We start from the raw sequence: 288,358 nt of genomic DNA on the forward strand, positions 1-288,358 counted from the left end.
CTTTTTTTGCTAATTTTCTAGATCAAATACGATTTCAACATAGCTGGGTAATTATACATTTTGGGAGGGTAAATCATACAGATTTTTTTTTTATTTAATTTTTTTTAAAAGTAATAATGCTAAAAGTTTACTGTGACAGGTAGGTTTAGGTATAGGGTTAGTGTAGGGCGATAGAAAATACAGTTTGTACAGTATAAAAAAACATTACACCTAAGGAGAGACCCTACAAGGACAGCTGACCAGACTGTGTGTGTGTGTGTTTGTGTCTGTGTGTCAGTGTGTGTGTGTGTGTGTGTGTGTGTACTGTATGTGGATTATTTTCTGAGGTTGATTGTTTGGTGTGGGCTTTGCAAGAGGATAGAGATATAATCCCATAACTCCCTGCCTCAGTGAGAAAATTGAAGCAACACAGTGACAGACTGGACACCAGTTATTATTCAACTTCACACATGAACTATGCAAATTAGACCCATCCACATAATCTCATTATATATGGATGGGTTACAATACATTTCAGATAAATACTTAATCCACTTTGAATTTAAACTATATATTTGACCAGTTACATGATCTTGTTGAGCTACAGGAATTATTTATTGTTATAGAAAACATCTTAAGTATTATATTACATTCCAACCATCAAATGCAATTAACTATTTTATTAATCAGCGTTTTAAATTTGCTTTTAAATAACTACACTACATTTATGTATTTGGCAGATGTTTATATCCCAAACATGTTACACTGCATTCATGGTATATGTTTTTGAGGTCAGCATTCCCTGTGAACCAAATCATTGACACTGATGTTTTCAATGCCATCCACTACTGTTTGAGCTACAAAAAATGAAATACATTTAAAATACATTCAATTATATATATATATATATATATATATATATATATATATATATATATATATATACACACTTTTTTTTAATCTAAATTGTACATTAAATAAACTTTTAAATACATTTTACTTAAACCAAAATGAATTATGTTACATTTTCCAATGGGATAATAATAATAATACATTTAATAAAAAGATACATTCTGTAAAACAAGTCATAATATAAGTTAACAATTTCTATCCTCAATTACAAAACTTTATTTTAAGGAAGTTTAGGTATTTTACCTGGACAAAGAGATAATAAAAAAATATTAAGAACTATTTTATTGCAGTCTAGAAAATAGAAACGAATGTATCTCAAGTTTGCACACATGAAAAAAAAAAAAAAACTATTGCATATTATTTCAAAGCCATGCATCTTAATCTTTTACCAGAATGCTATCATAATATGTCACTAAACAATTAACACTATTTTAGATTGATGTAAAGCAATAAAATGTATGCATACAGTAAAGAGATAATGTTTTTAATTATTTTGCCTGTGTTTAACGTTAAAAGGGTGATCATGCACATCTGCAGGTAAGTCCATCTGGGGGCTTATTCCTTTGCATGTGCAGACGTGTATGGGTCATCTTGCTTAACCACACACATCCGTGCACACACCCTCCCCCTTACCCCTCTATCTCTGACTATAATCTGAGTGTATTAATCTGTTGTTTGAACTCCTTAAGCACAGACTGTCTATCACATCTGCTCGCCTCACCCTGCTAAAGCTTTACAATTTATAAATCCCCAATTCCCTCTTCTCTGTTTCTCTACTGCAAGTTTTTCCCTAACTAAGCCCCGAGGAACCCCCATTTTACCTTCCTAAATCCATGTCAATCTGTCCTTAAGCTCCATGTCTGCACAATCAACTCTTTCATTACTTCATTTCTGAAGCCGCCCTGGTCTCCACTCATTGTGACAGCGATATATGTCTCAATCCAACGATCAATCTGCGACTGGCTGACTCCTCTTTCTCTAGTGGCTCTAATGAAGCATGCCTCATTCATAATCTGCACTCTTAAAACCATCCATCATCTCTCTGCAACTTCACACTACCACTACACTCAAAAACTGCCCAACCAGGGCTATTTGTTAACCGATATGTGCTGCAATGACATGTGCAACGACAACACTGAGAGGAATTTAAAGGCAAAAAGGAAATGCTGTGCACGCTTCAACAATCATGGACAACCGGTGATAATTATGAGCAAGAAATCAAGTAAAGTACTTTATGTCCAATATACGGTGTTTTAGCATGTCATAATATAACAAGCCCAATTAAATGAAGCATGAACAAAAATATAGATACAATTATATGGCATACGGAGAAGGTAAGGGACACGTTTAAATGGAAACAAAAACAGCATCATGCATGAGTTCATTGCCTTACCTGTGCTGTTGTGCCTTCTCCCATCCAAAAAGATTTAGGCATTAGGTAAGAGACATGTGAAAAGAATAGACAGAGGGTGATAAAGAGAGAGAGATGGAGTGAGAGAGAGAGCAAGAAAGAGATGAGGCAAAGTCACAGTCTTTGCGTCATCTGAGAAAATTCTCAGATTAATAAAAGCGGTTTGATTCCCTGAGCCGGGCTTGCTCGCTCAGCTTCTCTCTCTTTTGCTCTCTCTCCCTCTTTTTCTCATTTTCACACTGACACTATCCCAATCAAATCTATTTTATTAATCCTCCAATATCCTGCTATTCTGTCAGCTGTGTCTGCTTCCACCAACTAATACATAATCAGACTAATTCACTGAATTATGGCCAGACAAACGGATGGACAGACGGACAGATAGATAGATAGAGAGAGAGAGAGAGAGAGAGATAGTAATACATGAATGACATCAGAATTTGGAGGCTATGTTAAACTAAGAGGAAGATGGAGAAATAACATTAAGATGTAGGACATGTTCTTAATCTCAATGTGTCCCACTTCTACCCACTGGATGGCGATGTGGCTCTGTTTCCTCATATATATATGAAGCTGAGGGGCGGGGCTTAGGACAGGTATTTGCATATATTGTATCACATCAAATACCTAACAACTTAGTCATAGGAAAGAGGAAGATTGAGTAATCGTCATCCCCTGTCACCTGAAATCGTTACTTTTATAGCTGTGTTTGGCTGCTGTGAACCTCATAAAAATTTTTTAGTGATTTATGCATCTCTCAGATTCACAACAATGGTATGATAAAACCACACACAGGCTTATTAGATCTCCTGGATGTAATGGTTTAAACACGTCCAGATGCACTGCTGAGAACTCAAAGTGCTCTACTAAATCATTACTCAGCCCTGAAGGCTTTAATCAGTAGCAAACCAACTCTTTTAGGCTCCAACCACTCACCTGGATTTATTTGTTGTGGAAAGAAAAGAACACATAGGGACTCACTGTGCCAAACTGCATCAAAACAAACACTGCCACAGGTAAATTAAAGTTTTCCCCCATAAAACATCTGTATGGAATCCGGTAACATATTGAGTAAAAGACATAAATTACTTAATATGATTCCAATTTTTCTGCAGTTAATGTCTAAATGAACAAAAATCCTAGTGACTTTTTTTCTACTTTTCATGGCACATATTATTAGATCTGTCCTGTCACAGTTGAATGCAGAGGAAAACGAATACTGAACATGTTAAATGACCCATTACAGTGTCAGTTGGTTTTGTGTGTCTAGAGAAAGATAATGTAATAATACTAATGTGACAGTGTTTCTCAGCTTCAGTACACTTCTTTTAAACACCTGGCTCTTACAGGGATAGTTCACCCAAAATGAAAAAAAACTCTCATCATTTATTCACCATCCCACCTAATAGGGAACATTGCCAAAACTTTTGCTAACATTCTGGCAAGGTTCTCAAAGTTCTTCTATTAACATTAATAGAATTTTCGTTCAAAGTTATCTTGTCTTTAAAAACATTTTCAAAAGCTTGTAGCACAAAATATTATTTAGAAATTGTTAGTGGAACATTTATTTGTAAGTTTTATAAAACGTTTTAGTTGGATGTTCATCTAGAAAAATGTAAATGTTACTACTTGTTTTAGAATATTCAGCTGTTCAAAAAAAAAAAAACATTCAGATGTTTGCAAAATGATAAAAATGGAATGTTCCCTGCAAAGAAATGTGAATACAAACATAAAAAAAAAAAAACAAGGAACATGCAGAACATTACATAATGGGATTAGTAAAACGTTTATTTGATTTTTTCTTTTTCTTTTTTTTTGTAATGTTCCAAACCTGTATGACTTTCTTAATAATAGTAATATAGAACTGTTTTTGTACATGAATGTTAATGAGGTGCGAAACATCACTGGACCTTCACTTTAAAAACATTTACGGGAAAACTATGTTAAGACAAATGTACTGTACAACATCACATTGCCCCCCCCCCCAACACAAAGTTATGCAATGACCCCAAAAAAAGAAAGGAAAAAAAAAGAAATGACAGGAAAATCTCTTTCCACACATACACAAATATACAACAAACACATACATATATGCATTCCAGTCACTATCACACACCCTGTCCCACAGGACTGACAGATGGAGGGGCAGAGGAGAGCTACAGAAGTGGGGCGGCCTCTCTGTCTATTCCCCTCTCTCTCCTGCTGTCTATTGTGCAGCGGATGGGCTGTAAGTCTATCTCCTGCTAATTGCCACAGTGGTTCAAACACAAAGTCTGCCGCTGAAACCGTACCCAACAGGGTGTTGTATAGTGAGTCAAATTTACAATGTGTTACATTTCTCCTTCAGCATACATCAGGGACGAGGGAAGTCTACCACATCAGTCAGAATTGCACAGCAAGGGCACTGATTTATAAACAGTCTCTAATTTGACATCTAGGCAGCAAAACAGTTATTTTTTTGAGCGCACTAGTGATTTTGGTGACTATTTGTGACCATTTAGACAGAAATTCCTGTCTTGACGATTGGAGACAACATTTATCACAATGGAAACCGCAACAACTGTGTTCCCCCAGTAAAATACGGTTCATGCTACCTCCGCTGAGAAAAAGGAGTCACGTAACTTAAAAAGTTGCAGTATATGATACAACTTCTAAAGGAGTCCCAGGAGCTGTTATGAATGGTTTGTATTGCACTGGAGAAAGACAATGGTGTGAATGCTATTAAGACTCTTTAGGTACAATGAGATAAAACATGTCTTATACTTCCTTTGCAACCTGAGCCAATTGTTGTCCATCAAAGAAACTTTAGAGAAACAGACTATCACCATTCAAATTAAATTAAAGTGTTCCTATAGCTCAATTGGTAGAGCATTGGGTGTTCAATTCCCCGGGAACACACGATAGGTTAAAACTGATAGCCTGAATGCACTGTAAGTCGCTTTGGATAAAAGCGTCTGCTAAATGCATAAATTTAATTTAAATTCTAAACCAACCAACAACTTTTGCAAATGGAATGCTTTGCAACCATTACAGCTTTTTGTTCCATTTTTCCACAATAATTAGACTGACACACAATAATATGGAACAGATTCAGACCACAAGAAGTGCATCTAAAATGGGGCTTAATAAAAACATTGCCACACAACTGTTCTTATTCCATGATGTTTGACATTCAAAATCACTTTCTTCTCCCCATCTCCAGATGCAGTTTAATTATGCGAACTTCAAAAGCCTGTTCCTCTTCATTCCCTTTCGACAAACTGTCATACATTTCTTTAATGCTTTTATTAGGAAAACATGCTGTGGCTGATTACTTGGTGGCATAAGCCGATTTAATTTAAGGAACAGACAAAGCATAATTAGTTTGGTCTTGTAAAACATGTCAATGCTACTCTGCCTAAATAACTATCATCTGTGTAATTATCAAATAGCAAACATGTCATTTATGCAAACCTCAAGAAACAGTCCACTCATGGTATATAAACGAATGGAAGAGATAATGTGCTCAATATGACTACAGTCAAACCTTCAGACAATGATCTCACAAACAACAGCATGTAACACCACCAAAATCTTCATTGTTTTAATTCCCAGGGAATGCATGGAATGAGAAATTAAATGCAATGTAAGTTGAAATGCCAAGTTCTCTCATTAAATGCTAGATGGCGCAGGCTGAAGGGTAATTAACGCAAATTGATGATATTCACAGCGTTGACTTGGCACAAGCTGATTGGTTCAAGTTGCATATGCAGCCAATGAGGTTACTGTTTTACATTTAAATGGCTGGTTAGCATTCACTTGAGCTGTTTGCAGCATCTTCTGAAACCCTCCACCTCCCCAGCTCCACCTGTATTGAACTGCTTATATATGTTATTTGTGCAGCAAAAGAATGTCTCACAGTACTGTATTCACAGCTCCATATCAGCATTATGTAATAGCTAGCAATAAATTGTATGGGTGAAAATTATAGATTTATTTTATGACAAAAACATTAAGATATTAAGTAAAGATTATATTCCATGAAGATATTTTGTACAATTCCTAACACAAATATGTCAAAACTTAATTTTTGATTAGTAATATGGATTGTTAAGGATGTCATTTGGACAACTTTAAAGTGGATTTTCTCAGTATATATATATATATATATATATATATATATATATATATATATATATATATATATATATATATATATATATATATATATATATATATATATATATATATATATATATATATATATATATTTTTTTTTTTTTTTTTTTTACTCAGCTTACAGATATTTAAATAGTTGTATCTCAGTCAAATATTCAAACTACAGCTTATTTACTCAGCTTTTCACATGTCCTCTGAATTTTGCAGTTCTTGGTTAAAATTCTCAAGAGAACTTAAAATAAACTACCTGATTTGACTAATAGCAGATGGTGCTTGTATGAATTTTGAATGCCAAGCTTCAATGGTTCAGTGAAAATGTGAAATGTTTTGGAAAAAAATAATATTTGAAAATGTAATGAAAGAAATGCAAAACGCTAGAAGAATTCTCACAAATTCTCTTCTTATTAAAAATGTTTTTGAAATAAATGAAGTGGGAGAACTATGTTTTATATTCATGTACTTGTAATTCATTCTAAATTAACTGCAAGAAAAAAAAATTCAAATTAAAAATCATCTTGCATTGTGGTTTTGTTTCTATGTCCTTTTAAGCTGTCATACATGATTGTATACTTATATAGAATAGATTTGGTTTTACTTTGAAGAATGTTTAAACTGTTTTTACTCTTACAATTCAAAGACCACATTGGACCCCATTTACTTTCATTGTATCTACAAAAAAAAAATCAATCAAAATATCTTCTTTTTTGTTCCATATAGGAAACTCACATAGGTTTGGAACAAAATGAAGGTGAACAGATGATGACAGAATTTTCACATTTTTGGGTGAACTAAATCAGTGGTCCCCAATCACTGGGTTGCGAAACGCGCGTTAAGCGCGAATGGTGCTTTTTGTGCATTTAGCGTTTGACACGAATTCGCGTCTGCCGCCCGAGTTGAAATTTTTTTATTTTGCCGTCAATTCGCGCCGCGTTAACCAATCAGGAGCCTGCTAGGAGTCACTCATTCAACAGTATGTTCCTGCAGCCTCCGGTTGTGCAGGAATACCCTTCTCCACTCATTCAACAAGGAGGAACGACTGATGTTGTCAGTGAGCAGTCAACCGGAGCTATATGACAAAATAAACAGGAATAAAAAGGACCTATGTATCTATCTATCTATCTATCTATCTATCTATCTATCTATATATATATATATATATATAAAAACATATTAATAGATAAATTGAATAAAGGCCAAAGATAAGAAACGTTTCATTTTACCCCAAACGAATTATATTTTATCTTGAACCACTAAAGAAACATCAGAGCCAGCGGCAAATGTCAGAAGATCTATTCGAGGTGAGGCTGCTCTCGGCGGATACATGATGACGGAGCTCCCGCTGATCGCATGGAGCTCATCTCCGAGATCGGCGAAACACATTTTTTTAAATAGACGCTGTCATTATAAATAAACCGCATATTTGAGTTTAAAACAACTACATTCTCGCCTGAAATACTTTTAAAACTACATTTCATGACTCAATAACAGTAATATTTTGAAAATTATCCGAATAAAAATGTCGGTTGAAAATGCTGTGTGAACTTAGCTGGCAGAAGCCCCCCCCATGACACGAATTCGCGTCTGTTGTGAAGTTAGGGCCGTTTCATAGTCAACGCATCTGTACACATACTCGTCCCCGAGGCTACGCATCGTTACGCTTCGGCCGCCATTATGCGTCGGTGCGTAGCCAAATGTGTCGTCCTAGTTTTTGATACGCGACACGCCGATTCACGCAATACTATGCGTTGTCGGTGGGGGGCGACATTGCAAGTATTGTACATTAATTCAGGTATATTGTGTTTACAGAAGAAGAAGGTTTGAATACAATGGCGGGCGAAGAGGAAAAATGATGGGAACTTATACGTATTCATCCACATTTATACGATAGTTCATCAGCAACAGAATACACTCCTCTACAGTTGCCATTGTGATCTGAATATCACGCGACCCGACTCTACTAATATCACCCGACTCTACTACCCCCTGTTGCGTGAGCGGTGTATTGCATACACGCATCACCCGTGACGCTTGCGTTCACTGTTTAGACTATGAAAGGGAGCCCGTCGCTCGCGTTTCTCGCATTGACTATGAAACGGCCCTAAATTTCACACGCGAATGAAGCAAATTACTCGCGCGAATGACCTCAAAATGGTCAAGCAGCAAACTAGGCGCGGTAGACGCGAATTTGACGCTCTATTCGCGTTTGGTGTGAACACAGCATTAGAGTTCTATATTTTCATTGTATGTGATTGATATGGAGCAGCAACTTGGCGATTTGATTGTTCTGATCCGTCATATATTTGAGGCTAAATGGATCGCAGTTGATCTGTTATTATACGTACGGACCACAGTTATTAATTTGCCAATTTACACATTTAAGTGATTTTAAACCACAAAAATAAGAGACTACAGAGAACTCAATTAGCAACTCAAGTGCTGTTCTTGCACACCCCCAAAGACCCCCCCCCCACCTCCAGTTTGGTCAGTGAGAATATTTTCAAAACATTACCGGCCAGTGGTGTGAAAAAGGCTGGAGACCCCTGCTTTAAGGAAAGCAAGGCCTTTCTCAAGGACAATCACAGTCTATGCTTATCTTCTCAAGGACACTACTTACGGATAAACTCAAGGAGTAAAACATAAAGCCATTAAGACGGCATAAGAGCCCACCGGATGCCTGCGGCAACAGCGGTCCACCACACTGTACTCAACCGAGAACCATTGGGACTGCTAGCCCCATTTCCATACTCAAATCAATGGAGGAATATTTCAAGTTGCTTGTTGAATGTTTTTCTCTAATGGCTTTCCCTCTATTGGTGTTATGAGGATTGTAAAACGAGGCTGAGGGTGAGTTTATAAAAACGGGCTCCATATGAGATATAATCAGATCGTTTTACAGAAAGCACACACAGCATGGAGCCACACTTTTACGTGCTTTATAAAGCTGACAAGCTTTCCCTCGTGCACTATCGTTCCCTTTAAAGTTCAAGCATTTTTTCTGCTTCCCTCCATTCCATATGAATCTGTTTCTCATTAAGGATTAAACAGAGAGTTAGGTTCTCCATTCCCATAATTAAGAAATTCCTAAAATCAGTCTCCCCTCTTAAATCCCTTGGTCTAACCCTACACTTTTCCCAGTAGCAAGGCATTCCACGGATTCGATACCAAGCCCCTATCATATCAAGGTGTGTGAGATTGTGGATTAGTCTGTGTGTTTTGTTAAGAACTGCACTCCTTTGTTCTTGACCTCCTTTTGTCTTACTGCGAAATCCAATTTCAGGCCTCAGTAACCCTCTCTGATCCCAAATACTGAAGAAATGACAGCAGTCGCACTTTCAAGCTGGACACTGACGAACACACCCTTAATGCTGCGGGACCTGACACATCAATCAAAGGCGCTTCTCCCTTATCCGATCCGTGCTCCTACCTACGACCCCTGACTTCTGACCTCTAGCCTGTCTGCCATGGTGGGTGCTGTTGAGGGTGGACCCACATGACGGGGGCTAATTAGGTCAGATTGCGGCGAACTGCGCATTACAGCCAAAATTGGAAACACATGCTGTAGCCCACAGAGAGAGAGAGAAAGAGAGAGAGAGAGAGAGAGAGAGAGAGAGAGAGAGAGAGAGAACACACCAGGAAAGAGGTAATGGTGGCGCTTGGGGTGAAGAAAATGGGGGTAATGTAAGGTGGTTCAGTAATGAAGGAGATCTATGAAATTGAAGAGTGTGAGGGGGGGATAAAGAAAGGAAAAATGAATTTAATGAATGAATGACACCTCTCTGAGACCATAAATCTAACCTCAGGCCCAGGAGAGCGTCTGTGGACAGCATACTGGTCTCCTTGACAGCTCCGCTATTTTCAATAATTGCTATAATGGCTATGTAACAGAATGTAATTGCTTTGATATTTGAGGTTTGAGGTTGGATATCCATTGCCATGGAAATAAATCCAATGTAGACACACACTATGAACAAGGGACAAAGAAAACAAAATGTACCGCAAGCAAAATTTTCCAAAGTTTAAACGAAGACTGAACTAATATTAACATTTATATGATTAAATAATAAATATTACATTTGATTATTACATTTATTATTAATATTATAATTCTTTATTTTTTTTATATTATCAATTCTTGATAATTTTACATTTATTGAATTTTTATTAAACTATATCATAATTTTAATATTGCTTTTTGTAAGGTTAAAAAAAAAAAAAAAAAAAATTATAATATTTTAAATACTATTATTATTTTATTTCGATTATTATTAATACTAAATAAAACTGTTACAATTACTTACGTTATTGTTTTAACTGTATTTATGTTTACATTTTAATAGTATAATGCATTTATGACTTATTAGTTCACCGAAGCCATAAAAAAAACATTTTGTTACTTTTAAAATAAACATTAAAAAACATTTTAAAAAGGACACATTTCTCATTTTAATTTTGTTTAACTTAAAATAATAATAATAATAATAAAAAAATAAACAAACATTAATAGAAAAAACTATATATACAAATATCTTTAAAATTATAAAAAAAATAAAAACAATTACATTTTCTAATGAAAATAAAAACAAAATATTTACTCAAAAACTGTAACTTATAGTGTATTAATCATACTAAAACACTAAAAGATTAGCATCTATTTATTGAGTGTCTTTTGCAAAGCTCAAGGTCATATTACGTGAGAATGACTGTCTCTTATCTGTGGTATGGTTACGGCATCTTAAAGATGTGCAATTTCATCAAAAGCTCTCATGTATGACTCAGTGTTAGTGACATGCGGTGTGGTCCTTGTGTGACGAGTTGCCCTGTAGGTGTTTGGGGTGTAGGGTGCTAAAAGGTCTTTCACAAAAACAAGTAATGCTGGTTCACACTACTACTTGATAAGACCTTTTGCATGACATGCAGAAAAGTATTTTTATCCTCCAACAATTAGCTATCAGAACTCTCTGTGCATGTGCGTGTCAGTGTGTTTAGCCATCTGAGTGCGAGTGTGTGAAAGAACTTTTGTACCTGCATTTGAGTTTGTCCCTTCTTCCCCTTTCTACCTTTGTTCGCCTGTCATCTCACTCAATACCTCAGTGACTCCTCGCTCTCAATCATTCTCTGTTCCTGTGGCTCTCTCTCATTCTCACTTCTTCAATCTCACCAATACGCCCTGGGGTTGAAATATCTAAGTGCATACGAAACAAGTTCAGACAAAACCAGAGAGACAGAATAGTGTTAAGGAGGTAAAGACTGGGAATGAATGGCACTAAATGCCAAGAGGGAGGAACAGCGTCAAGAGAGGACAGGAGCGAAGATATGAGGGGGCTTGACCACATTTTAGACCTCACTGAGCTTTGTTTGTGTGTGTGTGTGTGTGTGTGTGTGTGTGTGTGCTCACCTGTGTTTGAGTGTGTTAAATATGAAGTTCCACACCGGTTCCCCATTCCTCATTTGAAAACCTCTTTTCTGTACCCCTCTCGTTCTCTTATTCTCTCCCCCGTCTCTCTCATCCCCTAACTCTTTCACAGACAGTCTCACAGGGGCAGGGTTGTAACAGAACACTTCTCTCTTTTGTCTCCTTTCTTTCCCTTATCCTTTCATCTTTTTAAACTTTCTGGGGAAATGGGTTTTGGTGGGATGCAAATTTCTGCTAGGTGAAAGGAGGGGAGAACGAGAGATGGAGAACGAGAACGAGAGAAGGCAATATACATCTCCTGCTTTAAAAAAAAGGGTTAGATGATGTAAAAAATTAAATAAAGATATCGAATTGCCCCCTTATTCAAAATCCAAAATCCAATCTGTGCAGATCACCATAAACTGACATGAATTGAATTAAATTCCACTTTCCCCTACTTTTAGTTACAGTTATTAAAAACTAAAAGGTCATAAGGTGTAGACGAACTTGCTTGGGGTGATTAGTTTTGACTTAAACTCAATTTAATGACAATAAATCAGTTCCTACCACAGTCCATCCACTAGATTTAAGCCATTTTCCACTCTCTTATGGTTTCCATTATGAGAACTCTCAACACCCACTGTCAGCAGATGGTCCTCGTCCTTTTTTCCCTCCACCATAATGTATTCTTTCACTCTGTCCATTCCTCTTCTTCTAAACCAGCCCTCTTTCACTCCCACTGGCTGTTGTCCCCTCAACGCCTTTCATGAAGATTCCTTACCTTACTTCAGCACTCAAACCTTCTCTGCGCGGGAACTTATGCGTTCACTTTACGAACTTTTTTAAACGAGTATTTCAGATTAAACGTTGCACATTTATAGCTCAGAGCTTGCGATTTGTGTTCTGACTGCTGGAAAAGTAGAGCTGACGCTCACGCACGTAGTGTCAGAGGTGTATCATTGCTTTGGTTGTTCACCGTTTGCATGCCAATCCTTTAGAAAGTCGCGCGTAAAGAAAGACCTGAGATTAAAAGGCGCGTTTTAAACAGATAACCGTGGAAGTACAACTCGACGTGGACCTTTCTGACTGGACTCCGAAGATGATAAGGAAGACTTCTGCAGTTTGAACGATGTGAATCGAGAGTTCTTCTGGAGATTTCATTACGTTTTTGCGTGACACTGACGGACTGAATCAATGTGGTTTTCTCCGAAGATACGCGTGGCCCGAGACTCACCTAAACAGTAGGTGCTGCGTGTTTTCAGTCACTTTTTATTTGTATTTAGCATGTTAGCGTACTACGGGTATTGTGTCTACTGCTGATAACATATAAAGTGGTGTAATGACAGATAGTCAGTTTATTTGGGTTCATTTTTGTAACAGTTAATTTAATGTGAAGCAGGTGTTGATTGGACTCGTTGACAGGTTGTCAAGCTTTGGAATTAACCGAACGCAAACGAATCGTTCATTTGAGTCGAATCTTTACGGTTCGCAAAATATTTCGCTCACTGAATTCAATCCGAGCGAGTCTGTCAATGTACCGAGTCTCTTTCGATACATGAGCTCATAGTATGTTTACGAAAACAGCTGGTTTTAATAGAATTTTATTAAAACATCCTTTCCAGCCATGTGGTGTAGATACGTTTCAGTATTGTTTATTGCAAATTACATTTAGGTAAATTATGTTTCAAATGAGCTAAATCATGGCTGAAACAAACTGTTCAACAAATCACAATAAAAAATAAAAAATATATTGAAACGGCAATAAACAGCAATTGTCTGGACATGTAAGCCTGATATTTTTGCTGAACCGGTTAGCAGAGCATGTAATATGAGACCCCATCATCACGTACAGTCATTTAAACAGCTTTTTTTTCTTCTTCTTTTTTTTTTTTTTTTTACCTGAAACGATTTCTTTGAAAGAACCGATTCATAAAAATGAGTTGGTTTGATTACCAATCGGAATTAAAGCGATCTTGAGAAGCGTTTCCCCCGGGCCTCGAAAGGGATTAGTGAAAACTATTTTGGCGAAAGACCAAATATGCTTGATCTAATATTTTTCAACAGTAGGCTAGGCGCTAGCGAATCGACAAAACTAGAAATTGATTTGCGTTCAACGGTGCTGTCCCGTCGCTCGCGTGCGGTGTGCGTTTAAATCGACGCTCTCCGCTGTCCAGCTCAGGTGTGCAACCTCAGCGTACCTCGGAAGAAGCTTCTCTGAAGCCAGTCCAGCATGCTGTTTGAAATACACAGTAGGTGTGTTCTTGTTTTTGCATTTACAACTAATCAGAATGACATCATAATCCAAATCGTTTTATCGTATATACTTTGAAGGAAGTTTTAAAAAACAAATGCATGTTAGATTTACACACGAGAGTAGTAGTTGGTCAGTGTTAATGTGTTTACACATTAAAGGAGTTAAAGGGTGGGAGCTGGCAGCCATTAAAACAATAGATAACACATGCGGATCCTGTCAGTCACCTGTCCAGCTAGCGTTTGAAAACAGAAACCAAAACAGAAGCTCACAACTTTTGTTTACTACATAATGAATGTTTCTGTAACTCGGTGATCCTCAAACCTGGCTCGCGAGATCCACGTTCCTGCAGAGTTTAGCTCCAGTCCTGATCAGACGCACATACCTGTGTGATTTTCTAATGACCCTGAAGACATTGATTAGGAAACTCTGGTGTGTTTGATTAGGGTAAGACCTAAACTCTGCAGGAAACTGGATCTCGTGAGCCAGATTTGAGGATCACTGCTGTAACTGTTTTCTCACCCCTGTGACACATAAAGAGCCACTTAGACAGAACAAGTGAGAATAAACCTACAGGCATTATAGGGATACTCCAACACAAAATTATAGTTTTGTCTTTAATCACTCACCCCCATGTCGTTCCAAACCCGTAAATGCTTTGTTCGTCTTCAATTTCAGATATTTTGGATAAAAAAAGGGAGGCTTGTGACTGTCCCATTGACTTTCCAAGTAAATTACACCGTTGAGGTCCAGAAAAGTATGAAAAGCATCATCAGAATAGTCCATCTGCCATCGGTGGTTCAACCGTAACGTTATGAAGCGACGAGAACACTGTTTGTACACAAGAAAACCTTAACCTCCTCTGTGTCTCTCCACATCACCGTTGCGCCATTTGGGAGAACATCCACTGAACACAAGCAGTTTGCGCTCTTCTGTGTCAGCCGCGACACAGGGATACGTTTTCTACTTGTATTTACGATTTGATTTGAATGAAAACAAATGTTTGCGTTGAGCTCAGATTCTCCAAAATGGCGCTACGCTGACATGGAGAGACACAGAGGAGACAAATTGTTGAATAAAGTCATTTTTATTTTCTTTGCGTAGAAAAATTATTCTCGTCACTTCGTAATTTTAGGGTTGAACCACTGAAGGCAGATGGACTATTCTGACGATGTCTTTCATACTTTTCTGGACCTGAAACCGTGTTTCGAAGATGAACAAATCTTTTACGGGTTCGGAACGACATGTGGGTAAGTGATTAATGAGAAAATCTTCATTTTGGAGTGGAGTATCCCTTTAATGTGAACTCTTCCTCCAGTTATCCAGACAGGATCGGAAGCAGACCAAAGTTCTTTCTCAGAAGAAAGAGGGAAAGTGTGGATGGAGATGAATATCCTTAAGTGTGAGAGGAGTAAGAGGAGTGTGTGTGGAAGCCATTTTCAGATGTGTTTAAGCTACTGATTTCTCAGCTTGCATTACATTGCCTTTGACCAGAAACATCTGTACAGCTAGGTTTGTTTTAATGTAAATTATTTAGAGACAAAAGTTATTTTACGAGAAAGACGAGGGACAAGTTATGTATGTTTTGAAATAATAATCCCTGTCTGCCAAGAACTTTTTGTGCAGTATCTTTTTAGGAAAGATGTCTTTCTTCCTCTCTTTCTCAATTTAAACTAATATTAAAGAGGTCAAACAATTGTTTATCTTTTTTTTATAATTATAATTGTTATATATTATGATTGGCGTCGCCCCATGCTTCAGTTAAAGCCTTATCACAAAGTCTGCAATAAAGACATCTTTATAAAGCCACACAAACTACAGTGATGCAATTAAGGAACTATACAAAGCCTAAAAAACATTTCCTAGAATTTTTTTTACTTTGATTACTTAGAACTTAGAAAAATGACTTTCTTTACTTTTGAATCATTTTAAATCCTCTTCCTTATTTTTTGACTGGGTTTGGTTTGGACAGATTGCTAAACACTGAATAGCAATGTGTAAACGTGGCTGGTCACTGGTTTATATTTTCAGCTGTCTAATAGGAAATCTTTGGAAGCTGGAAGCCATTTCTGCAGTTCAGTTCAACAAATGGTCTTGTTTTTGGACTGGATACAATGTTTTGAGTTCTGAAAGCTATAATACAAATAAATATAAAATATATCAATGTAAATAAAAAAATTATACAATTAAATTTCGTCATGACACGACCTGTTTAACTTGATTTTAAACATGAGTCTTTATGTTTCATTTTCCCTCCACGTCTTTGTGGTTTGATAAGGGAGTTCAGACTGTGCTGCATTGGACGCTTATGGCCGAGTGTATAGGGTGAGTGGGACGATGGGAAAATTCCAAAATTGTCAGTCACGTCAAGTCTGAACAGGGGGATTGTGGGATGTCTGTCGTGAGTCACGCTGTTCGGATTGGAGAGGATAAATAATGAAGTCCATACATCTGCAATAATTGATTTGACAGGCTTATTATAGAGTGATGGCGTGAAGTGGTAGTGGATCCTCTGGCAGACTTCCAGTGAAAAATCTTAGAAAGAGGTTGTTTATAATGCGGGTTTCAAGTTTTCAGTGGCATGAAGCCGAGAATAGAACGAGGTGGGAGAGCCGAAGTGTTGTTCGAAGGTGGCTTTTGTCTAGAAGATGGCAGATTACGCTTGTCATGGGGGTGGGAGCAGTGGGTCAGATCAAAGATATGTGTGGATGTGTGCGCACAGGTTCCTGTGAGGTAGAGTGTGTAAGATCGGGTTAAACATGCGGGTTCATTGTGTTCAGGAGCTTGGCATTTTTTTTGTGAGGCTGGAGGCTCATTTTTGAGCTGCGCGTAAGGTGAGGAGAGAAAGTGAGGGGCTTCTCTGGATGGCAGAGTTTGTGAAGCATGTCATTGCTGCAAATGGAGCGCGCTGATGAAGTGATTCTGCCTGTCGCCCAGCGTCTGCAGATATGTTTCCTGCACGTGTGTCTGCCTGCCTACTGTTTGTGTTCCTGTTCCAAAGCAAACATACATAATAACCAGCAAGTCTTCCTCTCAGGTCACACACACATATACATGCACTACACCCTTTTTCACTTAGGTGTGCACACACACACACATACTACCTTCAACCATGAAAAGTGCTTTTATGTTAACACATAACTTTAGTAAATAAGTTTTTTAAAATGCAGTTTATACACAAAGTAATTTAAAAACAGTTCTTCTATGTTAAACATGCTTTTTATTAATGGGAAAAAAACACCCATGACTGTGTTTCAAGTTCAGCAAGTCTCCTAAAACATCAGACAGTTTGACCTTTTTATGACAAGGCTAGATTAGTTCAGTTTACTTGAAAAATGCCATGTGGTGTGACATCTAAAAACTTGATTATCTTATCATGAATATAAACAAATATTTGAAAATCATTGTCGTTACTTCAAAAGTGTTTTAACATAGATTTATATGTATGTATATAATCATATATTTGAGGTGTAGAGAAAATAATTTAGTACATTGATTTGATGGTTACACATTTTTAGAGTCATTCAGTGTAATCTTTTCTTGAAAATGGAGAAACCCATTTTCAAAACCATATGAAACCAACTCGAGTGCAAAGAGTACATTTCTAAGAACTTGCCTTCGTGGGTTTCAAGCAAGATTTGTCCTTTATTGGACTCACTTGTCGTTGACCTTTTAATCTAAACGTAGTCTAAATATTGTGAAGCAATACCTAAATATTGATTCTTCCATGCTGTCCTATATGTAACTTCATTTCAGCTGTCAACAACATGCTGGGATTTAATGATATTTGTTTTGATATTGTAGCATTTTGTAGTTTCTGAGATAGCATGGAAGGCATGTCAGATGCATAAAATATGATTCTGTCATCATTTGCGGTTGTCCAAGGATATAAATCTCTCAGCGAAAATACCTGAAATTCTAATATGTGCACAGCTCCCTTAAGCAATATTTGCATTTAAAAGATGATAGGAACAGTTGTGATATGTGCAAATGAGGCTCTATGTTGAACGTAAACAGGAAGTAAGCACTTATACGTGTAGTGCTCCATGTCCCGGCATGTATACGTGTGGACATTCTTTCCCTGCATGTGACCGCAGGCTCAGTCGTGCATTATGTGCGAGTGTGTTTGCTTGCTTTGAGTGTTATTAGAAAACCGTGTCCGGGGCGGGGTGCTGTTATTATGAGCGTCACAAGTGGTGAGTTTGCACTTCACACACAACCTTTCTGTCCACCCACTCTCTCCCTGTGAGTCTAATGATTATCTATTCTTCTCAAAGGAACAGTCACTGGCTTTACTCGCCCTCAGCCCCCTCCTGCATTCTAGCGTGTCCCGCCTGGGGAAACCCAGGAGGAGTTTTCTCAGTTGAAGCCCCATGACTGACATTCTGAGAATTCTTCTTTTCTTGAACTCTCCTTCTCTCTAAATGCCTCTCCCTCCCTCATCTCTCAGCACAACAACAACAGGACTGATGAGTGATTTACACCTGGCCTTAACATTGGAAAGGTCGAGAGCATCCCTCACTGTATCATCAGCAAGATGACACACTCTCGGTCTGTGTGGTCATATTTTTCTTGTCAAGCACTTTTAAGTAGATATGTTTTTGTTGCCGTTAAGAGCATCGCACCTCATAGCTTACACACTTTATGTAGTTTGCACTCGTTTTTTATACATTAAGTTGTTTCCATATAAACTCCTATTTACAAATTTCCGGTCAGTAAGGTTTTTCAAAGATAGTTTTTTTTCTGCATCAATGCATTAAATCAAAGAATGCTGGAAAAATAGCACTACTGAGCACAATATCTGCATATTTAAATGATTTCTGAATGTTCATGTGACACTAAATACTACTTTGCCACCACAAATATTAATACAATACTGTTTTTTTATCCCTTAAATGCAACCTCAGGGAGCATAAGAGATTATTGTTAAAAAAAATAAAAATAAAAAAGCCCCCGATCTTTTGATCAGCAGTGTATTTTATGTATTGTTTGATGATATTTTGGTTTCTGTACTGAATTAATCTTTTCAAAAACTACACAAGTGCCAAATGATGAGGCGCATTTATCATTTTTGATGTGATGGTTTTGCTTCCACCTGGTGGATGACAGTATGAGTGTTTGCTCATTTAGTGCTGAAAGTCTTCTTCTGTCAGTGTAGTTTTACTCTGACCCCCACTAAATAAGCACATAAATCACTACAACTGAGCAGGTAACCACCCAGGAGCTTGTCTTAGGTAGAAGACTGCTGAACTTTGGCGTTCCTGTCAATAAATAACCCAAATCTCTGAGGTATTCTCAGTACTGCAGAGAGTCATATTACAGAAGCATGTGAATACGGGATCATCAGGTCAAACGTATGGAAAAAAAAGGATATAAGACGAGCACAAAGAACAAAAACCTACAAATAAATATCATAAAAGATGACGAAAAGAGCATTTATTTGAGGCCTAAAGCAACATCATCTTCTTTTATTTATTTATTCTGTTGTAAAGTGGCATCTTTTTGTTTTCCTCCGTCATACTCCTAATCTGTAGAATTCACAACCTTTTCCACACATGCCAGGGGTGATTGTGGTCTCGTGTGAAGCTAGGCCAGCCCCGGACCAACACTGTTCATGTCTTTATTTCATGCGGGGCTTTGCCAGATGTCGGCTAGCCGGTGACTTCATGTCTGCGCCAAGCAACCGGAGCAAGCGATAGTGAAGCAAGTTTGCATCTTTTTTTCCACCAACATGCCAGAGCTGTAAAGCTTTTAGGCTTATTTTACCCTATTTTTATGAGCTGGCATCGAGCCTGTTCTTTTGAAATCCTTTTTTTCACCTCAAGAGTAAAAAAAAACGCTAATTGCGAATTTGATCTCCCAGTTCTGATTTTACATTCTCAAGTCAGCATAAAATGAAACACCCTATCTATTTTCCATATGCATGTTGTATATCTAATTGTGTGCATTTCATCCATACAAGTGTTTTTTTTTATTTATTTTTTTTTATTTCAAATAATCTTCTGGAGAAACAACAGACTTCTCTCGAGTGAGGTATGCTGGACTTTTCCGGTAAACCCTATCAATTTATTACAATTAAAAGCAAGCTTGCATTAAGATCTGCCTCCATCCAATTGACAACCAATCAACAGTTACACTTGGACAACTGTAGGTAATCAATAGGTGTGTTGGAAAAAACAACCAAAAAAAAAAACAAGTCCAACATCAAAGCAACAAAAGAATAAGCCCCACACACCCTTTGCACTTACAACTGTTATCAAAATATATGATGAGGTAGGTTTCATCATGTATTACATCATTGATTTTGATTGGTAATGGTGTGTCCATTTGTTTCAGCGATTCATCATGTGTTGTTTTTAAATTGGATTGTCCGAACTGGGACCGAATAATACATTTATATTTTGATACAATTGTAAGTGTGGATAGTGTGCAGGATTTATTCTTTTTTGTTTTGTTTCGTTTCAACAGTCTGTTACACTCAGATGAATTCTGTTATGCTAACATTCTAATCATTCCAAAGTAAATATTTGTGATGTCATCTTAATCGCCACTGTTCTTTCTTTTTATGTGCTTTCTAATGCTTGCTTTTTTTTTATCAACTTCTAGTTGACACGTCTTGGGAGTGATGCACTGGCTTCCCCTGGTTGCCATGGTGATCGCCTCGGCCCTGCCTTTCTCTCAAAGTCCTGTGCCCAGGCTTGTTGCCGCAATGATAAAGCCTGGCAGAAACCACAGTGACAGCAGCAGCAGTGTCCCGACAGCTAACATCAGCATGCTGACCAACTCATCAGTGGACCATGACTCTTCTCACAACAACCACAGCACACATCACATAGCTCCTCACAGAACAGACGATGAGCAGAGCACGTTTGAGGAGGACCATATATCCAAAGGTAGAGCAGACCAAGAGATTCTTCAAACAGAAGACATTTTTGTCAATAACCCAGAGCAGGACCACACAGGTGGAGGAAGGACTACGGGAGCAGATGCCTCCAGGCCGCATAATCCTAGGAAATACAAATCACCAAAAATAGACAGCTCCAAAAGCAATGATATTCTCAAAGACTATCAGCTTGAACGTAGCCAGTTTCATGAAGAAAGCAGTATTGAGGCAGAGACTTTACTTAAAGATGACGGGAAGGCAAGAAGTGAACTGAAAGACGGGCCTCTTGAAGGTCCCAAGGTCTCTCTGCAGAGCTCTCCAGTGCAGGAACATCTGGACGAAGCTCAGACAAATGCGAAAGAGTTGCTGCAGCAGTATGGAGGGTTTGATGACATAGGCCTACGAGAAGAAGATCAGCTGCTTTTGCTGGACGCCCATCCGCGAGTACTCTTCTCCCCGGCCCTTTCTCCACCCAAACACCCGCCTCTGCTCTTAATGCTGGAGTTGGGCTTATTGGCCGATGACGTTGAGGATGAGGAAAGTCACATGATGGATCCTGCCACGTCTGGCCACGGAGCCGACAAAGAAACATACAGAAACTTACTCTTGGGCCTCTCGGATTCTGACGGCCCCGTTCCAGGTGTCCGCCGCAAGCGTCAAGTCGGCCACAGCGTACAAGAACGCTCCGTATGCGAGGCCGAAACCGGGTGGGTAACCAACAAGAAGACGGCGGTGGACTATTGGAGCAACACCGTCACTATTCTGCAAGAGATCCCAACCAAGACTGGGCCGCTCAAACAGTATTTCTACGAAACAAAGTGCCGTAAGCCAGATCCAAACAGGAGAGGTGAAGTGCAGGCGGTGGAGGGGACCAGCTGCTTGGGGGTGGATAAGAAACACTGGATGAGCAAGTGCGAAACCAAGCAGTCGTACGTACGTGCGCTCACCTCGGATCAGAACAAGAGGATAGGATGGAGGTGGATCCGTATTGACTCCTCCTGCGTTTGCGTACTGCTCACTAGAGGAACGTACTACACTGAGAAGAAGTTGGAGAGGGAAAGAGGGCGAGAGGGAAGAAGGTACAGATAGCTCTGACTGTCTGAACAAAGGATTGACGCAGAGTTCATGTGAATAAAAGAGCGTTTAAAGGACTGTATCTGTTCTGGTCAACTGTGTGGGGGATATTTCTTTTCCAGATGTTCCTGCATCTCACTTGACAAAATCTTAACGCTGTACCACTGTGAGGGATGGTCATGAAAATCACCCTCATGTTGCTCAAAACCGGTATGATTTATTTTCTCCTGTGGGACACAAATGGATACAGCAGTGGAGTTTTTGGACAATAAGGCTGATGATACACGGGCAACTTTTTGCCGGGCAACTTTGGGCAAGGTTGCCATCTTCTCATTGGGAAAATGCTGAAGCGACATTCATCAAAAAAAGTTGCCCAAAAAGTTGCCCCATGTATCATCAACCTAAGTCACTTTTAAACATGTTTGCATTTAAATGCATTAAAAACTAATTAAATCAAACCTAATGGCATCTGCTAACAAATAATGCCCAAGCTTTTCACTTTTCTGAGCCACTTTTTTAAAAGTTGTTTTTACCAAGGTGTATGAAGTCAAGTTTATGCAGGTTTTTGTAGCAGAATAGTAATCAGTTTGACCCCCAAAAAGGACTTTTTTTTGTCTTCATTTTGAACAAGATTTTAAGACCAGTTAACCATAAATTTGTACTTGTGCAACATTTCTTTTAAAAATAAATGCCTCGTTTTGATATTTTCACATATAATGCTAAAAACATGATGGATTTTTAAATGTGGCTTAAGTGTCCAAATATTGTATATTTAGTGAATTTCATACAACAAAATCCAGTGACTTTCAAGTTGTTACGCTCCAGAAAAGTACTTTGAAACGAATCCATGGTTGTATGGACTAAATCAAAGTACCTTTTGAGAAAATTCAGTTCACTCTGCAGCCATATTTGCAATGCCTCCAGGTAGGTATTTAAAAGGGATAGTTCACCCAAAAATAAAAATTTTGTCATTTATTACTCAGCCTCGTGTTGTTCCAAACCCGTAAGACCTTCGTCCATCTTCAGAACGCCAAGATATGTTTGATGAAATCCGGGAGCTTTCTGACCCTACATAGACCTTAAAGGGGGGGTGAAATGCTCGTTTTCACTCAATATCCTGTTAATCTTGAGTACATATAGAGTAGTACTGCATCCTTCATAACTCCAAAAAGTCTTTAGTTTTATTATATTCATAAGCGAAAGATAGTCTGTACCGATTTTTCCCGGAAAAACATGAGCGCCTGGAGGCGTGACGTGTGGGTGGAGCTAAAGAATCACGAGTGCCAGTAGGCTTTTGCGTTGAAAGCGTTTGGAAGCTGTGACAGCTGTGAAGGCTGAAACTGAATGAGAGCAGCAGCAGCAACTACTCGCTCCGAGCGGGGCTCGAACCCGGGTCTCCAATGGGAGGCGGACGCACTAACAAGGAGGCAGAGATATTTGAAGCAGTTTTACTCACCGCATGTGGTTCCAACACACAATCGTGACCCCTTTTTCGTTGGGATTGCATCATCCTTAAGAAATAAACGATACGCAAATCCGTCGTCAAACTGGGCTTTGTTTGTAAAACAAGCATTTTAGAAATGCAGGGAACAAACACAAACACTTGTACAACTCCATTGATGCTCTGTAAAAATAAACTCCATCCACTGGTCCCTTAATGCTGTTTTTTCTTTGGTAATATGTGTTGGGTTGTCTTGCCCTCGCAACCAAAAACACACTCCTTTTGTGACATTTCGCGATGCTCTCGCTCTGATCAGTGAAGTCTGTTGTGCTCTCTCTGCTCTGCTATACGGGAGCGCGCTCTTCCGGCAGACGCGCCCTTAGGACCCATATAAGGAAATTCCACTCCATCTAACGTCACACAGAGCCATACTCGAAAAAAACTTTCCGAAATTTGTGACAAACCGGAAGGAGTATTTTTGGAACAGAAATACTCCTTCAAACGTACAACTTAATTTTTGAAACTTTGTCCATGTTTAGCATGGGAATCCAACTCTTTAACAGTGTAAAAAACTCAGTATGCATGAAATAGCATTTCACCCCCCCTTTAATGTAACTGAAATGTTCCCAGACCCAGAAAGGACATCCATAAAATAGTCCTTGTGAAATCAGTGGATCAACCGTAATTTTACGAAGCTATAAGAATACATTTTGTGTGCAAAGTCTGGAAAACGCAAGTTTCTGTTGCATTGTGGTCTACGGAGGGTCAGAAGGCTCTCGGCTTTCATTTGAAGTTTCCTATTTTGTGTTCTGAATATGAACAAAGGTCTTACGGGTTTGTAACGACATGAGGATGAGTAATTAATGACAGAACTTTCAACTGTACCTTTAACAAATGTAAGACCTATCCTTGTGAACGGGGAAATACTGAAACCCTATCAAACAATGGCCAAACTCACATTTAAATGACATCTTTCCAAGTCGGCAAACAAATCTGACATGATCTGTCCCATAAAGAATGTTTCTTAAGCTCTAATAGCAGTAAAAAGCATGTACTTAAGGTTGCGCAAGTCTCAGATTTAAGTGAGAAATGGAGATTGTGTTCCTGTTTCGCCAATTTATAGCAATACAAGGGAACTGTTTTGGGTAATAATATGTCTGCTGATATTCCAAGTCTTGTCAAGTCATGTAAGAATGCGGCTGAAATGTTAGTCATTCAATTGCGTTTTTTTCTAGACGCATTCACTGTAACTTATTTGGTGTTTCATGAAACCATATACTGGTTTGAAGTTATATGAGGTGACGATGAGTTCCTCCACTCTCCAGTCCATATCTACTTCTCGCTAGGCCAGTGTGGAAAGTCACACAAACAAGAAAACCTCATTACTGAGAACGATTTTTTCCGTACTTTTCATATATTTTTGCATTTGTTTTTTGTATCTATAGTATGCAGACAATAAGTTATTACTGTTGAATTAGTATGTAAGCGTAAGTACTTGATATTAATATATTTCCTATACAATATGTGAAACATATACATTATGCAAATATGTGTATTTATAATAACCAAAAACAATTGTGCTGTTTGGAGGTTAGCAGAATCTCTAATTGAAGGCATTCTCGTTAGGTGTCCTTCAAATGCCTGTCCCAAAACATGTGCCTCTTCGGTTTCAGTGTCCGCTCCGATGGTTCACCCATGTACTGTTCACTCAGCAAATGTTACAGAAATACAGTTAAAGAATGAGTGTTGGAAGAAATGAACTGTAGTCCAATTCCCTGAAAGCTGTGGAAGTCTGTACACAGGGTCTGATGTCATTTTTCACATCGAGTCATTGTAATAAAAGTATTATTGTAATCTTTGTAAGGTAGATACTTTTGCATATGTTTTTTTTTACAAAGTAGATGGAAGAGTGAGAGGGGCTTTAGTAAAATGCAAAGTGGAATATATGAATATGTGATTGTAGTACTATTTGTTTTGTAATAAAAAACAGGAAGTACTTTGACTCACAGTGGTGGAAATTCGAACAAACCTCTCCTCGCACACAAACGAGCCTCTGAAAACTCTTCAGTAGCATAAGGAACGCTTTATTTTATTTTGATTTCCATCATTATCATCATTATCATTATTGTTTATTTTGCAGACATCATTTTCGATTTGAATCACTGTCATCCTCATCGACAGTAATGGTTTGTTTTTGAATCATAACACAATTTTGTCAAAATGTACACATACAAGTAGCATATCTGAATGACCATGTTTTTTTCTTAAGATTTTATATTTTTACGCTTTAAACTAGATAAAATTAAATTACAGTTATTAAATGAACATGTTCATACAGTTATTCAATACATACATAAAGAAAATAAATATAGTTATCATAAAAATAAAAAGTAAAAATGAAAATACACACATTTTACAAATTGTTCCCCAAGCTCTTTAACCTCATACGTTCATGTACACATAATTTGTATTTTTAACTTCATATTGTCTTATTCCCCCGAAGGTTTTAGATCGTTGTCGTCTTGGTTGTTTGACATGCATCGCAACACAGAAGCTAAACGTTTTCTCTCACTTTGGCCCTCCCTCCCTCCCCATCCCCCGTTTCACCGCTTGTCGTCTTTTTTTATGGCTTGCGTTGTTAGAATGATTCCGTCCATCAGGACTCATGTCTGCTGGTCACTTGCTTGGTCCGCAAGCATCGATCTATCTGCCACCACCAGCTTCCCTTCATATGCTGATACTCTCTGCTGACTTTTAGTCTTTAATCTAAATGCTTGAAGATGAAAAAAACACCTAGAAGTAACTGAGCAAGAATTGTGCCCTCGGCAGCCTCGCGCCTAGCTCTCGCTGCGGTCTTTCTCAGCTTGTGCTGATTGAGAAACACATATAGTGAAGTGTTGGCCTCACACAGCCTGACCCCTCCACTGTGCTCTTAAGAACACTTCCTCTGGCCCTAACCGTATGTAAACATCCCTGAAGTCCAGCTTGAGTTGCCACAAACATCCTTTGCTATCAAGAGACTCAAGAGACCAATTGCAGGCGGTCAACGAAAGCCATTCTGAGGAACTAGGGCTGCGGGCAGCGCCATTGAAACGAAGGATGGAAAGACGAGAGAGTTCATCTACAGATGTCCCATCAGCACAGACACAGGAAGTGAGAAGAGAGAACGACAGAAAGAAAGATTAAACAGTCATCCGATTCCTCCAACCATCCCATTTCTTACCACTCTTGTGTCGTACATTCTTCATGTTGCTCTTTTTTTTTTTTTGCTCTTTCTCCATCCCTCTTCTGTTATTGCAGAATGGTCAGACCAGTAGAGTTATATTTATAAATGTATATATTCATTGCTTTTTTTCTGCTTATCCCCCCTCCTCCCCGTGAATGAAATGTAAAGCCGGTTCCAGCTCTCTGACAACGGCGCCTCCTGTGTGCGAAAGACACAATTATCAAACATTGTCAACATTTCGTGCATAGACATTCATCAATAAAGCATCGATTAAGTCTGATTTATGGTTATAACACTGAGGCATAATTTTGAGGGTCGTAAATTTTTTATTGATATATACGTAATTGATATTAAGTTTCAATTATAAGTAAATTGTTATGATGAAAAAGTTTTTCATGTCACATCTCAACTGTTTGTCATATAACTTGTACATGACAAATGATCAAATATTAAGTCGTAACTGACAAATTATTTTGAAAATGATGAGTTCCATCAAAACGTTTCAGCTTTGTATGTCATAACTGAAACTTTTAATCTCATGATTATTGTTATAATTTTTTAGTGATCAAAATTATGGCTTTTTTATGTCACAAACATATTTAGCAATGCATTATTATTCTCCCTGTGTGGTGAAAATGGGCTTCCATACAGATGGAATCTGCAGACTGTTGTTTATTTTTCTGAATTTAGGATAAACTGTGCATTTTAAACCAGTTAAAAGTGTTAAATGTGCTGAAAGTATGACACTGCTGGAAGCTGGAAACGAGGGCTGTTTGTGTGTGAAGGACTTCAGAATTCTACAAAGTTTTGTGGCCACAGACTCCATGTGGGCCTGATAATGATTCACACACAAACCCAAAGCACATGATGAATCTCAATAAAAACATGAAAAGCGACATCCTTTCCAAAACAAGTTTAATGTCACAGACATATAAAGAGCGAGCAAAATACAGAGGAGTCTACTCCATTACAGAAACCCAAGGAAACCCAACAGAATGCTAAACGCGCTTCAGTCAAACTCATAAATGAGCAAATTTTCGCGATTTGGTATTTACAGGCATCAGCAGAGGGTAATCTTTGCTAGTGGCGTACCACAAATCTAGGAGGCCCTGCCCACACACGGTCGTTAAGTACTTCCATGACATACTTTACTCTTTATCCTGTTCTGTTAAAAAAAAAAATCTTTATCCTGTTATGTTAAATAAAAAATTTAATTTTTTTTTTACTTTCTAGATTTAGAAAGTCTGTTATTTATTTATATATATTTATTTATTTTTTCAAATTATCTATAATAATACATCTATGTTATAAAAAAAAAAAGCTAGCTATTCATGTCTCACCTTTGCAGTCCCTCAACAGGAGTAGGTCCTCACTGAGCCAGACTCTGCCCTTGGAGATGCTGAAGAAACAGATAAGTGAGAGATGTAGCTGTGAAATGTATTTCTAAACAGCATTATACAGCATTCACTTCAGCACCACTTTCTCATAAGGAAACAATCTTCTTAAAAAGTTTATCTGAAAACTAACACAAAATCCCTCCGTCATAAAGTTATTTCAGACCTAATTGCGGGGATTTCCACAAAGCCTCGCTTATCTTCTTCAGGTCTTTAGGTCCAATCTTTTCATTAGTTTTTCCTCTGATTCATCATTTGTTATCTGCATTATGGTATGTCCTATTCTATTGTTTGCTGTGAAATAGTATACAGTACTGTATGTCTGCTTACTGGTCACGTGTTTGTTGTATTATGTATAGTAGTATGCAATATTTCACACACAAAGAGATCAAACTACATAAATGCACTATAACTGACAGTTTCTCCACATCCTGTACCAGTATCTAGTTCTGTATATCAATTTTGTCAATGCATCTTATAATATTCAGAGTGCCATACACAAATTTGAACCCACAAACCCACAGAGCACAGACATTTGGCAAAATAACCCAAAATGAGTTTAAAATAGCAGATTTTTTTTAATGGTTGGCACGCATGCCCGTGACACGTGCCCCTGGGGAATTGCTGTGCCATTTCCTGACCCCATCAGCTTCAGACATCTTTCAGTTTACAGGTATTTCTTTCTCACTTAAGACATAATCACTGCAAAAACTCATAAAACACAATTGAATAAGACAATTTGCTACATTTCTACAGCATTAATGCCATATTGGAATATATTGCTAATACTAAAAAATTAAGTACTATAAAAAATGTTTTGATGTAGCTGGTAACTGCATTAAGGCCTATTCAAAAGAGGACAATTTGGAACTAGATTTGTACTGTATAGTAAACATAAACCATGTAACATATTCTGCAGGGAATTTTAAACAGCTGTCATTCTTGCTTTGTAAAAAAAAAAAATAATGTTACAAAAGTAAACACTAGATAATGCTGCTTGTTTGTGTTTTTAGCTCATCATTTTGTGAGTGACAAAGTGTTTTTGTTGCTTGACAAGCTTTACTATTGTTATGGAATTACTGTAAATGATTTGATTTGAGACTGTGAAGTGAAGTGTCTTTTTTTTTGATTCAGTGCATTTTGGGTGTGAAATTATATACAATATATGTACAATATACAAGGACTGTTTCCTGCTCCTGGGAGAGAAGACTTCAATGCCGGTGTTCTGACTCACAGTCTGTAAGTATGTTTTCATATTTTAAAAATTTTCCACTGATGATTCAAACGTGAGTTTTGAGCAGTGTAGAGAAGCAATTGTTGTTTGTCGTTTCTCCAATAAAAAATGCAGATATGGTTTTATAAACAACGGGTAAAAGGAGAAACATAGAGGAGAAACATTAATGTACAGTATGTGGAAAATAATGTGTTTTTTGAAACTTTAAACACATTGCATGACACCAAATACAAAAAACAATGTTCTTTTTCAGCAACGACATATGACCCCTTTAAAATAACTGTAATAGGATTGTTTTAAATTAAAAAAGGGTCTTGACAGTGGAGAATGTGCAAGCTCACCATCGCTCTGGACCTTCCTCAGGGTGACTGAAGGGGTAGAGATGGCTGAGGCACGGAAGTTAGCAGGCAAGGTCTCTGAGGAGTCAGAGGTCACGCCCCTCAGATCTTTCTCCCGGAACATCTTCCTCCATGAAGGGGAGCGTGTGAACGTCTTGGTGCCATCCTACAGGACACAGGAACAGAGGAAAAACACCAGAATCACTTCTGAACTCAACTATCAGTCATGTCATCATGGCGTCTGACTGTTGAAAGTCCTGTAAGAGGAGTGTCATTCTACTTTCAGTGGTGGGAGGTAAAGGATGATCAACATCCAGCTGTGTTCATGTCCTATTGGTGCTCACCTCGTCTGGCCTCCTCTCTGTTGCCATGGCGATGAGAGAGTTGTATTCCTTCTCCAGAAGTTGTCGTGCCTGGATGTGGAATAAACATACTTTACATGTAATCAACCCGGTCCAGTCAGGAGTAATGAGTAGGCACTGCTTTCATCTAGAAAGCTCTTATTGTTTGGAGACTTGATGAATCAACAGGGTTTTCATGCAAAAAAAATGCATCTACTGTATAAATAGACTGTCGGTATAAATAAATATTTATTTTATGAGTAAATTTCATTTATGAGTAAATTGGAATATTACAGAAATAATTTGCAAGGAAAGCAGTGCTTCTATCCCATTTGTTCAAAAGAAAAAAAAATCATGGTTTGATGTGCATGTAAGATTTTGTTAACATGTTTTCTTATCAAATAACATTTATTCACCCTAAACAAATATGTTTTTCGTATGTGCATTTTCCATCTGAAGTCTGTATAAAAATTTTGACATTGTGATACATTCATATGTGACAGGCTGAGTTTGAATGAAAACAAAATTCCATCATAAAATGTATAATATCTGTTTAAACAGCAGTTAAATAAAAAGTGCCCATCCTCAATAAAAAAGTATATCACACAGCTCCAGGGGCAAAACAAAAGCCTCCAGTAACTAAACTATTATTTTGATTTTAGGAAAAATAACCATTTTTAAAACGTAATAATCACTTTAATCTAGCTTGCGTTAACAGTTGTACACAGCAGTTCTGGGAGCATGACATATGAGGTCAGCACTGCACTTGTTCCGGTGAGTCTCGTGAAAACCAATGTTTGTTTACAGGTCAAAGGAAGCAAAGTTTCCTTACTGTAATAAAAAGAAAACCAGTCTCCTCTTAGCTTGTATCGAAATCCTCCGACATTCTTCTTTACAAATCCTCATTTTGTACTTCTAATTAGTGACCGTTGTTTTGTTTTGATCTCTCCGCTGCGTTTCCACATGATTGACTTCTGAGCAGTGCATGCGCAGCGCTGACCTCATATGTCATCAGCCCAAAACTTTTTCCATAGTAGTATCAACCGTGAGCGCAAGCTAGGTTAAAGTGATTACTCTGTTTTAAATATGGTTATTTTTCTTAGAAAAACATAGTTTCGCTACAGGAAGCCTTTGTTCACCCCACAGAGCTGTGTGAGACACTTTTTATTAAGGATGGGGGCTTTTTATTGAACTTCTTTTAGACTGATTCATGCAACACCCGCTGAGTGCCATGGAACAGCTTGAAAGATCAAAGACCATTTTTAATATAACTCTGACTGGATTCGTCTGAAAAAAGTAAGCCATATACACCTAGGATGCTGCGGGGGTGAGTAATTTATGGGCTAATTTTCATTTTTGGGGTGAACTAACCATTTAACAGCATCCTGCTTAAAATATGAAATAAATAAATAAACTACAAATTACATAACGTAACTGATTATAGTTTTTTTTTTTTAGTTAAATTATGTAATTCTTCTGTTACATGTAACTAGTTACTCCCCAAAACTGGTCATGTCTGAAAGTGTGTAAAAGGAGTGCTGTGATTGTACCTGTGTGTTCTGATTGGGTATCTGCAGGAGCAGGGCGAGGTCAGTGTAATCGAATGTGTCGTCCAGGGCGAGCAGGGAACCATGCACACCGCTCTCAGTCAGATTATCTGCATACTCCTTCAAGCCGATGGACTGCACCCAGCACATCACACGCTCGTTTGACCACACCATCACATCTAGACAGGAAACACAAGGGCCGGACTATGAATAGACTTCCAGGAGGGTGTTAACCAATGATCATTATCGCTGGATAATCATCAATTTCCATCTTGGGTGATGACACTGGATTTCAGCTTTTGTTTCAGTTGCTCCTGATCTTTCAGGTGGACCGCTTATGGCCAATGCAACATTTGGAAACATGTGTTTTTGTTTCAGACAAAGTCTTTGTCTCTGTTTTGTATTCCAGGGGATTGCATGGGCTTTGCACTTGTTTTGTTGATTCAGCTTCTCCAAACGAAAGTTCAAAGGAAGGAATGCAATCGTGGAAAACTGTCAAACCGTTCCTACTGAGTCATTTAATATAATGGTGACTATATTAAAACACCCTCAGCTTCAGATAACTGTCTATAAAGGGTGGAAAAGCTATTGATGACAACATGTCATGAACAAGGGGCCTGGTTTAGCCAGCATTGCTACTGTTAAATAAAAAAAGAAATGGATTTATTTGTTTTAACAAATAAAACTAGTACAAACAATTGTCACTGGCTGGAATAAAGAAAGAAAGAAAGTTTTCTTATATGAACAACTTAAACTAAGAAAAGATTAAAATGTTGCCTTGGTGAACTATTAAAATAAAATAAGTTGAAGTTAAAGTGCTAAAACTGCAAAGACTAAAATGGAAATATTTAAACACGAATAAAATTGACATAACAAATTACTAAAACTAAAAAAATTACTAAAAATAAAAATAAAATATTAAAAAAAAAACAATTAAAAAATTCCAAATATGATTTTTTTTTTTATTAAATTTGTATTATTTATTTTTCAAGACTCACTCTGCATGTAGCAACACTCAGAAAAGTATCCATGCACTAAAGCGAGCAGAGAGATGTGTACATGCAAAGCTATTCACTCATGCTTAATATAGTCTCATATGGCATGAAGGCATCTGTGTTGCTACGCGATGAATAACTTCTAGATCAGCGAAGGCATCTGTTTCTAATCAAGGTACTGAATGAGGCGTTAACTGCACCTTTAAAACAACTCACAACTGTGAGATTAATAATGCGATCTGTGCATTGTGCTTTGATCAGTTGAGTCTTCAAATGTGAAATCTCTATTGTGCCGTTGAATCATGTGCATAATGGAAGGCTGGGCTGCTCAACGCTTTCCAGACGTCATTGCTGGTAAGGTATGTTATTACTAACAAATGCATTCTGTGTAAACACCCTTCCTCTCTCTCTGCCTTGTTCTCATTCACTGTCTGATGTTTTGATGAACTGTACATTCCACAAGTGACTGTTGTTGCTTTTTCCATCTTGTACATTTTGTTTATCAGACTGTTCTGCTGTATGAACTGATTGATGATGCAAAGCAAAGATTAACATGATAAAACCCAATGGGAACTTGGAAAACCACCAGAAAATGTAATGAAATTCCTGCTCTACCAGCTTAGACCAACTTAGACTTCCATGCAAATGCAGACTGGTTTATGCTGGTTTAGTACTGGTTTAGCTGGTGGATCAGTATAACTCAGAATGCAAAACTAAGCAAGTTTTGAAGGACAGTCTTCCTGAATGAACTAATTAGTGTAAAAGAACAAATAAAAAAAAGTACACTAGCAATCAAAAGTTTGGGGATGAGAAAGATTCTCACCGAGACTTTATTTATTTGACCAAAACTACAGTAAAAATTATAATATTGTGAAATATTATTATAATATAAAATAACTATTTCCAAGCTTAATATGTTTTGAAATGTAATTTATTGTTGTGATAGCAAAACTGATTTTTTAGCACGATTGCTACAATCTTTAGCATTACATGATTCTTCAGAAATCATTCAGAAAGTGAAAAATTTGAAAATAAGAAATAAATAAGATTCTTTTTTTTTTTAAAGATAATATTTATTTTCATACTTATTATGATTAATGCTGAAAACAACTGTGCTCCTTAATATTTTCGTGGAAACTGTGATACATTTTTTTTCACAATTATTGGATGAGCAGAAAGTTCTTAATAACAGGATTTATTTGATTAACCTTTCATAACATAAAAAGGGGCAGATTTACTGTCAGCTTGCGTCAACTCAAATCTTTATTTGACGTTATAAAGCTAAACTAAAGACACACGGTGGGAAATTAGCGCTGAAAAGGCATGGACATGACTCACCTTATCGAATACGCATTTATAGGAATTTCCCCTTTGATCAGTAAATTAATGGGACTAGAGTATTAAAATGAATCACACAATGTGATTTACTAAGATTTGCTCGTCAATTCACTGGTATTTGCTGCATTATTTAACGCTCAATAAAGCAGTCGGTAATTTGCGCTGTTCTTGGTGCTCTTGAAATGAGATGTTGTGTTTGTGGTATTTATTGTGTACCTTAGTCAGTCAGTAAATCACATGAAGAATTTTCCCCTCCCACTGCACTAATTTCCCATTTATTAAACCTGGCCCTAAATGTCCAATCAATTTAATGCATTCTTGCTGAATAATGTTGTTAGTTATAAAAAAAAACAAAAAACGTACTGAACCCAAACTTTTTCAGTAGTAGGGATGTAACGATTCACACCACTCACGATATGATACAATTCAAGATACTGGTTTCATGATACAATTTCCTCTAAACATTTTCCAATTTACTACACACAATTTCCATTTACTACACAGAACCTTAGATCACTGACAAGCTACACAATATCATGTTCATAATCGCAGGCGATACATGGCTGAAAGCACGTGATATAGATTTTCTACTAATCACAGAACCGGCTTTACTGACGAGATGCACATGATAATCGCATTCCATTATTTGCGAGCTACAATAGTGTTAATGATGTGTTACAGACACCAACATGCCATGCAAGGGAACAACATCATATGCAACTTGGAAAAGACCCCTATAATGACACTGTACCCTTGTACTCAGTGTTAGAGATCTCTGTTAGCAAAGAGAAGCAAGTAAGAAAATGAAAAACCTTTATTCTGGTGCTGGCTCTCATCTCTCCTCCTCTCCAGCTCCTTGCGGTCATAATTGAGGCGCTTCAGGCACATGATGCCATAATGCATGCTCACCCTGTGGGGTCAAAAGGTCACAAGGATCAAGAGAGAGGTTGCTGGGCTTTCTAAATTCATTAGGACACTCCACCCTGACAAACTGTTACAAGAGCTGACCCCAGGCACATCAGAGACTAGGAAAGGCCCTAAAACACACACCTGCACCATCAGAATAACAGATTGGTATTAGATGGAAGGAGATTAGGAATGATAAAGAGAAGGAAATACCTGTGAAAACTGTCCACCATTTTCAGCTGCCCACGCAGCTCTTTCTTGGTCAGATGGTCCAACATGCGGGCGTCCACCAGTGACTCCATGAAGTAGCTTCTGTACTGGGGCAAACCCAGACTGGGCAGCCAATCATTGCCCACCCACTCATGGTTCATATCTCCATAAGCCAGGATCTACCATAAAGGAGGGCCAAAAAACATGATTCCTATCACAATTGTACTTCATTCATTACAATGTGTATCTGATGCTTACAAATCCAAACTTTAGGGCTTAAAAAGAAAGTTCTGGGCCAGACACTTGCCTTATTGGATCAGCACTATGTCTTCTCTTTTTATCATAAGTTCAAAAATATTTATGCCTTGCATAAAACAGTGTTGTTATTGTTAACTAAAGCTAAAACTAAAAATATAAGCTAATAAATATAAAAAAATATATACTATAATAGTATATATTGCTATTACAGGTCTTACTCCACATTTTCTTCGGAAAAAAAAAAACATTTAAGATAACTAAACTAAGATTAATATTTCACAGAAAATTGTATATATTAAATTAAAACTAAATCTTAAATAATAAATATTTAATATAAATAAAACATAAAATTGTAAATAATGTATTGACAACAATACATTATTTTAACATTTTATTTATTCTATTGTATGCATTATTATTGAATATGCATTTAAAATTTGGAAAATCAAAAATGTAAAATCTGAAATTTAAATGATAAATATTTTTTAGTCTTGAGGCCAGAAAAAACAATCCTTACTGTTGAGCTCTGACCTACCTTCCATTTATCAAAAAGGAAACAGCGGTTAAGCGACTCTATGTGATTTTGAAACAAATATACACTTCATTTACTCTTAAAGATAATTTAGTCTCAACTATCTGATGGCACCATCAGTTTGAAAGTGTTTAATGGACGTATTGACGTTACTCACCTGATCCCAGCTAATCTCTTTCAGCTCCTTGTGTGCGGAGGTGACAGCATGATAGGAGAGAGGTGAGGAAGAGGAGATAAGGAACGCCGCAGAGGGGCAGCAGGAAAGACACATCGATGGACAGAAAGAGGAAAGAAGAGTGAAGAGGGAAAGCAGGAAGAGAGGTACAAAGGGAGGAACAGACTGTTAGTGACCGGGTCATTAGTTGGAAGCAGTTCACACTGAAACAGAAAAAAGAGGGAAAGTTGAGGATGTTCAACACTACAGCCTAGCCAGACACACAGAGGGGGAGAGAGAAAGAGAGAGACGCATCAACACTTGTCTGATCACTCCACTCTCTCCTCGTGCTGCCTCTCATACTGTCCACTAGGCGGCAGAGCGGTGTTTATTTTTATCCAGATGAAATTTACTATAAAAAATGTGCACTGGAATGCAAGACAGTGTAATTAATACAGAAATATTCACCAATGAAGTATCACATCAAAAACCGTCAGAAGTGCAGTCATTGGTGGATAAGAGGTTTTGTCAATATCCATTCTTTGAATGTATTCTAGTAGTTGATGGCTTCAGCACACATTATTTGAATCTGTTACATGTTCTTTTCTCAAACTAGTAATCTAGTCAGGCATCAACAAGTACTGACAGAATACAAGAAGTGTGGCTACTAACTGGTTTGGTGGCTGCGGTCAGGGACTCCATCTCAGCATGGGTCATCCACACGTTACTGGTTGACTGTGGTAAGAAAAGAAAACAACACTTACAGTCAGAATTACTGTTTATTAGTATTATTTTGGGTGGAGTGAAAATGTCTGAGATCACACTGAAAATCAGGGATTCACACTCTAATGTTCGACATGTGTGACAAAGTAATTTTATGATATAAAAGGAATACAAAAAAATCATGACGCTGTACTCTTTCTAGGCCACTAATTACAAGTAAATCAAGTAAATTTGTGATACTGATCAAATGTGTTTTTTGATCATTCGTTAATCAAGTTCATACAGCTCAAATGCTACCGTCAAAAATAAATAAATAATAATAATAATTAGTGCTCTCAAACAATTAATTATTAACAATTATTTATGTAATATATGTGTGTGTAATGTGTAATTTATTATGTATATATAAATACAGTGTTTATTTTGAAAATATTTACATGTATATAAATTTATATTCTTATATTTTATATTATATATAAATATATTTATAATAAACATAACATATTTTTCTTATATACAAGCATGTATTTGCATTTATATATACATTATAAATATACACACATATATTATGGAAACTTTTATTCTGGACGCGATTAACCATCTGACAGCACTAAAAAATATATCTACATTTTGACATTTACGCTACTTTCCAAAAGTCTGAGGTTAGTAGTATTTTCCTTTTTTTAAGAAATTAATACTTCCATTCAGGAAAGACAGCAAAGACTTTTACACTGGTATAAAAAATGGTTTCAAATAAATGTTACTATTTTAAACTTTTTAATATACTAAACTGAAACCAGTTATTTGAAATAATATTTCCAAATATTACTGTATTTTTGATGTAAATACAGCCTTATTTACATCAAACATAGACTTCTTTCAAAACCATTTAAAAATCTTACTGACCCCAAACACTTGAACTGTAGTATATGTTCATTTTTCATTTGAACTTTTGACTTAAATTGTTTTGCTAAAATATAATGTGTAATAAAACTAAATGAAATAAAATGATAAACAAAGGTATTTAAATTGCGATCTTTAGATTTTTGGACCCTACTGTAAAATTATTAAAGAATTCTCTTCTTTTATGGTGCATTTAGCACACGTAAGTGTGTGTGTGTGAGTGTGTGTGAGCGTACGGAGCGTGTGCTGGCCGGGGCGGATGGGCTGGTCAGGGACACCATCTCCTGAATGGCCAGCCTCAGCTTGAGGCGGTGCAGAGGGTTACTGATGCCGATCTCTCTCTGGATCTCTGTGTCTGACAGGTTAGCCATGATGGCTCCACTCTTCACATTAGCACGACAGGCTGCCACGTACCACGCCGGCATGCCCACCCACAGCTGAAACAGAGAGATAGGTGACCTTTAGGAAAGCACAAAACAAAACAAAGGTGCTAACAGAAAGCACCTTTTCTTAGGACATCAAAGTTACAGAGAATGTGAGTAGATGGTCTGACACAACAATGCCATATGTTTAAACACAATAGCACATATCAATGTAAAACGAAGCCCCTTTCTATCCATTGCAACACTCAAGATATGGAGTCATACTTCCAGCCAGGAGACAACAGTGGGGCCGTCCCAAGATGCAAAGGGTAGCCCCTGTCGGCAGGCCTCCTCCAACAGCTCATGCCTAAAAGAAAGGGAGAGAAGTCAATTCAGTGCAAAGAATAAGATACAGAGTGAGAAGAAAGACTAAACTAGACTGGTAAGAGTAGAATTACTTCTTCTTGCTGCGACGGTCCTTGTCCACTGGACCGGCCATCTTAGTGAGTCCGAGGGCATCCCCAGAGCCCAGGTCATCTGAGGGGGTCGAGGCTACAGGAGGCACAGGAAGGTTAAGACTCGCAGTTAAATGAACAGTGGATATTAAACACTTTAATGCCCATTAAAGAAACATTAAGATGTTGCAGGCAGTTTATTCTGATGCAGTTATCAATACCGCATTGATTACCATTTTTGCATGGTTATATAATAATATTTGGTAATTAATTGCATACTGCAGATATAGTTCACTGGGCTTTTTTAGGAACCAGATCTGTTTCTTAAGCATCAAATCGTCATATTAGAATGATTTCTGAAGGATCATACAACTTAATATATTAAAACAGAAAACAGCTGTTTTAAATTGTAACAATATTTCACAATAATACTGTTTACATAATATTTTTTTTTTATCAAATAAATGGAGCCTTACTTAAAAAACATGAAAACATCTTACAAAGCTTTTAAATGCTAGTGTGCACATATAAAACAAAGTTTTTCTGTTACTGGAGAATTAACAAAAAATAGCATTTACACATGTTGCACTACACTGATATTTGTCTAATCAAATGCTCTCTAGAATGAGAATGTCTCTCTCTAGTGCTAAAGGAAACAACTGGCATGTAGAAAATCATGTTGAATAAAGGTTATTTGTTATTTAAAAAGCAAATGAGCACTTTGATATGTCCCAAGCAAATGAATGGTTTCATTAGGAACAAGTCAGCAATTTCTAAGGAGCTTCAAGGAATGTTTCAAAATAATTAAAGCATATCCCTCTGATTTTGTGCAGAGCTATTTTTTATTTTGTTGTCAAACACTTTTTTTTAAAGGGGTAGTTCACCCAAAAATGAAAATTCTGTCATTAATTACTCATCCTCATGTCGTTCCAAACCCGTAAGACTTTCATTCATCTTCAGAACACAAATTATGATATTTTTGATGAAATCCAAAAGCTTTCTGACCCTCACATGGACAGCAACACAACTACCACATTCAAGACCCAGAAAGCTAGTCAGCACATCATTAAAATTCATCTCCCAAAAGAGTCACCATCTGCCGTCAAAAATATCTTAATTTGTGTTCTGAAGATGAACGAAGTTCTTCCGGGTTTGGAATGAGGATGAGTAATTAATGACAGAATTTTCATTTTTGGGTGAGTTTTTTTTGTAAGTAAGACTCACCCAGAGATGCTGACTCACGTCCAGGCTGACCCATTCGGACCTTATCCTTCTTCCCAAAGAGCCGGCCGATGGAAGACTTGATGCTTTTCTTTTTGCTGGCCTTGTGGAGGGAGTCCTGGCTGCTGTTTGAGCTGCTGCCATCAGCTGAGAGACTGGAAACCCACAGAGAGAGACAGGGAAAGGTCACTTAAAAAAAGGCTGAAATATATTTTGTACTGTGCAATCTCTGTGTAAAGATGGATTTCAGGCCGGGTGGTGTAACGCACCTGCGGAACTCGCGACTGTCATCCAACATTGCACCAGGGTGAGTGTGGGTCATCCTGTCCAGTCGCAGCGCACGAGGGGTGGGAGGAGGGGTGGAATCCAGAAGGGCCAGGGACCTGTCGTCATCTTTGTTGTTCTGATGGGCAGAATGGACAGAGTCAGAGGTGTGCACGTTTATTCAGTGTGTGCTAGCAATGCTTGTGAATAATCCCACCTGTCTGTCTGTCTCGCGCGCTGGGGAGTGGGGCAGGCGGGGAGTGGAGTGCCCGGAGCTGGGTGGAGAGGGGGATGCCAGGGTGGAGGATGTGAGGGATGAGGGGATGAAGCCACGGCCTGTGCTGTCCCGCCCCAGAGAGGTCGGGGGGACTGGAGGGCCGTCCAGAGCCACGCTGCTGACTCTGCTCTCGATTTCTTCAGCACGAAGCTCGGTGCTCTCCTTCTCTTCCTGAATCAGCCTGAAGAAAATATGAAGGGAGGGTAAGACAACGGCTTCTGTAGGTATCATGAGGCTAAATTTAAGACTTTTTTAAAGGTGTGTTCACACCAAACATTATATATATAAAGATAACTACTGTATAACTATATTAGCATTAACAATGGACGATACTGATCTTTTTATTTTAAGCTTGCATTGCAGTTTTGTCATCTACCATATTAAATGCCTAAATTCTTTAAAGAAGGATGGATTCTGGTTGGCTGTATAAAAAAATGATTGATCATCAGCTGAAAGTGAAAGTGATCCAATGACACTGTTCCCCTTTGTCATTATGCGGTGGACTTCCCTTCGTTCTAACGATTATTGAAACTTTATAGTTATTGTCCAACATAATTTTATTTTCCATAATGTTAAATTTCTAGGGAATGCACTTGCAAACCTGAGTTCTTCAATGCCACTAATAAAGCATAAATATAAATGTACCTTAAATCTACTTAAATCCAACAAGGAATCAATCATAAGTGCTGTATTCCATCATAAAACATTAAATATTAATACAAATATGGAATGATGGCTCAAATTTCAGGCCTTGAATGAAAAACAACAACAATTTTTTTTTAAATAAAATACTTTTTTTATATTTACAAAATCCTAAGGACAGACAGAATAAAAAAAAGAGAAATAAACCACATTTTAGGATGGTAAATGTCATTCAATCTACTAGTTATGTATGAGGTTAGTCATATTTTTTGTTGTCGTTTTTTGAAAGACATGAATACTTTTATTCCGCAAGGGAGCATTAAAATGATTGAAGGTAACAGTAAATATGTTTATTTCAAATAAATTTTGTTCTTTTGAAAGTTAGAAGAACCATGTTTTTTTCACAAAATATTAACCAGCATAGCAGCTTTGCCATCACAGGACTACATTTTAAACAGATAAACCATAAATTATATTAATAAATGTATATTAATTTATTACGTAGTTTGTAAAACGTCCAATCAGGGTCATGTAAACTCAAAACTAGCGAGGTTTTCTTAAGAGTTCAAGCAATCCACCAACTACTTGATGTTGAAAATACTGTTGTGCACCGATGTTCCTTGCCATATACTCTCCTTATCGAGTGTCCTGCTCTTTCCCATTAACCTCCCTTTCTGAGCGCTCTCCATTTTAAATGTCTTTCCCATTAAGTAAAGGTTTGTTTTTTCAAGCGGTCTCAAGGTCCCTCCGTCTGCAGTAAACTCACTTAATCTCTTTGTTGATGGCCTCCAGCTGCTCCTGCAACATGATAGCGAGAGTCTGCACATCTGTCTGGCCGCTTGGCGAGAGCAGCTCCGGTTCGAAGAGCGTATGGCGATCCTCTTCATCATCAGAACACCTGTCCTCTACGCCCCCCTCAAACCCAGTGCCCAGCAGAGCCCCGCTGTCCCAGTCGCCGTACTGCACATAAGAGAGGTAAGAAGAAACTCGTTTAACTCCATATTAAACTATTTCTATTCATTTATTTGCAGGTTCATACAAAGATGTTCTCACTTTGCTAGCTTCCTCCCTTGCCCCGCCCCAGCGTCCACGATGAGCCCGTCTGACCACGCCTCCTGTGCCTGTGTTTCCATAATGATCTAGGTGAGTGGTGGAGCCAGCAGGAAGTGACCCACCTCCCTGGGAATACCGCAGCTCCAGAGCACTTCCTGGCAGAGACCTGAAAGAGACGCAGAGGAGGCCATGGTTTATGGTTCTGATGGATAAAATCATCCCATCCCGTATGTCCTTTTGTTTCACTCAGAAATAAAAAATACTGATTACAATTCTGATGTTTTTTTGTTGTTGTTGTATTTTTACTTTAACATTATATAATTTAATATATATATATATATATATATATATATATATATATATATATATATATATATATATATATATATATATATATATAATTAAATGTAAAATAACTCCTCTTCTTTGGTAAAAAGGAAGTTAAGTTAGTAGTTAATAGTAAGTTAAGTTAATAGTAGTATTAATTTATTTGGAAAAAAAAAAAAAAATCCTAATGAACCCCAACTTTGAATGTTGCATACTGAAGTAAAATTGAAAGTGAATGTCTTATCATGGAAACTTTAGCATAAAGAACTAATGAAGCAGTCACACATTTCATGAAATGAACATAAATGACTTAAATGAGAAGAGAGCAGGAATGTTATGCATCTTACCGTGAGTAAGAGGAACCCGGTCTTCCTCTCAGCTGGTCCAGCTCTAGTTGAAGCCTCTCCAGCTCTGCAATCAGTTGATCCTGGTAGGACACATATATTGGTATCAGATAATGGAGCCATCTGGACACAGGTCAAGTCAACAGAGCAGTATTTCCTTTCATTTATTTACAATAGCATTATAGTTTAAAGACAAACATACCTTGTTCGCTAAGAGATCATCTTGAATCTTCTTCATGTTAGCGAGTTCCTCAGAGAGAGCATTCTGTAACACATTACACCAGATGCTTACATATAAATTCATTCAGTTGTAAGGTTTTTTATCCAAATTAATCTTGTGTGTTCCCTGGGAATCAAACTCATGACAGTTAATATGATAGTAGGAAGGCTCGCAGTGGAGAAATAGCTGATCAGTCAACCAAGTAGTCAGGTGAAACTGGCTAGTTTAGATTATAATAATATTCTCTTTTAGCTTTTGATATGTTTTTGCTAAAATTAGCATACTGTCTGAGCATGCCATATTTAGCTGTTAGCTAGTTTGCATGGGAATACCAGAGAAACAACAGTGGTTCGTACTTTTATAAAGCTACGTGAATGCTTTTTGTGCACAAAAAAAAAACAAAAATAAACACTTTATTCAACAATTTCTTCTCTTCCATGTCACAATCACGAGAGTACCTCGACGCAACCAAAACTAGCCGCAGCACATCCAGGTTCTACGTCAGAAATGACAGTTAAACCACTGATATCACATGGACTATTTTAAGGATGTCTATACTACCTTTCTGGGCCTTGAACGTGTCAGCTGCATCAATGTCTGTGGAGGGTCAGAAAGCTCTCGGATTTCATCAAAAATATTGTGTTATGAAGATGAATGAAGATCTTACGAGTTTGGAACCACACGAGGGTGAGTAATTAATGACGGAATTTTCATTTTTGGGTGAACTATCTCTTTAATTCTTAAAAAAAAATAAAAAATAAAAATAATTACTTAAAAATATAAGTAGAAAAAAAAATAGGCAATATTTTATAATTTTTCTATGACGTTCTAGACCTAGAAACCATGCTTTTGAGATTTCCTCATATTCACATGACCTTTAGATCCCTGAGTATCATATGTTTTTAAAACAGTATGTTGAGTTAAAAATAGCTTTCCTAATGGTTAAAAACGCGTCTTGAGACTTGCTCATTCGGTTTTTGAACACGCCTTTTGTGAATGGCCTCTTACAAACACATTCAGCTGCACTCAGAGGAACCAGAAACAGCCTAATTATACTTCCTCGAAACTGATTAGTTAACTACAGTGGTTGTTCATGCATCCTACAACTAGTAGATTTAGAAAATATGTGGTTCGGCACATTCCTCGACCGCTCCAGTCTAATGTCTTCTGTTTTCAGGAACACGTCTTCTGTTTCTGACATTAAGCGCAAATTATGTTTCAGCCATTTATTCGCGGATTCTCTGATGAGAAACGCAGTGAGCGTGAAACACCTGCTTTTGTGCTGAAATAATGAGGGGGGACACATAAGGGGAAGCCTGGAACTCCTATTAGACGCGAACATAATTGAGGCAACATCTGGAGTTTTGAGGTAAACATCAAAGACGTGGTGACAGGTCAAGGCTATTTTTCTGTTTTCTGGATGTGCATGCAACGTTGTCAGGGAAATCAAATCTGAAATAGTGGGGGACCACACCTTCTCCTCCAGGGCAGCCATTCTCTCCTTCAGGTGCAGCTGCAGTCTCTCGTTGGACTCTGACAGAAGCTTGTCCACCGTGTCAGAGAGACGCTTGTTGTGTTCGTCATTCATCCGCTCCCTCTGCCTGGCCTGGGGGGAGGGAGTGAAAAAGAGAGGGAACAGTCATGGACAGAGAAAGATGGAGTATATACTTGACTAACAGTGAAAAAAAGATTTGTGGCGTTGATGAGAGATTATGCTGTGTGATTTCAGGCATATCCAAGAATAACACTTCTATAACACTATTTATATATATATATATATATATATATATATATATATATATATATATATATATATATATATATATATATATATATATATATATATATATATATATATATATATGTGTATTTTTATGTGAATGTTTAAAAAAACTAAATTGGTTTAAGAAGCACCAGATTAGTTTTTATTGTTATTTTTACCTGTATTTGAAATATACTAATTTACAATATTTAAAATATAATTAAACATTTTAAAATCAACATAGATTTTGAAACATTTTTTGAAAAGATTGAAAAGAAAAAATTCTACATATTAACTTTTTACTGGTTCCAGATGTTATCTCCTTTAGAAATTCTTAATGTAATTTTTTTTTATCAAACAAAAACATATATTTACTCTTATATCAAAATTAATGTCTCAGCATTTGCATTTAAATTTTCGAATAATCCTATTTTTAATGTGCTAAAAGTCCTTGCACACCGAGTCCGAAATTCTCATCTCAAATTTTTGCGCATTAAAAAACAAATACAACCTATCGTTGTCAGTCAGTCATGTTTCATTGGTCATAAAATTTTTTTGAATCGGGTTAAAATGTCTGGGTGGGGGGGGGGGGGGGTTCGTATCTGTAGCAAGCAGAGGTATTTGTGCTTAATTAATTTTTAGGGTGACAAATGCAAATTTCGGACTCAGTGTGGAAGGATCTTTACACTAAAAGCATATTCAAAGTGAAACTACTTCACTACATTTGAGAGTCACATGCTGAACAAACTGAAAAAAGAGAGGATGAGTCACCCTCTGTAGCTCCTGATTCTTCTCTTCAAGTTGTGCCTCCAACTGTCTCAGTCTCTCCTCAAAGTTACCATGACGCTCCTCCGCCTAAACAACAGAGCAAGGACAAAATGTGTATTAACATTAGTTTGGACCTGTTCTCAATTTGAAAGGAGTTAATAGCACACACAGCACGTCAAACAGCTCTGAACCTGACAGCACACACCTTGTTGAGTGCCGCCACCCTCTGGGCGAGCTGAGCCTCGATCTCGGGCAGCGTCTCGGCCCTCTGGAGGGTTTGCTGCAGCTTCTGTTTAGCATCGTCTAGACGCTCCTGAAGCTGCCTGTTCTTCTCTTCACTCTGAGTGACACAACAATGAGGCCAAACAATACAGAACACCATAATGAACACACTCTCTTCAGGAAAAATAGTGCTTTGTTTTGGATGGAGACCTGGTGAGAACACAGTGGGACTTCTTTTTGTTAGAAACAAACCATGAGAAAATAATAAAGAAATAAAATTTTGAACAAAAATCTGGCAAACAACAGTTTAGTCATTACATTATCTATAACCAGAGATTATTACGCTATGTATGAACAGCAAAGACATATGTGACGTAAAGCCAACACGTCTGGACATATCATCACGAAGCTTGGAAACAGATTCTAAATTCTTGTAGCCACAATTACAGACCTCACCCCACAGGCCTTTAAAACATCAAAATAAATTCAGTTAGATTTAAATGCCAATAGCAATTTAGGTGTAATAATACTGTCATGTGGTTCCTTTAGCTAAGAATGTGTAAATCTGCAGAGCATCTCTATTTACTGTAAATACATCTCCTACTGCGAGATCTGTTTAGCTTAAAGATCTGACGGGAAAAGGCTTTGTGCAAATATACAAATCAGCTTTAATCAGATAAAAAAAAGAAAGAAAAAAGGTAGAAAATTAATTTCAGGAAACATTCGTCTGTGATAATAAAATAAAATACGTTTTTTGATATCAGAATATTAATCAGTTTGCATGTGCCCATTTATAACCATTACATTTTAAAAGCCTTCACAAGTTTTTATGAAAGAAATTAATACTTTTTTATTTAGTAAGGATAAATTAAATTGAAGGGGACAGTAAATACTTTTTCATTAGTTGAAAATAAGGTTTGTTCTTCCTATTTATCAACAAATCCTGAAAAAAATGTAGCATGGTTTTCACAAAAATATTAAGCAGTACAACTGTCTTTAACATTAATTTAAATAATAAAATAAAAACCTTGGCCCCATAAATATATTCAAATAGAAAACTAAAAAAAGTTATTTTAAATTGTAATAATAATTTGGTCATACATATTTTTATACAGACCTTTGGTCAAATAAATTTAGCATTGGTGAGCAAAAGAGCTTTTATTTAATAACCATTTAAAAATCTTACCAACCCACAACATTTGAATGTTATTTCAAATTATATTTAATGTAAACCTTTAAATTAAAATCATTGAATTCAGAGTTAATCTAAATATATTTAATAGATTTATGAAAAAAAATCATAGTTTGATGTTGTGGTTAGCAACAAGGCTATTTGTTGACCATTAATCTGAATACTGGAGGGGCCAACATTGGCTCTCTATGGTGGTTATAGCTCAATATACCTTGAGATGTTAAAATGTGAAGGATTTCTTGAAAATTCATTGAAAAGAAAGAAAAGTCTTGAAATGTTTTTAGATGAAACACTAAATCTTCAGGCACAAATGGCGCCATACCCTGAGAATAACCCCCAGAGACTCCTGCTGATGAACACGCTGTTAAATGATCCTTCAATAGTTACACCTTTCATGTGTGTCTGTACATGATTCTTCTTTTGTACCTGTCTGTATAAAGACTCTTTGCTGGCAAGCTCGTTCTCCAGCTTGTCTTTGATGTCATGGAGAGAGGTTGCCTCCCTCTGGGCGCTGAGGTACCTACAGACAGAAACACACACGGTGAGGATCTGCAGGGCGCTTGACAAACCAAAACTGAGACTCTATCTGTGTGTCATTCAGAAGTGCGACAAAACAGCTGTGAGATCTGGTCTAGTTTACCTGCGCTCCAAGGTGGTGATTCTTTCCTCCATGTCCTCTCTTTGACACAGCGCCTGAGGTTGAGGGGGTGGAGAAATTTGAGATAAAAGACAGAAAGCGTCAAAAAGAATCAAAGACAACAACATATGGCTAACTGATCGCAGAGGCACAAACGCGCACTAAACGATCACAATCAGACCATTCGGTAACATTATTACAGTCGGGCGTCTGTCTAGACAGCACCGTAACTGTTTACTTCAAATGGAGCTGACTATAAACAGTTACTGCGAAACCAAAAGAGCTGTATTTAATATTACATAATTGCTATGAGGGAGGAAGAAAAAAGGCAATGAAAGACGAGTGTAGCGCAAAGAACGAAAGGCAGAGTGTCTTGGGAAATGAGGAAAACACCCTTCACTCGCCATTATCAAGATTTTACTTTATGACAGTGGAAGCAGATCATAAGCAAAAATCTGCTCAAGGCATCCAACGTAAATAGGACGCCAAGCCAGCACGGAAGCTGCCGGCAATTCCGGAAAATTCCATAAGCGAGTCTGTGACATGAAACGGGCGCCGCTGCCAAATTGGCAAGTCTTTGTGTTACCGCAGGAGAATACAGCGTGCTTCTGTACTGTTATACAGAAAACTAGACTTCTTCCGTGAGGAATGTCAGATAGACAGCTGATTATTTTGTCGGCAGTATGACTGATCTCGCTCTGGCTGACAGGCACACCCATCAACAACTGGAGCACTTTACCGGCAATTAATCACTGCATCGTGGCAGGAAACCCGTCTAAATGGGAAGGGAGGCGGGATGACAGCAAAACCATGGTTGCGTGATATAGGGCTCTTGATTTTGTTTTGGAGCACTCTCAATGAGAACTTAACCTCTGACCCACCTCTTTCACGTCCCTCTGAAGCTTCTGATTGGCTTCCTCAGATTTAGCTAATTCCCTCCTGGCGGTAGTCAGCTGCTCCTCGATCTCTCCAACCTGCGCATGGGAGACAAGACTCAGACGTTAGCATGTGCGCACGAACGCATGCAAACACAAAAACCAGCCAATGTAACTTGGATGCATTCCAGTAGCATTTTCTCCCTCTGTCCTTTCTTTTTTTTTTTTACATTTGGGAATGCTGCGTCCATCCACCAGAGGGCAGAATCTGAGACAGTCTTTCGCTCAGCATCTCCTCTCATTCTGTATCTCTATGGCAACCATAGGAATGCCAGACTAACTGGAACCTTCTCATCCAGAAAGTGTGAGTGCTTTGAGTGTTTCATACTGTAGGTCTTCTCCCACCCCGTCTGTCCCGTATTTCATTCCTGTGTTTGTGAACATTATATACGTATCATACACAAACACGTATAAGCTCTGTTTCAAAACCCAACTTGTTTCTAAGACAGTATTCTAACCATCATGAAACCTCATATGTCACTGATTTGGACACTGTCAATACCTTGTGTGTGTGTGTCTTGCAGCTTTGCAACGACATGAGGATGAGTAATTAATGACAGAATTTTCATTTTTGGCTTAACTAACCCTTTAAACAAGCTGCTAATTTGCTGCTTATTAATAGTTAGGTAAGGTAGTTTTTAAGTTCAGGTATAGAGTACGATTAAGGTATCTAAAATAGTCATGCAGAATAAGGGATTTTAGTACTTAATAACTTACAGTATTTCATAAGAACTAATAAAAGGCTAGTATGCTAGTAATATGCATGCTAATAAGCAGTAGTTAATAGTGAGAACTGGGCCTTAAAATAAAGTGTTACCACGAAAATATTAAGAAGCAACTGCTATCAACACTGATAGCGATAGTTTCTTGAGCACCATTTGTGCATATTATAATGAGTAAGTTCACATGGACATCAGTAATCTAATTACCGTATTTTCCAGACTATAAGTCACACTTTTTTTCATAGTTTGCCTGGTCCTGCGACTTATAGTCAGGTGCGACTTATTTATCAAAATTAATTTGACATGAACTGAGAGAAATGAACCAAGAGAAACGAACCAATAGAAAATATTACCGTCTCCAGCCACGAGAGGGCGCTCTATGCTGCTCGGTGCTCCTGTAGCCTACACTGAAGACATAGAGCGCCCTCTCGCGCCTGTAGATTGTAATGTTTTCTCTTGGTTCTTGGTTCTAAATAAATGCGACTTATAGTCCGATGCGACTTATATATGTTTTTTTCTTCATCATGACGTATTTTTGGACTGATGCGACTTATACTCAGGTGCGACTTATAGTCCGAAAAATACGGTAATGACCCTATTCTGAATAAGACCATATTATGATTAAGGTGTTTACACGAGTTGCTTTTAGAATATTCCTTTCATGTTCCTGTTTTATATATTATAGTACATAGTTTGATTAATGGCACACATTTTACTCCCCAAAATGATGCCATCCGACGTAGTTTGGTTATAGTACCATATACAGTTTTAGGTGTTTTATTTTTAACTTCAAGTGCAGTTAATTATTTTTCATGCAATACATGCAAACAGGCAATGCCAGATACAAATTCTCCAGGAACAGGCCTCCTCTGCCCTTTCATTCGACAACATATCATTAATGCCCCCGCGACAAACTCTGAGGTACTGGATGAGAGTACAAAGTAAGGAATGGTGGGATAGAACTGTGTTAATGGAATTTGATGATGCAGAATGAAAAAAACAACAACTTGCATGTCTTGGAGCGCATTTGTAAGAGCCATGGGTAAAACTCTTTTGAACGGTTGACCACTGCTGTGTGTATCCTGTCGCAAAATGTGGCAGTAGGCAGTATATTACAATAGGTGTGTACTTGTCTATACTGTACTTTGACAATGTGACTAAAATAGGAATACTCTACACCTCAATTCAATTTGTGTTTACTTCAAGTATGACTTTAGCTGGATTAAGGAAATCAGAAATATCTATTTACATGGTAGATTCTAAGTCAGAGTACTGTCCTAATCTTGTTAATATCAGACTATTGTTGTCCATGTAAACATACTGAATTATTTCTGAAAGACAACATGACACTGAAGACCAGAGTAATAACGCTGAAAATTCAGCTTTGCATCACAGAAATTACTTTTAAAATATATTAAAGTAGAAAACATTTCAAATAACTATTATTTTAACATTTCAGAATATTAATGTTATTACATTATACAGTATTTATACATTTTTTTTATTATTTTATTTTGTTTTTGTTTGAGTGTGTAATTCTTTTAAAATGCAGTCATGGTGAGCATGACTTCTATCAAAAATCAGCATTGTCTTCTCTTCCGTGTCTGTTGTGAGAGAGAGTTCAAATCAAATCAGTCTGGATATCCGGTTCGCGAAAGAATCATTCAGTTCACCAAATCGAACTGAATCGTTTTAAATGGTTCGCATCTCTAATACGCATTAATCCACAAATGACTTATGTTAACTTTTTTAATATGGCTGAAACTCCCTCTGAGTTAAAAAAAAAAACAATATCCCGGAGTAATGCATACACTCCAACAGTACAATGACTGAACTCCTGTGAAGAGAGAACTGAAGATGAACACCGAGCCGAGCCAGATAACGAACAATAGACTGACTCGTTCACGAGTCAAGAACTGGTTGCATCGGTGTTCGGATCACCTGTAGTTCTTTCGGACAGTTCGATTCAATAAACCGTTTGAAGAAAACGGTTCACCATTTCTTTTGCGCTCGACGTAATGGCGTCATTTGCGATGATTGCCCTTGATTCAAGCCTTCGGTGTACCCGCGCTCATAACACTAGCACAGAATCAGTTCAGAATCAATCACCAAAAGAATCAATTCGGTTCAGACGCTCTTTGTGTCGGTCTGCTTCACGCTGAATCACACATGCGCAGTATCATCAGCTCCTCGGTTCACGAATCGGACGCGTCTGACAGAAACGGTTCTTGACTCGTGAATGAGTCAATCTTTTGTTCGTTATCTGGCTCGGCTCGGTGTTCATCTTCAGTTCTCTCTTCACAGCAGTTCAGTCAGTGTACTGTTTGAGTAAATGAATTACTCCGGGATATTGGTTTGTTTGAACTCAGAGGGAGTGTCAGCCACATAAAAAAAAGTGAACAGCTTAAGTCATTTGTGGATTAATGCGTATTAGAGATGCGAACCGTTTAAAATGATTCAGTTCGATTTGGTGAACTGAATGATTAGTTCGTGAACCGGATATCCAGACTGCTTTGATTTGAACTCTCTCTCACACAGACACGGAAGAGAAGACAATGCTGAATAAAGTCGTCGTTTTTGCTATTTTTGGACCAAAATGTATTTTCGATGCTTCAAAAAATTCCAACGGACCCTATGATGTCACATGGACTACTTTGATGATGTTTTTCTTACCTTTCTGGACATGGACAGTAGACCGTACACACAGCTTCAATGGAGGGACTGAGAGCTCTCGGATTAAATCTAAAATATCTTAAACTGTGTCCCGAAGATGAACGGAGGTCTTACGGAAACAACATGAGGGTAAGTTATTAATTACATAATTTTGCTATCTGGGTGAAGTAACCCTTTAAATAATTTAATAATTAAAATAAAATAATAGGCACGTTCCTGCAGAGTTTAGCTCCAACCCAAATTAAGCACAGCTGAATCGGAAAATCAAGGGTTTTCAGTATTCCTAGAAACTTCCAGACCAATATGTTGGGGAAGGTTGGACACCCCTGTATTATTGGTCTGCATTCTCTCTTTGGCTAGAATGCAGCTTTCTTTTTAATCAACTTGCCTTGTTGAGAGTGTGCCAACGATTCCTTAAAATGCCTGCTCTACAGGCAGCAGTGCAACACTAACCTGTCTGCACATGAGTGCCAGTCTTTCTTTTAACTGTGAAAGCTCTCCTCTCTGTCTCTCGATCTCTCCCTCTCTCTGTCTGTCAATCTCGCCATCATCCAAGATGGAGGAGGGGCCATTCGGGAGACGCTGTGTGAAAAACAGAGGAACATGAGAAAAAAGATTCAAAAGATTCAAAACAATATCCAATTAGTTCTGACTCACCTCCTTTCCATTGTCCAAACCCCGCTCTCTCCTTTTAATCTGATCCCGTAAAGACAGAACCTAAGTATAGCGAACAAATCTAAGCATGCAAGGCCAGTGTGCCACGTACAGAGAGTAAAGGAGGTACAAAATACATCGCAAAAGTATGATTTTCACCTCATTTGTGGACGCTTCCAGCTCTTCTTCTAGAACAGAAACTCTCTCTAAAGCCACACGCAATCTCTCACGCACCTGAGGAAGAGAAGAACAATAGACAATGAATCAACAGGGAGAACCTGTCCAAAAAAATTACCAAGTCATTTCTGTAGATGTCTGACTGTTTAAACACTGATATCAGCGTTAAAGTGTCCCTATTATGGATTTTTGAAAATTGCCTTTCATGCAGTGGGAAACACAGCTCTAAGTGAATGAAAACATCCTTCAAAATTGTAAATCTGAAAGTGCACCGTGTATAAAGTTATTGTCTCTTAAATGAAAGAGTCCACTCTAAATCATTAAAACAAGTCGTTTTTAAAACGAATCCAAAGCCGTTTCATGTTAAAGGGGTCATATGATGCTCTTTTAAAAGATCATTATTTTGTGTATTTGGTGTAACAGAATATGTTGACATGATTTATTTTTTCAAAAAACATATCATTTTTCAAATTCTGTACATTATTGTAGGTCTTCTATGCCCCGCCTCTCTCAAACATGTAGTTTTCTACAAAGTCCCTCCTTCCAATAAGCATACTCTGCTCGGATTGGCCAACTGACCCAGTGCATTGTGATTGGCCAATCACGGCAAGCACTCGTCGGAAATCTACTTTAAGGTCAAATAAAGTGGTTTTGCTTTTGTCTAGATTCACACAGCATCTCCCTGACATGGCTGCTTCAACACTAACTGTGGTTACTGTAACCATGGTTTCTTTCATTGCGTGAATATTTGGGTGGCATTACGCAAATATTTCCACATAGTGACATAGACATGTGGGGGCGTGTTTGAATGAGCTGTTTTAATGGGGCGTGGCAGAGTCTTAATTTTATAAAGAATATCTCTTTGGTTTTGCTACTTTACAGATCTTCTTTATGCACCAAGAGCTTGCAACACTCCAAAGAGAAAGGAGAAATTGAAACAGCATCATATGATCCCTTTAACGTCAACATGATACATTAGCATATTGCCTGCTCACTTTTTGGTCTTTTCGCATTGGTCTGGATGAAAATGCAGTTTATTCTTTTCCACTATGGTGCCGCTTTTGGAGCGATAAAAATTTGCGGTTTCCACAATAACGCTATACACAAAGCAGCACTGTGCTCACAAACACTGCTTTATCAGGCGTTACAAGCATGATGAAATTAAAATGAGACCAATCACCACAGATTAGGAGCTTGGAAAAATTAATCGTTGAGCGAATTATTTGGGAGTCATTGAGCAATTAAGGTAATAATAAATGCATATTATAAGACAATTAAAGTGTTTGTTGACCTTGCATGCATGTCAACCTGTTGTTGGGGACTCCCAAAACCAAACTGTGAACCTTGCATTACCCATAATAGGGGCACTTTAAAAAAAATATGAGAAGGTTTCCTGCATCATTGATAGCTGTGCCTTAACACAGAATGAATAGGTTATGTTTTTTCTTGGTTTTTAATGGACCAAATGAAACTACTTTTGCACCAGAGAAATAATGGCTTAGATTTTGTTATTTCCCTTCACACAATCAACTGTATTGCTTTTGAAGACTTTAAATACAGCACATGAGTCATATGGGCTACTTATGTCATATTTTGATGGTGCTTTTTGTCATTTTTGGAGCTTTAGGCCACTGTTTTTTTTTTATTATGAGTAGGACTAAGCAGCACAACACAATGAAAACAGAAATCAAATAACAGCTGTGCTCGGAAAACTTCACATATTTGGATTCATCATCATGCTGACAGTGTAGGACAGGAGAGAGTAGTTGCTGGGGCTGCTGACCTTTTCGTCCAGGGCTTTATGGTGTTCGAATAGGGACTTGAGGGCCTTGAGCACCTCCACCTCGCTGGAGACTCCAGCAGGAGACTGAGCCTGCCTCTTCACCACAGTCATCCTCAGAGAGCGCTCGTGACGAGACACCAGACACTCCAGGTGCTCCAGCAGCAGCTAGACGGCACAGGAAAGAAACAGAGAAAGTAAGAATGTAAACAGGGAGATATTTCCCAGAGAAGGACCGACTCCCAGAGATTATCCTTAGGAGAAGTGTTCAGGGTAATGCGAGTTACATAATCAAATTACTTTTTTAAGTAACTAGTAAAGTAACACATTACTTTTTAATTCATTTTCAAATAAGTAACACCAGTTACTTTGCTTCCCATGTCTTGACTGACAGCTCTCATGTTGCCATGTTGAGAGAATCGCAGAGGCGTTGTGTGTGCTGTGTGAACATGATGTTACTGTAGCTCTAGACTAAACATTGACATCTATTTACTCATCTCACCTGCAAAAAAAGACATTGTTTCTCAAAATGAATAAAAACAGTCAAATGCAAACTCAGAATAAATATTTTACAAACCTGCAATAATTAAATATGTTAAATAAGACAAATATAATTTATGTATGTAATCCCATTCTATTCTTTGCTACTGACCTTTGATGATCCAATTCAACCATATACTAAGCAAAACTGGCACATTTGTGTTTCATTTTTGTTATTGCTGGATAGTGTTGAACTTTCTTCTCCAGCGTCATATTCTTCGTGCAATTTGTTTGAGCTGCTTCCTCTACTGTACAGACATTCATTTATATTTCCTTCAGCCTGAGGTGTATTTAATTCATTTTTGTTGTGAAAGGGCTTTTGCATTTGTAAAATAAGACTTTTTTTTAATTAAAAACAAAAAAGCAACAAACTTCCCAGATTTAAAAACTAAAAAAAAAACAAAAAAAAAAAAAAAAAAAACATAACGCATTACTTTCCATAGAAAAGTAGCTAAGTAATGTAATTAGTTACTTTTTTAGGAAGTAATGCAATATTGTAAAGTATTATATTTTAAAAGTAACTTTCCCCAACACTGCTTAGGAGAGTATTATTATTATTATTTAAAAAAAAAAAGTCTCAAACTACAAAAACTGAATATTTTCACCATTATTCCAAAGAAAAATGTCCAATGTGTTCATTGGACACAATAGTAATATAAATCAATGTAAGCTGGAATGAAACAAAGAAATGAAAATTTTTATTTGATGCATTTAAGGGTTAGTAACTAGCTTCAGAAAACATTTATGTCACTGGACTTCTGACTCTAGTTACTGAGACAAAGCCCTTGTGAAAAAGTCTATATACAGTATGTAGTAATGGATATGGTGCGGAGTGGGATATCGCACCTCAGCCAAAAAATTGCATTAAATACAAACACCCTAAATACAAAACCACAAACACAGGCAGGGGATATAAAGAGGATGTGATGTCTGTTTCACACGCACAGATTATGGTTATGGAGTTACTGACCCGTGTATTGTTCCTCTCCGCCTTGAGCTCAGCAATCTCCTCTTCTCTCTCCAGCAGCTGCTCCCGACATACATTCAGCTCTTTGGTCAACACCGCAAACTCCTGCTCACACACACAAACACACACAACAGAAAATCAGCTCTGTTTTGATCTTTACAGGCTCCTAACAATCAACACAAATAAACTGATGAGTTTGTAGTGGTCAGCCTGAAATATATTTACGGATCGCTCAAACCACACACACATATAACACAGAAATAAACACATACACCTCATATGTGTGTCCATTGTGCAGTCTGGGCTTCAGACAGCCTGCCTACGAACCACCCACAGACTCACTGACTGTCTGAGACACACTGCATACACACAACTGAAACACACACTTCCTCAGTCTGGCAAGCTCTAATCTGATTGGCTGACTACAGTCTGTCTGTAAAGTTGTGTTTAAATTGCAGACTGATACGAGAAGTTTAGTTGTTTTGAAGATGAAATAATCACTAGATTTGCCTATAGGATTGAAAAAAAGTGAAAGTTAAAAAATAAAGAAAGATAGGAATGATATCAAAAGATACTACAAATATATATGTTTACCAGGGCTGATATTGTTGACTAAGACTATCACAAATTTTGTAGATGAAATTAAGCTAATATATATATATGCTGACAAACATTTAATCATGATTTGCTTTGACTATATTCAACAATTTCTTCTCTTCTGGGTTATGAATTGAAGGTCTTAGTGGTTTGGAACGACATGAGGGTGAGTAATTAATGACAGAATTTGCATTTTTGGGTGAAATATATGTATATGTAGTGCTGTCAAATGATAAATCATGATTAATCGCATACAACATAAAAGTTTTTGTTTACATTATATATGTGTGTGTACTGTGTATATTTATTATGTATATAAATACACACACATATATATATTTCAATAAAATATATTGTGTTTATATATTAAATACATTTATTTATAATATCAATTATATGAATATAAATATAGACAATTAAATGCATTTAAATACTTTCAAAATATATACTGTATGTGTGTCTTTATATATACATAAATATACACAGAACACACACACATATTGTTTTATTAATTACTCACCCTCATTTCGTTCCAAACCACTAAGTCAATTCATAACCCAGAAGAGAAGAAATTGTTGAATATAGTCATTATTTTTGTTTTCTTTGCACATAAAAATGATTCTCGTAGCTTCATAAAATTATGGTTGAACCACTGATGTCACATGGACTGTTTTAATGATGTCTTCCTTTCTGGGTCTTGAATGTGGTAGTTGTACTGCTTGTTTATGCATGGTCAGAAAGCTCACGGATTTCATCAAAAATATCTTCAGTTGTGTTCTGGCGAAAATAAACGTATGTGTTACAGGTTTGGAATGACACGAGGGTGAGGAATTAATGACAGCATTTTCATTTTTGGGTGAACTATCCCTTTAACCACACAACAATGATCCATGAATAACATGCTGCAATTCAGCACAGTTCAGCAGTAGTTTTGGGCAATGAGATATGAATGGGAGTTAGATGTGAACATTAGTGAATAACATTTACATTACATTTACCTTTAGTCATTTAGCACACACTTTTATCCAAAGAGACTTACAAATGAGGACAATGTAAGCAATCAAAATCAACAAAAGAGCAATAATACACAAGTGCTACAACAAGTCTAAGTTAACTTAAACGCAGTACACATAGTAAGAGCTTTTAAATAATATAATAAATAAAAAGAAAACAGATAGAATACGAAAAGATTTGAAGCTAGTAAAGAATAGTATTAGAATAGTGAGTGCTAAAGTTAGAGGGTCAAATAAAGATGAAAGAGATGTGTTTTATGCAGATTCTGCTCGGATTGAGTTGGGCAGGTCATTCCAGCAGGAGGGAACATTTAATTTAAAAGTCTGTAAAGGTGACTTTGTGCTTCTTTGGGATGGCACAATCAAGCACGTTCACTTGCAGAACGCGAGCTTCTAGAGGCACATATGTCTGAAGTAATGAATTTAGGCAAAGAGGTGCAGAGCCAGTGGTGGTTTTGTAGGCAAACATCAATGCTTTGAATTTTATGCGAGCAGCTATTGGAAGCCAGTGCAAATTAATAAACAGAGGTGTGACGTGTATTCTTTTCGGCTCATTAAAAATTAATCTTGCTGTCGCGTTCTGAATTAATTGTAAAGGTTTGATAGAACTGGCTGGAAGACCTGACAAGTGAGCATTGCAATAGTCCAGCCTGAACAGAACAAGAGCTTGAACCGGAGTTGTGAAGCATGTTCGGAAAGAAAGGGCCTGATCTTCTTGATGTTGAATAAAGCAAATCTGCAGGACAAGACAGTTTTAGGAATGTGGTCTGAGAAAGTTAGCTTATAACTCAAAGACTTCTAGCTGTTTTTGAAGGAGTTATGGTTGATGTGCCTAACTGGATGGAGAAATTGTGTTGAAACGATGGGTTTGCTGGAAACACAAGCAGTTCTGTCTTGGCAAGGTTGAGTTGAAGGTGATGGTCCATCATTCAGGAAGAAATGTTGAGGGAAAAACATCAGTTTGGAGGGATATGTTAATGATGTGAGTGAGTGCAGGTACAACTGCGGGAGAAATGGCTTGAAGGAGATGAGATGGAATGGGAATAACGTGAATAATGTGTGCAATTTTTAAAATCATGTTACTTTTTTCCCCTGAATAACTTTAATTTTTTTTACTAAAACATACAGAATCAGAATTTCAGTCTTATAAAATAACAAAATTAATCATGTTTAATAATTTAACACATCCACACTCCCAGTTTATTCATTAAAAATGTTTGAAACAAGCAGCATTCTCATCATTCCAGCTAAAAATACTAGAGGTGGGGGGGGGGCCTTGTTCAACCACTGGTTTTGACATTTGACACCACATTTTTAATCTATAAATCTCATTTATTAGTATAAATAAAATCCAGACAGGATGCTTAAAAGTAGGGGAATACACAGAGAATTGAATGATCATCAAAAGTTAAATGTATTTCTGTACACGTCAACATGACCATCAGACGAAAGATCTTTGCTACAAAAGTGCAGAGAAAGAATTCTAAATAATTGCACATTTGCATTGGGTTCAGAGTTTGTTTGCACTTCCCAAGCGTTTTGTTGTTGTTGTATTAACCTACAATATGTGTGTGAGCATCTCTTTACCTCATACATTTGCGCATACATTTTGTAAACAAAATTTCCAACTGAATGTGTTAACGCATTGACTGAAAACAACAAGAGATTCCGCAAATTACTGTTATTATTACTGACATATTATATTTTATTTATTGACAGCCCAGCATCATTTCATCAGTAATCTGAGGCCAGTATCTTGTGTTCCTGTAGCTCAAGTGGCAGTGCATTGTGTTTGCAAGCGCAAGGTTGGGGGTCTGAATCCCAGGGAACACATGGTAGGAGAAAATTGTTAGCTTGAATGCAATGTAAGTCACTTTGGATAAAAGCGTCTGCTAAATGCATACATTTTAAAAGCCCAAATGTTGGTATCGTGTTTGTGCGAGTGTGAGATTGAATCAGAGTTTGTTACTTTTATTGCTTCTGTATGAACAGATGACAAAGTCCACATTCTGAACACTCCAATGAGCAACTCTCGGGTGTAAGGTCTTTATAGCACCACGTTGTGTGAGATGACATATGGCCTCACACGGCTGCCACTGCGAGCATCTTTTTCCAGCTGCCTATATGTGATCGTCTTCCTCAAGAATCACACACCACACACCTTCCCTGTCTTATCCGCAGACAGAATCGTCATATTGCATGTGTATTTATGTACTCTGTGTGTCCACTGACTTAAACGCACAGCAGATGTAGGAATTTTATTAAAGAATTCTCACTATGTTTGCGAGATGATACAAAGAAACACTAATAACTTAACCTAAAAGTGAATCAAATCCTGGATCAATCAAGTCAGCGGCTCAAAACAAAAGGAGATTTGAATCCGAGCCAATCTTACTAAGCAATCACATTCCCTCCGCAATGCAAACCAAACCCCAATCAAAAGGACTTTAACAAGCTAAGCACAATTCTCGACCAATCACGTTGCATGTACCTTCAGAGCTCAGATCGGCCAATCATGTTTCCTTTCCTTCGTGATGAATGCGTTTGGTGGGTCACGTCTCCATCCTGTCTATATCTAACCGCCTCACTTTCTGCCAACAGGCAAAAATAGGGGAAGGAAGCTGGAGCAAGGAGAAGGAGGAGTGGGGGGCTGGGCTTAGGAGTGGAGTAGTGGTACACAGATGGTAACTCAGTGGGCCCATAGGACTTTGGCATTCTGGAAAGGTACCTTGCTGAGATTGGACTAGAATTATGTTTTGCACAAGTATGCCAAACACAATTGCGTGATAATGTCCTGCCTTATTTCTCTCTCTCATTCAAGCTCCTGCTACAGCTCCACTGACACACAGGACCTCAACCTCGCCTTTTTCAGCTCTCGTCTCTTTCACGATTTGTTTTTCTCTCACACGCCCAAAGCTGATGGGATGCACCGACTGAACCCTGCTTAATGTAGCACTGCTCTGTCTGCTTATTTCAGAGAGTGTTTGCATATGTTTGTGTGTGTGAAAGAGAGAGGGAGATATTGATTCTCCCTCTCTCTGTGTTGCTATGCCCCTTAAATATCCAGTCATTCTCCCAGAAAATGCGTCTCTCTGATACCTGTTATTTCAAGCCACATGTTGGTGGCAGTCTGTCCCAAAATGTTTCCAGTGATACAGACATTGATCTTTAATTGGCATAAAAATATGGTGTTAGAAAAATGAATAACTACAAAAGCATAAATGTGTCACCTAATTCGGATGAATACGCAACTGCTTTGATGAATTGTCCAGTGTTTTTGCATTTTATAATTTATTGTTCAATCTGAATTAGCAAATTGTCACACATTTGTGGGTCGCCTCAGAATTGTGACTCTTCTGACACGTTTTAATTCACAAGTTAAAAGTATATATTTTTTTAGACTTCACAAAATTAGTTTTGTTATTTTGTATTATTTACCTGTAACATTTACTTGAGATGAAAAACTGCAAAACATATGGTTTTTAAGGAATGAATGTGTTAAATTACTCTCTTACACCATTAGAAATTTACTAAAGGCAAAGAAATACTAACTAATAATCTTTATATATTCTGTAAAACAACACTGTGACTCAAGAAGTATCCTGTTGTTTCTCTTCTGTGCAGTGTGTTTTTATGGAGAAGGAGTAACGTTACGCTGAAATGGTACAATTACACAGGAACACTCGGATGTCACTGCAAACAAATGTACCACCTTCAGGTAATGACAGACAGTTTGGGATATTAGAAGTGATGTATATGTGTGTGTGTGTGTGTCTTTCAGCACTTTTACAACACAACTCTCCTATAGTAAGACATACTGCAGAGAAAAGACTCTTGCATATTACTCAAGTCCCCTTGCTTGAGTTGATCAATTGTCAAATGTAGTTGTGAATCAAATCTCCAAAACATCCACATACAAATCTAAGGCATGTAATCTTCATAATGAGAAGATTTGCAAATGCAGATTCAACAATCTATTTCTAATATAAAATCATTCTCATGAACACGTTTTTAGATTTTGTGAATTTGAATAAGGTTATGCTTTTGTGAATATATTCATCCCCATATACTGTATAACTGGCAGATTTATGTATCAGGCAAGCTCATTACCTCACCTTAAGCTGCAGTGATGTCATTAAAGGATACAGAATCTACCAATGAAACAACCGGGACTGTTCAGAAGATTATACTCCTCAGGAATTAAAAATATAGCATCCCGACTTCTCATACAGGTCACAGAATCATAGATAAGCAGATAATCTCAAAAAGATATGTGGAACATCTTAAATTAGATCAGGTGAGACAAAACAGTTCAAGACCTGATGCAAAAAGGTCCAGAAAAGCCCACAGCAAGTCTGGAAGACTAAGATCAGACAAAGTACTTGATACTAACAAGACAAGCTGAGTTCTGACTCTTTAAAATTATTTTCATCTGTCTGTATGCAACATCTTTTATACCTCACTGGCAGCTCATCCTCAGACATGGTTCATCTCCTCATGACCTGTTTTTCCAAGCAAACTATTCAATTCAAGATATTCTTAAGGGAATGTTTCTAGGTTCAACTGATTTTTGTTAAGCAGCTTTTTACTGATAAAATGTTGCAAGTATAAATGATCAATGTATACTTTTTCTCCGTGTTACCTGCACCCAGTATATTTGATATATCAGTATTTGGTTATCTGTGATTGTTCAGCAAAAGTCAGCTCCATAACCTCTCGGACCTGAAGCCATTTGACAGCTCCAGAGCTGTTGTTGAAACTACAGATTGAACTTCTGCATTTTCATGTTCCTGCCCACAGACAGTCAGATCACAGGGGCGGCATCAAAATCAAAAGTGCATTAAGGATGTTGAACTTCTTGGCAAAAGAATACGTCACAGCTCATTTTCTTTGTTTTCTTTAGTCAATGTATCACAGTTTTATTAAAAGCCATCTTTCCAGCAGTAAATTCCCTCTTTAAGCTCAAATTAGAGCATTTGTGTCATGTTAATTATCACCAAAATATTATAAAAACAAAATAGTGTCATTTTCATAAGAATCCATGTGAATTTTGCACAAGGAAAGAAAACGATGCAAAAATGTTGCATTCGCTGTGCTGACCGAACAGAAAGCTGCTTGATTAGAAAGTGACTTCTCTGTGAACTGTGCTTTACACATAGCTAGGCTACTGACAACAGACCTTTTCGCCCACAAGATTTTGATATTTAGCAATTGTGACTGCACCTTTACAGTAAGAAACTTACAATGGAAGACAATAGGGACAATATTGAGGGTTAAAGCAGAAATGTAGGATATAAAAATAGGATATAACTTTACACAGAAAAGGTTAGAAAGCTACCTTTTCTCATTAAAATCATGTTAACATATTGTGCACATCTTGTGTTTTTCTGTCTCTCTTTTATAAAAAGAAAAAGAAATTGTGAGTACTTTACAGTTTACAGATTAAGGCATTTTGCTTCCATTGTAAGTGCCTCACTATGACCCAAGGTATTCCATTAAAGAATGTTACTCCAAATGAACATAATATTTATACGATTATAAACTAAGGTGCACAATATATCAACATAATTCCGAATATTCAAATCATGAATCTCCTGCAACTTCACATATTGTTTTAAACACACGTCCAGGAGCCCTAATGCGTACCTGAGGCAGTGCGATGGAGAGTTGTCTCTGTAGCGAGTCCTTCTCGTGACCCAGCTCTCGCAGACGTAGCTGTGCCGTGCCGAGACTATCCTGGGTCTCTCTGAGACTCTCTAGCAGCCGCTCTCGCTCCGTCAGCATGTTTACCATCAGAGACTCCAGATTTCCAGTGCTCCCGCCCTCGTCTCCGCCGCGGGCCTCCCGACCCCCATAGCCACCACCCATGCCCCCTGCGCCGCCCACCATACCCCCACCACCTCCAGCAGGAGAGGACGGGCCTCCTCCACCACCCCGGCCGTCCTCTGAGATGGTGGGCATCACCTCACACATCATCTTGAGGCCGTGAACAGGTGCGAGAGTTTAAGGGCGAGTGTGTGAATGTCTTGGCCCTACAAGTTTGCAAAGAGGAACTTGCGAGAATCACAGTGTGGGACCGTGAATCTGATGGTGTTTGTGTGCCTGAGAGCCTACGGCAAAGAGATAAACAACTTGTCATTCATATGCGGATGTCTAGGATGTGTAGATGTGCCTTAACAGTCTGTAATGTGTGTGGGACTGTGAGTATTGCAGGTATGCTATATTATGCGTGCAGTTTCTTTTCCTCTATGTCCTGTCCATCAGTAAATGTGTCTGTTTGAATTCACCCTCTATTCAAGCTTTCTTGGTGGAAACTCCTAATCGCTGTGCTCTTCTTCAAGGGTAGACACGTACTGCCAGTTTATCTGCGTTGTCTTCTTGACAATGAGTTAATTATCCACAGCTTTCTTTCCTTTATTTTTTCCTCAGTGCTCAGGTAGATTCATGAGTTGTGTTGCTATTTCCTGAATGGCTTCAAGGCTCCTGATTGGCTCTTAGTATGTGCTGTTCAAAATCCTTGGCTCGGGTGCGTTTGGGAGGAGCAGCAAGACGTGGTCTCAGGTGGGACAACAGTGGCAGGAGAAAGCAGGAGGGGAAAGTCGCTGGGTCGCAGGGACTGGATTGGGTAAAAGGAAGAGTGGGCATGGAGGAAAGTCTTCTACCCAATGGGTTTGAACTTCAAGTAAAGGAGAGCTGAAGAGGGAAATAAAGGAGAGTGACATTAGCACACATGGTCAAAGCTGGGCTAGACATGAAGATATAAAGCATTATACATCAAATCCAGTGAATTCACAGTCTCTGAGTAAACCATTTCAAAACAGTAAGTTTCCTGGTAGACTTTAATAGTGCCTTTATTGATAAAACTATGGGGATAAAAAAAGGAAAGACAAGACAAGGGAGAAAATAATCCAACAAACAAAACCAAAAAAGCTTTGTACAGCAAGAGGTGAAAGACAACTGTTCTGATATCTTACTTTTGCAATTACGTATAAAACATGCCTTCAGTGCAGACCTTTAATGCATTAAATGTTGTAATAGGTAGAAATGGAGTAGATAAGTTGACAATTATCTGTGCTGATGAGTGACTCTCAGCTGTCATGTAAAGCTTTAAAACATGCTGTGATAAACAACACTAAATGGAAACCAGTAATGCTTAAAAGTAATATGCCAATCTTGACAGTGGCATCATAATTTTACATGCACATAATTTTCTGATTAAGGTTCATATTCCGGGTAAGCATTTATGCTGAAAACAGATTTCCATATGCTCCAGAAATAGTAACGTATTCTTTTATAATTATTAGCACCAGCATTTCCTGAACATTTTTCTGTTTGCTTGAGCCACTTACAGTGCATCACGCATTTTAGTCCTTTTGAACAGTAATTTAATCAACTCATGAGATATCTTTCATATCCCAACACACAAGCTATGATTGGCAAAATGTGGGTCATGAGACTCTTACAAATACAGGCCATTGTGATTCATTTAATTTGATAAAATTGTCATTAGAAAAGTAAAAGTCTTCAATCATTCTGAATCTAGGAGTTGTTTATATCTAATATCACAAATTAACTCTGATTGGACAAATAAAAAAAAGAAGGTCCAGTTACAGTCAATATTCCATTATGACCCACAAATCTCAATAATACAAGCACGTACTGTCTAATTCAGATTTCCAGAAACCAAAACACTGGATTAATCTGGTTGTGCCAATCAGTGTGTTGGCATGACCCTTACATAATCACAATATGAGTAAATTCTAATTCACATCTGAATGTTCCTGTGCATGTAAAAGCACTGAGTGAGAGACGTGGAGTTAGCACTCAAATCACTCGGCTCTTCGACACAAGAGTCAGCATTAGATGGTGGCAGACACATTGGGGAGCATCAAACTAAAAAATAACATTGTAACCATCGGGTTTCCCCCCTCACAGAAATCTGGGAATAGCGTGAAAGAGCGTCCTGTTCCAGTGAATGTCGACACAGGAATCTGGAAGAATCAATAGAGCAGTGATTCCTCGCACAGGCCACAAATCCTGCTAAATACTCGCTGTCTTGACTGGTAACGACGTCCAGGCGAATAAACACAACGCATAAGCCTTGTTTCCGCGACTGTCATGCAGAACATTCAAATAAAAACTAAATTCCATTTGTTTTGTCTCTCTGCCTTTCAACCTCCCTCCCTCTCTTTCTCCGACACACACCTATTTCAAATTCCCTTCAACACAGACAGCAGCCGTTTCCTGACACCACAACGCACCGCGTTTATTCTCCGCTCGCCCCTACGGTGTATTCGCTTCTCTAAACAGGCTCTGGGAAGCCTATTAGACAAGAGGCTAATGGATGCGCATGATATACGGAAATGAAATTCATGGTGTGTTACACCATGGTCGTGTAGCCTGGCAGCGCTTTGTGTGTGTGTGTGTGTGTGTGTGTGTGTGTCCGTGGCCGCTGTCTAAACGCAGGAAGAAGGAAGAAACGGGTGTCCGTTTAAAGCCAACCCGAGCGTGATTGGATGCTGCTGCTGATCTTGTTTATTCCGTACTACCGTGAACGGCTTAATGATAAGAATAAAACGCAAGCACCGCTCCGTTCGCTCAGTGTGAACTGGGCTGGATGTGTGTGTTGACGTATTCCTCCGCCGCTCGCCTCGCTCCACCATGACAGATATATGTGCCGTCTCTCTCCTGCAGATACGCGACCGGACGTGCCGTCGAAATGAAATGCTTACATTTGAACTAGTCTGATGAAGAACGCGTCGTGTCATCTCTTCAAATGTCGCTATTTTATGCTCTTTCTCCCATCCATCCTTTCGCCTCGCCCCCTCCTCCCAAGTCCTCCATCATCATCCCCTCCTCATCTCCACAGCTGGGCGATATCACACACAGAGACATGCATATATGAGAAAATGCATGCGATGCTGAAATATGCACCGCTCACCGTTGTCATCGTCGAGAGTAAACGCTAGACATCATCCTCATCATCAGCATCATTTCATCCCCGTCGACCCCATCGGAGCGCAGCGCTTTCGGGTGCCCAGTTATTGCCTCCCCCCTTCCCTCTTTCTCACACATGTAACGACGGCACCGAGCGAGCAAACGTTACACCTATCTATCCACAGAGAGCCCCAGTCTCTCTCTCCCCTCTCTCCCTCCCTCTCTCTCTCTCTCTCCCCCCTCCCTCTCGATGTAAAGGTGCTGGCTCTTAAAGAAACACTCGCGCCTTCTTCAGCGATCACAAACACGAGCTGTTGCTGGGGCCACTGTGACTGTGAGATATCATGTCTGTAAATGACACGGTCAAGCACCTTTCCTCGCGTAAGAGGATGGACGTGTTCATAGGCAAAAGGTCCAAATGGTCATCGGTCCTGGGTACCACTGAGTCTCTCTCTGTGTGTCGTCACATCCACTCCCTCTACCGGGGGCTGTCGGTATTGCGCATCCGTACTTGTTAACAATTATCACATACCGTTTTTTTTTCAGCGTTGGATTGCATGTTCACTCAAGTGTGGCTTTTATTGTTTTTGTTTTTTTTAAAATTGTGTTTAAGGTAAAATAATATTTTGCATAATATTCCTTTCCAGTCGACGTATCTGGCGACACCAGCATATTCTTCTTGTGCATCTTAAATAGTAATTTTTCACGTCTAGTACAACAAGCCGTTAAACATCTTAAAGGCATTTTTAACAAAACATAATGTTTCTGTGATTACATCTGATATTTTAAAATGCATAATCAAGATCGACCTATGCACGAGCTGTTACCTCACGTTCATATTTAGCGCACCCTACCTGAATTTAATAACACACACGTCCAATATAACTTATTTGTAGCTTTTGAAACATATGAAAATGCCGTCGAAACATTTATATTTTGAATAGTAAAAATAGTAGCCTATTTACACAGCAACCCTACTTCGACAGCATCTGGAAAGCTTCAAACTCTGCTCAGAAAGCCCATAATCCATGAACTGGAGAAAACCTGTCTTCTACAAAAATGCTAATAATTTGTGATGTATATAGCCAATGTTTTATATCATGAAACAATAAGACGCTGTCCATATGACTTAGTGCGTGAGCTCGAGGAAAACCAAATGACCCGCGACGCGTCTGGAGCCGAGGAGCCCCTTTCAGTGGAGGAGACCACAGACACAGACGCTACGAGCCAATGAAAAACAGACACCGGCGACTTCTCCACCAATAAACCAGACGTCGAGGAGGGCTTCTGCAGTGATATACGCCAATAGACCGGAGCGAGAGCAGGGTGGAGCTACGACAAGGGTCCCGAAAGGGGTGACGTAATGTGTTTTTAGAGGATGATGTCATCGTTTGCACAAAGACCGGATTTAAAGACGCAGCTGTGTCGTGGTACAGCTTGCAGCTGGAGAAGTGCTGCACAAGAACGAAGTGAGGGATGTCTGCTTTTGCACCAGTGCAAATCAAAAAGCCTCAAATGAGATTTTCTAAGCTTTTTCTTCTCAATTTGAGAACCCCCAATTGCACGGAATAGGACTTCATATATCATTTTTCAAACCCATACCAAGGTGCCAAAATCAACTTGCATTACACTACTCTTGTGCTTTACCATATATCTATAACTTGCATAGCTTGTACTTCTAGCATCTCTACCCGTGCACAGCCGGTCACCATGGCAACAGAGGCAACATGGTGTTTATCAGAGTGTCTCCTGGAGCTGCAGCATCAGAACCTTCTGAGCACTTAGGGACAGGACACTGCTGAGGTACACTGGGATATATCCAGGGAGATATATTTTCTTTTTTTACAATTAAAAATGTATTTGAATTCTGCATCATAGGTTCTTGGTATGAAATACCCTTGTCTCCATGTCCTGTACGTGACAGTGGGAGACTGTGGTCTGTCCCTGTGAACTCAGCACATTTAGTTTGTGTGTGTGTGTGTGTGTGTGTGTGTGGACGGTTTGGTTGTGTCACACAATAGCAAAGTGATGACCCCCAAAAAAATCACCTGAGTATTATCAGAAAGTACATCAGGACCAATGTCTTATTCTCAGGCTGCAATCCATTGTCTGTATTTTCACCGCTGTCAGATCGTACAGGCCAGATACCGCGCACAACGGCGCAGAAGCAGCAGAATTTCTCATATGTGGCTATCATGATATAGGGGGATGACAACCAAGTGTGTTTGGCACAGATCGAGAAGTGCTGTGGGAAGTTTTATGAGCTCTTAGCCCCCTCTCCTGTCCATAAAGGCTGTTGCAATATGGCCCAGATAGATGATAGACAAGAGGTGCTGTAGTGTTGAATAATAGTGCTGTGTTAACTGCTTATTTGTCTCTTATCATCCCTCAAACCTCACAGGCAGGGAAAAGACAGGGATAGGGAAAGATCAAGGGTGGAGATGTAGGAAATGTGAATGAGAGAACGTCAAGAGACAGTATCAAATACCTGGTCTTCCAATATAACCAGATATTGTGTAATTCTAATGGTTGCTTTCCTCCACAGGAACCACATACACATTCCTCAGATCTGCTTCTGCTGAAACAACAAATTAGTTAGTTCATCTAAAAATAAGAAGTATGTCATCATTTACTCACCCTCATGCTTTTTCAACAGGCTATGGTTGTAAACGAGAGTAAATTATAATTTTTTTGTAAATTAATCCATTAAAAAACCTAAAATAAAAAAAAAAAAACTTCATGATAGCGATTGATGTAGAGGGTGAGAGTGAAAAAACAGCAAAGAAATCACTGTTAGGGGCCTCACATAATCAAATGCGAGAAACAGGATGTGGAAACCAGACAGTCAATGCTCCAGAGACACAGTAAAATACCTACTGACTTCCTAAGGGTTGGTATAAGAAAAAAGAATAAAAATGAGGCATTATGAAAAGTGAGTGATTCAGCAGCAGTCAGCCCACTCAGTGATGCAAAGGACTCGAACAGAAGCCCTCTTTCACACTATCCAAAACAAGTACTCGTTTCAGCAGACTCTTCCCACAGTCTCTGACTCATCTTTCTTGGCTCTTTATTTTATTCCTCTTGTCTTTTACAAGCTAGAGCTTTCAACAAATAATTCCTTCCTCCCTTTGCTGGTTTACAAAGTTCCCTGTCCTGGTGATGCAACATCAGCCCGAAGCAAAACCTGACTTTGTTTGTCACAAAGGACAATTAAATGAATTAAATGCATCAAAACAAAAAAGGAGGGTTGGTTTTTGTTAACAGGTATATTTGAGGTCAACATTATTATTTTTTTATACACATATATAAACTTATTTTTGATTCATTTTACTCATCAGCATTACTTTAAAATTAAGTATTATTTAACTTCTGAATCAGTGTCGTTTTACTATCATTGAGATACAGTTATATTTTTATTAACATATTTTAATTTTGCATATATTGTTTTCAATTTAAGTTCATTTTAATTGAGTTGTTTCTGTCATTTGTCCAAAACAACACTAGACCTCACTGGTTTTCATTGCAAGAAAAACTAAACAACTAAATACATTCAAACTATCATTTTTATGTTCCATAGCAAGAAGAAAAGTTTCGAAAAACACAATGGCAAGCAAATGATGATGTTTTCATTTTTGGATGAACTATCCCTTCAAAAAAATCTCTTGGAGCAAAACCCCTCCCGTAAGTGACCCCTGTGAGAAGAGTTGAAATATGTGGACAGCACTTAGTTTCAGACTGCTGCACTGATGTTTGAGTGGAGGGGCATTATTTACATATCTATGGTAGCATCACTGGAGAGTGTCAGCTGCAGCGGGTCACTGGGGTCAGGGAGGGACTGACAGAAATGGAATGGAATTTACAGCATGAACCATGTGGCAACGACTGCGAGCAGATGACACTCAATGCAGATCAGTGAACATTTCAGAACAATGACGCTGTCACTTGTTTTCAGAGATGGAAAAAAAAAACACAAATTGACTTATTGGAAGAGAAATGCAGAGCAGCTGAAACTGACATTTGGAGCCAAGGAATTAGTTTAGCTCAGAAACAAATGGGCTGAGTCTTCTTATGAATGGTTTAGATGGTATTTGCTGCAGATCAAAATGTGAATTTAATGTTCATTGTCACTCGTAGACCCAATCATTTGGATTTTTTTTCTGTTACACATGATCAATAGTTGTAAAGAAAAGCAATTTATTCTTATTGGTTGCGTGAAAGGATTCACCCCAAAATGTAAATGTCATTATTTACTTATTAAACATCATATTGAATTATTTACTAAAATTGTATTTTTGGAAGTTAGATGAATTGAAATAATTTATTGGAGTTTGTTTTACAAGAAATACTATTTTCAGGTTTTCTACTTCAAAAAGTTACATTAAATGCATCACTTGCAGTCTGTTGTATTTACTAGCAATTTCTGAGGCAAAATTGTTTCTAAAACTAATACATTTCTCATGTTGTTCCAAACCTTTGTGGGTTTCTTTTTTTTTAACACAAAAGAGCTTTGAAAAAGTTCTCAAGGTGTTTTGTCCACACAGTCAAAATCAATGAGGTCCAGTGTTGTTTTTCTTTTACTATATAGACAGCTGTTTAGTAATTCAATGCATTCATAATATTTTTTTTTTGTTTGTTACACAAGAAAAAAAAAACACTTATTATTAACATCCCTTTAATAAAAAACGACAGTAGCATATTTCCATAAATAGCCTTTATTAAATGAAAGCCATAAAATCAGTGGGAATTATATTAGATTTAAAAAATAATAATAATAAAACTGATTGATTGCACATTGCTGTATCTGAATGTTTGATTTACAGTTTTGTGCTCGTCTGAGTCTATTAGAAACCTTACATCAGAAAGCCTTGTCTAGAAGGTTTTACTCTCATAATGAGAACCACAGAAAAGAACCACTTTATTCCAGTCGAGAAACACAACGAAAAGCAAGCAGGGCTGTAAACCTTGAAACCAGGGCAAAAGTAGCAATATTAAAAAAAAAAAACCTGACTACCACCAAACAAAGCCACATATCCAATATTAATGTGCCATTCTTTAGAAGGGAACATGCAAACGGTCTATACTGATGCCACTCTATTAGGGATTTGAGCATATTTGGTTGAGGATAAAGCAGAAACACCATGAGGAGGTTAAACTGTTAATTACTGTTATTCTGTTATGCTGAGAGAATAAGATAAGAACAGGGTTAAGTCGACAGGCTTGTGTGTGTATGTGTACGTGCCCTGTGCAATTCAAAGGCAGGTTCTTGAAAACTGTAAATCAGGTAGAAGTGTGCATGTGTTTGTGTTAGGACGTGTGCTGTGGCAGATTCTGTGGTGGCTCAGCTGGCACATTTCCATTCTCATCGACTGGGACTTTAAGCACTGAAAGAGACAAAAGGGCCAACGCTGAAAAATTCACCTTCATAGTGTTAATACAGTCTATTTGTTATTTTAATGATATCAAGTTAGGTTAACCATATGCTGAATCACAGACTATTCTCATTTCAATTTTCTCACCTTGATTATCTTCATTTGCTAGTTTCTGGATCTCTTGCTGAAACTGCAGCTCACCATTAGGACCTGAGGGAGGCTGTCTGTTCAGTGCCTGTTGCTCCTTTTGTTTTTGTGACCTCTCCATCACTGCCTGATTAGACGTTAAACAAGCGGTCAGTTCTCTGGCATCACGATGATGCATCAAAAATAACTAGAATGTGCAGTACTGATGTTGCAAATAAAATAAAATAAATTGTTTTAGTCTGGCCTTAACAGTAAAACAATTTTAAATGTGTAATTTTTAAAAAATATAATCTGTATTGTTTTAGACACACACACTTTATTTATTTTTTTATATTATTATACATGCATTCTTTCCAAAGAAAAATACTAATAATAGCTGGATTTTTTTTTTTTAAATATTGTACCGTATTTTCCGGACTATAAGTCGCACTTTGTTTCATAGTTTGGCTGGTCCTGCGACTTATAGTCAGGTGCAACTTATTTATCAAAATTAATTTGACATGAACCAAGAGAAATGAACCAAGAGAAAACATTACCGTCCCCAGCCGCGAGAGGGCGCTCTATGCTGCTCAATGCTCCTGTAGTCTGTACTGAAATCATAGAGCGCCCTCTCGCGGCTGTAGATGGTAATGTTTTCTCTTGGTTCTAAATAAATGCGACATAGTCCAGTGCGACTTATATATGTTTTTTCCTCATCATGACGTATTTTTGGACTGATGCGATTTATACTCAGGTGCGACTTATAGTGCGAAAAATACGGTAATTATATAAAGGCAATACCAAGAAAAGGGCTGCAATCGATTGAAAGCAGTCTTTTACCTGCTGATATTCTCGTTTCTGGGCTTCAAGGGCTTTGCTTCTCTCTTTGAGAAGTTCCTGCTCTTGTCGTAGTTTCTCCGCCCTTCTGCCGAGATCCACCTCTCTATCCCGAAGTTCTGCCTCAAAGCGCTGCAGCTCCTCTTCTGTGTACACTGGCTTTGTATCATCCAGTGTCTTGAGGTATAGAAAGATAATGAGTTGGCACGAAACACTGGCATGTAAAGACAGTATAATCAAAATCTGGCTCTAACCTCCCATTCCTTTGCGTTGTTAAACTCTTTCTTCTCCGTAGACTTGAGGAACTCTTCAAGGCTGACCAGTCTGTCATGATTGAGATCTACCTGCAGGAAACAGCGAGAGAGGAACAAGCTATTTGAAAGTGCACAGTTTAAAGGTAATGAAAAAAAAAGAGACTAATGCAGTGAAAATCTGATAAAAGAATGACTATATATCTCATGCATCCTGAAGGAACAGAACAGATGGAGTCACTTCTGCTCCGCACATTGTGAAAGTGTTAAAATGCTGAAGGAGAAAGACAGATAAAGGGAAAGAGAGAGAGAATGAAAACATTTACATATACACTCCTACAAGATTTTTGCCTGGACATTCTCACAGTTTATTCAGTGTTCACTCATCGCACATTTTATACAATAAAATCAAAGAAAAATGTGCATTTAGCGTTGTCTAAACACACTCAATAAGAGTCACTGCCAAACATGTGAAGGCTTTACGTTTTGCATGACGTGTTCTCGCATCCTCAGCCTCTCCTCCTCCATCTCCATCATGTCATCCTCTTCATTCTTGGGATCATACACCTTCTCCAGCTTAGAGGGAGTAAAAAAGAAAAGATGAACACATCAGAAAGGTGCTCGCACCGGTCCAATTGTTGCCATTTGCTGTCAAGAACGGCTTCATCAAATGTGTCATCATGAATCTTCATGGTGTTTTGCTCAGGACAGCCACTAGAGCCCACTAGAGTCTTAACGGCTGACTCAGACGCAGCATAAAGAGGTCTCCATCACTGTCAATAACAGATTGCTATGATTCACCGAGCTCAAAGGTGAAACATTACCTCTTTCGTGAAAAGGGCCTCCAGCTCTTGCTCATCCAACACACCGTCACCATTCGTATCTAAGTGAGAAAACACTATTAAATTCATTTTGCCTGCTCATGGACCACTTGAGGACAAAAAGACTTACCGTGGAGCTTAAAGAATGTCTTGGGGTTGAACTCCTGTGGATCCAGCCCATCTGTCTCTTTCCAAACCTCTCGTAACTGATCCACGCTTCCCTGAAAAGGAAGTAATAAAAAAAAAAAAAATCAGGAAATACAACAAATACAACTCCTCTCAGTCCATCTTTCCATCCACACATCTCCCATTCTTCATCTCCTCACCGGAGCGTTAACTTTAGGGTGCTGCCGGTGCTTTTCTTTCAGCTCCTGGATTCTCTTCTCCTCCTCCTCTCTCTTCTCCTGGTCCAAACTCTTCAGGTACTCTCTCCTCTCGTGTTCTTTCAGCATCTCGTAGCGCTTAAACTCCTCGTGACGCTCCGCATCGTAATTCTCAAGATCTTTAGTGGCCTAACAAATATAGCACAAAAAAAAAAAAAAAACTCCTCACTTTATTTAATTTCTGTTTGTTTGATTTTATTATCTATTTATAAATTATGTATTTGTATGTATTTTATGTTATATTGTGGGATTTTAACTTGTGGTGAATGGGTCTGTTATATGTGAACATTTTCTTTTGAGTAGTAAAAACTAATAAAAGAAAAAAAAGATTAGTAAATTAGATTCTGATAGAAACGGTCACACACACACACACACACACACAAAAAAAGTAGTAACAATACGCAGGATCAGGATTTTATTTACTTGCATCTAGAAATAAATACATGTGCCCCCTTATTTATGTATTTATTTTACATTATGTATTTGTGTTTTTATGTATTATTGTTTTCTAATTTGATTACCCCTACATTTTATTTGACTCTTTTACTATATGCAATTGCTTGGGATTCTGTTAATTGGGGTAATACAATATTGTGTCATTTTCACTTGAGGCGAATGAGTCAGTTATCTGTGCCCCTGTTCTTTTGTGTAGAAAAACCTAATAGAAATACCTTAAAAAATATGAAACAAATATGCATACTATAATCTGATAGAATTGGATTGACACAAAAACAAGAAAAGAAGAAACATCAGGATTTTATTTGGCTAAAGGTTAAAATGTAGGTGCCAAACAAGTATGCACTGAATGCTTGTCAATGAATGATTTTTTGCTATTTCACATCATAGCATGTTAGGAATGGGTGTTACCGTTACTATAAGCAGCTCCAGGTCTTTGGCTTCAAATGTGTTCTGATTATGAGGGTCCAGATGTTCAAACTGCTTCAACAAGGAAACGTGATCCATCTGAACACCTGCAATCACAACAAACGTGTGTGTGGGCATCACACAAACAGATTTTTCTTGCTCAACAGTGTCACTTGAGTAATTCATGAACACACTCACTCTGTGCGTTGGTGCTGTCCAGTTTGGCCTTCAGTAACATCCGGAGGCGCGAGACCTCTTGCCTCTTTAGCTCATCCAGTCGTGTCCTCACATGGTGGCCCACCAAATCCAACTCCTTGCTGAGACGTCCGTTCTAAAACACAGGAGCTTTCCATTAAAGTACCAAGGAAATGACAAAACTCCAAAACTAAAAGGCAAAATGGACACTGAGCAACATTTGGTATTTTCCTCATTCATTTTCTCCACAAAGATTTTAATAAAAATCACGTAACAGACAAACCAGCTCCAAGAACGAGATGAATCACAACATAAAAAAAAAATAAATAACATAATTTAACAAAAAAAAAGACTAAGATACTATGTCTTTTGTAAAGCAATGACCTACACAGCTCATAAAATTTCACATTGCATAAAATAATAGAAAATAGCAATACAACATACATTAATCACTGTACAAATGTACATTACTAATGTAAAATACATGCTTTTAAAATAAATATTAATTCCAAAATAAGGAGTTAATAATAAAGTAATTAAAGTAAGAAAAAAGTTAATAAACCATAACCCTACACATCTCAAATTATACATAACATAAATAAATAAATAAATCGTTCAACATACAATAAAGGACTATTCACTGTATCAAAGTATACAATACATCATACCTATAAAATACAATACAGATGATTAAAATAAATATAATTGTATATGATTCTTTTTAAATAATTAAGCATATGATAGATCAAATAAGTTCTGAGAGTATGTGATCAACTAGATTAAAAACTTGCTCGTGACTTCTACAGAAGCGTATGCTTTAACTTCATCTCTGAGCTCCTGTTAGGTCGGTGCTAAAGGATACTTGTACCTTATCATATTTTCTAAAGAAGAGGAATGGGACTCCTGTTTCTGCGCTCTACATAGAGCATGCTTTACCTTGATGTCATCTGTGTTGGCAGACTGGAGTTTTTCTCTGAAGTGAGGGTCAGTTTCCAGCACCTCAATCACCTCTCGGAGGTAACGGTCATAGTACAGACCAGTGTCCTGGGATACGCACATACAGCCAAAACAAGAGAGCAGGTGAATATTGAACGAGTGATTGATGCACATGACATATTCTATGCGCATGATTGAGAGCAGTCTTACCCCATTGTCCTCTGCTCTGTCCTCCTGGGGAGGGTCTTGCTTGCGGTCTATGGGCACAGTCCACACCACAAGACTCAGAGACAAAAGCAGCAGAACCTTCAAGCCTCCTGTCATTATTGGATACCTTCGATACAAATATTAGACAGCCTTTCCTTTCACCCTTTAGGAAAGATAGAGCGGTCTCTTTAAGCAGACAGGTTTATTTATGCAACGTTAAGTCCAAATCGATCATGACCAGAAGAAAGGAAGTCTGTTGGACAGTTTGCGAAAGCACACGTTACATGTTTCACAACAGACGCAACTTCAAGAGAAAAAACAGTCACAGTAATCTACCGACGTCTGTTACAATGTCGTTTGGTCAGAAACTGCTCGGTCTAAATCAGAGAAACAGCGGGGTTTCTTACCACAGGGTCTGATCCTGTTTGAGCGGTGACTGAATCCTGTTTCTACAGATTACTCAGCGTTACTGAATCAAAAACAAGTGCGGCCACGAGTTATGACGCAATCCAAACGCGACGCTTTCCACAACCCGTTTGTTATTAAAATAATAAATGGGGTACACTTTCTATAATTATGTTAAGCCACTTTACCAAAAATTTAAATGTAATGTAAGTGGCCCTAAAAAACTACAGTTAAACTACCGTTTATTTTTTATATTTTAATTGATTATTATTATTATTATTATTATTATTATTATTATTATTATTATTATTATTATTATTATTATTATTATTACTCCTACTATATTTACACGACACTTAAACGCAAGGACCAAGATGTATTAATTTATTTTTAGATCTGGCACGACGTTTTTTCTTCTTTCTTTCTTTCGTTCTGTCTTTTTCTTCCTTCTTTTCTTCCTTCCTTCTTTTTGTTCTCACATTTTAATTGTGCAAGATATAATGGACTTTAAATATTCCTTATCAATTTAGTTTTTTTTAAGATTTTTCAGCATTTCTTTCTTTCTTTCTTTCTTTCTTTCTTTCTTTCTTTCTTTCTTTCTTTCTTTCTTTCTTTCTTTCCGTCATGTGTTGTTTATATATAAAGGAACTTTGAGAGACGCACATTGTTGGCAAACATAGAAACTTTATTCATTATTAAAACTTCGAAAAATAGATATTCATTTTTATCCAACACTCTGATTACAAAAAGGGCTGAAACACTGACAAAACAGAATAAATTAAATGCAAAAAAAATGTGCACACAATAAATAATATGATAATATAAAAAAGCAGAAATGTAATACATAAAGTGAAAAGCATAAACCTGAAATACGCAACTCATCACAATTACAGTTATGGCAACATAAGTTAATAAATATGGCACAAGTAAATCGCAATCCCTCAAACAAATAAATAAAAAGTATTATAAATTAGATCACTTCAGAAGTTACGTGAGACAAGACATAATGTCACATTGTGTTTAAATCAGTTTCACTGATAAATAAAAGTGAGTCGCAGAATAAATATCCCTCATACATCAACCCTGTATTAAAAGTCTATTTCTCTTAGGTCTGTGGGTGTGCTGGCTCTTTCCTCTTCAACATCACCATCACCTTTCTCCTCGTGTGCTACTGTCCTCAGTCTCTCCCTGAGAGCGCCCTCTATCAGCTCAGAGCAGCACCGCAGCGCCACCTGTCGGCACAAGCAGCAAGAGTCACACAAATAGAGTCATAATAATAATAATAATAATAATAATAATAATAATAATAATAATAATAATAATAATAATAATAGGTAGAACAATGAAACTTTAGAACAATGGTCCATTAATGTTAGTTAATTCATTAATTAACATGAACAAACAATGAACAATACATTTATTACTGTATTTATTCATCTTTGTTAATGTTAGTTAATGAAAATACAGTTAGTCATTGTTAGTTCATGCAAATTCACACTGCATTAACTAATGTTAACAAGCACAACATTTGGTTTGAATAATGCACTAGTAAATGTTGAAATTAACATCAACTAAGATTAATAAATGCTGAAGGATTGTTCTGGCTTAGATCATTTAACTAAAGTAGTTAACTAATATCAACTAATGGACCATTATTCTAAAGTGATACCTAATAATAATTCTCTCTCTCTCTAAAAAAAAAAAGAAAATAAATTAAAAAAAAAAATAACAAGGTAACCTTAAAATAAAGTTTATCTAAGACGATAATTATTATTATTATTGTGTGTTTAGCTCTCTCTCCTACTCTCTGAGATAAATCATGGCTCACCTCATCAGTCTGACAGAGTGTGGCCAGGGCAGAGGTCATGACACTCGTCTCTCCCGCACTCTTGGCCCTCAGACCCCGCAGGGCAGAGTTCAGTGCAGCCGCAGCCACCAGTGATGGAGGAGTTCCCAGAAAGCGCGAGTCACACACACACAAGGCAACAAGTGTATCGCTGTGGCGGCGTAGCGTTACGAGAAAGTCTCCTGTATGTGCGTCTCCGTCCCTGAGTTCCCAGAGAGTGCACAAGAAGTGTGGGATAAAGTCCTGAGGGGTCACTGCTGCCACATCCCAGCGCAGAGTCGCCAGCACCACACGCTCCATTTCCTGTTCAAGCAAGCTTACTCTCTATATAAAACTGTCTATTTGCATATGTATATTTTTTCTTTTTTATTACTCATTTTACCAAAACATTTAATTCAAATGATTTCATTCATAATGGAAAAAGTGTTCAATTAGAAACATGCAAAACAGCACTATTTTCTAATGATTTATTTGCATGCTTCAGACTTTTGGACAGCACTTTAGTGAATTTGTGTTTTTTTAAACACTCACCCGCAGGTTTGATGAGAGAAAGTCATACTCTGCTGCTGCACAGAGCGTATCTGCACTAACTGTGTCACTTTCTGTCAGTTTTGAGGCCACCAGGACACAAGCTGCAGCCAGACAGGATGGAGACACAGGTAGGGATAGAGTGGACGACAGATAGCGATCCAGCAGAGAGACAGCCAGGGGAAATACAGACTCATCACAGTCACATTCACAGCACACCTATGAAATACGACAGATAGCGAAGAGGAAGAAAGAGGAAGAGCCTCATAGTCAATACAAACGTATAATGAACTCTAAAACTCTGTTCCTGTCATTTAGTTAGTATGCTTCATCTTGATCTGAAGTCTTAAAGTAACGTGCAATTAAAAGAACGGTTCACTCGAAAAATTAAAAGTCTGTCATTATTTATGTATGCATTTTTAAACCTGTATGACTTTCTTTAATAGAAAAATGCCCATACAGTGAAAGTCAGTACATCCACTCTTCTTTTGAAGCCTTTTGACTTTTTAATTATATGGATAAAAACATTTGAAACATTATTCTTTTTAGGTGAACCATCCCTTTAATCAGATACAGAAATGTGAAATATATTTTTCTTTAGGGGTAATAAATGGTATTATTGACATTATTGTTACTGTTGTATATTTAGAACTAGACTTTCAAATGTAATATTACTTTTAGTTTTTTTTTTTTTTTTTTTTTTTTTGGGCTTTATGCTGTTTTTTTGTGCCATGTGATTAACCGCCTGTTGTATAAAGGCATGTGGGTTTCAAACTTTGAATTGTCTGATGAAGAGTCTGTGTGCTCAAAACTTCACCTGTGTAATAGTCTGTTATTACATTTTTGTATTTACGGAGCCTAGGAGTGCAACCATGTTTTCATTACAAATATATTTTAAGTAGATTTATAAAGCCCCAAAATCTTTCTTTAATTTCATTTTTTATGATTGAATTAATTTTTAGCTTTTCAGCCACTCACATAACTCAATTTGGGAATCGCTAGTTTAAAAGATTCAACAACAAAACAAGTAAAATATTATATAAAATATAATATATATAAAATTGTATGTAATTGCATGTACCCTACTCGTAAAAAGCACTTCCAAAACAAAATTACTGATATTAAAAATCATAAACAACATACTTGATGTCTAGCACTAGTTATTAGCATGCAAATCTACCTCCATGGTCCACTTGGCCAGTTCCTCTCTGCGCTGTGGTTCTCTCTGGACGAGAGAGATGTAGAGAGGAGACGGCAGGTATCTCTCCTCTGACTGCCGGAGTCTCTGAATAACCCTCAGTCCAGAGGCGCTGGGGTCCCATGGGGCTCGGACCGAAGACTGAGTCCTGTCCTGGCCCTCTTCCTCCTCACACCACAGAGACACAGACATCACTCCTGCCAGCAATACTGACGCTGTCCCAGGTGTGTCTCAAAAGTCTTGGTTCTGAGTAGAAGAGTTAGTACAAACCTCCTTGCCCTTTTGAAAGTGCTTGTGTTTAAATGTCTCTGTGTGAGCGAGTGTCTGTGTGTTTCTTGCCTTGTTCTCAGCTGCCTTTTCTCTTTGGTCCACTTATATATCCTCTGAGTGAATGGGTGAGCACTGATAAAAAAAGAAAAAAAAGTGAGAAAGTGAAGAATAAAGAGGGGTGTGTAAAATGAGTGGAGTAAAAAAAAAATCACCACAATGCTGGCTGAGCAACAATGGCATCAACAGGTGGAGAGAGAGAGAGAGAGAGAGAGAGAGAGAGAGAGAGAGAGAGAGGAGCGCAGACAAGAGAGGGAGTCGCCCAGAGGGACACCGCAACAGCTTGTCACCGTCAGAGAGCAAAGAAGACAGAGAGAGAGAGAGAGAAAGAGAGAGAGAGAGGTCATTACCGTGCTGTGACAATGGAATGAATAACAATTAGACATGGATGTTTGTTGACAGTGAAGGGTATCAGATAAAGATGGTGCGATAACATTTACACATCTGTATAACAGATAAAGATTTAAAACTGCAAATGCAGTAATTCATGGACTTTGATGTATTGAAAAGTCCAACTAGTGGATGAAGGTCATGGTTTTAAAGCATTCTCAAGGCACATTCTACAAATATGGTCTTTTAACTTTAGCATTAAAGTATAAAAGTCATTTTTGGCTAAGAAATGTTAGGTAAACTATTATATAAAATCAAATTGAAGGGACAGTTTACCCAAAATTGAAATGAAAGTTCTGTCATTAATTACTCAGCCTCATGTCGTTCCGAAGTCAAAAGACCTTCGTTCATCTTCAGAACACAAATTAAGATTTTGTGATGAAATCCGAGAGCTTTCTGACCCTCCACAGACAATAAAGTAACTGAAATGTGTCTCTCAGGAACTGTGGTTTTGGTCTCACATAAGACTTAATTATTGAATTAGTGTTCATGTTAGTGTTGTAAGAAAACAATCAAATAAATATTTATATTTAATGTAAAACAGAAATGTATACACATTCATGTATATATTTAAGAAAAAATATGTTTATACATTAAATATGTTTATATATGAAATAAATTATATGAATTCAAATATAATATGAATTCATATAAATGCATTTACATTTTCTAAATATATGCTGTATGTGTGTGTATCTATATATACATAATACATGTACGCAATACACGCACATATATTATCCAAACAAAAACTTATTTTGGTTGCGATTAATCATGATTAATTGTTTGGAAGCACTAATTAATTGTATTGTATTGTATTATGTTGTGTTGTGTTGTGTTGTGTTGCATTATACATTGGGAACATTTGCAAATGACAGTAAGGGAATAGAAAACAGAACTCATATAATATATTATAATAATATATTAATACAATAAGATCAACCTTTTCTAAGCACCTGAGCTTTTAAGACAGGGAGTTCAAAACATTTCCTCTGGCATTTTTTGTGACTTTCAATATTTACTTGAACTACCCTCTGAAATTTTTATTTAATATTTTAATAATTTAACAACACATGCACATATTCACAGTTCTCAGATGCCAGTTAATGTTCAAAAATGTTTCAACATGTTTCGAGCACTGGATTTTGGTATTTATTATCCCTGCAGTTTTTGTAATAGCAGCATTTTGACGCTTCATTGCATTCTCGAAACACACAACAATGTTTTTGTCTTGTCTAGAATACATAATGAAGCCACAAAAAGCTGTTACAACAAAAAAAGCAGTACGAGTGAAACCGATAACCCAGAACACCTGATTTTCCAGGTCTGAAATGACATCAGGCTCAGAGCAGATGGAAAAGCCCTTTGAAATCTGATACAGGAGTGTGAGACTGAGACTGAGACTGATGATGTGTAGAGCTGGAGAGTGTGTGACTGAAGTGTGTGTGACTCACGTGCCTCCTAATCACCCCGTCACCCCTGTTTTGTGTGGAATCTCATTGTCAAAGCAACTAGTCTCCCATTACGCCTCTCTGTCCCGCACAGCACACACTCGTTCCGCCCCTCCCTGTGCCTGTGGCAATCTGGTGTCCTGTTTAAAGAGCGGTGGGTCCTCATGGGATGTATGTGCAACAGACAGTGGAGCCGGCAGGTCAATGAGCCGTATTGTCTCTCTTTACAAATCACTGTCAGACACCAGTGCCCGGCCTTCTGCTCGCACTCACTTCACACACACTTCACACGCTCACACTCGACTCCTGGATGGCCCCACAGTCACAGTGGAGACCTCAGGACTGGATTTGTCAGTGTGTCTACAGGTGGCTGAATATTTCAGAAGCTGAGTTTTTGTGAAAAAAAAAAAAAGTTTTTGAAAAGTTTCAAAGTTGGTTCAGAAACAGTTGTTTGTAATGTATAGTAATATATAAATAATATATTACAATTATTTCTGAAGGATCAGGTGACTCTGAAGACCGATGACTCAGAAAATAAAATTGTTTCTTTTTTTTTAAATTGTAATAATAATATGATAATTCTAATAATTTTAACTGCATTTTACATCAAATATATTCGGTGTTGTTTAGGTGGTTAGAAAATATTAAATTCAGTTTTTGATGTTTCTCATAAAATGATAGAATATGGAGAAAGAAATGTAAGAAATGAATGTGAATAGAGTTACAAATTCTGCAGAATATAATTCAGATAATTTAGTTTTGGAACTTTTGCATTCATATTAAAATCTTTGACATTTTAATAAATGGAAATAAATACAGAAACAAGGCAATAGTTATCATAGAGTGGATGTAAAGAACTGTTGGATGTGAATAGCATTTTTATTTTGGTCTGAGTTCAAATTTAAAATGTATCTCTATCTCCGTATATATTTAAAAGGTTTAAACTGTAGAACTGAATTAGTTTAATGGTTTGGAAAATGAGCAAACAGTTTGTTTAGATCTAGAGAGAAGCGAGACATTGTTTAGATCTAGAAAGAAGACACATCTCTGACTGACACAGTACTTTAGGATGTTATAGATGGTTGCCAGGGTGTTCTGACTGGTTGCTAGGTGGTCGCTAACTGGCCCAAGTCAATTAAGCCCAAAAGCAGGTCTCTACCCTAAAACCTGATGAAGTTCTCAAACGCACAAAGAGCAGCTTTAAATACTGCAGCCCTCGAAAACTAACTAGAGCTTAACACAGAGCAGATTGAGTTTGAATGGGACTCTCTTCTTATTTTCGTGAGGTCATGCCGGCTGAAAAAGGGACAAGATGAGTCTCTGGGGTAAAAGGTTGTTTGTGTATGAGACAAAGAAGGGTGGCAGATCGCAGGGCTGTTTAAGTGCCATGCTAAATTCATAAGTTGCAGCTGTATTCAAACAAACACAGTGGGAAAATGAAGGGAGAGCGAGGGAGAGACAGACAGAGAAAAGAGGAGGACGAACAGCAGAAAGAGCATTGAGCAGGACGGTAAAGAGGAGGAGGCGTGGTTCTCCACCCCTCATTTTCCAGCTCATTTGGTAGGACAGTGGGCAACAGTGAGCCCATTTACCCTGATCTTTTAACCCCAGTCAGACACCTGCTGTTGGAGTGTGTGAATGTGTGTGTGTGTGTGTGTGTGAGACGATGGCACTGGTGGTGAGACGGTGCCAGACAGAAACGAAACGGTTCTACAAAACATATGTCAACTGTACATTTTCTGGTTCATTCATTTGTCATTTGACTAAAATATGGATTTTTGATTTCTAAATGAAAAAGAAACCAATAAATTCAAAATAAAAGTGATCTAATAAGCTCTCATCTCTTAGTTCATTCTTCTTTTAAGAGTTTCTCTCTCTTTCTTTATCTGGCTAATCTGTTGTAATCCTCCAATTGATGAAGTGGTTTTATCTGACTTTATCTGACAGAGAAGACGGTAAAAACAAATAAAACAACATAGAACATTGACTTTTACATTTTATTTTTTATGAACATTTCCGAGACATTGTTTATCATCTGAATGAATTTTTACATATAATAGAATGTTTTTAATCAAATTTATAATAAGGTGTAACAGAGAAAGCTCTTAATGACTGTATATTAGGGAATTAAGATTAAAATAATAACAATAATAACGATCTTAATAAAAGTGAAAATATTTATCTAGCATAATTGCTTTTTTTCATTCCTTTTTCAATAAAAACTTAAATCTGAATGAATATTTACGTAATGCAATTCTAATATTTCGAAGTGTTATAGAGAAAGTTATATGTTATAAGTGTTACTGAGCAAGCTTTTTGTTCTGGGGTCAAGGCTGTCAAGGTTAAAAAGCCCTTATGTGGGCGATGAATGAGAACAAAGTGGACATTTGGCAAAGAACAACACCTCAATGTCACGGACTGAATTTCAATGCTTTATTCTTTAGCCATACGAAAAAGCTTCATTTTAAAAACTACCAAAAGTAGTAATATTTAGTAGCTCTTGCTTCATTGCATGCATAACAATAGTGCACAGCATCACCTTCTAGCTGTCACTGAGTGTAACAGTAAAGGCAACATAAACAGAAAGGCAGAGAAAACAACTGATATACATTATCATACATTATCATACTGCGAGTATAGTGGATCAAACAATGAGATACCTAAAGCTCATAAATGCATAAAATATTAACTGATAAAATATGAGCTGCGACTACAATGCTCACACTATAAACTGTAAGCGTTCCCTCTCTTCATCAGCAATGCCCACAGTCATTCACACATCAACAGCATGTTTAAACAGCATGTGGAAAATACTCCGCCCTTCTTAGGAAAGTACAGGTACAGTTATTTAGATTAGTTCGCTGCAGATCTAGATTTCAATCGCAGAATTACAGTCACCATATTTTATAAACACGTTAACCATTATCATGATTATTTTGTGGGATATTCATCATTAGGGTTCAATTAAAATCATCTGTTCCCCTTCTGCCAATCACATTCCGGAATCAGGGGCGTGTAGGAGTCTGTCCATTAAACGGCTGGCAGGATGACGCTCCTCTGGCCTCGGACTGAGTGAGAAGGGTGTGTGTCTCTGTGGGCTCAGAGTTTGGACTCTCTTCTGATGAGCTGGATGGGACATGCAGCCCAAGAGCTTCCTGTACTTTCAGAGACAGCTCCTGAGGACAGAGCAGTCAGAAAGCACTATGTAGTTTGCATGACCAGCAGGGGTATTTTTCAGAGCATATCAGCAGTCATATCTGTCCCATCTCACCTTGCAGTTTGTCAGCTGCAAATAAATCGCCTCTGCTCCACAGAGAACTGACTGCAGATCCAGCTTCATGGTCAGCTCATTAATGTGCTGGACACACACACACACACAGGTTACACGTTTAGAATCAACTGACATTTTCCCCGTTCTGCTTTATATTTTCATGGGCTTAAACAATTCTATGCTTACCTTCAGTATAGAGTTAAAATCATGATTTGAACCAATCAGCTCCCCTTTTTGTGACTCAAGAATGGAGCAGGCCATAAGTAAGTGGAAGTTTTCACAAGGCAGACGAGTCCACAGAACCTGCAAAACACTGCTGTTGTTACCATTCAATAAAACTACTCAAATCTTGAAATAAAATACTATATAAATTGTAGATGAAAACCTTAAACTAAACTAAAACTAGTGAGACAAAAACGGAGATAAAAAATAAATAAATCTGAATAGAAATCTATAAAAATCATATAATAATCTTAATATTACAAAATCTAAAACTAAAACTGAAATAAAAATAAATGAAATTTGAGTAGAAATAGAAAAAAAAAATCTAGAAATACTGAAATTAAATGGAATAAAAATAAATTTAATTTCAGAAGAAATATTAAAAAGTCTAATACTACAGAAACTGAAATAATAATAAATGGGATTTGAGTAGAAATATTTAAAAAAATCAAGAAATACTGAAACTAAAACGGAAATAAAAATAAATGAAATAGAAACAGAAATATAAAAAAAGAACATTACAAAAACTGAAACTTAAAAATAAATCAAATCTAAATAGAAACATATAAAAAAAATGACAATCACAAAATTGCTTACATATAAAATAAAAACAAGAACATAAAGCTACTTTATACCCAGAGCTTTTACATATACATATATACATACATATATACATACATATATATATATATATATATATATATATATTGATAACACTGATGAGAAGAGCATTTTTAATAATTGAATATAACAAATCATTATTAAAAATCTACATTTTGTGCTGCTTTTGTGCATGAAAATAAACTGATAGCAGATTGAGTATTCTTTTAAAGTTACTTAAACTGCAGGATATAACAGGAAACTACTGTAAGCTCACATGCTGTGTGTCAGCATATTTGGCTAAAATATATTAATTCAAATGAATTATAAACATATTATATTTAATATATCATCAATTATGATGAAAGTCATAGAAAACAATACAAATAACCTCCCTCTTACCTCCCAAAGACTCAAGATGTCTTCAAAAGAGAATTCTCTCTTAAACCAAATCAGCAACCAACGGAAACAGAAACAAAGTGAACCACTGTCCTGAGAGTCTAACAGAGAGGAAAAAAAATAAAAAATAAATTTTTTAACCAACTGGGCCTCCATGCATTAGCCGTTAGAGGGAAAAACACACAACTAGAAGGTAGAGGTTTCTAGAGATTAGTACCCAGGTAGTCACACAGCTCTGGATCAAGTGCTCTCAGCAGGAGGCTGAGCTGAAGCAGCTGCTGTTTCATAGCCTCTTGAGACTCTTCAAAGTTTTGGTGCTAAAGAAAGAGAAAGGCTTTATATCCACAGCTAACGCATCGATCGAACAACACAATCAAAAAACAAGTGTGTTTACTGACCACTAAATCCATAAAGCCTGTCAGACACCAGAAGGACTCCACCTCATTCTGGGTAACAAAGAGGAGAGGAGCCAGAAGATCACTCATCCCCTGGACATAACCTGCAGAGCGCAGTGAGAGAGAAAGAGTGATGAGAGACACAACAGCATCCTCTGGTGGTCTGTAGCTGGAGTTAAAACAACAGACAACGCACATACCCAGATCGAAGTTAAACATGCAGTACGTCATCAGTACGTCGTGGAGCAGAGTAAGTCCCGGGTTGTCATTCCCAGAAAAGAAGGAATTGTGTCTGTCCGTTCGATTCACATCCCGTTCTGTCCAATCAAAGAGCAGGAGCAAGTCAGATGTAGAAAGTGACCGGTCACACTTGCTGTAGGATCTATGACACAGCTGAACGTACCTATGAGGCTACGGTAGCCTCGGAAGAGAGAGTTCCTCATCTCCTGATCTTCACTTACTGACTTCCACTGAACCTTCATCCTGAAATACTCATCCCTGAAGAGACAAATAACAGACGCAAAGAGCGCAATATTAGAAGAATAAGTCATGTTTTAGAAGAAAAAGAGGCAGGGTAGACACATTATTGGCCATATCTTTCAGGTTTATGTGTATGAATTAAGTTTCGTATATATGGTAGATTAGAACGTAGAAATGCAAGTATAATTGCTGTTCTCAAAATTTGAGGTCAGTAAGCTTTTATTCATAAAGGTGCATTAAATATAGAATGTAATAATAAAAAAAAACTTTTCAAATAAATTCTATTTTTCTTTTCTGAAAAGGTTTCACTGTTTCCACAAAAATATTCTGTAGCACAACTGTTTTCAACATTGATAATACTAAAAATGTTTTCTTGAGCATCAAATCATCATATTAGAATGATTTCTGAAGGATCATGTGACGCTGAAGACTGGAGGAATGATCCTGGAAATACAGCTTTACCATCACAGGTATAAAATACTTTTAAAATTATATTATATATTATAAATTACATGAGATTACAATAGAAAACTTATTTTAAATGGTCATAATATTTCACAATATTACTGTTTTTACTGCATTTTAGTTCAAATAAATGTAACCTCTGTGAGCATAAGAGAGTACTGACTCCAAACTTTTGGACAGCAGTTCATCATATCCTGTGCTAAGCTTAGGTCTAAAGAGAAAAATGACACAGGAAACCACAACCGCCTCAAATGAATTAGGTAGTCGTATGGTAGATTAGATCTTAGAAATGTAAATATAATTAACCCTTCACAAAAAACTGCCCTCCTTAGTTACTGTTTCTATTTCTGACAAGTCATTGTGCCCTCACACCACACATCATGTCACACAGTGAAAAATACATCGCTGAACAAAGAGGAAACTGACAACGACAGAGCAAGTTACTTTTGCTATGAAACAAAGTCTTAGCACTCAAATTTTGTAATTTTTTAAGAAATTCAGACAATACTGTTTTTTGGCTCTTTAATGTATCGTGACAGATCCGTTCAAGAGTCACGTGAGCCGGTCATCTATTCATATTTAAATCATAAAATAAACATGAATGAACATCAGAAAATATTTTATTTCAACAGCGGAGAGATGTCAATACACACCATTTTTAAAGTTTAAGTCCACGGAAGTTAATTTACTACCCTGTCTGGTTTGTCTGTCGATAAAATAGGCGGATTCGACATCATGATTGGTCAGATCACCTGTCAGTCAAACTCTTTAAAGGGGGGGTGAAATGCTATTTCATGCATACTTAGTTTTTTACACTGTTAAAGAGTTGGATTCCCATGCTAAACATGGACAAAGTTTCAAAAATTAAGTTGTACGTTTGAAGGAGTATTTTTGTTCCAAAATAACCTCTTCCGGTTTGTCACAAGTTTCGGAAAGTTTTTTTCGAGTATGGCTCTGTGTGACGTTAGATGGAGCGGAATTTCCTTATATGGGTCCTGAGGCACTTCAGCAGAGCACTGAGAGGCTGAGCGCAGCCTGATCAGAGCGAGAGCGTCGCGAAAAGTCACAAAAGAAGTGTGTTTTTGGTTGCCAGGGCAAGACAACCCTGCACAGATTACCAAAAGAGAAACAGCATTAAGGGACCAGTGGATGGAGTTTATTTTTACAGAGCATCAACGGAGTTGTGCAAGTGTTTTTGTTTGTTCCCTGCATTTCGGATTGCACATCGTTTATTTCTTAAGGATAATGCAGTCCCAACAGAAAAGGGTCACGATTGTGTGTTGGAACCACATGCGGTGAGTAAAACTGCTTCAAATATCTCTGTGTTGTTAACTTAGCTATCAGCGCATAAGCACATCAAGTAAACAACATGCAATGTTGTTATCAAACTGCACTTTCCACATGTACAGCTTAAAAAAAAAAAAAGACGACAAATTGGAACTTAGTCATTTTCCAAAACCGCTAAGCAAATATATACATTTTCAGAAAATACCACATGGAGACGCCTTTGCTGATGCTGCTCTTGTTAAATTTCAGCATCTGGATCTGTGTCACAGCTTCCAAACGCTCTCAACTCAAAAGCCTTACTGGCGCTCGTGATTCTTTAGCTCCGCCCACACGTCACGCCTCCAGGCGCTCGTGTTTTTCCGGGAAAAATCGGTACAGACTATCTTTCTCTTATAAATATAATAAAAATAAAGACTTTTTGGAGTTATGAAGGATGCAGTACTACTCTATAGGTACTCAAGATTAACAGGATATTGAGTGAAAACGAGCATTTCACCCCCCCTTTAACAGTGGTCAGTTGCTGTTATAATTCATCCAGCAGAGTTCAGTAAGCTTTTATTCAGCAGAAATGCATCAAATTAATCAAAAGGAATCATTTCAAATTAGGGCTGAAATGATTCCTCGAGTAACTCGATTACAAAAAATTATCGAGGCAGAGGAATTTGCCTCGATAATTTTTTGTAATCGAGTTACTCGATAAAAGCCTCTTTTAATTTATTTTAAATCTCACGTCAGGTTCTTTCGCAATGTTTTTTTTTTTTTTGTGACACAACGGGGTACGTCACCCACAAAGTGGAAGGAGACACAAGCGCTGAGTCTGAAATCGCAAACTGCAAGGAGTCAGCAGTGTTTTGATTTGAGGGCGCGGGCAAACGTAAAGAGAACGTCGTGGCGTGCGTCCATTGCAAGATAGAGCTGGCATACCACAACTAGGGCCCTGTGATTTCCCGATGCAGAAAAAGCGGCGGGAATCAAAAAACGGAATTTACAGTTTAACACGGAATTTGACAAATTATGAATGAATGAATCAAAAACGGGTAATTGGACTAATATCTGTAAATATTATCATTATAATCTATTTAAATATAAATCCTGCATGTTCTGTGTGTCTCTGTTAATGAACGGAGCAGAAGCATGACTTCCTTTATCACACACACTGAAGCGAGATTTCAGCATCTGATGTCTCACTAAATAAGGACGTGAGCAAAGGAAAAATATTCGATAGCTACAGCCCTATTTCAAATGACTTCTGTTATTTTTATCCTAAAAAGGTTTCACTGCTTGCTAAAATATTACTGTTTTCAGCACTGATAATACTAAAAATGCTTCTTGAACAGTAAATCAGCATATTAAAATGATTTCTGAAGGATCATGTGACGCTTAAGACTGGAGTAATGATGCTGGAAATACAGCTTTACAATCACAGGAATAAAATACATTTTAAAATATATTACAACAGAAAGAATGTATTATAAATGTCATAATATTACTATTTTTACTGCAGTTTTGTTCAAATAAACGCAGCCTCTGTGAGAATACTTGTTTTATATGAAGAAATAAACTCACTGACCCCAACATTTTTGACAGTAGTACATATCCTGTGCTAAGCTTATGTCTAAAGAGATATAATTGAATACTGACACAGTAAACCACAACAGCTGCAAATGGTTAACTGGGTACACTTTTTTTTGTTTTTTTTAACCCCTTTGTGGTTTGTGTTTGAACAAAATGTGTTTAGCTCACGTTTTCACCCGAAGGATGTCCTCTCTCTCTTTGGTTGTGCTGTCCCACGGGTAGAAGCCCAGTAAGAACTTCCACACCTCCTTCCGCAGAGATGGAACAATGCCCTAGAAAAAGCAGGAAAGGTTTGACTCAATGGTCCCTTTATTGGTTTGTGGCATGTAAACAGGATTAGAAATATCGCTGAAACCTAGACGGACCCCTCTAAACACCAGCTTCTTGACCTTCTGTGGATCAGTGACACGGCCCTCTGGATCCAAAAACCGATCCCAGTTATCCAAAGGCTTTCCTCTTTTGACCTCCGGTCTGGGGCCGAGCTCTGCCCCCTGGTGGAATACAATCTCTTTTTTAAGTTTATGCACAATCGGCATTTATACACAAACAGCCAGCAGGACTCTCCGTAACTCACGCAGGTAATGAGCTCAAAGCCTGGCTCCTCATCAGCGGAGTGTGGGAAATGGGCATCTTGTGGCGAGCGGTTACCGAGGGGCGACTCTGGGTGTCTAAGAGCTCCCCGGAAGAAGTTAGTCACTTTGGAGAAGCCCCCAAACGTGGTCGCGTAAGGGTCCTGAATGAACCTCTGTAGATAGGACCAGTCGGATGGCATGTTTACAGGACCTCTGAAACTATGGCTTCAACCTCATTAAAACACAACATACATGACTTACAGACACTAGATCTGCACTGGTATCATCAAAGAGGTGCAGCTCATCGAACGACTGCGACAGGGCACCAGAATCATGCGGGTACGCCAGGAAGAGCCGACCATCCATGGGAGACCTTACGGAAGAATGTGTCACATATAGGTTCTAAGATGCAAAAGTGTTGGTTGTAAAAGATTAATTAGCATGCCACTCACGGGGCCAGTCTGATGTAACGCTGCATGGCTTTTAGCAGCTCTCTAGTGCCCCCTCGATGGAAGTGCAGGGGAGGGAGAGGATCACCCCCTCTGGTGGTCATCACCAAGAAGTTCCTGCCCAGAGAGAAGCGAGCCCTCCGGAGAGAGTACAGCTCTGAAAGGGGCAGGGAGAAGCCCCACTGACCTGCCAAAAGACATAATCGTACCTGAGCATGTAGAGTATGTAAACACAAGCGCACTTCAACTAGGGGTGAGGGAAAAACATTGATACAGCTTAGTATCGCAATATTTTCCGTGGCAATACTGTATAGATAAAGGGATGCCAAGTATCAATCTTTTATTATACTATTTGGTAGAATAAAAAAATGTATTTCATTACAGCCCACAAGATGTTAGAGCTGAATTTTTTTATGATGAGGTCATGCAGTAAGTTAATAAAATAATGATGGTGGCATCGCGGAAAGTTATGAGGAAAGCCCTGTCCACGTTTAAATCTGATGTAAGACTAATGTTTTATTTAATATAAATTTAACAGTAATTTACTTTCAAATGCCCCAATTGCTGAAATGTCCGACTTTGCACAACTTTTTTTGTACAAGTTGCATTGTTCAAAATCCCTGTAGTAGCACAGCAGTGCATACTGGTCTACATTTAATTAATGTGGACTAGATAAGACGGTAATACAAAATTTAATTTGCCAGGTGCATGAAACATTATGACAGGTTTTCAAGAAAGTGTTGGTCAGTATGTCTGCTTGACAATCCCATTTTGCATTGCAGCAATACAATTGAAGTGAGATAAAGAAACATACATTTTATTTTTAGTAAAAACAGATCTTTACAAAGTTTTCTTTTGGGGAAATAATTTGAAGTTGCAAAAAGGTAAGAAATTACAATACATCCCAATATATTTAAAATAATAATAATATTGTATTGTGATAAAAGCGTATCGTGAGGCCTCATCTGAGATGCACCAGTTTGGCGCAGTACCTGTTTCTCTGACTGGTGGATGCTCTTGCCGTCTTTCCTTCTTGACTGTACTGATGACGGCCCAGTCTGGCTCATAGCCCGGGTCAAACTTAGTTTCCTCTTCCCCTCCTTCCCCGTCCTTTCATGAAACAGAATATAAGAGAGAATAAGAGAAGAACAGATTTTTAGCAAACAGAACACCATTCAAGAATTTGGAGTTAGTAAGTTTTTTATTGTTTTAATGTTTTTGTTTTTAACAAAGCTACATTTATTTGCTCAAAAATGCCTTAAACACTAATACTGCAAAAATACTATTACAACTGTGTTGTATTTTAATATATTTTAAAATGTAATTTGTTAATGTGAGCAGCAGTCATTATTCCAAACTTCAGTGTCACATGATCCTTCAGAAATCATTGTGATATGCTGATTTAATGCCATTTACATTACATTTATATTTAGTCATTTAGCAGATGCCTTTATCCAAAGCAACTTACAAATAAGGACATCAGAAGCACTCAAAACCAACAAAAGAGCAGTAACAGGTTACTACTATGACCCAGTAAGGCTAATGCAGTACATGTAGCTAGGATTTTTTTAAATGATAAATAAAAGAAAACAAGAAGATAGAATAGAAAACAAATAGAGCATGCTCATGTTAAAGGATCTTTTTTATATAAAGTAAAAAAATGAATAAATAGCAAAAGAATACAGAATGCTGTTAGAGGGTAATTTTTTTTTAATAAGAAGAACACAAGTAGTTAGAATTAAAAAAGAATAGAGAGTGGAAGTGTTCGAGGGGCAGGTATTTTTTAATAAATAAAAAGTAAACACGTGGATAAAATAGAAATAGAATAGAGAGTGCTAGTGCTGAAGGGTCATGTGTAGATGAAAGAGGTGTGACATCGGCTGCTCAGATTGAGTTGGGCAGGTCATGACTTGCCAAAGTATTTTTATAGAGATGTATGGTTTTATTGTATGTGTGCAAATATCTTCAGTAGGACAACACTGTATAATTTCCATTAATTTAAACGACCTTTATTTCCATGACTTTACAAATTCCCCAAAAAACAGTTTTTACATTGAGCACGTTAAATTCAATATTGATTTTAAAGGAGCATGAGACAAGTGAAGTTTGAAGTGTCCCATCCTCTACTCAAGTCTTTCTCTTACCAACCTTTCTGGTGTAGAAGACAGCAGGAGCATTTCTCACATCCTCTTCGACCGGGCTCCACTCCAGCGCCGGCTCTCCACCCTGGAAGAGTTTCAGTGTCATTTTTTAAATGGTGTTAACAGACAGAACAAACATTTACTGACATATAACTTGATTAATAATACAGAAGCACATCAAAGTGTTTAATAATGGCATATGTTAATCCCGATAGTGTTTTGATCATACCCGCTCAACTATCCGGATGAAGCCGGGGATTGTGGTGTCCTGATTGCTTCTTTTGGCATTGGTGTGGAGGTAAACACCCTCCTTCTCAAAGATCAGCTGATCAATGACATAATACATCACACTTTTACAACAGGACCATATGTCAGCCAAAACTACAGAGGAATACTTTGAAACAAGCGGCCAATATATACGATCATCCTTAAGTTTTGATCATGTCAACAGCATTAAACAGATTGTAATTAATTTAAACGTTAGCTTTTTAATTAGTTTTTTCTAATAACAAAACAGTAAAAATATCAGTCCATCATAGAGACATGACAGTGACTAAACCTTCTGGCTTGAACGACATGTCAGCAGTCATCAGCCTGGGCTATCGCTAACTAGCTTCAGCTAGGGAAAAACGGTCTTTTCCTGAGATGTTAAATGCGTAAAAAGGTAAAAATGTATATATGGCTTTGTATGATGTCATGTCAAATATGACATCGTCGATCAAAACTTAAGGTTACTGACAAACAATATCGCTACTCACCTTGTAACTCTCTGGCTTCGCCTCCATTCCTCCTGCTGCGCTCGCTCGCGTAGTTTGACCAAAACAATCACACTTCCGGTTTTTTCCTGGATGACACCGCCCACCCCGTCGCAGCAGCCAATCAGAAACTGATAAAGCATGACGTTGTCTTTATTGTGTTGTTTTTGAAGATGGTAATGAGTATGATGTTATTAGCATATATTTGTTGATTTTTACATACTATAATGGTAATACAAAGGTAATACAAATAATAAAAAAATAGATTATTTGTAAAAATAAAAAAATAAAAAAGGCCTCGTATTTGTTTGTTTTTTCTGAACGATACCTCTGCACATGTATTGTGTACAAGAGTGCGTCCACTCTTATGTTGCCATGTCCGCTTATTTCGCGTATATTGTTTTTGAGATTTGGCTCTCAGATGAATAAGATTAGTCCCTGTGTTGTATCTTGTACTGAATTTTAGATAGAGGTTTTTGGGATATAACGACTTTCCCCAAGTGTTTTTTTTTTATTTAATTTGCTTTTCCTGCCCCATGGTGCACAAATGTGTGTGTGTGTGTGTGTGTGTGTGTGTGTGTGTGTGTGTGTGTGCACAGCTGAGAAATGTATTCACTTATTGTTACTATATTCGAGCAGGCTGGATACATTACATATTTTGTAAGTGTTATCGCTGTAAATTGCATTTTAGTATTGGTTAAGCCATAGGTTTTTAATATGGCTCATTTTCACCACTGGGTTCTGTGGAAAAACAGTGTAAAAATGCATCTATAATAATAATAATAATAATAATAATAATAATAATAATAATAATAATAGACATAAAATTAAATAATTTGAATATATCATAATGGTACAGTACTAGTGAGTAGAAAATTGTAAAGTTTAAAAAAATTCTAACATTTAAAATATTGGTACAATATTAATTTTTCCCAGTATAAATTTGGTCTTTATATTTGAAGTATGGAAAATATATACAGTATATGCCTTTTATATTTTAGGATGGGGTCCCTCACACAAGGATGGTTATATTTGGGGCCCAAGGTGTCAAAAACAATTAAGACCCCTGGGTAAATCTAAGTTTTGTGTGTGTGTGTGTTTTAATCAACCAACAGAAAGGATGAAGAAAAAAAAAGGTCGCTTATTTATGGAGCAAAAAGTCTCAATAAAGATAAATTCACACACTACATTCACATATGAGACTCTTTTGGCTGCATACTTATTTAGTGCTTGTTTTTCAGACCATTTGCGTGTTTCTTCTGCGCAATCTGGCAACACTGGTCTGCTCCTGCTGTAAACAGCGCTGTGCTGAGTGGAGTCTAGGGGAGAGACAGGCACGGGTAAAAAAGCTCCTTACAAAGAGGGTTTAATAAAGTTTAGAAGTAAAGGACGATTGTGACAGAGCCGGGAGAATATAACGAGGGTAAGTCAGTCACTTGCTTTTCTTTTCTCGAATCATCCCGATGCATTTTTAATTGTGCAAAAATATTAAATGGATTTTAGCTGCACTGCTAACGCTGGAGCGCACTGGCCTGTGTATTTCACTTGGCCACTCTCCAATGAACTGATCAACAAGCTTTAAAGCAGTTAATGTCGTAATGCAAATAAATACCCCGCTGTTTAGCTGTTGATTTTGCCAACTGCATATTAAACTGACAGTGACAAATGCAGTAGAAATCATGGCTGGCTGTTCTTCATGTTGTCCCGAAAATGCGAGAAACGGACAGATTCGCTGCATGCAAGTAACACAACAGGCCTCGACAATGATTTTTACCGTTTCACAAAGCCTGGTCGGTTCTCATTTAAACCAGTACGTCCCAAACAAACGTGTACGTGTGCTACACGTGCAAGGGGAATGGAGGCGTAACTTACTCATCAAAGTGAGCTGGGGGGGTTGTTGATTTTTCAAACAAACTGGTTTTTAAGCTTTTCTACAGTTCCAAATGTCACCATGGACCACAAAACCAGTCATGAGGTCAGTTATTATTAATTGAGTTTAATACATCATCTGAAAGCTGAATAATTACGTTTGTTAATATTTGGTCGAGATGCAACTATTTGAAAATCTGAGGGTGCAAAAAAAAATGCCTTTAAAAGTATACAAATCAAGTTCTTAGATTATTCATTTTACTAATAATTTAAGTTTTTATATATTTACAGTTGGGAATTTACAAAATATCTTGATGGAGCATGATCTCTACTTAATGGTGATTGTCTTTAGAAACGTGTTTTGTTATGCTGGTTGAAATTCTCTTCACATCCCAATATCAGTCATGGAAGTTAAGTGGTCTAAATTTATTTATTTGTAATTATATATTTTGTGTAAGGCATGGGACCAAATATATACGTCCAATCAAAATGCTTGGTCCAAGCGTTTTAATTGGCTTTCCTACCTGCCTATCCAGGTATGTATCTGCATGCCTCTGCATACCCTGTTTGCGCAGACAGAATACGTCATCAGTGTGTTCACGCACACTGTGCAGACAGAGCTACAGACAGATGGCAGACAAATAACAAAAACACAGTATTCCTTCCTGGTGTGGTAGTACTTTTAATGTTTTCTCTCTGGTTAATGAAACATGATGTATCCCAGCGGTTCCCAATTTCAGTGCTCACGCACATATTTTGCATGTCTCGCTTGTTTAACACACCCGATTCAGATGACCAGCTCGAGCTACGTGAATGAACTGTGTTCCAATTGATATGATCCCCACACCGTGTTCATTGCTCCTTTTCCTGAGCAGGGCTTTACTTCACTTCGGAACTTTGGTACCGAACTTTGGGAACCGCTGATGTAGCCTATTGTAGTAATGTTGTGTCTGGTATTCTGGTCTGTGAGCATAAATGCGTTCAGGGGGCGTGGCTTTGAACAGCAATTGCATGGAGGGTGGGAGGTTCACTTACAGTGCAATCAGGCTAATGTTAGCATTTTCCAAGCTCTCCTATTGCACCTTTAATATCCTAATGATATTTGGCATAAAATAAAAATGGACAGTTTTGACCCATACAGTGTATTGGTGGCTATTGCTACGATTGCTACTTATTGGTTTTGTGGTCCAGGGTCACAATGCATGTTCATTTTGTCTAAATAAGCTCGATAGTGTGCTCTTGTTATACCGGTATATTTATGCATATTATCTTGTCTTTTCTAGGTAACATCAACAAGTGGTGGCATCCTCCCATCTCTCCCCTAGTTCTCTCCTGCACGCAGACACCTCCACCCATTTCAGTTGTGCCTCTTCTAACAGTACCATCAGCAGTAACTAAACCAAGTTCTCATTACCAAAGAGTGCTAACCACAAAACGCATTTCATAAACACAGACAAACACCTTCTACACACACACCAGCATTCCAACATTCCAAAAGAACGAATTCTGAAAACATCAGTTCAACAGAGCCATAGGTTGTTGCATAAACCCATCATGGCCTCTGTCATCAAATCCTCTAACCCCGAGATCCCCGATAATCACAAGGAGAGCTGGCTGGCGCTGCTCGCGGCTGCTGAGGCTTACAGTCAGACGTCCGGTTGTGATTTGGCCATTCTGACCGCCTATAAGAAGTTCCGTCCTTCCTGGGTCGAGGTGGAAGGAACTAGGAATCAAGAAGGGGGTGGTACTCAGATGCGGAAGTTTGATTATGCATATCATGTTTGGGGACCAGGGGCCCTAGCGGAGTCATCAGGGCGATACATGGATGACATCGCAGTTCTGCACTCCACCACTGTACTGACGGCTCAGAGACACATACGTCTGAATGCAGAGGAAGGAGGAGCCAAATTGGGCGTGGATGTGCCGTCTGACAGGCTGGTGAATGCTGTTTACTTTATTCTTTTTCCTTTTTGAGTGCAACGCCTCGTGATTTACTGTGTCCTCTTTCTAAAGAGCTTGACTGGAGATGGAGTCGGGACTGTTAGTCCCAACATGAGGCTCTATTCTCAGAGCTACCCGTCGATCTACAGCTCGGCCGCTGTTATTGGCCAGCCAGGCAGTCAGCATGGGAACGGAGAGCGTGACTGGGAGAAAGCGGTGATGGAGGAATGTGAGAAGGAAAGAGAGAGGACGGACATTGTGGACTTGGAGGAAGAGGATGAGGAGGAAGACGAGGAGGAAGAGGATTTGGATGGGAGGAGACGTAACCTGAATGAATCGGCAGGTAAATGCACCTACTTTTTTGTTTGTTTTCAGATTAGAAGGGGTTTTCGGCACTGCAGAACTCAAATTCAAAATGAATGGATCTAACTTTCTTTCTCAGGTGTGTTTTCAATGGATGAGGATTCTCTGTCCCGGGACTGCGAGCCCTTTTTCGAGTCTGATGGGGAGGAGGAGAGCACTGATGGTGAATTATTGTTCTTTTTTTCTTCATATATTTTAGATGGGAAAACCCATAAAAAGAAAAACAAAAACTGTTCAAAGAGATCTTTATCTGAATTATGACACCAGTCTGTTTTTATTGCTGTCGTTCATATATTTCTATCTGTTTGATTGCTGCCAGGCTCTCTGAGTGAGGAAGCACCCCCCCCTCGGCGTGGCTTGGCAATGGGTCACCTGGCGTCTCGCTCCTCTAACCCCATGGCAATGGCTCGTTCACTGCCTGTGTCTATACCAGTGTGGGGCTACAGGAACGCCCATGCCCCTCAGGGCGACTCCCACAGTGGAGAACGGGTCAGTTACTCATCCGCTTCATACATGCCCTCATCCACATACCCCACTTCAACAGCTTCATAGAGATTGACAATTCAAATAGTTTTCTTTTGCAGATTATATATGCACTTTTAATACAAAGGATGTGTAAAAATGTAGAGAAATCACAAAATTATGCCACCCACTAGGTTGAACATTTGGACCAAAATTTGAGGCAAAATTGTATTAATCCTCTATTAAGTTCATAACAGTTTCATACAAATGGAGGAAAAGGGCCAAAGAGAAAAACAGATTGTTATTATAGATACATACTTTTTATAAGTTTTGGATTGATTGTGTTTAAAAAAAATAATTTTTTAATGTTTTTGAAAGAAAATATAGTTAAAAACAATTATATTTTGAAATATTATTACAATTAATAAAATAACTTTTTTATTTTAATATATTTTTGTGAAATGTTTTAAAAACAGTTGTACTTACTCCGTTTGTGGTGTTGTATAGTGTAGTATATTCCGATTTCTGGTTCTGTAATCGATTCCTCACTGTTGTTTTCGATTCTTTTTTCGATTCTTGTTTTTTTTTCTTAGATAGAAGGAACCTAATCTCACCATGATGACTGCAGGATAGGTCATAGAATGTATCCTTATCATCATAATATGAAACTTTATTCGTGGTCATACGTAAATAGACGATACGTAAATTTAAATTTTTCATTTCAATTAGTCATAGCCCACAGCTCAGCAGGGACATGGGTTTATTGCATGAATTAAACAAGACATGAAGTGTATAAAATAAACGTGCACAGTTCAGCTGAGTGATGAAGTTTACTTTGACTGCATGCTTTGCACAACCTAACCAGAACCAGTATTTTCCACTGGAAAATGACTTTGAAATTATACTGTTTGTTTTTTCGATACAATATTTTGTTGCCAAGTCTTCTCTGATTAACACCCTCACTTCAATTGTGACAAAATCCACTTATATAACCCTTACATAATGGGTTTTTGTAGAATAACAATTGAAGAATGGCAATGAATTATCACTTTTACACTTGTTTTTATCACTTGATTAAAGTGTCTCTTTTGTTTTAGGTGGGCTGTACAGACCTGGACCACATAGCTGCCAGTATGAAAGCCCTGCTGGTCCCCGGAGCCACAGACGGAACGGAGATGTTCGGAGCGCTGCCACGACCTCGCCTTAACACGGGCGACTTCTCTCTCAAGCATTGAGACAGGACGAATGTGTGCGTATGTATGTTTGAGCGTGCATGAGAACGAGAGGAGGGGGAGCCATGAGCATGTGTGTGTGCGAAAGTGATTTGAACAGAACTGGAGAGTTTGATGGATGTTTTTAGCGAAGATGTTGCCAAAATTGAAGCTTTTCCTGCATATCATTAGCATTTATGTGGCACTGAAAGTGGCGAAACCTTGACCAACCCTTCATGTCTGCAGCAGGAGGATGAGAGGGTTGATTCGCATGTCTTAATTTGAGAATTTCTTTTGGCTTTGACCGAATGGTTGTGGCAGACTTTAGTTACATAGTGCATTTCATTGAGTAACACTAACAGAGTAAACGTACGTGATTACGTTACTAATCATACCCAGTAACTGTCCTCTGCAGTGTGGGATTCACTGATAGTATATGAGCCTATTTACACTCTGAGATACTCGCACATCCATCAACAGAGGAGCATTGTACATTAGCAAACACTACATGTTCTTGGATATATAGACCGCTGCGTTCAGATGTGAATTCAGTAGTGTATATTCTGATTGCCAAAGCTGACTAGATGTTAATGTGAATGCTTGCAAATGATGTCATTCTCTGCCTGTGTGCACTCACTTTTATTTCAGATACTGTCCTGAAGACTTTCTAAATCTATGCTTTGTGAAGCAAAATACAATGAAAGGACTTTTCACCCACTAATGACAAGTGTTTCTGCATTATGTAACTGATTCATGTTCTGATAACTGATACAAATGCAGAAATACCCATTTTTGATTAGCAACTTGAAAACCTTGATCGATTGAAGGCAAATATGAGGGTTTACAACACTAAGGATGTCAACCAGCTTTGTGTTCACAACTGTTTAATGTTTAAGTAAATGCGTTTTGAATAAACAAGTTGTTTGTTGTCAAATTATGTTGCCCTCTGTTTCTTGTTAGCATTTTAAAGTCCAACGATTTTATCTTGGCGTGATCTGATCGAGCTGAGGAAAATAAGCGCAACTCTCTGAGGAAAGTCGATGCTTCCTGAGCTCAACAGAGGGCGCTGTGGTGTTTCTGTAGTTTTTGTTTTACGCCAAGGCAAGCTATCCTTTAGCTTTCCTTTATGCGTTTATCTAGCTTTTATTCTAAGCATCTTACACATGAGTTAGGCCTATACACCAAAACAATTGATCTTAAGTTTATTTCCATTCCTACTTTTGATTTGATTTCCATTTAATCTCATTTAGGTTTCTATTAGCCAAGCCAGAAATGCAAAAAATGATGTTATTATACAGTCTCAGAGTGTCAAACCTTTCACTAGTAATAAAAATGGTCTTAATTAGACTTTTTGTTTAAAACAGTACATTGTTTATACCTTTATATACAGTGTTTTAAGAATAATAATTACAATTATTAATTAAAAAACAACAACGTTATTTACGCAGCACCTGAGAGAGTAAAATCTGTAAAAATGCTTTCAAAATCCCTCAGAGAAAAGGTCTAACATTTTTTATATTAACCAATTTTTTTTTTTTTGCAAAACTGTCAGTAGAGAAAAGCTTTGTGAACTGGGTCACACTAACCAGATAAACACTGACCCCTTGATTATCCCCCCAAGACCTTTACTAGCTTTTAAAGACGTCCCAGCAATAAAAACACACCACACCACTCATATATCACACATCCTGATTATTTTGATCCAGTTTATTAGACCACAGAGATAAATATGTCCTACAGTATCTGCATTTGCCATCACATGGAATATAAAATTTTAATACAGTGAATATTCAAAATAATTAGTATAAAGATGAATGCTACACCAATTCAGTTGCTGGTTAAAATACTAAAACACTACATTTAGCATCAACCTAGTGGTTACTTACAGGCAGATTCAGGTTTAGAATGCAAGTCTCCATTTACAGTTTTAGCAGTATGTTATTACAGAACTTTTTTTGTATCTTACTCGCTACCAATGGTTCCTTCTCAAACTTTCTTCTCCTTTTTCTTACATCACCCTTACCCTGTTTCCTCCCAACCCCTCCTTCTCTTCATGCATTCACCCCCTACTGATCCTTCTTTCGGATCCAGCAGAAGGAGTTCCTGCCCACCCAGAAACCAGGGAAGAGCTTCTCCTTGAAAGTGGTTGCAAACCGATGAATCAGTCTGACCTCCTTGGAGCCGTTCTCTCCATCTTCGACTAGGAAAAACTTGATGATGCCCGCTGGCTGGTCAGCGTAGATGCCGATGGTGGGACAGAGGGGAGCCTGGAATTCGATGTTCACGCCATTGTGCCAGACATGGTAGCAGGATCCGGCCCAGCCCACACCCCATGACAGGTCGTTCTCTCCCAGCCCACACTGGCCATCCTTAGCTTTCCGCCCAGCGCTTTCACACGCTGCCCCAATCACCACCCAGCCCTCGCAGTCCACCTCCCAGTACCCACGACTGCCCAGAAGACCCTCCTTACACAGCACCTTCAGGAGGATATTGGGAAAGTTACCCTCCCAGCAGTTGCATGGTTACTACATGTTGACATAACAGTCACATACACATTACATTCTGTCATATACTCACCCTCATGTCATTTCAAACCTGCATAGCTGTCCTTTTGAGTTGAACTTGAGAGTGAATGAATCATTCAGACTAGTTTTGTGAACCGTATCAGCGGATTAATTGAAATATTAGACTAATGATTTTTTTCATGAAGCAATACAATCACATACATGGAACTATGAAAGCCCATTTCCGCCACATAAAAATACCATGCTGAAAAATATGAGATAAGCATTATTATGACAAAATGTGAGATGTGTTATGACACAAAAGGTTGAAATTATGAGATAGAAAGTCATAATTACGACATGAAAAGTAAATGATAATTAAAAAAAAAACATCACAAAAGTTGATGTGACAAGTCATTATGACAACAACGAAACAATTAAATACTAAATAATAATCATGAGATCCAAACTGACATTAAATGTTTTGTAATTATTATGTCTTATTCTTAATTTAGAATGTCATAACACTTTTTATTAATCTCGATCATGACCTAGCATGTCATAATTTAAATTAATGTCATAAATATGGCGTTCATGCTTTTTTAATCTGTGCTCATGTGTGAATAAATGCCTAAATCAAATATGTCCATCATATAAAACAATCATGCCTCTTGAGAAGACTTGGATTCACTCATATAGATTTATATAGATTATTTTTTTGATTTCTTAATGCAATTTTTGAAGCTTGCTAATGTTAATTTTTATAAAACGTAAAAACTTTCAATCAAAGAAAAAAAATATGAGAATAAAATTTTTTTTCTGAAAACTAAAAATCTTTGGAAAAACATGAGGATGAGTAAATGATGAAATTTTTGCAAATTGTTTGCATGACTAAGCCTTAAAAACATAATTAAGAAGATAATAGCCACTAAACAGAAGATTTACGTGACCTGCACAAAAAGGGATTTTTATAAATCGCACAACAGAACAAAAGAAGCAGAGACAGACTGAGAGACTCCCTCACACACCTGTGGTGAATGTTCATATCTCTCTGGCCTGTCTAGAACAGGACACACTTCCTCTGACATACGTGACACTTTGGCTCCACCTTCTGAGAGCCACAACATTTTCTGAGCAGTTCTGTCATCCAGAGAGAGATTGAGCCAGTCTGAGAGAGAAATAACATTTCAGGGGTCAGGGGCATATTCAATTAAACTATATAAAAAGCATTAAAAAAATTAAATTCCTGTAATGTTCCTGCGTACATTTGATCAGCTCAGCTCTAGTATTGGGTTCAGGGATGTTGGGGTCATATGGTGGTGCCTTTTCTGTCATGGAAGGAAAAAGAAAGAGAAACAGGTCATTATATTTTATACCACGACTGCATAATCCTATTTAAATATCAGCTGTCTAATGGAGGCCCAAGCTTCATGTGATGTCTGTTACCTCGTTCTTAATAAACTAATATTTAGGAATAAATGTAAAATGCTAAACATTACATTTATTCTAATGGTTGTTTTTAATAGTGTAATGATTGCTTTATTGTTATTATTAATTTATGTAAATCCCTGTTTCCAGCTGACACATTTTTCAGGTTAAAAAATTACATTTTAACAACAACTAGGCTAATACAATTATTAACAATGCGATTATTGTTCTTTTTACTACACAGTTTATCTTTTATTAAGTAAGTGCTTTATAAGCATTCTTACATTCAAAAAAGATATGCAAATGCAGCAATACATTTCATATTTCACATGCATTTAGCCTTTATATATCATCTGTATTTGATATACACTGGAGGAGTCATGATGGTCTCAGAAACAGAGATTTGAATTCACCAAACTAATTGATGATTAAAAAAATCCTCACAGATGATGTTTTCAATTACATGCCCTAAAGCAGTGATATCAAAGTGGGAGAGTTATGTAATCAGTCTCCCTGTTAACACCATTATTTATTCAGTCCAGTTTGTGGATGAGGGGTTGGACTCAAAAATATCACGTGAACAATGCAATAGGCCAGTCGAATTTTCCCCATTCATTCTCTATCAGCCACTGTATGCTCAGTGGGCTCAGGGGAGGCTGTAACTGTCTCTGCTGGACAGTGTGTCACTTTAAACAATGTTTCTGGACAGTGGGGTTTTGGAGAGCAGCTGGAGAAAAAGGGGACGTTCTGGTTAAGACAGTGAAAACAGGATTGCATACTTGACAGTTACCTGCAGGGTTGGCTTGTGCTCTTGATCCTTTTCTTCCTGTAAGGGTGAGAACGCATGTCAATTAAAATCAGAGGTTACCAGCAAGCCATTTTAAGCGAAAGCACTGGCGGTTTGGAAATGATATTGACGCTACACAAGCATTCTAGAGTCTTCCCTTTCCTTACACTGCTTTTCTGATCCTCCTTCCTTACCTCTCCCGTGCAATATATCACCCTGTGGTATGCCATTCATCTACCCCCACTGTTGTTAGCACTGAATCATATAGTTTACCCATGCCTGTCAGGGGTTATGTTACGTCTAAGAAGCATGCTAGGCCTAAACTTACATTCACCATGGACACACATCATAGGCTCTGACAGCAGTTTCCAAGAATACATTTTTTGTTTCTGCCGCACTTCATTTCCATGGTGTTAGTGGTGTTGGCATGTTTATGTCCAGCACTGGGATGCAGGTTTAACACTTTTCTCGTTACTGTTGATTTTCTCAAGCACCTTCTGAGAAAGCCATCTGCAATCCTCTGGCTCGTGTATCAGAGCTCACACATTTCTTTTGCCTTCTTTTGTTCATGTGGACAGTAATATTAGCTGCTCCCTTGGGTTATTAGAATTATCAGTGGCATTAAGGGCATTGGTACAATTTTTGTCAGTTTAAGTGTGAATTGGATGTGAATTGCAGCAGCAGATTAGTGGCATTAGTCAGCTGTGTTTCTGCACATATAGGATGCTGCTGACAGGTCACTCCATCAGTCAGAGCCTGTTTCACCCTCTCTTCGGGACCTCTGCCTTATAGGGGCTGGTATGGAGGGAGTCAGGAAGAACAGGAGGGAGGGGCCGAGCAGAACAGCCATGGTCATGAAGCAGAGCTCCAAAATAAAACAAATCAGAAAGATCTAAAAATGTCGGATGTGGAGTCTGTGTTCACGCAGTCTGGAGCCACACTGACAGCTCTTCAAGTCAAGATTTTCTCCCTGGTGTGAGATTCAGCCCTGGTGTTTTGTAAGTGGTGACTGAAGAATGCTGTAAACAAGAGGTCCATGGAGGGGGTCCTGGTGAAAGCCCCGTTTCAAAATCCCCAATGTCCAATAAGGGATCATTCACAAAGCCTCGGTCACGTACATCCCAACACAAAATTGCAAAAGTCTGATGGCAGTTTCAGAAGACATGAGAAGGTGATGAGTACTGCAAATAATAATAGCTATTTATTTATGGTCATTTTTGTCTTGTTTTCCATGAAAAAAAAATTCAATAAAAATAATGACATTCTTAACACACTCCGAAAATTAGTAGCAAAACAAGAGCTGCTGGTAATTTTTTGTCCGGACATTATCTGTCAAATTTATAGACAACACAATGCAAGCATTTAAAAAGGGAAAAAACCTATGAAAAATAAATATGTAAAATTATTTTGCATTAACAGACCTTTCTTAAGCCTAGACTTTTAAAACAAGATAAATTCATTTAAAAAAATTGAAATATTACATTTATTAAACAACGGTTCATTTTACAAACAACATACATTTATCAAAATATAGTGAGGTTTATGCTTAAACATTATTTAATCAGTATGTAAATAAGTAGCTTTCACATTTTTATGTATATAATTCTCTAAAGGTTTATATTCTCTAAAACAAAGTTGTATTTTCTTGCAAAAACATGCTTCTTAAGAAATTAATTTTAAGAATATGTTTTTAATGGAAAATAAGACAATTTATTTATTTATTTATTTATTTTTACCATTGTGATTATGGGCTGAATCAAGTGTTTGAAAAGGTCACATCATTCACCAATTTGGAAACCGTGAGCATGGCACTGTGGGAAATCCATATTATATTTTGTTTCCACATTATAATTTATAACCTAAACATTAACCAACAGTTACACAGACAAGGCTTAAGCCCAGTTCCAGACTAAGTCTGAGTGGTTTCAACTGAACTGATCTTAAAATATATCAGTGCCTTTGTTTTGTCTCAAGATGGACCCAGTAATGTTTTTTTTCCTAAGGCACGTTTATAAAAATGACTTCAATGTCCTAATTGAGCTATGGCTTAATCCTGGTTTAGTCTAAGCACCGTCTGTGAAACCAGGCATAAATATGGTCAGCTTTTATCAAATCATATCAATAAAAGTGGCATCCTATCAACTGGAAGAACCATCTGCTATTGAGTAACTTTGAACTTCAGCTCTTTTTAGCATCAGCAGTTATGTTGATGACCTCAGGGTCTTTGCTGGGCTTTGGTGTATTTCGCTGGTGATGACAGTGCAGAGCAAGCTGTTTGTGTTGGACACGTCTGTGGTGTGCCTTGCCAACCCCTGCCATGCTACGGGCACGCTAGTATGGTTCATATTTGGTGGCTGGATCAAGGAGACGCTATGCATGATGATTTGGAAGGGAAGGCGATGGATATGATATTGTGGCCCCCAAAGTGTTGAAAAGCACATGCCGCGTGTCGGCCCTCTCTTGATCGCTTACTTGAAACAGGCCCGATGGAAAATAACATGAACAGACAGATGCACAAATAGAGGGATTCATGTCTGTAAAGGGAGAATTCAGAGGTGTGACCCATCACAGTCCTGGGAAAGACATTCAACCCGCTCGGATAAGACACCTTCTCGGATATTGGTTAGATCGGATCTCTCTGAACAGTGATTGAGTTGGTTTCCATGCTGACTTAGACTGCTGAGAATTACACACTCACGGTGCACCACGCTAAACTTGCCAGGTTTACTGCCATGCTCACTGAGTCAGATCTAAATCTCAGAGGGCATAAATAAAACAAGGACTGTAGAGCTGTGGAGATGAGTTACAGTGGAGAGTTTTACACTTCATTACCCCGTGATCAAGAAGGCGGCATGTCATCATTGATAAGTTCATCAGAAACCAGCAGGGGCCTCTTTTCATCTTTTAATGAGGTGCAAGAGGGTCCTAACAAGGTTATTGAAAAACATATTCTATTCTATTCTATTACCAATGAAAAAAAAGTGTTCAAATGAAAAACTTAAACTGAAATGAAATTGAGAGCGAGAGTGAGAGAGAAGGTGAGAGAGTTGTTGAGATGACAGATGAGGTCAACATGTGAAAGTAGAAGGGTGAAAGAGGTACCACACAGCTATATTAACACCTGGAAGAAGATTCATCTGATGAATGCTGGTCATTTCACTTGTATGTCAATCTTAATGTGTCATATTGAATTTGGAAACATTTTTAAAATATTTACTTGTAGTGGCGGGCATACACAATGTACCTTTCTATTATAATTGCATATATTTAAATGCGGAGTAAGGCACAGCTATGTATAACGCCTTCCATATGTGTGCATATGTTTGCATTTGACCTCTTTACCGTACTTAAAATAGTATGTAAGTCTAGAGGATTTTTGACAACATGCTTACCTTAAAATATATGCAGGCTGGAGGGGGTGTACAAGGTCTTGTATGGCCATCCCTCCTCTTATAATCATTTGTTGTCAATAGATTGAGTAGAGCAGCTGCTAAACTCTTTGTCACTGTTAAGACTATTATTATTTTCCTGTGAGATGTTAAGCTGAGCACAAGAGCCTGGAGAGTAACAGTATGATAATAATGTTCAAGGTGCCCTCTTCTCATGCTGTCGCTCATTAGTCTTTCCTGTGTAGCTTTGATCTGGGCTGTCTCAGAGTATGTGCAACTCACACAAACTGTCAGAATAACCCTCAATCAAGTCAGCATTGTGGTGACACTTTTAGTTTGTGTACTGTCACCAGCACTGTAAATACTGGAGGAAAGACGTCTGGTTGCATCACCAGGTGCATACCACAAGATGAATTATTTATTACATTTTAGACACACACACACACACACACACACACACACACACACACACACGCACACACACACACACACACACACACACACACACACAGTATTTTCCTTTGTTTTCCAGATGCACATGTCCGTCTAAGTACCACAAGCAGCATGCATTCATATCTACTATTGCTGCTGTTTTTTATTTTGTGTAATACCAAGATGGCAATGAGAAAAACTATTTTAAATAAAATAAAAATATTTATATTTATACATACAACAAAATATTTACTACAAATTAAATTAAAGTATATCAAATATAATAATAATAATATTTTTTGTAAAATTGAAGTTGTTTTAATGTTCATTTTACCCTTTCATTTATTTACAGACTTATTTTAATTAAATATAATAATACCATAACCACAGACTTTGTTTTTTTCTTCCCTTACATAGATTTGCTATTTTTCTATATATTATTTTTTATTTTGTATTTCCTTTTTTTATTTCTATGTACTATTTTATTTTTATTTAATTTTCTTACAATGTGAGTTTTCTCTGTCAATTTTATCGCCTTGCATGTCTTTGCAAAAGTGAATGTACAAAAACATAATAACTGTTTTAAAAGATGCTGTAGTTGTACTTATTTAGCATATTTGTCAGTGCCAGATTATTACAAATATAAAGCAACATCCAGGGATGCATTGGTAGCAAGTTACAGATCTTAGCAACAGTGAATGCATCCTGGCACACAGGTGAACCTGCTCTGCTGTTAATGCACTGATATAGGTGAGGAAATGAGAGCAGCCCTTACCTGCTTTCTTTACTTCTGGCATGATTCCGTTGGTGCTTGGGGTACTACTGGGCATTGCAGGGCTGGATGAGTGTCTTTCGACTCCGAGTCTCGCTGACTCTGGGTTCCCTTCTTATTTACTCTGTGAAAAAGGGGGAGGAAAAGACACTGCCGAAGGGGAGGGGAGGGGGTCTGTAGGTGGTCGAGGTGCTGATCATGAGGTCCATCCTGTTACCTAAAGCATTCACATGTTACCATCAGATGAGTCAATAAAAGGATATACAGCAGAACCGCACACAGTTATGATTGTGATTCTAGAAATACAATGCCATGATGAACCGATACGTATAGGTGCAGAGTGCAAAACAGCAGGGCATTTTAGTTTATTCAACTGAAAAGTGTTTAGTACACAACATTGAGAAAGAGTTTGTTTACACCAGAAGAAGACAGAATAGGTTCTTTAACCTCCGAGTTCAGCGGGGGTCTGACATTGCACTCACATTACTGTCATGTCTGAAGGACATCTTCACACGCAACCAAAGAGGTTTTTTGTTTACGTTGCGGGAAATGTTACGTATCCACAGCTACTTCGCTAATACGGTATCAGAACATTTTGACTTTGCAAATGGACCAGAAGGGAGCCTATTATTTAAGAAAAGTTCCCCTCATGAATAACTTACAGAAACTGAGAGTATAGTTGTGGCAAACCTCACATTAAAGCTCCTGATGCCTCCCGAAATGACAATAGCATTGGTTTCTTACTCAAACTGACAGATTGGAAAAACAATAAAGCTGTACTAATCTGAGGTGGATCCACTGGACTGCATTTCAAGACGTTATCACTCAGTAATGGGAGACATTTCTTCATCTCAAAGCGTCAGTATCTGTCCTGTCTTCATTCCTGATAAACGAGACAGCTGTATTCCTCATCCCTCAGACACTCATTCTTTTCACACTCTTCCTCTTAGCACCTCTGTCCTCTCTTTAATGAGGAACAGCTTTCCTTCCACGGAGCGCTCGGTTTCATTAGCTTCTCGCGCTTTGTAACTTATAGCGGTGGAATTTTAGTAGGTGGCAACTGTACGCTATGTTTAGATAAAATACAGAGCATTGTGTGGTTTTGTGAATGTATAGGATGTTTTAATAGACACCCTATGCTACCCTCCGAAATAGCATCGGCGGAATGACAATGATTTGTAGGCTAACCTGCACATGGTTTGACAATGTTTGTGTGCTAGTCTGTTCTGCATAAATCAAATCAGACTATCTGCATTGCTTATTTCACTTGTTTGATGCTAGTTACCTGTGATTTATGTACAACAGACTAAAACATTACGTAAATTACGGGCAGTGATAATAGTAATCATAACAATACTAATATCACATCATGATACATATTGGTCTATATGCATAGATAGAATATTTTTAAATCACACTGGCATCCCTGGCAGGTGTACTCTGAGTAACAGAGTAATTGTAATAGTAATTGTGACACAACTGGTCACATAGTGAGAGGATGTGAGATTTATGACTGTCCACTGACAGAGGTCTCTCCAAAACAGATGTTTCTGTTTCCTTTTCCTGCAATAAATATTGCGTTAGTCTCATATGTCATGCAGTTCTTCTCGTGGACCCAAATGAAGTGGATTGGGTTTGAGGATCAGTTGTGACACACCATGTATCTCTTGAAAAACATTCAAATTTCAGTCTTAATTTGCAGAAGTTTGGTGTCCTAAACACAATACGAATTAAGCTAAACTAGCTAAAGTAGCATGTCATATTGTGTCTGTTTCTCTTATTTGTGCTTTTTGAGTCTTTCTGTGGTGGTTTGGAAAAACACAGCGGCGGGCGAAGAGCGACAGAGTGTGCGAGAAAGAAATGCACTTACCATGGCACACACACACCTCTGTTCTGTCTCAGTTTCAACCATGTGCTTCTTGGTATCCACACATTCATCAGAGCTGCGATGATAGTTCTGCACTGAATTGGATCTCTATGTAAAGAAAATCACCTGACACCAAAAATGTACAGAGGTATAAACTCTTGAGATTTGTGAAGTCCGATGTACACTTTTTTTTTTTTTTTTACTTGTCATTAGCTTAACACAGCTAGAACGGTAGAAACAAATATACATCTCCTGCTGTGTTGTCCTTTGCCCTGGTACATTTTAGCCCACCAGAGCTGTTTACAGAGGCCTGTAAGCACAAATGTGCCAGACCTTTACATACCAGCAGATCCTTTTACTTCCAAATGACTTTGAAATTCATTCAAGCTCTCTCTTCCTTGCTTTAGAGTTTAACCGTGACATTGACTTTGGCCTGAAACTGTGATTGATTGAGGTCATTGACTTGTAGCTGACGACAAAATCTTTCAGAGAACACGGGTCGGGTGGGTGGCGTGGTCAAGGGTTTAGGGGAACACAACAGAGTGTTGTCAACACTGAGCCTCGTAAGATCCAGATTTACCACACACTGCCAAAGCTACACACGAGCGGGCCCAAGACAAACAGACCAACGAGCTGAGAATGACTGACAGATGACAAAGATAGCCACAGGTCTGCACGAGCCGGTCTAGAACATTCTCTCCCCAAGTTCGCTTCGGTTTACAGCACACACACTAATAGCTGTTTGATTAGCAACATCTTGTGAAGCAGGATAGACTAAATCTCAAAAAGCCATGTCTGTCGAAATCAAGCTTTTATGATTAATAACCAACTGTGGCCGTAAGCTGAGGTTTTTTTCTGAAACGCAATAAAAATAAATAAATAAAATATAAAATAAAAAAGCCTCTGACTATGGCTCTACTAATTAATACTAAATAATGGTTGAAAACAAAAATGTTTTAATTTGCTGGTGACCAATCTTCCATGTCAAGGTCTTATCCTACGGTTTTCTATTTGCATATATTGTAAACTGTAATTTATTTCTGTCATGGCAAAGCAGCCATCACTTCACTCTTCAGTGTCACATGATCCTTCAGAAATCACTCTAATAAGCTGATGAGCTGCTTCTCAAGAAACCAACTGAAAAAAGTTGTGCTCCTCAATTTCTTTTTGTGGAAATTGATTCTTTGATACAAAGTTCAAATAACCAGCATTTATGAAACAAAAAATATCTTAATAATCTCAAAATAAATGTTTACTTTTGATGAAATTAATTAAAGTATTAATTTCTTTTAAAAAAAATAATAATCTTACTGGCCTCAAACTTTTTAATTATAGGCCTAATGTAAATTGTAACTTCACTTTCAAACAGTAAATTTTTTTTTTTTTTCAAAGCCAAGCTCAATACATCATTCTCAGGCAATCAAATGGGTTTAAAAAGCAGTATCCACCTTATTTTCACTGTAAGAGCAGATGTGGTCATTTTTTAAATTTGATGGGTCTGGCTTTTTAGCTGTACAAAACAGATTGATTTTCTGCTTTATTTTGCAAAGCTAATGATTGAATTTTCCCTGTGGGAATGTTTTCGTTTATGCTAGTTTAGTATAGAGCTTTTACCATAACCATGATGAAGAGACATTTGGTTTACAGTAGATGAGTAGCTCTGGCATCGAGGTGCAGAGAGGTGTGGTATTACCAGCATCAACATGATTCAAAACAAGCTAACTCAAATGGCACTGGACCAGGAAACAAGTCTAAGAGCTACATATAAGAGGACGAAGAGATGAACTTTTAAAGCTCTCCATCCACTGATCACCTGCTTCAAAATGCCTGTATGATTTATAAATGGCATGACTTGTAAATAACCATGCTGACAACTTCAACGGTCATTAAACTATTTTATTAAATCAGAAGTAAAAACACAATCCAACAATACAGTTATAAGTTAAGTTCTTCAATCATTATCTTTCTAGATTAGAACGATCATTTGTTTGTAAATGTATGTGTCATTATGCATGTCCCTGAACTCAAAATCGGCTTTAAATTATAATGTACAACACAGGAGTCATCATCGTCCTCCGCCATTGGCCGCCCCACCTCCGGCTCCGCCTCCAGACTGATCCTGAGCTCCAGACATCATCAGGAAAAGAACCAGAGGGACAATATACATCCACTGGTGATGAAAGAGAAAAGAAAAACACAACAGAAAGTTTGAACACATTTGTACACAGTTTAAAATGCAACACATGACGGTTCCTTTTCAGAGACAATTACAAGCCACAGAAGTAATTGGTTTCCCCAAGCAAATCATTTTCAGTTTCATCCGTCCTTGCGCTCTCTTTGTCCAACCTCCACCACTCACTGCTTCTTACAAATGACTTTCCTCTGGGAGGGAGAAATCAAGAGAAATGAGACTGAAAAAACAGGAAAGAGTGAAGCAAGCAGTGTGGGTCATGAACATCTCTGAGCTTGAGACTACAATCATCTGCTAAAATTACCAGCAAACCTGATTGTGAGGCCATAAGTCCCTTATTAATTGAAACACCACTGATGGTCATGACCCAGCAGGAAACTTGCACAAAAAAAGCATAAGGAAACACACAAACAACTGAACATCAAGCTGAAACGGAGGATTTGAGTTTGTATGTACGTGGGAGCGTGGGCTGGCCCATATACACACACACACACACAACACTGAGAAATGCAGCTGGAGTGACAGAGTAACCAAGTAGACTAAAATGAGATTTCAGTACTTGAAATGAATGGAAATCAGCTCTGCTGGGCGCCCCCTGGTGGGGCCTGTGCTGAACTGGTGGCCATGAGGAACACTGCACCTCCCAGAATCAAATACCACTGGAACACAGCACAGACCGGCACAAAGTCAACACAGTCACAGCACAGTGAATGCAGAACAGCCGAGCACGACAAACGCTGCTGGAGAGTTAAGAGATCAGTCACAAAGAGGGACATTAGTACTGACAGGCGCATGTATTCAGGACTGGGAGGAACGGACCAGCAGCTTCAACACGGAGCAGAGCAGCAAATCAAATAACGGTTAGCTCAAAATACAACACCCAAACACATATAGACCTAGTAACTGTAAGCTTAGGCACTGCAGTCCACTTGTTCCACAACACAAACGGTTAATCAAACACTAAATATACAAATATGCTAATTCTAAAGAGACACAGTAGAGCAAAAAACTATTAGCAGGAGTTCATTTGGACAGGAGGTGAAATAAAGGATGAGAGGAGATTAATGTTTCGCACTTTTACTACCTAGATACTGTAGGTGTGAAAAAGGATCACGTTAATAATTAGTCAAATGTAAACATAATTGTTTATGTGAACTTAACAGAAACCCAAAGTTAAGACTGGGAAAACCGTAATGTGGCACGTCATACTGAAAAATGTAAAATACTCACATATTTGGCAAAGAAGGATTTCTGCTCTTGTGGGTTTTTGCCTTTCTTTTCCATTTCCTGTTCCATCCTCTCAATGAAGGGTGCTGTTTCAGGTCTAAATCAGAGCCAAAGAGACAAACAGGTAATGAGAACATATGCAGACAATGCAATTTGTGAGAGTAGTGTTTAGCTAATCTGTTAAGGACAAAGAGTGCCTTGAAATAAAAAAATATATATGTATCAGAAGCAGCCGTCTGAGAGAGTGTGTGTGTGTTTGTACTCACGCGGGTGCAGTGACTGGTGCCACGACACTTATTGTTGTGTTAAAGACTTCCAGGTCAACCTCATCCTCCACCTCTATCCCACGACATGACCCAGGGATTGTTACTATGGAAATGCCAATGATATATCCGCTGACATCAGTGTGAAGGGTGATGACGTCACTGAGGTGGGACTCCACCAGCGCGCACTTGGGAGAAAAGCAAGACCAGATTTATAGCTAAACAATATCCCAACTTCAGTATTTTGCATACATGTTACTTATATAAAAATATTTGTATTTATGTTTATACACGCACTAGAACTCATCCCTTATTCTCACCAAGGCTGCGAGATACAGTAAAAACATGAATGTTGTAAAATACTGGAATTTAAAATTATTTTCCATTTCAGCTTTTTTAAATGGCATTTATTAATTTATTCATTCTTCTTCTTCAGTGTCACACAGTCCTTCAGAAATCATACTAATACACTCAAGATATCTTTTTAAAATCATTATAAGTGTTATCAATGATTATATGCAATGTTAACATGTGACCCTGGACTGCAAAGCCAGTCTTAAGTGTAATTTTTTAAATAATAATAAATATTAAAATAAATAAATCAGCTTTCCATGTATGTATGGTTTGTTATGATCGGACAATATTTGTCCGAGATACAACTATTTAAAAATCTGGAAACTGAGGGGGCAAAAAAAAATCTAAATATTGAGAAAATCACCTTTGAAGTTGTCCAAATGAATTCTTAGCTATTCATTTTACTAATCAAAAATTAAGTTTTGATATATTTACTGTAGGTAATTTTCAAAAAAAAATATCTTCATAGAACATTATCTTTATTTAATATCGTAATATTTTTTGAAAATGAAAGAAAAATCAATAATTTTAACCAAAACAATGTTTTTTTGGCTATGGCTACAAATATACCCAAGCGACTTAAGACTCCATGTGCTCCAGGGTCACATCTGTTAATATTTCTGTGGAAACTTACACATTTTTAATGTTGCTTCGATGTATACATAGTTCAGAAGAACAGCATTTTATTTGAAATAGACTTTTTTTGTAACATTATAAATGTCTTTACTGTCACTTTTGATCAACTTAATGTACTTTTACTGGATAAAAGTATTGATTTCATTTAAATAAAATCTTACTGACTCAGATCTTTTGAACATTAGTGAGTGTGTATGTTACATTTAGTCATTTAGCAGATGCTTTTATCCAAAGCAACTTGATGAGGATATAAACACACACTCAAACATTTGTAATTAAATATATCTGATGTTGGTATTTGCAGGAGGTAGACTTACGGCTCTAACGAATGTAGTAAGGTACCCTTCAGACGGTCTCTCAGTCTGTCGATCCACCTGGAGAGAGACTCTAGGCACTCGAACCCTGTACAGACCGTCAGCTGCTGCCACATCCTGAGGGACACACACTATATTACACCACAGCAGACAGCAGATACACTTAACACATCTCAACATGACGGCCACTAATACCCTCACTTTCCTACAAACTTCCTCTTCTCACCTTAAGTGTAATCCTGTCTTTCTCAGAGAGCTGGTTTTGGGAGAGATACACACCATTTTCTTTTCCCCCCTTCAACTGCAGGGCACCACGAAGGCGAAATCTGGGGACATCATCTGAAACAAAGACAGACAGACAGACAGTGACTAAACTGCGAAGAGACACATTGGTTATTAATCAAGTACCTTAATACTCACCCACTTCAAACGAGTGCTCTAGTGGCACAGAGAACCCGCTAAGATCAGTGTCCCCCGCGTCCCCTGACTGGCACACAAAAACAAAAACGTTCACAATCGGTCGCCGTCACACACTCAGATCAGACAAAAACGTTCACAATCAGTCATTCTGTCACTCATTCAGATCAGACAGCAGCCGAGCACGCTAACCAGCTCCCTGCGCGAGACTGCAAATACACATCCCGTGACTGTGAGGTTTCACAGAGATACTGGACTTACTCTTCGACCATTATTGCATTCGCCAGATTGTGTCCATAAGAGCGTCACAGTTGACAGGACGGACAAAATAAGCGACAAGACTCTTCTCATGGCCATTTTGTCGCAAGCCTCGAAAGACTTCCCTTCTGTGTACCGGAAGTAACGTTACAGTGTTTCAAAACAAAAGTCGTGGAAAACATTAAAAAGCCGATCGAATGTCTGCCGTTCATTCATCCATTGCAGATTAATTATAATTTTAATGCGGGATTTTTAATCATTAATATATCTTACTGATAATGGTGCTTTGTTCCATTTTTTTAACCATAAGAATGAACTAACGTTAGAGAAAAGTTGCCAGGTCTAAAAAACAAAAAAACTAAACAACTAAACAAGCTCCACAACTTGCCTTCAACGAAAGAAAGAATAATTATACTATTAGCACTCGATCGATGTTATTTTTAAATACTTATATAAAAAAGGAAAGAAAGAAAGAAAGAAAAAACATTGGATAGAGCTGTGGTAGTTAGTGTTGTGGAGCGCTAGAGGGCGCAGAGCGCAGGCAGATTGAAGAGCGGCTGAGAGCCTCGCTCCGTCGCCGGGCGCAGTGGCGCGCGCCTGTAATCCAAGCTGCTGGGAGGCTGAGGCTGGCGGACCGCTTGAGCTCAGGGGTTCTGGGCTGCAGTGGACTATGCCGATCGGGTGTCCGCACTAAGTTCGGTATCGATATGGTGCTCCTGGGGGAGCTCGGGACCACCAGGTCGTCTAAGGAGGGGTGCACCGGCCCAGGTCGGAAACGGAGCAGGTCAAAGCCCCCGTGCCGATCAGTAGTGGGATCGCGCCTGTGAATAGACACTGCAGTGCAGCCTGAGCAATATAGCGGGACTCAGTCTTTTGTGTTTTTCATCACGTTCTCGTTTTAAATTGGATTAAGTTAATGTATTAGCTTGCAAATGTTAATTTTGGATTTAACTTTTAATGTTATCATGTAGATTATTCAACGTTGGCTTTCTCCAAAATTAAAAATATGCTGATTTATGTGTTTTATTTGCAATGTTGCACAAAATTAGGTTATTTTAAAGCCATTTTAGTGGCCAGAAAAAAAGGTGATGTACTGCCCCCTCTGTGAACGAAATTGAAAATACACCTTAATTTCGTGCAGCATGAACCACTGAACCAGTAGGAGTCGCTGTTCGCATTATTATTATTATTATTATTATTATTATTATTATTATTTATTTATTTAGTTCATGAGAGGGATTTTTTTTCTCCAAGGTTATAATCTACATTTGATATATATTTTAGATATCACTTCATGATTATTTATCACGAGTCTGCAATCAACATGGTTCACTGTAAGACCAAGAAGGATTTCCATTCAAGACATTAACGGACAAACTAGACAAAAACACATTGTTGACAATGATAGAGATCTTTAAGGTAAGGCTGCTACGTGAAAGTTCAATAAATATGTGCTCTCTGTTCTCTCTGTGGTTAACTTCAGTATAAGTTACCTATTGTCACAAGAGAATTATAAAGTGTAATGACTGCAGCTGGACACTAGAGAGTGGTTTAGTTACACAGGAGAATGTGCCCACGTTATGAACACGAGTGAGTCAAGTCACAGGCATTGATTGATTACAAGACCTTTCCATTCATCTCAAATGACTGTCTGCAGTTAGTAGTATTATTCTAGCATCTCACTGTCAATTTTTTTGCATGCTAGGCCTATAGTTTATAAGGCCTATGATCTGCCTGATTTTTATTGCACAGATTTTAACTTTTCCTAGTGAAAGTGTCAATAAAACGTTTTTACTACACATTTATAACCCCCCCCCCCCTTCTTGGATTTGGTTACCAAGAAGTCAAGTGTCAGTCAAGACTGGAAAATATGCTTGTGATATAATGAGGCATATAATACGTGATGTACGCACAAAGTAAGCTGAAGGTAAAATCATGCAAAAAGTATGAAACTATTATGTGTGTATTTAGATACAGCAATACTAGGTCTGAAATTACAGCAAAACGAGAAAGAGAGAGAGAGAGAGAGAGAGAGAGAGAGAGAGAGAGAGAGAGAGAGAGAGAGAGAGAGAGAGAGAGAGAGAGATGCTATTTTAGTAAAAAAAAATAATTTTCATTTTATGTGCCATAAACCACATTAAAAAGCCTAATTTGACATGTGATGTAAATAACAGGGTGGTGAAAATGTTTGACTTTCATGTTTATATAATTTAATAAACTAGTCGCAGTGTGGGATATGTTTTAAGAGAGTTTATTTCTTAAAAGTCCACAGGGCCAGAAGTGGCTGCAATGTTCTGTATAACCACCGTATAATTAATTATTGATGTTGTCTATTGATATTGGGTCTGACATATAATGTAATCAAATGTTTTCCAGTTTAAGCCATTACAGGCATGACCGAAGTTATGTGTGCTTAAAAATGTCAGTGTTCCCCAACCACCTCAAAACGTACTTATTTGCCTGAACATCCGTCATTGTAGTGAACCTAAAAGATAATAACTGCATTGACAGCACTTCCAGAATGGACCATCGGGGCCGCAGGGTAATCACTAGCTTAGATCGATTACAATCACTTACAGAAGCACACAGTTGTTGTGCTCCACAACCTCATTTTGTTCCGCACTGTTCTGTTCCTATTGTACTGTAAATCAAACTTACGCTCTGTCCCCCAATCAATAGTGTACGTATTTGAACCACTCAGTGCGGGACCCATGGATTGCCATTAAGATCCAAGGCAGGAGAAAAACAAACACACTCGCACCCTTTCATTTACATTAATCAGATGACAGTGAGGTAAGTGATACAGCGTGGCCTATTGGCATTTCCATAACTGAACACATAAGAGCGCCTGTATGACTGATAGACTGTTTCAGCAGAAGGGCTTGGGTTCTCCATGCACTCATGCCGTGTGATTTCCAAGACATTCCTACTTTGAAATGAATATATCCCTCTTCCATCTAGTCATTGCTGTCTGTCAGCACGCCCTCAGACAATGGTACAGCCCCACACTCGCGCAGGACTATAATTAGCCATCTCCTCACTGTAAAGGCATGTGTGCTACTCGGCCATTGACATTTTCTGTTTACATTTCATGATGAGAGTCGTTCTGCTCTTATATATTCTGAAATATGATTTATATTTTCTTTCCCAAGCACTTATTATGTGTAATTGAATCAAATAAATTAAGTTAGCACTCTATGAAGCATGAAGTATCTTGTTTCTCGTCTGTTGTCTTGTGCTTGTACGTGCGTCTCTTCTGCCTCGTCTCCTCTGTAATATTTCTCTTTTTCCCTTTCTACTTGACACCTGCCTCTCAAGTTGCACTTTCTATAAATAGCACAGTCTCTGCCCAGTCTTCTCTCCCCCAAATTGAAGTTTCAAAAAGCATTTATTGGTGTGTCAAGCTTAATAGAGCGTCACTGAACTCTACACTTCAAGCTTTCGCACCAGGGGCATGACTAAACTCTGATCTCCACAGTTTAGCCTTTAAAGAGATCTGTACACCATACACGGGGAATTTTTTCATCATTCCATTTTACATTTAGTATTTTTGATTTTATCGTGTTTCACACCATAATCACAGTGTTAATTTTTCATAATGTTTGTTTAAGTCAGTTTATGGCTTTTGAAGAAAATATCCTTTTAACTTGGTCATTATTTTGTAATATCATATTCATTTAAGTCAGTTTTTTAAGACGTTTTTAAAGTTGAATTGACATGAATAACATTTTAGTTGATAAAAAGTAGAGGCAAATATTGATATATTTTATTTGCACTGGCATTTAAAAGTTTGGGCTCAGTGTCTGCTTATTAAGGCTGCATTTATTTAATAATTGTTATTAGTGAATTGTTATTACAATTTAAAATGAATGCTCTATTTTATTATATTTTGAAATGTAGATTTATGCTGTGATGGCAAATTTGAATTTTCAGCAGTCATTCATTGCAGTCTTCAGTGTCATGTCCATTTGGAAATCATTTTAATAAAGACATAGCAGTGTTCTGCTTAATGTTTATGGAAACCATGATCCTTTCCCCCAAAGTCTTTGATTAATAGGAATAAATAAATAAATGTTTTCTTTTTTTTTTTTTTACAATGTAAATGCTTGCTGTCCCTTTCTATTAATTAAATTAATCCATCCTTGCTAAATAAAGCATTTGAATGGTAGTGTATTCACGTAAACTTATACTACAGGGCTGTTGAATGCTTGAATATGATTGGTTGACGAACGTTTCAAGGTGTGCAGTTATGTTCAGGGAAACGCATGGCTTAAGTAGTTCTGGGCAGGTCTTGACCACATTAAATGTCCATATCACTTTGCCAAGGTATATCTGTTATTTTAATAAAAGTTCTTACAAGTCCTAGAACAGCAAAAGAACAAGGACATAAATATAGTAAACATCAAGATAAAAACGACAACTTATTTATCTGTTTTTGCCCCAAAATATGATTTATTATATAATGAATGCACATAGATAATGTTCTGGGGAAAGTGCGCACATGTATTGTGGTTCTCTCCAAAATGGAGGAAGATTGTAACTCAGGGAGAAGAATTGTAGAATAAATTATGTTATTTTTGTTTTTCTTTGTGCACAAAAAGTATTCATGTAGCTTCCCAAAACTGAAGTTGAGCCACTGATGGCATGTGGGCTGATTTACCAGTGTCCTTACTACCCTATGGGTCTGGGAACAATGCAGTTCCATTGCTGTCGATGCAGGCAAAAATATCTTAGTTTGTGTTATAATTATATCATGAGTAATTAATGACAGAACTTTCATTTTTGATTGAACTAACCCTTCAATAACTGCATAACTGCATTACCATCAATGGCTCAAGCTTTCATTGCTTGGTCAAAAATTACATTTTGGAATTAACAGAGATGTTGGATGAGATGCATAAGAAATTAATCCTACACTCAATAGCATTTTAAAGACAAAAACCTGATGAATGTCTTGAAACACAACCCCCTGAACAATGAGAACAATCTTTTTTGAGGTGTGGCGAATGAAGTATAAGCTGAAAAACTTATGACAGACTGTTGAATTATTAGAAAATAATGCACACAACACAATAATTTTCAAAAAATTTCATTGATTATTCTCACATATATCAACAGTTAACAAAAAAACTAATTGTTGATAAAACTGGCACTCAAAAAAATAAAATACTGTAATAAGCAAAGTCATTCTGTTAAAGTTTTGTTATAGTAGTTATACAAGTTATGTTGATTACATTTCTCATTTTTATATGCCTCAACATATGTATGTATTTGGGTGAGTTATTTAACCTGGGGCCGGTTGCATAAAAGTTACATTAAAATGTTTAGCCTTATTATTTGTAAAACACAGTCAGAGTGAATGAATGAGTGTCAGCACTTACATTGTTGAAAGGAGTGGTTTGAGAGATATAAGGTCAAAGGTCAGCCTAGCTAACGTAGTTAACCTCTGACAGCATTTCAGCAGCCTGATTCTGTTCTTGACAAGTCTCTCTTAGGTAAGAATCACTTCATAGATGACCACAGAAGTCAAGCAGCTTCACTGTAAAGTGCTTCAAACAGGCTGTCAGTTAAAATATCTACAAGTATATCATGCCCTTAGCGAATAGCCTGTGTCACAGCACGCCTTAACAAGATAACCAATTAACTCAGAGACACCCTGTTTGTTATAATGTTAAACTTTTTCACCCTTGTCTCTGTCTTTCGTCTGCTCGTCTTGTCCAAGTTGTATTCCCTTAAGATCTCAAGTAACACTCGTTCTGTCGCTCCCTCTCCCTGTATCGCTCTTTTCTCTTCTCACCCACCCTCCTCTATCTTTCTCAAGGATGGGGACGACATGCTTGCCAAGGGAGGAGGGAATAAAAGGGATGAAAGATGAGTGAAAGTGTGGGAGACAGAAAAGTCAGGGTGAGCGACATATGACGAACCACCATGCCTGAACCGAAGAAGCCAGGTAAGCCTCTTTAAGTTCATTTCAACCTTGATTTTACATTGAACACAAGGGTAGATTTTTATCAACACTGTTTGTCATTTTATGTGTCATGTTAATGTAAGTGATGCTCTTTTACTCTGACTGGCAGAATGCTTAAGTGTCTGGCCCATCCAGAAAGATTTCATTCATCAAGCTGAATCACTTAAATCACTAGTTCACACTTTTTGTTAGCTAACTCCCCGCAGAGGTTGAGAAATGTTACTTTAGTTGCTTAAAGCATAAATCATGGGTCTGAATGTAGAATAAGGAGATGTTTAGATGGTCTCGGCTGTGACAGGCGCTGAAAGATGAATTTTATAGGTTGGGTCGGCAGCAGCAGGAGTGAGAGGTCCATTTTCAGTTTGGGGTTTGGCAGAATGGGCGACTAGACAGAGAAGATACCCAGTTTGAATTAAGATTGTGATGATAACTTTCAGGCTGGGAGACAGCACATGACCTTTCAAATACGAAAAATATTTGATATCCTCCATCTGGATGGAACCGTCATCTAAATCTGTGTCCGTCAGACATGATGCAATTTTTTTTTGTGTGTTTGAAATTGGTCAAATGTGAGCTCCCAAAATCTGCAAACTGCCTCTGACTTCTGGCGACTCCTCCAGACTGTAACTCTGGCAATGTTGTGTTTGTGTATATTCCAGCCTTTAATCATTATTGCTAATTATTAACCAATGGACAATGCTCTTCTGTAATGAAACTCAATTGAAATGATCTGAGGTTGAATCACGTTCCAAGAGGACGCATTCAATGTGATACATACTCAAAGGATATCACATAAAGCTGCATGAATATGCTGTTTCGCCTGCAGAAAGACCTTCATTCGAACACTCAGTTCTTGATTGACCCTGCAGGCGACACTCTGATCATTATGAAAATGAGTCTATCGATTGATGTGAAGTGCACAATTAAAAATCAATAGCATTTCAAGTATGGTCCTCAAAGCATTAATGTTTATATTCGGAGGGGGTTAGTTCTGAACACACGGTGTGATTTCATTTGCTGGCACTGATACAGAGGTAAAAGCTTTACCTTTTTATGGAGCTTTTAAGGAGAGTGAATTGCAGGGATTGACGTGTAACCAGCAGATGTGATCATTAGCATCAGATATCAGAAGTTGGTGTCAAAGGATATCCATGTTCAGTCATGTAATGCTGCTGTGAACTTTGTATCTGACTGATGCTCTAAAATATGACCTTCTATATTTTCATTAAGCAGTACATGTCAGTACTGTCTTGAGGCAGAAGGAAATGACAGATATGACTGAAAAAATCTTCAGGCAAAATGAAGTTTGTGTTTCAAATCTAAACTAAGTCATCCTCATAGAGAAGTCATTACTCCAGCAACAGCAGGATAATAAGCAAAACTGCCGCCATGCAGTAATACTCTCAAAAACTGCATTTAATGTACATTGTGGCTCTAAGCTGCTTAACGGTGGATGCTGTTAAGGAAAACAGATCCGAATGTTTGTAATTACTGTAAATGGAATGGCGAATTCCTGATATTTAGAAGTAGAAAGATGGAATGTGTTATAACCATTCTCAGGAAATTGAGCCATTTTTGCTAAAAAATATAAAGAATGCTAATATTATTTTATTTGGAATTATTTGTTAAAATGATTAAAAAATAATTTACACAAATAATTTGACAGGTCTAATCAGAAAATGCAGGTACAAATGAAAAGTCTGTATGAGCCTTTTAAAAAGAAAACTATATAGTAAAAACATATTTTAATTTCTATAGCAGGTCATTTTTTAATTGTTATTTTATATTTATATAACCAGTTAAAATGTAAAGAGAGTAAGGCAGACATGCATATTGGCTAATATTTCTAGATTTATTTTATTATTTTCAGCCTTTGCTTTTCACATGAAACTGCTGTATAATGTAAAAAGGTTCAGTTTTCTGTTAAGTACATCAGTTGGTTGTCATGGGCATGCATTGAGCCTCATGTAGATGACACTTTAAAAAAACACACAAGGTCAGTTCAATGTCTTTGGGCTTATGTCACCATCCCTTCTTGAGATCTGCCTTGGCTCTGTTATGATTCAGTTTTTCCCTCTAACTCTGCCCCATGACTCGGTGTTAATCCCAGCTGGAGAGCATGACATCAGAGTGTCAGATAACTGGATCATTTCACCCGAGCGTAACCTGTTGCATCTTCTCTTGCCTATCCTTCTGTCCCTCTTTCATTTTCTCCTACCTCCACACTTCAGACCACACAAGAGGCCCCTCTTTTAGTTTATTGCTTTTTAAAGTTCACATTTACCCCCCTTCACTTAAAGTTTCCCGGTCACATACACAGGCCACTTTGCTCAGAGTGGGGAACTGTCAAGATAAAGTCTGTCTGGATCTCCTGAAGCCATAGTGACTGGCAAGGAGCACGATTCCTTAATAAACAGCTTCCAGAATAGCCCCGCGGCCTTGAGCAGCTTTTAGGAGGGTATGCAATTTTACAAATGGGCATGTTGACAGCAGAGAAGTGTTCAGAGTTGTGTGTCTCTGCATATTGCTCCAGTGATTATGGATACTTTGTAATGATAGTACTGTAATAGTGGGTCACGGCTGTGCGCTATAAATTGTGCATTTGCATTAATATTGGATTGGGGCTGAAATAAAGCCCATGTGATATGTCACATTAATATAAATTACTACACAAAGAGTCTACTAATATATTCAAGCTTTATCATAATAGTCAAATATCCGGCCTGTGACAGTTTGAGATGAGTGAAGGATTCCTTTGGACTTCTTAAATGGCCTAAAATTATTATTTGCTTGTGCTCTTTAAGCATCTTCTGTGACAACATTGAGTCTCTTTGTCCATAAGCCTGTGTTGTCCTGCCAGGCTGAAATAATGTCATTTCTGTCCTGGCAGGACAACAAGAGTTCCCTGTAACCCTGCTAATGAAACAACCGGAGTATTGAGTATTAGGGAAGTTTAAGCCTCTTATTTGCCATCCGAAATGTCTTTATTATGGTGCTCCCTTTTCCCAAATCTCCCTTTTTGCACTACAAAATGACACAGACACTCTCTGTGAACTCTGTGATCCAAAATGGACATAATCTTGCTCCATTCTCGTTTCCGACACACAAATATTTAGTTATGCATATACCAGTGGTTCTCAAGCAGGGGGGCAGTACACCTCCAAGGGGGCTTGGAGAACAACTTCATGTAATTTACAAATTGTTTTTCCAAACTGAGGGCATCTTTGGACATCCCCAAAGGGAGGTTTTGTATACCTGAAAATGTATCTAAGTAGTCCCATCGCCCAACCCCCTTTACACACATACGCACACACACATATACAGTAACAGTGACAGTAATAGGTGTCTTAAAATTCAATGTCTCATTTCCAGCTGGGGTAGTGTAGCATTACCTCATGGCCATTAACATCATAAAGCACTCCTTGGCACACACGCAGATGTGGGGGCACTTGCTATTTGTGTGTTTCAGAATATATCCTCCAACACAACGTACACAATGGGATATGTGTACTGCACGACCTGATATTGGTGTTTGAGTATATTCAGAAACCCTGTTGCATATTCCACACACCAGTCTTCCTCAGTCTTCCTCCTGGAGATCTGGAATCGTGAAATGTTCAAGAGAACCCAATGACCTTGTTTAGCTGGTTCACGAGTTAGATTTGATTAGAATTGAACTAAACTCGGCAGAAAGGTAAATCTCCTCAAGCGCTCCGACAAAACCACTATGCTAATTTCTATCTATTTATCTCTGTTAAATCGCCAACCTTTCCTTCACCGTCCAAAATCTCAGCACCCAGAGTATAAGTCATTTTTATGTAGAAGCAACATGCCCATTTAACACATTTTTAATGCAACTTTCAAAAGAAAAAGTGTATACTAATTCAATTGCACGGGTAGTGTAAGTAATAAAGTGTTTGCATGACCCACTGACCCGGGACAAATGTGAAAGAGTTTCTGGAGATTTGACCAAACTGTTGCTTGCCCTGTTCAGTCCACGATATTATTTAAGAATTTTTTTATTATATTTTTTAACATTTTTTATTTTTATTTGTTTATATTCAACATTTATTTTAAATTTTTGCCCTGAACATTTTATATTATATAGCCTACTTGAAACATCTTCTGTCAAGCAATTAGAAATGTAAATTATCCTTTACATTTGATGAAAAAATGAATAAATTTACATTTGTGAAAAACCGTCATCATCTCTTCATCCTTTAAAACTTGCTCAAAACTTTTGTTCCTCGCCATAAAAAAACCCAAATGACTTAAAATGTAAAATGTGCTCTTTTCCTTAATGCATGATGATCACTGGCTGTCAAGTTCAGTTACAACTTTGCTTGGTTGATCAAAAATGTAACGTGCTGTCCTGAGCATGGAAAAGAGAAAGAGATCACTGTCAGGAAGAAAAGAGGCCATAATTAATCTCAACATCATCACTCCATAAACCACACCTTTGACATTTATTTGATATGATAGCCTGTCTTTAGTTCATAAATACAGGGAGAGAGAATCATTTTAATCACATATTTTATTTGAAATCCCATTTGAACGTCAGCTCATGTAAATATTTTTTGTTGAATCAGCTGAAGTGGTCTTCAGTTTGACAAATTCATGTAAAATTATAACTATTCTTAGGAATTATATAGGTTGTGAATCTTGTGATACCATACACAACATGACCCATAGCAACCAGTTTATTTTTATTCTCAGATCAGATGTTCGTGATCAAACTGTTCCTGCGTCACCATCTTTATCCCCACCACCCCATCTTTGCATGTATGTAGGAAAGAGATATTTACGATCTATTTCCATAACTCAAATCATCAGTACTGTCCCGCAGAGACTGATAGATATTGTAGGGTTTCTTTTAAATGTTTCCTCTTGCTGCCAAAAGAATCACTCTCTCCATCCTCATAAAACAGAGAAACTTCATCATGTGCGGCCGACCCTCCCCGCACTTGTATCCACTCCAAATACTTCTAATGCCAAAGACACTCCATCACACACCCGCTTGTAAAAATAGCTGCTTTCAATCTGGATCTGAGGAGCTGAATGAAGCTTGAGGGGATTTTTTCTTTTTTGTGTGTGTGATATCCTTAGAAACACTACATATATAACTTGGCTGTTCCCATCATAGTCTGTTTATCCTGAACTTGAAATATTTTAAAAGGAATTCGTAATATTAATTCAGTGTTCATCAGAGTTGATGTCAGGGCCAGCAGTCAGTTTCCTTACAATAGGAAAACCCAAGTTGATAATAGAATTAAAGGTCCGAAATGTTTATATTCCTTTTTTATTTATTTTTCCATATTCATCATCCTTTCCTTTTAAAATGCTTGTTATAGATACAAAAGAGCAGAAAATTGAACCTGATCAGAATTCTTTAATGACGTACGAAATTTTCGGAGGCAGTGTGTGAACGTGAATTTCGGGCTCAAAGACCTTTAGTTCACCCCAAAATGAAATTTCTGTCATTAATCTGCCTCATGTGGTACCAAACCCGTAAGACCTTTACGTTTTACGTTTATCTTTTGAACACAAATTAAGATATTTTTGATGAAATGCGAGAGCTTTCTGACCCTCCATTAACACCAACACAACTGACACATTCAAGGCCCAGAGATGTGTTAAGGACATCCTTAAAATAGTCATCATTGGTTTAACAATAAAGGGTTCATGACGTGGATTTTTTTTTATCTTAATATGTTCCTTCAGGTTTCATTATTATGGTAATACATTTTAGTTGTAGTTTTTTTTTTTTTTTGCGCAAAAAAAAAAAAACTAAAACATAAACCAAATAATAATTTCAACCCTGATTCTTACCCTCTCTCTAAAATGTCCTGTTTTTAAGGGACGTGTCCTCTAAGGCTTGTCAGAAATCGGCCATTGCTATGATTGGCTAACATCCCTGCATAGGAAACAGTATCAGCACTCAGCACTATTGCCTATGAGTGTTTTGACAACACGATCAAAATAAAACGGTCATTTCCAGACAAAGCATTAGAAAGTCATCTACTAATGGACTGTGATTCAGCTGCAGTCAGATCTAGCACCGCTTCATCTTTCAACAAATGTTTCTATGTGAGCTCTCCATGACTCTTTGTCTCATTTGCAAAACAAAATGCTCTAATCAACCCTCTGACATGATCCAGGATGCATCAAAAATAAACTATCCACTTGTTCTGTATGCTGAGATTCTTCTAATAGCTGTACAAAGAAAGAAAACGAGCTGTTTAAACCGCTTTTGATGGCAACGCAACACTCGCATTCAGCATAATCAAGTGTCAGATGTTAAACAAGTAAACACCAGTAGGCGGGGCCTATGGTGAGAAGATGACTATTCGTTGATGCCTTGCCCTGGAGGCTGCGTTTAATTCCTTTATCAAGAGTACCACAACACATGTGTATGCTGCAGCTGATGTAGAAGATGCATGTTCTGCGCCTTGTTTACGAGCAGAGGAATGCACACACATGCGTCGTGGTGCTGTCCGGAATGGAGGAGGACAGTGACGAAGAATAAAGTCTTCATTTTTGTTTTCTTTGTATACAAAAAGTATTCTCGTAGCTTTGTAAAATTATGGTTCAAGCACAATGTCACATGGAAATTTTACACAAGAACTTTCAGTGACTTTACTGTCTACGGAGGGTCAGAAAGTTCTCAGATTTCATTAAAAATATGTTAATTTGTGTTCCTAAGATGAACAAAGGTCTTACAGGTTTGGAATGACATGAGGGTGAGTCATTCATGGCAGAATTTTTGAGTGAACTATGCCTTTGAGGTTTTCTTAACTTAATGGGTTTGTTGCAACTGGACCGCACTGCCCCTCTTAACTCAATGGGTTAGGTCAAGACCTAGAACAGAACTGGGCATGGATAAAGATCACAGATTCAATCGGTTTCTGATTTACAAGCAATTTGATTCAATTCTGATTCACTCGGATCAATTAACTTTGGGATATTTCAATGATAATATATTACAATCTATATCCATAAATCAAATCATCAGTATAGTCATGAGGTTGATCTTTAGACATAATAAATGTTCTCTCAGGTAATGTTAGAAATTGTTTAGGGATCTTTCTAAACTAGTACATGAGCAGATCAATTACTAATTTAACCGGTATACAAATAAAACCAGAAACTAATGCTGTGGATACTAACAGAAATAACTTCAAATTGCATTTGTTGTAGAAATCAATGAATACAATTATTACATTATGGGCACTTCAGTTATAAACTCCCAAGATAGTGTATAGAAAGTTTGTGAATGATTCATTAAAAGGAATCAACTTATAAGAGTCATTTGTTTGTGACTGGAGCTACACTGTTTGTGCTTTGTTTTTGATTTCCTAAAATCGTAAATCTGACCACACTGGTTCCTTTTAGCTTGAGATCATTAACCAAGACCCAGATCCAGACCAAGATGTTTTGTTAGCAGTTATTCATTAATTTTGTACCCATAACAGTAGGCTGTTATTTTATTTAAAAAGAAAATGTTGTATTAGTTACACTTGAAACACATTTGAGCCTGACTCTAAACATGTAGACATGCTTTCAGGTTTTGTTTGTATAACACTGTATGTGACAAGTCTTTGTGCTTTGGAAGCATGTATGTGGCGACATGCGAAGGGCATTTGTCGACATTAACACAGGCTGGTGTGGGTCGACATGTTAATGTTAGTGAGGCCCCTGCTTTCAGACTTGACAATGTTGTGAAACCTGTCAAAATGGTTAAAATGACACGTTCTCTCATTTGTTTTTAGACAACCTGAACCGAACTGTCCTCAACCGCATCTGTATTTTGATCAGTCGGGAGGCTATCGGCTCCAAAAAGACTTTTACCTTTGGCGAAGAAAGAGATATAAAGAAGAAGTGAAGTAAATGTCATAAGAGATTAGCTTCGTGCACATTACACAGAGGTTAGTCGGCCAAACAGAGCGAGGAAGCGACCAGAGAGAGAGCGAGAGGAACACAGAGTAGAGAGTGATTTGTCAGCAAAGTGAAGGAGAGAGTACTAGCGCTGTAGGCTAATGAAACCAAAGTGAGCAAATTCTAAATGTGCGGCCACGAATATGATAGTTTCAAATGCTGATGCTGGATTTCAGCCTGCTCTCAATTTCAGGGCATCATGTGGTTTGTTTCGCTAGGTTTCCGAATAGCTGTGCGACCCAGGGGCCAGTGGGGCTGGCGTCTCTGAAACGACCATGGATTAGCATCGAAAGACCTTCCATGTCTGGATCAGAGAGAAATGAATAGCCACATAAAAACTGAGTTATTCCCCAGACTATATATGGAGTATGTGAGGATGGAGATATTTGTAATTGTAGATGTTGTATTTATGGAAATGGATTCACATTATCGAAACAGAGAGAGGCATAGGAGACGAGAGGGCATTAGACCACTCGTTTACACTTTTCTCATGTGTTGTTTATGAAACGGACTTTTAGATATCCGAGTCTTCTCCGTGCTAATTTAATACGACCACATTAAACTCAGTCCAGCTCTGACCATCTCTGTCTGCCTCTCTTTCTGTCTCCTACGAAAGACCGTGTATGCCTCTCTCAGTTTTAAAAAGAAAAAATAAAATTAATTTGTGACATATAAAGTCACAACTGCAAAGAAAAACTGTTAGACCGTGTGATTATAAAGTTGTAATTTAGCCTATTTATTTATCAGTTTGTTTGTTTGTTTGTTTTGAAGAGGAGGAAACAGGCGTGCAAAAGGGCTTCCATATAATTTTTTATCCATGGATGTCCCTTTCAGCGAAAAAATAAAAATATAATAAAACATATAAATAAGAAATATAATTGTAATATTATTCATATACTATTATAACATAATTTTTTTTTTGAATATATTATTATATTATATAGTTATATATTATATATTTCATTTGAATTCTGCTTTAGCTTTTAATACTTCATCTTAAACTTATTTGAGTTAGTGGCCGAGGCAACATTTCTAACGTTTGTTTATGTTTTTATGTTTTTCATAATATATATATATATATATATATATATATATATATATATATATATATATATATATATATATATATATTTTTTTTTTTTTTTTTTTTTTTTAATTTTACTTAATTGAAATACTAGAATGATTGTAATAGTTTTAGTTAACAATCACAACGCTGCTGCTGTGGAGGTGGTTAAGTCTACACTACATCTCATCTGCATTAGGCTACACTGGCCTCCAGTTGACTTCTTACCTCACCTACACTTTTAGACCGTGTGTGTTTGTGTTGCGTGTGAGTGAGTGAGTGTCTGTTAGTGTTTAGCACCGTGACTGTGTGTAGCAGTGACAGAGACCAAGTCTGGCAAGATGGAGAGAGTGCTGACGACTGGAAACCAGAGAAGTGCCAACATCTGAGTTGAGCAGTAGATCAGGAGCCCTTAGAGAATATAGGTAGAAAAAATATCATTAGGAAAAGTCAATATAGCACAGTGTTATTTTATTTTTATTTATATACTATTGTAGTATTTAATAATATTTTTAAATATTATTTATTTTCATATTTTTCAGTTTTTGTTTAAACGAAAAGCTTTAGTAATTTTTTTATGTGCTTTTTTTTCTTCTTTTTTTCAGTTTGAAATCTAGTCATTTTAATACTTAAACTTATTTCATTTTTCTGCAAAGGATTAATTTTTATTTTTTTAATAATTAATTAATAATTATTTTTTCATTTTTATATGATTTGTATATTTTATTTCAGCTTTATTTAAAAAAAAAATGTTTTGTTGTTTGTTTGTTTTTTTGTTTTTTGCTTAAAAATAATAACAGTAACATCACATCAGTAACATTTTAAAACACATTTTAATACATTGCTTTTGCAAAACATAAATGAGTGCATTAGATGCTCAAATCACTGCCAGATTTCTCCTTTTAGCTTAACCGGCAAGATTGTCTTGATTTACCAAGGATATAAAAGATGATTAATAGATGTTTACTTGAGCTCAACAGATGAGAGCGCGAGGATCATATTGGTTTCCATAGTGACACATGCACAGCATTGCAGTGGTGTAAGTGATGGATTTAAGAGGACAGGGCCATTTTAATGAAAAGCTGACTGGGGCCTCCACCTCAGCAAAGATTTTTAAAGTACATTTTAGCCAAGCAAATTAACACTGCCAGGCCAATTCATCAGTAAGGTGAGAGTTGCTCAGAGCATTTCTCAGTAGAGTTGTTACAGGTCCCTGTTTGTGTACAGTCGTGACCTTCAGCTGTCTGGTGAACCTGCTGCTCTGTCCTTTTTCGGGAGGACATCTTAGCCAGCTCCTTAGATCCTGAGGCAGGGGAAGCATTTATAAATTGCTGGATCGCCACATCCCACTCCTCCTCTGGGACGAGGAGATATACCAGAAGTGCCTGAGCCCCATTAACATATTGCAATCTGAAAGACAAACCTAATCAAAAATAGAGGTGTCGGTACATCGGTATGCAAGCAGATCACGCAATCTGACCCTCAGGGCCGAGGCCAGGTGCGGTGTCTCATATCCTTAACACTAAATAGTGAAGGTCTGACCACTCCTTTCAGGTCCAGAGTCAATTTGAGGCCAAGACTGCGACTAGGAAGGTGACGGTCACACGATGTAGCAAAGCTGTCTACACCTTCAGAGGAGAGGCTCGGATGCCTGCTCTCCTAAATACTCTCAGGCCTTTCTCCATATGCTGATTTAATTTTTTTACATGAAGCCTTGAAAATAGGTTAGGCCATCTCATAAGTGTTTTTATGAGGATTTATGTGGATATTTAATCTGTTTATACATTTATTTATTGTTCTGAGTCATGCAGAATTTTACACCATTTACCTGCTCTGTTTCATGATTTACACATGTGTATATGCTGTATAGTTCACATTTCTGAACATTTCTTCTTCTGTTCATGTAATAACCCAGTGAGATGTTTATATGCACAAGGAGTCTGACCACAGCTAATATGCTGTTGAAATATGCTTCACGTATTTTGGAGACGTTGTCACAGTTCTTCTGGATTTTGTTTGTTTCTTCATGTGATTTCAGACGGACTGGTTGAGGGTGAGAGCAGATGTCTGTTGTCAGACTCCTTGTGAATACAAAAATCTCAATGCATTATCACAATTAATGGCAAAGGAATGTAAACTGATATTTCCTATTGAGAAATAATTGGTTTGAAACCTTTTTTTGATGATGAAAATATGAATGGCCTGAGACGTTTGTACAGTACTGAACAAAACTAATAGTACGAAACAGTTTTAACTTCATTACTTTAACGTGACCCCTTTTGAATACTGTCTTTATAAATGTAAATTGTTTCAGGTGCCAAGGGAGCGAAGGTGGAAGCTCCACCTGCTGGTTTGTATTTGTATCTCTTTATTCTACTAAATGTTTATAATCTGTTTGATGAAATTAATAATTTAATAGCAGTCAGACTCACTCTCAGCATGTTTTTTTTTTTTTTTTTTTTTTCACAGATAAGCCTTCCGAAGGTGGGTCACCTGCTCTGAATCTTGTCATGAACGCCATTTGTCTTCATTCGGTCTGTCAAGGGTTCAAGTGGTAGCTTTGCTTCTACGGATGAGCTTTGCGTATGTGTGTGTGTGTGTGTTATGGTGGTTAGTCTGCACTATCAGGCGTTAGGATTAAGTGAGCGCTGTGCTATACATTAATTTAAAATGTTCTAATTAATCTTAAAATATAGCAAATGCATGAATCATACCTGAAACCAACTAGTACTGAACCTAAAGGCATTTTTACATATTGACACATATGCAGTATATTGCTTAGATGAACAATATTATAATTATCAATCACAACGGCATAATGCAAGTTTTTTGGACAGTTTTTTGTTGTGTTTTTATCCCTCATGTGCTCCGTGACCTAGTTTTCCCTCATGTTTGATTGTGTCATTTGGTTCAGGTGTGTCTTGTTATTTGTCCCGTCGTCCCATGTATTTAAGCCCTAGTCTGTGCAGTCTGTGTTTGTCCGGTCTACTACGTCCTTACGTGTGATTCTGTCTGTTCTGGCCTGGATTTACCCTTGAGTGGGTTTATTAAAGACTATTTGCATTTATTTTCATCTTCTTTGCGTTGATCTCACCGTAGCGTTTCAGGTTGACTTTACTGCTTTTATAAATAGAAGTCGCAATAATACATTTGAACTTAGCTATGCATTTATGCAGAACAATATTTATATACTATTCTGTGTCTAGATAATACAGTTTACATAAATTACAGTATATTGTTTCTGCTCACATAAATAACATTAAAGCCTAGTTAACTCACTGCCGAAGATGCGTGACAAACAAAAGCCCAGCATATACTTTGATATAGAAGATAACTTATTATCGCTGTGCTGCATGCATTTAAAAACATTTTTTATTACAGTTTCTTTGAAAATATAGAGTCATTTTCCATTTGCTGTGGGAGATTCTATTATTGGCAAATGTGAAAATGTGAGTCTGCGGTAAAACACCGTTCTAAAAAGACCTTTTATTTAATCTTGAAAAACAAAATGAAGTTTTTCAGCAATGTTTAAGTGCCACTTCTTAAGTGCATAATCTATAAATATATATTTGTATGTGTGTTTATATGCATTTACTGGTGTATGTATGCATTTCTTTGAACAACGTGCACTGAAGCTGATCGTGGCTTTGATTATGATCATGTAGTTTAATCCAAGAGTGAACACTAAGAATGTGCATACGTGTTTGCAGTTTTTGGTTCATTTTGTCATAAAGTAGGTGACATAAAATGAATACTGTACTGAGGTACAATTCGTTCCCTCTGCAGGAGAGTTTGCTAGCCTAGGGTGAAGGGTGAGACGTGTAATGTGGTGTCAACACGTGCACTTCTTCATCAGATGTGCTTAGAATTCACATTTCATTGTGGATTTGTGAATTTATGTTAACATTCTACAGTGACCCCTTACAGTAAATGTCATTGCATTATACAAATAACTATCAAATCATGTTTATTCAAAACTGCTGAGTGATATTGTTTGACAGGTATGCTGCTATTCTTTTATTTGTCCAGGTTTGTTGACACTTTCTCTCCAGCTCTAGTTTCCAGAAACAAGACACTGGGGCGCTTTATTATAATGTTGGTGTTTAACCCATCTCTCTGTACGTGCTGCGTTAACCTCATTATGCTTCCATTGTTTCTTTAAATTTAGATGATGAGGGCCGCGACGGTAAGGGAAAGAAACACTCATTTTGGCTCGCCGTGTGTGTGTGTGCTTATTTGTCAATGTGCAAGTTGCTTTCCTGTGACTGGTGCATGTAACCAAATGTCAGTTACTGTCTCTGTCGGTGGTCCGCAGGTCTGTCACAGGGGTTCTGACTGGCCAAATCAAGACCAACCAGCAAACAAGTGGTTTGAAATCTGAGACTGCTTTGGCGAATGCCAGCAAGTCTGTTTTCATTCACGTTAGTTCACTGGTCACTTAACAGTGCTCTCCTTTTTAAAGGCCATATTATTTTTTGAGAATTACTATGACAGAAAACAGTCTCGCTGTCTATTCAAATTAAGTTTCACCAAAGCATCTAGATAAAGAGTATGTCATATTTTAGCCCTTACAGGTGCTGAAAGTGATTTTAGGCAAACAAAAAAGCACTCAAAAAAAATCCATATTATCTGACAGATATTACTAGAAAGCATTAACATTTTTATGTTCTTTTGTCATTTTTATTATTAGTTAATATTTCAACATGTAGATTATTCTTTAATATTTCTATTCAGCTTTGTTAATGTTATAATATATATATATATATATTTTTTTTTAATTAATTTTATTTAATTTACCACCATTGACTGACGTGCAAAGTTAATTTATAAAATAGTATATTATATTATACATTAGATGTTTGCTTTATATACTAAGTTGAAGTGGAGATGCTAGTTAATAGCTATCTCCCTGTAGACTATGAAGACTTTTGGTTTTGAAAAGAGGAGGCATGTCTAATTACATAAGCTTAGCAGTTCCTTAAAGGTTAGCAGTGACTAAAATTGTTTCCAGCACCTTAAATTATCCTTTCATTTGTACTTTAGGGTCAAATATGTTAACTGGAGAAAATTTGGATATATACCTTATTTATTAGTTTGTGTATATATCAAGGAGTTTGCATAAACCAAAAGATATTTTATTTCATCCTCTGGCCATTTTACAAAATATAATTTATTTACATACAATACTGTTCCATTCAGACTAATTTGGTTGGATTAACATGACCTATTTACCATGACAGGCATCATCTTGATGTCTTGCAACCGTGTTTTATTTTAACTTCTTGGAATCTTTTTTCGAAATGCGGTGACCGTTTAAGAAGCCAAGGTTATGCAGTATACTGATACTTTTGAAGTGGTTGTCACTCTGAAAGTTTCACCATTGGAAATATGTGGATCTGTGTATGAGATCCAGCACTGAAGTGTGTGAGTGTGAGGGTCAGGACATTTAGCAACATGAGATTAGGACACCCAGAACTGGACAAGCATTTTCACAGTGTACATGTTTAGTGGCTGACATTAGTGTTAGAGCAACTGTCTTATCTGGGTTATGTGTATCTGGGTAAATCATCTTCAGAAAATAGGACGGGTGGTTCTAAGGCTATATAGGAGAGCCTTATGCAAAACTATTTTTAATATAAGCCAAACTATGCATTGCACCGTGACGTTTCATTCTTGTTCAGTTGATCAAATTAACTTGCATAAACATAAAACAGAGTGAAGCTTTTGTTCTCTGGTTTTATGGAAATGCATGACATTGTCTGGGCCTAATCCCACCACAGGTAGTACAAGTAAGGCTTGTTATATTGTCTGTTTCATATTTACTGTGACTTTTATTTACTTTCATATTTACTGTGAAGGATATGTTATCTGATTCAGAACGTGAGATGGAACATAATGCAAACAAATAGTTTAGCCATCAAAGCCATCCATTTAACTCAATTGTAACCAGAATCAACAACATCAACAAAAACACCCACCCATCAGTACCACTATGATTATGATGGATAGTGGAGAATGTAACTTAATTAATGGCTATGCACTTTCTTCATTCTGAAAAACTGAAGGACAGTAGGACGTCAGTTTCTACATTTATGTGTGTTAGTATGTACAGTATGTGTGTACATGAATGCCTCCTAAAAGGAGCCAAAGAGCCATAATGCCATGCCATATATAACTTCCTAATGGTTTCCTTCAATCTGTTTTCTCTCTTTTTCTTTGATACAGAATTGCCTGAGGATGGTAAGACACACAAATCCTTTAGCATGTATTGTCTATGACATATACATGAAAAAAAAAAAAATATTTTATCTGTCATGCAAAAGGAAATTGTGTACATGTCTTTCACATCCCAGTGCAGATCCTAATGTGATAGTTCACACAAAACATATAATTCTGTCATCATTTTCTCACCCTCAGAAAATAACTTAAAAAGTATATTTCGGAAAGACACTAAGGTGAACAAAAGAAATGACAGAATTGTTATTTTTGGGTGAACTGTCAGTTTATGGATCTGGAAGGGTTGAAAGGTGAGCGTCAATAGTTGTTTGTTTTGTTAGATGGTGCTAAATGTTTTTTTAAAGGGAAGCTTTACCCCAGGCTGCTTACATGTCAATATGGATAGCAAGTATTCATGAATGATTCACTGTTTTCAGCATCTTTTCAGTCCTGGTTGACTATAGCCTGTCTTAGTGTCCATTAATGTGGGCTTTCAGCAGTTCATATCAGTTTACATTGTTTCTCTGACTCTGCCGGTAGAACATGTCCCAGGAGAAGAGCCTCAGATGTCTCAGATAAGTGGGCTGCTTGTGGAGAAGCCTCAGAGTGTCACTGCCGTTAAAGGTGAGATTCTGAACTGTCCGTAGCTGCACTTCTGAATTCACTCCAAGATTTGTGTGCTGTACAATGCCTTTCCAAGCTCCTAGTCTGCACATTAATGGTGTTTTTCTAGAGACTGCGTCTGCAGGTTCAGTTGTTACGCCAGTAGGGGATGACTGTCCTTCTAACTGAGTTGTTGAATTATTCTCTTAGTCAATTTATTCAGAACACTTATTCATTTAAGAATGATAAGGTGACTGCATTTATGAATGAGTCGTTGAATCATTTACTTAACCATTTAGTTCAAAACACTGATTAGTTCAGGGATGAAGCAAGCGCTTGTCATTGTGGGTGGGTCATTGATTAAAGCTGCAGTCGGTAACTTTTGACGCTCTAGCGGTTAATAAACAGAACTGCTTGCGTCTTGCGGAAGAACATTGTAGCCGGAGCTACTTCTCTCTGCTTATGTCTATGAAGAATCACAAAGGTACTGGGTTACTCCGCCGCGGTACCCCCGAAGCAATCTAAAATAGTCCGAATATAAACACTTATTGTAAACCTAGTGATTCAGGAAAAGCTAAAAACACGGTTTGGAAAATGGATTTATGGTGTACTTGCTTATTATATAAATTTTTCTACATTTTGAACACAAACAAAGTTACGGACCGCAGCTCTGATTGGTTGTTTCTTACCGGGAGTGGTCCGTAACTGCAAATGGCAATAGGACCACTGGGAGGAGCCAGAGGAGCTTGATTTTTTTCACAGATTATCTGTCTCATATTCTACTGTCAAGACAATGACAGGTTTAATAAATATGTAAAAAATATTTTTTTTTACAAAAGTTCCCTACAGCACCTTTAATTCATTCAATTGATTTGCTTCAATGCACTGCTTTTTTCAGGAATGAAACAAGCTAATTTAATTTTTTTTTAAACTAATCATAAACAGCAAACAACAGTTAACACACAGTAAACATAAACAAAAGTTAGTTCTGGAAACAAACGCCACTATTGTGTGTTGCTTGTGTCTGTAATGTAACTTCTTATTTATTGAACTGTAAGTAATCAAAAAGATGTTAAATCACTGTGCTCAATCAATGCCTTGGGTGTGTAGATCAATGATATTACGTTAAAATCATAACGGCTTCAAATAGAAAATGCAGGATCCTCACTCACTTGTATATTTCTTAATGATTTATGGGTTTATTTATTTTTAATTATAGTAAAAGCACAAATGGATCATTCTGTTCTTTTTGTATAATAAAAAGTCTAGAAATCATTAAGACGTGTACAAGTGAGGGCAGATCCTATAATTTTTCACATGAACTGTGAGAATACAAGCAATATCAGAAACACAATTGTGCTAGGAATATGCTATATTCATAACAATAGCACTCTTTTATTGTGTGATGTTGCTTAACTCATAAATATATACTCATAAATCATGGCATATCGAAATAATGGCATACATGTTTATTCATGTCTTTGTATTTGTAACAGGGAAAAATGTCACATTTGTGGCTAAGGTGGACTCCTCTCAGATGCTGAGGAAGCCTACCATGAAGTGGCTAAAGGGGAAATGGATGGATCTGGGCAGCAAGGCTGGAAAACACCTCCAATTCAAAGAAACCTATGATAGGAACACTAAGGTGTGTGAAGAACAGTGCGTTTTAATTGAGATTTGTTCAGTACAGATCAGAGTTCATACTGATGTTTCTTGATGGCAGATATACACCTATGAGATGACCATAGTTAAGGTTGTGGATGGAGATGCAGGAGGTTATCGTTGTGAGGTCACGTCCAAAGACAAGTGTGACAGCTGCACTTTTGAAATCTCCGTCGAAGGTAGGACAATTAAAAGAACATTTGACATATTCTGATGTACAAATTGATTCACAAGCTCTCGTCTTATCACTGAATGAGGCTAATAATTAGAGTTTGAAACACCTGATGTACCTCATTTATAATGCATATAATGTAGTTTTCAGATGAATTAAGTCAGTTAACACACTGGGTATGTGTGTGTGCACAATTTACTCTAAGTCTACAGCTGATTCATTATTCAGTAGGTATTTAGCTGATTAGATCCTCTCCTGTTAGTTTCGCAGCACTTAGTAAATCACCACTACACATTTATTGGCTTTGACGGTAATCAGATTGTGAAGCAAATCAAATACACACAGTTTCACATCATCATCATCATGTTTTTCATCTTCTCCTTCAGCCGCTGAAGAGACGCAACAAACAAACATCTTGGAGGCGTTCAAACGATCGTAAGTTTGTTTGTGTGTCTGTGTCTCTGATTCATTAGTAACTGATAGATGTCTTGATTTCACCTTGTTTTAACACACTCCAAAGATGTTTATCTCTGTTTGGAGGGATTTTTATTTTTATTGTCAGTGTGACTTTATGTTTAGATACGGCTTTAGGTGTGCATAAAGTTGGTCGACCGTGATTTTGCCAAGTAAGACATGTTCCTGGATCAACATCATTTGATGATCCTGGATCAACATTATGTCCAAAAATATAGACTTAACCCAATCCCTACCCCTAAACCTAACCCTAACCATAATTTATTCCTAAAATCAGTGGGAAATGATAACTGATTAACAAGGGTGCAGAAGCACCTACCCCTGATTGTAAGCTTAAAACAGATATTTCTTGAAAAGTTATATCTCAATTCTGATTGGTTAATGGGAATGTTGTTCCAGGATCAACAAGGATGTTGATCCAAGAACATGCTGTACTCGGTGAAATCACAGTCGCCGCATAAAGTTAGTGCTCATGCTCCTCGTGGTCATACAAGCAAGATTGTATGATACTCTTGCATATCACTGGAGGAGTCTGTTGCCAAAAGCTGCTCCACTGAGCAGTAATAACCTCATGGACTGATTGAGAGATGTTTTTCCTCGCGTCTGAGAGTTTGACTCCAGGTCCAGCTCCGGGAAGTCTTTGTTTAGCCCTAGGACTGAGCCAGGCTCCTTGATCTACTCCTTGAAACTTTATTCATAAGAATGTATAACAGTAAGCGTCTGCTATGTGAGTTTATAGAAAGCTATATAGTAAACAGTTTTGATTAAAAACATGATGCACTCCTAATGATTTATTTTCCCTTTTCTTTTTAATGACCTCCTGTCATCTATAGGGGAGATGCGGGAGAGGATGCAGGTGAACTGGACTTCAGTGGTTTACTCAAGAAAAGGTTTGGAAGATGTTCTACACCCTCCATGTTTTTTCTCGTCTCAGTCTGGGGTCTGAGAAATTGGGATGAGCCAATTACTCAAATATGCATGCATTTTTAATGATACAACAGAGCAGCCTCGTTAATATCAGCATGCTCGGTTATGAGTAAGTCATAGAAACTTATTAGTAGAATTTGAAGGAAGCACAACATGACGTGGGGTCCCTAGAACTCAACATAAAAACAGGCAACCAAATATGACGATTAACCATATTTTTTGATTCCATGTGCCTCAGAGAGAGGAAGCAGAAGGATGAGCCTGAGATAGATGTGGATGTGTGGGAGATCCTGAAAAATGCCAAGCCATGTGACTATGAGAAGATCGCCTTTGAGTATGGCATCACTGATCTCAGGGGCATGCTCAAAAGACTTAAGAAGATGAAGAAAGTGGAGCCCAAAAAGAGCGATGGTGAGACACATGACAGATGTACCAAGTCATAGTTCCTCACACACACACACACACACACAAACACATGCATATGAAGGATTCAAATATAACCGTAATATGTAATTTTGTTAATAAACCAAGCAAAATAGATTTAAAGAAAAATTGGTGGACGAGTATTGTAATGGACTGAGTATGTTAGTGCTGTTTCTGTTTTAAGCTTTCCTAAAGAAGTTGGATCCTGCTTATTCTGTGGAGAAAGGAAAGAAAATACAGCTTAGTGTGGAGCTGGCTGACCCCAACGCTCAAGTCAAATGGCTGAAAAATGGACAGGAGATCAAACCTTCAGCCAAGTATGACGCTTTGTATTTGTGTTTAAAAGCACTGCAATAAATGGTTTTACATAGCACTTGAGAGGTCCACTGGTCATCACTGATGACCCCTATTGATGGTTGATGCTCGATGCCTTACATGAGGTTTGTGTTGAATTTCTCTCTTTCTGTTAGATATATCTTTGAGAGTGTGGGTGGTATCCGTAAGCTCACTATTAACAAGTGCACCCTCGCTGATGATGCCGCGTATGAATGTGTGGTAGGAGAGGAGAAGAGTTTCACTGAGGTCTTTGTCCAAGGTACACTTTCATTATCACCATCTTTATCATCATCAACATCAGTGGCATCATTAGCACGCAGACCTTTTTGTAATTCCATTCGTTCGTTCTGCTTATCTGTCACTGTCCTGTCTGTCCCTGAGAGCTAGCCATCTGCCTATTGATTATTTTAAAACTCTGTCTATGCTGTCCGTGCTTTTTAAGTTTTTTTTTTTTTTTTTATCTGTCTCTTGTTTAAATTCTTGTACCTTTTTTGTCTTATTTATTCATGGATACGTGGCATCATAGCTGCCATCAGCCCCAGAAGCTCTTCTGAACTTTGATGAAAATGTTGCTCCTTCTAAAATGTTTGATTGTATTAACCACTTATTGGTGTGTTTATATGAACAGAACCACCTGTCACCATCACTAAGATGTTGGATGACGTCCATGTGGTGGTTGGGGAGAAGGTGGAGTTTGAGGTTGAAGTGTCTGATGAGGGAGCCAATGTGAAATGGTGAGATACTGCACCAAGCAGGCAACACTTATCTTATATGTTTATGTCAAAAAACACAAAATCCTATTAGCCTTTAATAAATGCAACATTTAGTTTCAGATTATGAATCTTTCTCTGTCATTACCTCTCTCTGTTTAAATGACTAATGTGGCTGAGCACTATCTGTGACTGCTTGTGCTTTTCTGCATTTCTGCTCATGTTCAGACAAGCAGATGGAAAAATTTCCAGTCTTATACTCTTCATGATTTTTTTTTTTTTTTGATTTGAGGTTTTAGGATATACTTTAATTTACATGCTAAATAAATGATAAAAGCTCTAGTAGGATCAATTTTCACTATACAGCTACAATATCATACCTATCTGTCTTTGAAGATTGTTTTCTGCTGTATCAAAGGCCTGGACACACTAGCTTTTCTCTTGCTCTACATCTTTTCATCCTGTTTTTTCTCTTTGTACACACCTCACTCTTTTTTATTTAATCTTCAGTAATCTTGGCACAGATTGCCTTCCTCAGTTTCTTATGAACATTAATTCCATCTTTGTGCCTCTCTGTCTCGCTCTCCGTCTGTCTCACTTCATCTCTCTCAGGATGAAGGATGGAGTGGAACTGAGCCGAGATGGAAAGTATCGCTTTAAGAAAGATGGGACAAAGCACTGGCTCATCATCAATGAGGCAACCACAGAGGACATTGGGACATACCATGTATTCACTAGTGGAGGGGAGTCCAAGGGAGAACTGGAAGTGGAAGGTACCTAGTTTGATAAAGTAAAATGACAATTCTCCCTTCTTGGTCTTTCCACCATTTAGCTGTTATTTCAATTAAGTTTCTGTATTTATTTTTAAGATTAATGGACTCATTGTCCTTCTTTCTCTTCTTTTTTTCTCTATGATAGAGAAGGAACTGGAGGTTTTGCAGAGTATAGCTGATCTGACACTGAAGGCAGCAGAACAGGCTGTCTTTAAGTGTGAAGTGTCAGATGAGAAAGTGACTGGCAAGTGGTTTAAAGATGGGGTGGAGGTCATTCCCAGCAACCGCATCAAAATGACACACATTGGCAGGTATAGCGGTCCACTTACAGCCACCTTTATTGATTCATGCATAAGCAGGATCACCTCGTCCTTGTTTCACCAATATTACTCTATTCCAGGACACTAAAATCGATTAGTCATCAGTATCCATTATGATCTTTCTTGTTGAAAGAACTGTAGTCTTTCAGTAGTGTATTCATCGCTTTTGGGGTAAAAAATAAAGTAGCATACACTTCTTATGTTGTGGCAACATTTTTAATCCTGGTATCCCAGGACTCACAAACTGGTGATAGATGATGTGAAGCCTGAAGATGCAGGAGATTACACCTTCGTACCAGATGGTTATGCTCTTTCTATTTCTGCCAAACTCAACTTCTTGGGTAAGAGAGTTTTTTTCCTTTCTTTTTTTAAATCAAATTTTAAATGTCAGCATTCACCAAGCTTTATAATCTTGTACCCACAGAGATCAAGATTGATTATGTTCCTCGTCAAGGTAAACGTCTTAACCTGCATCGACAAACCTAATATTATAGTTTACGTAAGGGTAATGTATTTTTAATTACATAATTCTTTCTTTCATCATGCAGAACCACCAAAAATCCACCTGGACACGACTGGCACCTTTGTCAACAAAAACACCATTATCGTCGTTGCAGGAAACAAGCTCCGGTTTGACGTTGACATTACAGGGGATCCCCCTCCCAGTGTGTGCTGGAGAAAAGGAGATACAGTGAGAGCTTGCTGGCAAATTGTCACATGTTCTCATCTTATATAAAGCCAACAACACAAATGGGCTTTTTCATATATCAGATTTAGTGAGAAAATGTTGTATTTCAAATTGTGTCTCTACCACCCTACCAAGTCAACCAGCTTACTCATGCTGTGGACCCCAGTGATTACGATTTTGCTAGACCCACACAAAACCAGCACTGAAATTAATGCTGGTCTTTCATTATATTCTCAAATATAACTTAGGATGGAAATCAGCTTGCTTGAAAACATGACGTTTGTATGATGCAGGAGCTCTCTGAAGCTGAAGGGCGCGTGAGAGTGGAGTCCAGGAAGAACCTGAGCTGCTTTGTGATTGAAGGGGCAGAGAGATCCGATGAGGGCCTCTATCATATCACTGTAACCAACCCAGCAGGAGAGGACAAGGCTGATGTCATGGTTAAGATTGTTGGTGAGTTTATGCATGTTACGCATCTGTAGCAGTCTCTTTCTGTGCTCATTAGCTGCTTTGTCAAATCTCTTCATTACAACTCTTCACCCTGGAACTTTTTCTGTGCTGTGTTCAGATGTGCCCGATCCACCTGAGAATGTGAAATGCACTGGAGTGGGTGAGGACAGTGCTTCTGTCCAGTGGGATCCACCCACATTTGATGGGGGAGTTCCAGTGAAAGGTAAAACAGATCCTCACCATTTGTGTATGCCTCCAACTTGACATGCACTATTACATCGTTGCAAATATTTTGTCAGTATGTCCCAGCCTTGCTTTTTTTTTTTACATACCCAGAAAATATTTAAATGTCATGAATTGTATTGATACATGTGTGGGGAACCACTTACACTTTTGGTATACTTCCAAGGCTACCTAATGGAGAGGAAGAAGAAGGGCTCGTCCAGATGGACAAAGCTGAACTTTGACATTTATGAGTCCACAACATACGAGGCTAAGAAGATGATTGAGGGTGTGTTATATGAGATGAGGGTATTTGCTGTTAACGGGATTGGCATGTCCCAGCCAAGCGCCAGCTCCAAACCCTTCATGCCCACTGGTTAGTTCCTCATCGAACTGTCTTGCTACTTTTATTTATTGCTTTTTAACTTCATTTAATATATTTCAATTCATTCAGCATTCCTTCTCTTGGTTTTCCTGCTCCTTCACAGCACCAACTAGTGAACCCACACGCCTGATGGTAGACGATGTTACAGATGGTACCTGTGCTCTAAAATGGCTTCCCCCCGAGAGAATTGGAGCCGGTGGCATCGATGGGTATATCATTGAATATTGCGTTGAGGGAGGTGAGACACATGGCTGACATAGAGTACCGTCTCAGTTAAGTAATAGTTTTTGATCATTTTTTGACATGTTTACATATGTTGTTTGTGTGCCGCTCTCTTTGCTCCTGGTGGAACTCACAGCCAGTGAGTGGGTGCAGGCCAACGAGACCCCTGTTGAGAAGAATAATTACAGGGTCAGAGGTCTGCCCGTTGGAGAGAAGATGCTGTTCAGGGTGACAGCTGTGAACATCGCTGGTCGTAGTCCTCCGGCTGTGTTGGCGCAAGCTGTTACCATTCGGGAGATTGTTGGTGCGACTTGCACACATGCATACTTGCACACAAACAGCATACAAAAGTCAAAAATTGGTGTTTGTGGAGTTTAGTCCATTTTCCAACTCCTAAAAAGTGGCAAAATTAACCTTAAGCCAAAATATATGCATTTAAAAGGTATAGTCTGTCTTAAAAAAAAAATTGGGATAAATATAGCTTAAAACAACACTGGACCTCACTTACTTCCATTGTGTGGACATTTTCCCACAAATCTCCTTAAAAGATTAGTTCACTTCCAGAATAAAAATTTCCTGACAATGGATTGGATTTCTGGACCCTGGATTTTCTCCCAAATAGGCCCACCAAAACTATAAACAGTTACTACTATCTCACAATATTACAGCAATTCTGTCACATTTATGCCAAATAACATCACAAGACCCATGGTGACCCTGCTGACAAAAACAATAGAAACATCACAGAAATTCTAATCTACAAACCATCAACGTTTAACAATTAAAACAATTAAATAACTTGTAGTGTGTGTTTTTTGGGACATTACATTAGGATTTAGTGGTTTTAACAAAATCCACCAACAGAAGGCAACCAATTACCAGTAGACACCAACAGCCACCATTACAGTTTCCATTAAAACCAATACAATTTCATTATAACCAGTAAAACCATTACAGATTATGTGATGGTTTCTATTTTAATTAATTTTTTTCAGTGGGGACTGAAATAAATGTATAGTTGTATGAACTAAAATACTTTAAATCTATAGAAAAAGAGCAGAATGCAAAATGTATAACATGACAATGAGCATAAACCTAGAATCTAGAAACCTTTGAGTATTTACATCTCTCTCTCTTTCTGTGTGTGTGTGTGTGTCATGTTAATCAGACTTATCACCTTTTAGGAGATTTAATTAACTCTATTTTCTAACTCAATAGGCCTACAGTATCTCTCAAAAGTAACCCATTGTAGAATCGCTGCTGTCTCTGAATGAACTGAATATTCATGTCAGACAACGTGAAGTAATAAATAGCAGTGAACATTCAGACTAGGGGTGTCCTGGGATTTTAATATAGTGCTCATGGGCTTTATGCTCTATAGCAGGCATGGGCAACTTTGATAGTAATGAGGGCCAGTGTTTTTTTTTCTCCTTTATACCAAGGGGCCAGATTACTAATCTAAATTCAAACACTTTTACACCGTCTTACTCAATTTCCTTTTTATTAAAGGAAATTAAAGTATTATTAATGCAATTTATTTAGAAAGATTTTATTAACTATCAACTTGTGCAGTTAAGCTAATTGAGAAGGGACACTTTGTTGTCAGTTGACAGCAATATCACCCCAACACATAAACCTCTCAATTTCATTGTCTGGCAGTTTGCAACAAACAAATGTACAGAGGTCCTATTTTTATTACAGAACATTCTCAAAACAACATAAGAGGACAGATATATTTTTAAGTAAATAAATAGTTACTCCAAATGGTACCATAAAATAAATGGGTAGCTGAAGGATTTTTAAAATAAAATTTGAGAGCTTTAAAGACCTTTTAAGACCTGCACGTCACATTTCAGCCTTTAAACAATTTTTTTTAGAAAAGGGAAGAGTCAAAAGTATCAATTATTATATTAATTTAAATAATTAGGCTATTATAAGACAATTGTTATATTAAATTACATTTTCGTTCTCTGCAAGCAAGTCAAATTTTCGGAACAGCAGAAATAGAGCAGTTGCCCCGGTAACCGCAGGCACAAATCAGTGCGCCTGACTTTGAAACGTGCAGTGCTCAAGTTTATTCAGTGACATCATAGCATTTTAAAGTTTAATCTACATACTAATCTATATTCCAATTTTTTTCTTTCTGTCCCCAAATTTAAGACCTCTAATAATTAAGACTTTACATCATTTTAGAGTTTACATGGACTTAAATTGAAACGTTTAACCCTAAGAGCATAGTTCAGTGCAAACATTTCTGTCATGCATTTTGCAAAAAAAATTTGTTTAAATGGTCAGTTTTTCATTTATTATTTGATAATTCTAGTGAATATTTTCATAAGAGTGCACGACCTGCAGACCTCCAGAACGTCTAGATGGCCAATTCGCCCCTGCCCACATGTCATCCAAAATTATTTGAAAAGAAATTACAGCTTTTCAGGAAAAGGCTCCAGGATTTTTCTCTATATAGTGGGCGGCCAACAGGTTGAAAGTCCAAATCGCATATCCAAGCTGAGGAATAAGGGGTTTATCTAGCGAAACAGTCTCTCATAAAAAAAAAAAATAATAATAATTTTTTACCACAAATGCTCATCTTACACTAGCTCGACCTCACACATTACGTAGTCACATTACAAAGGTCATGCATTACACCCTTTACACCCACTGGCTGCCATTGAATTCTACTATCTGGAGAAAAATCTTAAACAAAAACTCTAAAACTTGATTTCTTTTCGACTAAAAAAGAAAGACATGAACATCTCGAATGACATGGGGGTGAGTAAATTATCAGGATTTTTTTTTTTATTCTGGAAGTGAGAATCCTTTAAGTGATGAGAGAATGTTCAGTTTTGTGTGAACTATCCCTTTAACTACTCAGTGCAGATTTGACACAACACACTGAATGCATTGAAAGTATATAAACACCCCACTGTTGTCATTTTCCTCTCTCAAACTCCTCTCAGAGCGACCCAAAATCCGCCTCCCTCGGCAGCTTAGGACTAAGTACATCAAACGAGTGGGTGAGAAGGTCAACCTTGTCATTCCCTTCCAGGTCAGTCATGCACGTACAGTCTTCTGCTCTGTACTTGTGTAGCGCTACTTTTCCATTCAGTCGCTGCTCTTTGCAGCACTTCAAATTATCGACTTACACCATGTCAACTGCTCACAGGGCAAACCGCGTCCGGTAGTGACCTGGCTCAAAGATGGTGAACCTCTAGACACCAAGCTGGTGAATATCCGCACAAGTGATGTGGACACTATCCTGTTCATCAGGCAGGCGGCCAGAGAGCACTCTGGCCAGTACATCCTTTCCGTGCGGATTGAGAACATGGAGGACAAAGTCACTCTCGAGATCCAGATTGTAGGTTAGTGTCAATAAACTGATTTGGTTAATGTTTTAATAGGGGTGTGCACAACAACATAATTTCAACCCCTAAGGTGTGGGTTGCCTGAGCTATTAGTTTGACTAACAAGTCACAAGCATTCACCTGACCTTGGTTGCACACACTTCTTAGGGGGCCTTTACATAAGACGTCTTCTTAGTACTGTGCAACCAATTAGAACAGAATATTAGGATTTTGAGATTTGTCCACTTTTTATCATTTTGTTTAGATAAGAGCATTAGGGCAGAAACAGCAAGTGTGGAACAGGGCAAAAAAAAAAAAAAAAAAGAATTTAAGACCTTGAGCTCCCCAAAGTGCTGTTGTGTGATACGTTGGAGCACTGCCCACAAGGCTGTGTCTCTGTGAAATGTTTTTTCCAACTTGACATGCAATCATAAAAATGCATTGCTCGTAGCAGGATGCTCAAAAAGCTGATGCGATGGCTGAAGACATCCGTCACAATGAGTACGGATGTACTGGCAATGGTTTAATGGTAACGTAAAGGTGAATTTAAATACGCAGATAGTTTTACCTTGCTAACAGTCTAGAAAATAGATGTGGGGGAAAAAATAAAGTTGTGTTTAAGGGTGTTGAAAATGCTGCACATTCATTTGTGGAGATCACTCACATCAACATTATAGACATCACTATATAGGGCTATAATGCAGTGATGACAGAAAATTAAAGGATTAAACTGCACAGTTCAAAAGGTTCATTTCCCTGCGAAGTGGAGTGTGAGTCAGGTTAATTTCGTTAACCCGTGGAAAGTGTTTGAGGATCACTTTGAAAAGTGACGCTGGATTTCCAACTCCTAAACTGTCAGAAAGGTTTCATATTAAACACTTACACTTTCACTAAAATCAAGGATGTCATAGGTCAGTTCGGTTGCAGGGATTATTTTACGGGGTGTTGTTTGGATTATTCCTGGTGTTGAACGGGATTAGGATAGGATTAGGGGACACTCACTCTGTGTTCCCGCTGGGAGGTAAGCTAATGAGAGTGCAAAAACCCTTCAGATGAGCCAGACAGCCATTTAGTCACAGTTTGCTGCCAGCATCCCAGCAGCCTGCCCAGGATTAATGCCAACCGCTCCTAGCCGCAAACTCCAACTCTCTCGCTTTCAATCTTTTTATTTCGCTTGATCTCACTATCCTTACCTCGCGCTCATGTGCTTAGCCTCTTTTTTCTCTTCTCCCTCATTTTCTCCTTCTTTTATTTTATCACTCCTCTGCTCACTAACTTGTAGCTTCTTCTCCGTTTAGCGCACCTTAATTAGTCTCATGGTTAAAATTAGGACTGGTGTCAAGCTCTACAACAGTAATACCTACAGTCCTTTTTTTCTTTCCCTTTCCTTCCCGTTCTCAAAGACAAGCCTGGGCCTCCAATTGCTGTCACTGTAACTGATGTTTGGGGCTTCAATGCTGCGTTGGAGTGGAAGCCTCCAAAAGATAATGGCAACTGTGAGATCACTGGCTATACCATCCAAAAGGCTGACTTGAAAACCAAGGTAAAGAACTACAGTACTGTACCAACAGTATGTGACCACCCTTTTAATTGTAATGCCATTACAGAAGTTTGAGTGTTTCCAAAAGTTTTTAGAGGATTGTTTTCTCTCCTGCACAAAGTGAGCATAAAGACTTGTGAATCTTGAACTTGTAGTCAGGTGTGAGAAATCTTGACTAACCTACACCAAATATTTCTGGCTGTTATATACTTCAATTCAACAAATCCACACACCTGAATCCTTGTAGTCTATGTTATGGATAGATAATTAATACCCTATATGTTAATATATATTGATATGTTAATATATAACCCTATATATTAATATATATACATATATATATATATATATATATATATATATATATATATATATATATATATATATATATATATATATATATATTAATTTGAAGTATTTTTAAAAAGAATTAGCACAGAAAACCTAGCACATCAACTTTAGGTCATATCATAAACAATGGTGAATAGAGAAAGGTTTGTGTCTAGGTTTTGTACAAGGCCAATAACACCAGATGCTATTTGCGTTTGGCTGTTTAACTACAAATCTGTCTTTGGCTCATTCACCTGTTAGGAGTGGTTCACGGTTCTTGAACACAATCGCAGACCTAGTTGTACCGTGTCTGATCTGGTGATGGGGAACGAGTACACCTTCCGTGTGTTCAGCGAGAACCTCTGTGGCATGAGTGATGACGCTGGCATCAGCAAAAACACAGCTGTCATCGCCAAAACAGGTCCCAACATACTGGTGGTTTAAAAATGCATCTGAATGTTGTTTTACATGATGATTATTGCCCAAGTGCCTCTGCTGAAGCAATACTTGTAATGTGCAATCCCTTTTCCAATCTCTTTCTCTTAGGTCTTCAACAAAAACAGCAACCCTACAAGGAAAAAGATATGTGCAGCTCTCCTAAGTTCATCACACCTCTCATGGACAGGTCTGTTATCGCAGGTTACAGTGCTGCCATCAGCTGTGCTGTTCGTGGAGATCCGAAAGTAAGTGTTATTACAGTGCCTGACTATATAAACCCATTCACCCATGCATTCGCTTTTAAGCCCATTAAGCAACAATGCACTCTCTTTCTCATTCTCTTTTGTTCTCTTCCCAGCCAAAGATAATATGGATGAAAAATAAGATGATTATTGGCGAGGATCCAAAGTATCTCATGCAAAATAACCAGGGTGTGCTGACTTTAAACATCCGTAAACCAAGCTTGTTTGATGGAGGGAAGTATACATGCAAAGCCGTCAATGCCCTTGGAGAAGATGAAGTGGAGTGCAAGCTGGAGGTCCGAGGTATGACCAAAAATCTCCATCATCTCCAGTGTGTAACAATGTTTAGGGATGCACAATATATCTGTACCTTGGATTTTTAATCGTGCATGCTAATTTCATCTATTTTTATATTCAAATTAAATCACATTGACCTTTCATATTGATGCCTAAACTCACTTGTAGCTTTTAAAATGACTGAGTCAACCCTCTGTATTATTTTCTAATGTAATATTGTTTTCTTAAGTCATAACAGAAAAGGAGGAGGCGAAGAAGTAAACAAAGCCATGAAGAGACACTAAAGACGGCTGTCAGATGGCATCGTTTCAGAAAGCAATTAAAAAATAGAATTATTGATGTAGAATGAAATTGTCATTATGCTGTCTATGCATTTTTACAATTGACTCTTTACAAAAAGTACTGTGGTGATATCAGATAATAACATTGTACTCAGTGATATCCCTTGCTCGTTTACCATGTTATTTACGTGGTATTTTTTTTAAAGCATCAAACAGCTATATGGTGATACAGTAATACATCTGGCTAATATAGCAGAATTAAGTAGCTTTTCTCTCTCTCTCTGACGGTGTGTCAAATTAAAAAGCCTGAAATAAAAGCACATTAAAAATAAACAAATGTGTTGGTTTCATAGTAAGCCGTCGTAGACGTTGTCCTATATGTTTGTGAACAAAATGATATCATTCATCCCCATGTCTGCTAGCTGTTCAGGGAGAGTTAGAGAATCAGGGTCTCATTAGCATATCCCACTAGAGACTCATTTACGCACCCATCAACACTGCCCCAATTAGCTCTCTCCCACGTCATTACTGAGCAAACCAATTACGGCTAATTTACACACCGGTAAAACAAACACACAGCGCGGCTCCGCCGGGAGAAGCGGCAGCCCGAGGTGCACTCGCCCGGGGCAGGACGGTCAGGACGGTGTGCGACAGAAGGTGGGCTTGAGAAATTGACTAAAATCGAGAAAATAGTTATTTTAGCAACATAAAGAAATTAAGTGTAATTTTTAAAGTAATCACCAGATACGTTATTATACGTGTAGTTAAGCGGAGACCGTTTGTCAGTTTGTGAACTAACCACTGAGCTGTCGAAGAGCGGGCAAACAAACAAAAGCTTCTCGAGCTGACCAGCAGATAGCGCACCTAACTTACTCAACAATAGCTCCAGGACATTCACATGATTCCAGCTGTAATGAAGTTCAGTTTAACCTTTACTTACATCTGAACCTTTTCTTTGTCGAGAATATATGATAAGAAACTCTAATGACATGCACTGTGTGGAAATATGTGCAGTATTAACCTATATGGAAAACGAGGTGGGTGCTTTTGTGGGCAGACAACAATTTAAAGGCAAATGCACATGTAACTTGTTAATACACCTTAAAGATTTTCAATTGAATTGTATTGTTTCTATATGCTAACAATATTTTAGGGCCAAGTTGGCCAATCCTTCTATGCCAAACCCTCACACAAATATTCAGCTTTCCATTAAGACATTATGCAGTGTTTATTAAGCAATTTCACTTGGCTGCTACCCACAATATGCAAACCCTGACCCAAGCATCTATTACTTTTATGGCCCACTAAAATATTTTAATTAATTAATTATTTTATTTATTTTACTTCCTTTACTGACCCAGTTTTGCATTTTTGGGGGCTTAGGATAGCCTATTGTGTCCCCTTATTTAGCTAAATTAGCTTGTCTAGACAATTCTAACCTTTCAGTCTTCAGCCTATAAGAAAATGTCCTGCTTTTTAAGAATTTGTCTTCAAAGTTGGCTATAACCAAAAAAAACTCCTCCAGACATTTCTAAATAAGCCCTTGCATCCGGCTGTCATGCTCCCATCAACGCTCCACTTTATCTTCCCATGTTCCTTTACTCCTTCATCAGTGACATTCTGTTGCTAAGCAGTCTTGCTAATTGTACCTACTGGGATGTCGCATTCACATTGTCTCCATAAAAATTAAATGGGTAAAGTTGGCATCCTTGTGTCTCTCTTACCAAGCTCTCTTAACTCCAGAGCACAAGGACTCACACAAACACTTGTCTGAAGCGTACAAGCAAGGAGTGTGCACCACTTTTTCTCAGCAGGGCCTCTCACATACTCCATTTCGACAGCGCTCAGGAGAAGCACTGTAAGCCGCTCGATAAGCACTGCGATACAACGGCCTACGGATCCGAGCGACCCAGAGAGAGAGCGCTACAGTGAGCAAGACAAAACCATAACGGCAGAATGGAGAGAACTATAATTATGCAAATAATTATGCGTTAATTCCATGAGAGAGAGAACAGAGGGAGATTTTCATGCATGTAATTACAGTATAGAAACTTGGGAAGGCAGAGGAGTGAAACTGTAACATTATCCACCTCATTTATGGCAAACAGTCACACACGTGGATATTCTTGCATTTTCACATACAAAACTGTTCTTTGCGGTCCTACCCAATAGACCATGGCCAAATATGAATTCATACGATATGATTTGTACAGAAAGAGGTTTGTTTCCCACATATTTAATGGGTGCTGGTGTCATTTTCTCTGCTGTTCTCTTCATTAAGATGGCAGGGTTTTGACTTTGACTCATGATCGAGCTAACTGTATCTCATAACATCAGTACATTCATCATTTCGTTTCATAGTAATACAGATCGACTACTTGAGGTTATTGGCATACATGAAATGTTACTTTAAACTTACAGATATCTGAAATTTGACGTAGAGCATGGCTGTCAATTTTATCTGCCTATTGAAAATGCTTCCCCAGCCTGCCGTGTAAATTCTTCATCATATCCGTGTGAACACAGTCAAATGTGGAGACTGCATGGTTTTGCCCTGTTTGGCTAATTGTCAGTGACACTTCTGCTGTAGGTGTGTGGGCTCATCTGCTATCACAGACTGTCTAAAAACGCTCCGAGGTCTTTTAATTAAAAGAATTACGCTAATTACAGTTTAGTGGCTGTGGGAGAAAAGGAAAAAAGCCTTTTATTTCTGGATGAAAATGGAAGGGAACAAAGACAACACACAGGATGCCTTAAGACAGAGAGGTGTGCTGGGAAAATATGCTGTTGGTGGGTATCCACTGACATCCCTGGGACCCCAGAACTGTTTATTCTATAAGATTTCAGGAAACAGATAACCACACAAGTGACTTGACATCTAATTTATACTATACCCTCGTAATTAATAAAAAAAAGTCTGTCACTGCTCTGAGAATTGGCTACATTTCTGTTTCCTTAAGAATCAATGTTAACCATCGGCTTGGTCTTAACAGAGCAATCATAAGACAACTTCTGCTATCTCAGTTTTGAGACAAAAGAAAACTTTGTCTTATCTCACAGTACATACAGGCAAACACATCCTCATTTTCAGCAGGCATCATGCTGGGACTCAGGACCCAATTTAGATCCACACTCACAGGCGCAGTGGGAAAACAGCAGAGATGGGAGTAAGTCACTCATATGCAAGTCACAACTGAGTTTCAAGTGCTTAGGTCTGCAGTGAACACAATCAATCAATCAAACAAGTCAAGTCAGCGGCTCATGGTCACATCATGCAAGTCGAGTGTCCTAAGATTGTCCTAAGATGAAGTTAAGGTACCAAACAGCAACTAGTGTATTTTAAAATTACTTATGAACTTTCTGAATAATGAATTTAAGAGGAAACTTACTCTTGCTTACAGAGTACTTTTATTGCTGAAAACTTATTTCACTTTACTTACCTGTCATGATAGAAATATATATATATATATATATAAACAAATGTACTTTATTATCTCTCATAATCATTTTACTTGATTACCACTCACAGGAAGAGACCATTTGACTGACATTTGTTTTTACATGCCATTAAGGGATGGGTTTATCTGTAATAGATCAGTGGGCATGGAAAATGTTTTTGCATATCTGCAAATGGTTGTATAGAAAACACTAAAAATATGAAAAAATGTGCTTATAGGATGTGATAAGAATTAGGCTACGGTCCATTTTACAGACATAACTGGATATAACCATCATAATATATTGGATGACAGTTTGGCAAATCTGCTGATTTAGTTTTTCTTCAAAAGCGCTCAGCCTGGTACCTGTGAATATGATTTTGTTTCCAGACAGACTCCAAATTCAGATTAAAGCTGTCCAGATGGTTTACAGTTTTGTGTGGAATATGGTCAGCAAATCACAGTGGGCAGCCCACCTGAGGCTGAGATAAGTTGTTCTTAAATTTGTGTCGTAATTAAATCCCTTACCTCGGGAAAACAGAGAACATCAAGTTAACACCCTTTATGGGCATCACTCTGGCTCACTTTTGTCCTAGTAAACACTGTTGGCTTTCTTGATCAAACATCGACTGATCTCAGCATGTTACACTGAGCAATTATGGCTGCCCTCGCCTAAGGATTTTTCTGGTCGACTTATAGTTATTTATTTGATTAGTCGACTAATCACATGTTTATTAATAAACTGTTAAAATCATTATAACAAGCCTAACAAACACTGATAGAACAAGCACAATGGCTACAAAAGAATCACAGCATGCAACAGGTGGATAGGCTCAAGACTGAAAAAAAAAACAACAATAAAAAAAAAAAAAACAATGGCTAAAGGCAAATAATTTTGCCCATAAATGGGACCCTTCACAGGTGAGTATCATCAACAAGCTAAGTACAACTGAGAGTTCTTGCCAATGGTTGCCCCCAGGCAACTGAGAGGAAGATTGCAGGCAACAGACCTCCTGCACCCCCTTGTGACTGGGAGCAATACTTCCTCCAACCACTAGGGATCACACTCCTAACTAGACCAGCAGTGATCAAGTTTGGAGTGTGATCCCTAGTGGTTGGAGGAAGTATTGCTAGCTAAAGTCTTACACATTTTAAACTTTTCTTGGGTTAAATTCATCTTGGGTTCAATATTCACTTGTGTGTACTTATACGAGTATCATTACAAATAAAAAAATAAAAACTGTTATTTATTAACTTTTTGAATTTCACATTTAAAAAAATTTATAGTGTTTAATCATGTCTAAATATGTATTCAAATGCAAAACTTAAAAATAAGTAAGTAGGTATGGACTTCAATACTCTTTTGAGAAACTAGACTAATAGACACATATATATTTAATAAAGAGCCATACAGGTACCTAGTGGGTAAACCGTGGCTTTACAATTAGAGTGTTGGGTTTGCAATCCATGGGTTATGAGTTCAAGTCTCAGGCCGGCAGGAATTGTAGGTGGGGGGAGTGAATGTACAGCACTCTCTCCACCTTCAATATCACGACTGAGATGTCCTTGAGCAAAGCACTGAACCCCCAACTGCTCCCCAGCGGCCCGAGGCATAAATGGCTGCCCATTGCTCTGGGTGTGTGTTCATGGTGTGTGTGTGTGTGTGTGTGTGTGTGTGAGTGTGCACTTTGGATGGGTTAAACGCAGTGCAAGAATTCCGAGTATGGGTCCTCATACTTGGTCATACTGGGTCATCATACTTTATAAAAGTAAATTTTAAAACAAATTTCTCTATTTTAACCTTAAATAGAACTACACTATATTACACTGATTGTAATATAAGTCATATAATATATTTTAAGTGAATTCATATTTTTTGGTAAATTAAATATCGCTGGCAAAAAAGTAAATAGTAACTACTTTGAGTAGTTATTGAGAAGAGTAATTTCTACTTTTTACTAAAGTACTGTTTTGACACCAGTACTTTTACTTGTCCTCTTAGAATTGTTTTCTTCCCGACCTAAACGTTCCCGCTAAATTCAGATCTCCTTTCCAGAATCTCACATCTAAATTTCCGCTAATGAAAGAAAGTGAGATAGGCTATTTAATAAAAGTGTAGTCTGCACAAAATTGTATGTTATTTTATTCGTCTTGCCAAGAGTCTTGAATTTATTGACTTTGACTTGAAATTATAAGAATTATCTTAAGACACAAGACTCATTTAATATTTTATACAACATAGTAGGGAAAAAAGTGTCAGAATTTGGCAAAATGTATTTGTATTTATCTTGTCAGGATACAATTCATTTAACATTTACAATACAATATGAAAAAGTATTGTAGATAGAAAAAAAAGTAGATTGCACAAAAATAGACTAGCTATTTTTATTTGTCTTGTCAAAATACTAAATTCATTTGACTCTTTTTTTTTAACTCAGTAGGAAAAGTGTTGCAGAGGAAAACAAAAAATACAATGTCTGTCAGTGTTCCTGTGGCCTAGTGGTGAACCATTACATTAGCAGTTCGAAAGGTTGTGGGGTTGATTCCCAGGGAACACACACATCCTACTAGTAAAAAAAATTGTATGGCATGAATGCACTATAAGTTGCTTTGGAAAAAAGCGTCTGATAAAATAAGTTCAAAATTTTAGGCCTAACAAAAAACCTCCTTTAAAGACAGCACATCCACACTTGCTCCATCCTTACTCTCTCTGCTTTGTCACACAACCTGCCTGTTCTGTCTGAGGGCCGTATATTTACCACCAGTACAGCCTGCTCTGAGCATCGTAATGCACATGCTGGGCACAGACCCTGGAAATAAAACTCATGATGCAGAAATCATGCGTGCAGCGCGTGCATAACAGTCCGAGTGCAGACTGTACCGGTGGTCAATAAGAATAAAGCGCAGGAATGCTGTTATGAATGCTCTATGAGCAATACATTTATTCAGGTCTTATGGGCCACTTATAAATGTGCAATGTGCTGTAAATGTTGGCAGTGTGTTAGAGAAGCATTTGCATCTTTCCATTCATTCAATTTCTCATGGCTGTTTTAAAGCTCATGATTGGTTACCAACAACAGCTGTGAGTCTATTTTTGTTAGAGTAATTCACTCACTCAAAGACAAATGTGTTGTTACATATCAGAAGAGTTTGTTATAAGATGTGTCTATTTTTCACCCATTTTGCTTCTTGACGACCTACAGTTCTATCTAAATAAAAGGCATAAAACGCCAAAATGAAATGTCAGCCAGGTATCATAGTTGAATTAAACCACAAACGTGAAAGTGACACGACATGCAGTCAAGTATGGTGACCCATACTCACAATTCATGCTCTGCATTTAACCCATCCAAAGTGCACACACACAGCAGTGAACACACACAACGTGGACACACATCTGGAGCAGTGGGCAGCCATTTATGAGGTGGCACCCGAGGAGCAGTTGGGGGTTCAGTGCTTTGCTCAAGGGCACCCTGGTCGTGGTATTGCCGGCCCAGGACTCAAACCCACAACCTTAGGGTTAGGAGTCAAAATTTCTAACAATTAGGCCAACTTCCCCACATATGTGAAAAGTGATAAACCCTAAAAATAGTTTCTACTTTGTGACCTGAATATAAAATACAACATGACTTACAAGACTAGAGATAGCTCAAACAAGCATTAAAAAAAATCATGATTTTAAGAGGTTATTATTTAAAAAATCTTAAATCCATTTAATTGGATAGCTAAAATCATCTCAAATTAAAAACATTAAAAATACTGATAGAAAACCTTAGTTAACATCTGTTACATAGATTTGTTTATTCTTAACACTTGATTGATTTTAGATGTAACTTTTTTTTTTTTTTTTGTCAATTAGTTCATTTGGAGTTCATTGTGTGGTGGTGGTGGTGGTGGTGGGGGGGGGGGGGGTATATCTTTATGTCTTCATTAAAGCTCTTTTGAACCTGATCTGGAAGAACAGTCTTTCACAGCACACATTTAAAATTCATTCAGCACTCTGAACACTATCCGGTGTGAGGATGCTAGAGAAGATCAAAATTAAATTCAACTTGCAATTTTTATTGCATGAAGTAATAAATATAGCTGCTTATTTTTACTGAATCTTCTGTGCAGTCCATTATTAGTGTGATCCTATTAGCAAAAGACAAGATTCACAAATCAACTTTTCACTTCATTACTCAGTGAGATATTAACTCAGCTGTGCACTTTATTTCATCATATTTGAAGTTATAAAACACAAATTTAGTTAGCTCAAAAACTGTTGTGTAATTATCCTAGAACAAAACATAGCTCTTGGGAGATTATTGTTCCCCATCCATTATCCTGCTGCTCTGGGACAGTGAGAGCAAGTACACCTTCATGCTTAATCATTAATGCTGCAGAGCAAGAGTTCATACATGTTAATTAGTAGAGAGGTGGAAAGGTCATTACGGTTCCTCTCATCTCTCCAGATACTGTACAATGTATGAACACTAGATTTATATCTAGTAAGCCTTACTGAGCTGAAACAAGCAACACATTTTTAGGAAATTAGACAAAATGCATGAGATGTCTACGTGCAAAAAAAGGTGTTGTGTTGTTTGCATTTTCATAGGGAAATTGATTTTTTACTTAATTTTTAACTTAATGTAAACATTTTATTTCATGTTGAAAAGCTACAAGACCCATGATACTGTGCAAAAATCCGATGGAGTTGCAGTCAGTAAATCACACAGAAATTTGTGTGTGTCTGCATATTTTGTAATAAACTTAAAATATATTGTTTCTATCGACAACTTTAAATGAACAGTTTTATATTTCACTATTGTTTTCAATTTGATTGTCATATATGCTTCATGGTATTGCGGTTCTTTTCCTCACTAAAGTTCAATGTTGTGATTCACCTTGTAGCTGGTTGATTTTTTTCCTCGAGGAAAAAAAAAGAAAAAGAAAAAGAAAAAAAAGAAGAAGAAGTTATTTTTTAAATCCCTAAGGGAAAAATTAATAAAAAAATAAAAGAATAAAGACTTCCAGAACCAACGCCAGAGAAAAAGTGGTCTGGCACTCTATAATAAAAATGTTTATTGTGTATTATTGTAGTTGCTGTTTTTGGTTGGCTGTTTTTGGCTGGTCTTTCAGCGAGGAAAACCGGCCAAATTAGCTGATTTGTACATCATTGGTTTTAGAACGGTTTTGATCACTTTAGCTGCTAAGTCTGGGAGACCAGAAGACCAAAAAGCAACAAATCTGACATTAGTTTTAAAACCACCAGCATGAACCATGTGCTCCAGAAACTCTCTTGATCTTTTTGTTATTGTTGTTGTTGTTGTTTTACAGTAAACTATATAAACCACATTTCTACTCTGACCTATACAATTTCCATATGTTGTTTGTTATTCGGCATCCAGTGGGATGACTGCATATTTCCCACCTGATGATGTTCAGTCAAATGCCGCTTTGATCATGCATATATTTGCACGGGATGTGCCTGTGGAATCTACATGTGTTTGTAGTCATACGCTAGCTCACACATGCTAACAAGTCGCGTGCTCATTTATACCCACAGTCTCATGCACACACATTCACTGGCTGACTAGACGCTCAGAGAGGGGGGGAGTGGGTGGGTGGGGGTGAATGCAGCAGTTTTGAAAGAGCGTTTGGCTCGGTTTAAATAGTTGCCATGGTTTCAAGATGTTGCCATGGAAACACAAGCTGCCAATAAAATGAATCTGAATGCAATCTATGCAGCGAGAGCGGCGATGAAGGGAGGAGAAAGGTAAAGTGAGAGAGAAAGAAAGCGTCCCACAGTAAAGTGAGCAGTATGGCGCGGAGGTTTGGCTGGGTGGGGATGTGTGCTGGGAGGTAAGAGAGGAAAACAGTGCCACAGAGAAAGCAGGGGGTGAGCGCGCTAACTATTTTAGGCCGCCTGTCGTCATAGTAACGACGGCCTCGCCATAGCATGAGGAGGTAGTGTGAGAAATGTGATGGAGAGAGATTAACATATCCACTTTTTTCCCTACGCCCCATGAAGCTTTGCGCACATTATGGGAGTAACTCTCTTTTGCACTGTAAACAATCAGCAAAAGGTTCGCTCCAACATAAACATTTTCACAAATGAGGTGACATCACTCACCCTTCATCCGTCGATCATTAAAAGGAATTAAAAAATGTAAAAGCATTAACAAATTACGTGCCATGAATAACTATTAAAGATCATACCTCTAGGTTAACCCTTATGGAAATTAACCATGGTTATAGGCCTATAATTTTTGTAATATATGTCAATATTGAGTATGGAATTACATTTTAAGGCATCTGTGTGACAATAATCCTGGAAAGAGACATGAGGATATAGAGAGAAAGATAAAAGATTTTAGTGCATTCCAGGGAATTATTCTTGGTTTATATCGTAAAAAAAGACCATAAATGACCACAAAATATGTTTTTTATTTATTCTTATTTATTTTTACTTACAGCTGAATACAAATGAAACATAAATAATCAGGAGGAAAACAATGCAATGGGCTGACTAGAGCTATTCTACAAATATTGTTGTTATATTACATTAATATAGCCACCAAACCTTTCCTGGCTTCTAAAAAAATAAAAAAAATAAAAAAAAATAATTGAGAGAAAATGAATGAATATTTAAAAAAAAAAAAAAAGTGAAAGTGAAAGTGAAAGTGAAGTGACATTCAGCCAAGTATGGTGACCCATACTCAGAATTTGTGCTCTGCATTTAACCCATCCGAAATGCACACACACAGAGCAGTGAACACAAACACACACTGTGAGCACACATCCGGAGCAGTGGGCAGCCATTTATGCTGCGGCGCCCGGGGAGCAGTTGGGGGTTCGATGCCTTGCTCAAGGGCACCTACGTCGTGGTATTGAAGGTGGAGAGAGAACTGTCAATACCACGACTTAGGTGCCCTTGAGCAAGGCATCGAACCCCCAACAGCCCATTCAGACAAAATGACGGATAAGGATCATTTGTAACGCAATCTTATGATTTGAAATGACTTGTTGCAGTCTTTTTGAGTTGAACTTCCCCAAACCGGAAGTGCCTCCAATAATTTAAAACGCAGTAGGCTCATTGGGAAAAAGGTGGATAGCAACGCTTTGGGGGCTTGGGGAAATGTGTCCAGCGTGAGTCACACCGACGACTCTCCTCAAAATATCACTTTCTCCGCAGGAACTAAAACGTGGCTGCTCCTCGGACCGTTTGTCTTACCGCGTTTATTCTCTGGCGTTCCCTCTTGCTCCCACTCTCTGAAGGACAGAGGTATTCCCAGATTTCTCTGTCGCCATGGCAATGCTGCAGCAAGAAAGGAAGAGAGGCCGCGAGAGGAGGAGGGGAGAAGGAGAGATGAGGCCGGGGATGTGTGAACAATGCTAATGCTACTTCACTGATCACCAATTGTGTATTTACTCGTCCTCCTCCTCCGCGGCGGCTCCCGCCTTCCCTCGCCCTCACCGGAGCTGTTTGTCTTGCTCTCCTTTCCCGCAGGCTCAAAACTGTCTCTTTAAACAGTGCTGCCATTGTTGTTGTATTATTGTTGGGTCATTTAGCCGACGCCGGTATCCAGGGTAACTGGGGAGATGTGACTTTGGTTCCCCACGTGAATACAAATATAGACAAGTATTCATCAGTATCCAAAAGAGCCATTATAGGTGTAATGGCCGAGGCATCCCTGTCAGATCACTCTATAAATAATGCAGCTTCATTAGAATCCCTCCACAAGTCCAGCAGACTTCATTTGTCAGAGTTTATGCCCTACCTATGGATGTGTCTGTGTGTGTAAGTGTGTGTGTGTGTGAGATGCTCAGGGCCGTGCCGATAAACCAGCACAGGTACTGGATCTGGACTCAACAGGTGAGAGTGTGTTGGCACGATCACATGCATTTACATGCAGAACTCATCTTCTTCCGCCTTGCAGCGTGTGTTTCATCCTAAAGGCTTTTCTTGGTTTAATCCATAAATAGATACTCTTTGATATCACTAATTTAATTGAACACAGCTTGTTATCACCTTCCGAAGCCTGTTGAAATGGCCTTTTAAATGGATAGGTTTTCTGAGAAATTAAAGGCACCATGAAATCAAAATTGTCAAATTTTAAAATATATATATATATATTAAATAGAATATAGCAGTATTTATTTATAAATCTTTTTTCAGTGCACATCATGTTTTATTTATTTTCTCTTTTGTTTTAATAACTTCTCCTCCCTCTTCCAACCACTTGTCTTCTGTGATGACGTGTTTACTGGAGCGCGGGAGGGACAACCTGTCACTCACATGACATCCGCGCCAGTAGAAAGCGCTAATGATCCAATCAGTTACCAATGGACGAAAATCAAGGCTAAATCTTTTTCTTGTTTGGGAAGCTGTTTTACTCTGAATATATGTCACAACTTGAAGCAGCACTGCACATACTGATTTGACTATGACATCAAAGTATTGTGAGAGCTGTCCATCTTTTTCCTGAGTAACCGGTGAATGACGCCTTGATGGATTCTAACTTCGGTTTGGGTTGCTCTCATATGTCTGATCTCTGTGATGAACCTATGGTGCCGTGTGCTTTTTAAAACCATTTTCATAGGTTTAATGTTTTAGTATCAGCTTGGAAAATATGTTAATTTGACTAGAAACATCTGCAATCAATCTGCGCAGTGCTGCTTGAAGTCGAACACGTAGAACTTTCCGTTTCATGCTGACTTTAAAGGGACAATAAGTAACCTTTTAGGTATTTTATTATCTAAAATCAATATTTTTATTCATAAATATGCCCTCAATGGTGTACAAATACCTATGCCAATGTTTAAACTAATCCTTGTAAATGAAGAATTTATTATCTTTATATACATGGGACGGGTAGGTCGACGGAGGCTTCCATGTAGTTCCGCCATCTTGCAAAACTATAATAGCAGAGAGGGACAAAAAGTACTAAGCCAACGCGTTTCCACAGCGCGTTTTCGGTCAGAGCCAGAAACGCAGGTGCAGAGCAGTGAGAGGTGCTTGAAACTGCACCGGCAAGTTTAAAAGTCTGGATTGCATTCTTATTATGGACCATACATATGCCGCGCCACAGGAGAAGAAAACATAGTCGCCAAAACAGTCAAAAATAGAACGTAAAAGGAAACGTGACCAAAGATTTCAAAAGAGACGCTGAAGTGACCAGTTTACTTCTCGACAGGTAAGTCAGTGTTACAATCTATATTATAATATTTTTTTATATCTAACAATGCATATAATTCAGAAAATATAACGAATAAATTAGACATAACTACTAATTACAATATTTCATGTTTCCCACAGTCAGTAATTCATACTGTAACATTCGTTTGTTAGTTGTCATGTTGCAGTTTGTTTGAAATAACACACCTGTTCACCTGAAGGAAAACTCGACGAAGTGCTATTAGAAGACATCCCGTCAAAGCTTTTTGGTAAATATCGCCTACCGTAGATGCAACGCACATTTGAAAAAGCGAGGCGCTGGAGAGCAAAATTAGTTTGAATGCAAAATACAATTTCACCTCTAGATGGGAGTAATTCCTACTTAGTGTCCCTTTAAAATGATATCATGTTTTACTGACCTCCGTGTTGTTCCAGACATTGGTCTACTAATCTTGTTGGTAGTTATAATAGCATACGTTTTCTGTAAAGATATGAATCAAAACAACTCACCTGTCGAGTAAAACACAAGTTTACGGGAGCTGTGCTTGTTGACAGAACCAGCGGCAGACTGTAAACAGTAATTATGTTCCATAAATAAGTAACACAATCCACCATAAAACGTGCAAGAAGAAGTAAATAAGGAACTACTTGAAGCAAGCTTGTGGTTTGCTGGATGCTAGCAGGCGGCAAGGAAGTCGACCGGGTGCCGCCATCTTTTAGCAGAACTTCACTTGCGTTAGCATTCCCATTGACTCCCATTCATTTTGGCGTCACTTTGACAGCGAAAAACTTTACATCTGAGGCGTTTAAAGACTCCATTTGTCCATTATTTATTTCTAAAGATACACGACAATGTATAAAGGGCTCCATTACCTTGTATGTTACATTATGGCCCCGTAGAAACAGTTTTTGTAAAAATAGGCTAACGATTGCGTCATAACCACTCGACTCTGTGTCGCATTAACGTACAGACAGGAGGAGAAGCTCGCAGGTAATTAACTTAATATGGCATACTGGCGTTACATTTTAAAATACTATACAAAATAATTAATCAGAATACTTACTCCTGCTCACTCACGCCAAAGAACTCCCCGCTCAAGCTCGCCGTCTCTGCAAGATTAACGATGCCAGTTTTCATGCACAGCTACTAGAAGATTTACATCTGGCAGACAGGTTGCTGACGTCGTCAAGCTTCGTTTGAGTTTGCGCGTCAGAAACGGAAGTGCTAAAAATAGCTAAAAACGGGCTTCACTTGTCTCAATTGAGTTCCAATGGGGTCGCTGTGTCCATTTCTTTTTCTGTCTATGGATGCTAGACACTACTTCAGCATTTGTCCACAAAACTGTTGTCATGTGGTTTCTATGTCAGTAAAGGCGGTAACAAAGGGTAACTAACGTCATTGACAGGCGACTGCACTGCCCCGTGTCACTGTTTAAAATGGGAATTTTCTCATGATTTACAAGTAGTTGAAAACATTAGAGATATTGTTAGTAATCAGCTGGACAAAATATATAACACTAGCTTAGTGGTTTTTGGATGTTTTACTGCAAATATCTCACAAATTGTACCTTTAACACATGTACCATATATGGAGTCAGTAGGAACAGTATGTTTTCATCACAAGCTTAGCATTTCAGTACTCCTATACTCAGAAAAATGATTTTGAACTCTGAGCACACAGATCCACAAGCCCCTCAGTGCCATGGAAACAGCATATCTGCGATAGCAACAGTGACCGTGGTGACATTTGTGATGTAACCTGATGTTCTGTCATTTCTGCAGTGGGGTGTTTTAATATTTTTTTCCTCTGTGTTTCTCCACATCCCTAATTGCAGCTAACTTAGAAGCAAGAACGTGTTGTCGTCTGTAAGGATGCATATTAAAATCAGATATCAAAGCGTGCTATGTCTTCTCGTTGTCTCGAATGATTTTTTTGTCTGACAGAGGTGTGAACCTGGAGACCTGTAAATTTAGCTGTCTCGCACATATTTTGCCAGACTTTTCAGTCGAGCCGTAGGCAGCATATGCTCAGACTGCGTGTTATGTCACCATTAGTGCTGAAAGGCACTATTAATAATATTTGGTTAGAGTGTGTGCATGGATTTGTGCAATCTGACATAAGATTGCTATTATGCTGTTGATGTGTCATTGTACTCACTCTCCGACTATCATCCTGTCTTTCTTTGCTTCGCTCACTCACTCATGCACCCTGCTTTGCAATCAATAACTCATCTTTCAGCGTCGATTTTCCTTTTCCCCACAGGAAAACAAACGTCCTTCTACAGGACAAACAAAGGGGAGAGAGGGGGAAAGAGATGATGACACACCAGAAAGAGAGGACAGGATTCGTGGCTTGATCACTGGAAAATTACCGATAACCCAGTAGATATACTGAAACTGAAACATACTGTCATTTAACGGGATGGAAAAAGTGGGCCAGTGGCTGCAGAGGGAGATTGAAAGGGAAGTTATGGGATGGATGATTAGCCCTTGTATCCAAGGTTACCCTTTACAACTGTATCGGCACAGAGTGGATTTGAAGAGACGAGGAGGGGTTGTTTGGGGGGATGGCATATGGAAGAGATGGAGATTAAGCCAGCACAGAGATCAAAGACCTGTATTGACCTACGGTACAGCTGCATTAATTTCATAGAACTTGGTCTGTGAAAGATAGACAGGTTTTAAGGCTCACGAAGTGAAAGTGATACTAGGCTCAAGATTAAAAGGCAGCAGCAATACTGTGTTTATGACAAGGAATCTTCTTAAAGAGATAGTTCACCCAGAAAGCATTTACTCAACCTCCGAACCTCAAGTTTTGAACCTGCATGACGTTCTAGAAATAAAGAGGTTTAGCATCTGCTCCTTACCATATATGTATAGCATTTCTTGGTTTGTTTGTTTTTGATAAAGTAAATTTATCTATTAAAGGGATAGTTCACCCAAAAATCAAAATTCTGTCATTAATTACTCACCCTCATGTCACTCCAAACCCGTAAGACAATTGTTCATCTTCAGAACACACATTTTTTGATGAAATCGGAGAGCTTTTGACCCTCCATAGCCAGTAATGCATCTACCATGTTCAAGACCCAAAAAAGGTATGTGACATTCAGGCCCAGTAATCATATATATTTATATATAAGATCATGCCGGATCTGCGTCAGTCCACAAGTGATGCAGTAGAGACGAAAATGTGTAATAAAGTTGTTCTTTGTACTTTGTCGGTCGTCTTGGTCCTTTTCTGAACCTTGAGCTTGGTAGTTACGTTGCTGTCTATGGAGGGTAAGAGAGCCCTCATATTACATAAAAAATATCTTAATTTGTGTTCTGAAGATGAACTAAAAGGTCTTAAGGGTTGGCCTTATTTTTGGGTGAACTTACCCTTTTAATGTTTTGTTCTATGCCCTTCAATCTTATGAAGTCATACAATCACACAAAGCCATTGTAAGAGTTAAAAAGACTGTGAATACAACACATGCACCATTTTGTTACAGTATGTAGAAATAAGAGTAGGAAAAAAGAGTCTTTTGTGGTCTGTGGTACAAATAAAATCACACTGAAATGAGTTGTGTGAAATAGATATATATATATGAAGATGGAGCGATTAAAGTTCAGCTATTTAAAATAATCTAGAGCATCTCTAAACTTTTACATGACTTTTAGTTCTGAATGGAATTGTGTTGGTAAGTCCAGACCTTGACCGGTTCAGACGTAGTTTGGTGGGATATTAACAGTGATGCAGGATTCAGGGATGTAGTGTAGTGTAGCCTGGGTTCTTTGTGCGTTTTAGCAGCAGTGTAAACATTCAGCATGTTCAGATGCTCAAAAGAGCTGTGGTAACACTAGTGTACGTATGTATGTGTGCCTTGAGGTGAGAATGAGGATTGTTAAGCTGCTTACATAATTTATTCAGTGCGAGTGTGGATGGGGCCCGTGGGTGAGGTGTGTGCCACAGCACTATTGTGAAAGGCATTACACACTAGACTGCTTTCAGCTGATCTCCTCCTCTGAACTCCATACCAAGAACACAAAGAGGGAGTCAGAGCTTTGTTTTTAATATTCCTACATCAGGTTTGTTTCAAATTGTAGAATGGTGAAACTAAAATTTCTTTTTAAAACCACCTATAGTAAATATTATGATATACAGATTGATATATACAATGGTACTTAAATACTACCGTACTCAAAAAGAATGTTTTATTTGTGTGTTTATATGTTTTTGTTTTTTTTTAATGGAAAATGCAAAAGTACTTTAAAGAAACCTCGCAAATTTAATAAAGTTGCATAAATTTCTATTATTTAATTAATTAAACAATACAATTATTATATTTGACCCTGGACAACAAAACCAATCAAATGTCGCTGGGGTAAATTTTTAGCAAAAGCCAAAAAACATTTTATGGGTCAAACTTATAGTTTTTTTATGCCAAAAATCATTGGGATATTAAATAAAGATCATGTTCCATTAAGTTATTTTATGCATTTTCTACCGTAAATATATAAAAACTAAATTTTTTATTAGTAATATGTATTGTTAAGAATTCATTTGGACAAATTTTTTTTTTTTTTTTTGCACCCTCAGATTCCAGATTTTCAAATAGTTGTACCTCCACCAGATATTGTCCGATCATAACAAACCATACATCAATGGAAAGATTATTTATTCAGCTTTAAGATTATGTATAAATCACAATTTCGAAAAATTTAAAGTTAAGGTTTTGTGGTCCAGGGTCACATATTATTATATTATTTAATTAAATCAATAAATCATATAATTACCTGTAATTGTTTCTATATATAATGTAATGTGAAACTAAATATTTAATTATATTATGAGAAGTCACGACTCATTATTTTGAACAATTTTGTGTGACTGTGTCTTGTTTTAAGGCTGCTTAGTTATTTTTCACCTGAAAATCAAATACTGATTAAGATTTGTTAAGTTGACCTTTAACATCTGTGTAACGAAATCCTTTCATAAAGACTCAAGCTCATAAACATAATAATAAATTAAGAACTCTATAAATTGCTTATATTTAGTTTTTAGTTGATTATAGTTTTTTTTAAATTATGTTTAGTTTTAAACATGAATCCACTATATTCAGAATAGTTATCTTAAATATTAAATATATATAATTATATATATTATATATTTTGTATTTAATATTATACACAATCTTGCATAACTGTTGTGATTAAACTACTTTTTTGGACGGTTGTGTTTGTGTTGACCTTTTCCGTGTATCACTTCATAAAGACTCACATGCTCATAAACGAATGCATATATGCATGCTTTTAGTCACGCAATGAGAAAACGCCTCCACTGGGGTAGAATGAAACGTCAGCCGAAACCTTTACATAGAAGCACACCGAGCACAGCCCCGCTCCGCACGTTCTGCACGTCCCTTGTTTGTGTATCTTATATGCGAAACACAAATGGACGCAAGGAACACAATCACAATGTCACCCTCACACACAGACTAACACGCACACCCTTAGGTTAGCCAATAATTGTAACCCTGAGTCAGAAGTATTCAGACGCTGACCCCGTAGCTAACCCCCACCCAGCACAGGAGGCGTGTAGACTGCAGGCTACACATCAGCCCAGAGAGACACACGTACACACACACACACTCGCACAGCGCAGGCGGAGGTCAGCCATCGGGGTCAACCTAAACACCCTGCAGCTACTGTATCAAGTCACAGCTCTGGTGTCAAAGCAGCAATAACACATTGACATAATGGCTGCTAAACGCACATACATTGATTCAGGACACACCCATAAACTCACACGAATCACTGAGTCAGGTGTTTAATGTCAACCTGACATCAGAATGAACCCTATTAGCTGTCTAAATGATCTTAATGTGTGTGATACAGAAGTGCATGTTGTTCCATAGGAGAAGTCTAAATCAGATGACTTGCTCTGCGTCTTATGTAACTTTTTGGCTAATGTCATCAAGTTTTTACTTCTAAATCCTCCCTCCACTTTATAATCCCATCAAGTCCCACTTTACTTTTTTTTGTTGCACTGAGAAATACGTACGTTCACTGAATTAAAATTGGCTGCGAAAGTCGTTTCATTTCGACTTTAAAATGTACGTCTAAATTCACACAAGCAGACATACACGACACACTCATGTTCTCATGTCCACCATTTTGCATTTCTTGTTCGTCTGTTCCTGTGTTTGTCATGAAAAACATCCAAAATAACCACCCACAGTTCAATACTCATTTTGTGAAAAAAGAACATCTTTTTATTCCATAAATTTATCAGTATGGCACATGAACAGAGATTGAATAGTCTGAAAAAGATTTGGCACAGAATCATTACAGCAGAACGAATCTGCCCTCCTCCACACACACACACACACACACACACACACACACGCACACACAACACATTTCAGATGTTAATAATACACACATTCCAGAGCGATTTATCCAACAGGTTCAAACAGAGTCAGCAGAAACAATAACATTAACAACTCCTTTCAATATTTCAGAGGGACTCAAACAACCCAAAGTGGCAGATGGGGGAATGTTTAATTGAACAGAGGGAAGGAAATATCTGAGGCATCAGTTTGCTTCTCTGTTGTGTTGCTGTTTTTTTCTTCCTCTCGAGAGAGGACTGTGGTTGCAGCGCGCGTGTTTGTATGTTAGACACCAGACAGTTGTGAATTTCTGCTCCTTCAGGAAGATGAGGATAAACGGGAAGGCTGATGGGGGAAAGAGTGAGACAGAAAGAAACAAAAAGAGACGAATCTAAGAAAATAAGGTATGACAGCAGAGGAATTAAGGGATCATTGTTGAATAAAATGATGTCATCGTTTACTCACAGCACTCTCATATCGTTCCAAACCCATGAATTAATTCCCAAAAGATCAATTTTTTAAGAATACTCTAGCCATATTTTCAATCTAATGAAAGTGAATGAGGACTCAAGCGAGAAAAAGCACCATAGAAGTATCATAACAGTGGTCCGTATGATTCAAATGGTACTGTAGGTTTCATCTTCTAAAGCTTTATGTGAGAGAAGGACTGGAATTTAAAACATTGTTCAATTCTAAACACTACGTATAAGAAAAGTAACAATGTCTGATTCATACACAACTGATTCATGTGAGTTAGAACTTCTCAGGGAATCGTGTGCTCACAAATCCACTCTGAATGATTCTGTTCTTTTTGTTCCAGATGATTCGGACGGATTCAGTTCAATGCACTGACTCAATGTTTTGGTTGTAGCGCCTGACAGTCCACTGGAGGAACATTATCAGTGAATGCAAACTTAAATCTCAGACTGTTTGGGATACAGAGCATCAGTCACATGGACTTTTATGGGGTTTTTGTATCTTTTTTTAAGCTTTACAGCACATTTTACAGACTCAGTTTAATTAAATTGAAAAATCTTTCTAGAATATACAAAATAATAATAATAATAATTCTTAAAACAAAAGAAAGCCTTTCTTTCTATAATGGGTTTGGGACAACATGAGAGTAAGTAAATGTAACTCAAGACAAAATCAACAAGGTGAGTAAATGATTTAGGTTTCTGGGTAAATCTTCGCTTTGAAGGGCTGAATGAAGAGCATAAAATACAGAAATAAATAATGTCCCTCTTTTCTCTCTTAAGCCGGTGACTCAGAAAGAAAAGGTCTGATGTGTTATCCGCATGTCGGAAGATGTAGATGTAGGGAAGGAGGAAGAGGGTGAGAAAAGGAGAGAGAGGAGTGATGTCAGCTGTGTGCCTCTCATTCCTGCAGGTTAATAACAGTGAGGTCATCACAGCCCACAGCAACACTTGACATACAAGGATAGCAATGTCCCTGCACACACACACATACACACACACACTTGCACCGAGACACACATGACTCAATTTGGCAGACGGACGGACATCCACAGTCTTACGTATACACACACATGCTGGCTGTCAATGAACAAACACACACACACACACACACACACACACACACACACACACACACACACAGACTGCTCACTCAGAGACCTACAACACACCGTGTACGCACCTTCACACATTCACACACGTCACACAAACACACACTTGTAAATGCCCACACACTCATTGTTTGGTAGATGTACGAACACCTTTCTTACTTACAGTAGCACACAAAGTCATTGGCGCAGACATGCCCACACACACACACACTCAAATAAGACGTGATGAAAAGTGACGAGACATGTCCGAACGTCCTATGACAGCCGGCTTCATCTCATCTCATTCCACTTTCTCTCCTGATCTCTTTCTTTGCCATAGATTTATCAGCAGAATTAGCACACGTTTTAGAGTTCATTTGCAGGTGAAACATGATTGCAGTCTTCAATCTAGCTCTCAGTCAGACGTCATGCTCTACAGGAATGATGTTTTGACTACAGAGCTAGAGGTCAAAAGTTCGAAACCTTTAATAAACCAATTTAAAGTCTGTTATTTTTGTTAGTAAATTAGCAATGGGGGGCATTTGTTTCAGATTTATTTAAAGATGTCACTGTAATGGAGAATGGCCCACGGATGAAACAAAGCAGTCAAGACTGTGCTGGCTTGGATGGTTTAGTTTGATCAGGGTTGGAGCTAAACTCTGCAGTGCACTGGCCCTCCAGGGCAAGATTTGAATAACCCTGGTCTAGTTCATCCCCTGCTGGTAGATTCCCACAACTATGAAGCTCCATGACAATATACTGTATAAAGGGCTGTTCACACCAAGAACGATCACTTTAAAGATAACTATATCTGAGTCCACACTAGCGGACCATATTGTCTATTTATTCTAAGCACATACTCGTCTGCCCCTTTTTTCTCAAGGTCATTGTTTTATCATTCATCAGCTGGAAAAAAAAATCCATCTGAAAGTGATTCCAATGATATTGTTTCCCTGTGCCTTTATCATTACAGCCGTGGCACGGACTCTGCTATTCTTCAACACTGAGAACTATTTTTAAAACTGTATTCTTCAACACTGAGAACTATTTTTAAAACTGTATCTTTATTGTTATCTTTATAGTTATCTTCCTTAGTATGAACAGGCCTTAATAAGCATTTAAGCCATGATTGTTTAATGCAGTGGCTTTTTCTTAACATTCACACTCACCAAATTTGATGAAACCTAATTTCATTAACATTATTCTAAAAAAGCACTAGTTTTTACAGTCATGAAAAAAAAATAAAAATCAGCATGTAATTAATAAATATATATATATATTTTTTAAGTAAGAGCGAATGACTGAGTGATTTGTAACTTGCATGTGTGAGTCACTTATGGTTATTTCAGCTTAAAAAAAAACAGTCCATTATGCTGCTTCATAAGGCAAACTGGTATTTGTTAACATAGTATAGTATCGTAAACATAAATGCTCGTTTGTAGCGCAAATAGTTTTATGAATTTGATACACTTTGTTATTCTTCTAGTAATTTACCTACAGCAGATAATGAATCGTGTCTTCACAGGTAAAACTCACTTTTGTTTTGAGATATAAGGATAATTTACAGATATTTAATTTATCAAACAAATATTTTGTTGTCTATGTAGGATTCGCACTTTTCTCACTCAGTATAAATGGTTAACAATTCATAGCTTCCTTTATATTTTAGGAAAGGGATTATCATATTTGGGAGTCGGTGTTATCCGAATACTTTATAACCTCTGGGCTACAACATGAACGTTGTCTAATGTGAAGTCTACAGCGGTTGGGGTTTTGGGAAGACCCCACTGGGGAAGGATAGAAAGGAAATTGTTTTGCAAAAATGAATTTATGTGCTACGAATAAAGTAAAATCAATGATTCTAGTTAAACTTGATTTCATATTGATAAATGTTTACTGTTATGCAGCTCTGTGCCTTTTAAAGTTATTGCACCAAAACCAGTGTGTGAGATTTAATGTTCTGAGATAATGGCACACTTTAGTTTCGCCTCTTCTGCAAATCTGGTTCTGTGTTCTGCCGCGCTACACTGTAACTGGGTCACATTTAGATCATTCGGTTCACTCAGTCTCCGACGGAACTGGCGCTCTGACCCCAAGAACCCAGATCAGGTTCTCCTGTGGCTCTAGCATGGGTTCGCTTTCTGCCGTCACAGCATGAGCAGGTTCTTCATAAGGTGGTCAGGTCACAGCTCATTGCTCTCTCACCGGGCCCTCCACAGGCTGGCTGGAGACTGTCCACTTCAAAGTTTTTCCACTGGACTGCCTTTCAAACATACAGTATCCCTTTCCAACTTCATTCAAAACCAAACATCACACAGGGAATTGAGCCAATAAGATGCCTAAAACCCACAACAGTAACCGTGTTTTAGTCTGAAGATCAAAACTCAACTGAGAGTTCATCCTCAGAGAGGAGCCAAGATGCTGCTTCAGCTGACTCATTCAGGATGCTGTCACACCTTTACACAACCCTACACTGCAGAAAATCATTCGAATAACCAGCGTTTTTGTCTTGATTTCCAGTAAAAAAAATATCCAAACATCCCTACAACAAGAGGATTTGGCTATCCTAGACGAAAGTTCCCCTAGATACACTGGAATCTGTTCCCCCTTCGTGCTTGAACTGATGGTAAAACTAAGGACATTATTAACTGTCTTTACATTTATTTTGAAAGAAGAAGCTTGTGATTATTGAAAGGGATGTTACATTTCCGAAGAGTGCTTGCAGTGATTGGCCAATCACATTGCAAGACTGCTCTTTTCGGGGAATAGAGGACCTACAATAATGTACAGTATTTGAAAAATTAAGTTTTTTTTTTTTAAATAAAGACATTAAAGCATGTCAAAATATTCTGTTACACCAAATAATGATCTTTAAAAAAGCATCATATGACCACTTTAAAAAAGACAATTCACCCCAAAATGAAATTTTTGTCATCATTTACTCACCCTCATGTTGTTACAAACCTGTAAAAAGTTTCTTTATTATTTTGAATTTAAAAGAAGATATTTTTTAAGAATAGAGGCCACAGCCATATCATCCTGCAGCCCAAGGGGCGGGGCAAAAGTATAAATTATTAAATTATATTATTATTATTATTATTATATTAATTTATTGTATTAATTTAAACAATTATTTTCAAACAAAGATTTAAACTCTGTGTATATCAATCTGCGTGTTTTCTGTGTAAAATTAAACATTTTCGCCAGGACTATAGCCATTTCCCCAGTTACCTCAGTAAACAAAGCTACACAGCACCTGATTTCTCAACATGCAGAGCTCATATTTAATCAGTTAAACCATAGCCCTTTTGAAGTGTAAGCTTTATGTGACCCTGTCAGTGTCTAAAGTCTCAACATCAAATTATGAGATAACAAGCATAAGGTTCATACAAGATCTGGCAACTGGACAATCTATTTTTTAAATCACTAATGACAACAAAAAAGCCAATTATAAAAATAAAAAAAGTGTTGTTTTTATAATAATCACACTTTTCTCCTCACAGTAAATCCATGTAAAAAAGTTCAAGAAAAAAAAAGTTATTTCTAAACCAGAGGAGCATAATACATTATGGTGTCTCTAAACCAAAAAGCATGGTGGGAGGACACACAGGACTGAAGAAGAATAAAAACAATATTGCAAAGGGATTTGTCCCAGGAAATAATCAATGCGAAATTACATTTTGCAATATAATTAATTCCCATTAGCAAACACACTCAGCTGCAACCTTCTTCATTGCAAAACCCAGTAATAGCCATTTTGTTTTCAAAGGGGTCAAAACCCAAAAATACGGCCTTTCTGATGTTTCCAGGATGCCAATCAGCCACATAACCACCATCACAAAAGCCAGTGACATCCCTCAAAGTTAGAAATGGTCTAGAGAAGCTGAAGCAGGCAAGTCAAGCTACAAAACGCAGTCTCTTAGGACTTGTCATAAGGCTCAGGTTCACAGTATGGATGGATATTACTGCAGACATGCAGAAGCACCAGTATACATACACACATACATGTCTGGCCCATGCATTTACCGGTCAGTCAAGTGCCATCCAATCCCAAATGGCATTTGAGAAGCTTATACCAAGGAGGATTACATTGATGACAAGGCACAAATTATTCCAACTCACAAAGAAGACACTGATGCGGTTTCCGAGTATGAGGTGTCACATGTAATTATCAATGCCTCTGTCAGTAGGCGCATGTGTGCGTTTGAGGGATGAGGCAGGTAAAAGCACTCTTTATTGACTTAGGTGAGGGTCTAGGATACAATCTTACATTAGCGTGTGTGTGTTCAGGGGAAATCAGTGTTTGACAAGCTGCTGCGGGCTCTTGTACAGATCAGTGCAATGACGCAAAGAGACATTGAGAACAATTGATCTCATTCTCTTCATAAAACCCCTCAAACACACACTATGGGTATCAGGAAGCCCACATAACAACTACAATGGCTAATGATGCAATTGTTCAAACAAACCATACACACGCTCTCTAACACGATAAATCATTATGTGTGACTTTCGCTGCTCACGCTCAAGCTGCTTTAATGCTCAATTCCAAATCTGTCACACACACTCAATCTCAGGGGCTAAATAAGTCTTCAGGATTGAACAACACACTCTCACTCTCTTTCACTCTCGGCATCTGAAGAGAGGACAACAGTTTTATGTGCTTCGAGCAGCAAACAACAGTAATATGTTGCCAATTACAGTAATAAAACAGAGTTGAAACAATTAAAACAATATAGGCCATACAAGAGAACTAAATAAAATAAATCACAAGATATTTGTTTGTTGCTTTCAACATATACTTGTTTTTAGAGAATATATTTTATATACATTTTTTAAATGTTTTTGATAGAAGTCTTGATCAGTTTATTACAATTTAAACTATTTTCTATTGTACAAGTGTTTTTGACCAAAAACCTCTGAATTTAATACATATAATCTTGTTTTAAGATAAAAACACTTTGCCAGTTGAGTAAGAAAATTAAACTTTAGATATGTTTTCTAAAAACAAGTAAATTGTAAACTAAACTGTAAATGAAATCTAGATATTAAATTTACTTAAGTTTATCTTTCTTTTCTTCTTTTTGCATTTTATTGCACAATGCTGTTTCTCACAATTGGGATCATTGGTGTCACAGCCCCGTGACGTTCTGTGCAACTCTGGTGAAAACTGGGTTTGTTAGGGACACAAGCTCCATCCACACCCTGCCATGAAAGATTTGTCTGTTCTGTCTAGCCCTGATAATTACAATGAAGCGGTTTTATATGTGAAGAATGATACCATCCCTCGCAGCTGCTTTAGAAATGGACCCCTCGCCAGCAGTAGGGCTGAAGTAAGATTTGGATGTAATTGATATTCTAAGCAACACACTCTCAAGTGAGTTGTTTATGTGTTCAACTTGGTTTTTTGACTCACACTGTGAAGAGCCAATGCTATAGACCTTCTGCTGATAAATCCAGGACCAAAGTGCAAACCACCAAATACAAATCTTTAAAGTAAATGCTGGAATAAGGTATTTACCCCCCACACCCAAAAGCAAGGGCTGCCCTAGATTTGTCTGTCAAAACGAAGACCATTGTTGCACGTCTGAATTTCTTAATAATGTATCGTGGCCGCTATTAGGAAAGTACCTCCCACTATTTCAACTGGTTGAAGATTGGCACGAATGCCTCCTGACTTCTCGATTGGGTAAGGAAAAAAACAGAAAATCCCAACTGATTTTTTTTTTTTCTCCATTCTAGCTAAGAGCATCGTTCAGAAGATCATACACAAGCCTGAAGCATAGGAAAATATGCTTAAGTGATTTAAACCGGGGATTTAAAATGGATGTCTGACTCTCACAACAGTCTCTAAATGCAGTACAAAAACACAGATGTCGCAAACACACACACACACACACAATCTCACACACACACACAAGCTCACCATGTGCATGCTCAATGACAACAGAGTCTCTTATTGTAAAACACACACACACATACACACACACACATACGAGAGGGCAACAGAAATGCTGTCAATGAAAAACATTGGTCGAAATTCATGGATGTCTTCAAAAAGCTTACAAAAGCTGAAATGGCCATTTCCATAGTTTTCATACACTCACTCACACAAAGATACATGGTTAAGCCATAACCCACTACACCAACTTCTCTGGTGCTCTTTGCATAAGTCCTAACCAGCTGGTGGGCAGGGTATTTCTCTGCAAAGCGCGTTTTTGAGAGAGCTGAGATGTGTATGAGTATGTGTTTTGGGCCCTGTGACTCAGATACAGCACTGCTACAAGGGAGAGAGAGGGCTCCTGTCTTCCTACCTTTGTCACAGCTTTTGCATGCTTCTTAAGACTTCAGGAAGCGAGAGATATCCGAGGTTGCAGGCTAGGTGAAGATCATGAGATATGTGGTATGTTATAACAGTCTCTGCCCTGTCCCACTATCTTGCTTGGCAATACTTTCTTGTGAGTTGCTTTGGAAAGAAAGCATATGCCTTGAGCACAAATGTAATACGATTACTGTCTGGTACACACATATGCACACACGCACAAACAGATGTGCATGTTGATGACTCAAGAAGCAAAACGAACATATGCAAATCTCCGGCATGAGAGGGAGAATATGATAAGTTTGAGTGTAGCGGATGATGCCCCTATGGAAGATCGATGGTGTGTTAGATACGTAACATCTCGATGACTGCTACTCAAGGTTCATGAATGTCAATGGATAAAGAGGTTTATTGGTATGCAGTGTGCTGTGAATATGCTAATTGACCCTTCTCAGGGAGTTTGATTGACAGGTGATCTGACCAATCATAACACCAAATCCACCATTTTATTTGACAAGCAAAGACAGGAGAATAGATTAACTTCCGTGCTTATATTCAAAAAATGCTGTGTATTGATGTCTTTGTGAATTCTGTTTTATAAAAGAAAAACATCTGAAAGCTGAGACATTCATGGCTAAAGGAACCTGCTTTGTCTTATCTGTTGGCGTGTTGTCAGTTTCCTCTTTGCTCCGCAATGTATTTTTCACTGCGTGAGAACATGATGTGTGGTGTGTAAGAGGCATGGCTTGTCAACCACGGCCACAGTAACTAAGGAGAGCAGCTTTTTGATTTAAGAACACGAATGGTTACATCCTTGTAAATGGCGTCCTATACTGGCTCTGTCCTCACATTTTCATCTGCGACTTGAACGCTGTGATGGGGACTGTCTCAGCAGCAACAGTTGCCAAGGAAACCTCACCATAAGAACCTGTTGGGACGATGTGCCAGAGTATGGGTGCACCAATATGTCGGATGACAACTGACATGGCGGTGCGCTCGCGTGTGGATCTTTGTACGTGTTGTTGGCTAACAAGGTTTGACAAACATAGGCACTGGGACCCACAAAGATGGCACCCTGGCTCTGACGGTGTTTGGCACATTAGCGCGAAGGCGTGTTGCCGCGGCAACAGGGTGTTGACACGGCACAGTCGCACTTCTCTGCACTGATAATGGGTGACATTCTGAGAACGAGCGTGTATCAGAAACCCTGTCTCTCTCTTACCTCTGTCTCTCGCTCTCTCATATCTCTTTCTCTGCAGAGAAGAACGCTACCACCAGCCAAATCACATTCTGTCTGCATCTCGTGAAAACTGTCTCCAAGCCTTAAGCTCTAAGGGTTACATACAGTGATACCTCAAATACATGAGAAAAAAGATAAGACAAAAACAATTAACAAATCAATGCCACCAAGTTTCACAATTTCAGTTGCCAGTTTGTGTGCTATATATATATATATATATATATATATATATATATATATATATATATATATATATATATATCAATTTCGAAGTGACTTCTGCTAAAATAACATTTTTGATAATTATAACGAGTGTAATATTAGCTAATTATAATAACAATAACAATATAACAATTAAGATAACACTTGTTTTTGAAAAAAACAAAACAAAAATAAACTAGATAAAAACAAATCATGAAAGACACTTATTATCATAATAGTTTTGTTTTAAAAGAGCTCTATAAGTTTCTATAGTTGTCATTTATTTGTCCATTTTCATTATAAAAAAAAAGAAAAAAAGTTTTCCAAACTCCAATCTCGTTCACTGAGTGGGTTTTCTCTTACCTTTCAAAAGCTGTCCTCCGTTCACTTTCAGCTCAAACAATAGTTCCGTCCACATGTCTGGACACAGTGTTCGCAATAATCCATTTTACCCCTGCAGTAATCACCAGAGTTTGTGCTCTGTCCTGAATCTTGTTGATTCACGTTGCCAAAAAAGCAGGGTCCTGGTAAAGTTTTTGTCTTGTATAAAACAGAGGGGACAGACAATTGAGGGAGCCATTTTAAGGCCCATCCAATTCCTTGTTTGGAGGAGTAGTTGTTGTTTGAGGAGTAGTTTGTAATGCTTCAAGCAAATCGTTGTCACTATCAGTACGTCCACTGCTATTCCAGCTTTACTGAAGGGATTATCAGCTGTAGCGACAATCACTTTTTACACAATTAAAAACAAACATTACTTCTAGGTTAAAACAAAGAGACCGACTAAAACCGCTATGCTTTTAACACTTGATGTTTTCCAATAATGATGATAGTAGTAGTAATGCAATGTCAACAGGAGCCTCTTTTTACTCAAGCTTTCTCAACAGACTTTCCTTAAACAACTGACTAAAAATATCTTTTCTCAGTATAGCAGCATGTAGATCAACGTTTACAGTGTTTTACTTTCTTTCCATTGCATTGCATACTATCATCATTATTGTGTTTTATAATTCTGTTGGTAATGGTGATAACTGATATCGACCCAGTTTGGATCTCAAACGCCTGCGGAATCAAACAGTAGTGTGTTTATAATGTTAATTAAAATCACTTCTCCTCAATGACCCTGTTAGTTATAGAACAATAAAGGGAAGCCTTTTGAGACTTAAAAAACAAAGCCAAAGTATCTGAAATCAAACGCAATTTTCAGAAGATCCATCCCTTTGCCTTCGTCTCCTCAGGATGCCCTTAAGTCCTGTGAGGGTGTACCAGTTTCAGACAGATTTTCGTTTTAATGCAGAGAAAGGAATTATCAGTGACAGAGCGCTACACCAGCAGCTGCTAATTCTTCAAAAGCCGTGGCTTTCAGTCAGAAAAATGTAAAGATTCTTCATAATTTATTTCTTTGAATGAAAATATATTTATATATCATGGATACTTTCATAGTTTATATATTCTCTTAAAATTTGTAAATCTTTCATTGTCTTTTTGCACTTTAAGTCCGTGTTTGTTTTCTTTTTTTCCCCTCAACTGTGAGAGCCTTCGAGAAAGGGGAGAATGTGAGTCCATCATCATCATGAAACATAAGCCCTCTACACAGTGCTGGTCTACTTATCCATTTTTCTTTCTTAGGACTGCGAACCTCTACAAAATTTTAATGATCCATTTTGTTATCTGAGCTTTACAGTTCTCAATACCATTTTCAGATGTGATTTTTCGTTCTCAGCCACTGTCCATAAATACTTAAGGTTATTCATGTATTTCTATATACACTTCCTACCTAACGGTGAGTATGGTTTTGATTTTCGTAGCATCTTTGCTTTATTGATGGAGTTCTGTATTTGATGGTGTACAGTGTACACGCGGATCTTTTCGTCTTCTGAAATATGTCTGTACACATGCTTAGTGTGCAAAGATTTTGCTTTGGTGCAAGTTTGGCACATAATTATCAATCTTGCATTACAAAAAACATATCGATTTATAAGGTATTGGCAAGTGTTGTTTTGTTTGCTGATGTCTGATGACCCCCTTCATATGTGCGGATCAGAGAAATGCAAAGACTGATTTCAAACTGTGGTATGGTTGCCTGTCTTCCTTCTAGAAATTCCCTCAACTCTTTGCCAGCCTATTTACTTGGTAGCGATTTCACAGCTGTATCTTGTATTATTGTGTAGGTAATATTTCATACAATGCTGGGTCTGCCTTTCTCATTACTCTTGAGAACATGCCCATAGGGGTTGAACAGCCAATACCCTTCATCTGTTTCTGTCTCCCTGATACTCTTTCTCCATCTTTTATCTGTACATTTACCTTTCTCCCGCTCTCCCTTACTCTCTTTCTCAACTTCAGATCTGGGTTTCTTGGACATTCTCTTTGGAGCCGCTCTTGAAAAGCAATGGCTCAATCTGTGGGTTCTGCCCTTTACCCATCAGGCCTTTTAGTGACCAGTGGCTGCCAAGGGTTGGCAGAAGCACTGGAGAAGGCATGGAGCATGATGTACTACTTGCAGAGACTGGCACCTGTGTGCAAGAGATGGGGGCAGTTTGGGCAAGGGAGCAGGGCGAAGGGTTGTTGTTATTGTTTAGGCCTCCACCTGAGCCTCCGCCAAGACCCAGACCCATCATGTTATTGTTGAAGGGATGGGGCTTGTAGTAATGGTTGAGATGCTCTGCTCGTGCAAGGTCTTGGAGGTTGATTATTTCGGGGAGGTGCATATGCAAGCTCTGTCCACCTCCGCCTGACCCTCCTTGTGGTACCGTGGATCCTCCTGAGATGCCGCTGCCACGGATGCCCGTTCCCGCTCCAATCTCATCTTCTACATTAATGATCTCGATGGCTCGTGCTGCCCCGTGGTGTTTGTGCAACTGATGCTGCTTTCTCAGCTTGTAAAACACCACCAGCATGACAGCAGCCATGAAGGTAATGGCCACGAAGCAACCAATGATGATCTTGGTGGTCTTCATCACATCATCCAGTCCAGAGGGATAGTTGGGCTCAGATATGGGGACAATGAAAGTGGGTTTGGTTGCTCGGGGAGAAGACGATGAGCCAAGGATTGAGAGAGAAGAGGCAGTAGTGGGGACAACTTTATGCCAGAGGTGCCCGGAAGGTGTAGGCCCAGGAATATGGATGAAGGTCTCGTTGAAGACACGCAATGCAGATTCTTCATCTCCCGTAGACTCCACAGTTTCTACAGTGACAGTGGTGAAGTAGGTGTAGTTGACACTGACGTCTGCTGCAGTCACATTCAGGACAGCGGTTGCTGTTGTGTTCCCAGCTGAGTTGGTCACCATGCAGGTGTACTGGCCGGTGTCACGCAGAGTTACGTTGGTGAAATTCAGTGTGCCATCATGCAAAACGGAAATCCTGACCTTATAGGAGCCATGGGTCATTAGGGTGCCGTTCGGAGTGATCCAGTTCACGGAGGTCATGGAGGTACCAGTGCGACACTTTAGCTCAGCAGCCATGCCCTCAGTCACATTGAGGTCAGTGGGTGGCTCCACAATGACGGGGGCATAGCAGGTAAAATGGCTCTGGTCTAACTCTCCTATGTACTTCCCCTTAAGGTAGGGTGGTGCGTGGCACCGCGCACAGCAAGTTGTGTTGCTCGGCACAGTTTCCTTCAGCCACCAGCTTAGCCAAAGCACATCGCAGTTGCACACCCATGGGTTGTGATTGAGGTGCACTCGCTCCAGCTTCTGCAGAGGTGTGAAAAGGTCATGGGGCAAAGAGTGCAGGGAATTGTGGGATAGGTTAAGCTCCTCTAGGTTCTTGAGATCATCGAACGCATTGCGCTCAATGACCGACATCTGAGAGTGCATGAGCCATAGTTTGCGCAAAGATTCCAGGCCTTGGAAGGATCCAGGTCTGATGATTTCCAGACGGTTCCCAGATAACTCTAGCTCCTCCAATCGCACCAAGGAAGTCAAATTAGGGATGTCCTTCAGGCCACACATACCCAGGTTCAGGTAGCGCAGGTTGATTAGTCCGACGAAGGCCGCGTCAGATATATAATCCAGCTTCTTGAGTTCGCCCAGGTCAAGACGCCGCAGCGAGGGGACACGGTGAAAGGCATAGCCTGGTAAAGTCTCAATGGGGTTATTTCGTAACCACAGTTCCCGCAGCTTGCTGAGGTACTCAAAAGCTTGTGATGGCACCAGAGTGAGGCGGTTGTCGAACAGTTCCAGAGTGTTGAGGTTTGGGAGGCCATTGAAAGCACCCACCTCTATCTGACGAATCTGGTTCTTGGAGAGCTGGAGAATCTCCAGGTGCCGCAAATGTTTGAATGTGTCTGATTTTATCACCTAAGCGAGAAAATTACAAGTACAAGTTTAGGATTAAAGTTATGTGTGATCTGTTTGTTCCTGTGAAGGATGATCATTTTAGAACATAAAAAGTCTAGAACATAGACAAAGAAATTATATTCATTTTCTGTTGTGCTTTACAGAAAAGTTGTTCTGCAAGTTGTTATCCGTCACTCTTAATGTTTGAAGAAAAACACATTAAAGGAATAGTTCATCCAAAAATAAAAACTGTGTCATTGTTTACTCAACCTCATGTTGTTCAAAAACCGCATGCTGTTATTTTTAATCAGTGAAACACAAAAGGGGAATTTTAGAAGAATCGTCAAGCATATTTTTTTTCAGGTCATAGTGACCTTTTTTTTAATCTAAAAAACAAACAACAAAAAACTACAGAAAATCACTGTAAAATTAATCCATAGGACAGCTCTGTGCAAGGAACAGAAAAAAAGTTGCTGTTCACAGCAAATCTCCCCCTCCGCTGTAGCACTCAAATGTAATTCGACACATTTGAACTGGCATTTGAACCATGTTCAGTTCTGACACACAAACAAATGCTGTTTAGTGTCTGTGTTAAAGCTGATACAAGGGCACTGGACCATTTTAGAGAAAAAAATATAAGTGAATGTCTGTTCTCGCACACCATTATCATATGGATTCAAAACAACAGATGTAATACTTTTATTGTGTTTCTGTTTGTTAGTTTGTTTTTGTATCTTAACAGAAATTGATATCATGAACAGATGACAAAAAAACTGCAAAAAGATTCCTCAAAAAGCTCTAATTTTCCAAAGAACAACATATAAGTTTTAAGCGACATGAACGTGAGTAAATGATGACAGAATGCTCATGTTTGGGTGAACTGTCCCTTCAAAACCCAATGCAAAAAGGCCACACATAAATTGGCTTGCAACTGTAAATCTCAGTAATGGTGAAAACAGACATATTTTTAGAATGTGCTAAAACCTGATGAAAGAATAAATGAAAAGACTAGAGAATATTCACACGTCCTAAATGCTATGGGTTCTAAAACAATTTGTCTCTGTGCATTGGATGTAGCCAGAACTGCTTTTCTTGGGCAGCGAGAAGCTTCCTCCTGGCCTACTGCCACAATCCCCTCAGTATATAGAGCAGGGGAGGGGAGGAGGGTGTTAAACACACTGGGTTGGGGGTGTTGAAGAGGAGGGTGGGAACTGTCAGAGCTGCACTCTTGTGGTAAAATGCTATGGGAGAGAAAGAAGCCAAAGAATCTAGGATGCCTCCAGGTATTAAAACATTTTTAGATTTTTAATCATTTCAAGTGGGGCTCGAGGACACAACAAACCAAATCAGAATTTTTATGCTTAAATGGAGGCTTGATGAAAAGCATTATTATTATTCTTCAATTTTAATAAGCTTGTTTTTGGTTAACACTTTCACTGTCGGGGTAAACAGTGTATTTGCTGTTATCTTTTTCATCTTGGGAATAAATCTAAACCTTCACACTCAAAGTAGGTCATATTAACACCTGACTTCACTCTAAAACTTTAAAGGGTTAGTTCAGCCAAATATTAAAATTATGTCATTAATAACTTACCCTCATTTTGTTCTAACCCATAAGACATCCGTTTATCTTTCACCAAATCGAACTGAATCATTTTAAATGGTTCGCATCTCCAATACGCATTAATCCACAAATGACTTAAGCTGTTAACTTTTTTAATGTGGCTGACACTCCCTCTGAGTTCAAACAAACCAATATCCCGGAGTAATGCATGTACTCAAACAGTACACTGACTTAACTGCTGTGAAGAGAGAATTGAAGATGAACACCGAGCCGAGCCAGATAACGAACAATAGACTGACTCGTTCACGAGTCAAGAACCGGTTGCAACGGTTTTCGGATCACCAGTAATTCTCTCGGACAGTTCGATTCAATAAACCGGTTGAAGAAAATGGTTCACCGGTTCTTTTGCGCTCGACGTAATGCCATCATTGGCGATGATTGCCCTTGATTCAAGCCTTCGGTTTACCCGCGCTCATAACACTAGCACAGAATCAGTTCAGAATCAATCACCAAAAGAATCAGTTCGGTTCAGGTCTTACGGGTTTGCAACAACATGAGGGTAAGTTATTAATGACATAATTTTGATTTTTGGGTAAACTATCCCTTTAATATTTGAGCAAGGCTGAGCCATTTGTGTTTAACACAACTTAGTTTACAAGCAACATTAGTGAAAACGACACTCAATAAATCTAAGAAACAAACAAACATAAACATCCTCTCCCAAAGCCGGATGGGAAATAAAGTTGTAGTCAGTATTTACCTGTATTGAGTTCTCTTGTAAGTTGAGGTATCGTGTGTTGTTTGATATACTGTCGGGCACCTCTTCTAAGTTTCGTTTTGTGCAGATCACTCGACTAGCTTGATTAGAACAACTGCACAGCGTGGGACAGGTGGAGGCGGCTCCGACTGCCTCTTGGCCTGGGAGGATGAGCCACAACAGCAGCTGAGCCAATAAGAGGAGGAGGGGGGAGGGACTAGGAAGGCTGGTCACCGTGGTGATGCGCATGGCAACTGGGTCATGACCCTTCCTGTGTTCCAAAGATGATGGTAGGCTGATTCCAATGTCTCCAGTACTGTCTCTTTAACTGTTGTAGAGTCCTCCCGTGATGGATGTCACTTCTGCATTTTTCAGTGGAAATATTCTCCTTAGTTGGTGGCGTGTTTTGTCTTTGTTTATTTTTTCATTCAGATAGAATTACATAAGTTGTGTTGTCTTTGCGTTAACAGGTCCTCTTATTTGATAGGCCTCTTTGTGACGAATGCATGGTTTACTGCAAAAAAAGAAACAAAGAAGACAGCCATGTTTGTCATGTCAAATATTTCAGGTTCACATAATAGCTAAAATGCCACACAATAATAACTTGCAATCAAGTGAATGTTAATGCATCAAGCTGAAAGGGACAAAAATATTATAATACAATTTTTAGGGATGCAATCACTAATGACAAAGCCCCGCCTTCTGAAAGAGAGCCAATCACTAATCTGTAAGGTCAGCACGTCACTGCAGCTGCTGTTAGAAGTCCCGTTTGTTATAGAAACAGTAAACGTTCTGAGACATGCGCATGCACACTGTATGATATAGGGAAATAACCTTATTTTATTACAGCATTTAGGATACAGTTGTTGTCATATTTCATTGGGGATTTCAAATATGAAATGTATTCATTAGCTTGGTGACCAGTTTTGGAGAATTGAATTTTTCCCCATTCAAAGAGATAGGAGCTGCGATTGCATGCCTTAGAGCCGTTTTAAAGATGGCTGCCGAGTGACATGACTTGCCTTAAAGGGACTTTGGCTACACTCACCTTTACCAGATTTGTGTGCGTAGCTCCCTTGTGCATTTCTACAATAATAATGCAAGTGTGAACTATGGTACTAATCTTTATGTCCATACTCTCTCATAGACTTGAGGGTCATGGGGTCTTAGAGTAGCATTAACTGGTGCAACGTGATTTGGCTGATGGATGGTTTATTCAACCTGAACCCCATGCAATGAGGCTTAACTACCTCAGGTTATTTAGACTCCAGTAACCTTATATAAGGGTATCCAATGAGACACAGGCTATTACTAATGATGATGGCCCTAATTATCATACTCTGACATGCCTGTTCATCTAACACAGGATTTTACACTCAGCACAGTGACATATTAGAGAGGAAGAGAGACAGGAGATGGAGAGAGAGAGAGAGAGAGAGAGAGAGAGAGAGAGAGAGAGTAGGGCAGAAGGCAGAAGGATGGAGAGATTATTAAACTGATAGATGACTGTACAGCTGCAGGGATAGAAGAGACTCATCAACACTAATAGATGAATACTGAGACAGAGAGAGAGATCCAAGAGAAATGTAAACGAGAGACAGACAGAAAGGAACAGATATAGAGAGAGGGAAATGTTAAGAGGATGAGATAGAGGGTGTGGAAAGAGAGGAGATGGAGAAACATTAAATATTAATAATTTCTTCCAGAGAGAGATGCATGAGGAAGGCTTAATAGAAAGGGATGGATATGAAACCGACAGAGAGATAGAAGGAGGAGAACGACAACATAGGTGCATCAAAAACAACAAGTGCACAAGAAAGATGGGAGAGATGCAGGCAAGACAACACAAGGGAATGAATATAAAACAGGTAGTTATAGAGAAAAGAGATAACTGAACTGATGTTTGTGTGTGTATGCCGCTAATATGTTTGTGTGTGTAATATTAGTTTGGACAGTCAATGATGATACCAACACACACATACAAGCAGGTCTGTAACCCTAACCCTAACCCTAACACACTGGGTCACGTTTACTAATAATCACATACAAGTATATTTATTTATGAGCACTGGAAAGGTTATCAGATCAAATTACGGCAGACAAAGTGTGTATGCACATACATTTGTGTTATTACATGTTATTTTTAGTTAGTTTTTAAAGGTCACATTAAACATTAAAAACTTTAGATTACTTCAAGACCCTGCAAAAATATCTGCCACAGATGATGTCACTCTATGGCTTTTCTTTTGAATAATGAAAGTAGAAGCATTCAAATTGTTGAAATCTAGGCCTATTATTTACTCCATATTGTATTGTTGAGTCAAGCAGTCTGCTAGTCAAATGTCTTTCCATCTTCTAACAGTTTGCATGCATATGGATGAAAGTGAAAGGAACATTATGTCTGCACCTGTCTTCACCTGTTAAGCCATTTTTCACTCTTTGCAAACGCTCTAAAGAGATATTTTCCCCTGAAGGGGATTTTCAAGAAATGTCAACTTTGTCATTCTTAATGATATAAAAACAATAAAAACTTTTTATAGAGGCTTAAACTACACATGACCAACTGCACTTTTAAAAACAAAACCAGACTGAGTTATGATGCACATTATATTGTTTAATGAAGTACTGTCACTTAGTTTATCAGTTTATTAAGAAATATTTTCTATAAAAACTCTTTGGCTTCACACATTTCCTGTTTCTATGGCCACCTGGATTCTGTGGAATGTATGTATGTGTGCTTAATATTTATCCTACATTTAAACAAAATATAAGTGTGAACTGAATTAATGAATCATGAGTTCTGCCTGAAAATGTTCACCTACTCTCTATAATAAGCACAAATATAAGGTGATGAACCCCCAGGTCAAACACACACACACAATCACACTCCAGTCAGGGGAACAAATGTGATGTCCCCTGCTGCTGCTTGACTGTGACCATAACCAGTGTTTTACTGTAAGCATTAGCATGCTGTTATGGGCAAAAGCCATTTGCAGAGCTGTCATGTAACAGGAAGCCATGCCCCAGGCCTTCTTCTACAAACACTGCAACTCAAGCATCACTAATACAGTCATAGCTACCTGCAGCATACCTGCCTCTCTACATCCATACTGCATCTGCTGCTAACCGGTGGCTAACCACACTCACGATTACTGGACTATTATAGCCCCAAATGTGTTTTCAGCATCCTGGACCTTATGTGCGGTCTTTTCCACAATTTAAATAGAAGAAAACAACAATGCGGGAAATACTAATGATCAAATGTAAATGAAAACTGACAATGAAACTGAAGCTCCACACAGTTACCTTATGACAGTGGTTCTTAACCAGGCAGCCGGTAAAAAAAAAAAAAAAAAAACATATTTCTTTATTTCCCTCAATAACTATTGATGCACATACAGTTTCAGACATACAGCTACTGCAACCACAAAATAAATTGTGGTTAATTAAACATATTGCATTAATTAGCCATGTTAATTTAATAAAAAAAAGTTTAAAAACGAGCAGTGTTATTACAATTACAGCAAAAATACTGGAAATATGTGTAAATAATACAGTATGTGGCCTTTAAATCAAAAAGGTTGCCCTGCCTTACAGATTGCTGGTGCAAACTAATAAACTAGTTTTTGATTAACAAGTTGCAAAAGTGTCATAAAAGTGGTCCATTTAACTTGCACACTATATATAGAAAATGGTTTAAGAATTTTTTTTTATTTTGAATCTGTTTCACGAAATTCATTCACAGACTGATGTGATTCTTGACTTCAGCCGCTGTGGTTCTCAGTTTATCAGCTCACTGGAGAAGATTCAGTAAATAGTGATTTCAATTTAGGCTTTTTTCTCTCACAGAGCTGTTGTATGACTTCAACGAACCTAAAATAAATAAATACAAACAGAATCTGATTCATTAATGAAACCCGCTTTATAAATATGTGTGTAGCAGGAATCTACACTGCTGTAAATACCCCAAAATATACTGAAATGTATTTGAAATACATTTATTCATGCTAAGTATACTACAAACACATTTATATATTTATGTACTTAATAAAAATACCAGTTGTACTTTTGGTAAACTAAAGTGGTGTAATTAAAGTCTGCTAAATTGGAACAACTGATTTTCTGCCTAATGCTCTTTAATTGTGCGGAAGTAGTGCTGAAGTCCAACTCAAGATACACTGAAGTATATTTGATTGTGTTAAAGTGGAACTATTGCAAGAATACTTCAGGTACACTTTGAATAGCTTGCATTTAAAGATTGATTTTAATCAAAGATCATACAATCCTCATCAACACATTTTAGGTTTATTGTTAAGAAATTTGCATTGTGAACTGTTGTAGTAGAAGTAGTAGGACATCCAGGAATTTTTTCAACAACTGTTTATTGCATAATGTGTACTGCTTATTTGAAAAAAATACACGTTTTGTTCACAAGAACAGTTCACTTAAAATATTTGTTCCAAAACAAAGAGATTTACACTTTTATATATATATATATATATATATATATATATATATATATATATATATATATATATATATATATAATACATTTATTTCATAATAAGTTCAAATCTACTACTGACATTTTTACTGACATATTTAATAGTTAATATAATTTAATAATTATATTGAATAGCTTGCATTTAAACACAGATATTGTTCAAAGATCATAATCCTCATCAATAGTAACATTAAAACACATTTTAGGATTATTATTAAGAAATGTGCATTGTGCAATAAAGAAATACTCCAAATAAAGTTGAACTACAATTTAAGATCAGTCAGTATAGGTCAATTATTATGTTTACTGAAGTATACTTAAGTATTTAAAGTATACTTGGAAAAATTGTTATGTCTTTTAAATAAATTATGGCTTAAGGTTTTTTTTTTTTCTTTTTTTCTGGAATATACCCCGGTAGGACTTTTTCCTTTAAACAGACATTTAGAGATAAAGATTTATTTTATATTGTATCATTGTAATGTTGTTTACATTTACTGATTTCATGATAATAAGGTTTTGTATTATATACACTTCTAGCAAACGTACCAGCTCAATGAGGGCAAATGGGAAACACACCGTGCAAGCTTATGCATTTAACAGCGTGACTTAACCAGGTTACATCTGATCTTTAAAATGGATCATGTGCTCAGTCCCTGATGTTTGCAGAATCTCATCACACTCGTTCGTAACGTTGCATTTTGGGAGCCAAAAGAAAAGGGCAAGAGCGCTCACCATGAAGTAATTATTAAAACATCATCTTGGAAATTATGGTCACCTTATTTTATCTATCTGTGTCGTGTCATCTTCATGCATGATTGACAAGAGCTACAATTAGCTCAGCATGCTAACTGCCAATTAAATGGCTGTAATGGGAGATGGCATCTGCTGTGATGCTGACGGGAAATGGAGTCCAAAAATGTGAGTGATGACAGGAAATTGAGTCAGCTGTGAGCCTGTTGGGAAATGTGGTTTGAATGGTTGGTTCCCTTTGCACAAAATGTGTTTGAGGTGCACACGTGAGACGCCGTGATCCTGTTATGGTCACTGGCTCTCACTTACTCGAATTCTCAACCCACCTTGAGCCCTTTATCACATGCTTTGTGTCTCTCGGTCCATACCCGTGTTAAACCCCGCTGATTGCCTTTATTCTCTCTCCCTTTCCAGAACCCTCTCTCACACTCCTGTCTGTGTCCAGCTGGTGTGTAAATACGCCGTTGGCGTCTAAGCCTGATGAAAGGTTAACCTGCTGCACTGAAACATATTAACCCTTTAGCCTGGAGGATCTCAGTCTCACTCAGTTACCATGGTTCGCTTTCACTAAACTTTCTCTCGACAGTGATATCCTTTTCATATAGTACCTCTATCCCAGAGTGCTTTTCTCACATAAATACGCACATATTTATAATTTAGGCTACTGGTGGATGAAAGTCTGCACTGCGCACATTTCATTAAAGATGAAATGTGAACATTTCAGTAATGAAATAATCAGTGCCCAGTGAAAAATAAATATACTTAAATGTATTTGAAATACATTTATTTTATGCTAAGTATACTACAAACACATTTACATATTTATGTACTTAATAAAAACACAGGGCAATTATATTTTTAGTATACTAAACTTTTTTACATAGAGTAGATTAAACTGGAACAACTAATTACAATCCTCATCAAAAGTGACCAGGCACGTGCACACATACCTGCCCTTTTTCTTCCTCAAGATTTTTTATTTTGTTTTATTTATTTATATCTCTTTGTTTTGGAACAAATATTTTAAGTGAACTGTTCTTGTGAACAAAACCTGTATTTTTTCAAATAAGCAGTACACATTATGCAATAAAAAGTTGTTGAAAAAATTCCTGGATGTCCTACTTCTACTACAACAGTTCACAATGCACATTTCTTAATAATAAACCTAAAATGTGTTGATGAGGATTGTATGATCTTTGATTAAAATCAATCTTTAAATGCAAGCTATTCAAAGTGTACCTGAAGTATTCTTGCAATAGTTCCAGTTTAACACAATCAAATATCCTTCAGTGTATCTTCAGTTGGACTTCAGCACTACTTCCGCACAATTAAAGAGCATTAAGCACAAAATTAATTGTTCCAATTTAGCAGACTTTAATTACACCACTTTAGTTTACCAAAAGTACAACTGCAGGGTATTTTTATTAAGTACATAAATATGTAAACGTATTTGTAGTATACTTAGTATGAAACATACATTTATATTTATATATATTGATTTTGCACTAGGGTCAATATACATATGTTATAACATATGTAACACACACACACACACACACGCATATATATAGTACTGTTAATATTATATTACATAAAAGGCCTTCGAGTCCAAAAAGTTGCGAACCAATGCTTTAAGGTGTGAGAGGGAAAAAAAATGGCACACATTACCTTTAACCTCTCAACGATAATACTCACCCATGAACATGTCTTACTTTTAGCACGGATACTGTACACAGCCTCACATAGCAGTCGCAGAACACTGCTTCCTCCAGAGGGAAAGTCCAATTTTAGGACAAGAAACTACCATGAATTCTGGGGGCCTCTTTGATTGAGCTACAAACATTTTATTATATCAGCTGTAATAGAGAGGTGATGCTTCAGCATTACATTTAAGATCCCTTCATGAACAATACACATACTGCGGCGAGAGAAGCGGTGTACATCTGAACATACTCCCCCCTGCACGTCTGCCAGCTGATGCGGAGAAAGAAAAAAAATGGCTATTCTATTTTTACTTGAGAGTTCAGTCCAGCAACCGTGTTTATTCCTTTTAGAGGGAGATGTTTGAGGTGGTACGCCCACAGACAAGGGAGGGGGGCTAAAATAAGGGATTCTGCCGTGTAAGCGAAACCCCAGAGATAACCCATTCATCTGCTGTTATACAACAAAACATGTGGACCTATGATGAAAAATGGTAATTATTGGTCGGGCAGATTGCCATTGACAGATGCACTGGCACAACTACAATATGTATGTTGAGCTGTTATTGTTTCCCCTGTAATAAAATTTTGACAATTCATTTTAGTGGCTAACACACTGGGAGGCTGCACGATCTCAGCTGAGATAAGACTACTGCAGTTAGGAGTTTTTACAGACCGAGCATCAATAAAGTGTTTGTGAATCACTGGAAACAGGCATGATGATATATAGAATAGCCTCTGGCGTTCAGTGAGCAATACATCTAAAAATATCTGACCATCAAGTTATCTTGGTCTGAAAAGCTGAGATCAATGGTGCAAGTTACACAAAAGGCCCTGATCCTCAGCGTTGCCATGATGTTAATGAAACGTAACTAAATCCAATAACTGGGCCATACGTTCCTCACACAGAGCTGTACAGTGTGTTAACTAGGCTCAGCAGTCGGCTAAGTACCTTATCATCAGCACAGACAGTGAGCAAGCTAACATAAACTAGAGCAGCCGGGGAACGACTCTGATTATGAAAACATTACAGAAAAGAAAAACCATACATATTTAAATCTCTACTCAGCATACGGATGGATTTATTCGAAATGGCAGGCATTTACTATGTCTTCGCAATAGAGTGGTAATTCCAAAAGCGAAGTTAGTTAAAGGCAATCTGATGAATTTAGTATGTAATTGTAATTACGAAGACATGATGACCCTGACGTGACTTATAAAACTAATTTAACACTTTATTAATAAAGACACCGATTAGAGATATCAGAGCACTGCCAAAGTGCTTCGACAACCTACAAAATTAGAACATTTCAAATGTTCTATGACATTTCAAATTATAATAACTATGGTATAAATATATGTCTAAGGTATCTTAAAGTCGAAGCCTGCATGTAAATCTTTCATTATCAAATTGAGAATAAAAAGCACACTGAGTCTGCATGAACGTCTTCGTGGTGCTAATAATATAGAAATGAAAAAAGCTGGGACTTGAGGACCTAGACTCTGTGGTGTGAGTGGAGTTTCTAGTGGCACTTGCACATCCTCGATACTAATCTACAGGTCAATTTTCTGACCAAAAATGACAGAGCACAAAAGCCCAGCAGGGTGATTTTCCCCCAGATCTGCTCCTGGAGTAAATGTGCCTGATGTCCTTTACTGACAGACAGAAAGTTCACACTGCCTGTCACTCAAGATGACGGAAAGGAACTCATCTCTGTGTAAATAATGATTGAACTGTAACAGGTGCGTATGTTTGTTTCTAATAATTTCTAACTGTTTATTTTATTATATGAAAGAATTAAAGACAAAAAGATGTAGGCTATAAAAGCTTACTGCCTAAAGGTTAAGTCAGTGTGCACACTGGATGGAAGGACACGCACAAGTCTTCATTAAAACACATCCATCCACAAGTTTATAGATTCAGTATTCGTGAGCTAGACCGGGCTTATTAAAATAATGTAATCTTTAGTGTAGTTAATAATTGATACAATATTTCACAATATCAGCATTTTTGTACTGTATATCCAAAAATGTCCCTCAATACTTGACGCAGCGCATGACTGTTTTTCTAGAATGTCTCAATCCAGCTCGCAAGCTCAGGATGCAGGTGATTTTTTTTGCCTAAAATTTTTTTATAAATATATAAGCAGTAAACATTTAACTTTGCAACTTGGTATGCCTTAATGCCAAGTTGATATCAAGAACTGTGTTGCTAAATAAATATTTTATACAGTGTTTGTAACCTATTTCTAGGAAGAATTAAGCTCTGTTGTGCTAATGTAACGTGACGCGTAGCGATATTTTATTTTTAGGCAGTCACATGGGAGAGTGGCTGACATGTTTTTTTATTCTGTTGCTCCACTATGGGCAGCAAAAATGCATCTGTCAGTACTCAACCACAATAGGGTCTGTGTTACAATTCGTTTTTTAACTTTCTCTCCATTATTTATCAATTCGGTAACCCCAAAGAGGAGCTGCAGTCTCTCTGCATGCCTTGGGTTACAAAGTCCTCTGATCTTTGCTATAAGAAGTGTGTGCTCAGCCTCATTTTCATCCCCATCTTGTCTCCCATTATTGTTCTGGTCCTGGGATTTCAAACTGCCATGCTGAATCCAAGTAAAACAGCCTCAGAGATGCACTGAGCCAAGACTTTTACATAAATAAATGTGCACACTCACCCACTTAAAAAAGACCAGATATAACATATCGAACCAAAAGGTTCTCATTTTCTCAAGCTGTCTGTTTAAATGAAGAAATCTTTACTTGTGTATAGTACTTGAATACTTTCAAGTTGCTTCTACCCCAATCTTTGTTTGGGGTCAGACAGACTTCAGAGTGATTTAAATAATTCAAAAAATATATGTAACAAGCTTACGAACTAACTTGACAACGCTCTTAAACGCACCATTTAAAATTTTATCAAAGTGTATAAAACATAAATAAATGCAATAAATTATCCATTGCCATGATACAGAGGAACATGCTCGAAGAATTTTAATGCAAAATAAATGTCAGTATTATCATTTTCACACAATCATAATTGCACACTTTCTAAAAAAAAGAAAAAAAAAAAAAATCAACTCAACATTTAGGAGAGTTTTAGCCGTCTACAAACAATGGTGAGTGTGATTTCACCAAAAACAACATGTTCCTGAATCATCATCCTTGTTGATCCTGGAACAACATCCCAATCAACCAATCAGAGTCGAGGGATATGTTTTCAAAAAATGTCTGTTTTAGGCTTACAGTCAGGGTTTGTTATTCACCATAATTTCCCACTGATTTAGGAATAAATTATGGGTAGGGTTCGGCTTAGGGGTAGGGATTGGGTTAAGTCTAGATTTTTGGACAATAATGTTGATCCAAGATAAACAAAAGATGTTGATCCAGGAACATGTCTTACTTGGCAAAATCATGGCAACCTGCAAAAAAAAAAAAGCTTTTTAACCCAAGGGTCATCATGATTTTGCCAAGACAGACATGCTCCTGGATCAGCATTTTTTTTCAACATCATTGTCCAAATATAGTCCTTACCCTATCCCTACCCCTAACCCTAACCTGTAATTCATCCCTAAAATCAGTAGAAAATGATGATTGAATAACAAGGGTTTAGAAGCACCTAACTGTGGTTGCAAGGCTAAAACTGACATTTCCTGTAAACGTGTCCCTCAACTCTGATTGGTTGCTTGGAATGTTGTTCCAGGATCAAAAAGGAAGTTGATCTAGAAACATTTTGCACTTGGTGGAAACCGCATTCACCTAAAGCCAAGTGCAAGACTTGAACCAATGAATGAGGTTTTGACATCACTTTCTCATGTCCCACACACACTCCTCCACACACATGTACACAGCTCGGCTCCAGCGGTCAGAGACATGACTAATAGTATGCTAACTCTCCTGCTTTGCGTTTGCTCTGTAGTGGCTGATTTATGTGCAGGCTTGGGGGACAGAAGCCCCCCAGGTTATTGAAATATTCCACATGGGGTTTGAGGCTGAATGTTTGTGCAGGTAAATCGATAGTGGCAGTCAATATTCTCCCCATGGCTAAGCGAGTCAAGAGGGGCGAGCAGGGGATGACACCTGCCCACCTCCTTACAGTTCACATCACATATCGCAGCAAATTAATCCCGACCTCCATTTTACTTTCACACTTTATTTTTACACACCAGAGTTAACGCTGCCGTCTGCCAAGGACATGATCTGTGTGTGGCCATATTCGAATGGTCTGTGAGAGACTGCGGGGCTGGATGAGATCTGATGGGATGTGATTGGGAATGATGGGGCTGCTGATGGTAGAGGAGAGATCCTCCTCTCGCATGTGTCATAAAGTTTTAGCACAGGGCTTTGCACGGTGATATTGTGGGTCGGGATGAAAGATGACGTGCGGGACTGTACGACAGTACACACATATGCAGACGTGTAAACAACTCACACCTGCGGGGCACTTTGAAACCTCGAGTGTGCATGGGAAAACAAGTCGTAAGTATTCTGTGATCCTCATCCAATCAGATGTTAAGTACACACAGACACTCTAAGATCATAAGCGCATGTACACAGCACTCTCTCCTACATACATACTAAGACTCCTTCCTGATTTACTCACACTAACAATTCCTCTCTGAGACTACTGATACCTCCTGTCTGACTGCATTTTCATTTCTCCTCATTAGGGTGCAACTGGAGGGCTGGTGTCTGGCCTGTGTGTATGAGGACACTTATCAAAATAAATAAACATGCTGCTGTGATAGCAATACACAGGCAATGCACATATAACATACTGTATATGAAATAACCTCCATACGGCATACATGAATCACCCCGTAACAGATTTATACAGGTGGAGCATGGGGAAGGTGGAGGGTTTCTGAAGCCCGCTGCAAATGCTACAGCAAACACTAGCCAAGTACAGTGAATGTTAAGCAGGAAGCTCATTGGCTGCTAATGTGACAGAAACCAATCAGCTGTACCATGAGGAATGATGCGATTATATCACACTGGTTAAGAGTTCAGTCTGCGCCATCTAAAGTTATGTGAAAGAACGTATTTATTCAGCAAGAACACATTCAGTTGATCAAACAGATTTCTATTCTATTCATAAAAAAACATCCAAAAAAATCTATCCTGGATTCTACAAAAATATATATTAAAAGCATAACTGTTTAACACTGATAATAATAAGAAATGTTTCCTGAGCATCAAATCAGAATAATATAATTATTCCTAAAGAATCATATGACATCGGAGACTGAGTTAATGGCTGTTGAAATAATAATATTACTATTAATGATATTTCACAATCTATCTTTTTTGGGGTTCATTAAAAGGGGTGGTTGATTGCGATATCACCTTTTTAACGTTAGTTAGTTTGTAATGTTGCTGTTTGAGCATAAACAATATCTGCAAAGTTGCAGCGCTGAAAGTTTAATGCAAATGGAGATATCATCTTTTAAAATTCTGTCAGTTTAATGGCTACAAAAATGACAGGTAAGGGACTATAACGAGCTTCAGCCCAGGTCCGTTACATCACAAAGCCAGATAAACCCCACCACCAGGAACACACAACAAAGGGGACGAGGCCATGTTGTGCTGCTTTAGAGAAGAGGAAGAGAAAACTAGGGGTGTGTGTTCAAATCTATGAATATATGAATTACGATTCTGATTATAATGGATTCACAAGTTTCAGAACCAACGTTCCAAAGCAGCGGTTCTCAATCCTGTCCCTCGCGTCACCCTGCGCTACATCTTGCTCTCTCTCTCACTCTCTCTCTCTCATTCGGATCATCAGATCAGCTCCAACACACTTTTCCTTTTATACACTTATTTTCACAAAGCAATGAGAAGCATTATACATGGACACGCGTATGCTTGCTGTGCTATATTATAGCTTTAATCAGAATAAAACCATATATTAAAAGCTAACAGAAGCAGTAGCATTTACAAACAATAGTGTATCTAAAAGTATGAGACTACAACAAATGAACATACTATTAAGAGCCGTGCTTGCACAATCCTTTTCATTAATATTAACTGTGTCTCAATCAGGCTCAAATTGATAAGCAATATAAAGAACGTCATTGTTTACAATAGAGCCGGAGCACATTCTGAGCTTGAGAGGGGCGGGATGTTCAGACGCGCTCGAGGCAGTTTAGCGAAACACAACACACTGAGTTATCTGACCAATCACAGCCCATCGTGTCTTTCTGAGGGAGGGGCTTCATAATAACAGGAAATAAATTGAGGCGTTTGTCAGAGAAGGGACAGATCGATGTGGAATAAAGGTAAATTATGTGAAAAATATGAAGCATGAACACATGTTAGACCACACTCCATAAACACAATCAAGCCTAGAAAAAAAAAACTGTAAATCACCCCTTTAAAAACTAGTTCTTACTGCTAGAATGTGTAGTATATGTGACAGCGTGAACTGTAAGCCAATTATTATTGCTCACTCCTCATGTAAAAGAGCCATAGCCACTAAACTTGGCATAGTCCTTCACCCTGTTCTGTCTTAGGTTGTCTTTTTCCTTTTCTAAATGACAAACAGTTTTATCAGTTGATGATAAACTATCCCACAGACTTCCATTGGAAATTTCTGACAGTATTTCCAAAATATTTCAAGCTACAGTTACTTAGGCTACTGTGATTCAGTACGCTGTATTTTCTAAATAATGAACCTCACAATTTTACTTTAAAGGAATGATCCACTTTTTTAGGCTCAGTTTCTGACTCCCCTAGAGTTAAACAGTTGTGTTTTACGGTTTTCTAATCCATTCAGCCAATCTCCGGGTCTGGAGGTGGCACTTTTACCTTAGCTTAGCATAGATCATTTAATCTGATTAGACCATTACCATCTCGCTCAAAAATGACCAAAGAGTTTCTACATTTTTCCTATTTAAAGCTTGACTCTTCTGTAGTTACATTGTGTACTAAGGCTGACAGAAAATGTAAAGTTGCAATTTTCTAGGCCGATATGGCTAGGAACTATACTTTCATTCCGGCGTAATAATGAAAGACTTTGCTGCTGTACCATGGATGTAGCAGGCACAGCGATATTATGCAGCGCCTGAAAATAGTCCCCAACTAGTTTGTGCAGTTGCAGCTATAGGGGACTATTGGCTAAATTGGATTCAAAAATGGTAAAACTCAACTGTTTAACTCTAGGGGAGTTGGAAAATGAGCCTATTTTCAAAAAAAAGTCTTCCTTTGAGGCTAGTTCTGCCCCAGAAAACGCTGATGCACCAAAATTATATTTAATGTAGATATTATGCAAATAATAAAAAATATACAAGGCCGTTGGCATATATATTGGCAATTAATCTTTTTTTTTTTTGTCTGTTTGTTTGTTTTTGCAGCTGACATGAATGCATTTAATTTATTTTAAGGGAAAGAAAATAAAGAAAATGTAAAAAAAAATCTATATATCATTAACAAACTTGAGGCCTAAACAACGTTCAGTCCTCAAGGCTTTTAAAACTTTCAGGCGAGACTTTGTTAGTCTTGCCGAACTTTCCTTTTCTAGTTTACTCTATGCTGTTGCTGGGGTAATGCAGTAAAAGCATAAAGTTTTTCCCCGCTTGACTATCTCTGCAATAAAAGAGCTTTTGTGGAGCGAAACACCCCTAGGTTGTGAGACATATATACATGTGCTTCTGGCAAACAATTAATTGGCACTTTGCAGTGCTAAAAGTGTTGATACACTTGATTCCTGTTTGGCTGGGAGGAGCGCAGAGCAGCAGCCATTAATCAGAGCGTCTCTCAGCCATTTACAGAAGCATGTAAACTATCACACTGTTGCAGTGACAGTGCAGCCGCAGCCTTGCCAGCTCATCTCAACGATCCGTGTTTCCGTGTGAAAACTTACTTCAGCACTTTTGACCACCTCTCTCTCTTTCTCATTCCTCTCGCTCCTGTGATTTCATCTGGCTCTGTGGACTAAAACCATGCAGACTCTGTATGTCTCGGTCAGTGGGGTGTGGATGCATCCACTTGTGAAATCAATGCTTCTGTTGCCACTTGTGTAAGTGTGTGTGTGCTTGATTCTGTTTCCTGTATAAACATGTTGGTGAGTTTATTTATATGAGCCATCATTCATTAGAGTTCACCCAAAAAAGAAAATTCTGCTATCATTTACTGACCCATGTGTCTTTCCAGCTCTTTGCATCATAAGCTATGTTTCTATCCACTAATTTCTATGTACATTTTGGGATATCGCATTAAAAAATGTTGGATGGAGAAGCTAAGATGCACATAAATTGCCAAAACTGTATGGGTAAAAAATAAAACTTACACACTCAATTCAGGTGGATACATTTTTTATCCAATAAGAAAACATATGCATAAACGGTGACTGTCCAAATACGCTCCTCAATGCACATCAAAAGAGTCATGAGACTTTGTGTGATGGGATGGCATGACTGGACTAACCAGTGGATGGTTCTCATTGCACACCAACACCATCTCAAATGTTGTTTTTGTCATTCTGAATTTGGCCCCAGTTGATCAGGAAGTTAACAGTTTTTTTTTTCTCTTCATCACATTGGATGGAAACGCTTTGCGTCATGTATAACAACGCCCCTTAGCTGTTATGAATTAATTTTAAACCACTGCTTCTTGGGGCTTATTGCTTTATGAAAACACACACACACACATACGTTTGTTTTTGTGAAAAGTGGGTTCATCCCATATGCGTAATGGTTTTTATACTGTAGAAACTGTATATTCTATCGGCCTTCACCAACCCTACACCTAACCCTAACCTCACAGGAAACTTTGTGCATTGTTACTTTCTCAAAAAAAACTAATTCTGTATGATTTATAAGTGTTTTGACATGGGTTATATCCTCATAAGTCACCTTCTCCTTGCAATACCTGCGTTATACCCATGTCATTATACAGAGTTGTGTCCTGATATGTCACAAAAACATGCCCACACACACACACACACTTTGGTCACAGTCTTAAAGTCTTAAAGGAGTGACACCATGACTAATACATACACAGATAAACAGCATCTATGACAAACATGATAAGAGTGCGACGCAAAACTCGCTGACAAACACCCCCAGATCCACATCGCCATGGAAACGCTGACACATACTGACAGATGGATGTCTCCATGGATACCTGTCACCGTGGAGACAGACAACATTTCTCTCTCAGTGCAGTGCCATCAGAATCAAAGTGAGCGAGTGAAGCAGCAGGGAGGGATGGACATGAACAGAGGAAAGCAGAAGAAAAGCTGCGTTTATCTGACAGCCAATGCTGCAATGTTTCTTTGGAGGTCTCCTCCCTCATGCGAACCTGTCGGCTTGCTGCATTGTTTTGCAGGTGGACATATTCATCTCTGTCCATCCTCTTTGCCGTTTCCCTCCTTTCTCATTCAACTCTCTCTCCAGCCCTCCTTGGCCTTCACTTCAGGGGCGTGACTACGGACAGGCTTATTTACCACCCGATAGAAAATCTATTAAATTACAGTTTTAGCTTTCACTTGTACATTTTCCCAATAGATTATTGGCTATGCAAATGTTGACAGTCAGCGCTGCATTATAACAGCTCAGTCCAAGCATCTCGATTCGGCCCATGTGGTTGTTTTAAAACCTACTAAGCGTAGTTAAATATAAGATTCCTTCAACGAAGATGAGTATGCAAATACAGGAAAACTGGATTTACACATAAGACTCTCCATAGTCAAAGTTAAAACCTTATCCAGGTCTCAACCATTATTTCCTGTTGGTCCAGTCAGGGCAGTAGTTTTTAAAGTACATTTAAAAAAAAAAAAATTTTTAACAATGCAATGCAGTTTCATAGAGCCTTAAAAGATTATTTGTTAAACATTTAATAAATAGCCATTTTAATTTGCACTAAAAGTTTCATGTTTTCAATTAATTAGACCTGTTTTGATTAATATTTTTTATTTAACCATTAAAACAAGAGTCTAAAAAATGGAATCCAGATAAATTAAAATGGAAATATTTGGAATTTGGAAAAAAAATTAAAGAGAAATTGGGAAAAATTAAAAATGGATTTCATAGGGGCCTACTTACTGCTGAGTCCTGTTACCTGTAGACCAACAAATCCAGTCCAGTTTTTAAAACAAAGCGTCAGCTGAGCATTTGAGTGAACAATTTGGAATGCAACAGTAGTGCTTCACCAATTTGGTAATGGTAAAATAATTTTTCATGGCAAACTGTACAATTTTCTTCAACTGAATTTTATTTCCTCTTATATTAACTTTAGTTGCCCACACTGCATCTCCAAACGCCTGCCCCAGGAAGATATCTTAGTAACACCAGAGCATCACTCTTTCCTTCTCTGCTCTCCAGACCCTTCTGAAACTCCCTATAGCTCCTGGCAGCCTTCTCTTCACTGTTCTCCCTCCATCATTCTCTCCCACACTGGGTGAAATGGAAGCACGCTCTGAGAGCCTGGGGTTGCTATAGTAACAGGCTCACTCACCATCTTGCATGTCACCATCATATGAGCTCCTGACGACCGTGGTCCAACTCCGAGGCTATGCTGCTGGGACGGCTCCATCACTCTGGGGATTCAGAACCCCACCTGGGACTCCCTGTCTCTCTCTCAGCGCTGCCACTGCTGCTACATAGGGCCTTATCTACACAGGGAATGATGACAAGGTCGACCAAATAATTAACGAACGGGCAGCTTAATGAAATAAATAAATCCACATGCCTGAGTCAATTCTCTGTAGACTCCCACAACAGGGCTCAATAATAAGCTTTTTTTTTAATTTTTTTGGCGCAGGTTGTTCGAGTCAGATTTTTACTTGCCCTGCCAACATTTATACTGGCACCCCCACAATTAAATAAATAGCTTTGCTATTTTTATCAACATATTTTAATATGTATTAGAATATACTGTAAATGTTTTTCATTAAAATGGTTTATCTTTTTTTTTTTGGACAAAAATTCCAGTATGAAAGCAGATAAATGTATTTTCAAAATGCTGCAACTAAAACAAAAAAAAAAGCAAAACTGAAATATGCAAAACCAATAAAACAGACAAAAAATTAAAATACAAAAATAAAAGTTAATTCAAAACATGAAAAACCACTACAATTATGTATTAGTAATACTAAATAACACTGTATCCCATTCAATTATGAAGCCAGGCCTGAATGTTTAAATAATAATAATAATAATAATAATAATAATAATTAATTTTATCCCAACAAATAGTTATTTTAGTCACATATTTTAATATGCATAAGAATATGTTTACATTTTACATTAAACATATTTTAAGTTTTTTGTAACAACAACAAAAAAAAACTAAATTATGACAGCAAATAAATTTCTCATGGAAGAAAAAAACTTAAAATAAATAAATTAATAAAAACATATAATTTTCTGTCTTTTTTGAAGGATGCTTTCAAGATCCTCACTTGATAAATAACATTTATGCATTTAGCAAACGCTTTTATCCAAAGCGACTTTTTGTTTTAACCAGTATGTAAATAACATATTTCAATTAGCAGAATTCACACCAACAATGTGTAAAACATGTCAGAAATCCAAATGTTTAAGTTTCCAAGGCATAAAAACAGATGTAGAAGCTCAACAAACGTAATGTGCAGTGACAGCGCGGCACTGGCCCAATGGGGAAACTGACAGTCCAGTCAACTGGCTCAAAACTCTCTTACACTTGCCCCGGGCCATTAGGGCATCCTTATTTGTAGAGGCCTGCACAGGATCACTGAGGAACCAGAGAGAGCGAGAAAGAAAAGTATATGTGTGGGTGAAGGAATAAAGGCCAGCACATTCGCATGATGGCACTCTGCATAATCACTCTAAACATGGAGCCAAGGCACTGATTTATCACAGTAACAGGGCTGCTTTTGCCCTTCGTTCGTCTTTTTCTTTTCACAGCACTCTCACCTGAAGACAGGAGAACTCAAATTTTCACCACTTTCATAAACACCTCACTGACTCTTAAAACAGAATAAATGTAAATGAGCAAAGGTGTCAATTTTTTTAATTTGTCTCTTTTTCTAATGGATCTATGTATAGCTCATATTTCTATGGCACAGCAAATATTGTTGGGAATGTAGAACCAGTTTTTATTATGCATTATTCTGCTGATGCAGTCAGAAAAGTGTTTCCTACTAAAAGTCAATGTGACTCATTCCCAGTGAAACAGGGCACTAAACAAGCAGCAATTAAGAATAGGCCATGATTTTATCCATTTGGAATTGATTGGATTGTGAAACTAAAACGAAAATAGTTAAAATACTATATATAACAAAAACAAAACATGAAACTGAACAATAAAACAAGGAATGAGTTTGAATTAAATGTGATGAGAGAACCACAAATAATAATACAAAGAAATGCCTTAAACTTTCTGGTTGCGCATAACAACAAACATTTGTGAATGAATGACTCTTCAGTTATTTTTAATGAGTCAACCAAAAAGACTAAAAAAACCATCTCAACTCAAACTCATTAGTTATCTCAGGCACTGACTGAATAAGTAAGGGCGTTCCAGTCAAGTACTAATAGAATCTTAAATTGAATCTTAAAGGAACCAGAATCATTACATTCCTCATGATTCCCAGCTTTAACCGGGAAAAACATGCATAATTCAAGGTCCTTTCCTTTGCATTAGACTCTTCCTTTGCAACTACTTTCTCGCACCCCAGAGGACAGCATTAAGACGTTCCCCGAGTGCACACCTCGTGATGACCACCACTTCACAATAAATAAACTCTCCCCCAGGGACAGTGTCTGCTTAAAGCCTCATGAAAAGCAGCACAGATGAGGCTCCGAATCTGGGACTCCTAATCAGACACCATCATCTTCATTGTGATATACTGTATTCTGGCTGCCCGGTTTTGTAAGACACAGTCGGCATCCTCACTCTTGCACAGAAAAACAGCATACGTACATGCACACATTTAGGAAAATCCCCTTAGCCTGAGTCTACACTGCTGCGCCGAGCCCTCCTCCTGCCCTGGCTCACTTATTCCTCCGGTGACCCGAATCAAACCCCTTCCAGATAGTGTGGCTCAATGCGGCGGCACCGCCGTAGTGCTTGCGTTGCGAGGTCACTGAAGCCTGAATGCTCTCATTACCAAACTGCCTCTCCAAACACATGAGCTAACCATAGCCTGACCACTTCCATTACCCCAAGTCAGCCTTACTCACACATGATCGAGCCATTGTCCGACCACCCTTACGAGTCAGGCTCTGTCTGTTTAGCCATGAAGTAAGCAGCTCCTGACAGTCTCCATTAGGGAATATCAATGTGACAATCTATTATCTATATAACATCATATTACCGCTGCCTCTAAAAATCAATGACTTATGAACACATGGCTGAATCTTAGGTTGACTTGCAGTTGACCCGGTGCTTTTGCCAATATGCTTTGGGATCATGGCTAAAACACTTCCAGACGTACATTTCTTTGTGTTTTGAGTCAAAAATGACGGACTAAACATAGAGTCATCACTTGCAGTTAGCATTAGTCACGCATGGATAAACCTCAGCGCGGCTGCAGTCACTACAAACACATTGCGCGGAGTATATGTTCTGAAAGCATCTCGGCCGGCGAGCTTTCTTCAAATAGCCGTGCAAAGGCCAGCATCTGTCATGACTCAACTTATTTTGTGGAGCGAAAACTCAAAAATACACCACGTGTGACCTGAAAATCCCTCTGTGTACTCTTTCTCTCTGAACAAAACAAAGCTAAATGCTCGTTCTGTTCACCTGCCAACAACACCAGCAGCGCTAAACACACTTGCGTGAAGCAAGTCGTGAAGATCTGCTAATGTAAAGATAATCTAAACAGAGAGAGACTGCTTTATTAACACACGGCTGCCTGTTTCGCCTCAAATCCACACAGACTCATTAATAATCCCTCACGGGCAATTTACTTAACTCGGCACTGGCCATCCATGCCTATTGTCCGTCTTCGCGAATGCACGATCAAGATGTGTCCCCCTCCCCTCACACATGACAGACCTCTCGCCCGAGTCCCTCCATCCCTAAAGCCTCTTACCTCCACATGAGCGCACTTCCATCGCTCCAGTGGGTTTCCAGACCTCGCCATGGGAGACTCGAACGCAACGAATGCTTCCTGCCTGGGGAGACATTTCCACTGCTTCCAATTATGTCACTTCGGGCTGGATTACGGTATTAATTTTATATCACTAACCACTGCCATCCCTTACTGACAATTACTTAATAATTAAAGATCTGACAGTCTTTATTGTTCCCCTGAAGGACCAGCACACAGGCCTGCACCGGGGAACTCAATCAAAGCAATCATGGCCAATTATGCCGCGGCCCTCTTCCTCCACGCCCCCACTCTGCGGGGAGAGCGAAGGAGGCCGCAGTCAGCACTATGGATGGGTCAGCGCTCGCATGGCTCAATCCACCTCGTTTATCGGTTTTAAAGGGGGCCAGAGCACGCAGAGCACTCACCACGTCACTTCGATCCTGCGTTTGCACGCGCAAGGTGACATGTGATGATTTATACCAAGCCATCTCCATATCGACGGAGACGCCTTGGATTGCTAAATTAGGCGGTGGTCAATTCAGCAGTCCAGCCATCTCCTCAATGAAGCCTGCAGATGGCCTTCTCACGATCCAGCTGAGAGCGCCGTGTCTTGAATGCCACAAAGGCGTTTTGCATGGAAACTCTGACTTTCGGCTATCGTTATTGTTCGAAAGCGGTTCAAGCTAAGAAGGTGTCCAGGAAGGGTCATCCTTCTCCCTCGCTTAAACAAGGAGATTTATATTTTATGTGCGGTGCATTAAAATAAGACAGAAGTGTCTCGCACTTGCTGTGATGGTGCAACTGTTGTCCCTAGACATCACTGCAGACTTATTCATTACACTTTTATAACTTTGCTCAATGTCATAATTCAGCCAGCCAGTAGACGCAACACGCTGCAAGATGCATTAAACGTCCTGCTCTGGCATAGTGTTATATGGCCTTGAATACTGACTACGAGTACGGCTAGTGCGCCGTAAAGAGGCGTCTGGGCCGTTATCTCCGGGGGAAATCGTCCGGCAATGTAATGGCTTAAAGATTATGGGAGATAAAACTAAAATTCGACACAGGCTCTGATTTTTTGGCTTCAAACAGTGGTCTGTGGAAGCACTTATCCCTCCGACAATGCCTGCTTTTGATAAACCCGCTCTGGACTGAGATGGGAGTCTTACAATCAACAGTATCGTACTGCAAAATTTCTCTGCATGTCATCAGCCAGAATTTAGCTCCAAATCCCATGGCACAAGAGCACCAAAGACTAGTTGATGGCTAACATCATCCAACAAAACCCTCCCACACCCCTTATGAGTTCGAAAAACAGACCTTTATTGTTATGCAGCGGAGATTCCAGAGATGAAAACTGACTTAGGGTGATGTGTCACCTGGCATGTGCAAAAGAAGTCTATGAGGCAGTTTAGCCCAGTAGAGAGAGAGAGTGTGTGTGTGTGTGTGTGCGTGCATGTGATCATTTCTGTGAGTCATCTAAATTTCTATCTAAGAGACAGGTGCGCAGGTGGGTTGAACCATTTCCCATGTGCGAGTGTAAGTTTTTGCTTATCATTGTCATTGTCTATGAGTAAACAAGACACATTTATGACTCTAATAATTAAAGAGCTTTCCGGTTTAATTAATGCATTACTGTACATATCAATCATTGATTTCTCCTAATGGAAATAAAAGTGAACAAGGGTGAAGTAAAATATATAAATACAATTTCCAAATGGAATACATAAAGTTTGCTCCCTGGCCACCCAGTTCCTGTAGGATTAATGGTTTTAGGATTAATTAGGATAGGATTCCTATAGGATTAATGATTAAGAGGTTAAAGCAATATTCCTGGATCAATACAAATTAAGCTCAGTTGCCAGCAAATGTGAGATGATATTGACTACCATAAAATATTTTGAATTGTACCCTTTTTTTATCTAGGTTACAGTGATGCATAATGTAAGCGGGGCTAAGTTTTGAGGAAGAGCATTTTTAAATGCTTATTTTATAAAAGCACTTACATTAAATCATCTTTTTCATTATTTGAGCTATAAAAACTGTTCACAACACATTCACAGTCATTTTTAAGTTCCATGGCATTCCATTATCATGGTAACAGATCTGTAATACTGCACAAGTGTTTTTCCCCTATACACTAAACCATGTTAACAGATCTTGCTATCTCGTGGCTATACCATTGAGTTATTTTACAATCCGAAACATGTACAGATGAAACCAATTCACTTCCATTGCGAAAGCCTCACTGTAACACTATTTTTTTTATTCTTTGTAAAGAAAATGGCAAAGCAGAAATTAATATCTGGGTTAATCAACATGATGCCACATATACTGTTTGATTGACTGAACCTGAAATATCCCTCAAAAATGTTTGATTTTTTAACAACAAAAAAAAACATTTTATTATCTAAAAATACACAAAAAGATGGCAGTTTCTAGCTTCTTATCCCTCTAATACTGTAGATGATCAAGGCCATGCAACAGCACCTTGCTCTCCACATGCACATAATACAATCCCACTAAGGCAGCTGCCGGCTGGTTCTGTTCTGCAGCTTTTTGTGTGTCTCTAAACCACCTTTTAATCATTATCTAATTATTTAGATCTAGATTTGCCGCAGGCGCAGAGGAGCAACTTGCTCTGACTGGAGCAGAAGGATTGAGGGTGCAATGCTCCCTAAAGCATGTCTGCGTAAAACCTTCCTCTCTTGACGGCTGATGTCTGTCACCTTTTGACCCACTGAAGTTAAAAGCCACTTCATACATTTAAAAAAGGCACATGAAACACTAAAGTAAGGTAAGGCATCAAAGGTTGACTAGCGCACACACTTAAAAGGTATGATTTTAAAAGGCCTTTTTGCAAGAGAAGCTTGAAGCTGATGCAAAACAATAAAGCATTAGATATCATTTATCAGTTATAACTTCACATGCAATATATTGCACAGTCACCGAGAGAAATGGAGCACGAACAAAAGCATTTAAATGATTATTCGTAAAACTTCATGTCACCTTTAAATTTAACATGTGCATGTTAAAACAACCAATTGGAAAATCCACAGAAGGTAAATGGCTCACTTCAGAGTTTAAAGGGGTAGTTCACGCAAAAATAAAAAGTACACAAACTGTACCATCTCTGAGGAGCTCAAAGAGCTGAAAAATGTAAACGTTTTAGTACTCAACAAGCTGTTCACCGACATGCATGTCATGATTGTGATTGCAGCCATTTTGGCCCAGCGATACCTGGCTTGCAATGTGAAATGTCTCCCTCAAAGCTTGTGTTCAAATAAATTTATGTATGTGATGTGTCATGGCTTACGTTGCCAAGGGAACATATATGATAATGAAAGCACAGTTCTGCTCTCTTATGCACTCTGGATGGAGCCTGAGCTCTCTGTATAAAGCCTCAATCATTCTCTTCTGATATGAAAGCATGACTCCAACTCTGGATCATCTTTTACACCATAAACTTTAAATTAACTTACAACCCTTTTACTTCTGAAATGACATAGCAATAATATCAGCAGCATTTGCTATTGCTACCCAACAATACACACAGAGAGTATATAGCATAGCTTTACTCAGTAAAAAAGATACAGCATGAGAAACCTGTGTGAAGAATTGCACCCTGTTCTTTCAGCAACAGATGCCCAAGTCATCGCCACTCACGTCACACACACACACACACACACACACACACACACACACACACACTATCAGAGCCCACAGCACATGCTTATGGGTTAACTTTCCCTCCGCTGAACCACCATGACAACACTTTTGTCAACGCATTTAAACCCTTCGTTTCATGTGTCACAGATAACAGCAGTGGATCTTCTTCATTCATTTTTCGCTCTTAATCTGTTTGTTTCTCGTGCGCGAGCGGTGGAGAGCTGTAGTGCTGTAGTGATTTATCACAGGCCACACAGCGCCTTCGGATTTATACCCATCAATTTGGACAAAGCGTCTTCTAAAGTGAAAGCACTCAATCATTTTCCCAAAATACAACTGCAATCCAAAGTTTAAAGACAACGGCTTTAGTGGTTGCCACACTGGTTATTAGTAAACCAGGAAACAGCGTGACAAGTAAACTAAAGAAATTGCGCATTGATGAGCATCCTTGGTTTTACACTCAGACTGATACGCATTGAGAGACCGACGTGTTACGTAGAAATATCTAAGATTATTGCACATATTACCATCACTGACTAAAAAAGCGGACGTTACGTGTTCAGACTAGTTTTGTGTATAAAACGAATAACCCCTCATCCCGCGTCCTGTAATAAGCACTGCTATATCCTAAAGAAATCCATCCATCATTATGACTCTAGGACACTGTTGGTGAAAGGTGTCTCAGAAGACAGCACAGATTCATTAGTTTACATCGACGCCCGGACACACAAGCGTGCGCGCATCCGCGCTCAACTGGACACATTGGCTACACAGACACACACACACACACACACACACACACACACACATACTGCCGCATTAAATATTTTGTACTCACATACATAATAAAAAAAGGCTTTCGTTATTATAGTTGTTAACACAAATGTCGAATAATAGAAAATACGAAATTGGGCTATTATACGCAGCAGTTTACGAAGGCTATTTATGCACAAATTTCCTAGATTACATACGTACAAAATGTTTACTTTACAAGTAGCCTATTACTATATTTATCCAGTCTTACCTCGTCTACTCTTCTTTTGTTTTTAAATCTAAATATATCCTTCAGAAGCTGTGGTGCGGAGTCGATGTCTCCTCTCGCCTGTCTTTCTCCGTCTCTCTCTCTCTCTCTCTCTCTCTCTCTCTCTCTCCGTCTCTCTCTCTCTCTCTCTCGCTCTCTCTCTCTCTCTCTCTTAAATTGATTCACCCTTTCGCAGAGCTGGGAGCACAGCACTGTCTGTCTGTGAGTAGTGGCGGGTCAAATGGAAAAATACACGCAGAAAGAGATTAACTGCCAACTTTACCACAGTAGGCTACCATCTTTCTCTAAAAACATGTAGCATATTAATGAGCCTTGTAGAACATGTAGTGTGGTTAAAAGTTCATGAGATAAATTAATTATTAGTAGCCGGAATCAAATGGAACAACAGAGACAGTAAAATAACCATTATATCTCCAAAACCGACCACTCTTAAATTTAAAGAGAAATCAAAATTACCTTTATATTTTGACATATAAGAGGTTATTGTACTATTACAAACATTCTGTACATTTCAGAACATTCTCATCAGTGTGAAAACAGCTTATATTAAAGCCAGTCTGCCAAAATGGCAGCTTTTGGAATGTTGTACCCTGTGATGTAATAGTGTGGCTTAACTCCGCCTCCCAAATGATGATCAACACCTGCTTCTACATCACTGCCTGTTTAGGCACACCCACAGCTTTTACTAGAGAGTCAAACATGCAGACAACTGAAGACAACAAAGCACTGTACAGTGTCAAGTTGTGGAAAAACAGTCTTTGCATTGCCTTCCTTCTGATCGAAACATTAGGAAAGAATGGATTTACTATATTTTTAAAGGGGGGGGGGGGGGGGGGGTGAAATGCTCGTTTTCACTCAATATCCTGTTAATCTTGAGTACCTTTAGAGTAGTACTGCATCCTTCATAACTCCAAAGACTCTTTAGTTTTATTATATTCATAAGAGAAAGATAGTCTGTACCGATTTTTCCCGGAAAAACACAGCCGGCTGGAGGCGTGACGTGTGGGCGGAGCTAAAGAATCACGAGCGCCAGTAGGCTTTTGCGTTGAGAGCGTTTGGAAGCTGTGACATTACCGTGAAGAAAAAACCATCCAAAACAAACCATTGCTAACAGTCAGATTCGGCGTATATTTATGATCCAGAATCAGATCCAGAGGCTGAAATGTAACAAGAGCAGTATCAGCAACGACGTCTCTATGTGGTATGTACTGAAACTGTTTATATTTGCTTAGCGGTTTTGGAAAATGACTAAGTTCCAATTTGTCGTCTTTTTTTTTTTTTAAGCTGTACGTGTGGAAAGTGCAGTTTGATGACAACATCGCATGTTGTTTACTTGATGTGCTTATGCGCCGATAGCTAAGTTAACAACACAGAGATATTTTAAGCAGTTTTACTCACCGCATGCGGTTCCAACACACGATTGTGACCCTTTTTCGTTGGGATTGTATTATCCTTAAGAAATAAACAATGTGCAAATCCGTCGTCAAACTGGGCCTTGTTGGTAAAACAAGCATCTTCGAAATGCAGGGGAACAAACACAAACACTTGCACAACTCCGTTGATGCTCTATAAAAATAAACTCCATCCACTGGTCCCTTAATGCTGTTTCTCTTTTGGTAATCTGTGCAGGGTTGTCTTGCCCTGGCAACCAAAAACACACTCCTTTTGTGACATTTCGCGACGCTCTCGCTCTGATCAGTGAAGTCTGTTGTGCTCTCAGTGCTGTGCTATACGGGAGCGCGCGCTCTTCCGGGAGAAGTGCCCTTAGGACCCATATAAGGAAATCCGCTCCATCTAACGTCACACAGAGCCATACTCGAAAAAAACTTTCCGAAACTTGTGACAAACCGGATGTATTTTTGTAACAGAAATACTCCTTCAAACGTACAACTTAATTTTTTTAACTTTGTCCATGTTTAGCATGGGAATCCAACTCTTTAACAGTGTAAAAAACTCAGTATGCATGAAATAGCATTTCACCCCCCCCTTTAATGAAGATCCAGACCGTGTCAGTATGAACTCGGTCCTTTACTTCATTTTACCACGCAGGATTCGCAAAAAGATTTAAAGTAAGATAAGATGCTGTGCAGTAATGTCTCAACACAAGAGTAACTTTGCATTACGTGATCACTATTGCTTTGACTCTTCTTAACGATCGTTTGATATGTATTGAGTTATTTATGAGTTTTTGACCTAAATCACAGCAGTGTCCATCTATTATGAAAGTACGCTGTCAAACATACACAACTGTTAGCCAATCATAGCAGTGGGCATTTACTTCCTAGTCTACAATCTGCCACGTCTAATCAAACATAGCGTTCAGATAGGAGGTTCAAAAGCAGGACAGAAAATAGCCCATTACTTCTAAATGATAATGTTTTTTGTTGGAAAAATCTTGATAACATAAGTAGACCTCAGAGAACAGTGCAAAATAAAAAAAAAACAAAGACAGTTCATGACCCCTTTAAAAGTGTGCTCTCATTTATCGATCAAACCTAAATACAGAACCGTGAACCAAAGACTTCATATGATCCTTAAATTTGTTGTAAAAGCTAGGTATAGTTGTTTAAGATCTTCAGACTAACCCAAACACGCCCTTTATTAATATAGCAACAATATTTACCTCTCAATCAAAAACAAAACAAGCTCGACACCTGTCAAGTGTTTGAAGGTCTCGGTTCTTTTTAGCCATGTGAAGCTTTAACTCTGGTTTTGCTTCTGTCTGGTCTTCCTGTATACTGTATTCATTTTTGAATGTTTTACTGTAAAAGCTGTTGTTGACAGTTGACTAATTGGTAACAATTTGTGCATACAATTGATAAAAAATACTCCATATTAACATGCCACTCTCTTAGCTCCCGGATTCCCATATATGGGCTTCCTGCTATGTACATGCAAAATAGGCTTGCAAAGATCAGCTTCCGCTTGACAAAAGCAATGCATTCTGGTTAGATCATTTGTCCGACTTTGATTGGAGCTGCAGCCACCTTATGATCACATATGCCATCAAAGTACTGTAAAACCAAAACAAGACCAGCCACCTAGGTCAAGCGCTGCAGTTGCTCAAAATCAGTTGCAAAAGCCTTGATGACCACACTTTATTCTCATTGGTCAGATTCTGTCATGACAAGGCTGACAAGGGGTTGCATGTTTTTTCTTAGACAATTTTCTGCACTTAACCCATCTTGATATTAAATATCTGATACTCAGACAGAATACTAACAAAAATTAAGATTAGGCTATACAGTAAATATTAAAATAAAATTTTTTATTGTATAAGATTAAAGGTTTGGATGAAAACATTCTGGTTAACCCATTGCTTATATTTAGAAAATGAATGACACTGGTTCAGGATACTCTGGGAAGCACAAAGACAACCGCCAGGGTTGTCAGGTTTTCATGACAAAACCTGCCCAATTGCTACTCTAGCCTAATGGCATATTGAGGGATGTCCCCTGGTAAAAATTGTGTTCTAGGGGGTAAAATACAAGTTTTTTGGCGAGGTTCTTGTGGTAAAATTCACATTGCATTGGATAAATATTATGTTATTTGGGGCGCTTCAAGTGAACAAATCACTTGTTTGATTATACCCAGAGAGAGGAGTGTTGTCAGAGTGACAGCATTTTCTTGCACCATGATTTGAACTTGGAGCGGTTTTATATCACTAGTGCGCAGAGGGAATAAGAATTTATATTATTGTTGGCTTTTTTTTTATTCTGCAGGCTGAAATCCCCTTTGTCAGTTAGCAAATCTTTGCAAAGGGTCAGTTGAGTTTTGTCTAGCAGACCTGGCAACCCTGTTACTGTTGCTCTACTCCACTCACAACTATGTTCCAGTATGTGCTTTGCTTGAGATTGATGCATTAGCCGCCTCTAAAACTATTTTCATCAGTCTCACCAAATTTAGTTTGACATGTAAGTTACTCAATATTAACTTACTATTATTTGAACTACTTGTTATACAAACACATTTCAACTTGTATTACCTTGTAGTACCTGCTGCCGGATCAATCACTCATGTTATGAAGCCAAAGTCACAATATCGTTCCTTAATAAAGGTTTGGGCAAGAAAGACTCCCGCGTATGTAAATCTCTCATCTACAGGGACAATTACTTGTATAATGAGCAATGGCGCAGGTGAATGTCAGTTAGAACATATTTAATGCGCATCACATCGGATATGTCAATCTATCGATGCACTCTACAGCGGAGACAGACATCTGTCCTTTTATCGACACGAGACAGGCCTGGTAATGCATAAGAATTCCCTGCTCAGCTTCGCACTTTGTGTATTTGTGTAGGAGTGATATTTGTGCGTGTATGCGTGAGTGAGGTACAGAACGCATGTGCACGCGCTCCGCTTTGGATGTTGCGTTGCCATAGCAACGCCGGGAGCGAGCACCCAGCATCTAGCTTTAAACACTTCCAGCGCGCACCTTTTCTTACCAATTTAGAGCGAGGTTGTGCAGAAGATCGCAGTAAATAATTGTGAGGGATATCGCTCGATACATGGGGGCGTGACAACTTGAGTTGGTGCTTGGAGGAATTGGGGGGTAAATGAAGTGTGAGAGGAGGAGGGAGAGGTCAGCGGATGAGAGACGGAGAGAGAGGAATGAGGGATATCAGATGGCTGATTAGCACTGAATTGATAACATTCTAAATTCAGAAACGAGGAATCAGTCAGTGCCTCACTCGCTCTCTCCACTTTTAACTCTTCACATCCAACTCTGCGTGTAGTGCATTTGTTGCTCGCGATAAACGTCTGATAGATGAGATTGTGGCTGACTTCCTTTACCCCTCTCTTATTTTATTTTTTTTCTCTTAGAATGGATATGAAACACAGGTCTTTCAGCCTAAAATTATATTCACATTTAGCTATATGGCTTCCTTAGAGGGGGTCATTCGGTCCAGTGGCCAATCCCGGCGGCACCCAGGAACTCCCTTCACCTCACTTTGGTCTCCCCTCCTCCGGTGATCTCTGCGGCGCACTAGCTCCACTGACATCACATCTATACAATTAGCTCCCTTGCTCTCTTTGAATACCCCCGCCCCCTTCCCTTCCTGCCTTTTGCCCCCGAACTGCGCTCAATGCAGTAGTAGAGGAGGCATTGTTCACAGCCCGCAGCTCAACCCTGGAATTGTACACCAGTAGGTTCTCTCTCTCTCTCTCTCTCTCTCGTCCAGCTTCAGCATCCTGCTCCTTCTTCCTCTCCCTCCCTCTCTCTCTCTATTAAATTTCCAGTCACACAACAGTGCAGTGGATATCCCTCCCTCCCTCCCTCCGGTTCTCTCTCTCTCTCTCTCTCTCCTCTTTCCAATCTCCTACCCTCTCCCACAGACACCCTCCTATGTTGAAATCTTCCTGGATCTCTGTATGTCTCCCTGTTGACTGCTCTCTCTCTGAGTCAAAGCCCTCAATCTCCATTGATTAAGACTGCAAGCTGTCCCCCTCCTCATTTACAATCGCCTCATCTCTTCCGCTTTCAACCCAATTAAAAGAAAACCTTTCTCTAATTTAGTTCCCCCAAAAACACAAACACACACTCGCACTTCTCCGGCATGGGCGTCATGTACAGTACGTTGTGTAGTGTGTGTGTATTTTGACCATGTGGACTGTGTTTTTCTTGGTAATTCTCCCTCTTTCTGTCTTCCTCGTGGAGCAGCTGAAATGTGACTGATTATGTGGACACCACAGGCCATTAAATGAACAGTGATGCGGGCCGGCTGGAGAATTAATGCAGTTCACATGATGAAGACAGAGCGGGCACGCAGCACACTATATAGGCCCTGTGTGTGTGATTACTGCCCTTCACGGGGAGCCGAGGGAAAGCACGGCCCTTTGAGCTCTGAGATGCTTTACTAGTTTTAGTGAACATGGCGCGTTTCACGCCACGCTTCAGAGTTAATGCTTGCCGCCGTGTCATCACCCGCAGAGTGAAATACTACGGGATGACACGTGTTCTCGGGATGAGTTTCTGCTCAGTTTTCCTGTGCCCGCTAACTGTTTTTGTCATGTGGGTCAATGATGTGATGCTCTTTTTAAAATTAGTTAAAATCTAGTCAAAATGCAATTCACAAATGTGATTTGATCAAACATCTCTTTAATTAAGCTTAATTTTTATTGGTGAAATGTGTCATGATTATAATATGTTAGTACGAATACAAAGTTCTAGCATGAAACTCTATATGGCGCAGTCTGATAGAGCTAACTCAGTGTAACATAATGACATCATCACCTGTCACTGCTGATTGGCTCTCTCCTGTATCGGTAGCCAATGATCTTGCACTTCAGAAACCCCTTTGGACTTGGACTTCCCCAGCTCCACCTGCTTAGATCTTCTCTGGGGCATTCATGTATGTTACACGTGCAGCAGCTATTTTTCTTACATGGTCACAGCAGCATGTTGTGGAAGTATTGGCAGTAGCAAGTCTCGGTACTTGTTCTGCTGCAGCAGAAGCAGAAGCAACAGTAGAAGTGTACCAGATCTATTCCACCAAGACCAAATACATTAACATGCCAATCCCTTGAGAGTTCTCATGATAGAACTCATGCATCTTATTATGTAAACAAACTGTTTCACAGCTTATTATTTATAATTATTTTTCTAAACAAAGAATATGATAAAGTGGATGCCTGCAGACCCGCATGACTGAGTCAAAAAGTCTCTTAAAATCTAAGGAAAAAAAATTATCCTGAAAAATAATTTTAAACATTGTAACGTTATTTTGACATGTATTTAATGTGTAGGGAAAATGCTCATTAAAAGTTCATTAAACTGGACCTTGAAAACATAATTGTTTTTTGAAACCATACAAACCTAACATGAAGATTTTTCCTTTTCTTTTTGCCTCTGTGTTTTTGTAACATTTATTTTGTCCACCAGACATGTGAAAAAGCGCCGCTTCCTCTCTGCTGCATTAAACCATGTCAGCAGATTTAGCCACATCAAAATTTGCTATTCTCAAGGGCATGTCAGAATATATCTAATGCAGTAAGTAATTCATGCCATGTTTGTGTCAAACCCTGTGTTGTCCTCTCAAGATGACAGAAAGGTGGGGATACTGCTCTTTGCGTGCCTTTTTGAAAGGCAGCAATACAAAACAATAATATGCAACATGATGTGTGATGTAACCATGTGTGACACTCCATGGGCCATCTTGCGGTTACTTCCAATTGCATTAAAGTTTAACTACTGCATTAGCACAAAGCACACTTTGACTGTTAACTGCATAATGTTAGTGCAATGTTAGCACTTTGCTCAGTGCTGATTGCTGAGATGTGTGTATATACAGATGCATATGTTCCCTCTGACAGCAAATATTTTATGAATGAAAGCTTGGCATTGCAGGAGTGACTTTCATCCAAAGCTGGACTGCACTACAAACACTAAATCACAAACTAACAAACACAAGCCCTAAACTATCAAAAATAATAATTATTGTTTCATCGTGATCTTAATAAATCAAAGGTTTTTTTCTTTCTTTCTTCAAAATCTTGATTTAAAATTTGTTTTCTTTTGGTGCAGCAATATCAAAAGTCATTTATTTTATTTTTTTATATTTATGGGTGCTTTCCGCTTTTATTGCGACAGGACAGTAGAGACGTGACGGGAAAGCATTGGGTGGAGAGGGGGGTAGGATTGGCAAAGGACCACGGGATGGGAATCAAACTCGGGCGCCATGAGTGCAGTTGTGCTGTATGTTGGTGCGCTAACCAATAAGGTGTTGGTCCCGATGTCAAAAGCCATTTGCACAATATACAAATATATGCATTCAGAATGTACAAAATCACAAGAAAACAATGCATAGTCTCTTTGGGATTTAAAAATATTAAAACTCTAGATGGCGCAGGCTGCTGGGTAGTTCGTAGATCGGGAAGGAGGAGGCGGGAACCAACAAACATTAAAACCATTTAATTACAAAATAAACGCAAAAGTAAAGTCGCAGCTCCTCGCGGATGATTGCCGCACACAAAACACAAAATAAGGTCCAGGCCTGGTTTTCGTCATCACTCCTCCTCTTATCTTTCCAGAGCTCCTCCGTGGGACTCAAGACTGGTGAGTGGCGCAGGTGTCACTCATTATTATTATTAACTCCACTGCCCTCTCTCCGCTCCCATGGCTTTTGTCCCCGCCCGACTCGTCACAGGTTGTTAACTCAAACCAATTAGATTCATAGCATTAAACTATGTTATAAATCAGAGGCAGAAGCAGATTGGTTCATGTTGCACATGCAGCCAATGAGCTTACTGCTTTACATATAAATTGTCAGCAATAACTAAAGCAGCTGGCAGTTGGCTTTCAGAGTTCCTCTGAAACCCTCCAGCTCCACCTGTAGAGATCTGCTACAAGTTATTAGATGTGCTAATTGTGCAGTAGTAGTATGCATCTTAAATACTCACAGTACTGTATCACGTATGAATTGGAAGTAACAAGGTTCAGTACTTGCTTTGCAGCAGCAGCAGCAATAATCTACAACAACAGCAATAACAATCAGCAGCAGCATATTGCAGATCTGTTTTCCCAAGACCAACTACATTAACATTGTCATATCCATTACCATGCTAAAATCTTCATAGAGTTGTCATAGAAATGCATTTAAAATATTACTACAGTTCTAGTCCAGAATACCAAGTGGAAACAGCAGCATCAGATCTGTCCCACAGATCCATAGTACTGTGATGTTTATTGAGAAGTGTTAAACAAGGACATGAAAGCTGGTAATTTTTTATACGTTAGCTTCAGCACACTGTGCTTGTCTATGCTCATGATTTAAATGAAGATCAAATTACATTTTATGACCAAGTTATGGAGACGAACACATTCTAATGGTTTACATGCTTTTTCTTGCCCCATGCATATATTTGTATTTTTAGAAATACATTTAATTATTTATAAAACTTCTGATTATTAAAAAAAGTGTGTTATTTATTTAAAAAATATATATATACATACACACACACACACACACATATATATATATATATATATAAATATATAAATTTTTCAGTGAAAGCGCATGGCAAGCAAGGGAACAAGAGTTCACATTTTGACCTAATGTTTATTAGTATATACAAAACTTTTTATTCATGTAATTTTTTCATTTTTTGACAATCGAGCCAGAACTGTTTCTGTTGCCCCTTTAAAACAAAAACTAGACGAAAACCTTGAGTGGAACAGTGAGATTAAAAAGTAAGTGGACCAAACCAATCAAAACACGGTGAAGTCTGTTGATCAACGTGAGCGCCATGAAAGCGCCACTGCAGTGAACCCATTTCGATAAGCTCTTATGTTGCCTTTCTACACACTGTCTCTCAATGGGCTGTGCTTTTGGTTAATATATTTCCCATCAGACCTCTCAGCTGCACCTCCTGTTCTTAGCCGCACATCAGCCGCTGTACCGCGTCAGGTCAGGATTTGCAGAAGGCTTAGTCTTGCTGTGAAAGAAATGCATTAGATCTTTCTTTGTCCTCTTTTTCCCTCCTCACATGGTCTGACCCGTTCAGAGTGAGGGCAACGTGGTGCTCCTGCGCGATTCAGCCAGAGCTTTTGCCCCAACTCGCCACAGGACCTCAGCTGCTTTTGCCTTACATGTCAAGCAAAAAAAACAGATCAGCTTCCCCACAGCGGTGCAATTACACCCAATAAACATCTTCACGGTCAGAATACAAACCCTTCAAACCCTCGTAGCATGAAACTCGAATCAAACCCGAACCTTTTTGGATGTGGAATAGATTAGGCCTTCAGAAATCACAAGAAAACACACCTGCATGCCAAGCCTCGGTCACTGCGCATCCACAGATGCATTTCTGCCCCAGAGGTCCAACAACCACACCACTTTTTCAACAACACTCGACTTCTGTTCTCCTGCCACTGTGTTTCATATTTAAAACAAAAGACTGTCAAAGCGATCGCCCCCTAAAACAAACTCTCTGTGGCTCTGTGACCCGCTTATTCCCTTGGCCACAGCTCAACCTGGAACGGGCAGAGGCTGCAAGATTGAATGCAGCCATACGGCCACTGGAACTGCAACAATACTCGCTCTTCCAGATGAGTGGGCAGAATGACCCAACTCCTCACGTTAAGCTTAATATACTGAAGCCGAGGCACCAGTCATCACTGTCTGTGCCACCGCGATGCTACTTTATTTAGACAGTGACGAGCCAGAAAATGTGCATCAACACACATCAAACTGTGATAAGTGCAAACAGTCTGCTATCCCAAGGAATGTGATCTAAACCAAGCTGGCTTTAAATAGGAACAAGCACACACTAGAAAGTGTGAAAGTGGAAAAAAACAAAACAAAGAAGGAATAAAAGCAAGGGCCCGCAGCCCACAGTTGTTCAGCTGTTGACGTGACCTGGCTGGCAGTGAAAGGGATGAGCAGCCGTCACTGCGAGACAGAAGAGCCTCTATCTCTATGAGTGTGTGTGAGGAAGGGATAGAGAGAAAGCTTAGAATCAGATCCCAGTGTCAACGTATCTTAGCAACCGTTTCCGAGGTGACAGGGACTAACATCACTTCCTGTCTATGGGAGAATGTTCATCTGTATACTAAAAGGTCTGCACGTGAAAAAGCATACAAAAACGTGCACGCCAGTAAAAACGGTCGACTGCTCTCTGACCAGAGGCTGTTTAATTCTCCTGAATGTCAGCGCTTGGTAACTCACATACTGCGCCCATGTTCCCATTACTGGAGCGATGGATTCAGGACACGCATTCCTAATGTGACAGATATGTAGGAATGTCACATGGCACTTCATAATTAATGCCTTAGGGTGCTCTGAAAGAATAAGCATGATGGGATAGTTGCGTTCAGTCATTAAAGTGTTTGTTTAGCACACAAGATGGTCAATCAGAATGGTTCAGTGTCAGATTGTGCATGTACGACTGCACAGATCCGAGGTATCTCCGTATATATGTAGATTGTAGTCGTACATTGTGTCGGCGTCCAGCCTGTCTACGTGTTATGCCAAGGAAAGCGTGGCCAAGTGCTGCCATCTGGTAGAACTAGTTGGCACAGAGGTCCACTGTATGGTTCCATGACATATTGGAGTGGTTAATTTTAACGCTGTGACACCATTTGGCAGAATCGAGCGTTTTGCAACCTATCATTCAGTCTATTTAAGTCACTCATCCACTGCTATCACAGCACTACCAGGTTGACAGGCAAACAAATACTTTGCCTTAAAGGGACAGTCCACCAGAAAATTAAAACCGTCATCATTTGCTCATCCTCATGATGGTCAGACATTTGTATGACTTCAGAAGAAAATCAGTTATACTAAACATATTCGGTTCCCATTGACTTCCATTGGAAGGACAAAAAATACAATGGAAGTTAATGTGAACCGAAACTGTTTGGTTATCAACACTTATCAAAGTATCGTTTTTTTTTGTGTGTGTGTGTGTGTTCTACAGAAGAAACCAAATTCATAAAGGGTTTGGAACGACATGAGTGTGAGTAAATGATGGCAATTTTAATTTATGTGGGTAAATTATCACTTTAAGGAAAAGCTCAAACACAAAAATTGCTAGAGAAAATTAACTTTATTCATTTTCATAAAACAACATGCTAGATTTCAAAAGACAAATTAAGAAAAAGTAAAAGCGATAGAAAGTAAAACTTTCATAAAAATACAATAATAACCGGATTCATTGAATTAATCTTGAGGCGAGAGGAGGTGTAGAGTGATGGACCGCCTTGCTCTTCGGTCCGTCGGTATGTACAATCAAGTTCCCGCACTAATGATACGCTGATAGGTTTGTGTGTAAATGCCTCAATGAATATGTGAGTATGAAAACAAACTCCTGATCTCACTCTAAACAGCTCTAATCTTCCCCACGCATCAGCTTCTAACAGAAAGTAAAAAGAAGAGAGCTTAGTTGACTCCATTATTCTGAAATGAAACCTCTGAGGCAAAGAATGATGGGTAAAGCAGTCCTTAGATAAGGTCCATAAGAATTTCATCCTCCATAACGCTCGACACCTGAGGCATCCCAGGATTCTGTGCGACTGGACCCCGTGGACCTGTAGGGATCATCAGTGGACCTGTGGGAATATAAAACTTATGGCATAAACGTATCTAAGCGGTTTAAAAAATGATTAAACATAAATAGCAGTACAAGCCACAGCAAATAAATGAAATCACTTACACAATTAACGAGGTCACAGATGTGATAAAAATAAATTGTGCTAATGATACTGTACTGGAAATTAAGCGCTACCTTGGTGAGGCTGCCTCCACTGAGACTGCATCTGAGCGCCCCCTCCTGGTGCAGGATGGACCATCTGCTGGATGGGATGCATTCCCTGCATGCCCTGCATCCCACCCTGCTGCAGAGGGAGATTATGGAATATAAAAGCAAGCTTAACTATGAATGGCACTTTTCATTCCATTGATTTGGAATTTTTACAGTATGAATGCAAACGCAGGAGACAGGAAATGCAAGCTCAGGCGAATTTTGTTGCGTTTCAAAGTTCAAAGTTTGGTGACCTCTTGACCTGTGAATTCATATCACAGGAAGACGTGCAACCTATAGATTATTTATGCATCGCAATGTGCCCTCTTCTCTGGATTAAAAGAATGCATACTTTAAATATGCAGGATTGCAGTAAAGTGGAGCAGAATGCAAATTTTTACGCAGCATAGGTTTAATTAGGAAATAAGAGTTAAATTATGTTAAGATGATGCAGTGTGTGGCGTCATATTACAACCTTTGCCGCATCTGTAGAAATTCCACATGCTCAAGTTTCAGTGTGACCGCAGCTTAAAGGGATAGTTCACCCCCCAGAAAATGAACATTCTGTCATTAATTAATCTCCCTCTAGTCGTTCCACACCTGTAAGACCTCCGTTTATCTTTGGAACACTCTTCGAGGCACGTTCATGAGAGTACCACGACACATGCGTGGTGCTGTTGATGCAGGGTCGAGAAGCGTCGCGGCTTGTTTGCACGCATGCGATGTGGTACTGTCGTGAACTAGAGTTGGGGGATGTCTACCTAACTGGCATCATGCTATGTCTGTAGTGAATGGGCGATGGATGATGACATCGGGGGGGGAATCCGTACTCAGAAAGGAAATAAAACAAATAAAGCACTCTATGATTGGGGTAGAGGAGGTGGAGGAAGGAATTGCGATGCTGGCTCAACATTGTGATACTGGTCAGCTATCGGCAATGGACGATGGCATCCGAACCCTATTGTGACTGTGCATTGACGTCTGACATGGAAAAGAAGAACTGTTGAATAAAGTTGCTATTTATGTTTTCTTTGCACACAAGAAGTATTCTCGTAACTTCATAAAATTAAGATTGAACCCCTGATGTCACATGGACTTTTTTTAATGATGTCCTTACTACCTTTGTCAGGGCCTTGACTGTGGCAGTTGTGCTGCTGTCTATGGAGGCTCAGAAAGCTATCAATTCTTCAATATCTTAATTTGTGTTCCAAAGATGAATGAACAGGTCTTACGGGTTTGGAACAACATGAGGGTGAGTAATTAATGACAGAACTTTCATTTTTGGGTGAACTGTCCCTTTAAGGAAGTCCTATAGAAGGGCTTCACACACTTACAGGTTGTTGGCTGAGGAGGAGGCTGCGGAGTTGGGGGTTTGCGCCTGGGTTTGGGAGGCGCAGCATCCCACCAGGAGGCTGGGCTTGAGCTTGGCCCACCTGATTGGGCGGAGCACCTGTGACCGGCGGCTGCTGATTACCTGCTGCGGCTGCTCTCAACTAATGAAAAGCAAAACCACAGTGATGAAGATAGAAAGTAAGTGGACATGAAAAGGCTGCTGTAAAACACTGTGTTACATAAGTGCTAGTTCTGTGTGCGAGTCTCACGGGAGAGAACTGTGAATACAGAGCCACTGTAACTGCGTTAAAGGTATTAAAAGGGACATATTCCACACTTTGTAGTATTCTTCCCAGAAGTCCACTTATAATTCATGTCAAGGCTTCTCACACCATATGCAGTTGTAACTTAGTTTTACATAACCATTTCCCGCTCTCTTTTTAGTCTCAGCCCATGGACCAATAGTCACACAGATATTCAGTTTTTAGTTTGACACAGTAAAAAGGACTAGATATTCACAAGCAGAATTGTTTATTCTATGGTTAAAGGCTATTTAGAAGAGCTGTCTGTTTAGAGGCAGATTGAATGCAGCTACTATGTATTAAATAATACAACAATGTAGTAACATTTCATGCATTTATTATTTAATATATATATATATATATATATATATATATATATATATATATAATTTATTTATGTCTTTTAGATTTCAATTTCAAACAAATGGGGTTCTGAAAATTATTACTGATTCCACAAAAAAACATGAAGCAGCACAGCCATGTTCAACACTGGAAATAATAAGAAATGTTTCATGAGCAGTAAATCAGCATATTAGAATGATTTCTGAAGAATCATGTGACATTGAAGACTGTAACTGAAAATTCAGCTTGGAATGAATTACACTGTAAAATATATGAACATTTGAAACCGTAATAATATTTCACAATATTACTGTTTTTACGGCATCTAATAATTGTAGCCTTGGAGAGCATTAAGAGACTTCTTTCAACAATGTCCCTTTTAATACACAACGCCGTTCACAAGATGGAGAAATGGCAGAAAATCAAGCAGCGAATCGCTGTGCTTGCAGGAAACATGGTCCTACATGTGTGTGTGTGTGCGTTAATGCATGCAGAATTATGTTTCTGATTCTCACCATGTTGTTCTGTCTCTGCTGGTCCTCCATCAGTATGACCTGACTGACGGAGGGCAAGCCCACCACCACAGACTGAGGCAGAAAGAGAGGGACAGAGAGGAGGAGACCAGGAGGGTTTAGAACAGCATGCATATTCTCAAGCCGAGGAGAAATACAAACAGGGCGGGTGCACAGGGCCAGAGACAGAGAGAGAGAGAGAGAGAGCAGGGCAGGGGAGATAGAAGAGAGGAGACGGGGGAAGCACTGCTGCTTTACCTGCTGTTGCACGTTGCCAAGCGTAACGGGGATGGGGCCTGGTGGTCTGTTGAGGAAGTTCTGATTGGGTGGGACCTGTCCAGGTTGCATCTGAACAGCACTGTTCATCTGAGAAAACAGACAAGCGATGGATTAATGACAGAATTCAAGAACAAAGCACAAAAATAGCACAATTAAAAAACAAGCACACTTTAAGCTAATTTATGGGTTGTTTCATTTAAGTGTCCCAAAATGCTGTTCTTTCATGAAGGTATATGTTTGTGTGCGAGTATGTTTTCATAATTGTACATGTTGTTATGCTAGAGTTCACATAGCATGCACATTTTCAAGCGTGTGACGGTATAATTAATTTTTTATGTATGTGCACTCATGTTTGAAAACAATTATTTTATTTTTTTTGTGCAGTGATGTATTTTAGGTTCAATACAAGTTAAGCTCAATCAACAGCACTTGTGGCACAATGTTGAAAACAATTACTTCAACTCACCTCTTAAAAAAAAGAGCCAGCTAACAATGGAAGTAAACGTAACGTAATTTTTTAAGACATTTTATGGTCTGTATTTTTCCAATGTGCAGACAATTTTCAGATACCTGTTGGACTAAAACTTCCTCTTTGTTTTACATACTTGAGAATTCATTGTTTTTTCTTTTTGAGTGTATACAAATCCTGTTTGATGGATAAAATAACATAAAAATAAATGAATATGACTTGACATTTTTATAAGAAATATTCTGACTTCACTGGCCTGTAAATCAATTTTATCAGTTCCCTTGTTTTGCCTCATGTAACCAACTTACATCCAGCGTAATAGAAATAATGCAGACACAAAATGTTTACAAACATTAGGCTATAATAAACACTAGGCTATTTTGTATAATCATTTGTCATTCAAATACATTGCAAATACAGAAACTTAAAAGATTTTGTGTAGAATGAGAGACCTGCTGGTTTCAGTTTAGTTTTAGCCTAAATTAATTAGTTTTATTTTGTCGTTAATATCGCTATAACTTCTTATATGTTTAATTCTTGTTCTCTTCTAAATAAGGGAGAATTTTCATTTGCTATATTAACCTCAAAATAATTCTTAGAATGAAATTTGGAGTCCAACTTTCGGACGCATATACACCGTTACTTATTATACATTTACCATTATTCTTTATTCTTTATATTAAATAAAATTTTAGCATCCAGATACGTCGGGAACATGGAAATATTTAGATTTGAGCCGAATGAGAGAGGTAGGCATCAGCTTCACCTTAGATTAATTTGTTTTTGGATTTACGTTTTATAGCCTAAACTAAGAACTATTTTTATAATGTTTTTAAACATTTTGCTTTAGACTACAGGCATTTTAGCCTTCATTATTTCGGAAGTAATAGGGCTAATAAAAAGCGACGTAAGCCGCGACTTTTTTTTTTTTCTCAAAAGGCAATCTTAGAATGTTTTTTTTTTCTTTTAACAATGAAGCAAACATTTTTAAATATCTTTAAAATACTTTTTCTTTAAAGTGTTGATAAAAATAAAATAATAAAAAAAAATTAAGTAACTTACAATCTAAAGATGATGATGCTGTAGCCTATTGGCTGTGACTAAGCGTTAGATCTCTATTTTTTTCCTTTTCTTTTTAAGTAAAGAAAACGCTATACTTTATTATTATTATTATTATTATTAGGCAAATAATATTATTTTAAAAAAATAACGTTATTAACCGGTATTTCTTCCACCCGAACTGGTTTCGGAATGGTAATAATATCAGAGGAATGCAGAACAGAAACGTTAAAATATCGATTCTGCTCGGAGTGAACCGATTGAATTTTTTTTTTCATTTTCAAGCCCTGCCTCGAAGACAAATTCAAGAATTTTTCCCAATTGATAAGTCATAAGTATCATGGGTATATTTTTAGCAACAGCCAACAATACATTGTAAGGATCAAATTGCTCAATTTTTTTAATGCCAAAAATCATTAGGATATTAATTAAAAACTATGTTCCATGAAGATATAGTGTACATTTTCTACAGTAAATATATAAAAACTTAATTTCTGATTATTTGGACAACTTTAAAGGCGATTTTCTCAATATTTTTGCACCCTCAAATTCCTGATTTTTGTTGTTGTTGTATCTTGGCCAAATATTGTCGTAACAAACATAAATGAAAAGCTTATTTATTCATATTTTTTATGATGTATATATCTCAATTTAAGAAAAATTGACCCGTTGTGTGGTCCACGGTCACATATTGTCAAGGTAAAACAGGTTCCCCAATTTCCTCTAGAAAGGCTGGTATGATCCTCAGTATTTGGCATGTTGATGCCAAGCAGCACATGTGTCAGGGATACTATTTGGCAATTTAACCTTGTATTATGTTGCAGGTCCTAAAATAGTTACTGATCAGCAGGCATTTGTTTTAAATTGCCAAAGCAATGACAAGTGAACGACAACTTAACAAGTGTTCATTTTAGGTGCCAAATGGATTGTGTGTGCAACATCCAACGCAGAGCCAGGGACAGCTGCTCACAAGGTGCAAGAAATGAGATTTCAGGTGAGCATTTTTTTAACGCTGCTCTGTCAATTTCATTTCAATAACTGTGTTTGTTTATAGTGAAGACTACACCGTTTCCTGTGACTCACCGAGCGTTGCTGCTGCACTTGTTTGTGGTTAGTGATGACCTGCCGAATGCCATTGACGAATCCGCTCTGGTCATTAGGGATGAGTCCCATGAAGATCCTCTTCCTAGACGAGTACAGCAGCATCAGCACACGCACCTCACACGGAGCACTGTGGGGGAAGTGCACACAACCAGCCTACACAAACACACACAATACACATCAAACTATGTCCCAATCCACACATCTAGACAGCACACACAACCAGAGTGACTGGAGAGCTGCCTGGGCCTAGTACACCATCATATTTTAAGACAGGATTAAAATGAACTAAGCAGCCGTTTCCCAGACACAGATTGAACCTAAAACTGAACTTAATCAGTGTTAATGGTGATTCACTACTGACGGATCTATTAGACTGTGTCAAGGGGTCTAGCTCCAGGGTAAAAGTTCAGTTCAGAGCCTTTCATTTTCAGAGGAAATGCTGGCTATGTGACTTTTTTTATTATTATTATTATTCACGGCTAAATATGAACATATTTCTAACATTCAAAAACAGAGGAAGATCTCCCCCAAGAGGATGAAGACCGTTATTACACACTATTACATTTTCTTCAGAAATCTTCAATGGGAAATAGACATTTAATATAGCATAGAATATAGATAAATGCATGGAGAACATAAAAACTCGGCCTACATGAGAAGGTTGTAGCCTGATTATTAATTGTGGACTGACTGAGCCTATGATTCTGTTACTGTACTCACAAATCCATTGGTCATGATGCGATACAGTCCTTTCAAAGACTCCATATCTTTATTAGTGAACAGAAACTGCACCATACGAGAGTTCCTGAACAGAGGGCCCAGAGTAGTCTATAGAAACACAACAAGACACAGGAACCATCACTGCATTAATGTGACCTAGATGTCTGACCAACCACAATTCAGCACGAATATATGCCGTTTAGGTTGACATGAATTTTGAAAGTTATGTGAGAGTTTACATTTATATTCCATGCGATAATTCTGTAATTATAGTACTGTATGTTTTTTTTAAACTTAAGTATAATTAAAGTTAGTAATCTGAACAGTCTACTCATTTGACAATGCATTTTGCATACTGTGTGCTTCAGGGAAGTGTGCATAGTCCGATAAGATAAGAGGAAGGACAACATGAAAGAAGGTGAGGTGATGGTAAAGAAAAGAGGAGCAGTAGAAGAAATATGAGAGAGAAGAGAAAAAGATGATGAGGAAACAGGAGACGAGATGGCAATTATGGAGTAGAAAAAAAAATGGGAGAAAAATATGAGGAAGAGAAAAAAGATGAAGAAAAGTAGAAATGGTGATTTAGGAAGAGGAGAAAAGAAACATGATGAAAAGATGACTGAATGAAAAGGTAAAGATTATGTACAAAGGGTGATGATTAAGGAAGAGGAGGAGATGGAGTAAAAAAAAAAGAGGAGAAAACTACTGAGAAGAGCAAAAAAAAAGGGAAGATAATACAGGAAATGCAATGATGATGAGAATAAGGAAGAAACAAAAAGATAGGAAAGGAAGAGAAAAAGGACCAGAGAATAAAGATAATTAAGGAGATAATATAGGAGGAGGAGGAGAACAAGAATAAGAAATCCTTGCTTCCTTTCACAAGTCCAGTAATAAATCCTGCAGGAAACACTATATTCACATTTACCAAGAGCTGCTGAGGGATGAGCTGCATGATCAGCTTCTGTGGCCACTGGTCTGTATTTCTGAAACAAAAGAGGAGGGGAAAAAAAACTTAATCCTCTCTGTGCATCTCTACCATATATTCTACATTATGCAAATATGAGCCAATCGGAGCCACTCACAGATTCTCCCCTTGGCTGACCTGGACCTGGCAGGGCAGGGAGCGTGTCAGTTTTGTGTTGGAGTCCATGGAGGAAGCCTTGGGCTTCTGCGGTGATTGATGGAGACAGAGGGAGAGGGGACAAGGGGAGGGAGAAATAAGATGAAGAGGTTAACATACAGAGTAAAAAGACCTTGCTGGCAGAGATGGACGGTAAGACTAAAGGCAGAGAAATATACAACCTGTGTGTGCAACTTCCAGAACAAGAGAGATCACACTGACAATGGAAGAGCTGCAAAGTTATTATGTCAAATCAAAACTAATGAGTAAACGGACCATTTTAAGAATATTTGATGGAACCTCATTTTTTAAAGCATCATTTAGACCAACTGATGACTCAAATAAACAAAACAACATATTGTTTTTAGAATTTTTGGACATCTTTACTAAATCCACCTCACAGTATCGCTGCAAATGGACAGTGTGGAGAAAATGCAGGACTGAGTTTTGGCGCAGAATTACTATTGATTTAATTTACACAGCGCAGCTTGGCAGTGTTTGTGAATAGTGTGCGGAGAGCTGTGTGAACTCATCATCCAGATGGTGACTCTACGACAGGCCTCAACAACCAAGCGTGCCGCCGTGCTTGATAAGCGCACATTGGTTTGCTGGCATGTTATTGACCAGATGGTGATGATGATCGTGGCATGTGCATCTGTGTTTTTGTTTCCTGATCATTTGGGTTGACCCAGTGTCAAAACAAATCATTTCAATAGCTGATTGTGCGTTTGGGATCATTCTTTGCCGAGATGATCTTCAGGCCACTGTAGAATAGCCAATAGAGTTTCATTCATCTAAAAAGAAAGCCTCTCCCATAAATCAAGCAGAAATCAAGAAACATCATTGATCCCATTACAGTCCCTGCAAATGTCACCCGAGGCACAATACCCACGGGTCACCTTACAATACATCAATGAAACACGAATAGATAGCTTAACCAGATCATTTTTTTTTAAGTCTAACAAAAAAAAAAAAAAAAAAACTTTCATCACAGATGAGTTATGAGATTTTCTAAAGAGATTAAGTGAGATCCCTTTCAGCTGTGAAGCATATGTAAAACATTATCCATACAATTTATTCATTTTAATTTCCATTTAGTTTTGGTTTTATTTTAGTTTCAGTCATTTTTAAAATGTATATATTATAATTTATATACTTTTTCAAGTAAAACAATAATTTACAAATATTTTGTTTTAGTTGCCAAAGCAACATTCCTAATTATTTGTTAGTTTACTTAACATTAACAATACTTGCTTGCAAAGCTTTATTAGTAATGTATTGGCAATATATTTGGTGACCCTTTAAGGTTTTTTACATAATCCTGGGAGAATTTCTGTTCTTGCTACACTTGTTAAAAACACAACTGCACATTTCCAGTTTACGAAACCTTTTGAGTCTCCAATACTAAAAAAAAAAGCTATTTTCTTCAAAATACATAGAAACCCTTGTCAGACCAACAAAATGACCCCAAATGTTGACCTAACTAGTCAAACACAGTTGTCTGAACAAAGAATTCATACTGTTGAAATGTTAAGCCTTTGTGAGTCCCAAGCATTCATTGCAGCATGAATAAATTATGCAATTTCTGTTATAGGATTATTGTTCTGCTGTTTGCTGACTTCATTTAATAGTTATTTGTTGCACTGTGATGTAAAGGACTCATCTTTTTAACGTGTTTTGGTTATCACCGTTCTTGAGGTTAGTGTGTCTAATTTTGTCTTTTTACAAGCAAAGACAATGTTGTCTACTTATTTGATTAAGTTGCCTATTAGCATTTGCCATTTGTAAACGAACATTAACTTGATAATGTGATGACTATACACACACACACATATATATATATTTTTTTTTATCATTCAGGCAACAGATTTTTTTTTTTTTTTTACCCAAACCTGCCTTGAGAATTGTTTATCCCTCGACATTCAGAATTTTCTACACAAATGAATACTGCAACATTATACCGTATCTAAGGACATTGTTTTCTTTCTATAAAGCAAGAGATTCCAAGTGAAGTCCCTATGGTGTGGAAACCACAAAACCGATCTGAAGAAGACTTTAAGATATTGCTATGACGTCACTAGTATAGTTTCTCACCTCCTGCCATTCTAGAACTCCACTCCATGCTACAATCTTATTGGCAACACCTTGCTGTGCCCCAGCTTGAGGTGCAGGTACAGCTGCCTAAAAAACAAGAATATATTGAAATTGTACGGACTCCAAATGAGTCAGATTTCACAGAAATACATTTCTCAAGTCTGACCATGCCAGGCTGCGTTGGCGGCGTCTGCTGATTGGTGGGCTGTGGCTGAGGGGCCTGAGGAGGTTGCTGGTTGGGTGCAGGTGGACCTTGTGGTGGGACTTGTGGCTGCTGCGGAGGTTGCTGAGGTGGAACTTGCTGCTGCGGTGACACTGTGGTAACTGTTGATAGATTGGGTTTACCTCCTGAAGCCAGTGATTGGCTGAAAGGTGTATTTTGCATTTGAGGAACTGTGAACAAAACATAAACAACTCAGCAAATGGTGTTTTCAAATATGGAAAACATAGTGAAACACGGAGCACACAAACACAGCCGAAGACTCAAGAATAAAGGGACTCAAATTGGACTCACATCGGCTCTTCTGCTGCATAGTGGCTGCATCTAGCACCTTCTGTGCTGCATCATGGGCCGCGTTTAGAGAGGAATTCTAGGACAAGAGAGTGTTTGCAACAGAGGGATAACATTCCTGAGATCTCATCATTAGTGTGCACAGCCGTGCTTGAAAACAAAGCCAGATCCTTCCACCAAATACAAATGCATTCATGCACATCTCATCTACCACTTAGATCTATTCAAATCAGATTATAACAGCAGTTAGTCTTAATCTTAAGAATCCAAATTACCAATAATGTGCCTCCAATTAGGCACAGAAAGAGCAGACCAAGATAAGCCTGTTATCGAGGCAAGCGCTCTGATTACTCTACATCACCGAAGCAGTGAGATAGCAGGGTCCTCACCTTCCAATGATTTAGTCAACTGCTCATTAAACATGCAAATATTTTTGCTTCCTGTTTTTCCATTTTGTCCCCATTTTCCCTGCGGCAAACCCATTTTATACAATTTCTCTTTTCTGACTCAGCTTTTCATTAGGCTTATATATCTGTCTTTATATATCTATAATGATATACTTTTTTTTTAATAAGTTTTAATGTGACTACAGCAGACCATGTACTAAAACGCTTTACCATTTTTGTATCATTTTAACACTATGAAGCTTTTATATTTCACAAATAATTCAAAGATATTAATACATAAATAACAATACAGGTCTATAGTTGTATCATCTGACACTTAATAAACAAGTTTTGTGAAATATTTCAGTTAGAAGGAGACTCATGTAAATATATACGCTACCATTCAAAAGTCTAAGGTCAGTAAGATTTTTTTATGGTTTTGGAAGTCTCATGTGCTCACCAAGATTGCATTTATTTAGTCAAAAAAACATTGACCTTTAACAGTAGTGCATATGTAATGAAGTTATATATTTCTGTTAATTCCATGAACACAGACCTGGTGTGGAAGGGATGGAGGAGTCTGGGTTACTGAGCCCATAGTCTGGGACACTGGCAACGGCTGAGGTGGCAGGACAGGTTTAAGGGAGACTGCACCAGAGCCTCCTCCAGGAGCAGCTGGACACACACAGATGTAACAGAAAGCATTAATCAGAGCAAATCTAATAATTCAATAAAATACTGTTTTTTATTGGCCCATCTTCTGACAAAAGCTGTTGATGTTATATCACTGCACTGAACATTCACAAGCATATCAGGACAAGTGTCTTTCTTACCAGGAAGTGCAATGCCCCTGACTAACACCATGTGAAAAGGGTCCTGACTGTAGTCTGGGTGTGAGGGTTCTGGTGCACCTGCTACAGAGGACGCTCTTTCAAAAAGAGATCGAAGCGCTGGAAGTTTCCGTGGAGCGATTACAGAAAAATGGATCCCCCGCTACAGCCCAAAAAAAATCAATAAAATAATTTTATTAATTTCAACTACATATCAGAAACAGACATCAGCTTTTATACAAAACAGTGAGAAAAAAAATAATATAGCACATAATATTAGACTATGCTTGGATCAACCAGCATGATCAACATGGGTTTTTAGTAGCTTGCATTTTTGTTTTATTTCTGCAAGACTTCTACTAAAAAATGTTAACCTGAGATCCAAAATAATACTCAATACTGCTGCTGCATTGCTGTTAATTCTCTTGTAAAGTGGGCAGGAATGGACTGGGATACAGTGCACTGGGATGCCTGGTTATACACAAGTGTTTTACAAGGACAGAAAAGTTCTGACATGAGGCCCATTTGAGAGAGATGAAGAAGGTAAGGTATCATTTTTTCAAGTGCTCACAACCTACACATGTCTATTTTCTTTTCAACCACTTCCAAAGGCTTGACAGAGATGATCCAATGACTTCTTTATAATTACGCGTTAAGCGAGTGGAATGAAATTAAAGGTTCTAGATGTTGATGCTGATTATAAAGCATATTGTGGCGAATATTTCCAAGTCTTCGTAATGTTTGATCTAAATAAGCATATTATTTTACAAGCAATGCACATTTGAAATGTTCCTAATGTATACGATCATTGATAACAAAATCATAATAAAAAAAAAAAAAAAAAAAAAAATTTTTTTACAACAAAACACAATTATAGAATTGTACAATTCATAGCATATAATCAGTGTCAGTAAATAAATACTGATTTAGTGACAGTTTGCAAGCTATTGTGTCTAACAACGTTCTGCATTTTCAGCAAGGAAGAATTAGGAGTATTTCTATGCTGGTTGTCATCATTGCCTTATGCATGGGGAACCAGAACCACCATTTTTTTTTTATAATTAACTCTGAGAAGTCCAGGCCTAGTGGTTAGAGAGTTTGACTCCTAACCCTGAGGTTGTGGGTTCAAGCCTCAGGACAGCAATACCACGCAAGGCATTGAACCCCCAACTGCTCCCAGCACCCTAGAATAAATGACTGCCCACTGCTCCGGGTGTTTGTCCACATGTGTGTGTGTGTGTTCACAGCAGTGTGTGCACACTTTGGATGGGTTAAATGCAGAGAACGAATTCTGAGTATGGGACACCATACTTGGCTGTATGTCACTTTCACTTTTTTAATTACATAAGTACATCAAGATTACAGATGTGTTTTCAAAGCTAAAAGAACTTTCAGAAGTCCAGTGACTTAAAGTTGCAGATCTATCATTACAACAGGACACATCTTATGAAGAGTAGATGAGTGCAGACTCACATCACGTATGATCTGGACCAGGCTGTCTGCGGTGCAGCCCGTGTAGCTGACGCTCTCCACAGCCGGTAGTAAGTACGGAGGAGAATTACACAGCAATACGCAAACCTTGTGAGTCTGACCACTGCGTAGAGAAACAATGAGAACACACATACAGTCACCGACAGAATCTTGATTCCACAGAACAAGATAAAGAACTCACATTTGCTCCCTCATCTTTTTGAAGTCGTCAAAGAGCTGCAGGGCCACGGAAAGACCCTCAGCTATGAGACTGCAGCTCTCTGCTCCACCTCCCATGAATCTGCACAGAAAGCATCAGTGTAAGAGTTGCGATTCTCAGGCATTTAAAACATGAAAATCTTCAAAGTGGACATGAGACCAGCTCATCTAAACAAGCAAAAGCACACGGTTATCTCTTATATCGTGGAATGGCAGCAGCTCTTACTGGATGCTGTCGATCCAAGAGACAAACTCAAAAGCGGAGCTGGTGGGCGCATGGCACTGGACATAGGATTCTGGAGCACAATCCACTGTGTTGAAGACCACTAGACCATACTGAGTGCCACCATACTATAAAAAAATCAAAAAAAGATGATCAGATGTTGAAATGACAGAACTAATTTAAAGAGCAGGTGTCCAACTCACATCTCCTCCAAAATCTGTTTCAGCAGGTGGTCCTCCATTAAAATACCTGCGATCACACAAGGTAGCTCAGTACAGAAGTATGACAAATGCCAGGATGAATAAGCAGGTGACGTATCTTACTCTATAGTCGGTAGTATGTAATTGTTCCGAAGTGATTCAAAATATGGACCAAGGTTTGCAGTTCCCTCTATGACAAACACCACATCTGACACCTGATTAAACCCAGACTTGGACGTCGGGTCCATATGGGTCGCCTTGTGTCTGCAAACAAGACAGGCGTTAGTATAATATCACACAGGACGTTTGCTGTAACTATTAAATAATGATATATATATTATTATGCAATAGTTTGTCATATAGAATTCATGTAGTTTACACCCACTTAACCTTTACTGTGACTGAAGACTTATATACTGTTTTTATTATTATTATTATCATCTATTGTCATGTCTGTTCTAAAAGCAAGAATACCGAACCAGGATATGTAACGTTACATACTGTCTGTGTCTAAATAACGTTACCTAGAATAACGCCTACAAAGACATTTCTGAACGATTCAGTAATTCAGTCCATGCCAAAGATGCCTTACAGACTCATTTTAGCTGAGATATTTTCCTCTGTTCTCATTCAGTTAAAGAGGGGCTTCATAGAAATATAACGCAAATACAAATAAACTAAAACATCACATGTGAGCACGTTCCAGTTTTACACACAGTGTCTTAGCATGTTTGTTAGCCGTTATCCTCAAATGCTAATTTATCTCGCGTTCCTTACCTGCTAGTATTGGTAGAACTGACTTCTAATAAGAATAAATTGGACTGATGCAGTCATTTATCTTGATTATTTCTACACCAGCCGTCTTAAGTTGTATAATGAAAGCTTCTCGTAAACGTTAATGTAGACCGTGATGACAACAAATATCTGAATGTACGCTCGGCACTCGACAGTTTGGTCTGGTCTCAGATCTGGGAACTGGACTGGGTTGGTGAATCGATTTATGAGTAATCGATTTTTAAGCCAAAAGTACAACAATTTCAAACCCACCTAAAATATAGCTGTGATCCATCCATCAATCAGTTTACACCGCTTCGTGTGTGGTCTTAGGAATAAGTAAATAGCCAGTCCATCTCTACAACTAAACATAGCTTAGGCATTATTGTGTTTGCATAAGGAAATAAAATGTATGCTTTTGAAAGTAATCCATAAATGTCTACAGACTATGTTAGGGTGACCATATTTTGTTTTCCAAAAAGAAGACAGGGCGGGGGACTGGGGTGTGGTTGGTCACCCAAAGTAGTGCAATCCCAAATATCAAAACTCAAATATGTCAATTTCATACTTAAAACACACATATTTTACAGTCACTGTTATGCATATTGATCATAAACAGCTAAAAAACTTCTACCGGTGGCCCCTCCTTTACAAAACCTGACATCTAGCACAGTTTTATCATAGGCAGAATCAGGGCTTTAGCTGGGGCTCGGGGGGCCCCCGGGACAGGTTGTACCCTTGGGCCCTGTTTGAAATCATGTATATAGCACAAATAAATAAGTAGAACAAAGATAGCAATTAAACAATGTTTCATTTTTTCAAGTTTATAGGTATTCACTTACAGAAACTGAATGATGGAGAAAATGAATAAACTAAACATTTATTCAGTCAAGAGCAGTGAGTGATATTCAATTTTTTTATTTTCTTCGATTAACATTAAGGGCACCGACACAGCCGTGGGCCCCTATCATCACCACCTTTCACCCCATTAGCGACGACCCTCGGTAGAATGCAAAATGTTTCAAAACAATCATTACAGTCAAATGTAACTAATTCAACATTTCAAACCTTTAACCCACGGGGGAATCCAGCCATGGCAACAGTTTAAAAGTAGTCCAATTCTATTGGGAAAAGAACACAGACTTGACAACCCTGCATCCAACACGAGCTGCAGGAGTCAGATTTGATTGATCATGTGTTGAGAGGAGAGAGATGGCTGACAGATCATGCTGGAGGATTTGCTGCTCAACAGATCCTGAGCTCATTGACTGATTATTTCTTTAGAGTGTGCATGTGATCACGAAATTGAAAGTAAAAGTGAACAGCAAGCTGTCATTCAAAAGAGATTTAAATACTCAGCATACTGATGTCGGCTCCCTGAAGCGCAAAAATTATATGCAGTGTTAGAATGTTTGCGGGACTCTACACAAAAATCACGGGGGCGGGCAAAAATGGTCAGGATTTCTGCGGGAGCAGCATTAACAAAACAGTCCCTAGCAGCTGGCTCTAATATAAAAACGCACACAATCAATAGTGACTGTAGAAAGCAAAAGCTGAATCCCACATTTTGGGGAATTTAGAAATCAGGTCCTAAAGAGGACATTTCTGGGACAAAGAGGACGTATGGTCACCCTAGTCAATATAATAATAATAATAAGGTGTGAAGCTTTTGTTATTATCATCATCTTAATGTTTTAATCTTAAATGTATCCTATAGTGTATGTTTTGTTTCTTTATTATTTAGATTTAATTTCCAGTTTTTATCAGTTTTTTCATCTTCAATCTTATGTTAAGCTACATTATTGTATTTTATATGTTTTAAGTACTTTCTTTATTATTATTTATTATTATTATTATTATTATTCAGGAAAATGGGTTTTCTAAACTTAAGAGCAAACAGCTAAGTAAACAGTAGATGTCACTAAAGTCAAGCAACAAAAAAACAAACTGAAAAAAATAACAACAACAACAAACAAACATAGAGCGACCATAGAAACAACTGGACAATACTGTATAGGCCTAACATTACTATTTTTTGAGCATTCATTGTATATGGACTGTCTCTGTATTTATACTTTATGTTACCTGCGCAGAATCAGTCCAGTCTCTGCTCTGTGCTTCACAGAATATCAGAAAGGAGGAGACAGGTAAGTTATTGAAGAAAGAATCATGTTTTTAGGTCGACATGCAACCTGTTTCCTGTTTCCTGTCCTCGTTGCTCTTTACTGCAAGAATGTGCATAATTACTCAGACAGCCCCGAGCGACTCAACCTGCTGTCAAATAAGAACAGTGTGCCCCGAGCTAAGTGGCCCTGAGGCTCGCCCGTTCTCTCTCCTTCCAACAATAGAATCTACTCTCCAGTGAGCAAAGGAGAGCATCAAGTTCATCATATTTAAATCCTCCCATACAAACAATGCTTTAAAATCAGTTTAACCCATTTAGAGCTATTCTCTCACAACCCCCGGCTGACTTCCTTTGCTTTTCACGGTCAGTAAACAGAAGAGTGCCCCTAGGGTTAGTTATGATTGCCCGGAACTTAGGACCAGTGTGTCTCCAAATAAAAGATATTTTTTTTAGAGATGCACTTTCTGTGCTCTATTCCACATCCATCTCCAGGGAGTTTTCTTTTGTGGAGTGGCACATTTTTGGAGGCTTTAGCTCAGCTCTGTGATCTGAGGGGCTAGATTGGATTAGAGGGATTTAAGGTGAACAAGGGAACTGTGGAGTAAAGACCTACTCTTAACTCCATATATTGATTGACAGCATCACATCACTAAAGACTGACTGAATTTCCAGTATAGTAAAAAAATTAAATAAAAGAATTGATAAATAAAATAAATATTTATTACTTATTACAAGATTGAATCCATGACAGCAAACTAAAACATGTGTCTGCCCATTAGATAATTTAGTTATTTAGTAGAATAATACATATATTATGTACAGGAAAACTATTGAGGTCAGTGACTTCAGGCAGTTCTTTTGTTTTTACTTTTGTATAAGGCATTTATTTGATATATAATAGAGTAAAAACAGAAGTTTTGTCAAGTATTTTACAATTTAAAATAACTATAACTTTGTATTTGAATATATGTATTGAAGTTTAATTAAAAATTGTTGGTAAAACTGAATTTGCAGCAGTCACTATACTCCAGTCTCCAGTTTCACATAATCATTCAAATCAATTATTATCAACAATGAAAACAGTTTTGCTGCTTACTTTTTGGTGTTTTTGTGAAAACCATGATATATTGTTGAACACCCAGTTAAATCTTTCTGTTATTATAATTCAGGAAACAGAGGGAGAAGAAAAACTATTGTAATGAATGAGGTGGACTATAATTCCTTTTTTTATTTGCGCTGCACACACGAATGTAGATGCTCTTGTGCACCATTTATGGAAATTTATGTTAATTGAAAATGTATCACCTTAGAAAATTCATATTATTTGCCTATAAAGTGGAATTTTCCCCCACTGAGAACTTCTGTTGTTTCTTAAGATCAGCACTTTCGTGTGTGTTTTAATAATACAAAGACATGTCTGAGGTATACTATTCAGCTATGTACAGAGTCAGAGAAAATACCAAAGCACTCACTGGGGCAGTACCTTTGTACCTAAAGAGTGTACCCTAAAGGTATTTTTAGTAGGCTACCTTTTGAAAGGGTATCACCCCAATGAAAGCTTCTGTACCTTTTTGTATAACTGTATACAGTATAACTTGTGTATACTGTATAACTATCAACTCTTCTGCACTGCACCAGTAGAGCATTTATTTTAAGCATTCCACTTCAAAATCCCCCGAAAATGTTGTCTTGTTCCCGGATGTCCGACATGAATCTCTGTAGAGGTGCCCTCCAGGTGGCACTGATTAAAACACGAAGATTTTACTGGTGCTCTCTGCTGGGAGACAGGAGCCATCTGGAACTCACACCAGGCGACCAGAGCGCACAGAACACGCCCATACACATACCACCACTATCTGGGTCACTGGGGCTTCAATAATACGCCTCCAAGGTACATTTCACAGGGCACAGGTGAGGAAAAACAGGTGCATGTTCACATACACATGCACAACACCAAACACTCCTACATCAAAATATTCGCGCCTGACATTACATAAATGAATCTCGATCTCGACATGGATGGATGTCTTTCCCTGAGGCTGTGAAAATGAATATAGCATTCTCTATTACAGTCACAGCTATTAGCAGTAATGATAATTGCACCATGTTACTAACTTCACTCGATCATTTTTTCCCCCCACAGTGATAAAAACAGCTCTCCACCACGCCCGCTCCTCAAGTTTTTCTCTTCTGCTCTCTCTCTCTATCCCCCATCTCTCTTTCAGTTCAGTGAGCCGGGAATATCTTTCTGACTAAATGATTTTTTTTCACCGTGGGAACGTTGCCATGGAGACTGCACTCCCCCGACCCCCGCCCCTCAGCGCGCGCGGCACGTGTAGTTGTGAACTGGCGCGTCTTCACCTCCGCTGCGCGCTCCTCTCTCGCGGGACCGATGTGTTGCAGGTGCGCGCATGCATACCGGATCGGTCCACCTCTTCCTCTCGTTTGCTTTCGCTCTTTTATTGTCCTTACACACCCTGCACGGGATCCTTGAGAGGAACGTCCCGGGTTCAGTGCATGATTTGTGGCATAATGTTTAAGTAATGAGTGAATAATGAATGAATGGTGAAACGCAAAGGAAGTAAATGGATCCGACGGGGCCCTTAAGAAAAATAGCCATGGTTAAAAATAAAGAAAGACAAATTAAGAAAGAAAGAAAAAAAAAAACTAAACAAAGGGAAAGTATGAAAAACAAGGTTAGTATAGATAAACCTTGATAAACACTAATTAACCATGGTTTTGCTAACCGTAGTATTTTTAGTAAAACTGTGTTCATAAAAATGGTAATCAATACACGGTTACTACACAATTATTTTTTTTACATTTTCGTAAGGGTGAACTTTCAAAGAATAAATAAATCTAATTATAATTGGGAAGTAGACATTTTGAACTATCTGCAAATAATAGGCCTATTTTAAAATATGCACACGTGTACTTTTATTTGCATGCCTATAATGTCAAAAACGTTTCTTGTCTCGTCCCAGTCAGGAATTAGGCCTATACAGTCTATGGAAATTACACTAATCATGTAGCCTAAATTATACCACATTTTCAATCCAAATAGCCAATCAATCCGCCTACTTTGATTTGATTGGCCATCTCAGCGTTTGCCGATCAAAGGACTATGACCACACTTTAGGCTGTATTGTCATAGTAAAGAAGCTTAAAGGCATTAAAACAAACTTTTCTGTGTAATGGTTATTTGTTTTATTATTGTTTATTTGACAATACTGAGAATTGTAGCATTTACAGTATGAACTCATTCACGTTTATTGTGTGTCCCTGTAACATAAGTCTACATACATTTTTGTGGTGAACATTATGCCACATGCGTCAGTGGAGCTTAACTTGCATTAAACCTGAATGAATGAAAATTCATTTCATTCCATTCCCCTAATAGTTTTTCTCCAGCTATTCTCAAACATTTATCCTCTTACTGCTCTTTTTATATTGTTCGCCCTGGGGCCAGTTGCGTAAACTGCTTAGACTATAATATTAGAAGTCAGTCATACTAATGTTTTTAAAGACTAGTCCTTACTTTTTGAAGTCGATGCATAAAAAACAAGTCCAGATTTGATAATTTTGGTCAGACTACCTCTTAAGACACTGTCTTAGCATCAGAGCTGTGTTAATGAAACTGGCTCCTGTTCTCTTGTCAAGATGTACCCCCTGCTTTTCTCTGTAGCACATTTGTAGTCTTCACCACACGCGCTAATTCCCTGCACCTCTGTCTCTCTTCCTGCATCTGTGTGTGTCAGAGAGTGCTGACTCCGGCTCTTCTGCGTACACTGAGGCTCAGATGAACAGTGCATTAGGCTCACATGAATGTGACTCTAAGAAGTCAAGATGGATGACGAAGTATCAGGCAGTAACAAATCGAACCCTCTAAGAATCACACCACATGGGTGCAATTAACGCCAGGAAGTTTTGTGACCGGAAAAGCCATAAAGAAACAACCTGATTTGAAGAACGAGGCTGAGGCGGAGAAAGGCCGGGTTTGATTTATGGATGTGACACGTGTGGTTGTGAGTGTGTTTGCGTGCCTATGGAAATACAGAAAAACAGAAGCATGTACATGAATGCAATGCTCCACACTGCGTTTATATATAGTGGGCCCTTGATAAAGAATTTATGATGATAACTAAATAATTACACACGTTAATGCACAGCAGGAGGGGAGAGGGAGTGAGACACAAAGTAAGAGGTAGACAGAAATATCAGCATGATTCACAAACCGTTACATCAACACAAATAGCTGTATCACGCAAACTCATTGCAATGATTTTTCATACAGATTTTATTTCAGCAATCATCGCTCCAGCCTTTAAATCATCCTTTTTATCAATCACATAATCATCCTCCTAAAAGTTTTTTTTGGTCTTTTTTTTTTTCTTTTTAATTTAGATTTTTGTTTTAGTATATTTTTTTTCAGCTGAAATGTTCTCATCCTGACTGCATTTCATTTTATCTTGCTCTAAGTCTCAGCTTATTCTCAACATATAAAAAAGTAAACCTTTTCAAAGAAAACAAAAAAATCAAACAAAGAAAAATATATCCAGCAACTGTAATACCATCTCAAAGAGGATATACAATATTAACAACATTAATCATCAGTGTTTTGATGATCTCCAACAGGTTGCTATGTTTGTCATTAGTAGTGTTAGTATCAAGTTCATCGTTCACCATAGTTTTTTTTTTTTGTGTGTGTGTTGAGCATCACTTATTAAATTATCATTGCATCAAGTTGACATCATCCATGTTAATATAAGCATGCAAACACATTTCCTCAGGATCATTCAGAATTGCACTGACACAGAGAGACAGAGGAAAGAGGGGAGACAAACTGAGAGAAAATTATGGCCTGGGGTGAACTGAAGAGAAAGCTTGTATTGTGTGGGAGCTGATGACGGGGTCAGAGGTCACTCTATAGGGATCTTGCCTCCACAGTGTAAGATCTAAGGCAGCAGAAGAGATGGGCCTGGAGACAGGCGCTGAAGACTGCGGGTCGATACCACATCCACGTGGATGACGGAATCAATGGCCTCTTAGAAAACAACAAGAGCTGATATACGATAACGGACTAAGGACCGAGCACACACCTGCGAGAGTGTGTGTGTGTGTGTGAGAGAGAGAGAGAGAGAGAGTCCAAGGCCTGGCATGTGATTAATAATGGAAACAGAGAAAATATGAGCTCAGGGGGAAATAATTATACCGATGTACATTTCAATAACACGAGTGTTAGTGATTGGTAATGCAGTATTCCTCCAGTGAGGGACGAGTGTGGTCGCATTGGCAGTGCTTGTACTGCGATATTAAAGAGATAGTTCATCTTAAATTAAATATGCTGCTATCATTTATGCACCATGATTTCAAACCTGCATGACTTTCTTTCTTCTGCGAAAGAGGATATCCAAAAACATTATTGGACCCCATTGGATTTCAATGTATAAGGATCTTGTGAAGAAAAAATTTATTTTGTGTTCCACAGAAGAAAGCCATACAGGTTTGGAACGGCACAAGGACAGATTTTTCATTTCTGGGTGAATTATCCTTTTAATAGAGGCAGTGAGCCTGGATATCAAGGGTATGTGAATTTAGTGCTTTGGCCACTATACTGCTTCTGACTAGAGAAGCAGTGACTTTACTGAATGTGTTCAAAAAGAAAAGCATCAGAAGTCAGTTTGTAATGTAAAAGTAATCTTGTAGTCCTAAAACAATAAAAGACGTGTCCCCCTCTTTGTCTCTGTTTGCAAGGAATGCTCAGACAGGAAAGATAGTCACATTAGCCAAAAGAGATGAAGAGAACCAGTTGTTCTTTTTTGACTCCTTTTCTTTTTTTTTGTTTAAAGACAATGAAAAACTTCCAACATTTTATTCCTCGACAGCTGCGGCCACCAGGTTTGTCCCCTCGTACACACAGAGCACATTAACAAAAAAAAGAAAAGCACACCCAACACGAGAACACAGATCAGGCTAGGGACACAACAGGGACAGGTCACTACCACATTCAACGGAGAACCACCGAAACGCGCGTCTGACAAATAGACCCTGTCCCTACCAAGTGCAACAGGTCCTACACAAGAAATAGTTCCTCTAAGACACAGGACAGGAGACGACTGATTGTTCAAAACGAGATTTTCTCTGCGCGGGACAAAGGATGGGAAGTGGAGACATACACGGGGTCACGGTGACATATACTGACACAGACATACACGCGCACACACAAACCGACGAGCAAACGCGTATCGACACAAAAAACACATAGGATACATGGGAGGAAAAAAGAGGATGAATGCGTGCGTCTTTCCAAAGTGGTCCTCTTGGCAGAAAGATGATGGAGAGCACACACTTCCTCCTTTAAAATTAAAAATGTCCAAGAGAAAAAAAAATACTGGCGTGGTATAAAAATAAAATACTATGGCCAGATCTTTTTCCCCGTAGGATATGTTTCCAGGAAGTGCACACAAATCCAAAGTCCGTCCCATTTAGGGTCCTTTGGCAATATTTGAAATCAATGATCGCTCCCTTTGGAAGAGATCTCAGTGGGATTCAGTCTGCCAGTGTCACGGTCCATGTCACGGAAACACACTCTCCAATCGTTTCATTCAGTATCTGGTAGAACAGGAAGAATGGCTGGACTCTAGTAAATGAAGGAAAAAAGGAAACTGCTGATCTCAATGAGCTCCAAACAGAAGGTGATAAAAATGTAAAAGGCAGAGGGACACATTTCTATACTGCACGACACGATTTGGCCAATGTATCCATCCTTATTTCACCTTCGCCAGACGGGAACGGTCATAAAGTAGTCCTCCTCTCCAGAGAAACAGGAAACAGTTGCAAGGATTCTGCATTGGCAGAAAAGACCACTCCAAGAACTTGCAGCTACTTGTCAGACTGAAAACACCTTGTAGAGATTTTCTATAGCTACACACAGACACCCGTACAAACTCACGTACACACATGCGCTCACACATACACAGAAACATTCGTGGTCCATAATCTATCAGGTCTCTCCTGATTATTATTATTGTTATTTTTTAATAATTAAAATCTCTCTTTTTGTGTAGGCTCAGTTTCAAATAACTAAATAAAGATTATCTATTTGGGAATGTTTGTCATATGTCCCCTGAATAAATCATGACATATTTAGATTCAACATCATTCCTGAAGCAAAACCATCCATGCCAGTTGTTTTGTTATGATTTCATGTGTGTGTGTGTCTCTGTGTGTGTGTTTGTGTGTGTGTGTGTGTGTGTGGAGATGTATCTCTGTATGTAAGTGTGTGATTTGTGTCCGGTCTAGTCTAGTTATTTCTCTCTATTATATTGTGTTGGGTCTGCAGGGTTGACTTAAAGGAATAGCACTACCACAAGCACAGTCTCTTCTCTGGTTCTTTCTTGATGAATAATTATTCACAGGTGAAAAGAAAGAATGTATTTCTGTTGCTAAAAAGATAATGCTGACCTGAGGATGAGAAAAAGAAACAGAGAGACCGAAGAAACACTGTTAACCATATAATCACAAACGGCAAGTTACATAAACACAAAGAGTTTCAGTGAACAGATGGCTACATTCATACATTGCATGGGATTGACAACTGCATTTATCAGATGTGACTGTGTTAAATAGCTGAGAAAAGCAAAGATAGTGTCTTTTTAAATAGCAGAAATTGTATAAAACCCTAAGCCTAACCCTAACCCTAACTATAATTAGCACTGATAGCCTTCTCCTGCTGCTGTGTAAACTGATGTTTTTGACCGTCTGGGTTAGTTCATGACTGAAACCTGAAGTACTCCAGTCTAACACCCACACAGATCCCCTATTTGAGGAAGTCCCCTTCTATTTACAGCATGCGATTATGTGTGTGTGTGTGTGTGTGTGTGTACTCACATCTCTACTCAGAGTGAGGGCTGTCCACCACTATGTGTGGTTTAGGGGAGGCTGCGGCACTCTTTGACACGTATGTGTTTATAGATTTCTCCTGTGAAAGGTAAACAGCAATGAAAACACATGATTATTCAGAAGGTGATTTCATACATACTGTATAAGGCATTATCAAAGCAATTAATGATTGATTATAAAACGGATCATTCCGGTTCTTGATTCGGATTGGTTGAGCTGCGTTCTAAATTGTTGTAAATTACACTACAAGCATGCACCTTTGTTTCTGTAACTGTTTCTGAGGAACTTCATTGTTTGGTGGAAGAGAATTATTTTTATTTACATCATTTCACTTTATTTGCTCTGTTTTATTCTGTGAAATACAGAGCCCCGCATATGACATGCAAGAAAAAAATAGTAGGCTAAATCGTGTGCACTATTTACTAATTCATTCCCTCAATGGACTAAAAAATGCACACAATTACTATTGCATTCCCTCGATTTACTATTTCGTTCACTTCACGTCGTGCCTAACAAAGCCCCTTATATATGTGTTATAAATTCACTGTAAACCACGGCTTCACAGGGCTTATTGCTTTATTATTTTGTATCTTTTCAGTATTAACTGTGACCAGAGTTATAATCAGTGCTGGGTAGTAATTGATTACATGTAATCTGGATTACATGATCAAATCCCTGAGTACTCGTACCTACTGTGAGACAAACCATTTAGTTTTGACTGTATTCACAATATCGAATGGCCATGCTAATCTCATAAATCTCAATATTTTTCCGATCCATGCTTATAAATTTAGGGGTGGGGGAACCAGAGTTTCCCAATCCCCAACAAAGCACACTTTTTGTTGTCTCTCTTTTCTGACACACACATTTGAGGTCTTGGAGTCTTTACTAATGAGCTGATGAGATAAATCAGGTGTGTTTGATTTGTGAAACAAGTAAAATGTGCTGTGCTGGGGGTTCTCCAGGACCAGGATTGGAAACCACTAAATTAGACAATGTTTGAAATGAATGATTATGCAAGTTACTGAACACAGGTGTTGAATAGCTGTGAAACACTGCATGTCTTCATCATATCCAGTGACCTTCAGAAACTGTTAGTTCTGGCACTCATGACAACAATATTTTGAATATTTCCTCTTTGGCTTTTTTATAAATCAATATGTAATTACTGTTTAATGGCAAGTTTAAAACAAGTCAGGTAAAAAGTAATCTAAAAGTAATCTGAATACATTACCTTAAATGAATAACCTAGATTGCGTTAGTAACTACGATTTTCATTGTAATCTGTAATCAGTAATAAACTACAATTTGTAAGTGATCTAGTACCTAGCACTGGTTATAATAAAAATAACATATTTTATAATGAACTATTAATCTTACACATAATAGCACACAATAACAAATGCAGTAGAATGTGGAACTGGTGTTGTAATGAACAAATGCATTAAACATGGCATTCTGCAATCTTTTAGTATAATGACCACTGAAGTGTGTAACTGATCAGTGTCCCAAGAAACCAAGTGTTTATGTCTTTAAGGGTCAGATTTACTAAACAGAGCAAATTAGAATGAGAGCGAATTTGCATAAAGTCACCGATAGGATTGGAAAGTTCTGCAGTTGATCTACTGACAATGAGCAAATTAAAGAACACAGATGCAGCCAGTGCATTCCTGTAATGACCAGCGCAATCTTTCTAAGAGCGGCTCAAACTAGCACAGCGTCGCAAATAAGCTGAGCCGATGATAATCAGGTGTGTGCAATATACTAACACAGCCACAGAATGGATTAAGATATGCTAATATGCTTTTTGAGGGGGTTTAAATAATGGTGCAAATACAAGTCAACTCACTAGCATAAACCTTAGTAAATCACCTTGCATTATTTATTTAAAAACTCTGCTCCCATAAATTTTCCATCTGAAATGGAAACTCCTTCAAATGCATATGCAATAAGGTTAGCCGGAAAAAAAAAACTATCCACTGCCTTTCATCGCTAATGTTTCACTGCGTGCCTCTAAACCCTGACAGTAGTTTTTTTTTAAAGCCAAAAGAGGGTTTGTGTTGGCAGTGGCACAAGCTATTAGTAAATCTGGCCCTATGTCTCCTTCTCCCGAACAAAAAAACCAAATCGACTCAAATCAGTATTTCAAGCCCATTTATTTATTTATTTGTTAAGTAGCCATGTAATAGGAAAGATTATGTGCAATCAGTCGCAAAAGAAATCGCTTCAGGGGTCCTGATCCTGCTGTTAAGATTTAATGTGTAATAAGTTAGCCCTACATACAACTCTTATTTTATATAACCACCAGAAAGGTAAGTATTACACTAATTAAGATTATAAGGCCTTTTATAGGACATTATAAAAGCATTATCGTGCATTATGAATACCTTTATTTCAATGCATTATATATACAGGCGTCAAGGAAAGAGTTACCAGAAAGATTTCTTTTTCAATTTAGGTTTTCTTTCTTTCTAGATTTTCCTTTAGTCTTATAAAGAGAAAGGAACATTTTAGTAGCTGATTCCACTACCAGTGAAAATCTGGTTTCACAATTTCAATACCATAGCATTATTCAAAAATTGTATTTGGTTTTTAATACTCTATTAACAAATAAAATTAAAACAAAAGAATGTAGTTTTAAGTATTTTTCAATGAAGAAAGCATTGCTTCGATTATTATTCACGTCAACAGTGAGCGAGGGCTAATGCGCTAATGTTTTCTGATTAATGCTGTCAACATAACACGGTGGACTTTATTTACACTGCAAGCTCTAATGCACACATCCATTTTTTTTTGCTCCCGTCTGTTTACATTCACTTAAAACATATCTGACTGTATACATTAATATCTCACCCAGATGGGGATTTGAATTAAAAGTGCATTTGATCGTGAGGTGCAGGCATTCCTTCCAGAGCTTGCAGGCAAATAAAAAACCTAAAGACATACTTCTGACAGCCGTAGTCCTTTTCAAAAACAAAAGAGCTTGCTTGAACTGTGTACACTTCTAAAGACAAACAGGTATCATGTGTGAAGGTTAAAAGGCATTTTAAATCGGACTTGGCTTGTATAGAGGACACTGCCTTTACACAATAACACACAGCACTGATTGATTTTCACATGCTCACTCACACACACACACACACACACACTCCATGCGGTCACGCTGTCTACCTCCACCAGCTGGTGCCAGTGTTCAATAGGCTTGCGGGGATTCGCCAGCATGGCTGTCCAGTGCTCTCTTCCCGGTCCATCAGCATCACTGCCCACACGGCACATCCCTATCACCTCATTATGACCGATACTGAGAGACAGAGAGAGAGAGAGAGAGCGAGAGAGAGGGGGAGGGAGAGAGAGAGTGAATTAATGCAGTTAAGCTAAGAAATGAAGGAGAACCCACAGAACAGTGCATCCATTAAAACAAATGGGCGAGAGAGAGAACCAAAGACGTAAAAGAGACACAGGAGAACATGAGGGGCTAGCAAGCACAAAGTAGCAAGATAAAAAACAGGCCTAATCAGCACCTTATAATTAGAAAGATGCAGACAGGACCTTCGTGTCATATAGCAACCTGCCCATATACACACACACACACACACACCCTCAAACACACTGAGAGAGTTTCCACACGCAGTCCTTTAATTACGCGGACACAGACTGAGAGATCACATAATTACACAGACAAACAAACAGAGAACAGAAGGAGAGAGAGACAGAGGTACATTCCAATTATTGAATTACCGAGATAAACAAAATGAGGCAAGAGCACGGGGAGCGGATGCAGTGATTTGAGTGAAAATTTGTCACAGAGGACAGATGGGTAGTTGTTTATGATAGGTCCACTGATTACCGAGATAAAGAAAACGAGAGAGAGCGAGAAGATTAGACGAGAGAGAGGTGTCATAATCACTTAATTACTCGAAAAGTGAGTATGAAAAGCTGCTCAAGTGACGCTGGAATAACAAGTGGGTTCAATGAGTGGAACTTAAATAAATCTTTCCTCCTGCATTTACTGTTGATCAGAGACAAGGACAGAAAAGAAATGGCATTAATGCATACTGTTTCCTGCCAAGCAGGAGAAGTAGAAAAAAAAAAAGACTTCAGGGTTCATGTGTGTCACATGACAGGCCTGGATCTGTTTAGAGACATCTGAGACTTTATAAAGACCTACTTTCATGAATGTAACTACGCTTTTGCAATGGTGATGATGACATATACTTAATAATAAGAGTCACTTCACAAGAAATATGGGACCCTGCGACAGTTTATATATACGTAATACTGCTTAAAAGTTTGGGATTGGTAAGATTCTTTTAAAGGATTCGTTCCTAGTAGAGAATTTGTGGTTAAAAAGTATATAATTATTTTTATTTTTTGGGAAAATGACAGATCGTTTTGTTTCATAAGACCCTTTATTCCTCGGCTGGGATCATGTAGAGCCCTTTGAAGCTGCAGTTAACCCGTTGATCCCCACTGAAGTCCACTATATGGAGAAAAATCCTGGAATGTTTTCCTCAAAAACCTTCATTTGTTTCCGACTGAAGAAAGAAAGACAATAACATCACGGATGATATGGAGGTGAGTAAATTAATCGTGTCTCTTATGCTTACCAAAACTGCATTTATTTGATCAAAAGTACAGGAAAAACATGAATATAACATTAATAATAAAATAACAATAATAAAAATAATTGTTTTCTATTTTAATATATTTCCAAATGTAATTTATTACTGTGATGTGAAGCTGTATTTCCAGCATCATTACTCATACTGAATAAAATAAAGAGGTAAAAATACATTTTAAAATAAAGTTTAGTTTTTAAAATGCTGCTTATATTAATCATTTAGCTTTTAGTATAAATGTCTTAGGCTAATTTAATGCTGTCATCCTAATTCAAATCTTAATTTTGTGCCAAATAAATACAGCTTTGATAGTTATACAAATGAACTGAATTAACCCCATAAATAGCTTCAGTGTAACTACTTTTTTTAGTAGTCTGAAGCATAATTATATAGGCCTATTTGTTTTTTATGAACATTGTAGTTTAATGTAGCTTAGAGAGCTACAGATTCAAAGTAGCTCCACCAACACTAAATCAAGTCATGCTCAAAGAAATGGGTGCCAGCAGGATTTATGTCCTGGCTTTATTTTAATAACAATAATGCCAAAATAAAGTCAATCAAGCTTGATTGAAGACTTAAAATAAAGTCTTTGTGTTGCAAAAACCCTCAAATGAAATAAATAACATCAGTTTTAAAAAGCAATCTGCATACCATGAACAATATTTCTTCATCTCAAACGAAAATAACCTGCTTTGCCTGCACCAGTGAGACGTCATCCACAGTAATGCGGGTTTAAATACAGAAACGCTAAAACAATGCAATATGCATTGTTTAGCATGTCTGATATACGTAAGAAATGACTATTATCCAGCCGATAATGCGTCTGAATGGAGCGTTTAGCACAGATGGCATGCAGCAAAGCTAAGAGAAATTCATCAGGCGTTATCTGCGGCTCACAGATGAGCTGCTTCATTAGGAGGGGCGGCTGGTGTGCCACGTGCCATTGGGAAGAGATGAAATCACCGAGAGCATGGACAAACATCACAAACATTTGGGAATCTCGGATGTGGATTTCCTCAGAACTGACAGCAGTTCTTAAAATAAAATCTAAAACATGATTTTTCAAGGCATATTTTGTCCCACAAAATAAAAATATGGCCATAAAAGTGGGATGACACTACACATCTACCTGAACATACACTTCATTTTCAAAAAGTAAAAAACAGAGAATAATGCAAAAGCTAGACATAAATGCCAGTCTGAAGGTCTATCACACTGAAGTGCAGCAAGAATAGCCCCACACACACACGCAAACACACACACACACAAACACACACACACACAGAAGAGGTGACTTAAGGTGTGCCCACCAGACAAGAAACACTGGCTGTGTTACAGAGTGTCTCACCACCACCAGACACCACTTCCATTAGTATTAGGCTCTCATGTATATTCATGAGGCGTCTATCTTTATGCAAAACAGTGCAGAAGTCCACCAGGAATAGTCTGACACATGGGGGCATAAGGCCCTGTGTCCAGTGGAGCGCATACACACACAAATATGTGCAACAGGAATTGATTAAACAACAAACTATCTCATTAGCATCGGTCACAGAGATTCTTGAATGCATGAAAAAAAGTCATTGCTAACTTCTCGACAACATAGCAAATGGCACTATTTTGGTCTCTTTTGAAATTTGCTGTGCATTACGGTATAATATTAAACAATAAAGCTAGCAATTAAATTGGGTAGTCATTACAAATGTTACATATTTAATAAGAAAACATAATACTGAATACTATATTACTCAGTTTTGTATATTATGATATTTCATATGTTTCTAGGTCACTAATCAAATAAGACAGTTTTCTGCTGGTGATTATGACGTGACTTTGTTCAGATGGTCAGATGTTATTGCTTCTGCTGAAGCTCAGTATCTCTTCAGATCATCTAAAATCATGTGGAGCTCAAGTGATTCAAGCCTGAGTAATACAATTTGTTCAGAGAAAATATAATTGTGAATATCATCAAATATTATAACAAGTATTTCCTATTGCAAAATATTTTAAAATGTAATTTCATCCTGCTATAGCAAAGCTGAAGTTCCAGCATCATGACTCCAGTCTTCAGTGTCACATGATCCTTCAGAAATCAATCTAATATGCTGATTTGCTGCTCAAGAATAATCTCTCGGTATTATCAACACTGAAAACAGGTTTAATTTTATTTTTTCAAGATTTAGAGATAAGATTCAGAGATTTTATAGTGGATATGAGTATCAATTTCTTAAAAAAAAAAACTCAAACTTTGGAATGGTGGCATTTATTACACCAGAGAAATCTTACACTAGGGAAGTATTTACACAACTGGACTCTGTAGGAAACACTGTATTGATCTAATCTGAAGCTCTCCCACAGACCTTCAATAAATGCTTTATTCTTACAATGAATGAAAAATCCATGTGTTCCTGAATAAATTCTGTGAGACACCGCCTGTAAGCACGCCTAAAGTTACAAGTGGGCACTTCCTGTCAAGCCTCATATCACAGCAGGGAGCCTGATGTGTTGCAGCATGTCTCAGAGCCCATCACAGCATGAAAAAGACAGTCGTGATCTTACCAGTCGTAGTCCATGACGGCGATGATGAGCGACACGTTGTCGATGTTCTCGTTGGGGATATCAAAGACCAGCGCCTCATTATACGTGGGATTGAGAGTATTCTTCTTTATGGACGTCTTCCTCTTTTTCAGCCTTCGACCTTCACAAACCAGAGATGCCTTTACGTACGGATCTGAGAAGAACAGCAAGATTGACGGAGGGAGAACATTTGTCAAAGAAAAAGCAACAGCAGGACGTACTGCTTCGACAACATTAAAATGAATGCTAATAACGGCATCAGCAATTATTGAGCTAGCAATAACGATACATTAGCATTACTTTTTCATAGTGCTCCGTGATCGTGTCCTATGAGAGGACTCTTTATTACATTACTTTAAGCCTTGCTGGGATAATTAAAAAAGCCAACACTAATGAAAGATGTCTCATGTCCTTATGACTGTGATGTTGATTCCTTTATAAGGCATTTCACTTGTGACATTTCACTTTTGAGAGGAGCTATTTGATATTCACAACTTTCAGAACTGACGGTTTTGAGACCCTTTAATGTTATTTTATTATTCACATGCTGGACGCGGTACACCAAGGTTATTAGTGAGCGGCAGTTTCATCACGACTCAATGTTAACATTGTCTGAGGCGCTAATGAGGTATCGATGTTAATTATTAGAGGAATTGCTGGGGACCACGAGTAAAACTGGGTACCTGAGAAGCCCGTGAGGTCCATGGCTTTCAGATTGGTGGCCTTTATGATGGTGACGGTCAGTCGGCCAGCTGTTGGCAGGTAACACAGTGAGAAGTTCAGCTCGCCCAGGTCAGCTTTCTCCTGCAGAGGCAAAAAACATATGGAAAGGTCCTAAGGTCACTTTGACGTTTTTTAGTGAGTAATGCAACAACAACAAAAAAGATTCATGGAAACCTTTCAGTGGCTACACTGTATTTCTTGAAATGTTTCAATAATTGAGTTGTCCTTTTATTAAAATGCAAGGATAAACTGAAGGAATGTCTCTGGCTTTTAATACTTAATCAAACATTTTTAATGGATTCCTCTATGTTCAATTTAAACGCAGCTCTATAGACGACATCTTTGGCCTGTAACTGAACACCACAGAATTCATCTGAACTCCTCCTTGAATTTTTACAAACAAGAGGAAAATCATGTTTACAGTAATGCACTTACAATGAAACTCCATGGAACTGCACTGCGATAAACATTCAAAAATGAAATTTTCGCAGTGCATCCTCGGGTAATGACCATGTAAATCCAATAAATGCTGTAACTTAAAAAAAAAAGCCCACTGCACAGAGACTGTTTACATGAAAGTTCAAAAGTTTAGGGTCAGTAAAACTGGGAACACTTTAGTATAGGGACTATTTCTTACTATTAACTAGTTGCTTATTAGCATGCCTGTTATTAATATATTGGCTGTTTATTCATACTTATAAAGCACATATTCTGCATGACCTAAACTTAACAGCTACCTAACAGCTACTAACAAGCACCAAATTAGGAGTTTATTGAGGCAAAGGTTGTAGTTATTGGTTTGAGAATTGAGCCTTAAAATAAAATGACCACATAATTTTTTCTTTGTTGTGAGATATTATTATACAATTGTACATAATTGTTTTTATTTTAATATATTTTAAAACAAAACTGATTTCTTTGATGGATTTTCAGCAGCTATGATCCTTCAAAAATCCTTCTAATATGCCGATTTTGAACTTCATTATTATCATTATTAATGTTGGAAATGGTTCTGCTGGGTACGATTTTTCAAAACTGAGAATGTTTTTTTTTTTCAGGATTCTCTGAATATAAGTGATTTTATTCAAAGACATTTATGACGTTAAGTATTTCTATTTCAAATAAATGCTGTTCTTCTGAACTTTCCATTCATCAGTTTAATGCATCTTTGCTTAGTAAAAGTAATAATTTCCTCTGCTGTTCCTAAATGCTTCCACTTTCCAATAATACCACTTACAGTTGACCATGGTATATCTAGCAGGGATGAAATTTCAAAAACGATTAAAAACGTATTAAGATTTGTGTCGTATTATCACTTGCATGATTTTAAAGAAATTAAATGGGCAGATTCTCCTATCTGTAGCATATGTGTAGAGATGCTAGGCTTGTTTTGTCCCTTACACTCTTTGTTGAACCTTTTTATCTTTCTCTCAAGTTCTTGTTCTGCCAGACAGAATTAATCATCAGCTATGATGAAAAAAGAACAAGGGTAGCAGAGGTAAACAGAAAGAGCTGCAATATTTCATCAAAAACGTCCAGAATCTGAGGTACATCTCCAAGAACTATAGGAGCTGCCAGCTTTGGGTCTGTGTCTGTACAAGTGATGTGATTTATTTTTTTTGGTTACACCCCAGCACCTCGAAAAATGAATTATACCTCAAGTCATTTTTTTTTCGAACCAGCTGAGTAAGTAAATCCGTTAATGCCACCTGAGCAGCCGATTGGCTGAATCCTGCGTGTAAACATTTCATTTACATCCATTCACGTCAGACACACAAATGTCAGAAACATACTCAAATCCAGCATGCATCACTGAATCATTTTTTAATTTGTCTTGTCAGACAGAGTAGATGGTGCCAAATTTATCTTCTTTCCTTCATTTGACCTAGTCGTGCTGTGGAAAATTTCATCTACCTTATTTAAGCACACTGCAGCTTGTGTTTGATTTGATTTATTCTCTCTGTTCTCCGAAGGTACAAACATATTTTAAAATAACAAAATTCTACGATGAGGATAAAAATGTTTCTAAAAACAGCTCCATTAAGATGCAGTGGCAATTTCTGGAGTGCTCATGAAAAAAAGGCTCCTTTGCACAGTTGACCTTCACTAATTTCATGTAATTTTCTCTGGAAGGACGAGCGCATGCATCACTAGATCTCCTCCTCACACCTCTGCTACCAACGTCCCCAAGGACACATCATCATCACCGCCTCAGCATGTAATCAAGGCATCACGCATGATTTTCATTTGTGAAAAACGTCTCATGAATATAAAATGAGCTTTTTAACTCCACTTAAGAGAAATATGCAAGGACCATAAAAGATACCACCATTATTATAAAATCTGTCCTGGCTAAGGTTCTGATGAAATCCAGCACAATATCTAAGGTGAAATTCACTTAACATTGTTGTGTATTAAATAACATACCACTCTAAAAACAGTTAACAGACACTATAGGCACAAAAACAGTGCTGCATTTAATTTTAAATGCTATTTTTAAAGGAAAATGTCCATGAAACCATTCAATGTAAAATGCAATTTTCTCCAGGACTAACATGCATCCTTTCTTCATAAATTACATTGTGAAAAGTGGTTATCTTACAGAGCTATTTCTGCCGATTTAACCAATAAATATAGCTTTGTTTGTATAAGTGAATGTTTTCAGGCGATAATTAACAATATTTTTTTATTTAAATAAAAACAATTCATTAAGATTTTTTTTTTTTTTGTGTAGACTCAATGAAGATTTACTTTATTCACAATACTCAGCACTATTCGTCATGTGTAATTAACATTGCATATGTACTGCCCAGGGAAAGCAATTTTACTCTAGAGAGACATTTGTGCATTTCTATCAAATGATGGTCAAGTAAAGAAGAAGAGTGTTATAGTATCTTGGCACACTTCCAGAAGTTTGGTGTAGTCAAGCGCATTTCCTATGAGGTGTTGGCGTGATGCCGATGTGTTCAGTGCGAGTGCTTTGACATATTGAGCAGTGGTGCTCACAGCAGACCAGGGTTTGAGTGTGGCCCAGGTCATGTTGCCACCCTGTTCCCCTCTCTCCCCTTGACTTCCTGTCTCTACTACTGTGTATGGCAATAAAATGTAGCAAAAAACTGATTGCTGTTCTGCTCGGGACCTGCATGGCCACTTTCCTGCAGGGTTTAGATTCAACCACACTATTAAAGCACCTCAACAATATAATCAACTGTTCACCCAAAGATGGAAATTCTGTCATCATTTATTTACCCAACCTATATCACTTTCTTCTACGGAGTATAAAAAATGTTATCCACATAATGGGAGCCAATGGTAACCAAAACAGGGTACCATCATTCTTTAAAAAAAATATGTTCTTCTTTGTTTTACCGCAGAGAGTCAATATAGAACGATTTTTGGGTGAAGGATTTCTTGACAATTACCCGCAGGTGTGCTTGATTAGGGCTGTAACTCAACTCCCCGGGACAGCGGCCCTCCAGGACCTGCTGTACGTTCTCAATATAGTCGGAGATCTGTTCTAGTGAAGAATTCTGCATCCTTCACAACCAAGCACTTTTGCCGTATTTGTGGCGTTACCTAATTTGCATAAATCAAGTGCTAAAACAACTCAGACAGCATGTGCAAATACACAATGCTATCAAATGGTTGTGACTAGAAGGGATACATCTTTGTTTACATTTTCTACGTACCATATTTTGTTTTATTAACATCTACAACTACCCCAAACCTGAACCTACTCCATATAATAAAGCAAAATAGTAATTATTGTACAGTGTGACAAAAATGACACTGTATTGATGTGCGCATGCCCAGCAGCCACAGCTTCCTCACTCCTAGCCTTAACCCTATCAGACACTCTCACGACTAATGTAGGTTTAATATGTGTTTGTGTCATTATCTCACCGCGGTTCCTTCTACGATGTCTCTCCAGATTGGCTTCTCGCCGGTGCCCTCGCTGAAGTCCAGCAGGTTTTCCACCACCACTTGACCTATGAGGTCATGTCTGGAGAAGCGGTCGAAGTCGTAGACGGAGAAGTGGAGCTTGCGCGAGTGCAGCTCGGCCAGCGGCACGCCGAACTGGAACGTCTCATTAAAAACTGGGTTGAGAGTTTTTCTGTGCACCTGCGAACCAGAGCCATGGAAAGCCCGAGTGGAAATGAGAGAAAGTGAAGGAAATTAGATAAGCGAAGGAGCTGAGAGGAAAAGTGAGCGAAGGGAGTGAACAAGAGATTGGTTAGCATCAAATCTGCAAATGCATAAAGGTAATTTAAAATGCACCGGCAGATAGAGATGTATTTTTAGATGAACTAGGGCACTAGGAAAAAAAAATCCCCAGGCAGGCTGAGAAACGCAACCAGATCTTAATGAGTCCTAAGAGGGTCTGCCATCTGAACAGTGGATTATTGTAAAAGCAGCGAGCTGACTCGCTAGGATATAAAAAAGATACCTTGGTCTGAAATTTCTTCTTCCTATCAGGCAGTAAGTAGATCTTGACATAAGGATCGGAGAAACCATTGGCATCCTTCGCCGGGAGGTCCAGGGCTTTCAGTATCTTAACCACCAGCTGCTCCGTGCTGTAAGAAAGACATGTCAGCGTCATCGTAATTCACTTTGAACTTTCTGGACATTTTTGCGCTCGCTAGCCTAGGCGTGAGTTCATTTTAGCATCATCTAACCACCAGTGACAAGAGTGTGGTTTATGTTGAACTGAGGCTGACATCCAGGCCAGTGTCAGGACAGCGCTGCAGCATCGAGTTCAGTGAGGCTCGATGGAGATCAGGTTCACCAAATCAGGGGGGAAAAAAGAGGAGGTGATAATGTACAACCCAGCTCAACAGCTTTAAAATTAATTGACAGATGGACGGAGCCGGACTTGTGCTGCGCTAGCTAAATGGATCTTGTACGAACGTGAATATATGAGATAATACATCCCTAATGTGAATATAAAGACATGAATATTTGATGTGTAATGCAATGACTGTGGCCTCCAACACCGGACTTTATAAATAATCCAGAGCTTATTAGGAAGCAAACCATAGGTCATTTCATGGCTAGAGTGCAGTGGGGTTGTTGCGGTCTGGTGCTAAGCACAGCACAAGCGTGAACTTGTGAAGCGTGAGGCTCTCACCAGCGTTTGTGCAGATGTAAATAAGAGAGGCGGGGGAACTTCTGTGGTTGCTAATCAGGCCTTGTTAGAATATGTCTCTCAGTGTTTACAAATGCGTCACCCTTTCATTAGGACATTTAAACAAATCAGCAACGCCGGGGAAGGGAGAGCACAAGAAGAAATCCAATATGGCCTTAGACTGACAGGTCGAAAAGAACATGTGGTGACATGATACAAATCTCAAGCATTCAGCATGGAAGCACATAAGTTAATCATGTGATATTATCATCCAATTTGTAAATGACAAATTTAATCAATCACTGTACAATCATATCAAGACCAGGATTAAAGGGCTATTTCATGTTTGAAAAAACAGTGCCATCCAGATGCATTTTGAGCTGTCCAGTCTAATATGCATTATATCTGTTTAGCAGAATTCGAATGAAAGTCAAGTGGCATGCAGCACAACTGGACACTTTAAATCTGGTTGGTCTTTAGAAACGTAGGGTGCCATTAGCACTCAGGGCTATGATTGAAAATGACAGGCTCTGTCTTGCCCACATCAGAGCGAGCATTTAAACGTACCCCCCCCCCCCCCCGCACAACGGCTTTTCATTATTCAGTCACAGGCCCACCTTCCCCATCCCCGTCCCCTTCACAATATCACAAACAAAACAAGACTTCAAATAAAAGTCACGCACATGCTGTCTGAAAGCGCTCGTCCGGAAAACGCAATGATCGGCACTCAGCTGGAATCTGACAAATAGATGGATAAATTAAAATAATAATAAAACAACATTTGGCTCCAACCTTCCTGGACAAAGGGTTAGAAATAGCTGCTATTCCCTCTGCGCCGCATGTGTTATCGGCCTACTGCTGTGCTGATAGAAAGCTACGTCTCGCCAGATGCGACTCTGACTGACAGTGTCAACCTGCCCGCTATTCCCAAAATGCTTGTAGCTGTGACATATTCGCATTGATGTATTGCAAACGCAACGGCATAGCAGGAGGTGTGATGATGTCAATTAAACACACATGGGGATGAGAAACAATCTTGGCCGTTAGCGCTCGTGCAAACGCTGAGTAACATTTCCCTTTGCATTTGCGTTGAAAAGAAATTCTGTTCATTCACTCACACTACAGGTGGGCGAAATGCTAAAAAAATTGATATCAGGATATGAGTAATTTAATTTCATGATTACAATATATAGTTATTTTTGCTGGAAAAGAAAATCACAACACCAAAACTTTAGATGACTAACAGCAAAAACTAATACTAGCCTATTTAATATAAGTAAAAAGACAAGTAAACGTTCAGAAATAATAATAAAAAAAGTATTAAATTGACTACAAGAAACAGGACAATGTAATAGAATTGAACAAAAATACAAATGAATGTTTTGTGGTGCTCTTTTGAATGTGTCAACATCTGGTGAGGAGCAGAAGAAACTGTTGAATAAAGTTGTTATTTTTTTTACACACAAAAAGTATTCTCATAAAATTAAGGCTGAACCGCTGATGTCACATGGACTATTTTAATGATGTCCTTACTACCTTTTTGGGCCTTAACGTGTCAGTTCTGTTGCTGACTATGGAGGGCATAGAAGCACAGTGCTGTGTTATTTACTGTTTCTAATCCAAAATCTAAAATGGTTGACAAAGTTCTACCAGTTTATAATTTCTACCATAACATATTGCTCATCCCCAACTCACCTTGATTGTTTCAAACCCTCTTTCTTCCGAACACAAAAGATGTTAGGCAGACTGTCTAAGCTGCTCTTTTTCATGAAATAAAAGTGACAAGAGATCACGGCTGTTCGTTATATGCAAAAAAGCAGCTTAGCCATTCAGCTAAACATCTCCTTACCTGTTCCACAGAAAAAGATTTGAAGCAACACAATTTTTATTTTTTGTGAACTATCCCTTTAACTAAGCTTTGCATCTAATGCGCACACACAATCGTGACATGCTCACCTTAGAACTCACAGTAAAACATAACAGACCGATAATGTAATGAACAGGGACAGAGGTGTCAAATCATTTATTTGAACTGCTCCCTATGTGTAAGGAATGAGATATCAATCTCCACTCACCCATCTCCATCCCTTTCTCTCCCTCGGCCTCCTCTGTAATTCTGGCCGTAACACAGTGCTGTGTTATTATGTGTTGACAGGCTGTGCTGTTTAAAGTGGCTGGTCATATATAATTCATGAGTGAAACAGCCTCTCCTTCCTTCATTTCTCAAACATCAGCACTTTCCACCATTCTAATGTCCCTCTGTGTGAAGGCAAAATAAAGGACCCGGTCTGACGTGCAAGGGCTGCCCACGGCAGGCCTGACTATAACTCATTGTGCTGACTGCAACTCCCCTGCTTCTTTCTCCAGCTCGACTTTTCAATTGTGAGCCCTGCCGATGAGATCTATTTATAACCCACTGATGTATTGAGAGGCATGGATCCACACTGTGTGACAATTCCGTACGAGATGCTTCCCCGTGGGGAGAGGGATGGATCCAAATGGACTCACTTGAAGGCGTAGCGCAGGAGGAAGCTGATTTTGCCGCAGGTGTCGCCTTGTTTGCCATCCCCCTGGTCTCCCTGGCGCAGCCGGTAAAGTTCTGGTTTGATCTGCCCGATGCTGGTCAGCTGCTCACTCTTCTCCTCACCATGGAAATCAGGGCTGGAAAGCTGGTGAGTCATGGGCTTAGGCCTAGAGAGAGACCAGAGGGTGAACACACTCACCCGTGCACATAATAATATAATAATAATAAACGTTATTTTCTATAGCGCCTATAAAAGTTATATCTCAAAGCACTTTACCAAGACATACAGAAAAAATACATTGAGATTGACAATCAGAGAAACATATCACATATATGCTAACCGGAAAAAATACGTTTTAAGAGAAGATTTAAAAATGTATGTATAGACAAACACAAGGACTGGCAGAGGGAAATGAAATGTCTTCCGATTATATTTATGAAACGAAGAACTATTAAGAATTTTATGATTTTTTTGCATTGCATATTCGTTTTTTAAAAAATGGGAATGCAAATGGTATTTGTTGCAATAATAAGAAATGTTTTCTGAGCGTCCAATCAGCATTTTATATATAGAAAACAGTTATTTTAAACTAACAGTATTTGACAACATTAGACAACAGGAAAAAAGTTTTACATGGTAGCATATGTAAGAACGTTTAAAACGAAAAACATTAGATTTCAATTCAATCGCTTCAATATAACATTCTGCACACATTCTGCAAGACACAAACCACACACTCACTCCATCATCCTGTAAAACACACACACATAGAAAGCACAGACAGGAAGCAGAAGAGAAGGTCACTGACCTGGTGGTGACCTGCTGCTGGGTGTGGGCATTGGGCAGGTCTTTCACAGCTGAGCCTCCTTCTGTAGCTGGGGGCAACTCGGGAGATGTCTGGCTCAACTTAAGGTTTGCTGCAAACAAGAGAAACCATAACCCATAGAAGAGATAAGTTAAGAGAATGGTGTATAATTAACAACATCACAGACTCTCTGGTCTCACAAAGAGTAAAGTAGTGCTTCTGAGGAGACTTTTGCTCACCAGCATTGTTAGGATAAGAGTCCATGTCTAGGTAAGATTGCTCCTGCATCTCCTGTGGACCCCCAACCACACCCCCCACGACCAGCCCCCCTCCACCCTCCACCCCCATCAGGTCAGAGAAATGGGGGTGATGCTGGCCATGCTGCGAGAGCGTGGGATACAGCGAGGAAGAGGATTGAGTATCTTTCCTCTGCAACAACGGAGGAAGGAGAGAGGCACCCCCTCCACCTCCGACCCCACCCAGACCGGCCCCACCGGGCATGAGCCCCGACATCAAGTTCAGACCCCCGCCTTCCTTATCTCTCCATGGCAACCAGCAGAGCTTCCAGGAGACGAAGAGAGAGACAGAGAGCAGCACGATGCCACAGAACGTTACAATGACGGAGAGCAGACTCACTGAGATCTCTGAAACAGAGAGAGAGAGTTTGATTTATTACAACCTTGAGAGGTAACAAAAATCCAAAGGAGTTTAATGATTCTGGTTCATATTACGATGAATGCTTCCGGTTCTTTTAGAATTACACTAATGGTTTCTTTAGGACTTGAATAATTGGTCCTAACTATATACTAAACACATATACTTTATATAAAAAAAGTAAGAAATGTAATGATTCTAGTTCAAATTCCAATGAATGCTTCTGGGTCCCAACAATTACACCAATGATTATTTTAAGACCTTAATAACTGGTCCTAACTATATACTAAAGACCAATACTAAACAGAGGAAGAAATCTAATTATTCTGAGGTAGATTTTATAGCTTCTGGTTACTTAATAAGTATTCTAATGATTATTTTAGGACTAATTGGTCCTAACTAAGAATATATACTAAATAAATTATAAATAAATAATAATGCATTCATAAATTATATATTAGAAAAAAATTCTTATAATTTATATTAATATGAATATTTAAAAACTTTGGATTGTTACATGAACATGAAGTATCACAAGCCTTAAGTACACACAGCGCAGCACACAGTAGGCGTTCTCGGTTCATTTCGAGATGTGGTTCAGTGATCGATTCAGTTAGTGAGTGAGTCATTAGACTGATTCAAACTGACAGCTCACTGTCTTTTTGACCAGTTCATTATATAGATCAGATTTTGTGACTAAATCCTACCCCGCTGTCAAAATCCAACCTTACTGGGGCACCAGAGCAATATTTGAACTTCTTTTGGGTACTCTAGTGAGTGCCTGTTTAAAAAAAAAATGTGCTGCCTTAATTATGACTATGTCTTTTATTTTTGACTTTTCTTGTCTATTTATTATCCGTATATAATTTGACATCTTTTTCTCTCATCACATGAGAGAGAATTACCACATTGTAGATTCAGTAACAGTTTTACATCATTGGCAGTTGAACCCAGACATTCAAGAGCCATTAATGGAAACGAACATGGAAATCAATCGGTTATGGCACAGTATTTTATTTATTTTTTAAACGCAACTTAGTTCTCAGTTTCCAACTCTAAAGTAACAAGCTTGATTGCATAACCTGGGAGGATGAACACAGAGACATTTGAAAAGAAACATTTGCAAATGAGGTAGCGTTGGCAGACAGATGCTGAGCTTAGGGAATGACTGGGAGAAACTGAAGGAAGTGCACAGAGAGACAGAGAGAGAGAGAGAGCGAGAGCGAGAGAGAGAGAGAGAGAGAGAGAGAGAGAGAGGATCAGAAGGAGAAAAAGGAAAGGAGATGGCGCATTGTGCCTGTAAATTACCACCGGCTCTCCCAACATTCACTAGCTCTTATCTGAATATAAAGCCAAGAAAACAATGGATTTATTTCCAAGCAGAAGAAGTGTCAATGCCAATGACAATTTCCACAAAGATGTCCTCTAAACTGTGATTAAGCCTTATGACTCTGTCTCTCTCAGAGTATGAGCTTTCAATCATGCAGCCTTTAATAACAATTTCTAAGGGTGTGCACAATTGAGTCACATGAAAAACTGAGACTTTGGCAACTCGGTTTCAGCACCAGACTGAGTAGAACAGCTCCTCTCCAGCAAGCAGGGACAAACAAGTGCCTGCCAATCAAGAAAAACAAAGAGCCTGTCTGTCAGCCTGACTCTCAAGAGCTCTATTCAGATCTCACACCCACATAGTTCCTCCGCTTACCCTGCACTCACAGCACTTCCTCAGACACAACACCCACCAGCTCTAAAAGCCCCCAGGGTGGTTCTACCTTGAGCTACTTTGTAATTTCTATTATGCAAGGAGGTTATGTCGTATGACTGTCAGCTCGCCCTTTATTTTCCTTTCCGTCATGCCGTCTTTCTCGGTTTTTGTTCCACCATCTTTGCTTCTGCTCCCAACTACTCCGTATTTTCTCCATGCATGGTTCACACATTAGCAGGTCTCCAAAGAACCAGTCTTGGATGGGCAAAAGTCAGAACTGGCTCCCTCTAATTTAGAATTGTAATTTATTTGGCCTCGTCTCACAGGATGTTGGAATGAAATTTTAACTGGAATAACAGGAGGAGAAATTCTTTGAAATGCAAACAGTCAGAAAACAGAGGAGAATTCAGTAATCCAACATAAAATGGGAAGGAAGAAAAAAATGTAAAAATCTGAATCATGAGGTTTAGCTCAGCTTTTGAAGCCTTTGGTAAAATTACAATATTGTGAAAATTGTGTTCTCACAACACTATGCTTCATAATATGCAAGGTTGGGGGTTCGATTCATTGGGAACACATGATAGGTAAAAATTGATAGCCTGAATGCACTGTAAGTCGCTTTGAAAAAAAAAAGTGTCTGCTAAATGCATACATTTAATTTTTTTATTTAATTTAATATGAGTGCAGCAAATAATACATTCATTTAGAAATAGATATATACATACACACATTGTTAAATAAATTAGGTTATATTCATACAGTGTATATTTATGAATCACATCCATTAAAATTTTGTTTATATAATATATGTGTATACAGTACACATTTTATTATGTATATATAAATACAGACAGGCATGTATATTTTTAAGAAAAAATATGTTATGTTTATCTATTAAATATATTTATATATAATATCTAATATAAGAATATAAATATATAATTGTGTAAACATGTAAATATTTTCAAAATATATGCTGTATGTGTGAGTGTGTGTGTGAATATATAAATAAATAAATATATATATATAAAAACACACATAATTAATATACACGATTCACACACATATATGATGTATACAACATTTCGGATGCGATTAATCGCGATTAATCATTTGACAGCACTAATATATTTTTTAGCTGTCAGTTTAATGAGTTAACTTAATTACCTGTTTTATTAACTGTACGTAATCACATATTTCATACAGTTGACTGTTGCCAAATATAATGCATATCTCATAACTTTAAGTGATATCACACGAGCAGCGAGAGCAACGAGTGCTGTTTTTGTCCTAATTTGCATGAGTGCGGATGTGATTTGATACAACAGTTCAGTAAATAATAAGTTAATATTGTGTTATATTTTAAACATAATATTATGTGTTTTGTTCAAGTTTGCTAATGAAAAAATTACCTATAAAGCCACAGCAGAATTGTACGTCTCCAAGCAACACAGCGGTGTTCAGTTTGAGAATGAATCTGCGCTTTGAACGAATCGAGTGAATCAATGATTCAAAGACCCATTTATAGACAAAGCCATTTATTTGACTGAATCAGCTGTTTGAACGAATCGATTCATATAGACATTTACCGTCACTTGCTGGTAGTTTTAGTATTTTTTAGAGTATCATTTAAACCCTCATGTTGTATCAAACCTGAATGATGTACTTTCTTTTGCACAACATAAAAGAGGGTATTTTGAAGACTGTTGGGAAACAAAGATGTTTCACTGCATGAACAAAAAGTACTGAGATGTTTCTCAAATTACCTTTTTTTATGTCCCATACTTTATGTTAGGCTGTAAATAAAGCCTAAACAGTTAACACAATAATAGCTTCAAATTATCTTTTGGGGTTATTTTCACAGCCAAATTTAGTTTGCTTCTAATTAGATTCATCACAGCACCCTGTGATTAATTAGATTCAAATTTTTTATTGACTGACAGCCCTATATATATATATATATATATATATATATATATATATATATATATATATATATATATACATACATACATAATTTCAGTATGGTAAAATCTGGAAGGAATGTATAAAGCTCCAAATCCAAATCTAGATTTACGGCTGTCTTTTACAATTAAAAAAAATCCATGTCTATGTTAAAATACTTATTGTTACTGTATGCTTGACCACATTAATACCCTTCTGCAATAGTGCACTTATGGGCCATACTATGAGCAAACAATTATGAAATTTGATTTCATATCTGAAACCTTGGCATGCCTGCATATGCACACAATCTCTTCTGAAGCGTTAGAGGAAAGACATCATGCCTTCCATCCTCATCTAACCCAACCTTCATCATTTGTCTCCTTTGCTTCTCCTGTGCCCTCCTCCTCCTTTCTCCCCCTCCATCCTACTCCTCTCCTTCCACCCCTCTCATCCTCTCTCTTGCGGTTTTCCTTCTTCCTTTCTCTGTACTTTCTGTCTCTCTTTGGTGAATTATTCATCAGTCTCTGTATGTCATTAATCACAACTTGTTCAAAGATATGATCAGAGAGCGAGACAGAGGGAGGAGAGAAGGGACTGATCTGTCAGCTTGAAGAACAAGACGCAGATAGAGAGAGTGAGGAAAAGGTAAATAGGAGGAGAAAACGGAAGACACTGGGACAGGAAAGTAGTTTAGATATATCAATGGAGAAAAGAGGTAAATAGATAGAGGCAGACAGAGGAAGGAAGGACGATTGCGATGAAGCAGTGGTTCTCAATCTGTGATGTGCAGGTCACTGTGTTTGTAAAGGACTAAAAAAAGAATCTTGATAAATAATGGATTTCATTGTAAATTCTAAATACAGTCATTTTAAATATTTACAACATAAAAGACAAAATGCACCAACATTAATTAACTTATAATAAACACAATAATAATAATAAACAAATAATTAATTGTGTTAAAATTTTGATTTCGGTTGTCTCAATTCAGTAGCATTACTACCTGACAAATGGTTGATGCACTCTATTCAGGTTCATTAGCTACAAGACGTTAATGAAATGTGAACAATGGCAAAATTATTATGGATTGCTAAAAGAAAGGCTATTTTAAAACAGCCTAAAGTCTCAAAGTTATAAACGGTGAATAATTTATATACTACTTAAAAAATGTAGGCAGCTGTTGTTTTCCCCCAAGACCTGGAGTGTTAGGTGTGCCACAATTTCTGTTTTATTATGTGGTCCACCAGCTGAAAACATTTGACAACCACTGTGAAAAAGTGTTTTATGACATTTCTAGCCTGTCATAAATGAGTCACAAGCTGATGCACTCTGGTCATCAGCTGGTTTACTACCAACCATGATCTAAGTATCAACAAGCAGCTTGAACCAGCAAGACCAGTTAGAAACCACCTTAAACATATACACAGCTTTCTCCATCCTTCATCACAGTGGTTCTTAAACTCTGAAACTTCAGTCGGTGAACAGCAGTAAAACAAAAATTGTAGACCACACATTACTCCAGGTCTGGGGATAAACAACAGCTAACATCTACATTTTTAAGTAGTATATAAATTATCTCCAGTTTGTGGTCTTGAAACTTGAGGCTGGATTGAAACAGCCCCTCTGTTAGCGACCCATAATTCTGTCACTGTTCATTTTTCGTTGAAACGAATTGAAGGGTACAGAAGTCAGATGACAGAACTGCTAGCATGTCCCAAAACACGGCTGCCAGTTTTAAGTGGATTTTCCAGCAGGGAGCTGACAGAAAGGAAGAATGAAATGGGAAAAAAACAAAACAACAAGGACAAATCAGAGGGAAAAGGGAGATGGAGAAAGGGGGAGGGACCAGGAAGGAGCTAACAGATTAGTGTACATGTTGAAGCAGACACATAGGCTGACTGGTCAAGATAACACATTCACTCCACACGACGAAGGTGAGGAATGAGAGAGATAGCGCCAGAGAGGGGTTAATAAAGTCCGCAAGCGTTCCCCTGTGAGAAAAACAGGCCCGGAAAAAAAGTGGACAGTGATGGAGAGCGAGAGAGCGAGAAGGATGCTGGTGCGGGAGAGGGCGGAACTGCAGGAATGAAAGATGTGGAGCCAAACAAACAGACACTGATGGAGAGAGAACTAAACACGAAAGGGGTTTGGGATTAGAAAGGTTAATGTATTGATCTGCTTGCAAAGAAAAAAGACTGTTCGGAAGCAGTATATCTGGGGAGAGAGTTTGATCTACAAACTCTGGGTTGGCAGAACCAGGAGGATCGGCGTTCTGCCCCGTTGCTAAGCTTTCATTTCATCTTGTCTCATAGATTTTTCCACACCATCACCACCTCCTAAAGAGAGATGGGTAGGGTTGCAGCAGCCCATCAGAGTCTTAACTGTGTACTTCATTTGCTTGCATCATTTCTTCTTAAAGCAAGAGCAGCTGGTTATTTGCAAGCTGTCCATGCAGGAATGTGCATATAAATATGATATATAGTAAGCCTTCAATTTTGTATATCAAAGTAGTCTTGAATTGAATTTTCTTTGTCTAAACACATTTTTTTTTGCCTTATAACTGTTTGACAAGGATAAATTAGATGTACCTTAAGTTTTCAAAAAGTTTACAAAGAAATGACATACAATAAATACATTTTTTATATACGTATTATTACATAATGCATACTGGAATATTTTAAATAAATATTCAAGAAATATATTAAACAGCAAAACATATTATTTTAGATACTTTTTCGTGACAGGTTTTTTAGTCAGACAAGTCTGTGCTCACCAAGGCTGTATTTATTTGATAAAAAATTTAGTAAATACAATTATTTCGTGAAATATTATTTCAAAAATGATTTATTCCTGTGATGACCAAGCTGAATTTTTTTCAGCAGCCTTTACTTCAGTCTTCAGTGTCCTTCGTGATCCTTCAGAAATCTTTCTGATATGCTGAATTGGTGCACAAGAAACATTTTTACCAATGTTGAAATCAGTTGTGCTGCTTAATATTTTGTTAAAACTATGAAAAAAAAAAAAAACTGAATTTATTTGAAATAGAAACCTTTTTTAATAAGTTACGTTTTTACAGTGACTTACGGTGATCAATTGAATGTGTCCTTGCTTAAAAGGGCAGTTACCCATTAATGAAAATGGTGAAATCATTTAGTCACCAAACCTGTATGAGTTTCATTCTTCTGCTGAACACATTAGAAGATATTTTTTAAGAATTATCAGTGGAAGGTAGCAACTGAGTTCCATACTAACAATGGCTACCAGCAACTGTTTGGTTCCCCACATTCATATTAAAATATGTTCTTTTGGGTTCATCAGAAGAAAGAAAATCATACAAGTTTGAAACAAGTGGAGGGTGAATAAATGATGACAGAATTAACATTTCTTGCTGAACTATACCTTTAATAAAAGTATTTAAAAAAATACTATTGTCTCTGAACTTTCTAGGATTTTTCCTGTGCAACACATATTTAGTAGAGAGTCATTTTATAAGTATTTTAGCACTCCTTCATGCTACAATTAGACTAAGTTGAAGCTTACGCATGGAACACATCTTTGGTTTTATTCCATCAGCAAATGTAAGCATTCACACGATTTCATTCTCGCTGTGACTTAACACCCTGCAGTAGGGGAGGAATGAAAGGTGAGAGTCACTTTTGGGTTGTATCCTTAGCCTTCTAATAAATACGCTCTAATATAAAATAGAAAGTGGTAAAATGTCTTTGGATAAAGCCACAAATCCAAATCGAAATGTTCAATCCTGCTTTACAAGTAAGTGGTAACTGGCTGTGGCTTATACAGAGACCCAGGGTTAAAAATGGTCCGTTTCACCTTGTTACACTCTGCTTGACGGCATGACTACCCTTCAGCTGTAGTGCACATATGGGCCATACTGTGAGTACAGAAGAGTTTAAAGAGCCTAAGGCAGCTTCGCTCAGTTTCCCACTAATTAATACTATGGTAAGCTGCCCGTCCTGCTCAGCTGTGCATGTCACTATTTTGCAATGCATTCAGCAAAACAAAATCATGAACTGTGTTTCCCTTAGCCATATTAGTGCTTTCTAGCCTTTGATCACCAGGTATAGGTGTCAGATGTTTTCTTTAGCAGACGGTTTATATGTCTTTGACTTGAATTGCTCACTTTGCTTACATAAGTAAGAGTCAGACTATCATTCACACAATCGATTCCCTTATCAAGTTACCAGCCACTGACATGTTTTTCATGCCATTTTCATTTGCATTTGGTGCTTGCCGAGTGATAATTTTCCAGTAGGGTTGCACTGCTTGGGAATTTGGTATAGTATCACTATTTATATTATGTTCTTCCTTGGACAAATTGCTTGTGTTGTAAGTTGCTTTTGGCTAAAAGCCTCTGCTAAGTGAATAACTGTAAAATGTTAATGTAATTTTGCACACTGCTTCTAACTTCAAAATGCAGGATTCAATCCAGCACCACCCTAATAACTAGGGGTAGAACGGTACACAGATGTCACGGTTCAGTACGTACCTTGGTTAGGGGTCACGGCTCGATACAATTTCAGTACAAAATGGAGAAAAAAAATGATTCTACCGTGCTAGGTTTCTTTGCTTTTCATTTGAAATATATTTGATTTAGTTTACAAATAAACAAGAGAAAAAAAAACTGAGCGACACGTAACGTATCCTATATAAGGTGAGTTTCAGTTCATTTTTGTGACACACTTAGTTTGTTGGCAGAAAGGAAACTCAAATGGCAGAAAGCAACATCCTATTTGTTTTTTTTTTGTGTTTTTTTACAAAAGCACTGTTTTCATTGTGAGTCTACAGACATAAAAGCAGATCTTTATACATTGATGCATTATTAATATGACAATAAGTGTTTAAAGCTGATTCTGCTTGGTATAAGGAAACAGTTGAAGTGATCATGATGGCATGTACATGTACACACACACACTCACAGAACACATCATTTCCAGCGTGAGCAACTCACGCCATTCACTGTTCTTCTGCTGGCGGCCGGTTATCAAACAGCGTTGCATTGCAATTCTGGATTGGGTGTGAATTGTCTGTATTCGTTGTAAGGACTCAAGCAACCGAACCGAGAAGTCTGTACCGTGACGGTTTGGTACGAATATAAGTATTGTTCCACCCCTAACATTTAGTCATTATTTCAAAACCTGTTAATGTAAGCAAATGTCCAGAATTAATTTGAAATGGTTGTATTTATCAGAATAAACATATGCGAAACATCTTAAAAGCATAGTAACATTCAACATTCACCAAAGTTTTGGTTTTGGCATGACAAATAAAACCGTTTGAAGAAAAAGCGTTTTTGGTTAAAGCTATAGTTCACCAAAAAATGAAAATTCTGACATCATTTATTCACCTTCTTGTCATTCCAAGCCTGTATTACTTTTTCTTCAGCAGAAGACAAAAAAGAATATTTAGTTTTTGTCCGTACATATAAAATGAAATCCCACTGACATTATTTGGACAAAAAAGCAAGGAGATATTTTTCATGTTTTTCCATTGGTATACACTGAAGAAGTGAAGACAAACAGGTTTGTAAAAGATTAAAACATTTTGATTTTTGGATAAACTATCCCTTTAAGAAATAAAGATAATGATTATCTTTAACTGACCACCTACACCATTTGGTTGATAGTAGGGTATTTGGAGACCCTAGGAAGGAAAGCCTACGCAGCTTCATTTCTTCTCCATTTTTTCACAAGGAGCTTAGAGTCATTTAAATTACCTGCGGTTGTGCCATTTCATATTAAAGAGAATGCAAGTCCAATTCAATTTCAATCACTGGGCACTTGGGAATTTAAACAATAATGACTAAATCTGTAAACAGGACAGTCTCACTCTGAACACAGCATCCAGCCCTAACACCTGTGGTGGGCATGGCGTGAATACAAATAAAAACGGCCAGGCGCAATTACATGAACGAGGAGCTTTTACCAGTGAGGCTCTTTCCTGGTCTCATGACACAGTGAGGTGGGCAGATGATGAAAATTATCCTTTTAGTCCATTTGTCAGGCGCAAGTCAATATTTTGGTTAGAAGTCAGACATAAATCATAGCAATTCATGCTTTGAATAGGCTTTAGAGTGATACAGTAGTTCAGCCAAAAATGAAAATTCTGTCATCATTTATGACTCGCCCTCCTGTCATTCCAAACCTGTAAGAAACTTCAGAAGACTAAGAATATAAGTCATATGGACCACTTTCATGATGCCCTTTGTAGTTTAAAAGCTCTGGTCCCCATTCATTGCTACAGCATGGACAAGAGAGCTACTGGCACAATGGCTCCTTTTGTGTTCAAAATAAGTCATCAAACTGGTTCGAAAAAACTTGAAGTGAGAAAATGATGACAGAATGCTAATCTTTGGACCAACCATCCTTTCACCAGGTTGTGGTGTGCTCTTACCTGTGTTCAGCTGTCTGTTTGGTCCTCTCATCATGTAGCTGAACTCTTGACAGCTGGCACTCTGGCTCAGGCCTCCAGACCGGAAGCACAGTTCCTCCACCAGCACCAACGCCTTCTTACAAAAGTCGTCTTCAAAGTCCCCCGACATCCTCCAATCCGCATCGCACACCCACCCTGCACTCAACCAATCGCGCCTCAGCTCTCACCGCCCGCACCAACTGGACGGCGTCTGAGCGGAGAGTGTGTGTCTGTCCACTTTCTGCCGCTTCCACAGGGTCACAGGGTCACAGGGTCTCGTTTTGGATTGTGAAGGACAACGTTTCGACAAGGAGCTGAGAGTTAAATGAAAGCTTTAATGGCTACTAAACCCATTGGAAAGTGTGCCACAATGACTCTTTTAAATAATAACACAGGCTCCTGGGGAGAAAAAAAAATGGAGAGAGGGAAAAAGAATAAATGAGAGCAAGGGAGGAGAAGACAATGCATGCATTTATTATGTTAAATCCATTATTGAATTGAATGTGCTTCGCTCACAAGATGTTTTTGTCCACATACTTGTTATAAAGGATGACAATGGCATCCCTGAGTCCTTGTCATGGTGAAGAAGGTTGAAACCAATTCAATTCACATAAATGTTAAGAATTTGCTCAATGGGTAAACAGCGAGACTATATTTAGGGCTGTTGTTCAGAAAGCATAGCCTAGATTTTGTGGGCTATTACTCTCAGTTAAATCATCAGTCAGGGAAGAGGAAAGAGTTTGCAGGCTCAGTCCTTAAAGCAGCATCAGAGCAGGGTTGGATTTGAGATGTATGGTTTCTCTCTCTGTTTTTCCATCCAAGTTTTACTGTTCATTGTGGTCCATGGCTGTATTTCTGGAATGTTCTACAGAAGCTCTGAAACTGCCTGAAAAGAGAGGAAGAGAGGGAGAGTGTGTGTGAGAGAGTCATTAAAAAAAGACTGCTGTAAAATTATGGTTAAATTATAAAGGCAACCCGCTGAGCTCACAGAGCTCAATAGCATGCAGAGAAGAACCAATCATTCTGGATATCTGTTTCTCCTCAAAGACAAACAGCTCTCCTTGTAAAGTGCAACTCGGGAACGAGGATGTGGTCAACCACAAAACAAGTTTATCTTGTAAGCTGTTGTTGCATGATACTGTGAAGATTAAAGGTGACATGTAATTTCGGTGCTAAACTTGTAATGTTAATTTGAGCTGCAGGAGACTCTTGGGCTCAACCAATGGCGTGAGGTTTGGGCGGGGCTATATGTGTGATCAATAATTACAGTGGTCTCTTTTCTTTTTTTGTGATCATATTTAGTATCTTTAAGGCTGAACTAAAGTCAGTAATTTCTGCTCTACTAGTGTTACAAATGAGAACTCTATAAATAATTCACGTCTTCAGACCATTTGTCTGATTAAATGATAGCCTGGCCCAAAACTCACACCACTGGATGTGCCAATAATATCTGTTCATAAATATTAAACCGAGATTAGTTTTATAATTATTAAACCGCCTCCAAATAAGTACTTCAGACGAAACATACATTACTGTTTAAAAGTTTGGGATCCATATGATTTATGTCTCTTATGCATTCAAAAAGGCTGCAGAAAAGTAATATTGTGAAATAATATTACAATTTGAAATAGGCCTAACTGTTTCTATTTTAATATATTTTGTAATGTAGTTTAATTGTGTGCGTCACGATCATGGACTTTCTGTTCCTTTTGTGTTTCCCTATTTTGGTCATGTTTCGTTCCTTGTTTTGTTAATTGATTTATCCCCACCTGTTTCCATTCCCCTGATTACTTCGCTTGTGTTTTAAAACCCTGTCTGTTTAGTTCCTCCTTGTCTGCTATTGATGTTAATGTAATGTTATATCCTATGTTGGAAGATTTGTGTTGGATGTGCCCTTATTCTCCTGTGTGCATCAAAAGAACTCTTTATATCTCTCTCCTTCACCCTGTTACTCTACGTACCTACACGTATTACAGTGTGATGGCAAAGCTGAATTTTAGGCAGCCTTTATTTTTTTATTTTAAGCCATTATTATTGTTTTTTACTGACACTGAACTTTTGAATGATAGTAAAAAGTATCCTTGCCAACAAGAAGAGCAATAAATAAAAACTAAATCAAAGAAAGCATTTTACCATTGTAGTTCGGTAGACACACTTCACCTTTAGGTTAACACTGTCCTAACAGGGTGCACTGCAACAAGATTCTAGTGACAGGCAATTTGTCTGTCCACACCAAATGTGAAAATGGGGCATGACACAACACAATCACACAACACAGAGCATTTCTCACACTCACAGCACACTGCAGACGAAGAGCATAGAAGACACTAAGAAAACAAACTTAGCTTTTTCATGCTTGTGAACGGGCAAACTTTGAACCCTCATGTAGAGGATAAAAGCACTTTATGTTCACATTAAGTAGACCAATATTCACAACATTTTATTACATCAACACCACAACATTAGAAATAGTTTATCAATTTGTAGCTCCAAGAAGATTTTCGTTGATGGAGTAGAATAAAGGTCAGATCTACACTAAGGAGTACAGCTACCAGCACTTTTTTCCATAAAGAGGACTTAAATGCAGTGTTACCATAAACACTGCAGTCATTACCGGTAATTCTTTTTCTGTCTGGAATACAATGATCAAAATTGAATGATTTGTGCATGACAGAAAACCTAAAACACATGTCACAAATCTGTGTTTTCACAAATCAGACAGCATCGAGGAAAAATGTTGTAGGGATTCATTTGCTGAGGGGCCGTGTACTGTCTGTATAATTTGTCAGTATGAGGTTCTACATCTCTGAGATCTCTCAGTATTCTTCCTTTGTTCTGTGCTCATTCTGTCTCACAAAAGCAGGTCAAAGCTCCACCTTTCATTTCCTTTCTCATTCGCTCCGTGTCTCAGTGTTTCTTTCCACCCCTCATCCCCTCTCTGCGTCAGCTAAAACGGCGCAAGCCCATGAAGGTGTGCGAATCTATCAATACGCGAATCAATTCATCGATCGCCTGCTTTTATCGGAGAGTTTTTTCAAAGTCAGAAGTCCGGTCTGTTTCACTCGAGACGAGACACTTCCTCTTACTGAGCCGATTGTCCATCTTTCATTCTGATAGATTATTCTTTCATGCTTTTTAGGTCTGTAAGATGTCATTGATCTTTCATCATAAGGTGGATTGTTTCTCTGCAGCTAGCTGCGTCTTTTCCATCTGTCTCCGATCCATCAATCGGTCAGCCAAAGCCTTAAGTACAGCTATAAGTCATTCAGGCAGGACTCAGGTCAAGATGTTCTCCCACACACTCATTCAAACCGTCCTTTGTAGTTGCCTAATCAGCGTGCCCCAGCGGTCTATCAGTCCAGAGCGTCATCTAAAGGAAACCCAAACAGATTGAGGTCCATTTATCTGTCTATCGCAGCTTTTCAGAGAATTGTATAAGTGAGCCTCAGATTAGCTCATAAACCACCACACACACACAAAAAAACTCTTGTCTTCTCTCCACAACGCAGTTCAGCCTGTAAATCTCTTAGTTTGACTTAAAAATGCTGCATATCTCAATCTGAAAGATGGCCATCTGGCAGCGAGTTAAAGTGTCACTGTCCAGAAATGCCAGGTCGATTGAGAACTAAGTTAGAGAGGAACTGAGAGGGGAGAGCAGGTGAAAGAAACAAGAAATGAAAGAGAAAGCAGGAGCAAGGCATAAACTATAAGGCTTGAGAAGAAAAAGAAGTCGGAAGGGCATATAATGTGTGGCCTTGGAGTCCAGACGGAAAAAGCGTCTTGATGCAAGTGTAAATGTCTAGAGGACGGGCATTAACAAGTGATGTGCTGTAATAAAACTACACTGATGCTCTGGGGTATTATGGGCTGTGCATCTGGAAAAAAGCTGGAATAGAATAATGTGGTGGTAAAACATCCATGCAAGTGACACCGACATGAAACACGCAGACAACAGAACATGAAACCAGTCTCAGACATTCCATTGACTGCTGCCCAGGTTTCAATCAATATCTCCAGGAAAAGCAATACCCCACAAAAGGGACCCCAGCAACCTGTATGGTCACTGTCCAATCACACGCAAGCCAGACAGAATTGCTACAGTCCAATCATGGACAAAAATCCCCTGTCCAATCACACACTAGAGATGACAACCTATAATAAAATGCAATGATTATATGGATATGTACACGGACACAAACAACCAGAAAGGTCAATGTTCAGTGACATCCATCAAAAAAGCCATAATTGCATTGCCATTACATACGGAAGCATTTGAAGGCTGCAGCTCTGTTTCGTGTCTAGACAATCCACACAACACCCAGACGTACAAATTCAACCGGAAAGCAGAAAGACTAGATCAGGTCGCTGTGTCATTGAATGACGGACAACAGTAAGCGAATCCAAAGCAGAAGAGATGATTCTCAGATGCACACTTGATGATGACAGAAGATTTAAATAAAATTAGTGCCGTCAAACGATTAATCACATCCAAAATAAAAGTTTTTTTTTTTTTTTTTACATAATATATGTATGTGTGCTGTGTATATTTATTTTATATATATATATATATATATATATATATATATATATATATATATATATATATATATATATATATATATATATATATTTATATATATATATATATATATATATATATATATATATTAGGGGTGTAACGATACGCGTATTCGTATTGAACCGTTCGGTACGACGCTTTCGGTTCGGTACGCGGTACGCATTATGTATACCGAACGGTTCGTTGGAGTAATTAATTATATTTGAAAAAAAAAAAAAAAAGAGAGAGAAAGAAATATAATGATATGCGTTCAACAAGGTAGCCCAATAACCCAAACAACGTAACAGGCAACGCCCCTGACACTCCCGAAGAAGAAAAAAACACCATCTTATATGTTTATGTTAGGCTACTCAGCAGGCGCTCGCTCACTCAGTACACGCTGAAGGCTCGTTGCAAAATAGCCAATGCGTTTAACAGACTAGAAATGAGAAGATCCTCCAATAACCAACAGGTCTGGTGTTTGGGTGCACTTTGGATTCCCTTTAAGCTATAATGGTGATGGCAAGAGAGTGGTGGATAAAAAAAAAACGGTATGTCGCATCTGCAACATGACAGGGTACACCAGCGGGATTAAAAAAAAAAAAAAAAAAAAACACCAGCGGGAATATCTGGGATATATGCGTCAGTACTATCTGGGAAAAGACGAAAAAACGGAGAAACATGCACGCAGCAAACTATCCCTGCAGCATTTAGACACTATAGCTTACAGGGAATCCAACCCAAACACCAGACCTGTTGGTTATTTTAGGATCTTATATTTCTGGTCTGTTAAATGCATTAGACATTTTGCAACGAGCCTTCAGCGCGTGCTGAGTGAGCGAGCGCCTTAGGGGCCGTTCACATATCGTGCCTAAAAACGCATGGAAAACGCTAAGCGCGTCTTTCTCCTCCTTTCCAAAGCGCTTGGGCAGAAGCGCTCATGAGGCGTCTGTCTTTGCTAAGCAACAATGACGTGCTCTCTCCATGAGACGCGGAAATTTCAGCGAAGGATAAATGGATTTGCAGCTCTAAAAATCGCTTGCAGTAGCTCTGCTACTGAATTTATTTCAAAATTGCAATCCATATACAACTATGATCAGCTGTTCCTTCATCTTGGCTGAGCTCTCAACGTTGTTACGGGAAAGGATGAAGCTGATTGGTTGGTTCTTGTCACATGACCCGCGGTGCGCTTGCGGCATTCTGAAAAGTTGAGATGTTTTTACATTTTGCTGTATCTAAAACGTATCGAACCGAACCGAACCGAACCGTGACATCAGTGTATCGTATCGAACCGTGAATTTTGTGAACCGTTACACCCCTAATATATATATATACACACACACACACACGTATGTATATTTAAAAAATATATATGTTTATATATTAAATATATTTATTCATAATATAAATTAAATAAATTTAGACATGTAAATAATTTTAAACTGTATGCTCTATGTTTGTATTTATATATATACATAATAAATATACACAGAACACATGTATTTTATGCAAACAAAAACTTTTATTTTGTATGTGATTAATCATGATTAATCATAAAAATCAACAAAAAAATTAATTAATAAAAATTTTTTTTTTAGTTCATTCATTTTTAAACATTTTCTAGTAATCAAAAAATAATTACAATAATAAAGTACAAAACTAAAATATGATTTTAGCTTTTTTGTAGATCGCCAATCATTAATAGTCCCCTTTTTTGACTATCCAGCTTTCATTTAAAAGCCAAGTGTCCTCTACAAATGGCACAGATCATAATTTCTCATTTATATAAATTCTGACATGACTAAAAGCGATGATGTCCAAGTGGATGAATCTTTTAATTTGTAATTAGTCGGTCTATTTCTACCAGTTTGATCCATTCAAGCGGATTTGCAGACGTTTTGGCGGCCATGAGCTAGCGTGACAAATGAGGCCGTCCTATAATACAACAGGTCCTAATAACCTCTAAATGACTGCAGCCAGCACTCACAAATGTGTGTTGTCATTAGACAAGTTACTGACAAGGATAATGTTGCTGACTGTTCGTACATAAGACACCTGGCATTTACTACATAACTGTCAGGTGTCTTAAGTCGAGATCTGTCAGAAGGGCAGTCCGTCAACACCACACACCAGCAGTAGTCGCTCAGGTCACTGCCTGTTTCTACAACAGAGAGCAGATGGGTCTGAGGTTCTGTCCTTGGCCCTGAGGTGAAATTATTTAAGCCAAAGAAGAATGGTGCAATTCGTTTTGTCCCCCAGGCAACGTCCACTGCCCTATTTAAGTTGACTGGTTTGTAGGCTAATGGTTAAGTTGCTGTAAAGTCTCCAAAAGATGACAAATCTCAACATGCCTGGAAGCAGGGTCTTCCTTTCTGCTCGCCAAGAATCTGGCATAAGATCCACTTGATCAAATATATGCACATCTCTCAAACCATACACATTATGCTCATTTTAATGAGAATGCACAATTTTTACTATGATAAAACTTTATAGCTAATAAAATGTATCTCTCTCTTTTTGTTGTCAGTCTCCTACAGTATTATGGCTCTTTGAGCCATTCTCCAGTATCAAATCTAGTGTTTAAATATACAGATATATAAATGTTTTAGTTGCTGTGTAATGTAAATCAGAGGTGTCATTGGATGCTATGTCCCTGATCTATGTAATCAATCTCCAAATGCAACTTAAAAAATTAAATGTGCACATTTATTCATTTTGCTTATAAAATATGCATGATATAAGGTACATTAAATATATATAATGTATGTAATACATGTAAACCACACAAAAAATCTTCTCTTCTGAGGCTATACATTCTAACCCTTCTAACAAATCCCTTAAAGGGATACTCCACCCCAAAATTAAGATTTTATCATTAATCATTAATTTGTCAAAAAAAATATTAAGCAGCAGAACTGTTTCCAACTTTGATAATTTTTTTGATAATCATTTTAGAATGATTTCTAAAGGATCATGTAAAATTATCCTAAAAATTCAGATTTGCATCACAGAAATAAATAATAATTTAAATTATAATAAATGTAAAAACAATTATTTTAAATTGTAATAATATATCACAATATTACATTTTTTTTTCTGTATTTTTGATCAAATAAATGCAGGCTTGATGAGCAGAAGAAACTTCTTTCAAAAACATTAAAAATAGTAATGTTTTCAAACTTTTGGTCTGTATGTGAAGTGATGTGTATGTGTATTGTATGTTTTGGCTTAAAGCACCATTGAGATCAATTGAGAATAACAAATGTACATTTTAGGCAAATACGAGATGCATTACAAGCAACTGTGGTTTCCACAATCGCCTACCTCCTTTTGAAGTTTTCCTGTCTTTCCTCTTTACTTAATGGAAACCTGCCTCACAACTTCCATCATTCCCCTGAAATTGATAGATGTGACTGAGACTAATTGTAAAAGAAAAATGATGGCTAATCCTTTTCTTCTCTACTGAGGCAATGAATTTGAACACTTCTATTGACAAGGGATGTAAATCCATTAAGTATAACCAATAGGATATGAGAGTAATTTCTTAATGAAGCCGTTGTGGTTTTTCTTCCTCTCCTTTTTATGTTCCCTTTCTTTCTCACACTCACTGTATCACCTCCATTCCTGTGGTCTTATCTGCAATGTCATCGGGAGTCTAATCTGCTTTTGTTTTCTGTAAGGCTGTTGCTTTTTTTTAAATAAAAAACCTGTCGGAAGATAACAGTAATTTTCTTTACCCCTTTGGCTTCAAAGCAAAATGTTTCCAGACTTCCTGCAAAGTGGGAATGAATGAATAAATGATAACAACGCTGTTTAAGTAGACTTGTGTAGCAGTTTCTCTTAATCTCCCTCCCTCCTTAAGCCATCTCTCTCTCTCTCGCTATTCTAACCCTTTTGTCAACCTGGTACCATTCCTCTCCCTGATCTCATGCACTTGAAGAGGAAACCAGGCTAAACGGCCTTCAGCGCGGTCACAACCTCTGCTCACGAACACTCAGCCAGATCACTGCGTCATCTTTGTCTTGCTCATATCTGTCATGATACTGTGAGTTCCTGGACACTTTCTCCATCGTCTCCGGTGTCCGGCCAACTCACTGGCCACTAAACACACATCAAAACTGCCCTGCCAACGGCTGCTGTCATGTACTGTACACAACCGGACCTCCGCCGCTGGCCAAAGACTGGGGTGATATTACATATCACTGTAAAAAAGATACTTTGGGCCTTTGCCGCTTGTGGCTGCAAGCTGAGGTAACGTAGAGCATGTTGCAACATTGTTTTCAGCATCTAAAAGGAGTTCTATTCAAACACAGTCAAACCTGTACAAAATGGTGGGAAATGGATTTTTCAGGTTAAAGTCTGCTTCAAGTTACCCGTAGGCCCAGATGTAATCTGCAGGCTTTTTCAACGTGTATTTCAAGAAATTCTGTTAAAAAAGTGAGAGGCACTAGCTGAAAGCATAATAAAATTAGCCCATTTAAATATAAACAAATTCACAAGGGAGGTGGGAAGTTTCTAGAATTATATGAATGACAAGCGTCCCAGTTACAATGAAGTCTGCTGATTTCATGTGGGCCTGGTTTTCCCCTCCCATCCTCTCTCTCCTCCGCTCCGCTGTCCAGGCCCTCGGAGTGTCTAAATTATCTATAACATCACACAGGAAAACACAGGCAAAAGAAAGAGCAGTGAGCGATGCAAGGAACCCTGGGATACTGGTGACGCTGTGTGCCAGCCCTTAAGATTCAGCTCCCACACAGATAGAGCGTGGAGGGAAGCTCTCAGCAGCCCGACAGCCAGGCAACGTCATCACCCGCTCCGTCACATTGAGGGGGGAATTAATCGCCCCCTCATATGGCTTTTACCAATGCCGTTTTATGCTGTCAGTGAGCGAAGGAGAGGATTCCTGTGATGGTTCCATATGGATGTATTAATATTTGCATAATTATGGTCCTGTGTCTGACAGAAGTCCATGTAAGCCTGCCTTTGAAGACTGTGGGGAGGGGTGGGGTTTGGAGGGGAAGGAACACTGATAAGGGGTTGAAGAGGAGGAAAGCAGCCTCCTATGTGCATTTCACATCCTTTCCTCTTCAATTTCATATGCATATGCAGATTAAGCATGTAGAGTAGGAAATATGGAAGTTAAGAGCAGAATTACATAAGTGACAGAGTCTAAGTGACTGATCATCCCTCTATACGTTGTTGCACACACATAAGCTCATCTGAAAATGCGAGGTCACGATGCTCAGCACATATTCATGCATGCATGATTTTGCAGTTGATAAATGAAGATTACTGAAGCAGCTGAGAGGTTTTTGCACGACGATACCGGACAGACGTGCAGACCTTTACAACACAGGCGCACAAATAGACAGATATATTATGGATAACCTGAACACAACAATCCGTAGAGAGTCTGTGCCGTTTCAAGCAATGCAGATCTCGAACGGAACGACTGTCTACAGGATATCCACACTCTCTCCTCCGAGCTCACATTCATCCAAATATTAATTTTCTCAGGCGACCGTTAAAACAGCAACATCATATCATCCGCCCCGCACACCCAAAAACAGATAAAGGCTGAAATACCGCACCTGGGACAGACGGATGCCAGAGGGTAGACCGAGAGGGACAGAAGATGTGTCTCTCCGCTCCGCTCCACTCTTCCTCCTCTCTTTCTGTGTTTTCGCCTGTCTTCACAGCCTCGTTTTTTCTCTCTATTTCACTCTATGCCCTCCCTCCCTTCTCCCTCCTTCGCCTTGTGCACTGAATACTAAACGAGCCTCGTCTCCGCTCACGGGCTCCAGTGCGCGTGCAGTGCTAAACACATACTGATGTATAGAGAGAGAGAGAGAGAGAGAGAGAGAGAGAGAGAGAGAGAGAGAGAGAGAGAGAGAGTACTGGGTGGAGGAGAGAGACCTCCTCTATTTGTATGAAACAGTTATTCTTTGTCATACAGTTAAATAGGTTTCAACAAGGTCTTTAAATGTTACAGTTAACATAACAAAATAGATTATGAGGTGAAGAATTTGGTGAATCTTACTGCATTCAATAAAAAAAGACTCGTTTAATAGTTCAATAGTCCCTCTTTTTTTGCAGGCTGCATCG

At 38.2% G+C, this 288,358-nt stretch overlaps 12 protein-coding genes across 23 annotated transcripts; 3 read left to right on the top strand and 9 right to left on the bottom strand.

Moving 5' to 3' along the window:
• Positions 1-11,878: 11,878 nt before the first annotated feature.
• On the top strand, positions 11,879-23,137 carry LOC113047027 (uncharacterized). 4 transcript variants are annotated; one of them, XM_026208261.1, is made up of 2 exons: positions 11,879-13,097; positions 20,710-23,137. In XM_026208261.1, the coding sequence occupies exon 2, from the start codon at positions 20,729-20,731 to the stop codon at positions 22,073-22,075; it is 1,347 nt and encodes a 448-aa protein (XP_026064046.1). In that variant the 5' UTR covers positions 11,879-13,097; positions 20,710-20,728; the 3' UTR covers positions 22,076-23,137. The 4 variants fall into 4 exon arrangements, with proteins under 4 accessions (XP_026064046.1, XP_026064045.1, XP_026064047.1 ...); XM_026208260.1 differs by having other exon boundaries at positions 11,880-13,093; XM_026208262.1 differs by lacking the exon at positions 11,879-13,097 and adding an exon at positions 13,547-14,105.
• Positions 23,138-25,564: 2,427 nt separating this feature from the next.
• Positions 25,565-67,295, bottom strand: LOC113047025 (liprin-alpha-3-like). Its single transcript, XM_026208259.1, has 32 exons — positions 66,346-67,295; positions 63,051-64,097; positions 55,798-55,899; positions 54,291-54,455; positions 52,490-52,564; positions 52,334-52,393; positions 52,130-52,258; positions 48,228-48,320; positions 47,350-47,402; positions 47,136-47,229; positions 45,501-45,635; positions 45,299-45,382; positions 44,240-44,371; positions 42,748-42,810; positions 42,549-42,628; positions 41,875-42,040; positions 41,588-41,781; positions 40,120-40,360; positions 39,908-40,041; positions 39,642-39,793; positions 38,421-38,514; positions 38,248-38,329; positions 37,837-38,037; positions 36,647-36,709; positions 35,978-36,004; positions 35,034-35,209; positions 34,727-34,824; positions 31,585-31,760; positions 30,038-30,106; positions 29,697-29,859; positions 28,068-28,126; positions 25,565-26,925 (listed from the first exon to the last, which is right to left on the bottom strand). Exons 2-31 carry the CDS (start codon positions 63,378-63,380, stop codon positions 28,080-28,082), a joined length of 3,678 nt encoding a protein of 1,225 aa, XP_026064044.1. The 5' UTR covers positions 63,381-64,097; positions 66,346-67,295; the 3' UTR covers positions 25,565-26,925; positions 28,068-28,079.
• A 3,742-nt stretch (positions 67,296-71,037) lies between these two features.
• Positions 71,038-76,857, bottom strand: LOC113047028 (nucleobindin-1-like). 2 transcript variants are annotated; one of them, XM_026208265.1, is made up of 13 exons: positions 76,738-76,857; positions 76,334-76,493; positions 76,124-76,231; positions 75,191-75,323; positions 74,996-75,099; positions 74,072-74,257; positions 73,876-73,966; positions 73,749-73,807; positions 73,408-73,500; positions 72,928-73,017; positions 72,677-72,850; positions 71,858-71,984; positions 71,038-71,722 (listed from the first exon to the last, which is right to left on the bottom strand). In XM_026208265.1, exons 2-13 carry the CDS (start codon positions 76,445-76,447, stop codon positions 71,646-71,648), a joined length of 1,356 nt encoding a protein of 451 aa, XP_026064050.1. In that variant the 5' UTR covers positions 76,448-76,493; positions 76,738-76,857; the 3' UTR covers positions 71,038-71,645. The 2 variants fall into 2 exon arrangements, with proteins under 2 accessions (XP_026064050.1, XP_026064051.1); XM_026208266.1 differs by having other exon boundaries at positions 76,334-76,457; positions 76,738-76,832.
• Positions 76,858-77,337: 480 nt separating this feature from the next.
• LOC113047643 (G1/S-specific cyclin-D1-like) lies at positions 77,338-80,538 on the bottom strand. The gene is made up of 4 exons (XM_026208996.1): positions 80,290-80,538; positions 79,113-79,328; positions 78,564-78,884; positions 77,338-77,967 (listed from the first exon to the last, which is right to left on the bottom strand). The coding sequence occupies exons 1-4, from the start codon at positions 80,497-80,499 to the stop codon at positions 77,824-77,826; spliced, it is 891 nt and encodes a 296-aa protein (XP_026064781.1). The 5' UTR covers positions 80,500-80,538; the 3' UTR covers positions 77,338-77,823.
• Positions 80,539-84,886: 4,348 nt separating this feature from the next.
• On the bottom strand, positions 84,887-95,168 carry LOC113047029 (TBC1 domain family member 17-like). Its single transcript, XM_026208267.1, has 17 exons — positions 95,090-95,168; positions 94,561-94,656; positions 94,339-94,416; positions 93,183-93,300; positions 92,194-92,377; positions 92,003-92,114; positions 91,744-91,914; positions 91,535-91,660; positions 91,338-91,441; positions 87,766-87,860; positions 87,563-87,679; positions 87,366-87,466; positions 87,185-87,284; positions 86,971-87,068; positions 85,933-86,049; positions 85,747-85,833; positions 84,887-85,651 (listed from the first exon to the last, which is right to left on the bottom strand). The coding sequence occupies exons 1-17, from the start codon at positions 95,114-95,116 to the stop codon at positions 85,481-85,483; spliced, it is 1,902 nt and encodes a 633-aa protein (XP_026064052.1). The 5' UTR covers positions 95,117-95,168; the 3' UTR covers positions 84,887-85,480.
• A 1,190-nt stretch (positions 95,169-96,358) lies between these two features.
• On the top strand, positions 96,359-101,847 carry LOC113047030 (uncharacterized). Of its 2 annotated transcripts, none has more exons than XM_026208268.1 (6): positions 96,359-96,509; positions 98,239-98,893; positions 98,969-99,239; positions 99,339-99,422; positions 99,579-99,748; positions 100,819-101,847. In XM_026208268.1, the coding sequence occupies exons 2-6, from the start codon at positions 98,510-98,512 to the stop codon at positions 100,954-100,956; spliced, it is 1,047 nt and encodes a 348-aa protein (XP_026064053.1). In that variant the 5' UTR covers positions 96,359-96,509; positions 98,239-98,509; the 3' UTR covers positions 100,957-101,847. The 2 variants fall into 2 exon arrangements, with proteins under 2 accessions (XP_026064053.1, XP_026064054.1); XM_026208269.1 differs by lacking the exon at positions 100,819-101,847 and adding an exon at positions 100,315-100,399.
• A 765-nt stretch (positions 101,848-102,612) lies between these two features.
• Positions 102,613-111,180, bottom strand: LOC113047031 (tripartite motif-containing protein 16-like protein). The gene is made up of 6 exons (XM_026208270.1): positions 110,940-111,180; positions 110,248-110,461; positions 105,655-105,690; positions 104,702-104,764; positions 104,465-104,604; positions 102,613-103,409 (listed from the first exon to the last, which is right to left on the bottom strand). The coding sequence occupies exons 2-6, from the start codon at positions 110,300-110,302 to the stop codon at positions 102,999-103,001; spliced, it is 705 nt and encodes a 234-aa protein (XP_026064055.1). The 5' UTR covers positions 110,303-110,461; positions 110,940-111,180; the 3' UTR covers positions 102,613-102,998.
• A 2,809-nt stretch (positions 111,181-113,989) lies between these two features.
• LOC113047032 (ER membrane protein complex subunit 10-like) lies at positions 113,990-117,933 on the bottom strand. 2 transcript variants are annotated; one of them, XM_026208272.1, is made up of 8 exons: positions 117,775-117,933; positions 117,517-117,583; positions 117,323-117,435; positions 117,100-117,213; positions 115,796-115,980; positions 115,533-115,626; positions 114,862-114,961; positions 113,990-114,281 (listed from the first exon to the last, which is right to left on the bottom strand). In XM_026208272.1, exons 1-7 carry the CDS (start codon positions 117,868-117,870, stop codon positions 114,878-114,880), a joined length of 753 nt encoding a protein of 250 aa, XP_026064057.1. In that variant the 5' UTR covers positions 117,871-117,933; the 3' UTR covers positions 113,990-114,281; positions 114,862-114,877. The 2 variants fall into 2 exon arrangements, with proteins under 2 accessions (XP_026064057.1, XP_026064056.1); XM_026208271.1 differs by lacking the exon at positions 114,862-114,961.
• Positions 117,934-123,577: 5,644 nt separating this feature from the next.
• On the top strand, positions 123,578-154,125 carry LOC113047034 (myosin-binding protein C, fast-type). Of its 2 annotated transcripts, XM_026208273.1 has the most exons (30): positions 123,578-123,721; positions 135,052-135,087; positions 135,207-135,221; positions 138,963-138,977; positions 139,494-139,577; positions 141,053-141,201; positions 141,280-141,397; positions 141,777-141,825; positions 142,698-142,754; positions 143,030-143,202; positions 143,399-143,531; positions 143,685-143,809; positions 144,179-144,284; positions 144,873-145,033; positions 145,179-145,344; positions 145,588-145,694; positions 145,778-145,807; positions 145,902-146,044; positions 146,335-146,494; positions 146,610-146,714; positions 146,901-147,089; positions 147,202-147,336; positions 147,457-147,624; positions 150,281-150,369; positions 150,487-150,682; positions 152,068-152,207; positions 152,796-152,955; positions 153,081-153,217; positions 153,331-153,517; positions 153,741-154,125. In XM_026208273.1, the coding sequence occupies exons 1-30, from the start codon at positions 123,700-123,702 to the stop codon at positions 153,770-153,772; spliced, it is 3,387 nt and encodes a 1,128-aa protein (XP_026064058.1). In that variant the 5' UTR covers positions 123,578-123,699; the 3' UTR covers positions 153,773-154,125. The 2 variants fall into 2 exon arrangements, with proteins under 2 accessions (XP_026064058.1, XP_026064059.1); XM_026208274.1 differs by lacking the exon at positions 138,963-138,977.
• Positions 154,126-182,400: 28,275 nt separating this feature from the next.
• LOC113047035 (leucine-rich repeat-containing protein 4B-like) lies at positions 182,401-214,463 on the bottom strand. 2 transcript variants are annotated; one of them, XM_026208277.1, is made up of 4 exons: positions 214,356-214,463; positions 206,101-206,257; positions 188,695-189,205; positions 182,401-186,391 (listed from the first exon to the last, which is right to left on the bottom strand). In XM_026208277.1, exons 3-4 carry the CDS (start codon positions 188,938-188,940, stop codon positions 184,433-184,435), a joined length of 2,205 nt encoding a protein of 734 aa, XP_026064062.1. In that variant the 5' UTR covers positions 188,941-189,205; positions 206,101-206,257; positions 214,356-214,463; the 3' UTR covers positions 182,401-184,432. The 2 variants fall into 2 exon arrangements, with proteins under 2 accessions (XP_026064062.1, XP_026064060.1); XM_026208275.1 differs by lacking the exon at positions 206,101-206,257.
• Positions 214,464-225,901: 11,438 nt separating this feature from the next.
• LOC113047036 (mediator of RNA polymerase II transcription subunit 25) lies at positions 225,902-240,753 on the bottom strand. Of its 4 annotated transcripts, none has more exons than XM_026208279.1 (20): positions 240,563-240,753; positions 239,909-240,049; positions 239,789-239,834; positions 239,589-239,713; positions 239,346-239,444; positions 239,147-239,267; positions 237,677-237,836; positions 237,400-237,518; positions 236,461-236,536; positions 236,113-236,339; positions 235,947-236,033; positions 233,815-233,897; positions 233,658-233,715; positions 232,733-232,840; positions 231,992-232,165; positions 229,360-229,467; positions 229,105-229,176; positions 227,948-228,106; positions 226,599-226,707; positions 225,902-226,422 (listed from the first exon to the last, which is right to left on the bottom strand). In XM_026208279.1, the coding sequence occupies exons 2-20, from the start codon at positions 240,031-240,033 to the stop codon at positions 226,316-226,318; spliced, it is 2,163 nt and encodes a 720-aa protein (XP_026064064.1). In that variant the 5' UTR covers positions 240,034-240,049; positions 240,563-240,753; the 3' UTR covers positions 225,902-226,315. The 4 variants fall into 4 exon arrangements, with proteins under 4 accessions (XP_026064064.1, XP_026064063.1, XP_026064065.1 ...); XM_026208278.1 differs by having other exon boundaries at positions 233,815-233,900; XM_026208280.1 differs by lacking the exon at positions 229,105-229,176 and having other exon boundaries at positions 233,815-233,900; positions 240,563-240,752.
• Positions 240,754-247,372: 6,619 nt separating this feature from the next.
• On the bottom strand, positions 247,373-288,093 carry LOC113047037 (synaptotagmin-C-like). Its single transcript, XM_026208282.1, has 13 exons — positions 287,845-288,093; positions 278,233-278,581; positions 277,678-278,094; positions 267,200-267,604; positions 266,964-267,072; positions 266,139-266,321; positions 262,953-263,079; positions 262,409-262,627; positions 258,466-258,586; positions 257,765-257,936; positions 253,758-253,887; positions 250,575-250,665; positions 247,373-250,148 (listed from the first exon to the last, which is right to left on the bottom strand). The coding sequence occupies exons 3-12, from the start codon at positions 277,823-277,825 to the stop codon at positions 250,579-250,581; spliced, it is 1,701 nt and encodes a 566-aa protein (XP_026064067.1). The 5' UTR covers positions 277,826-278,094; positions 278,233-278,581; positions 287,845-288,093; the 3' UTR covers positions 247,373-250,148; positions 250,575-250,578.
• Between the last annotated feature and the right edge of the window lie 265 nt (positions 288,094-288,358).

The sequence above is a fragment of the Carassius auratus genome, chromosome 28 (assembly GCF_003368295.1).
Source record: "Carassius auratus strain Wakin chromosome 28, ASM336829v1, whole genome shotgun sequence".
Taxonomy (NCBI): Eukaryota; Metazoa; Chordata; class Actinopteri; order Cypriniformes; family Cyprinidae; genus Carassius; species Carassius auratus.

Coding starts and splice junctions, on each gene's coding strand:
- LOC113047035 (XM_026208275.1), bottom strand. CDS start 188,940: ATGCGCATCACCACGGTGACCAGCCTTCCTAGTCCCTCCCCCCTCCTC. Junction 186,392..188,694: donor TACAAGAGAACTCAATACAG/GTAAATACTGAC, acceptor TTTCTCGCTTAG/GTGATAAAATCAGACACATT.
- LOC113047037 (XM_026208282.1), bottom strand. CDS start 277,825: ATGTCGGGGGACTTTGAAGACGACTTTTGTAAGAAGGCGTTGGTGCTG. Junction 257,937..258,465: donor GGACCTCACGGGCTTCTCAG/GTACCCAGTTTT, acceptor TGTTCTTCTCAG/ATCCGTACGTAAAGGCATCT. Junction 253,888..257,764: donor GCCGTCATGGACTACGACTG/GTAAGATCACGA, acceptor TCTGTCTCTCAG/TATCGGTCATAATGAGGTGA.
- LOC113047027 (XM_026208261.1), top strand. CDS start 20,729: ATGCACTGGCTTCCCCTGGTTGCCATGGTGATCGCCTCGGCCCTGCCT.
- LOC113047031 (XM_026208270.1), bottom strand. CDS start 110,302: ATGCCCAGTAGTACCCCAAGCACCAACGGAATCATGCCAGAAGTAAAG. Junction 105,691..110,247: donor GCCAGAAGTAAAGAAAGCAG/GTAAGGGCTGCT, acceptor TCACCCTTACAG/GAAGAAAAGGATCAAGAGCA. Junction 104,605..104,701: donor TAGAGCTGAGCTGATCAAAT/GTACGCAGGAAC, acceptor TTTCTCTCTCAG/ACTGGCTCAATCTCTCTCTG.
- LOC113047034 (XM_026208273.1), top strand. CDS start 123,700: ATGCCTGAACCGAAGAAGCCAG. Junction 123,722..135,051: donor GCCTGAACCGAAGAAGCCAG/GTAAGCCTCTTT, acceptor AAATTGTTTCAG/GTGCCAAGGGAGCGAAGGTG. Junction 145,808..145,901: donor TGATTATGTTCCTCGTCAAG/GTAAACGTCTTA, acceptor TTCATCATGCAG/AACCACCAAAAATCCACCTG.
- LOC113047028 (XM_026208265.1), bottom strand. CDS start 76,447: ATGACAGGAGGCTTGAAGGTTCTGCTGCTTTTGTCTCTGAGTCTTGTG. Junction 73,967..74,071: donor ACCCTAAAGTTAACGCTCCG/GTGAGGAGATGA, acceptor CTTCCTTTTCAG/GGAAGCGTGGATCAGTTACG. Junction 73,808..73,875: donor GACATTCTTTAAGCTCCACG/GTAAGTCTTTTT, acceptor TTTCTCACTTAG/ATACGAATGGTGACGGTGTG.
- LOC113047032 (XM_026208271.1), bottom strand. CDS start 117,870: ATGGCCATGAGAAGAGTCTTGTCGCTTATTTTGTCCGTCCTGTCAACT. Junction 117,584..117,774: donor AATGCAATAATGGTCGAAGA/GTAAGTCCAGTA, acceptor TTTGTGTGCCAG/TCAGGGGACGCGGGGGACAC. Junction 117,214..117,322: donor AAGACAGGATTACACTTAAG/GTGAGAAGAGGA, acceptor TGTGTCCCTCAG/GATGTGGCAGCAGCTGACGG.
- LOC113047025 (XM_026208259.1), bottom strand. CDS start 63,380: ATGATGTGTGAGGTGATGCCCACCATCTCAGAGGACGGCCGGGGTGGT. Junction 54,456..55,797: donor CGGAGAGGAACAATACACGG/GTCAGTAACTCC, acceptor TGTGCCGTCTAG/CTGCTGCTGGAGCACCTGGA. Junction 40,042..40,119: donor CGCGCGAGACAGACAGACAG/GTGGGATTATTC, acceptor TCTGCCCATCAG/AACAACAAAGATGACGACAG.
- LOC113047030 (XM_026208268.1), top strand. CDS start 98,510: ATGGCCTCTGTCATCAAATCCTCTAACCCCGAGATCCCCGATAATCAC. Junction 98,894..98,968: donor ATGTGCCGTCTGACAGGCTG/GTGAATGCTGTT, acceptor CTCTTTCTAAAG/AGCTTGACTGGAGATGGAGT. Junction 99,240..99,338: donor TAACCTGAATGAATCGGCAG/GTAAATGCACCT, acceptor TTTCTTTCTCAG/GTGTGTTTTCAATGGATGAG.
- LOC113047029 (XM_026208267.1), bottom strand. CDS start 95,116: ATGGAGGCGAAGCCAGAGAGTTACAAG. Junction 86,050..86,970: donor ACATCTTGAGTCTTTGGGAG/GTAAGAGGGAGG, acceptor AGTGTTTTGCAG/GTTCTGTGGACTCGTCTGCC. Junction 85,834..85,932: donor ATTTTAACTCTATACTGAAG/GTAAGCATAGAA, acceptor GTGTGTGTCCAG/CACATTAATGAGCTGACCAT.
- LOC113047643 (XM_026208996.1), bottom strand. CDS start 80,499: ATGTCTGTGTCTCTGTGGTGTGAGGAGGAAGAGGGCCAGGACAGGACT. Junction 79,329..80,289: donor TGGCCAAGTGGACCATGGAG/GTAGATTTGCAT, acceptor CGTATTTCATAG/GTGTGCTGTGAATGTGACTG. Junction 77,968..78,563: donor CACTCTGTCAGACTGATGAG/GTGAGCCATGAT, acceptor TTGTGCCGACAG/GTGGCGCTGCGGTGCTGCTC.
- LOC113047036 (XM_026208278.1), bottom strand. CDS start 240,033: ATGGACCCGACGTCCAAGTCTGGGTTTAATCAGGTGTCAGATGTGGTG. Junction 239,268..239,345: donor AAAAAGATGAGGGAGCAAAT/GTGAGTTCTTTA, acceptor TTCTCTACGCAG/TGGTCAGACTCACAAGGTTT. Junction 228,107..229,104: donor AGCAGAGACAGAACAACATG/GTGAGAATCAGA, acceptor GCTTTTCATTAG/TTGAGAGCAGCCGCAGCAGG.